At 39.4% G+C, this 273,143-nt stretch overlaps 66 protein-coding genes across 75 annotated transcripts in view; 31 read left to right on the plus strand and 35 right to left on the minus strand.

Moving 5' to 3' along the window:
* Positions 1-655: 655 nt before the first annotated feature.
* On the minus strand, positions 656-3,587 carry AGP3_1 (General amino acid permease). 2 transcript variants are annotated; one of them, XM_066120615.1, is made up of 3 exons: positions 2,344-3,587; positions 1,509-2,219; positions 656-1,440 (listed from the first exon to the last, which is right to left on the minus strand). In XM_066120615.1, the coding sequence occupies exons 1-3, from the start codon at positions 2,642-2,644 to the stop codon at positions 767-769; spliced, it is 1,686 nt and encodes a 561-aa protein (XP_065974450.1). In that variant the 5' UTR covers positions 2,645-3,587; the 3' UTR covers positions 656-766. The 2 variants fall into 2 exon arrangements, with proteins under 2 accessions (XP_065974450.1, XP_065974451.1); XM_066120616.1 differs by having other exon boundaries at positions 1,509-3,587.
* Positions 3,588-18,426: 14,839 nt separating this feature from the next.
* On the minus strand, positions 18,427-19,326 carry J3458_014542 (uncharacterized protein; the record flags this gene model as incomplete). The annotated part of the gene is made up of 1 exon (XM_007817021.2): positions 18,427-19,326. One exon carries the CDS (start codon positions 19,324-19,326, stop codon positions 18,427-18,429), a length of 900 nt encoding a protein of 299 aa, XP_007815212.2.
* Positions 19,327-19,979: 653 nt separating this feature from the next.
* Positions 19,980-21,374, minus strand: BCS1_1 (Complex III assembly protein translocase and chaperone; the record flags this gene model as incomplete). The annotated part of the gene is made up of 1 exon (XM_007817022.1): positions 19,980-21,374. One exon carries the CDS (start codon positions 21,372-21,374, stop codon positions 19,980-19,982), a length of 1,395 nt encoding a protein of 464 aa, XP_007815213.1.
* A 1,054-nt stretch (positions 21,375-22,428) lies between these two features.
* Positions 22,429-25,494, plus strand: FBA1_1 (Fructose-bisphosphate aldolase 1). Its single transcript, XM_007817023.2, has 5 exons — positions 22,429-23,306; positions 23,919-24,138; positions 24,220-24,330; positions 24,383-25,156; positions 25,243-25,494. Exons 2-5 carry the CDS (start codon positions 24,031-24,033, stop codon positions 25,330-25,332), a joined length of 1,083 nt encoding a protein of 360 aa, XP_007815214.2. The 5' UTR covers positions 22,429-23,306; positions 23,919-24,030; the 3' UTR covers positions 25,333-25,494.
* Positions 25,495-25,865: 371 nt separating this feature from the next.
* kes1_1 (Belongs to the OSBP) lies at positions 25,866-27,653 on the minus strand. The gene is made up of 2 exons (XM_007817024.2): positions 27,139-27,653; positions 25,866-27,066 (listed from the first exon to the last, which is right to left on the minus strand). Exons 1-2 carry the CDS (start codon positions 27,202-27,204, stop codon positions 25,882-25,884), a joined length of 1,251 nt encoding a protein of 416 aa, XP_007815215.1. The 5' UTR covers positions 27,205-27,653; the 3' UTR covers positions 25,866-25,881.
* A 26,107-nt stretch (positions 27,654-53,760) lies between these two features.
* On the plus strand, positions 53,761-55,124 carry J3458_014546 (uncharacterized protein). The gene is made up of 3 exons (XM_007817796.2): positions 53,761-53,866; positions 53,927-54,097; positions 54,160-55,124. Exons 2-3 carry the CDS (start codon positions 54,031-54,033, stop codon positions 54,678-54,680), a joined length of 588 nt encoding a protein of 195 aa, XP_007815987.1. The 5' UTR covers positions 53,761-53,866; positions 53,927-54,030; the 3' UTR covers positions 54,681-55,124.
* A 1,481-nt stretch (positions 55,125-56,605) lies between these two features.
* J3458_014547 (uncharacterized protein) lies at positions 56,606-59,974 on the plus strand. Its single transcript, XM_066120617.1, has 4 exons — positions 56,606-56,830; positions 56,911-57,892; positions 57,952-59,058; positions 59,127-59,974. The coding sequence occupies exons 2-4, from the start codon at positions 56,989-56,991 to the stop codon at positions 59,291-59,293; spliced, it is 2,178 nt and encodes a 725-aa protein (XP_065974452.1). The 5' UTR covers positions 56,606-56,830; positions 56,911-56,988; the 3' UTR covers positions 59,294-59,974.
* Positions 59,975-69,308: 9,334 nt separating this feature from the next.
* On the plus strand, positions 69,309-71,700 carry LCB4_1 (sphinganine kinase lcb4). Its single transcript, XM_066120618.1, has 4 exons — positions 69,309-69,849; positions 69,905-69,955; positions 70,019-71,025; positions 71,086-71,700. Exons 1-4 carry the CDS (start codon positions 69,708-69,710, stop codon positions 71,452-71,454), a joined length of 1,569 nt encoding a protein of 522 aa, XP_065974453.1. The 5' UTR covers positions 69,309-69,707; the 3' UTR covers positions 71,455-71,700.
* A 1,134-nt stretch (positions 71,701-72,834) lies between these two features.
* Positions 72,835-74,475, plus strand: J3458_014549 (uncharacterized protein). Of its 2 annotated transcripts, XM_066120619.1 has the most exons (2): positions 72,835-73,061; positions 73,127-74,475. In XM_066120619.1, the coding sequence occupies exons 1-2, from the start codon at positions 72,952-72,954 to the stop codon at positions 73,935-73,937; spliced, it is 921 nt and encodes a 306-aa protein (XP_065974454.1). In that variant the 5' UTR covers positions 72,835-72,951; the 3' UTR covers positions 73,938-74,475. The 2 variants fall into 2 exon arrangements, with proteins under 2 accessions (XP_065974454.1, XP_065974455.1); XM_066120620.1 differs by having other exon boundaries at positions 72,841-73,981.
* Positions 74,476-74,532: 57 nt separating this feature from the next.
* Positions 74,533-76,093, minus strand: J3458_014550 (uncharacterized protein). Its single transcript, XM_066120621.1, has 2 exons — positions 75,837-76,093; positions 74,533-75,617 (listed from the first exon to the last, which is right to left on the minus strand). Exons 1-2 carry the CDS (start codon positions 75,941-75,943, stop codon positions 75,407-75,409), a joined length of 318 nt encoding a protein of 105 aa, XP_065974456.1. The 5' UTR covers positions 75,944-76,093; the 3' UTR covers positions 74,533-75,406.
* Positions 76,094-77,295: 1,202 nt separating this feature from the next.
* On the minus strand, positions 77,296-79,498 carry DIM5_1 (Histone-lysine N-methyltransferase, H3 lysine-9 specific dim-5). Its single transcript, XM_066120622.1, has 3 exons — positions 79,140-79,498; positions 78,495-79,014; positions 77,296-78,441 (listed from the first exon to the last, which is right to left on the minus strand). Exons 1-3 carry the CDS (start codon positions 79,182-79,184, stop codon positions 77,975-77,977), a joined length of 1,032 nt encoding a protein of 343 aa, XP_065974457.1. The 5' UTR covers positions 79,185-79,498; the 3' UTR covers positions 77,296-77,974.
* A 19,093-nt stretch (positions 79,499-98,591) lies between these two features.
* J3458_014552 (uncharacterized protein) lies at positions 98,592-99,493 on the plus strand (the record flags this gene model as incomplete). The annotated part of the gene is made up of 2 exons (XM_007817242.2): positions 98,592-98,594; positions 98,654-99,493. 2 exons carry the CDS (start codon positions 98,592-98,594, stop codon positions 99,491-99,493), a joined length of 843 nt encoding a protein of 280 aa, XP_007815433.2.
* A 754-nt stretch (positions 99,494-100,247) lies between these two features.
* SEC26_1 (coatomer subunit beta) lies at positions 100,248-103,634 on the minus strand (the record flags this gene model as incomplete). The annotated part of the gene is made up of 4 exons (XM_066120623.1): positions 103,015-103,634; positions 102,522-102,942; positions 100,474-102,469; positions 100,248-100,396 (listed from the first exon to the last, which is right to left on the minus strand). The coding sequence occupies exons 1-4, from the start codon at positions 103,317-103,319 to the stop codon at positions 100,248-100,250; spliced, it is 2,871 nt and encodes a 956-aa protein (XP_065974458.1). The 5' UTR covers positions 103,320-103,634.
* Positions 103,635-103,808: 174 nt separating this feature from the next.
* J3458_014554 (uncharacterized protein) lies at positions 103,809-105,132 on the plus strand. The gene is made up of 6 exons (XM_066120624.1): positions 103,809-103,938; positions 103,999-104,036; positions 104,100-104,195; positions 104,280-104,343; positions 104,398-104,485; positions 104,544-105,132. The coding sequence occupies exons 1-6, from the start codon at positions 103,901-103,903 to the stop codon at positions 104,682-104,684; spliced, it is 465 nt and encodes a 154-aa protein (XP_065974459.1). The 5' UTR covers positions 103,809-103,900; the 3' UTR covers positions 104,685-105,132.
* Positions 105,133-106,972: 1,840 nt separating this feature from the next.
* Positions 106,973-109,450, plus strand: J3458_014555 (uncharacterized protein). The gene is made up of 4 exons (XM_007817239.2): positions 106,973-108,177; positions 108,230-108,380; positions 108,471-108,828; positions 108,884-109,450. The coding sequence occupies exons 1-4, from the start codon at positions 107,680-107,682 to the stop codon at positions 108,948-108,950; spliced, it is 1,074 nt and encodes a 357-aa protein (XP_007815430.1). The 5' UTR covers positions 106,973-107,679; the 3' UTR covers positions 108,951-109,450.
* Positions 109,251-111,191, minus strand: J3458_014556 (uncharacterized protein). 2 transcript variants are annotated; one of them, XM_066120626.1, is made up of 3 exons: positions 110,768-111,191; positions 109,871-110,718; positions 109,251-109,774 (listed from the first exon to the last, which is right to left on the minus strand). In XM_066120626.1, the coding sequence occupies exons 1-3, from the start codon at positions 111,068-111,070 to the stop codon at positions 109,549-109,551; spliced, it is 1,377 nt and encodes a 458-aa protein (XP_065974461.1). In that variant the 5' UTR covers positions 111,071-111,191; the 3' UTR covers positions 109,251-109,548. The 2 variants fall into 2 exon arrangements, with proteins under 2 accessions (XP_065974461.1, XP_065974460.1); XM_066120625.1 differs by having other exon boundaries at positions 109,251-109,451; positions 109,569-110,718.
* A 239-nt stretch (positions 111,192-111,430) lies between these two features.
* On the plus strand, positions 111,431-112,910 carry J3458_014557 (uncharacterized protein; the record flags this gene model as incomplete). The annotated part of the gene is made up of 6 exons (XM_066120627.1): positions 111,431-111,610; positions 111,680-111,824; positions 111,879-111,941; positions 111,997-112,098; positions 112,165-112,293; positions 112,426-112,910. The coding sequence occupies 6 exons, from the start codon at positions 111,431-111,433 to the stop codon at positions 112,908-112,910; spliced, it is 1,104 nt and encodes a 367-aa protein (XP_065974462.1).
* Positions 112,911-112,914: 4 nt separating this feature from the next.
* J3458_014558 (uncharacterized protein) lies at positions 112,915-113,571 on the minus strand (the record flags this gene model as incomplete). Its single annotated transcript, XM_007817236.1, has 1 exon — positions 112,915-113,571. One exon carries the CDS (start codon positions 113,569-113,571, stop codon positions 112,915-112,917), a length of 657 nt encoding a protein of 218 aa, XP_007815427.1.
* Positions 113,572-114,580: 1,009 nt separating this feature from the next.
* On the plus strand, positions 114,581-117,018 carry trl1_1 (trna ligase; the record flags this gene model as incomplete). The annotated part of the gene is made up of 2 exons (XM_007817235.2): positions 114,581-116,695; positions 116,770-117,018. The coding sequence occupies 2 exons, from the start codon at positions 114,581-114,583 to the stop codon at positions 117,016-117,018; spliced, it is 2,364 nt and encodes a 787-aa protein (XP_007815426.2).
* A 495-nt stretch (positions 117,019-117,513) lies between these two features.
* J3458_014560 (uncharacterized protein) lies at positions 117,514-118,505 on the minus strand (the record flags this gene model as incomplete). The annotated part of the gene is made up of 3 exons (XM_066120628.1): positions 118,354-118,505; positions 117,787-118,280; positions 117,514-117,682 (listed from the first exon to the last, which is right to left on the minus strand). Exons 2-3 carry the CDS (start codon positions 118,167-118,169, stop codon positions 117,514-117,516), a joined length of 552 nt encoding a protein of 183 aa, XP_065974463.1. The 5' UTR covers positions 118,170-118,280; positions 118,354-118,505.
* Positions 118,506-118,720: 215 nt separating this feature from the next.
* Positions 118,721-120,406, minus strand: J3458_014561 (mitochondrial 54S ribosomal protein uL10m). The gene is made up of 2 exons (XM_007817233.2): positions 120,197-120,406; positions 118,721-120,138 (listed from the first exon to the last, which is right to left on the minus strand). The coding sequence occupies exons 1-2, from the start codon at positions 120,259-120,261 to the stop codon at positions 119,127-119,129; spliced, it is 1,077 nt and encodes a 358-aa protein (XP_007815424.2). The 5' UTR covers positions 120,262-120,406; the 3' UTR covers positions 118,721-119,126.
* Positions 120,407-120,420: 14 nt separating this feature from the next.
* Positions 120,421-122,449, plus strand: RPT5_1 (26S proteasome regulatory subunit 6A). The gene is made up of 4 exons (XM_007817232.2): positions 120,421-120,915; positions 120,979-121,394; positions 121,517-122,151; positions 122,217-122,449. Exons 1-4 carry the CDS (start codon positions 120,614-120,616, stop codon positions 122,235-122,237), a joined length of 1,374 nt encoding a protein of 457 aa, XP_007815423.1. The 5' UTR covers positions 120,421-120,613; the 3' UTR covers positions 122,238-122,449.
* Positions 122,450-122,920: 471 nt separating this feature from the next.
* J3458_014563 (uncharacterized protein) lies at positions 122,921-125,408 on the plus strand. Of its 2 annotated transcripts, none has more exons than XM_066120630.1 (2): positions 122,921-123,945; positions 124,044-125,408. In XM_066120630.1, the coding sequence occupies exon 2, from the start codon at positions 124,103-124,105 to the stop codon at positions 125,219-125,221; it is 1,119 nt and encodes a 372-aa protein (XP_065974465.1). In that variant the 5' UTR covers positions 122,921-123,945; positions 124,044-124,102; the 3' UTR covers positions 125,222-125,408. The 2 variants fall into 2 exon arrangements, with proteins under 2 accessions (XP_065974465.1, XP_065974464.1); XM_066120629.1 differs by having other exon boundaries at positions 122,921-123,454; positions 123,583-125,408.
* ERB1_1 (Ribosome biogenesis protein erb1) lies at positions 124,086-128,070 on the minus strand. The gene is made up of 2 exons (XM_007817230.2): positions 127,278-128,070; positions 124,086-127,222 (listed from the first exon to the last, which is right to left on the minus strand). Exons 1-2 carry the CDS (start codon positions 127,902-127,904, stop codon positions 125,591-125,593), a joined length of 2,259 nt encoding a protein of 752 aa, XP_007815421.1. The 5' UTR covers positions 127,905-128,070; the 3' UTR covers positions 124,086-125,590.
* A 1,970-nt stretch (positions 128,071-130,040) lies between these two features.
* J3458_014565 (uncharacterized protein) lies at positions 130,041-132,737 on the plus strand. Its single transcript, XM_007817228.2, has 5 exons — positions 130,041-130,299; positions 130,374-130,964; positions 131,038-131,838; positions 131,912-132,078; positions 132,142-132,737. The coding sequence occupies exons 3-5, from the start codon at positions 131,809-131,811 to the stop codon at positions 132,299-132,301; spliced, it is 357 nt and encodes a 118-aa protein (XP_007815419.2). The 5' UTR covers positions 130,041-130,299; positions 130,374-130,964; positions 131,038-131,808; the 3' UTR covers positions 132,302-132,737.
* Positions 132,738-133,164: 427 nt separating this feature from the next.
* Positions 133,165-134,368, plus strand: J3458_014566 (uncharacterized protein; the record flags this gene model as incomplete). The annotated part of the gene is made up of 2 exons (XM_007817227.2): positions 133,165-134,073; positions 134,138-134,368. 2 exons carry the CDS (start codon positions 133,165-133,167, stop codon positions 134,366-134,368), a joined length of 1,140 nt encoding a protein of 379 aa, XP_007815418.2.
* A 439-nt stretch (positions 134,369-134,807) lies between these two features.
* On the minus strand, positions 134,808-135,806 carry J3458_014567 (uncharacterized protein; the record flags this gene model as incomplete). Its single annotated transcript, XM_066120631.1, has 2 exons — positions 134,808-135,703; positions 135,770-135,806. 2 exons carry the CDS (start codon positions 135,804-135,806, stop codon positions 134,808-134,810), a joined length of 933 nt encoding a protein of 310 aa, XP_065974466.1.
* Positions 135,807-136,071: 265 nt separating this feature from the next.
* Positions 136,072-137,939, minus strand: J3458_014568 (uncharacterized protein). The gene has a single exon (XM_007817226.2). The coding sequence runs from the start codon at positions 137,629-137,631 to the stop codon at positions 136,360-136,362; it is 1,272 nt and encodes a 423-aa protein (XP_007815417.1). The 5' UTR covers positions 137,632-137,939; the 3' UTR covers positions 136,072-136,359.
* Positions 137,940-139,012: 1,073 nt separating this feature from the next.
* J3458_014569 (uncharacterized protein) lies at positions 139,013-140,861 on the plus strand. The gene has a single exon (XM_066120632.1). It carries the CDS (start codon positions 139,358-139,360, stop codon positions 140,411-140,413), a length of 1,056 nt encoding a protein of 351 aa, XP_065974467.1. The 5' UTR covers positions 139,013-139,357; the 3' UTR covers positions 140,414-140,861.
* On the minus strand, positions 139,024-145,038 carry SLA1_1 (cytoskeletal protein binding protein). Of its 2 annotated transcripts, XM_066120634.1 has the most exons (4): positions 144,680-145,038; positions 143,254-144,610; positions 141,434-143,191; positions 139,024-141,377 (listed from the first exon to the last, which is right to left on the minus strand). In XM_066120634.1, the coding sequence occupies exons 1-4, from the start codon at positions 144,875-144,877 to the stop codon at positions 141,352-141,354; spliced, it is 3,339 nt and encodes a 1,112-aa protein (XP_065974469.1). In that variant the 5' UTR covers positions 144,878-145,038; the 3' UTR covers positions 139,024-141,351. The 2 variants fall into 2 exon arrangements, with proteins under 2 accessions (XP_065974469.1, XP_065974468.1); XM_066120633.1 differs by having other exon boundaries at positions 143,254-145,038.
* A 121-nt stretch (positions 145,039-145,159) lies between these two features.
* On the minus strand, positions 145,160-149,281 carry AMD1_1 (AMP deaminase). Its single transcript, XM_066120635.1, has 5 exons — positions 148,940-149,281; positions 148,412-148,804; positions 147,395-148,356; positions 146,205-147,325; positions 145,160-146,132 (listed from the first exon to the last, which is right to left on the minus strand). Exons 1-5 carry the CDS (start codon positions 148,944-148,946, stop codon positions 145,751-145,753), a joined length of 2,865 nt encoding a protein of 954 aa, XP_065974470.1. The 5' UTR covers positions 148,947-149,281; the 3' UTR covers positions 145,160-145,750.
* A 648-nt stretch (positions 149,282-149,929) lies between these two features.
* Positions 149,930-150,865, minus strand: YEA4 (golgi uridine diphosphate-N- acetylglucosamine transporter; the record flags this gene model as incomplete). The annotated part of the gene is made up of 2 exons (XM_066120636.1): positions 149,930-150,499; positions 150,560-150,865. 2 exons carry the CDS (start codon positions 150,863-150,865, stop codon positions 149,930-149,932), a joined length of 876 nt encoding a protein of 291 aa, XP_065974471.1.
* Positions 150,866-152,434: 1,569 nt separating this feature from the next.
* On the minus strand, positions 152,435-154,211 carry CDC55_1 (protein phosphatase 2A regulatory subunit cdc55; the record flags this gene model as incomplete). Its single annotated transcript, XM_007817221.2, has 6 exons — positions 152,435-152,458; positions 152,520-153,100; positions 153,162-153,813; positions 153,897-153,994; positions 154,073-154,113; positions 154,168-154,211. The coding sequence occupies 6 exons, from the start codon at positions 154,209-154,211 to the stop codon at positions 152,435-152,437; spliced, it is 1,440 nt and encodes a 479-aa protein (XP_007815412.2).
* A 30,890-nt stretch (positions 154,212-185,101) lies between these two features.
* J3458_014574 (uncharacterized protein) lies at positions 185,102-186,379 on the plus strand. Its single transcript, XM_007812723.2, has one exon. It carries the CDS (start codon positions 185,341-185,343, stop codon positions 186,274-186,276), a length of 936 nt encoding a protein of 311 aa, XP_007810914.2. The 5' UTR covers positions 185,102-185,340; the 3' UTR covers positions 186,277-186,379.
* Positions 186,380-188,462: 2,083 nt separating this feature from the next.
* On the minus strand, positions 188,463-189,852 carry J3458_014575 (uncharacterized protein; the record flags this gene model as incomplete). The annotated part of the gene is made up of 2 exons (XM_007812724.2): positions 188,463-189,529; positions 189,576-189,852. 2 exons carry the CDS (start codon positions 189,850-189,852, stop codon positions 188,463-188,465), a joined length of 1,344 nt encoding a protein of 447 aa, XP_007810915.2.
* A 1,808-nt stretch (positions 189,853-191,660) lies between these two features.
* J3458_022507 (uncharacterized protein) lies at positions 191,661-192,595 on the minus strand. Its single transcript, XM_066123056.1, has 2 exons — positions 192,466-192,595; positions 191,661-192,410 (listed from the first exon to the last, which is right to left on the minus strand). The coding sequence occupies exons 1-2, from the start codon at positions 192,531-192,533 to the stop codon at positions 192,050-192,052; spliced, it is 429 nt and encodes a 142-aa protein (XP_065974472.1). The 5' UTR covers positions 192,534-192,595; the 3' UTR covers positions 191,661-192,049.
* Positions 192,596-193,039: 444 nt separating this feature from the next.
* On the minus strand, positions 193,040-194,149 carry J3458_014576 (uncharacterized protein; the record flags this gene model as incomplete). Its single annotated transcript, XM_007812725.2, has 1 exon — positions 193,040-194,149. The coding sequence occupies one exon, from the start codon at positions 194,147-194,149 to the stop codon at positions 193,040-193,042; it is 1,110 nt and encodes a 369-aa protein (XP_007810916.2).
* A 543-nt stretch (positions 194,150-194,692) lies between these two features.
* J3458_014577 (uncharacterized protein) lies at positions 194,693-198,247 on the minus strand. Its single transcript, XM_066120637.1, has 5 exons — positions 198,034-198,247; positions 197,867-197,961; positions 197,687-197,804; positions 197,520-197,618; positions 194,693-197,466 (listed from the first exon to the last, which is right to left on the minus strand). Exons 1-5 carry the CDS (start codon positions 198,187-198,189, stop codon positions 195,754-195,756), a joined length of 2,181 nt encoding a protein of 726 aa, XP_065974473.1. The 5' UTR covers positions 198,190-198,247; the 3' UTR covers positions 194,693-195,753.
* A 997-nt stretch (positions 198,248-199,244) lies between these two features.
* Positions 199,245-206,565, plus strand: CCH1_1 (calcium channel protein). Of its 2 annotated transcripts, XM_007812727.2 has the most exons (5): positions 199,245-201,281; positions 201,344-203,719; positions 203,794-205,556; positions 205,613-205,702; positions 205,794-206,565. In XM_007812727.2, the coding sequence occupies exons 1-5, from the start codon at positions 199,683-199,685 to the stop codon at positions 206,029-206,031; spliced, it is 6,066 nt and encodes a 2,021-aa protein (XP_007810918.2). In that variant the 5' UTR covers positions 199,245-199,682; the 3' UTR covers positions 206,032-206,565. The 2 variants fall into 2 exon arrangements, with proteins under 2 accessions (XP_007810918.2, XP_065974474.1); XM_066120638.1 differs by having other exon boundaries at positions 205,613-206,565.
* A 3,220-nt stretch (positions 206,566-209,785) lies between these two features.
* HIS1_1 (ATP phosphoribosyltransferase (ATP-PRTase) (ATP-PRT)) lies at positions 209,786-211,750 on the minus strand. Its single transcript, XM_066120639.1, has 4 exons — positions 211,289-211,750; positions 211,112-211,146; positions 210,490-211,029; positions 209,786-210,368 (listed from the first exon to the last, which is right to left on the minus strand). The coding sequence occupies exons 1-4, from the start codon at positions 211,303-211,305 to the stop codon at positions 209,998-210,000; spliced, it is 963 nt and encodes a 320-aa protein (XP_065974475.1). The 5' UTR covers positions 211,306-211,750; the 3' UTR covers positions 209,786-209,997.
* A 790-nt stretch (positions 211,751-212,540) lies between these two features.
* On the plus strand, positions 212,541-215,792 carry J3458_014581 (uncharacterized protein). The gene is made up of 6 exons (XM_066120640.1): positions 212,541-213,972; positions 214,039-214,093; positions 214,151-214,230; positions 214,295-214,560; positions 214,655-214,991; positions 215,055-215,792. Exons 1-6 carry the CDS (start codon positions 213,470-213,472, stop codon positions 215,311-215,313), a joined length of 1,500 nt encoding a protein of 499 aa, XP_065974476.1. The 5' UTR covers positions 212,541-213,469; the 3' UTR covers positions 215,314-215,792.
* Positions 215,793-217,044: 1,252 nt separating this feature from the next.
* On the plus strand, positions 217,045-217,573 carry J3458_014582 (uncharacterized protein; the record flags this gene model as incomplete). Its single annotated transcript, XM_007812730.2, has 2 exons — positions 217,045-217,277; positions 217,357-217,573. The coding sequence occupies 2 exons, from the start codon at positions 217,045-217,047 to the stop codon at positions 217,571-217,573; spliced, it is 450 nt and encodes a 149-aa protein (XP_007810921.2).
* Positions 217,574-217,979: 406 nt separating this feature from the next.
* Positions 217,980-219,741, minus strand: HEM12 (Uroporphyrinogen decarboxylase in heme biosynthesis). Of its 2 annotated transcripts, none has more exons than XM_066120641.1 (4): positions 219,573-219,741; positions 218,858-219,515; positions 218,366-218,756; positions 217,980-218,290 (listed from the first exon to the last, which is right to left on the minus strand). In XM_066120641.1, exons 2-4 carry the CDS (start codon positions 219,221-219,223, stop codon positions 218,217-218,219), a joined length of 831 nt encoding a protein of 276 aa, XP_065974477.1. In that variant the 5' UTR covers positions 219,224-219,515; positions 219,573-219,741; the 3' UTR covers positions 217,980-218,216. The 2 variants fall into 2 exon arrangements, with proteins under 2 accessions (XP_065974477.1, XP_065974478.1); XM_066120642.1 differs by having other exon boundaries at positions 218,160-218,756; positions 218,858-219,393; positions 219,474-219,515.
* A 70-nt stretch (positions 219,742-219,811) lies between these two features.
* On the minus strand, positions 219,812-222,012 carry J3458_014585 (uncharacterized protein; the record flags this gene model as incomplete). The annotated part of the gene is made up of 1 exon (XM_066120644.1): positions 219,812-222,012. One exon carries the CDS (start codon positions 222,010-222,012, stop codon positions 220,585-220,587), a length of 1,428 nt encoding a protein of 475 aa, XP_065974479.1. The 3' UTR covers positions 219,812-220,584.
* Positions 220,017-220,439, plus strand: J3458_014584 (uncharacterized protein; the record flags this gene model as incomplete). The annotated part of the gene is made up of 2 exons (XM_066120643.1): positions 220,017-220,082; positions 220,149-220,439. The coding sequence occupies 2 exons, from the start codon at positions 220,017-220,019 to the stop codon at positions 220,437-220,439; spliced, it is 357 nt and encodes a 118-aa protein (XP_065974480.1).
* Positions 222,013-222,094: 82 nt separating the features above from the next.
* On the minus strand, positions 222,095-223,225 carry J3458_014586 (uncharacterized protein; the record flags this gene model as incomplete). The annotated part of the gene is made up of 1 exon (XM_007812732.2): positions 222,095-223,225. The coding sequence occupies one exon, from the start codon at positions 223,223-223,225 to the stop codon at positions 222,095-222,097; it is 1,131 nt and encodes a 376-aa protein (XP_007810923.2).
* Positions 223,226-224,576: 1,351 nt separating this feature from the next.
* SEC9 (Protein transport protein S9 plasma membrane t-SNARE) lies at positions 224,577-226,343 on the plus strand. Its single transcript, XM_066120645.1, has 2 exons — positions 224,577-226,003; positions 226,064-226,343. Exons 1-2 carry the CDS (start codon positions 224,789-224,791, stop codon positions 226,121-226,123), a joined length of 1,275 nt encoding a protein of 424 aa, XP_065974481.1. The 5' UTR covers positions 224,577-224,788; the 3' UTR covers positions 226,124-226,343.
* An 873-nt stretch (positions 226,344-227,216) lies between these two features.
* On the plus strand, positions 227,217-229,508 carry prh1 (ATP-dependent RNA helicase; the record flags this gene model as incomplete). The annotated part of the gene is made up of 1 exon (XM_007812734.2): positions 227,217-229,508. The coding sequence occupies one exon, from the start codon at positions 227,217-227,219 to the stop codon at positions 229,506-229,508; it is 2,292 nt and encodes a 763-aa protein (XP_007810925.1).
* Positions 229,509-229,966: 458 nt separating this feature from the next.
* On the minus strand, positions 229,967-230,266 carry J3458_014589 (uncharacterized protein; the record flags this gene model as incomplete). Its single annotated transcript, XM_066120646.1, has 1 exon — positions 229,967-230,266. The coding sequence occupies one exon, from the start codon at positions 230,264-230,266 to the stop codon at positions 229,967-229,969; it is 300 nt and encodes a 99-aa protein (XP_065974482.1).
* A 394-nt stretch (positions 230,267-230,660) lies between these two features.
* Positions 230,661-234,794, plus strand: J3458_014590 (uncharacterized protein). The gene is made up of 2 exons (XM_007812735.2): positions 230,661-231,239; positions 231,382-234,794. Exons 1-2 carry the CDS (start codon positions 230,778-230,780, stop codon positions 232,033-232,035), a joined length of 1,116 nt encoding a protein of 371 aa, XP_007810926.1. The 5' UTR covers positions 230,661-230,777; the 3' UTR covers positions 232,036-234,794.
* Positions 232,561-232,986, minus strand: J3458_014591 (uncharacterized protein; the record flags this gene model as incomplete). Its single annotated transcript, XM_066120647.1, has 1 exon — positions 232,561-232,986. The coding sequence occupies one exon, from the start codon at positions 232,984-232,986 to the stop codon at positions 232,561-232,563; it is 426 nt and encodes a 141-aa protein (XP_065974483.1).
* J3458_014592 (uncharacterized protein) lies at positions 233,276-233,647 on the minus strand (the record flags this gene model as incomplete). Its single annotated transcript, XM_007812736.2, has 1 exon — positions 233,276-233,647. The coding sequence occupies one exon, from the start codon at positions 233,645-233,647 to the stop codon at positions 233,276-233,278; it is 372 nt and encodes a 123-aa protein (XP_007810927.2).
* A 701-nt stretch (positions 234,795-235,495) lies between the features above and the next one.
* HOS2 (histone deacetylase) lies at positions 235,496-236,995 on the plus strand (the record flags this gene model as incomplete). The annotated part of the gene is made up of 1 exon (XM_007812737.2): positions 235,496-236,995. The coding sequence occupies one exon, from the start codon at positions 235,496-235,498 to the stop codon at positions 236,993-236,995; it is 1,500 nt and encodes a 499-aa protein (XP_007810928.2).
* Positions 236,996-238,303: 1,308 nt separating this feature from the next.
* On the minus strand, positions 238,304-239,675 carry SUN4 (putative secreted beta-glucosidase SUN4; the record flags this gene model as incomplete). Its single annotated transcript, XM_007812738.2, has 2 exons — positions 238,304-238,351; positions 238,416-239,675. The coding sequence occupies 2 exons, from the start codon at positions 239,673-239,675 to the stop codon at positions 238,304-238,306; spliced, it is 1,308 nt and encodes a 435-aa protein (XP_007810929.2).
* Positions 239,676-246,400: 6,725 nt separating this feature from the next.
* On the plus strand, positions 246,401-249,311 carry J3458_014595 (uncharacterized protein). The gene has a single exon (XM_007812739.2). It carries the CDS (start codon positions 247,188-247,190, stop codon positions 249,000-249,002), a length of 1,815 nt encoding a protein of 604 aa, XP_007810930.2. The 5' UTR covers positions 246,401-247,187; the 3' UTR covers positions 249,003-249,311.
* Positions 249,312-249,609: 298 nt separating this feature from the next.
* On the plus strand, positions 249,610-251,639 carry DGA1 (diacylglycerol O-acyltransferase 1). Of its 2 annotated transcripts, XM_066120648.1 has the most exons (3): positions 249,610-249,862; positions 250,023-250,126; positions 250,207-251,639. In XM_066120648.1, coding segments are annotated over exons 1-3 (1,347 nt in total). In that variant the 5' UTR covers positions 249,610-249,861; the 3' UTR covers positions 251,449-251,639. The 2 variants fall into 2 exon arrangements, with proteins under 2 accessions (XP_065974484.1, XP_065974485.1); XM_066120649.1 differs by having other exon boundaries at positions 249,610-250,126.
* Positions 251,640-251,684: 45 nt separating this feature from the next.
* Positions 251,685-253,664, plus strand: APN1 (DNA-(apurinic or apyrimidinic site) lyase). Of its 2 annotated transcripts, XM_066120650.1 has the most exons (3): positions 251,685-252,169; positions 252,292-252,903; positions 253,003-253,664. In XM_066120650.1, the coding sequence occupies exons 1-3, from the start codon at positions 251,773-251,775 to the stop codon at positions 253,419-253,421; spliced, it is 1,428 nt and encodes a 475-aa protein (XP_065974486.1). In that variant the 5' UTR covers positions 251,685-251,772; the 3' UTR covers positions 253,422-253,664. The 2 variants fall into 2 exon arrangements, with proteins under 2 accessions (XP_065974486.1, XP_065974487.1); XM_066120651.1 differs by having other exon boundaries at positions 252,292-253,664.
* Positions 253,665-253,814: 150 nt separating this feature from the next.
* Positions 253,815-256,396, minus strand: BUB1_1 (protein kinase; the record flags this gene model as incomplete). The annotated part of the gene is made up of 2 exons (XM_007812742.2): positions 253,815-255,925; positions 255,982-256,396. The coding sequence occupies 2 exons, from the start codon at positions 256,394-256,396 to the stop codon at positions 253,815-253,817; spliced, it is 2,526 nt and encodes an 841-aa protein (XP_007810933.2).
* A 15-nt stretch (positions 256,397-256,411) lies between these two features.
* On the minus strand, positions 256,412-256,984 carry BUB1_2 (protein kinase; the record flags this gene model as incomplete). Its single annotated transcript, XM_066120652.1, has 2 exons — positions 256,412-256,417; positions 256,472-256,984. The coding sequence occupies 2 exons, from the start codon at positions 256,982-256,984 to the stop codon at positions 256,412-256,414; spliced, it is 519 nt and encodes a 172-aa protein (XP_065974488.1).
* A 1,026-nt stretch (positions 256,985-258,010) lies between these two features.
* ENO1 (phosphopyruvate hydratase) lies at positions 258,011-259,563 on the minus strand (the record flags this gene model as incomplete). The annotated part of the gene is made up of 5 exons (XM_007812743.1): positions 258,011-258,806; positions 258,862-258,912; positions 258,979-259,070; positions 259,129-259,382; positions 259,440-259,563. The coding sequence occupies 5 exons, from the start codon at positions 259,561-259,563 to the stop codon at positions 258,011-258,013; spliced, it is 1,317 nt and encodes a 438-aa protein (XP_007810934.1).
* A 740-nt stretch (positions 259,564-260,303) lies between these two features.
* PNO1 (pre-rRNA-processing protein pno1) lies at positions 260,304-261,810 on the minus strand. Its single transcript, XM_007812744.2, has 3 exons — positions 261,603-261,810; positions 261,390-261,532; positions 260,304-261,327 (listed from the first exon to the last, which is right to left on the minus strand). Exons 1-3 carry the CDS (start codon positions 261,676-261,678, stop codon positions 260,770-260,772), a joined length of 777 nt encoding a protein of 258 aa, XP_007810935.2. The 5' UTR covers positions 261,679-261,810; the 3' UTR covers positions 260,304-260,769.
* Positions 261,811-262,015: 205 nt separating this feature from the next.
* MDM31 (Mitochondrial distribution and morphology protein 31, mitochondrial precursor) lies at positions 262,016-264,677 on the plus strand. Its single transcript, XM_007812745.2, has 2 exons — positions 262,016-262,853; positions 262,912-264,677. The coding sequence occupies exons 1-2, from the start codon at positions 262,112-262,114 to the stop codon at positions 264,303-264,305; spliced, it is 2,136 nt and encodes a 711-aa protein (XP_007810936.2). The 5' UTR covers positions 262,016-262,111; the 3' UTR covers positions 264,306-264,677.
* HCR1 (Translation initiation factor 3 subunit J component) lies at positions 264,678-266,803 on the minus strand. Its single transcript, XM_007812746.2, has 4 exons — positions 266,356-266,803; positions 266,063-266,157; positions 265,285-265,979; positions 264,678-265,231 (listed from the first exon to the last, which is right to left on the minus strand). The coding sequence occupies exons 1-4, from the start codon at positions 266,375-266,377 to the stop codon at positions 265,216-265,218; spliced, it is 828 nt and encodes a 275-aa protein (XP_007810937.1). The 5' UTR covers positions 266,378-266,803; the 3' UTR covers positions 264,678-265,215.
* A 1,611-nt stretch (positions 266,804-268,414) lies between these two features.
* SYR1_3 (arginyl-tRNA synthetase) lies at positions 268,415-268,693 on the plus strand (the record flags this gene model as incomplete). The annotated part of the gene is made up of 1 exon (XM_066120653.1): positions 268,415-268,693. The coding sequence occupies one exon, from the start codon at positions 268,415-268,417 to the stop codon at positions 268,691-268,693; it is 279 nt and encodes a 92-aa protein (XP_065974489.1).
* A 117-nt stretch (positions 268,694-268,810) lies between these two features.
* On the plus strand, positions 268,811-271,070 carry SYR1_4 (arginyl-tRNA synthetase; the record flags this gene model as incomplete). Its single annotated transcript, XM_066120654.1, has 10 exons — positions 268,811-268,996; positions 269,054-269,180; positions 269,251-269,489; positions 269,569-269,638; positions 269,752-269,793; positions 269,845-269,998; positions 270,058-270,115; positions 270,195-270,373; positions 270,447-270,596; positions 270,653-271,070. The coding sequence occupies 10 exons, from the start codon at positions 268,811-268,813 to the stop codon at positions 271,068-271,070; spliced, it is 1,623 nt and encodes a 540-aa protein (XP_065974490.1).
* A 1,875-nt stretch (positions 271,071-272,945) lies between these two features.
* AOX2_1 (inducible alternative oxidase 2) overlaps positions 272,946-273,143 on the plus strand; it is a gene marked incomplete at both ends in the record, with an annotated part of 564 nt that continues 366 nt past the window's right edge. The window contains one exon of the mRNA XM_066120655.1: positions 272,946-273,143. This exon is cut by the window's right edge and continues 366 nt beyond it. Within this exon, the coding sequence (XP_065974491.1) occupies positions 272,946-273,143 (198 nt within the window).

Here is a 273,143-nt window from a genome sequence, read left to right on the forward strand (position 1 = left end):
TACCATTTATCATCAAATATCTAGCAGTTTAACTGTAAGGATTTCATGAGAGGGTGGCATGGTATTAAACAAGAGCTTACCTACTTAGGTACTACTTACTGCTTACGTGGGCACAAAGATCCGGAAGGAACATGAAGGCACCAAACACTGTCGCTAACAGCCCAGTTATTAGATATGCTTGAGTGGGGTCTCAGTGACTAAAGCTCTAGTAACTATCAACACTCCTGTGGTCTGTCACAAACGCGAGATACTTTTGAGGGACAAAGCCTGAGCTCGTGCAAGACCCTTGCGCAGAACTTATCAGAGTCATACACGTCACCGAAAACCGTTCCTTCGTCAGGGTAATTAAAATGAAACATTATCTTAACTATGTATAAACGGGGGAATAGTTCAGCGGTTCCCATATCCGCTTTGCATACAGAATTTCGAGGATTGGGCTGGAATATATTGGAAGCTGCTGGAAGTCCGCAGCCACTGGCAATGGGGTGGACGAAGTCGTCTGCCTCGGCCTCCAGAATTGGCCCGCTGGCCCTATCATCAAAGGAGGTCGAAGAAGACACCGCCAAGGCCACTGGAGACTGGAAAGCTTTGCGCGCGACTGTCCATCTTAGAATTTGGAACCGTTAGGCTACTGCGTCTTCCGTTTCTCTTCCTCCTCTCCGATTATTTAACTTGAGCTTTGCTCACGTAGCGTTCACGTAGGCATGGAAGCCACAACACGTACTACACGTTCATGCTTCTCTGAAGTAAATATATAGTTGTATGATCAAAGCGAATTCCAGATTCTTCTACAAATGGAAGCTCTGCCACTTTCGATATAACCTTCATCTGCAGTCATAATCCCTTTACCATCCAAATCTATTCTTCTGCCACTGTCGAGATCAATTTCCCAACTACGCTTAAATTTGTCGTTATTTCCCCAGTACAGCTTCCCCACAAGATATATTAACCCAAACAGTGGCAAAAGAATGTATGCGTCGACAAAATTGCCAGCATTGAAGGGTGACAGTGTCGTCCATCCTTGAACAAGGGCGAGGAATACGTTGGCAACCAAGCCAAAATATGCGACGAATGGGTAAAACATGCTTTTGAAAGAAATTTCGTCCAAGCTTCGATTCTGAGAAGTCCAAGCCCGCCGAAAGCGAATATGAATAAAGCTGATACTACCCCATACCAGAAAGGTGCTGACACCTGAAAGGTTAACAATGTATCCATACGCCTTGGACGCGCCAGTAGAAACGTTCATCATGGATATAGAGCCAACAGCATTAGTGAGCACAACTGCCCAGACAGGCACTCCCTTTTTACTGGTCCAACCAATAAACCTCGGTGCCTTACCAGACTGAGCCATGTATAAAATGGTGCGCGATCCGATATAAATTGACGAGTTGATGGCTGACAAACAGGTGATTAGGATGAAAGCGTTGATAAGGTGGACGCCTGGTGCAACACGGTAAGTATGGTATTATCATTGGGTCATCGTGAGAGTAGTTTCTAGGTTAGCTTACCTCCATTCCATCCCGCAGTTTGAATTGCGATTGTCATGGGACTCTGCAATGCCTTGGCGCCGCCGTTGACAAGGCCATCTGCATTGGCGGGACAAGTTATGCCAAAGAATAGTGCTGATCCCATGTAAACGAAGATGATTCTCCAAAACACCTGACGGATCGCTTGTGGGACAGCCACACCAGGGTTTCTTGTTTCCGTTGCGGCAACAGCAACGGATTCTATACCAGCATAGAACGTAGAGCAGAAGACAAAGACGACCGCTACGCCTCGAAATCCGTTTCCATTGAAGGCTCCAGGGTCGTGCCAATATCTAAATCCCAGTGAATCCGTTTGACCAACCAAACCGCCCGCGGCGTACACGATAGAGAAGATGAAGTACGCAGTCAGGCCCAAGATCTTAAACAGCGCCAACCAGAATTCGGCTTCGCCAAAAGCTTCCACGCCCAAAAGCTGAAAGGCAGTGAAAAGGAACCAAAGAATGAGGAAGAAACCCCACAACGGGACTTGCGGAGCCCAGTATGTGAGGATGCTGCAAATGACGTTGTATTCGTTGGCCAGCACGGCAGCCCAGATGATGAAGTAATTCCACCCCACAGCAACGGAGAAAGACTTGTCAACCATGCGCTCGGCCAGCGAAACAAATGAGCCTCCTCCTGGAAACAGCGTTGTCACCTCTCCGAGGGATTGCATGATTGCAAAGGCAATGACGCCTGTGAGGCGCGGAGCCGGTTAGCCGGGACCAACTCGCTCGTAATTGTCATACCCAGCACGGAGTAATATCAACACGTTACACGGACAGGTGAGATTCGGACGCAGGTCCAAGAAACAACGTACCAATAACCCCAAAGCCAATAATTAAAGACGCTGGGCCACCGTTGTTCAGAGCGCCACCCGCGCCCACCAACAAACCTGGGCCAATGATGCCAGCCAGGGCCATCATTGACAAGTGCCTGTTTTTAAGACCTCTTTTGACTCCAGAGTCGGGGTCAATAAGGCTGGCGCCACTAGAATCATGAGGCGAACCATATGTGCTGAAGCGCGGGTTTGCTACCTCATCGTCAAGATTATCGGCCGAGCTGTCTCCCGGATGCGGCTCGGCATGGCTCTTTTCGGTGGACTTGGCCTTCCGAAACATGGCTGGCTTGTCCTTGGCCGGCGCCCGTCGCCCAGGCGGGTCGACTGGGCTTGACCCTGGTATAGGAGCCAGACACTTGAGAGGAGGCTGGAAAAGGAGCACAGATAATATTCCTGGCAGGTGAAGATGATGGGACGGGAGAAAGACGGATGAGGGGAGGGACAGAAGAGTAAAAGGGAAGAAAGGAAAAGAAACGGTCCACCAGCCCAGTTTAAGAAGAGGAAAGGATGGGAAATGGCAAGATGGGAAAACGACTCAGGGAGGGGTCCCTTTTTTGCCCAGGTTCTGAAGCCAACTGGTCCTATCTGACGTCCTTGTTCTGGTCCCCTCATCTCTCCAACGGACGGATTCGGTTAACGTAGCTTGATACTTTATGATTTCTGACAGCACCAATTGACTTTGCGGCCCTGACTTGCGCCACCATGGATGCGATTAAGGAAATGGATCAGCCAACAGGGAGCCGAGAAAATGGCGACATGAAGGAAGGGACCAGTTGACGCCATGTTCGGGCCCGCCTAGACTACAAGGCCCCAATGTGTTGGGGGTGAGCAGCCGTTCCAGGGATGAGGGTTAATGCTGACCTTTTAAAATTACTACCTTCTTCCGAAGAACTACGGAAGTGCAATAAGTTTGTGACTTGATGGCCGTGTATCAGATAACAGCCGTGAGATGCGTTGGCTTTTGGCCTGGCCTACCTCTCATCACGTCATCGTGGAGAGGCGCCACGAGTCGGCATGCGCAGACTAAAGAACGGACTAGGCGGTGGCCCCGATGCTGCTGGTGGCTCGCCCAATGGCCCTGCAATTGCAGAAGTCAACGGTCGTCTTGTACATATTGTTCGGCTTTGGAATAAGGCAGTGCTTCAACTGATAGAGCGGGACGCAAAAGGGGCTCAAAACGTTATGGGGCAATACTGAATTAAGGGCTCAAATGTCTGGTTGTTATAATTGGTCAAAGGACGACTGGACACCAATCGAGTCTGGTGGGCGTGCCTCCCAGCAATTGCTCTGTGGAAGTACCAGCAGGCCTGAGTCATTTGATGCGCCCCGAACCAGACAGCGGTTAACCGCTTTCGTCTGCTGCCAGGGTCCAGATCTCGTCAACTGATCTCAGATTAATGCAGCCATCGGATCCACTTGCAACCTACGGAGTAGAAGCGAAAAGCGAAATATCGATTCGACGTCGGGGTCCTCCATACGTAACAACGGGATCCGAACCTTGGATTTTACCACAGCTGAAGGGTAGAAATATGGACTTGGAGCACTCCAACTGTCCAGCCGGCCAGGTACGACACTATTGACATTGGACCAGGCTGTCTATGTGGCCGGGTGGATCCTACCTACCTACCATAGCGCGCTAAGGGGTTTTCTGGTGACTGTCCTCTGGCTGTCATCTATCACAGGATAGCTAAATAGAATTTTTTACTTTATATATGAGACTTTTAATAATTAATAATAATTTAAGACTTATCTTATAATAGTTATACTACTATTAGAATTAAGGGCCGCGCGCGTAGGTACCTACCTAGGTAGGTAATTAACACTTAATATATTACACTAGCAATTAAATTATTAGTAAACTAGGTCTATAACAATATCCTTTGTGAGGCCTTTTTTCATTATTATTAGGTCACTATTACTAAGGTGTAGTTATTATGAGACTTATACCTTATAGGATTTATTAGGTAAATATTCATAATAATATTTTAAGGTACATTGTAAGGTGGTTGGGGAACCCCGCCCACCTGCAACGCGATTGACAACGTCACGTGGAACGGGGGCTTCGGGACCATATCCCCTGCATCTCGCACAACTAGAAAATAGGATAAGCTTTAGTTATTACAATACAGCTACCCCTACTTTGGCTACCTGACTTCCAGTCCCTCTTACATACATAGTAAGATAGTTCTTTTTTTGCCGCGTCACGAGCTTCCCGTCAATCGTGCCAAAGCCGCTGTTGAAGCCGTTGAAGCTTATCGCGGGCCGCGATTCGCGGCCATCGTCAAAGCGCTCAAAAAAGGACTCAATTTATGATACGCTCCGCATCGCGTGCCACAGCTAAAAGAGCCTCGCGGTAATTACCCCAATACTTTAACTAGCGCTTATAGCTTTAAACATTACCAAGTAACTTTAGTTTCCTTAAATACTCAATAATTTTCTTATTAATTAATAGGTTTCTATAATATTAAAGAAAAAAAACGAGTTTAAAATTATATAAATTAATGTAACGGTGGCTTAGGTTCTAAGGCACAGTAGGTCTGTTTCTTAGGAAGTAAGTCAGGTTGAATGCTATAGAGTAGCTTTTGAGCAGTATTACAATAAGGCCATTAAGAGTATAACTCTTAATAGTAAGACTATTGCTTAGATTAATTAATAGAGATCTAGACTATCTAACTATAGGAATACCTCCTCCTTAAGTACTCGTTTATCTCTCTATTATAGTCCTAGATCAGATAGATCCTATTTAATCCCCCGTGCTAGATCAGGTTAATCCTCTCTAATCTATTAAGTTAAATTAAACTAATCCCATCTGATCCCCTCACGTAACCTACGATCCTATTAGGCCCCATTCTTGTCTGCATACTAGCGGCCTATAACGCCGGCCAACTGCTTCAGGTACCCTTAGTTCGTAATATAATACTCCTCCCCCATTAGTCTTATCCTTAAGGCCATTTCGTTTCGTCTAGTAAGTATTCTCTTCCTTCCCCTCTTTTCCCTTTTTTCTTTCTTCGTTATTCTTTTCACAATATCTTTTAACCGTGTTTCGAAATAGCGATCTCGCCTTAACCAGAAGATTAATTATAAACGTCTTTCCGAGTTTATATTTACCTTTGGCTTTATTATGCCTTCCTGCGATTCGTGTCGAAAAAACAATCAAGAGTGCATTATCGCTAAAGGGAAAGACAGGTGCAGCGAATGTGCTTTACGTGGTTACACCAGCTATAATCCGGGCGGAACGTCTTTGGATACTTATAATCGTGTTCTTCGCGAAAAGAATCGTCTTAACAGAGAACGTGCTTCGGCCAAGGAGGATTTAGAGCGGGCGATAGCTCATTTACAAAGGATTCGTCGTTAGGAGAAATTTTTACGATAAAAGGCTACGGAGATAATCGCTCGTAGTGTGAAGAGTCTAGACGAGTTAGAGGCCTAGGAGCGTCTGGAGTTAGAGTCTAACATGCTCAATCAGACACCTAAGTTTCTAGCAGACTTAGGTTTCCCTATTCCTAATAAGTTTTTATTCTCTAGTAGAACTATTCAAGCAACGTCAAGTAGTTCGTAAGATTCTTAGCTGGTTCCCAGGTGTTTTCGGAGTTTAAATATCCCTTCCATTTAACGAGATAATAACGATTCTTTGTATCTCCCCGTGCTTTAAGTATCCGTTTAACTTCGTATTCGTTAGTATCTTTTATTATAATGTTTATAGCGATTATAGATTTATCTGGTGCTTTCTCTAGTAGCAATATATGAAATATGGGATGGATTCTCATTCCATCTAGTAATAATAGTTCGTAGTTAGTATTTAAGATTTTTCGTTTAATAAGGAATAGTTTAATTTTCTTCTAGTTGAGTTTATTGCTAGGTCGCTTAGTTTTAATGTTTTTACGAATAAGGTATACTTTATATCCCTCCTCTAGGATTAGCGCTAGTAATCTCTTTCTATTCGCGTAGTGTTTTATTCGGTTCTGCAAAAATATCTATTCCTATTACAAGTGTTTCTGTATTTCTGTTATAGTTACTACATGCGTTGTAGCTGCTAGCGCGTTCACATTCTGTGTTACATGTGTTTTAATGATAGGGTTAAATCCGTAATTTGCCCTAAATAGTAACATCTTTATATTGTTAATCTCAGAGCTATTATAAGCCTATTATGCTAGTGGTAGCCATTCTACCTAATTATTCTATTAGTAGTTAACATAGCTTCGCAGATATTATTCGAGTATTTAGTTTAAGATTTCTGTTTGTCCATTTAATTATAGGTGGAATGCCGTTAATAAGCTTTATTTAATCTTTATAGTCTTTATAAGGCATTTCTAAAAGTTTAAGGTGAATAATTTATCGCGATCCAATATAAGCTTTATTAGTAATCCATGTTATATAATAACTGTTTTAAAGAATATATACGCTAAGTCCTTAGTATTACTTGATTCCTTGTATGGAATGTAGTAGGCGTATTTTATGAGTTTATCCATAATAACTAGAATGCTATTATAAGCTACTCCTATTATAGGTTCTTTTAACTTTAGTAGTTTAACAATAAAGTCTATTGTAACAGTTTACTATGCTCTTTCAAGTGGTAATATTAGTTGTAATTCTCCGTATAGTGCGTATTGCGCTAATTTTGCTTTATTACACGTGTCGCATTTCTTAATAACTTCTTGTACTATTTTTCTGCTTTCTAGGAAGTTATACGATCTTCTTAGCCTACTAATCGTTTTCTTTACACCCTAATATCCGTGTAATAGGTGCTCGTGTATTTCCTTAATAAGCTGTTCTTAAAGTGTACTAGGAATATACTACCGTTTATTATACAAGAAGGTCTTACCTTTCTTAGATAGATGCGTTTTCGTTTCCCAATTGTCTAGATAGCTGTTATTATTAATACATGATGTAATCTAATGCATTTATATTTTATTTAGCTTAACTTACCAGGTTATATTAATTTCTTAGGTGCCTAGTATAAGGTTCCTATTCTTAGTGGCGCGTAGTAAGGGTGTATTATTCACTTACTTATCCGATTTCAAGTCCTCTCTTCGGCTAAGCGCGTTGTAACGGTGGCTTAGGTTCTAAGGCACAGTAGGTCTGTTTCTTAGGAAGTAAGTCAGGTTAAATGCTACAGAGTAGCTTTTTGAGTAGTATCACAATAAGGCCGTTAAGAGTATAACTCTTAATAGTAAGACTATTGCTTAGATTAATTAATAGAGAACTAGACTATTTAGCTATGGGAATACCTCCTCCTTAAGTACTCGTCTATCTCTCTATTATAGCCCTGGATTAATTGGCTCGACTATCAATCCCTCCAAACCTTAATCGACTGGCTCGAGGTTCGGTCGGTTCGATCCTCCTTGGTTAATGTGTTCGAACATCGACCCCTTCGATCACCTCTTAGGTCACGTGGCTGGTCACGTGCCCTTGCCTTCTTCTTATACCCACAGGTTATGCCTGTCCTAGCCGGTGCGGTCCCGTCCCGTGTCTTATATAGTGTCGTTCGTAATATTATGCCCCTTCTCTATTAGTCTTGTCCTTAAGGCTATTAAAACAGGCCAGCTTAAGTGTCGTGCGTTTTCTTTCTTCCATTATTATGTGCTATTATGTCAATTAACCGTGTCTTAAAATAGCGGTCTAAAGCTTTATCTGCTTCTTCCCTTCGCCGGGATAACCTTCTTTCTGCGATAATCAACAATCCGTCTTTATCCCTTATAAAGGCTTACGCTTACTGCGCCCATATAGGATTTTCCTAATGTAAAGCCTCCGTTTCCAATTCGAGTCGTTGTGTGAAGTGTATAGTGGACAAGCAAGGGAATTATAATATTATGGGGGTAACCCCTTAACAGCTTCGCAGCATCGCGGATCAACATTACAAGCTCGAGAGGGAGCTTAAAGAAGCTAAGGAGCGTGCCCTAGCTAAGAATTAAAAGGTCTTGCGTTTACGGAAATAAAAGAAATTATAGTTTAAGAAAATGATGCGCGCGGTTACGCGTAGTATTAATAACGTCGAAGAGTTAGAACGTGTGAAACGTGAGGAAGCGGAACAGCTTTAAAAGACTATAGGGGTCCTTTCTACTCCTTCCAAGGATCTAGATCCTATTTTAGTTCGTTTCTTGGATGCCGAATTTAGTATTAAGTTATTAGATAGTGCTTAGGAGATTAATTGGGATGCGTTTCTTAGGAATGAAATTATTTAAGTAACGTTAAGTAGTTCGTGAGATTTTTAGCTAGTTCCTAGGTGTTTTTAGAGTTTAGATATCCCTTCCATTTAACGAGATAATAACGATTCTTTATATCTTCCCGTGCTTTAAGTATCCGTTCGACTTTATATTCGTTAGTATTTTCCGTTATAATGTTTATAGCGATTATAGATTTATCTGGTGCTTTCTCTAGTAGTAATATATAAAATATAGGATGGATTCTTATTCTATTTAGTAATGATAGTTCGTAGTTGGTATTCGAGATTTTTCGTTTAATAAGGAATGGTCTAATCTTCTTCTAGTCAAGTTTATTGCTAGGTCGCTTAGTTTTAATGTTTTTGCGAATAAGGTATACTTTATGTCCCTCCTTTAGGATTGGTGCTAGTAATCTCTTTCTGTTCGCGTAGTGTTTCATTTAGTTTTATAAAAATATCTATTCCTATTATAAGTGTTTTTGTATTTCTGTTATGGTTGCTGTATGCGTTGTAGCTGCTAGCGCGTTTATATTCTGTGTCGCATGTATCTTAATAATAGGGTTAAATCCGTAATTTACCCTAAATGGTAACATTTTCATGTTGTCAATCTTAGAGCTATTATAAGCCCATTGTGCTAGTGGTAGCTATTCTACCCAATTATTCTGTTGGTAGTTAATATAGCTTCGCAGATATTATTTAAGTATTTAGTTTAAGATTTCTGTTTGTCCATCTAATTATAGGTGGAATACCGTTAATAAGCTTTATTTAATCTTTATAGTTTCTATAAGGCATTTCTAAAAGTTTAAGGTGAATAATTTATCGCGATCTAATATAAGCTTTATTGGTAATCCATGTTATGTAATAACTATTTTAAAGAATATATACGCTAAGTCCTTAGTGTTACTTAATTCCTTATATAGAATATAGTAGGCGTATTTTATGAGTTTATCTACAATAACTAGAATGCTATTATAAGCTACTCCTATTATAGGTTCTTTTAACTTCGGTAGTTTAACGATAAAGTCTATTGTAACAGTTTGCCATACTCTTTTAGGTGGTAATATTAGTTGTAATTCTCCGTATAGTGCGTGTCACGCTGATTTTGCTTTATTATACGTGTCGCATTTCTTAATGACTTCTTATACTATTTTCCTGCTTTCTAGGAAGTCATACGATCTTCTTAGCCTGCTAATCGTTTTCCCTACACTCTAATATTCGTGTAGTAGGTACTCGTATATTTCCTTAACAAGCTATTCTTAAAGTGTACTGGGAATATACTACCGTTTATTGTATAAGAAGGTCTTACCTTCCTTGGATAGATACGTTTTCGTTTTCTAATTATTTAGGTAGCTGTTATTCTTAATGTATAATGCGATCCGTTATATCCATGTTTTATCTAGCTTAACTTGCTAGGTTATATTGATTTCTCAGGTGCCTAGTATAAGGTTCCTATTCTTAGTGGCGCGTAGCAAGGGTGTATTACTCACTTGCTTATCCGATTTTAAGTCCTCTCTTTAGCTAAGCGCGTTTGCTCTTTCGTTTTTAGATCCTTTATAGTATATAATTTTAAAGTTATAATTCGTAAGGGTTTTATACTATCTAATCTATCGTTTATTTAGATCCTTTATGGTTAAGAACAATGTGAGATTCTTATAGTTAGTATAGACCTTAATTTAGTGCTTTGCTCCTATAAGATAGTGTCTCCATTCTTTAAAGCACTTAATAATAGCTATAAGTTCTTTGTCGTGGATCCTATAATTGAGTTCGGGTCCATAAAGTTTCTTTAAGAAGAATGCAACTAAGTGCAATTTTCCTTAATTATCTCGTTGTCTAAGCTGTTCGCCTAGTGCAAAGTCTAAGGCGTCCGTTTTAAGCTTATAAGGTTTATTCTAATTAGGTGCTTTTAATACAGGTTCTAACGTAACTAAATTTTTCATTTTCTAGAATACCGTGGCTTTTAGTTTATTCTATTAAAAGCTAACTTCTTTCTTTATTAGGTTTATAAGAGGTCGTAAAATATCTTTATATTCGCTTAAGAACTTGCGGTAGAAGTTCACAAATGCTATGAATCCTCTAACTTCTTTTAGATTCTTTAGTGTAGGCTATTCCTTAATGGTTTTGATCTTATTTAGGCTTATTTGTATTTCTCCGTGTGTGAGCATATACCCTAGAAAGTGTATAGTGTTCTAGTGGAACTAGCATTTCGAGGCTTTAACTAAGAGTTTATTGTCCTGTAAAGTTTATAGTACCTTATATACATATCGCTTGTGTTCCTTAAGGGTATTTAAGTAGATAAGGATATTATTGAGGTATACAACCATAAATACTCCTAGTTGTTTTCGTAAGATTATATCGATTATTCTTTGAAAGGTTGCTAGTGCGTTAGTAAGCCTAAAAGGTATTACTAGATATTCGTAGTGTCCTCTACTAGTTTAAAATGCTATTATCCACTCGTAGCCTTCTTTTATCCGTATAAGGTTATAGGCTCCTTTTAAGTTAAGTGTGGTAAACCATTTAGCTTTTTTAACTTTATCTCTAATTTCCGTTATAAGCGGTAACGAGTATTAATTCTTAATTGTGATCTTATTCAAGTATTAGTAATCGATACATAGTTGTAGTTTCCCGTTCTTCTTTGGTACCTATAGAATTAGGTATTCTGCTAGGGACTCTAATAGTCTTATGTATCCCTTCTATAACATGTCCTCTAGATACTCCTTAAGCGCCTTGTCTTGCTTAAGGTTCTAAGGATAAATCTTATTAAACGTTAGTTTAATACTAGGCTGGAGTCTAATCTCGTGGTCCTAGCGTGAATGCTCTGGTAGTCCTGTTTCTAGCTCTCTGCTAAATAGCTTGCTGTACTTTAAGTATTCCTTAGGAATCTCCGTTGTCTTAGCTTTAGGCTCTCTAGTAATTACGTATATTCCTAGAGGCCTATTGTAGTCCAAATAAGGTGCCCTTTATTAGCTACTCTTTGCTTCGTAACCGTATCCTAGTAAATTCCATTAAAGTTAGCCGGTTCTTTAATTAACTCGTAGATTGCTCGCTCGTAACCAGGGTATCCCTAATATAATATCGTGTTTTAAGATCACTGTAATATTTAGTGTAACTCGGTGTTTCGTGCCTTATATATCGACTAGAAGCTGCGTAACTTCCATGTTAACTACTCCTTAGCTATACTTTACCGCAGTTCCTTCTATAGTCGTGAGTTAGTAGAGCTTGTCTTTAGGTGTCTAAGGTAATTATAATCTATTAACGAGATTCGGCGAGATAAAATTTCCTTATGCTCCGCTATTAATTATTACCTGGATCCTTTATCCTATTATAGTTATATTAATTATAAGGTGTGCTATGCTGCTAATATTTATAGTATATAGAGACCTGTTAGATCTCCGTTAAGGAATCGGTTTTAATTATGACGACGGCTATTATTTCCCGATTTGTTGATCCTATTCTCATATCATTCTCTAACGCGTTATTCTAGGCGCTATTATTGGCGGTTATCTTCCAACGCATTATTAGAGCTTCCTTGGTGATCGCTTAATCTACCATTTATGTTAATCGAACTTAGGCTAAGCGAGTTGCTCGCAGTTACACAGTTCCCTTCCTTCTTACATTATGGGGTTATGGCTTAGGTAGTGTGTGCGTTATTCTTAGCATAGTATAACTTTTCGTTTAATATCTTTGAATCGGTTCGTTGTAATTTTAGTTGTATTATAAGGGTTGTTCTCCTTCCCTTTCGTTCTCGTAGAAACCATCCGCTACCTTGCTTGCTGCTAAGGTGCGTGTAGCAATTGTTATTGTAATAGAAGGTTTAATTAAGGAGTCTGTGTTCAATTTCAGGTTCGTCTTTCTTAGTTAAATAATTCTCTTCTTCTTAGATCCGTTCTAGTAAAGGTTTACTTTTTAGTGAGGGTGTCTAGTATTCCTAAAAGTTATTAGGTACTAGTTGGGTTCCAAACTCCTAATCTTTATCCGAACTAATGTTATTTGTTAACGTGGGGCTTCCTTTATTACTTGCTATACTAAGATTTCGCGTGGGTAAGTTTTCTTGGTTTGCGGTATAGAGCTTCCTGCCTTTAGGAATTGGCTTCTATAGCTTTTTTAGGGCTCTACATTTATTCGTAAAGTGTCTAGTCTTACTATAATTATAATAAGTCTTCCCCTTTTCCTTATTTGCGGCGTTAAGTTCTATAGGTCTAGCGTGGTACCCGTATACTATTAATGTTTAGCGTGGCTTACTACTATTAGGTTTATTAAACCTAGCATATAATCCGAATTTCCTGTGACTTTTTTCGTAATAGTGCTTATATAGACGGTTGTCTGCCTTAATAACTATTTCAATGAAGTCGTTAAATAACTTAGGACGATCTTCTCGATAAATGTTATCCTTCACTTCTTCTTTAAGTCCTTAATAGAAGACTTCCATTTTAGGTTTGGTATTCTAGTTAAGTTTTACTATAATGCGTTTAAACTCCCTAGCGTAATAAGCTGTAGATCCGGTCTACTTAAGTTAAGTAAGCTATCGTGTAGCTTCTTTGTGCTTATTAGGGTTTTTAAATGCAGCGAGAAGTTGTTCTTTAAAGGTTTTATAATTAAAGAAGATGTAAATAACTTCCACTTTAGCTTTGGCGTTATGCTTAAGATATACGTGGAGGGTTAGCTCCTACTATTCCATTACTTTCCCAGTTAAGAGGTTGTTAATATAAAGAATTTGTGACTTAGGTGTCGTATAGATTTTTTCGTTAACTCATAGGTAAGCTTAGGCTTATATAAGAAAGTTCCTCACGTTACCCTTATAACTATTATATGATTTAGGCTTAGGGAATTTTAGCATGTTATTATTATTAATAGAGAATACAAGTGTAAGATTTTAAACTACTACAAGTTCCTCTTCTCGTGCCTTAAGTTTCTCGTAGAGATTATTCTGTTAGTCGAGAAGCTGTCGATTCTACTTCTTAAGCTTAGTAATCTTGTTATAAAGGTACTTTATCATTTCCTTAGGGTTAGTAGTCTTTCCGCTTGAAGTAGATATCTTAGAAGTCGTTACTGCTTAAAGTTTTAAGGTAACTTACTAAATAGAATTAATTAAAATGTAACGGTAGCTTAGGTTCTAAGGCATAGTAGGTCTGTTTCTTAGGAAGTAAGTTAAGTTAAATACTACAGAGTAGCTTTTTAAGCAGTATTATAATAAGGCCGTTAAGAGTATAACTCTTAATAGTAAGACTATTACTTAGATTAATTAATAGAGAACTAGACTATTTAGCTATAGGAATACCTTCTCCTTAAGTACTCGTCTATCTCTTTATTGTAGCCCTGGATCGATTGGCTCGACCATCGATCCCTCCGAACCTTAATCGACTGGCTCGAGGTTCGGTCGGTTTAATCCTCCTTAGTCAATGTGTTCGAACATCAACCCCTTCGATTACCTCTTAGGTCACGTGGCTGGTCACGTGCCCCTGCCTTCTTCTTATGCCCACGGGTCGTGCCTATCCTAGCCGGTGCGGTCCCGTCCCGTGTCTTGTGCAGTGTCGTTCGTAACACGCGTCTGCTCTTTCGTTTTTAGATCCTTTACAGTATATAATTTCAAAGTTATAATTCGTGAGGGTTTTATACTATCTAATCTGTCGTTTATTTAAATCCTTTATAGTTAAGAATAATATAAGATTCTTGTGGTTAGTATAGACCTTAATTTAATGCTTTGCTCCTATAAGATAGTGTCTCTATTCTTTAAAGCACTTAATAATAGCTATAAGTTCTTTATCGTGGATCCTATAATTGAGTTTAGGTTCGTAGAGTTTCTTTAAGAAGAATATAATTAGGTGTAATCTTCCTTAATTATCTCATTATTTAAGCTATCCGCCTAGTGCAAAGTCTAAGGCGTCCGTTTTAAGCTTATAAGGTTTATCCTAATTAAGTGCTTTTAATACAGGTTCTAACGTAATTAAATCTTTTATTTTCTGGAATACCGTAGCTTCTAGTTTATTCTATTAAAAGCTAACTTCTTTCTTTATTAGGTTTATAAGAGGTCGTGAAATATCTTTATATCTGCTTAAGAACTTGCGGTAGAAGTTTATAAATGCTATAAATCCTTTAACTTCTTTTAGATTCTTTAGTGTAGGCTATTTCTTAATAGTTTTAATCTTATCTAGGCTTATTCGTATTTCTTCGTATATAAGCACGTACCCTAGAAAGTATATAGTGTTCTAGTAGAACTAGTATTTTAAGGCTTTAACTAAGAGTTTATTGTCCTATAGAGTTTATAGTACCTTATATATATATCGTTTATATTCCTTAAGGGTATTTAAATAAATGAGAATATTATTAAGGTATATAACCATAAATACTCCTAGTTGTTTCCGTAAGATTATATTAATTATTCTTTAAAAGGTTACTAGTGCGTTAGTAAGCTTAAAAGGTATTATTAGATATTCGTAGTGTTCTCTGCTAGTTTAGAATGCTATTATTTACTCGTAGCCTTCTTTTATTCGTATAAGGTTATAGGCTCCTTTTAAGTTAAGTGTAGTAAACTATTTAGCTTTTTTAACTTTATCTCTAATTTCCGTTATAAGCGGTAACGGGTATTAATTCTTAATTATAATCTTATTTAAGTGTTAGTAATTAATGTATAGTTATAGTTTCCCGTTCTTCTTTAGTACCCACAGGATTAGGTATTCTACTAGGGACTTTAATAGTCGTATGTATCCCTTCTATAATATGTCCTCTAGATACTCCTTAAGCGCCTTATCTTACTTAGGGTTCTAAGGATAAATCTTATTAAACGTTAGTTTAGTACTAGGCTAGAGTTTAATCTCGTAGTCCTAGCGTGAATGCTCTAGTAGTCCTGTTTTTAGCTCTCCGTTAAACAGCTTATTATACTTTAAGTATTCCTTAGGAATCTCCGTTATCTTAGCTTTTAGCTCTCTAGCAATTACATATATTCCTAGAGGCCTATTATAGTTTAAATAAGATGCCCTTTATAGGCTACTCTTAGCTTTGTAATCGTATTCTAGTAAATTCTATTAAAGTTAGCTGGTTCTCTAATTAACTCGTGGATTACTTGCTTGTAACTAGGGTATCCCTAATATAATATCGTGTTTTAAGATTACTATAATATCTAGTGTAACTTGGTGTTTCGTGCCTTATATATTAACAAGAAGCTATGTAACTTCTATGTTAACTACTTCTTAGCTATACTTTACTGCAGTTTCTTCCATAGTTATAAGTTAATAGGGCTTATCTTTAGGTGTCTAAGGTAATTGTAATCTATTAACGAGATTCGGCAAGATAAAATTTCCTTATACTCCACTATTAATTATTGCCTAGATCTTTCGTCCTATTATAGTTATGTTAATTATAAGGTGTGCTGTGTTACTAATGTTTATAGTATATAAAGACCTGTTAGATCTCCGTTAAGGAATCGGTTTTAATTGCGATAACGGCTATCATTTCCTAATTTATTAATCCTGTCCTTATATTGTTCTTTAGCGCGTTGTTCTAGGTGTTATTGTTAGCGATTATTCTCTAACGTATTATTAGAGCTTCCTTAGTAATCGCTTAATCTACTATCTATATTAATTGAACTTAGGCTAAGCGAGTTGCTCGCAGTTATATAGTTCCCTTTCTCCTTACATTATAGGGTTATAGCTTAGGTAGTGTGTGCGTTATTCTTAGTATAGTATAACTTCCCGTTTAATATCTTTAAATCGGTTTATTATAATTTCAGTTATATTATAAGAGTTATTCTCCTTCCCTTTTATTCTCGTGGAAACTATCCGCTACCTTGCTTACTACTAAGGTGCGTGTAGTAATTATTATCGTAATAAAAGGTTTAATTAAGGAGTTTATATTTAATTTTAGGTTTGTCTTTCTTAGTTAGATAATTCTCTTTTTCTTAGATCCGTTCTAGTAAAGGTTTACTTTTTAGTGAGGGTGTCTAGTATTCCTAAAAGTTATCAGGTATTAATTAGGTTTCAAATTCCTAATCTTTATTTAAACTGATATTATTTACTAACGTGGGGCTTCCTTTATTACTTATTACACTAAGATTTCGCGTGGGTAAGTCTTCTTGGTTTACGGTATAAAGCTTCCTACCTTTAGGAATTAGCTTTCATGGCTTTTTTAGAGCTTTATATTTATTCGTAAAGTGTTTAGTCTTACTATAATTATAATAAGTCTTCCCCTTTTTCTTACTTGCGGCGTTAAGTTTCATAGGTCTAGCGTGGTACCTATATACTGTTAATGTTTGGTGTGGCTTGCTACTATTAGGTTTATTAAACCTAGCATATAATCCGAATTTCCTGTGACTTTTTTCGTGACATTGCTTATATAAACGGTTGTTTGCCTTAATAACTATTTTAACGAAGTCGTTAAATAACTTAGAATAATCTTCTTAATAAATATTATCCTTTACTTCTTCTTTAAGTCCTTAATAGAAGACTTTTATTTTAGGTTTAGTATTCTAATTAAGTTTTACTGCAATGCGTTTAAATTCCCTAGCGTAGTAAGCTACAAATCCGGTCTACTTAAGTCGAGTAAGCTATCGTGTAGCTTCTTTATACTTATTAGAATTTCTAAATGCAGCGAGAAGTCGTTCTTTAAAGGTTTCGTAATTAAAGAAGATGTAGATAACTTTTACTCTAGCTTCGGCGCCGTGTTTAAGATGTGCGCGGAGGGTTAGCTCCTACTATTCCATTACCTTTCTAGTTAAGAGGTTGCTAATACAAAGAATCTGTAACTTAGGTGTCGTGTAGATTTTCTTATTAACTCGGAGGTAAGCTTAAGCTTATATAAGAAAGTTCCTTACATTACCCTTATAACTATTATATGGTTCTAGTTTAGGAAATTTTAGTATGTTATTATTATTAATAGAGGATATAGGTGTAAGATTTTAAACTGCTATAAGTTTCTCTTCTCGTGCCTTAAGTTTTTCGTAGAGATTATTCTATCGGTTAAGAAGCTATTAATTCTGCTTCTTAAGCTCGGTAATCTTGTTATAAAGGTACTTTATTATCTCCCCGGGGTTAATAGTCTTTCCGCTTAAAGTAAATATCTTAGAAGTTATTACTACTTAAAGTTTTAAGGTAACTTACTAAATAGAATTAATTAAAATGTAACGGTGGCTTAGGTTCTAAGGTATAGTAGGTCTATTTCTTAGAAAGTAAGTCAGGTTAAATGCTATAGAGTAGCTTTTAAGTAGTATTACAATAAGGCCGTTAAGAGTATAACTCTTAATAGTAAGACTATTACTTAGATTAATTAATAGAGATCTAGACTATCTAACTATAGGAATACCTCCTCCTTAAGTACTCGTTTATCTCTCTATTATAGTCCTAGATCAGATAGATCCCATCTAATCCCCCGTGCTAGATCAGGTTAATCCCCTCTAATCCATTAAGTTGGATCAGACTAATCCCATCTGATCCCCTCACGTGACCTGCGATCCCGTTGGGCCCCATTCTTGTCTGCATGCTGGCGGCCCATGACGCCGGCCAACTGCTTCAGGTACCCTTGGTTCGTAACAATTAACTCTTATAAGTTATAATAAGAGCTTATTTATAATAAAAATATTAAAATATATAATACTTAAACTTAAAGTTAATAATATTATAAGTAATAAGATTATTAATAATTTATAAGGAGAAACTATAAATAACCGTAAATTATCGTTAAACCCCGAATATCGCTAAGATACAGGATCGTTATAGACCTGATTTACTATACAAAGAAACGCTGACTTGGCCCAGTGGCCTTGTCCTCCCAGCACATATTGCATCAGGTGCCACACAGATATGCTTCCCTACCTAGGTAGGTAATTCGTTGGCAAGGCTTATATGAGTAACTGCCATATCCTCTGGGGTCGTAATGCTAATAATTGTTTGCATTCTTGCTTGCACGAAGTGTACTTACACTTCCACTCCCCCCAAAACATCTTGAAACACCTCGAAATTCACTTCCTGCCGACTATCGAAAATTGCAAACCATACCTCCTCCCACCAGCCTCCCTGAAACTCCGCCTCGCGTAAAACCTCAAGCCAGGATTGTGCAACGTCCTCTTTTGGGTTTTTGAACGCGCCGCAGCCGAGGGCACCTAGAACAAGCAAGCCATGACCTCTGCGTGCCGCCATTCTGAGACAGAGCCTCATCTTGGCCTTGGTCAGCTCCCGGTCTGCGGGATCTGCGTATGTCAGTCTTACAAAGACGTTGCCTGATGGTGTTTTGCCTTGGAGGCGTTTTGTTTCGGGACATCGTAGAGCCGCAATACTCAACACGCTTACTACTGGGAGGTCTTGCACCGGGACGTCGGAGGTCAAGAGTTTATGGCCAGAGGGCATATCGGAACGAATGACAACAACATCGGGGGTATATATGCCCATGAGCTGCTTAAACGGATAGTAGCGGCGATGAAGCGATAATGATAGGGAGCTGCGATAGCAAAGCGCTTCTTCTTGGGCTCTGGCTCCTTGCAGCCATCCCCCGCCGGGATTCGCATGGCTTGCCATGTTGAGCACGGCAACCCGTCCGGCTGATGCAACAGGTTTAGAGGCGGCAAGTTTGATAGCTGCGTTGAATGAGTCGTCGTTTACTATTTTAATGGCGACTTTCCGACTCGAGGTGCGACGCGGGCACTCTGCAGCCTCGAGTGCTGGCAGGGTGCTAAGGTACAAGGCCTCGGACTTTGCTGCTTGTAGGTTGGGAAGCCTCTGTAAAATGTTGGGTAATACTATCATAGTTTCCTTGGCCACCGTTGCTAGATCCTGGCTCTGCCTGGAGCTCTGGTCGTACCTCGGTGCTTGTCCAGGCATGGACACAGCAGGTTGTAAGGTTAAGCGCTGCGAAGCCCCTCGCACGGTGGTCGATTTGGTGGATGATATTCAGTGGTCTAGGGGACCTTGGTCCACAGGCGACATGACAGCAGTGTCCTTCGTTTGTAGCGCAGCAGTTCTGATTGCGCCAAGTGAAATTCGAAATGCTGGGGGATAGAAAAAAGCTGGGAAATTGATGTTATGCCAAGGTTGAGGTTCTCGATATGTTTCTGTGGTGGGTGTGACCGACATAAGACTTGTCGCTCGTCATTCAGCCGTGGTGGGATTATCAGGCGCCTAATCATTCAGGCAGCGCCCCAGCTACAGTCTGGTCGCAGCAGGTAATCGTCCCTACCTGTGCGAATGGCTAGGTGCAGCAACGCCAGTTAGAGAGAATTATCATTCGCGATTGGCGACGTTGATCTCTGGTTTGCATGTGGCAGTCGACACTTCCGTCTCTTCTTCTTATGGAAACAAGTTGTCCCGTATAAATGCCTTCCCAGACCACACCACAACATTCTCAATGCTAAATAATAGTACATCTAGGCTTGCTTATCTAGGGGGTATCACTAAGCTATACAAGTATCCTCAGCTGCGCTCTTCACGCGTTCCCGTCCCTATGATAGTGAAATCATAATGAATTATTAGTCAGATCATTTGTGTGCTGCATCAGAAGCTGCATCTTCTTCTTCAAAGTTCCGGGGAATCAACCCTTCAGCCATGTCGATAGCTCCTTGCATATTGCTCTTGTTGAACAAGAACAGACCTTGAATTGCTGCCGTACTCGTCTGTCGTTTGGAAGGAGTGCCATCTGGGTTCGTGCCAAACAGTCCCAACTCATCCAGGCGACGTAGGAAGTGCTCTTTCCCAGAACCACTGTTGTCCTCATCGCCATAAAAACGATCCCACATCTTCCCGGCTTGATATTTAGTCGCTTCACCAATCCTGAGCATCATGTCCACACGACCAGGTCGGATCAGTGCTGGGTCTAGTCGCTCAATGTGATTCGTGGTGAGAAAGGTTATCCGCTCTTCGCCGGCCGCAACACCATCTAGCGCATTTAGTAGGCCGGAAAAGGTGACGCTTGCACCACTATACCCATCAGCATCACGTTGCCGACGGTTCACAAATGCAGCATCAGCATCTTCCAGGAGCAACAAGCACCTCTTAGGCAGCTTTGTCAGCAAGTACGCCAGTTTGTCGTCGGTCATACCCATTTCACTGAGGTTGATTGTGGCCACACCAAAGTCAAGTTCGCCCGCCAAAGCTTGGATGAATGAACTCTTCCCACTTCCTGGCGGCCCATATAAGAGATAGCCTCGCCTGTACGGGATCCCACGGTCTACATACCATCCCTGGCGGGAGAGAAAGTCTTTGACGTCCGCAACAATGCTTTCCTTGACCCCATCATCCAAGATCACGGAGCCAAGCGGCCTCTTCTTTCTGGGATCACCCAAAGGAGCCCATTCCATCCCTCGAGCCGAGTATACTACAGTTTTCCCCTCGTTGGCCTTGGCAGCCAAGCTATGAGCCTCGGCAAATATTCCCTCGAAAGTATGGCGATAGGCCCAAAGCGTTGTGAGCTGAACGATTTCGTGGGGCTCACCCGTATTCATATTGGCGGTGCTATGCTTTTCCCGGTTAACGGCAATGTATGCATTGCCAAATTTGACCACATGTCGACCGTATCCAGGCTGGAGGAAAAAGCTGGCATTGACAGGTCCTCCAGCACCAGGGCCTTTTATGTGTGTCGTAGTCGTGGTCACAGACAAATTATGAATTCGGGTGATGCGGGATGCGATGAAGCCAGCAGCCTCACGCGGCTGAGATAACCAAGCAAGGATCCAAGGATAGGCGGGATCTTGTTTGCTGATTTCAACGTTGACGAGGAGTCGTCGCCGAGCAGCTCCGAGGGCCACAATAGCGCCCCTACGAGCAAAGGCAGCGGCAGCGCCGATAGAGGCAAGGCCGATGCCGCCTGCAAAAACCGGGTTATCAAAGAGGACATCGGGGCTGAACAGCGAGGCGGAAGTCTGTGGTGTCGCCATACTGTGTCCTGGACTGGACACAAGGTCCAGATGGCGAGATTGGAGGCAAGGTAGATTTATTCTTATGAGATGTCATTGGCACAAACTCGGCATGACTAAGCGAACTGGTGATTGGACAGTCGAAAATAAGGCCTGGTGCCAGACCCGCACATGTGCATCCATCAATGCAGGTATCTTAATAGTATTGAATAATATAAGTCGTTTAATTGAATTGTAAAAGAAAAAAATTATATGTATTTCTTATGAAAAAAATCTTAACTTTATATATTATCATACGTATTGTTTAAGTTTTATACGTATTACGTGGCCTAATACCTCATATATCTAGTAAGCTATTATGCTGTGCGAAAGCATCATGCCAGTGTGTGGGTAAGATACTCGCAAAATCTCCGTATAGCTAAAAAAAATGCCCTAGGTATGTTATGGTACAGATTGCATTGTCATACCCTACGACCGTCACCTCTCCATTCGGGCTCAACCAGTTCAATCATTTCGTGACAATAGGCAAGTAGATCCGCTGGACTAAGGTGGAAAATCAAGTGTTCTGAGTTCTGACCATCCGTAACCATATCCTGTGCGAATTTACCTTTGAAATGAACAAGCTGACAGGGGATTCGCGGAATCTTCCTTTATCTGGGTACCTACCTAGGTAGGTAGTTGTTTCCCCACTAGCGGTTTTGCTTCCGGAATGATAGCATCCTGTGACACGGGCTCTGTGAGGGCTTGGAGTCAACAGCTCTAACATCTAATAACAGTCTTTTGTAGTAAAGGTCCTTGGTTTTCTAAGGATTTAAGGGACTAGAGAGCTCTATAAAAATACAAGAAGTCGGCGAGGGCCATCTGCCCTAGGTCCCATGATTGTAGCCCCCGTGTAACCGTGTGACACATCCAGTTCGGTGGAGCAGCCGAGCATCGAGTGTTGAAGCAATTGTCCGTCGATGCCTAGCAGAATATATATCCGGCTTGATAAATGGGTGGCATAACACACGTAAGCAAACCACGGCCCTGGATATTAGACATGGAAATTTCTCCTTTTTTTGGGAAGGGGAGGGGGGGCAGAGCCAGGGCCAACAGTATGTTCTTGTAAATACAGATTAGGTCATTTATGATGGGACTCGGATACCACCAACCTGTGATAATACTCCGTATATAACTTCCAGATAGCGAGCCATGCACTACCAGGAAAGTTCTCCGCTTTTGGTAGTGCAGCTGGCAGACCTATTCTCAATGCTACCCGTCGACAGTACAATTTTCAAGCTGTCAATTGAACATCTGTTCCCTGGTTGTACGCAAAAGAACAGAGTCACGGTCTCCTGTTCAATTGAAGTTAATAACCGTTTCTCGCACCTTCGCGGCAATTAAACTGTAAATACGATGTCGCAAGGCTATTGGGTCAACTGGTGCCTTGGAGGCTTGTAGCAATAATCCTCCCGACTCGAGCGGACGAAAGACGAGCAGTATTCAATTTCATCTTCAATAACTCTCTCTCAGCACCTCAGTGCAGGTAGTTCGAAAGGCTCCTTGTTGAACTGTAACTACCCATCGAGGTAGGTAATAAGTCCCCATTAACAGTTTCTAGAATCCGCCATCGCACTCTGTACTATAATGTGCAGTAGTAAACAGTGGTACACCCGGCAACGTTACGCAAACACACCTTTCTAGAAACTGTGCTAAGATTGGGTTGTCCAGATGTCCCGCATGTTTCCGCCCAACAAGCCGAAGCGTCGGTTACAACAGGGGGCTCTTCCCGGGAATGACGAACCCTGTGCCGACTTCCAAAACCCAAAATTTGCTGCCCCGCAACCTCGTCTCTTTTCCATGTGGCGGCTTCCTGATTTTGTCCCTTTTCCCTCTATCATCCAGACTTACTTCGACACGTCGAACGCTCTACCAACACCGTACTCTTCACCAATTCCATTGTTGGATATTTGTGTAAGTGTCGAGCCAACCCCTCTTCCCCTCAGACCCACCAGACAGTACGGAGTTAGACCAAGCACTTGTGTTTTCGGGCAACGGCTTCATCACTGGCTTCGGTGAGCGAGCGCAACGGACCGATCAAATAATAGCTCAAGCCCGTTACCATGCTGTCATTCGCCTGAAAATCGCGGGTCGGTCCATTGCCAACCTCAGATGGTCAACAGTCCTTGACTCGACACACCAATTGGCAACGAGGGATATTTGAACCATCCGGTCGCCGGCCCTCAGACCTATTGCTCTGACCTCATTCTTGATGTCATGAGCTGTTGTCTGAAGGTCCAGTGGTACTGCTTGGTGTACTTGACCAGACATCAAATAATGGAAGGGCAATCGCAAGGCACCATTGCCCCTCTTATTACGCCCCAGCCAGTGCCCTCTTGGTTGCCCCTCCAAGTTGCGATAGCGATAGCGATGCCCCAGTGCTACCTGAAAACCCTACGCGCCCCTTTCTATGTTACGTATCCTACCAGACTTGCTTCCACCAGACCTTATCTGCCCCTCCAGTCCCACAGCATCCAAAAACTGAGCAATCTGCTGACCAAACTGGTACTTTCTCCCCATTTCTAGAAGAACTCAAACCTTCTGTCCATTTCGATTCTAAACCATTCCTGTTCCTCGCTCATTTACTCACGCTCCCAATTGAAAGTCAACGCAAACACCTTATTTTACAACCGCGACCATGGGCGTTACTAATGTGCTGAGCCGAAAGTCTGGCGTCATTGTGGGAGATGATGTCCTGAGACTGTTTCAGTATGCCCGGGAGAAGCAGTTTGCAGTCCCCGCCATCGTACGTCTGCGTCGAACCCCGGCATTCATCAATATTGCCTCTCGCTATATTCTCACAACGCTGATCTCAATGTGATGATAGAACGTCACTTCATCCTCAACTGTAGTTGCGTCCCTTGAGGCTGCCCGCGATGCCAAAGCTCCCATCATTCTCCAGATGTCGCAGGGGGGTGCCGCTTACTTCGGCGGCAAGGTGGGTGCAATATCTGGCGGCTTTCGTTGCAAGACTGCTGACATTGTTGTAGGGTTTGAGCAATAACGACCAAGCCGCCTCCATCACTGGTGCTATTGCGGGTGCCCAATACATCCGTAGCATTGCTCCCTCTTACGGCATCCCGGTGATTCTCCACACTGACCACTGCGCCAAGAAGCTTCTGCCATGGCTCGACGGCATGCTCGACGCTGATGAAGCTTACTTCAAGGCCCATGGCGAGCCTCTGTTTAGCTCACACATGATCGATCTCTCTGAGGAACCTGTCGATTGGAATATCGAGACTACCGCCAAGTATCTTAAGCGAGCGGCTCCGATGAAGCAGTGGCTCGAGATGGAGATTGGCATTACTGGTGGCGAAGAAGATGGTGTCAACAATGAAGACGTTGACAACGCGTCTCTTTACACCCAACCTGAGGATATTCTCAACATCTACAACGCCTTGTCTCCCATCTCTCCATATTTCTCTATTGCCGCTGGCTTCGGTAATGTCCACGGCGTCTACAAACCCGGAAACGTCAAGCTTCACCCCGAGTTGCTTGGCAAGCACCAGGCTCACGTCAAGGAAGCCATCAGATCCAAGGAGGATAAACCTGTTTACTTTGTCTTCCACGGCGGCTCTGGATCCAGCAAGAAAGAGTACCTCGATGCCATCAGCCACGGTGTCGTTAAGGTCAACATGGACACTGACATGCAGTTTGCCTACATGAGCGGCATCCGCGACTATATGCTGAACAAGAAGGACTACCTCCTCACTGCTGTTGGCAACCCCGATGGCGAAGACAAACCGAACAAGAAGTTTTTTGACGTAAGTACTTACCTTCAAACGACTGTTTTGGTATACTTCGTGCTTCCATTCTGTGGTCGAGAACGTTGCTAATGTATAGAATTTAGCCCCGTGTTTGGGTCCGCGAGGGAGAGAAAACCATGTCTGCCCGAGTTACCGAGGCTCTCAAGGACTTCAGCTGTGCTGGGCAGGTGTAGGTATTTACCTAAAATACGGAAACTTCTCTATGTTGTGGTAGGTGCGGTTCGGGGGCGTGATGATTGATTGATTACTCTAGAACTTTTTCTAAGCTATTCTAGTACGGGGGCGTGATGACTATAAACATTCAAGAATACTATCAGCTGAAACTAAAATGGAGTAAAAAATAATTGAAATCTCAGCAAAATCGGCTAATGTGAGAAAGTGACCTGGTTTGATGTATGTGCTTGAGAAACATATCTAATACGACAACATCCAGATCACCCACCATACCCGCAATAATATGCACAGGTTATCAATAAACGCATAGAGAAACCCATGATCCTCTTAGCCCTGTGCAAATATCAGGGCCAGTTACAGTCTCTTGCAAGATGTATTTGCCTGTCGCCAATTATGCCACATTTTACCAGGATATCCCAGGATAAACCACGGAAAATCACAGCATGTGGTGCGAGATAGCCAGGTACCTGGTCTCTGATCACAGATCTGGCAAGCGACAGAGCTTCAAAACGAAATGCTTGATAATTCATAATATCACAACGAAGCGTCTACTGTCCAAGCACTTCTTTTTCAATCTCCTGTACTTGCTCGCTGCTGAGCTTTTCGGTAGACGCCTTGGCGGCTTTCTCTGCATCGAATCGCCATAGGCCACCTGTCTTATCCTCTTCACCATTCAAGGGAATCCCAGCAGCATCGCCTAGCTCTTTCAGAACCTGGTCTTCAGCTACGGAAGAAAAATAACGTCGCTCCCAAGTCCGCTCCTCAGATCGTTCCTTGTTTCGCAGATCCCGCTGCGCTTGCTCAATTTTGCCTTTTTCAACCGAGACCGTCTCCATATCGCCGGCTTGAATAGCTTTGGCAACCCTAGCCCAAGCCCGACGAGATTCGAGAGGGTACTGATCATCTATATGGGCAACGTTGAGCTCAGTCTGGGCGGTCCCAACGGCGTCGTACGTAGCAAACAATGTGGCTGGTGAGTTCTTCTTGGCAGGCCCTTCATATATCTCAAATTCTTTGGTCCATTGGCCCGTAACGTTATATAACACCTCTTTCTCCTTGCCTGTGGGATAAAGAGTAGCGACAACACTATTCTTCTTACCCGACAGCCAGCCCTTGCCACTGTAATCGATCTTGGCAGTATAACCGCTGGAGCTACTGATGCAGCTTGACCCATCTAATTCGACAAAAGGTGCGCCAAAAATAAGACCCTCGATATGAAGAGATGGAAGTGTGATTAGATAATGTTCATGCTCCTGTTTATCACGAGGCCCAACCGGGACTGTCAGCACTGCGTGACCAATTTGCTTTACAATGATGGTGCTTTTAAACGTGGCCTTTTGGGCATTGTATCCTTCCAGCTGAACCCCAGTCCTGTCGTTGCGGATGCAGTAAGCAGTCGCGGGAGGATGGTGGCTGACTTGTTCGGAAATGAGTGTGGTCTCGCCGGCTTCGTCAGTCCAAGTGCCTAGGAACAGCTCGCCAAGAAACGGGTTCAAAGGCTTCTTTTCATTCCCAAACTGTTCGCTTCTACTGGCATATTGATGCTTGAGTGTTGAAAGAAACCATTTCAAGACGAGAACAGCGCGCTTGGCGGGGTCGGCTTCGGCAGCAGGAGCGGTGAAGATGGGCGGATGAGTTGCCCAATATGATGAGAATTCGGTGAGAGATTGGGACGACAAGATGAAAGGCGGCGCAGTGAGAGACGAAAGATCTCCATTAAAGGAGGCGATTGACTTGATGGGAAACCATTGTCAGCTAGGGGTCCCGGGTGCCGCGTTAGGACAGATGATGTAATGTTCCCGTACCTTGAGGAAGGCTGACCAGCTTCCACTACTGGCCTGTGCCGCAGTCGTGGACCCAGAAGACGACATGGCGGTTCACAACGACAGGCAAAATCGGTACACCAAACTTGAATTCAACAGGAGTGGGCTGAATGTGATGAGTGGTAGCTGGCGTAGGCGACGATGGAGTGACGGATCTGCCAGCAAGTTCATGTAGGAACGGCAAATTGTGGCGTTAGTGGAATCTTGTTGCCAAGGGTCATGCGGAATCAGGCACTTTATTGTACTGGTCGGCACAAATCAAGACGATTTGTCAGTCAGTCTATGTGTACGGAGAGTGGGGGAGGGAAAATGTCTTGAGCCAGAACAGAGAGGCGTTTGGGCATCGTATCACGTACGAAAATATAGTGTATAATACCAATATACCGCTTAGCAATAGGCTCATATTTATCTTGACATAGTTTTCAGGCCAGACGAACAAAATAATGTTGCTTGGCCCCCTATCGAAAAGAAATAAACCGTCAAGGGCTTCTGGAAACCTCAGCATGACCGGTTTGCCTTGGATCACGCACGAAGTGCTCCCTGTACGTCTGTTTAGGTGGCTGGCCACACGCGACACTGATCTGTCCATTGGCCGCAGAGCAATTTTACCCCGCTCTTTCTCCCCTCCCTTCCCCACTGTCGTCATCAAGTTTGCGACTTTGCTACTCGGTTGCCAGCACCTACGTCTCTCGTTGCGCATGTGGCTTTATCAGAGGAAATGCCGACGATTCTATCACTTTTGAATATTTGACCAGGAACTGCCAATCTGTCTCTCTTTATGTCTTCGGTTTTGAAATTCACTGCTACCTACCTACCACGGTAGGTTTATGTATAAATTTGTAGTTCGCTGGGCGGCGATTCAGCCAGTTTTAAGGACAATTCGCAGCTTCCATAAAAAGCCACTAGACATTAGAAGCCGGCTTTTCCTCAGCTCACAAAATTCAGAAGATGAAAGACAGTCTCTTGACAACATTGGAGAGATATATCAAGTGGCCAAAAGCTGCTAACGTATTATACTGGACGTGCATGCACAACTCTAACTCCACTTTTATTTAGGCACTAAATTACCTACCATAGCGCGCTAAGGGGGTTTCTGGTGACTGTCCTCTAGCTATTATCTATTAGAAGACAGCTAAACAGAATTTTTTACTTAATATATGAGACTTCTATTAATTAGTGATAATTTAGGACCTGTCTTGTAATAGTTGTGCTGTTACTAGAAATAGGGGCCGCGCGCGTAGGTAGGTAGATATGTACCTACTAAGGTACCTTTAGGTAGTAGGTACTTTATTAGCCTAAACGCGACACACATATACACCTGTAACTCTATACGTAATACCGCGATTTAGTTACTTTTTAATTCTCGTAACTTACTTCTTAAGAATAATAAGGTTCTTAAATAAGTAATAAATTAATTTAAAAGAAGTAATTAAATACTTTTAAAATACTAGTAATTTTAATTATATATATTATAAGTTATAGCTTATTATAAGTGTAAATAAGTAATTAAATAACTTAAATAATTTAATTATATAATATAAGCTTATATAAAATTAATTAAAAGACTTAATAAAATATTAATAAAAGACCTTATAAAATTAATTATAAAGGTAAAACTTATTAAATTAAAGACTTAAGCGTATACTTATTCTCTTATATTAATAATATAATTATAATTAAATATATTATTTAATTTTCTTTAACTTATAAGTATAAATATTATTATATAAACTCTTTTTAAATAAGTAAAGCTTATTACTTTTATAAGTTAATAATAAGTAATAATAATTAAGTAAATTTATTATATAATTCTTTAATTTATAAATTAATTATTTAATTATAGTTTTAACTCTCTTATCTTTTTACTTAACTTTAAAGTTTTTAATATTATTAATTTAATTTTCTCTTCTTTTTTCTTTATAACGTTAAAACGTTTTAATCTCTTAAAGGCTCTTATAAAGTAACGTTTTATAAATTTAATAATTATCTCTTAAAATAATTAATAGTATTTAATAATATTATATTAAAACTCTTTTTATATTAATTCTTTTAAAATTAAGTTTATAAAGCTTATACCTATAAATAATCTATTATATATTAATTATTCTTATATATACTCTTATAAAAGATTCGTTATATTACACGTAATTTCTTAAGTTAAAGAGAGGTAATAATACCTTACTTAATTTATAAGAGCTTTACTTTAATTAAAGGTTATTATATTTAAAATTACCCCTTAAATATTTTCTTTATAATTAAAGTATTTATTTTTAATAGTATTAAGAACTAGCTATACTATACTACTATAAGTATACGTCTTTAAAAAGTAAAAATAAACTTAAGAAGAAAAAGAAAGAGAAAAAAAGGTTTCTCTCTTTTTACCTCTCTTTATATCTTTATTTAGCCTATAAATTATTTGAGTTAAGTTTAAGCTACCTTTATATTAAGTTTAACTTAAGCTTAAGCTATTAGCTTAAGCCTATAATATACCCCTTTACTTACTTAAGCTCTTTTAGTATTTAATTAATAGCTATATAAAGCGTATTATACCTTTTTTTTACCTTTTATATTTATTTATTTTTATTTCTTTATAAGAGTAAGGTAAGTTAAGTATAAAATAAATCTTTTATAATATCTTTTTCTTATTCTTTATAACCTCTTATTTTTACCTTTTTCTTAGAATAATTTTAAACCTTATTACACGTAAAGCTCTTACGAATATAATAAATACAAGTGTATTATGTATTGTATTTTATATTGTATTGTATTTTCGTGTATTATATTTAAATACATTACATTATATAACTAAAATACCTATAAATGTATTATAAGTAAAAAAAACCCCTGTTTTTTTAAACTTAAGATTATAAGGCTAATTATAAGGGTTATAAGGGAAAATTTTATATCATTTAAAAGAGCTAAATTAGCTCTTTAAAATGCTTTACTTTTTATTACTATAAGTTATTATCTTAAAAAGTTATAAGCAATTGAAAATTCGCCTCGCTTTACTTACTTTTTATTTTAAGATATAACTTTAAACTTAATATCTCGCTTAATAACCACATTATAAGGTTAATTTTTAAAGATTTAGAATCACGTGATTTTAGCTTTATTTTAATATATAATATGCTTATATAAGCATTTATTTCTATTATTAGATATTTTATACCCTTATAATACATTTATAGGTATTCTTATCTTATAATGTATTATAATATATTACAATACAATACATTATAATATAGTATAGTAAAAAATACAAAAAATACAATACATTTAGAGGTTTAATTACACGCGTTTTCTTATAAAGTTTATTTATTAAGCTCTTAAATTAATCTCTTTATTCTTACGTTAATTTAAAAGAAGAAAAATAATAATATAATTAATATTATTAGCGCTTTTTTACTCTCTTTTACCCTATACTTTAAGCGCTATTTAAGTAACTTTATTATAAAAGATAACTCTAATAAAAATAAGATTTTTAATAATAAAAAGCTTATTAACTCTTATATATAATATTAAAATTAACTTTTAAATACTAGCTGTTATAAATACACTTTTAATTTTAATATAATATATTAATCTTATTATAATACTTACTAATAGTATAATTAAAATTTATATATTTACGTAGTAAATTCTAAGCTTTACTATTAGTAAAAGAAAGTTAAGTATATTACTACTTATAATAATTATATTACTATTAAAGCTATTAAAAAGAGTATTAACGTTAAAGCTTTTTAAGTTAAGTTCTTACGTAAGTTTTTCTTTATAGTAAAAAAATTTTAGTTTATACTTACTTATACTTACATTAATTTTAATTCAATTTAAACGATTAACTCCTCTATTAAATTTAATTAAAACTTATTATTTATAGCTTAATAAGCTATTATTTTTAGTATATCTCTTACGCTTATTATTTATTATAAAGGTACTATTATTTATTAAAATTCTAGCTATTAAGTAATAATCGCGAATTTTTATTATAATTAAGCTAGTATTACTTAAGCTTTTAATTAGCTTATTAATAATTAATATATTAACCGTAAAGAATATACTACGTAAATAGCTTATCTTAAAAGAGTAATTAAATCTATTAGCTTATCTCTTATTAATTATAATTAGCGTTTTATTTACGCTTTTAATATTACTTTATTAGAATTTCCTTTTATTCTCTTTAATCTTATTACTTATTATTAGCTTTTTAAATAATCTTTTAATAATTTTAATAAGCTTATTTTAATTAAGAATCTTTCTTTTATTAATTCTATTATACTATTAATTACCTTTATTTCTCGCTTAATTACACTTTTACCTTTTATAACTTAATAATTAATTACCTTTACTTCTCACTTAAATATACTCTTATCTTTTATAATTAAATAATTAATTACGCTTATTTTAAAGCTATAATATTCCTTTAAGAGAGAAGAGTTTAATATTAATTAAAACTAGTATTTTAATAATTTTTTATTAATAAATAAAAGTAAGAATAAGTATAAGAGAAAAGCTTTTAATTATTTTTAAAATACCTTTAATTAAGCTTTATTTTATAGCCTTTTCTCTTATAAAACTAGCCTTTATACCTATAATATATTATTCTATTAAGGTTTCTTATTACGTATTAGTAATATTAATACTAGTAGTTTTACTTTTATTAATACTACTTTAAGCCTTTAATTTAGTTTTAATTTACGCGCCTCTTATTAAAGGTTTACTTATCTATTAAGTATATTAATTTTACTAATTTATTTTATTTTAGGCTCTTTTTTATTCGCTTAATTTAAGGCTAAAAACTCTAATAGTTTTCCCTTAATATTACCCTTATTTACTTTAATAAAAGTCTTTATTACTTTTTATTAATAGCTTACTTTATCTTATCTTTTAGCTAATAAAAATCGCTTCCCTTTAATATTATTAGTTTATAATAATTTAAACGTTACTTTACGTAAGTATTTTATATTTAAACTAGCCGCGCGTTATCTCTTTTCATCGCGTTAATTACCTATTAAATAAGGTAGTCTTTTTTTATTTTTATTTCCTTTAATTAATATTTATAATTAGTTAGTCTAAAAAAATTTATTAGCCCCTTATAATCCCTTTACTTATACGATTTAAGGCTCTTAAATTATATTATTATTTTTACCGCTTTTATTTTAATTTATTATAAGCTCTTATTACTCTTTTTTTTATTTTTTTTTTATATAAATACTATTATAATTATAATAACCTAGGTATAATATAAAGGTAATATAAGATTATTATTTTACCTTATATTCTTTTATTAGTTTTTAGAATACTTTAATATTATTATCTCTTATATATTTTTTAATAGCTTTTAAGCTAACTATATATAATTTACTTATTTTATATAAGCTTTTTATTTCTTATCTCTTTTTAATACGTTTTTTATTATAAGAATTTCCTTTACCTTAAATTCTTTTATTAATTAATTATTTACCTTATTATTTATTTACGTTAACTTAAAGCTTAATTTAAAGTCTTATAGCTTTTAAAATAAAAGTAAGTTATAAGTTATATATTTTAAGAGATTAACGTGAAATATTAGGTAAATACCACTTAAAATATTTAGCCTTATTATAAGTAATATTAGTATATTTATAACCTTATATTTTACTATAATTTAATTTAGCTTTTTACTTAATTAATTTATTTTAATATTTTATAGGTTTAATTAAATATTATCTTTAATCTTAAACTTTTTTATTAAGTATTATTATTTACTTATTAAGTTTTAAGTATATTATTAAATAAATATAATTATAGCTTAAGTTAAATTTATTTCTTTTTATAAGTAATTAATAAATACTATTACTCTTCTCTTTATTAAGGTCTTTAATTTTTACGTGTAAGATAGCTTTTAAATTATAATTATATTAAATTCGTATAAGGCTTTATTTAAGCTTATCTTAATTATAATTAAGTTTTAATTATTTAAGGCTAATTAATAAGCTATAAGATATTTTATTTAGTTTAATTACTTAAATAAAATTATAACTTAAAGAATTACTTATATCTTTTAATTTACGCGTTTTATACTATTATTTATTTAAGAGTAATATACTATAAAGAGAAGCTAAATTATTCTTATAAGTTTATAAAGTATTATTTAAAATTTATTAAGTTAATTTAACTTATAGTTTATAATAATTTATTTTAAAAAGCTATAAAACTATTATTAGTATTACTTAAAACGTTTTACGTATACTTTAACCTCTATTAATATTATAATCTTTAGCTATATATATTTAAATAATTAATCTATAATAACTATTAGGTATTTAACGTCTCTCTTCTTATAAGTAAAAAGGTCTATTATAAAGTTAATTAAAATCTATAATTAATACCTATTTATAATTAAAATCAGTTATAAAAGTCCCTATTAAAGCTACTTACTCTTATATCCCTTATAATAATAGTAATTACATATAAACCACGTAATATCTTAGAATATCTCTTTCTAGTAATAGTTCTATTAAAGTAACTTAAAGGTATCGTTTTTTCTAGGGTAATTTATTATTAAGAAGTTATACACGTGTTATATAAGTGTTATTATAAGTAGCTTTTACTTTAAGGCTTAAGTATAGCTTTAAAATAATAGTATTTTATATATAAAAAGGGTATAGTTTATAATTTATTCTTATATATTTATCTTCTTAAAAAACCTTTAAGTATTCTTTTAAATAGCTTTAATTTAATATACTATTATTTTATTCTTACGCTAATCTTAGTTTTATAAGCTTTAAAGGTAATAGTTATTAAATATTTTAATTTTTAGTAAAGAATTAATAATTCTATTAGCTTTTTTTATATTATTAGTAGTTAAGACTAGGTTATCTAATAATATAAGTGTAACGGTAGCTTAGGTTCTAAGGCATAGTAGGTTTATTTCTTAGGAAGTAAGTTAAGTTAAATGCTATAAAGTAGCTTTTAAGTAGTATTATAATAAGGCTATTAAGAGTATAACTCTTAATAGTAAAACTATTACTTAAATTAATTAATAAAGAATTAAATTACCTAATTATAATAGAATACCTTCTTCTTAAGTACTCGTTTATTTCTTTATTATAATTTTAAATTAATTAGCTTAACTATTAATTTCTTTAAACCTTAATTAATTAGCTTAAGGTTTAATTAGTTTAATTCTCTTTAATTAATACGTTTAAATATTAACCTCTTTAATTACCTTTTAAGTTACGTGGCTAATCACGTGCTCTTACCTTTTTCTTATACTTATAGGTTATACCTATCTTAGCTAATATAGTCTCGTTTTATCTCTTATATAGTATTATTTATAATATTATACCCCTTTTTTATTAGTTTTATTCTTAAAGCTATTAAAATAAGTTAATTAAGTATTATACGTTTTTCTTCTTCTATTATTATATGCTATTATATTAATTAATTATATCTTAAAATAGTAGTTTAAAGCTTTATTTACTTCTTTTCTTTACTAGAATAATCTTCTTTTTATAATAATTAATAATCTATTTTTATCTCTTATAAAGGCTTACGCTTATTACGCTTATATAGAATTTCCTTAATATAAAGCTTTTATTTTTAATTTAAGTTATTATATAAAGTGTATAATAGATAAGTAAGGGAATTATAATATTATAGGGGTAGCCTTTTAATAGCTTTATAGTATTATAAATTAATATTATAAGCTTAAAAGGGAGCTTAAAGAAGCTAAAAAGCGTACCCTAACTAAGAATTAAAAGGTCTTATATTTATAGAAATAAAAGAAATTATAGTTTAAGAAAATAATACGTGTAATTACGCGTAATATTAATAATATTAAAGAGTTAAAGCATGTAAAACGTAAAAAAGTAAAATAACTTTAAAAGATTATAGGGGTTCTTTTTACTTCTTTTAAGAATTTAGATTTTACTTTAATTTATTCCTTAAATATTAAGTTTAATATTAAGTTATTTAATAATACTTAAGAGATTAATTAAAATGCGTTTCTTAAAAATAAAACTATTTAAGTAACGTTAAGTAATTTATAAGGTTTTTAGCTAGTTTTTAAGTGTTTTTAGAGTTTAAATATCCCTTTTATTTAATAAGATAATAATAATTCTTAATATTCCCTTATACTTTAAGTATTCGTTTAACTTTATATTTATTAATATCTTTTATTATAATATTTATAGTAATTATAAATTTATTTAATACTTTCTCTAATAATAATATATAAAATATAGAATAAATTCTTATTCTATTAGGTAATAATAGTTTATAGTTAATATTTAAGATTTTTTATTTAATAAGAAATAATTTAATCTTCTTTTAATTAAGTTTATTATTAGGTTACTTAGTTTTAATATTTTTACGAATAAGGTATACTTTATATCTCTCCTTTAAAATTAATACTAGTAATCTCTTTTTATTTATATAGTATTTTATTTAATTCTATAAAAATATTTATTTTTATTATAAGTGTTTTTATATTTCTATTATAATTATTATATACGTTATAGCTACTAGCGCGTTTATATTTTATATTATATGTATTTTAATAATAGAGTTAAATTCGTAATTTACCCTAAATAATAATATCTTTATATTATTAATCTTAAAGCTATTATAAGCCTATTATACTAATAATAGCTATTTTACTTAATTATTCTATTAATAGTTAATATAGCTTCGTAAATATTATTTAAGTATTTAGTTTAAGATTTCTATTTACTTATTTAATTATAAGTGAAATACTATTAATAAGCTTTATTTAATCTTTATAGTTTTTATAAGATATTTCTAAAAGTTTAAGGTAAATAATTTATTGTAATTTAATATAAGCTTTATTAGTAATTTATATTATATAATAATCGTTTTAAAGAATATATATACTAAGTTCTTAGTATTATTTAATTTCTTATATAAAATATAATAGGCGTATTTTATAAGTTTATTTATAATAACTAAAATACTATTATAAGCTACTTCTATTATAGGTTCTTTTAACTTTAATAGTTTAATAATAAAGTCTATTATAATAGTTTATTATACTCTTTTAGGTAATAATATTAGTTATAATTCTTTGTATAATACGTATTACGCTAATTTTACTTTATTATATATATTACATTTCTTAATAACTTCTTATATTATTTTTTTACTTTTTAAAAAGTTATATAATCTTCTTAACCTATTAATTATTTTTCTTATACCCTAATATTCGTGTAATAGGTACTCGTATATTTTCTTAATAAGCTATTCTTAAAGTGTACTAGAAATATACTATTATTTATTATATAAGAAGATTTTACCTTTCTTAAATAAATGCGTTTTTATTTTTTAATTATTTAAATAACTATTATTATTAATATATAATATAATTTAATATATTTATATTTTATTTAACTTAACTTACTATATTATATTAATTTCTTAGGTATTTAATATAAGGTCTTTATTCTTAATAGCGTGTAATAGAGGTATATTACTTACTTACTTATTTAATTTTAAGTTCTTTTTTTAGCTAAGCGCGTTTACTCTTTTATTTTGAAATTCTTTATAGTATATAATTTTAAAGTTATAATTTATAAGGGTTTTATACTATTTAATCTATTATTTATTTAAATTCTTTATAGTTAAAAATAATATAAGATTCTTATAATTAATATAAACCTTAATTTAATACTTTACTCTTATAAGATAATATCTTTATTCTTTAAAGCACTTAATAATAGCTATAAGTTCTTTATTATAAATCCTATAATTAAGTTTAAATTTATAGAGTTTCTTTAAGAAGAATATAATTAGGTATAATCTTTCTTAATTATCTTATTATTTAAGCTATTTACCTAGTATAAAGTTTAAAACGTTTATTTTAAGCTTATAAGGCTTATTTTAATTAAGTACTTTTAATATAGGTTTTAATGTAATTAAATCTTTTATCTTTTAAAATACTATAGCTTTTAATTTATTCTATTAAAAGCTAACTTCTTTTTTTATTAGGTTTATAAGAGATTATAAAATATCTTTATATTTGCTTAAGAACTTATAGTAAAAGTTTATAAATATTATAAATCCTTTAACTTCTTTTAAATTCTTTAATATAAGCTATTTCTTAATAGTTTTAATTTTATTTAAGCTTATTTATATTTCTTTATATATAAGTATATACCTTAAAAAGTATATAGTATTCTAATAGAACTAATATTTTAAGGCTTTAATTAAGAGTTTATTATTCTATAGAGTTTATAATATCTTATATATATATTATTTATATTTCTTAAGGGTATTTAAATAAATAAGAATATTATTAAGGTATATAATTATAAATACTCTTAGTTATTTTCGTAAGATTATATTAATTATTCTTTAAAAGGTTACTAGTATATTAGTAAGCCTAAAAGGTATTACTAGATATTTATAGTATTCTTTATTAGTTTAAAATGCTATTATTTACTTATAGCCTTCTTTTATTCATATAAGATTATAGGCCTCTTTTAAGTTAAGTATAGTAAACTATTTAGCTTTTTTAACTTTATCTTTAATTTCTATTATAAGCGAAAATAGGTATTAATTCTTAATTATAATCTTATTTAAGTATTAGTAATTAATATATAATTATAGTTTTTTATTCTTCTTTAATACTTATAAGATTAGGTATTTTATTAAGAACTTTAATAGTCTTATATATTTCTTTTATAATATATTCTTTAAATACTTCTTAAGCGCCTTATCTTACTTAAGGTTTTAAGGGTAAATCTTATTAAACGTTAATTTAATACTAGGCTAAAGTTTAATCTTATAGTTCTAGCGTAAATACTCTAATAGTTTTATTTTTAGCTCTTTATTAAATAGCTTATTATACTTTAAGTATTTCTTAAAAATCTTTATTATCTTAGCTTTTAGCTCTCTAATAATTATATATATTTTTAAAGGCCTATTATAGTTTAAATAAGGTGCTCTTTATAAGCTACTCTTAGCTTTATAACTATATTCTAGTAAATTCTATTAAAGTTAATTAATTCTTTAATTAACTCGTAGATTACTTGCTTATAACTAAGGTATCTCTAATATAATATTATATTTTAAGATTACTATAATATTTAATATAACCTAGTATTTTATACCTTATATATTAACGAGAAGTTACGCTACTTTTATATTAATTACTTCTTAGCTATACTTTACCGCGATTTCTTTTATAATTATAAGTTAATAGAGCTTATTTTTAAATATTTAAGGTAATTATAATCTATTAATAAGATTTAGTAAGATAAAACTTTCTTATACTCTACTATTAATTATTACTTAAATCTTTTGTTTTATTATAGTTATATTAATTATAAGGTATACTATATTATTAATATTTATAATATATAAAAACCTATTAAATCTTTATTAAGGAATTAGTTTTAATTATAATAATAGCTATTATTTTCTAATTTATTAATCTTATTCTTATATTATTCTTTAACGCGTTATTCTAGGCACTATTATTAATAGTTATCTTTTAACGTATTATTAAAGCTTTCTTAATAATCGCTTAACCTACTATTTATATTAATTAAACTTAAGTTAAGCGAGTTACTTATAATTATATAATTCTCTTTATTCTTATATTATAAGGTTATAATTTAGGTAATATATACGTTATTCTTAGTATAATATAATTTTTTATTTAATATCTTAGAATTAGTTTATTATAATTTCAGTTATATTATAAGAGTTATTCTTCTTCCCTTTTATTCTCGTAAAAACTATTCGCTACTTTACTTACTATTAAGGTATATATAATAATTATTATTATAATAGAAGGTTTAATTAAGAAGTTTATATTTAACTTTAAGTTTATCTTTCTTAATTAAATAATTTTCTTCTTTTTAAATTAATTCTAGTAAAGGTTTACTTTTTAGTAAAAGCGTTTAGTATTTTTAAAAGTTATTAGGTATTAATTAGGTTTTAAATTTCTAATCTTTATTTAAACTAATATTATTTATTAACGTATAGTTTTCTTTATTACTTATTATACTAAGATTTCGTGTAAGTAAGTCTTTTTAATTTATAGTATAAAGCTTTTTACCTTTAGGGATTAGCTTTTATAGCTTTTTTAAGGCTTTACTTTTATTTATAAAGTGTTTAGTCTTACTATAATTATAATAAGTCTTCCTCTTTTTCTTATTTGTAATATTAAGTTCTATAAGTCTAATATAATATTCGTATATAATAGAGGTTTATTATAGTTTACTACTATTAGCTTTATTATACTTAGTATAAAATTAGTAATTCTTATTACCTTTTTCTTAATATTATTTATATAAACGATTATTTACCTTAATAATTATTTTAATAAAGTTATTAAATAACTTAAAATAATCTTCTTAATAAATACTATTCTTTACTTTTTCTTTAAGTTCTTAATAAAAAACTTCTATTTTAAGTTTAATATTTTAATTAAGTTTTATTATAATACGTTTAAACTCTCTAGTATAATAAGCTATAAATTTAATTTACTTAAGTTAAGTAAGTTATTATATAGCTTTCTTATACTTATTAGAATTTTTAAATGTAATAAAAAGTTATTCTTTAAAGGTTTTATAATTAAAGAAAATATAAATAACTTTTACTTTAACTTTAATACTATACTTAAGATATACGCGAAGAGTTAACTTTTATTATTTTATTACCTTTTTAATTAAGAGATTATTAATATAAAGAATCTATAATTTAAGTGTTTTATAGATTTTCTTATTAACTTAAAGATAAGCTTAAGCTTATATAAGAAAGTGTCTTATATTCCCCTTATAATTATTATATAGTTTTAGTTTAGAAAATTTTAGTATATTATAAGTATTTATAAAAGTTATAGGTGTAATTTTATAAACTACTATAAGTTTCTCTTCTTACTTATTAATCTTTTTATAAAGGTTATTTTATTATTTAAGAAGCTATTAATTTTACTTTTTTATTTTAATAATCTTATTATAAAGGTACTTTATTATCTCCTTAAAGTTAATAGTCTTTTCGCTTAAAGTAAATATCTTAAAAGTTATTATTACTTAAAGTTTTAAGGTAACTTATTAAATAGAATTAATTAAAATATAATATTAGCTTAGATTTTAAGGTATAATAGGTTTATTTCTTAGAAAGTAAGTTAAATTAAATGCTATAAAGTAGCTTTTAAGTAATATTATAATAAGACTATTAAAAGTATAACTCTTAATAGTAAAACTATTACTTAAATTAATTAATAAAGAATTAAATTATCTAATTATAGTAGAATACCTTCTTCTTAAGTACTCGTTTATTTCTCTATTATAGTTTTAAATTAATTAGCTTAATTATTAATCCCTTTAAACCTTAATTAATTAACTTAAGGTTTAGTTAATTTAATTCTTTTTAATTAATACGTTTAAATATTAACCTCTTTAATTACCTTTTAAGTTATATAGTTAATTACGTACTCTTACCTTCTTCTTATACCTACAGGTTATACCTATTCTAGCTAGTGCGGTCTCGTCTCGTCTCTCGTGTAGTGTTGTTCGTAATATTAAGTAATATATTTATTAGTTAAATAATACTATTAAAGTATAATAAAGAGATATTTTAGTTTTAGTCTCTTTAAGAGAGTATATTAAGGTATTACGCTTATATTTTAGGTTTATAATAAAGGTAAAAGTTAAATAAAAAAAGTATTTTTACTTAACGCGCTTATTTCTTTAATATTTTCTTTAATAAGATAAAGTATTTTAAGTTTTTATAATTTATAAGAATAATAAATAATTATATAATACTTTAAAGTTTTATTAATTAAGCTTTTAAGTAAGAGATAATAGCTAAAAGTTTCTTATTATAAATAATATAATTTCTTTTTAAAGTTATAAGCCTTATAAAGTAATATATTATTAGGTGAAGAACTTTATTATTAAATTATAATAAGTATGCCTTATAATTAGCCTTATAAATCCAAGTTAAAAAAACAAGCGTTTTTTTCACTTAAAATACATTTATAAGTATTTTTTAAATGTAATGTATTGTATTTAAATATAATACACGAAAATATAATACAATATAAAATATAATATATAATACACTTGTATTTACTATATTCGTAAGAGCTCTAATTATAGCGCCTCTTATATTAAACGTTTATAGTTATTACGCGGGTAAAAGGGTACATTTAATTATATAATACCCTATTAATTTATAATAAATATACTTTCTTTTCTTCTTTTATTAATTAATTACCTTCTTTAAAATCTAATAGACTCTTTTCTTTTATTTACTCTTAAAGTAATTTTAACTTATACTTTTCTTAAATTTAACTTAAAACTTTATCTTTATTATATTTATTATTAACGTGTTTTTATTTATTAGTTATTTTATTTTAAAGGTAATCTCTTTATTTTACTTATTTTAAAACTTCTCTTTTAATTATAAGAATTTAATATTAATAGCTATATTATAAAGTTAAGTTATTATTATATTATACTTAAAGTATAATATTTTCTTACTTATAATTTCTTCTTATATATACTTATTTAAAGCTTATTATAGTTTTATAAGCTTTATAAATCTAGCTTATAATATCCCTTTAATAAGTGTAAGCTTATTCTTAAATTAAATAAAGAAGTTTATAAATAACTTATTTTAATATTATTACATTTAATTTAGCTTAATAAGTATAATTTTCTTTTAATAAGAGTTTAAATATATAAATAATAGGTATTTTAAAAACTAAAATAAGTTATAGCTCTTTACTTTACTTAATTTAAAAAATAAGGCTATATAGCTTTTAACTTTATTAAAGAGATTCTAGTAAATAAAGACTTATTAATTATAAGAGTTATTAATAAATTATATATCTTTAATTAGCTTATATACTATAAGCTTCTTTTAAGCTTTAAACACGTTCTTATTACTATTAAAAGGGGTTTTTATTAAAATTAATTTTCGTTTTATTAGGGTATTATAATTAATAGGTATTCTTATAATAGGTATAACTTAAGCTACTTAATTTTATAAGTTATAATATTATTTAAAGAGTTAATAGAGTCTTTTAGCTTAGGTATTTATAATCTCTTATAATATTATAAAGTTAAATAAAGTACTTTTACCTAATATAAAGATATTAAATATAAGTAAGTTTTATTTTATATTAAATATTACTTTATTAAAGTTATTTATAATAAAGTTTATTCTTTATTAAAAATTAATTATATTATATTATTATAAGTATATATCTTTAAAAAGTAAGAATAAACTTAAGAAGAAAGAGAAAAAGAAAGAAAGGTTTCTCTCTTTTTACCTCTCTTTATATTTTTACTTAACCTATAAATTATTTAAGTTAAGTTTAAACTACCTTTATATTAGGTCTAGCCTAGGCCTAAGCTACTAGCTTAAGCCTATAATAATAGTTAATAATATAATATTAGTTTTTACTTTTTTCTTAGTTTTCTTAGCTTTCTTTAGGTTTTTTAAGTAATTAAAGAGTTATTTAATAGTTAAAAGTTAATTTAATATTATTATTTTCTTTTTTTTAATAGAACTTTTATAAGATAATAATAAAGAAAAAGATAAATTAATATTAAATAATAAAAGTTAATTTATTAGTTTTCTTAATATTAATTTTAAAGGCTTTAAAGTTATAAAATCTTAAATATTATTCTCTTTATTATTACTCTTTTAATTAAAGTTATTAAAACTTTATTATTAAAGCGTTTTTTTTAGGTTTAATATAATAACGTTTTTCTTTATCTTTTTTAAGACTTTTATAAGGTTAATAACTTTCTTACTTATTTAATCTCTTATAATCTTAAAGTATTTAATAGTTATATTAACCTTATACTTAATAATTAATTATTATAAATTATTATAAGTAATTAAGTATTCTCTTAAAATTTTAAGCTACGTTTTTTTTATATAATATTATATTTTAAATATAATTATATTCTTATTAATTATAATTTATTTAATTAATCTTAAATAATTATATTTTTATTAATTAATATAAGTGTTTTTTAAAATAAAGCCTTTAATTAATATAATAATATTCTTCTTTATTATAAGTACGTATAATTTACCTTTACTTTTATAAAGACTTTAATTTAAGAATTTAAGGTTATTATTTTTCTCTCTTATTACTTTAAGATATACTTTAAGCTTATTTATAATTATATCTTATAAAATCTATAAAATCTTCAAAATCTCTTTTATTATTTATAATATAGCTTTTCTTTAATAAATATAATTAATCTTTTAAATATAATTTATAATTACTTTTAATTAAAATCTTCTCTTTAAGTATTATTATTTCTTAAATATAAATATTCTTTAATTTAGCTTATTTTCTTATTATCTTATTTAAGTAATAGCTTATAAGTTCTTTAAAGTAATTAATTAAGAATATTAAATACGTGTAATTATATTCTTAGTTTTTTATTTAAGATATATATAATATTAAAATATAATTAAACTTATAAGAGTAATTTAATAATTAAAGTACTTATTATTATCTCTTAATAAATTACTTAAAATATTAGTTTTTACCTCTTATAAAAGAGTTAAATACGTATAATATTTTACGCTTATAATTAAATATAAAGTATATTTAATAGCCTAAAAAGTATATAAATTTAATAAAGAATTATATTTTCTTTTAATATATATAAATATTCTATAAATTATATTAAATATTATATATAATATTTATTAAAGTATTATTAAGTCTCTTAATTTTATTATTTATTAATTTATATAGTTCTTATTTAATAAGTTACTTAACTTATATAATAAATAAGTATAATATAATATTAAGAATCTTTTTAATTTCTCTTCTTATAATATAACCTATTATTATTAATTTATATTAATTTAATTAATAATTTAACTCTTTTCTAACGTAACTTTTAATTATAAACCTATAAATTTTTATTAAGTAATTATTTTATAACTCTTTAAATATTATTATAAATATAAGTAATAATTCCTTATAATACTTATTAAGAATTTTTAAGTTCTTATAAACTTTACGCTTATAATTCTATTACTTTTAAGGTTAATATAATAATAATTAAAAGAGATAAATATTAATAAGATTTTATTTAATAAGTAATTTCTCTCTTTTTATATAAAACTTATTAATATATATAAAGTATATTCTTTTATATATAATAATAGTTATATTTTTAATCTTTAAAAATAAGTATACTTAATTCTTTTTTAATTTAATAATATTAGCTTATACTTATATTTAAGCGATTATAATTAAATACTTTATAAGTTTAATTTCTTTAAAGGTATCTTTTTTAATTAAAAATATTAAAAGAGCTTAAATACTTAATTTAATTAATACTTAAATATTTTCTTATAAGATTTCTTATATTTTATAAGTAAAACTTAAATAATAAGTAAATTAAAAGATTTAATTTTTAATAGCTTAAATTTAATATTATATAAAATAATAAGTAAAAAAGCTTTATAATACTTTTAATAATAATAATATTAAGAGTTATAAAGCTTTAAAAAAAAAAGATATAAAAGCTATATTATATTAAAGAGAAGAAAAAATATTAATATATATAAAAGATAAGAAAATTAAATACTTAAAAGATATAAAAAGTACTTTTTTTATACTTATAATATATAATATTATAATCTTAAATACTTTATTTAAACTTTATAGTAAATTATTATATAATTTTTTACTTAATATTACTTAATTATTAATTTCTCTCTTTATAACTCTTTTCTTTTAATATTTCTCTTTTTTATCTTTTAATTATTTAATTATAAGTAATTAAGTTTATTATATTTATAAGAATCTTTTAAACGTTATTTTAATTATTTTAAAGATAATTCTTAAAGATAAATTTATATCTTTTATTTTTATTAAAATTTAATAAGATTATAATAATAAGTTTTAAGTTAATTCTTTTATTATTTATTAAGTACTTTACTTTTCTTTATTTAATTAAAGTTTCTTTTAAGTATATATTAATTTTCTTTAGCTTAAATATACCTTTTACTTTTAAGTTTATAGTAAATATAACCTTAAATAAAATAATACTCTTATATATATTAAAATAGCTATTTATATAAAGCCTTTAAAGAGTATTTCTTTAAATAAAGTTAATTATTAAAGTAAAATAAAGCTCTTTAATTATTTTTATTAATTTATTCTTAATAAGATTAAAGATAATAATCTCTTATATTAAAAAACACTTTACTATTAGCCTTATAATATAATTCTTATTTTTATTAAAATAGTTTATTTTAATAATTAATTTCTTTTAATTATAATTAATTACTTTAAGTATATTTATACTTTACTTATTTTATTATATAAAAGATTAAATTATATTTTATACTTTAATTACTTTAACTTTTTTAAGAAAATTATTATTATATTTAAAGAATACGTTATAACTTCTTTTTATAATTATATATCCTTTAAAATATATTTATATAAATCTTATAATAATTATATTTAAAATAATTTCTATATTACTTTTTATAAATAATATTTATACTTAGCTTATAAGCCTTATAGTTTTAATTATAGTTTTTTATTTAAGCTTTTTCTTAAAAAGAATTACTTATTTTTAACTATTAAAATATATATTAATTTAAATATCTTTTCTTATATTACTTTAAAGAACGCTTTATATATTATAATTAATTACTTTTATTCTTATAATAATAAAAGACTTATTAAAGCTATTACTTATAAGATAATTAAGAAACTTAATAAAAAGATAAAAAAGAATATTAAATTTAAGATATAAGTAAAATAAATTATATTTTATTAATACTTTAACTTTACTTTATATAATTAATTAATTTATATTTTATTTTATTAACTTTTATCTCTCTTTTAAGTACTTATATTATCTTTTCTTAATATTAATATCTTTTACTTTTCTTAGTTTATTTAATTTACTTTATAATACCTTTTATTAATTATAATTTATAAAAGGTTTAAGTAATATTAAGCTTTTTAATAAGAAGTTTTATTTTAAGATAATAAAGCTTATTTACTTCTCTTTTTATAATTAATATAATAAATTAATTTAATAATTATTTTCTTAACTTATAATTATTCTTATAATATATTAGATTATTTAATCTTTTTATACTTTTAATTATCTTAGCTTTAAGTACTTATAATTAAGGTTAATTATTAAATAATTAGGTTTATTAATAATTAATATTATTAATTATAAATAATAATAAAATAGCTTTTATCTTTAAGCTAAAACCTAATACTTTTAAGCTTTATTTAATTATAAAGAATTAAAATCGCTTATATTAAAATTATACTTATATAAGTCTTATATAATAATTATATAATTTTTAAAGTAAAATTATATATTTCTTATTAAACTTTTATAATTTTCAATATTAATTTATATAAGTTAAAATAAAGGTAAGTTCTTAGATTTTTAAGTTATTTTAATAATTCTTTTATTAACTTACTTACGTTTAATATAAGTATTATCTTTTATCTTTTATTTTAAGCGTTTATTTCTTCTTTAATTAACGTTTTCTTACTTTTTAAGAGTACTTAAATATTATTAATATATTTATTAATTTTTCTTCTTTTAACTCTTATCTTTTACTTTAATTATAGCTTTCTTTTTAAGATAAAATAATTAAGAATAATAGTTTTATCTTTAAAATAAGTATTCTTAGCTTTAATTAATTAATATATTTATTAAGATAAACTTATCTCTTTTCTTAATTATAATAAGAGGTAATTTAATCTTAAGATATTATTATAAATATTATTTAAGTAAAAGTATAATCTTTATCTTTTTATCTTTAAGCTTTTTTACTTAATTTTTAATTAAGTTAACCTTATTTTTAATTTTAATTATTTAATTACTTATATTATAAGTAAATTAACTTAAGTAAAGTCTTTTAATTTTCTTATTACTCTTTATAATATTTAAGTTTATCTCTTTTTATTCTTTTAATAATTAATTATTTATTATAAAGAACTATTAATTATTTTTATTAAGCGTAAACTTCTTTAAATAATTACTTAAAATTATTTTACTTAATATAACCTTATTTAACGTTTTAATTTAATAAGCTCTTAAAATAATAGTATAGCTAATAATTTTAAATAGATTATTTTATCTTATAATAAGCTTTTTAATTATAAATATATTAATACTTCTTTAAACGTTATAAATAAGTATAAGATTATTTAAATTTAATTAATTTTTATCTCTTTTAATTAACTTAGCTTATAAGTAGTTAATTTATTTAATTAATTTTCTTTTAAACTTATATACTTTTTTCTTAGCTTTTATAATATCTTTTACTTTTTATTATAATAAGTATACTTTTACTTTAAAGAGATTTTATTTTAATTTTATTTAATTTTATTTAATTAATCTTTAAGTAAAAAACTTAACTTTTAAAGGTAATATAAGCTTTTATTTATAAATAAAATAAAACGTAAATTTCTTATAAAAAGCTTAAATAATTATTTTATTTATTAATAATACTCTTATTAAATATTAATATTATTTTTTAGCTAATTCTTTTATTTTAACTATAATTAAGGTTAAAAATTAATACTTAATTTTAATAATTATATTAGCTTTTAAGTTATATTTAAATATTTAAATTTTATAAGCCTTAATATTCTTAAGAGCTTCTCTTAAATTATCTTATATTTTTAGGTTATTATTATAAATAATATACTTATAAACTTTAAATTTAATAAGTATTTCATTTAAAAACTTTCTTATTATTAATACATTTATTATATAAATTAATTTTACTTTAACTTAACTAATAAGATTATATTTAACTTTAAGTAAGTAATTAAAACTATAATTAAATAATAAATGTTAAGTATTAATATATATTTTACTTATAAAGTTTTTAAAGGCTATTAGTATTAATATCTCTTATAATTATTATAATATAAATTACTAATAAGTTTTATAATATACTATTATTTCTTTAATTATATTTTATATTATTTACTATTAATACTATTACTTAATTACTTAATAAACTATTTTAATACTCTTATAGCTTATAGTTTTATAGATTTTTCTAATTATTAATTATCAATAATTTACTTTATTAATTATTAATATTAATTCCTTTATTATTTTAATTAATCTCTTTTAAAGTTAGCTATTTTTTATAAAAAATTACTTAACTTTTATTCTTAACTTCTTATATTTATTTTTCTTAAGATTAATTAATTTTTTTAAGGTTAAAAGAAATTTTATAATTTAAAGGTATTTTAATAAGTAATTTTTATACTCTTTTAACTTAAACGTTAATATATTTAAATAAAAGTTAATAAAATTCTTTATATTCTCTTTAACTTTTTAATTTATTTAATTTAATAAATTAAGCTCTTTTCTTAAGAGTTTATTTATAATTTTATTAATAGCTTTAAGAATATATTTAGCTATAAAATTAAATAATAAAATGTAATTAATTTATTTAATAATTAATAAGCTTAATATATTATTAATTACTTTATTAATTTAATAAATTAAAACTTAAAAGTTAATCTTTAAAATAAAGTAAATATTATATAAATAAATTTTAAGCTTTCTTAAAGTATAAATAATAGCTTTATACTTTTATTTTATAATATTATACTTTTTTTTAGGTTTTATTTATATTTTACTTTTATATTTTATTAAATAATATTTCCTTTTAATAATTTATAATAAAGTATATTCTTATCTTATATTATTAATATTAATTATTAATATAATCTCTTTATAATTCTTTAAGAGATTAAGTATTATAAGAATAAAAGCTTTTATTATTATATCTTTTAAAGTTTTTATTATTATTTATTAAGCTTTACCTTATTTTTATTTTATATTCTTTCTTAATAGCTTAATAATTAAGCTTATTATTTAAGTGTATCTTTTAATTTATATTTTATAATAGTTTATTAACTTTTAAAAGAACCTTATATTCTTTTAATTTTTATATATCTTTTATTTTAAAATCTTAAGTATTTTTACTTTAATAGGCTTTTATTTATATATTTTATAAATAAATTTTATTATAATAATTATTTAATAATAAAACTTTAATTTTAATATTAATATAATATAATCTATTAACTTAAAGTTTATAAGTACTTTATTAATATTAATTAAATATTTTAATATAAATTTTCTTACTTTTAATAGTATCTTTTTATTATTATAAGTAATAGTAAATTCTTTAATTATTATATTATTTATAAAAGAGATATATATATTTAATATAAGATTATATAAAATTCTTCTTATAATTCTTAAAAATTAAGCTATTAAGTTTATAGCTTCTTATAATAATATATATAATTATAATAAATTTATTAACGTAAAAATTATAATTATATTTTTACTTACTTTTATAAGAGCTATTTAATTATAACTTAAAAGTAAGTTTATAATAAAGAGAATCTTATATATATTAAATCTTTTATTAAATTTATTTACTTTTAATAAGATATAAGTATCTTATATTATAATCTTATTATAATTAATTATTAAGAGAATAAAATATACTTTTTTATTTTTCTTTTTTATTAAAAAGTAAGAGTTTTAATATAACTTATAACTTTCTTTTAAATACTTATACTTTATCTTTTTCTTTAATAATTTATTTAATTTAACTTAAAGTTTTAATAATATAAAAATTAATTTTACTTTTTATACTTTATATTTAATTATTTTAATAACTTAAAAGAGCATAATAATAAAATTTACTTTATTATAATAAAATAAGTTTTATATAAGAGCTAGTTTATAATTTTTAAGAAGAGTTTTAAAAATATAAGCTTTCTTTAATTATAAGAAGTTTTTAATCTCTTTAAGCACTTAATTAAATATCTTTTAACTTACTTTAAATCCCTTTAATTATTTAAAGAATTTTCTTATAATATATTTTAAGTACTTATTATCTTTTTTAATTTAATCTTTAACTTATTTTTATTTCTTAGTTTTTTAATTATAATTATCTTTTAAGATTAACTTATTTAATAAGATATTATCTTTTAATTATACTTTATTAGCTTTTCTCTTATATATAATATTTACTTAAAGATTAATTACTTATATCTTTTAAAGCTTTTTTATTATTACCTTTATTTACTTACTTTATTTTTAATATACTTTTTTAATTATTAAAGCTAATATTTTCTTTTCTTTTTTAATAAATAAAGAAATAAACTCTTCTTTAAATTTTTCTCTTAATAACTTATAAAATTTATTATAAGTATTAAATTCTTTATTAAAAGTTAAAGATATATAAATAAATCTCTTTTCTCTTTTCTTTAATATTTTCTTTAATATTATTATATTATTTCTTTTACTATAAATTCTTATCTCTTTAATCTTTTTAATTAAGTTATTAATTAAAATTTTAATAATATTAGGTTTATAATTATAATAATTAACTTATATATTTACGTGTATAAAATTATAAAATACGTTTAATAGTTTAACTTTACTTTTATAAAGTCTTAAATTTAAGAATAAGTTTATCTTATTATTTATAGTTTATATAATAGTATTTATTACTTATAAATTAATTAATATAAACCCTTTTTTATATATTTTAGGTTTATTTTAATTATTAAAGGCTTAATAAGTTAACTTATCTTTAATATATTTAGCTATTATTAGGTTTATTTTAGCTTATATTATAGCTATTTAATTACTATTTAACACTTATTTTAATATATTTAACTTACTTAAATTAAATAAAGCTAGTATTTTATTATATATTTTTTATATTTAACGTAATATACGTAACGTTTAATTATATTTAACTTTATTTAATACCCTAATATTAGGTAAATAATTATTTTTTACTTATATATTCTCTTATCTTCTTAACGTTTTTTAATTATTAAAATTAAATAATTTAAAAAATTTTAATGTTTTTATTATAAGTAAGTTTTTAATTATATTTTATTAATTATATTTAATACTTCTTATATAATTAATTCTATTACTTAAAATATAATACGTATAACATTAAATTTATATTAAATAAGTAACTCTTTACTCTTTTTATTATAATTAAATAATACTTAAGTAAGTCTTATAAATAATATACTTAAAATTAATAAAATATAAATAATATTTAACGTAATATATAAATAAATTAAAGTTTATATATTTTTAAGGTAAAGGTAAGTTCTTATCTTCTTATATATATATATAATTTTATTAAAGAATAAGGTTATAAATATATTCTTTATAAGCGTATATATCTTTAAATTTACTTATAAAGTAAACTTTATATTAATAATATTTTCTTATAAGCTATTATTTATTAAGATATATATAAGAGAAGCTCTCTTATAATTAAGTTACACTTATAAGTATAATAACTTTTACGTATACTTAAAAATCTCTTTAAGCTATAAAATTAAGTTTACTTAAAAGTTAATCTAATAATTAATTAATTTAAGTATATTTTAAAGCCTTTTTATAAGTAATACTTAAAGTTTTACGTTTACACTTATTAAAGATATATTATTTTCTTTATTTAAGGTTCTTATTATATTTTAATTATTTTTAATATAGTTTTTTATAATTAATATTATACTAAATATTAAGATTACTTTATTTAATCTTAAAGTATTTTTATTCGTAAATTTAATAGGTTTTTTTAAAAGGGTTATTAATTTTCTATTATATTATTTAATATTATTAATACTATTAATATAATTATTAATTTTATTTCTTATTAAAGTTATAAGACTTAAAAGTAATTAATATAAGTCTTTTAATAAAACGTTAATCTTTTTAAAGAGCGTTTCTTTATATAATTATATTATAATTCTTTTAATTAAATAATTAGTTTACTTAAGTTAAGTAAGTTATTATATAGCTTTCTTATACTTATTAGGATTTTTAAATGTAATAAGAAGTTATTTCTTAAAGGTTTTATAATTAAAGAAGATATAAATAACTTTTACTCTAGCTTTAACGCTATACTTAAGATATACGTAAAGGGTTAGCTTTTATTATTCTATTACTTTTTTAGTTAAGAGGTTACTAATATAAAGAATTTATAACTTAAATATTATATAGATTTTTTCGTTAACTTATAAATAAGCTTAAGCTTATATAAGAAAGTTTCTTATATTACCCTTATAACTATTATATAATTTAAGCTTAGGGAATTTCAATATATTATTATTATTAATAGAGGATATAAATATAAGATTTTAAATTACTATAAGTTTCTTTTCTTATACCTTAAGTTTTTCGTAAAGATTATTCTATTAATTAAGAAGCTATTAATTTTACTTTTTAAGCTTAATAATCTTATTATAAAGATACTTTATTATCTTCTTAGGGTTAATAGTCTTTTCACTTAAAGTAAATATCTTAGAAGTTATTACTACTTAAAGTTTTAAGGTAACTTATTAAATAGAATTAATTAAAATATAATAATAGCTTAGATTTTAAGGTATAGTAAATTTATTTCTTAGAAAGTAAGTTAAATTAAATACTATAAAGTAGCTTTTAAGTAATATTATAATAAGACTATTAAGAGTATAACTCTTAATAGTAAAACTATTACTTAAATTAATTAATAGAGATTTAAATTACTTAACTATAGGAATACCCCCTTTTTAAGTACTCGTTTATCTCTTTATTATAGTTCTAGATTATTTAAATCGCCTAATAATCCTAATAATCCCGTCTCGTTAGATTATTTACATGATCTAATAAGCTATCACGTAACTTAATATCCTTATTAGTTAGCGGCTATGCCTACCCTTGCCAGTACGGCCTAGCTTCCCGCGTCTCGTGCAGTGACGTTCGTAACACTTACAGGGGTTAGATTGTACCTAGGTAGGTACTTACGCGTACGGCTCTTAATTCTAGTAATCCCTTTGGTTGTGTTCAGAGCATTAACTGTAGTGTAGTTTTATAGTTTTGTAGTTTTTATAGTTTCGAATATAAAAAATTATATTAAATCTAATAAAATACTTATAAGATTATAAGTTTTACGGATAAATAGTATAAATCTTCTACTATAAGCTAATATAAAAAAGTGGGTCTTTATAAGCTCTTATAAGCCTAGAACTGTAAAAACTACATTTTATAGTTTTTATAGTATAGTGTAGTGTAGTATATTTTTAGAAAATTACATAATCTAGTTTTTAAGCTTATAATTAGCTAAAAGGACCCACTTTCTTATTTAAGCTAATTCATTATAATATTAGCTAATTTATGTATTTATTATTAAAATTCAAGTATTTTATTAGATTTATTATTAATTATTTAAGCTTTTTTGAAAATTAAAAATGTAGTTTTCTTGTTGATACTCTGGTTGTGTTAAGGCTCCAGTCGGGTATCTGCAGGGATATATATCTAATGAGATGCTAAATTTAAGAAGGTACATTTAATTACTAATAAGTTAAGTGATAATTAAAGTACTTATAAGATAATACTTTACAAGCCACTACATTTAACTCAATACAGCCCTAACGCGATTAACGGGTCGCCTTATAGTCACCCGCTATCAGCATGGGCATTGTGGGGCTCGTGACCTCGCTGGAGCCTTAACACAATCAAAGGGATAATAAATTAAGGGCCGCGCGCGTAGGTACATGGCGGCTGATTGAGGGTACCTGCACAGTTAGCTACCGATGATTGCTTTCCAACGTTTACGTCTACTCACCCTTGGAGAACTTCGGCGACGTACCCAACATACCTTGGAGGTATGCTTCAGAAATAACTACGCCCAAAATCGAATTCTTTCATTTAACGACCTCGTGAAGTACCGTACAAACTGGATATCTTTTGGAAATCTACATCGGCCGCCTCGAACGGCGACGCTTCCGTAGCTGCCGCCCAGGCATTACAATCGCGTCAACCACGCATTATGACTGAGCTCCCACACCGACCAAGCTTATCGCCACAATTGTGCTTCTCGTCGGGGGCTCTTCGTGGTATGTTCCAGCTTTTCGTATGTGTATACCGTTAATAGCAGTCTCCGCTGACCGGCTTGCAGACTTTCTTCGTTTCTCGAGATCGGCTGTCGACGATACCATTACAGAGAACCTGAATGCGTTGGTTACGCCTTCACATGCTGGATTCGACCCTAGCTCAACGTCCCAGAGAACTCCTGCTCCCGTCTCACGACCTATAGGCCTTGAGGTTTGCAAATCATTCAAGACAACGGTGCTTTTTCCAGCCTGGCAGGCCAGAACTGAGGTATTGAATTACTGCGCACTTGTTGCGGCTAGCCCTGATCCTAATGACCCAGAGGCAACCCTACGAGACATTGAAAAGCAGAAGGATCGTGAAGGAGTCGTAGATGAGCGACTAGATCCATATTCGAGCCGAATTTTTCTCCGGGAACCTCGAACCCAGATTCTGGCCAGCTTTATCCGCCAAGAACGTGGCGTCGAAGAAATAATACGCAATCGTACTTGGAGTGTTGTTCAAGAGCGATGCAATTATTCTCCTCAGAATACCTGGCAAGACGCTATGAGGACATGTGGGTTTGATAATGGTTCTAGGAGTAATTGACCCAGCGGATTGATCTGAATGAGATGATTTTTGCTACTGCCTCAAAGCCTGCGTTCAAAGAAGATAATCGTTGTTGAAGATCTTATGTACAACAGGGCGCAACACGTATCTTCTTAGTCGCACGAAGGATTCGATGAGATATCTTGCATGGATCAGGGCTATTATATGCTACCCATCGTTATAATCGTCGTCACCAGTAGCCCCTTACGAAGTACAGGATAGGGAATAATCGATTGATTACAAGGGGTCTCTGGAAAGGGGCCGGGCCACATGAATATACATATATGGAGCCTTTGTGCAACCATATCACACACATATATACTAAATAGGCCACTACTCATTTAATTACTCATGTCACATTATAATCAGGCGTTACTATTTAGCACAGTAGAATTGAAGACATGAGTCTCACGACAAGCAAATGACAGTTTGGACATAAGCGCCCTAACCACTGGGTTGCTGCATAATCATGGACCAGAAGCTAGTAAACGTCTGAGACGGAACACGTTGATGCATGACGAGGAATACAGCACTGTCAATGGCACCTTATACCAAACAATGTACGTATTGCCTGGGTATTTTTGTGTTTTTTCCTTTCACCATCGGCATTCTGAGTCTCTAATGTCAGTACTGGGGCTAGCAACCTCGAATGGCGACTGTATGTGTGATCAGGAGGTGTATTCACGAGTCAAAAGCAATCGCCATTTTTAGTGTTGTTTGACTGGTAGTGGCAAAATATTATCCCTTTCATGAGCTTTATGTGACGAACCAGTCGGAACAAGGCCACCGCATGGCAAAAACGACCTATAAGAGGCAAAACCTAACAGCAGGTAAAGAGGGCAAATTAAGATAATACATATCTTAAAAGACAAGTTTTACACTTAATGCCCATGTGACGAACCCAGGCTCAACACGCCAAAATCGACGATACATTGGTCGAATCCCACCTCGGCACGTAACAGTGAACACCTTACCAAAACTCGTTATAAGAGCTTCTGTGATGGTCTGGGCGAGAGCCCGACCTTGCCTGTTATATTGGCTGTATAGTGTCAATTGAACCGAGGTCGTGGGCGGCTTGCTCAATTCGTGCCAGACCCCTTTGCCGCTACATATGTACGGTATACTGGGTCGGGACATCATGGATGGCGCTATTAGGCCAGTCCTTGACAGTTTCTAAGCTTACGTGCATATTAAAATTTAAAATATCAGAGGACTATATTAAAATTATATTCAGTTCTTTTTGTTTTTCGACCTATCCGTGCAAGCACTCCATCAGTTGAGGCTCAGTGAGAGCAACACAATGTGTCTAACTGTACCTAAGCCAGAGAACCGCAACAGACCACGCAATACACCATGAGTTATATTAATTTGTAATATCAAGATTTAGTTTTTAAATTATATCTCTATGAAGTTTTAGTCAACAATTACTAGTAAGTAACTATTAATTACTCTTTTAAAGAGTGTCTGGATTGAGTTTTAGTGTAAAGTGGGGCTTCTAACAGACTTCTAGTGTGCCACTGTCGTCAACATAAGAGGCAGACTCCTAACCCAAGGCTAATAATGTCTTAGACATCCAGGACAGGGCTCTGATTGCTCATTGAAATGGGCTCATTGACACGTGTAATTGGTACCTTGCGAATTAAAAGGCGACAGGTAGTTACGTACATGTGCAGGCTACTCGGTTAATGATAGGGTCTGGTGCAAAATGCTCGTGCTAGCGTACCAGACATCTAAGTACTCAAGTAAGCATCTTGCCAGAGACTAATAGCATTGCAGTGGTCACCAGTGGCCCGAGTACTCGTGATGTCAATGTGTGTGTGGCATTCTGGTTGAAAACCCCACCTGCCCACACAACTTTGAGCATGTACTGGCCCTGTTGATACACCAGATTCATCCGAAGATCCGCCGATTACAGAGCCAAAAAGCTTGGTCTTCTTACCACCGCAACATTAATGCATTAATACCTGCCTGTCCGCTATCGCACCATTTGACGGCAGTTGCATATCGCCAGGACATATTCCCGTTCTCGGTCGGTGCAGAAACAATTGTGATACTATTCCAATCACATGCCATCAAGTTGATGTTGGGCAACTCACTCTGTCGACTACCATCCTCCCCAGCGCCCTTCTACCCAGTTTCGTTGCTCATGCGTCAGTAGCTACTAAACCATAGAGCATTCCTGGAACCAATTTTCAGTCAAGTCAATCTCTAACTTCAAGATCGCGTATAGCATTAAACAACTGCAAATTCTCTCCCGTCTGTGCCGAAGCTCACATCACCCGAACAAGTAGCCCGCATCATCGTCACCATGCCGCAGCAACTTGCGCCGAAAGAAGCGGCGCAATTCCGACAAGTCATCCGCAGCTATGAAGACAAACAATACAAGCGAGGGCTTAAAACTGCAGATCTAATTTTGAAGAAGAACCCGAAGCATGGAGACACAATGGCCATGAAAGCCCTGATCCTCAACAGCCAGAGCAAAACCGAGGAAGCATTTGCTCTCGCCAAGGAAGCACTGACCGCTGATATGAAGTCACATATTTGTTGGCACGTCTACGGGCTACTCTATCGGTCGAATAAGAATTTCGAAGAAGCAATCAAGGCGTATAAGTTTGCTCTCAGGTTGGAACCAGAGTCGGCACAGATCCAGAGGGATCTAGCAATTCTCCAGATTCAAATGCGGGATTTCCAAGGGTATATTCACAGCCGCAACTCCATGCTTCAAGCTCGACCGCAGCTCCGCCAGAACTGGACTGCTCTTGCCATAGCCAATCATCTCGCCGGCAATCTGCCCGAGGCTGAAAATGTCTTGACAACCTATGAGGGCACTCTCAAGGCTACGCCGTCACGTAACGATGTCGAGCATTCAGAGGCAGTCATGTATAAAAACTCGTTGATTTCTGCGCAAGGAGACTATGGGCGTGCCTTGGAACATTTGAATACTGCCTGTAAGCACAACCTGGATCGGCTGGCCGTGATGGAAAGCAGGGCCGAATACTTGGCCAAGCTGGGGCGGAATGAAGAAGCTGCTACAGCTTACCGAGCGCTGCTCGATCGAAATCCGGATCATGCAATGTATTACGAGAAGCTGGCATCTGTTTTGAAAATTCCCCAAAATGGTTTCATGGCACGAAAGGCGCTGTATGATGAGTATGCAGAGAAGTTCCCCCGATGTGATGCGGCCAAGCGAATTCCCCTAGACTTTCTCTCCGGTTAGTATAACTCATTGTAGACCCTTCACTTTTTCAATATGGTGGCTTACAAGAAATAGGTGATGAGTTCAACCAAGCAGCTGAGGCCTACCTCACGCTAATGCTGAACAAGGGAGTACCCTCCACGTTCGCAAATTTGAAGCATATGTACTCTGATTCGGTTAAAAAGAATGCCCTGGCTTCCCTTGCGGAAAAGTACCTCCAGTCTGAGTCCACGGTATCAACTAGTAAGGACAAGGGAGAAGCCGCGGCACTCTATTTCTTAGCTCAGCACTATAACTACCATCTCAGTAGAGACTTGACCAAGGCTATGAGCTACATTGAAAAGGCCATCGAAAAGGATCCCAAGAGCGTCGATTTTCACATGACAAAAGCGAGGATCCTAAAGCACAGCGGTGAGATTCAGAAAGCTACAGAAATGATGGACATAGCGCGAAAGCTCGATCTCAAAGACCGTTATATCAACAGCAAGGCTGCAAAATATCAACTTCGAAACAATGAAAACGATCGAGCGCTCAAGACCGTCGGCTTGTTCACACGGGCAGACACTACAGGGGGGCCATTAGCAGATCTTTTGGATATGCAGTGCGTCTGGTATCTGACAGAAGACGGGGAGGCTTATGCTAGACGAGGAAATATAGGCCTGGCTCTTAAACGCTTTCATGCCGTGGCTAACATCTTTGATGTTTGGCAAGAGGATCAATTCGATTTCCACAGCTTCTCCCTTAGAAAAGGCCAGATCCGAGCCTATGTTGAAATGCTTCAATGGGAAGACCATATCCGTGACCACCCTTTCTATTCACGGGCTGCACTTGATGCCATCAACTTATATGTAGAAATGGCAGACAAGGCGTCTACAAATGGGCTCAATGGAACTGGCAGTGAAAATGGAGATGATGTACTGGCGAAGAAGAAGGCAGCGAAGAAGGCGAAGAAGGAACTTCAGCGTTTGGAGAGAGAGTCGGCCGAGAAGCAGGCCAAGCAGGACCCAAACAAGGGCACTCAAAGTGGTGAAGCTAAGAAGGACGATGATCCGTTAGGTTTGAAGCTTGCTGCTACCACAGACCCTCTCGGCGAGGCGATGAGATTTCTCAGTCCACTACTCCAGGCTTGCCCTAAGAGTATCGACGCTCAGCATGCAGGATTCGAGGTTTATATCCGCCGACGTGAGTGATGATGACCCAAGCCAGCTAGCCATTATTTTCTGGATCAAAGTATAACTAACAGGTGGCAGGGAAATTCCTCCCTGCGCTACGATGTCTTCATTCTGCACTAACAATTGACCCCTCGAGTCCCAGGACAAAGGAACAGTTGTCCGTATTTGAATCTACTTTAAAATCCGTTACCGATTTACCGCAAAAGGTGTCAGAAGCCTTGACTGCGGAAGTCAAGACTCTTTGAGATGGGATATCCAGTCCGGAAGACAAGAATGGGATTGCCATTCAACCGCCATTCATAGCGACATAGTGTGGAATGAGACGGCCTCATGCTTCAAACAACGGTCGAGCGCTGCAAAATCAATTCGGAAGGAGTTTTCGCAATTTTTGATAGCGACCAGCATGAACAGGAATTCTTACCTATGGGTCACTACAGCTGGATATGTTGGTACGGCGTCTTGTGTTGGGAGCACCTCGGAACTCCAATATGGCCTAGTCGCGGTAATTTAGAGCTGCACATAGTTTTCTGATGCGACGAAGATCTATAAAGCACGTGAGGGGATATAATGCATGCTATTACTATCTCAGTTAAACGTCGGATTCGAGAGGTTGAAGAGTCATAGGTAAAAAAAAAAAAAAACGTCGTCATTCAGCGCGTACAAAGCCAGTGATTGTGTTGGGCTGCGCCAGACCTAAGCGAAGGGCATAGGCTAAATTGCATCCTGGGGACATGAGTAAAAACAATAATGTGTGATCCCAAGAGGCTTGACCAGCACTTGCGATCTTAGTCGTCGTCTTCAAGAATAGGTAGGGGCAGGACGAAAGATCTAGTTAGACAAGTTGACCTTTTTCACAACTTCCTTTGTACAGCATACCTCTGAGTGACGTCAACTGCAAATTCACAGTCTTTCAGGTGGCTATAAAGCTGCGGGCGTATCAGCTTCATTTGGACGGCGGGTCCGGTGCCACAGGCTGTTGAGATCTCGTACGGACTTACCTATGAGGGTTTCTTTTTGACTCGTCAGTACGCGTCGAAAGGGCCATGAGAGTCATGGGCTAGGGTCTCAATGTCCCCTACACGACCTACTTTAGGTACCTCCTACGACACGCGCGGCCCGTTGTTCTAGTAATAGCACAGCAAGACAGGTCTTGAATTATTATCAGCTATTAAAAAATTTAATATATTAAATAAAAAACTTAAATAAGCTATTTTATTATAGCTGAAAATCTAGTAACAGTTACTAAAATCTATTACCCGCCCCTAATACACCCCGCCTACCAGAGCATTAACTGTAGTGTAGTTTTGTAGTTTTGTAGTTTTTATAGTTTTAAATATAAAAAATTATATTAAATCTAATAAAATACTTATAGAATTATAAGTTTTATAAATAACTAGTATAAATTCTATATTATAAGTTAATATTTAAAAAAGAGGGTCCTTATATAGCATTAAAAGCTTAAAACTTTAAAAACTACATTTTATAGTTTTTATAGTATAGTATAGTATAGTATATTTTTAGAAAATTACATAATCTAGTTTTTAAGCTTATAATAAGCTAAAAGGACCCACTTTTTTATATAAGCTAATTGGTTATAATATTAGCTAATTTATGTATTTATTATTATAATTCAAGTATTTTATTAGATTTATTATTAATTATTTAAGCTTTTTAAAAAATGAAAATGTAGTTTTCTTGTTAATGCTCTGCCGCCTATTACCTACAGTAACCTACCTACCTACGCGCGCGGCCTCTATTTCTAGTAATAGTATAACTATTATAAGATAAGTCTTAAATTATTATTAATTAATAAAAGTCTTATATATTAATTAAAAAATTCTATTTAATTATCTTATAATAAATAATAGTTAAAGAATAATTATTAAAAAACCTTTTAATATATTATAATAACTTATAAGTACTTAAATATTTAAGTAAAGTAATATTTAAATACTTAAATACTTATCTTTCTTAATATACTAAAAGGTTTTCTAGTAATTATTCTTTAACTATTATTTATTATAAGATAATTAAATAAAAATTTTTACTTATTATATAAGACTTTTAATAATTAATAATAATTTAAGACTTATCTTATAATAGTTATACTATTACTAGAACTAGGGGCCGCGTGCGTACTAGGTATTGTGTGGAGGAATTCGGCCGCATATCGCAGCTCGATTTAGCTAGCAATGTGGCCTTTAGTCACGTGCCGTAACACGTGATATGTCACGTGCCACACAATTATATAACTAGCTTTTTAGAGCCTTCCTAGAAAAATAGAACCTCAACCTTCTTGGCCCTCGTGGCTGTTGTGTTCAACTAGTATTTTGACCGGTATTTTAACCGGTATTTTGACTGATATTTTGACTGATATTTTGACTGATATTTTGACTGATATTTTGACTGTCTTTTACGATCCTTTATCTTGTGTGGTTTTTCCCTGCACAAAGTATCTAGGTACGTACCTAGGTAGTATTTACTCCATATAATTTAACCCGTCGGGACCGTGGGGACCGAGGGAGCCCGCGCAGTCCGACCACTTGAAATGGAAAGTTCCAGATGTCTGATCACATTGAACAGGTCCCCCATCGCTTCTAGGTAGTGTGGAAGAGGCTGGGGCATCTGCAGACATGCACTCACTGTATCTAGGTGTCAGAGGATGGTGCGGTCTCTGGCAACCAGAGCATTGACTGTAGTGTAGTTTTGTAGTTTTATAGTTTTATTAGTTTCGAATATAAAAATTATATTAAATCTAATAAAATAGTTATAGAATTATAAGTTTTACGAATAACTAGTATAAATTCTATATTATAAGCTAATATTAAAAAAGTGGGTCTTTATATAGCATTATAAGCTTAAAACTTAAAAAACTACATTTTATAGTTTTTATAGTATAGTATAGTATAGTGTATTTTTAGAAAATTATATAATCTAGTTTTTAAGCTTATAATAAGCTAGTAGGGCCCACTCTTTATATAAGCTAATTAATTATAATATTAGCTAATTTATGTATTTATTATTATAATTCAAGTATTTTTTTAGATTTATTATTAATTATTTAAGCTTTTTTGAAAATTGAAAATGTAGTTTTCTTGTTAATGCTCTGCTGGCAACTACGGAGACATATTTCCTTATCGCTAAGACTACCACAAAAAAAAGACAGAGAATCGCAATATATTTAGTACCACACGGGATAGCCAATTCCCTTGTGTGCTTAAATTCTATCGGTTGCGTTAAGGTATTACGAACGACACTATATAAGACACGGGACGGGACCGTACCGGCTAGGATAGGCATAACCCATAGGTATAAGAAGAAGGTAAGAGCACGTAACTAGCCACGTAATTTAAGAGGTAATTAAAGAGGTTAATATTTAAATATATTAATTAAAGAGAATTAAATTAATTAAACCTTAAGCTAATTAATTAAGGTTTAAAGGGATTAATAGTTAAGTTAATTAATTTAAAATTATAATAAAAAGATAAATAAATACTTAAGAAGAAAGTATTTTTATAATTAAATAGTTTAGTTCTTTATTAATTAATTTAAGTAATAGTTTTACTATTAAGAGTTATACTCTTAATAGCCTTATTATAATATTACTTAAAAGCTACTTTATAGTATTTAACTTAACTTACTTTTTAAGAAATAAACCTATTATACCTTAAAACCTAAGCTATTATTATATTTTAATTAATTTTATTTAATAAGTTACCTTAAAACTTTAAGTAGTAATAACTTCTAAGATATTTACTTTAAGCGAAAAGACTATTAACTTTAAGAAGATAATAAAGTATCTTTATAATAAGATTATTAAGCTTAAGAAGTAAAATTAATAGCTTCTTAATTAATAAAATAATCTTTATGAAAAACTTAAGGTATAAGAAGAGAAACTTATAATAGTTTAAAATCTTATACTTATATTCTCTATTAATAATAATAATATACTAAAATTTCTTAAGCTTAAATTATATAATAATTATAAGAGTAATATAAGAAACTTTCTTATATAAGCCTAAGCTTACCTATAAGTTAACGAAAAAATCTATATAATATTTAAGTTATAAATTCTTTATATTAGTAACCTTTTAACTAGAAAAGTAATAGAATAATAAAAGCTAACCCTTTACGTATATTTTAAGTATAGTGTTAAAGTTAAAGTAAAAGTTATTTATATCTTCTTTAATTATAAAACCTTTAAGAAATAACTTCTTATTACATTTAAAAATCCTAATAAGTATAAGAAAGCTATATAATAACTTACTTAACTTAAGTAAATTAAATTTATAGCTTATTACGCTAGGAAATTTAAACGTATTATAGTAAAACTTAATTAAAATATTAAACTTAAAATAAAAGTCTTTTATTAAGAACTTAAAGAAAAAGTAAAGAATAATATTTATTAAGAAGATTATTTTAAGTTATTTAATAACTTTATTAAAATAGTTATTAAGGTAAATAATTATTTATATAAGTAATATTATAAAAAAAGTTATAGGAAATTTAAATTATATACTAGATTTAATAAACCTAATAATAATAAGCCACGTTAAATATTAATAGTATATAAGTACTATACTAGACTTATAGAACTTAACGCTATAAATAAGAAAAAGAGAAAGACTTATTATAATTATAATAAGATTAAATACTTTATAAATAAATGTAAAGCCCTAAAAAAGTTATAAAAGCTAATTTCTAAAGATAAGAAGCTTTATACCGTAAATTAAAAAAACTTATTTACGTAAAATCTTAGTATAATAAGTAATAAAGAAAACTACACGTTAATAAATAATATTAGTTTAAATAAAGATTAAAAATTTAAAACCTAACTAATACCTAATAACTTTTAAAAATATTAAACGCTTTTACTAAAAAGTAAACTTTTATTAAAATTAATCTAAGAAGAAGAAAGTTATTTAATTAAGAAAAATAAACTTAAAGTTAAATATAAACTCCTTAATTAAACCTTTTATTATAGTAATAATTATTATACGTACCTTAATAATAAGTAAGGTAATAAATAGTTTCTATAAGAATAAAAGGGAAAAAGAATAACCCTTATAATATAACTAAAATTATAATAAACTAATTTTAAAATATTAAACGAAAAATTATATTATATTAAAAATAACGTATATATTACCTAAGCTATAACCTTATAATATAAGAAGAAAGGGAACTATATAACTATAAGTAACTTACTTAGCTTAAGTTTAATTAATATAAATAGTAAATTAAGCAATTACTAAAAAAGCTTTAATAATATATTAAAAGATAACCGCTAATAATAGCGCCTAGAATAACACGTTAAAGAATAATATAAGAATAAAATTAATAAATTAAGAAATAATAGCTATTATTATAATTAAAACCAATTTCTTAACGAAGATTTAATAGGTTTTTATATATTATAAATATTAGTAGTATAGTATACCTTATAATTAATATAATTATAATAGAATAAAAGATTTAAGTAATAATTAATAGTAGAGTATAAGGAAATTTTATCTTATTAAATCTTATTAATAGATTATAATTATCTTAAACACTTAAAGATAAGCCCTATTAACTTACAATTATAAAAGAAACTATAGTAAAGTATAGCTAAGAAGTAATTAATATAAAAGTTACGTAGCTTTTAGTTAATATATAAGGTATAAAATATTAAGTTATACTAGATATTATAGTAATTTTAAAACATAATATTATATTAAGAATACCCTAATTATAAGTAAGTAATCTACGAGTTAATTAAAGAATTAGTTAACTTTAATAGAATTTACTAGAATATAATTATAAAGCTAAGAGTAGCCTATAAAAAGCACCTTATTTAAACTATAATAGGCCTTTAGAAATATATGTAATTACTAGAGAGCTAAAAGCTAAGATAATAAAGATTCCTAAGAAATACTTAAAGTATAATAAGCTATTTAATAGAGAGCTAGAAATAGAATTATTAGAGTATTTATACTAGAACTATAAGATTAAACTTTAGCTTAATACTAAATTAATATTTAATAAAATTTATTCTTAAAACCCTAAGTAAAATAAGGCGCTTAAGAAGTATTTAAAGGATATATTATAAAAGGGATATATATAACTATTAAAGTCCTTAATAGAATACTTAATTCTATAAGTATTCTATTAAAGTCCTTAATAGAATACTTAATTCTATAAGTATTCTATTAAAGTCCTTAATAGAATACTTAATTCTATAAGTATTAAAGAAGAACGAGAAACTATAATTATATATTAATTATTAACACTTAAATAAAATTATAATTAAGAATTAATACCTATTACCGCTTATAATAGAAATTAAAGATAAAGTTAAAAAAGCTAAATAATTTATTATACTTAACTTAAAAGAAGCCTATAACCTTATACGAATAAAAGAAAGCTATAAGTAAATAATAGCATTTTAAACTAGTAAAGAATACTACGAATATTTAATAATACCTTTTAAGCTTATTAACGTACTAATAACCTTTTAAAGAATAATTAATATAATCTTATAAAAATAACTAAAAGTATTTATAATTATATATCTTAATAATATTCTTATTTATTTAAATACCCTTAAGAAATATAAATAATATATATATAAGGTACTATAAACTCTATAAAATAATAAACTCTTAGTTAAAGCCTTAAAATACTAGTTCTATTAGAATACTATATACTTTTTAGGGTATATACTTATATATAAAGAAATATAAATAAGCTTAAATAAGATTAAAACTATTAAGAAATAGCTTATATTAAAGAATTTAAAAGAAGTTAAAGGATTTATAATATTTATAAACTTTTACTATAAGTTCTTAAGCGAATATAAAGATATTTTATAACCTCTTATAAACCTAATAAAGAAAGAAGTTAGCTTTTAATAGAATAAATTAAAAGCTATAGTATTTTAAAAGATAAAAGATTTAATTACGTTAAAACTTATATTAAAAGCACTTAATTAAAATAAATCTTATAAGCTTAAAATAAACGCCTTAAACTTTATATTAGGTAAATAGCTTAAATAATAAGATAATTAAGAAAGATTACACTTAATTACATTCTTCTTAAAGAAACTCTATAAATCTAAACTTAATTATAGAATTTATAATAAAGAACTTATAGCTATTATTAAGTACTTTAAAGAATAGAGATACTATTTTATAAAAGTAAAGTATTAAATTAAGGTTTATATTAATTATAAGAATCTTATATTATTTTTAACTATAAAGAATTTAAATAAATAATAGATTAAATAGTATAAAACTCTTATAAATTATAACTTTAAAATTATATACTATAAAGAATTTAAAAATAAAAGAGTAAATACGCTTAGCTAAAAAAAGAACTTAAAATTAAATAAGTAAGTAAGTAATATACCCTTATTACGCGTTATTAAGAATAAAAACCTTATATTAAGTACTTAAGAAATTAATATAATCTAGTAAGTTAAGCTAAATAAAATATAAATATATTAGATCGTATTATATATTAATAATAATAGCTATTTAAATAATTAAGAAATAAAAACGCGTTTATTTAAGAAAGGTAAAACCTTCTTATATAATAAATAATAATATATTTCTAGTATACTTTAAGAAAAGCTTATTAAGAAAATATACGAGTACCTATTACATAAATATTAGAGTATAAGAAAAATAATTAGTAGGCTAAAAAGATTATATAACTTTTTAGAAAGTAAAAAAATAATATAAGAAGTTATTAAGAAATATAACACGTGTAATAAAGTAAAATTAGCGTAACACGTACTATATGAAGAATTATAACTAATATTACTACTTAAAAGAGTATAGTAAACTATTATAATAGACTTTATTATTAAACTATTAAAGTTAAAAAAACCTATAATAGAAGTAGCTTATAATAGCATTTTAATTATTATAAATAAACTTATAAAATACACCTATTATATTCTATATAAGAAATTAAGTAATACTAAGAACTTAACGTATATATTCTTTAAAATAATTATTATATAATATAAATTATTAATAAAGCTTATATTAAATTATAATAAATTATTTACCTTAAACTTTTAGAAATACCTTATAAAAACTATAAAGATTAAATAAAGCTTATTAATAGTATTCCACTTATAATTAAATAAATAAATAAAAATCTTAAACTAAATACTTAAATAATATTTATAAAGCTATATTAACTACTAATAGAATAATTAGGTAGAATAGCTATTACTAGTATAATAGGCTTATAATAGCTCTAAGATTAATAATATAAAGATATTATTATTTAGGGTAAATTATAAATTTAACCCTATTATTAAAACACATATAATATAAAATATAAACGCGCTAGTAATTATAACGTATATAGTAATTATAATAAAAATATAAAAATACTTATAATAAGAATAAATATTTTTATAGAACTAAATAAAATATTACGTGAATAAAAAGAGATTACTAGCGCTAATCTTAAAGAAGAGATATAAAGTATATCTTATTCGTAAAAATATTAAAATTAAGTAACCTAGTAATAAACTTAACTAAAAGAAAATTAAACTATTTCTTATTAAATAAAAAATCTTAAATATTAACTATAAATTATTATTATTAAATAAAATAAGAATCTATTTTATATTTTATATATTATTACTAAAGAAAGCATTAAATAAATCTATAATTACTATAAATATTATAATAAAAGATACTAATAAATATAAAGTTAAACGAATACTTAAAGTATAAAAAGATATAAAGAATTATTATTATCTTATTAAATAAAAGGGATATTTAAACTCTAAAAACACCTAAAAACTAGCTAAAAATCCTACGAATTACTTAACGTTACTTAAATAGTTTTATTTTTAAGAAACGTATTTTAATTAATCTTTTAAGTATTATTTAATAACTTAATATTAAATTTAATATTTAAGAAACGAATTAAAATAGAATTTAAATTCTTAAAAGAAGTAAAAAGAACTCTTATAATCTTTTAAAGCTATTTTACTTTCTTATATTTTATACGTTTTAACTCTTTAACGTTATTAATATTACGCGTAATTACACGTATTATTTTCTTAAACTATAATTTCTTTTATTTTTATAAATATTAGACCTTTTAATTCTTAGCTAAGGCACGCTTCTTAGCTTTTTTAAGCTCTCTTTTAAGCTTATAATATTAATTTATAATACTATAAAGCTATTAAAGGGTTACCCTTATAATATTATAATTCTTTTACTTATCTACTATATACTTTATATAATAACTTAAATTAAAAATAAAGGCTTTATATTAAAGAAGTCTTATATAAGTATAATAAGTGTAAGCCTTTATAAAGAATAAAGATAAATTATTGATTATTATAAAAAGAAGATTATTCTAATAAAGAGAAGAAGTAAATAAAGCTTCAAACTACTATTTTAAGATATAATTAATTAATATAATAGTATATAATAATAAAAGAAAGAAAACGTATAATACTTAAGTTAACTTATTTTAATAGCCTTAAGAATAAAACTAATAAAGGAAAGGTATAATATTATAAATAACACTATATAAGATACAAGACGAGACTATATTAGCTAAGATAAGTATAACCTATAAGTATAAGAAGAAGGTAAAGGCACGTAATTAGCTACGTAACTTAAAAGGTAATTAAAGAGGTTAATATTTAAATATATTAATTAAGAAGAATTAAATTAATTAAACCTTAAGCTAATTAATTAAGGTTTAAAGGGATTAATAGTTAAGTTAATTAATCTAGAATTATAATAAAGAGATAAATAAATACTTAAGAAGAAAGTATTTCTATAGTTAAATAGTTTAATTCTTTATTAATTAATTTAAGTAATAGTTTTATTATTAAGAGTTATACTCTTAATAGCCTTATTATAATATTACTTAAAAGCTACTTTATAGTATTTAACCTAACTTACTTTCTAAGAAATAGACCTACTATACCTTAAAACCTAAGCCACCGTTACATAAGGCTGCAAGCTCGTACTAGTAGGGATTTTCATCCAGTTAAAAACCGGATAATAAATAGTACTTTATTTCATACTTAAATTACACTATAATAAAAGTACTAGTTAACATTCTAATTATAAAGAGCTACATCCCATACATTACACCCTTAACGCGACTAGCGGTCACTTGAGGTACCTAGCTGCAGTCGATTAATGTGGGTCCAAGTGACCTGCTTGCAGCCTTAACACAACCGATGGGATAAATTTTTACCCTAAGGAACGCGGGTACCTAGGTAGGTATCAAACATTGTCACCAGTTGGCCAGATCAATGCTGCTTGGTTACTTGAAAACGTATAAGTACCTACTTATAAGTACGTAGTAGGTACTTTCAGTAGTAGGCCGTCGGTCTTGTCGGCAGGGTAAAGCCGACTGCGTACGACCAGAGGTCGTCAAATTGATCCTTCCTAGCTTCATTTTTCTGCGGAGCATCCGTCTCCTTTTCGCGCAGCCCTGTACACTGTATTCTGTCAAGTTATTGCGAGTCCTTTTTCGCTCGTTTTCTTTCCTTCTCTTTTCTCTCTTTCGATCCCTCATTTCATTAACTTGCTTAGCCTGTCAATTTGGCACAAGGGTGTGCTGGCACTGGCGCGGCTACAGCCTCACCTTGCACGCTTCCTTGCCTGTACTTTTACGTCTCTCATGCAAATACCACCCCTTTCCCCCGGGCTAGCAGTAATGGAGAACGGAAATACGCCTTTCATCGGGGACGCCTTGTACATTAGTCTGGACGAAAAGAAGACCTTGTCTCTACCTGCAAGCGCCAACTTCCTTACACTTTTTGGTAATACCTTCAAATCAATCAACTCTTCAGTATCAAGTGTATTGACATTTGATAGAACCAATTCCCAAAAGCAGCCTTCGATCGGTCTGCAGATCTATCCTAACAGGTTGGGGCCGTCAAGGCATATTCGCCCAGTGAGAGTGAGATGGCCAGCTGACATGAACAGCAGATTCCTCTGGCAAGCGACAGGTGCCACTTTATAACGTCATATGGATAGAAATCGCCAATGGTAATCTCTTCATTGACTATGCGGCACAGTCGTCAAAAACGCATGTCAAACTTGAGAGGTGGACATTTGCGCTTGCGAAAGACAATGAATCCCTAGGTAGCCTGCGGCCAGAAGAATTTACGGCTCGTGTTCTTGAACGGGCATATGGGGATTCTCAGCTTCGTAAAAGAGCATATGTGCTCATTAATCCCCATGCCGGCCCAGGGGGCGCTCTGCGCAAATGGAGTAACGAGGTCAAGCCGCTTTTCGATGCTGCCCGCATGGAACTGGACGTCGTCACATTGAAACGGGGCGGAGAGGCCACAGATCTCGCTGAACAAGTCGACATTGACAAATACGATACCATTATGGCATGTTCTGGTGACGGCACTCCTCATGAAATCTTTAACGGTCTGGCAAAGCGTCCTGACGCTGCCCGTGCCTTGGCCAAGATTGCCGTCAGTCATATTCCTTGCGGGTCAGGCAACGCCATGTCCTGTAATCTCTATGGCTCATACCGGCCATCGTTTGCGGCGTTGGCGATCATTAAGGGTATCACTACCCCCCTCGATCTCGTATCCATTACGCAGGGCAATCGTCGCTTCCTGTCATTTCTCTCCCAGTCTCTGGGGATCGTTGCAGAGAGTGACCTCGGGACTGAACATCTTCGCTGGATGGGCGGTTCAAGATTTGAGGTCGGTGTTTTGATGAGAATATTTCGACGCCGATGCTACCCGTGTGATGTAGCTGTCAAAATTGAAGTTGGTGAGAAAAACGACATCAAGGCTCACTATAAGCGGCATATCAATGGTGCAGGCGCCAAACAGCTCCCTCCAGATGTTGTTGCTATAGAACAAGCCGGCAGTAAAGGTCTCCCGCAACTCAAATACGGCACCGTTCAAGACCGACTACCAGATGATTGGGAACTTGTACAGTATGATAAAATTGGCAACTTTTACTGCGGAAATGTAAGCTGGTCCGGCTACTATCTTTGTCTTTCGTAGAATTTGTGACTAACTCCAGTGCAGATGGCCTACATGGCACCGGATGCAAATTTCTTTTCTGCCGCAATGGCCAGCGACGGCTGCATGGACCTTGTTACAGTTAATGGGGACCTCTCTCCTATCACGGCCACCAAGCTCTTATATTCAGTCGAGTCTGGAAAATTTTTCGACAACCCGCACGTACAGTATAAAAAGATATCTGCGTACCGCATTATACCCAGAAACCAAAAAGATGGTTATATTAGTATTGATGGCGAGAGAATCCCGTTCGAACCTTTCCAGGCCGAGGTACATCAAGGCTTGGGAAGGGTCATTTCCAAGAGAGGGACATTCGAGGCAGCCGGCCCGGCGAATTGGAATAAAGTGACGCTAGCGGATCGTATGCACGCATAGGCACAGTTGCGATTAGCAACGTGTCTTGGTGACAAATTATGTTTGGTGGGAATTTTGTCGAGCGTCGTGGAGGAAGAGCTTTGATACCCAATTGTACCATACCATGAGAAGCAAACATTGGTGGGCACAACAGTTCCATGTCTTTGTGTGTCTAATTGCTGATACCCGTTGACAACTAAGTGGGCTAGCCACTTAGTTGACCACAAAATTCCGGGACAGCTATAAAACTCTGGGATACTCTTAAAGCTTTTAAAAATCTAATAATATTAATATTAAATTAAATAAATTATATAATTAAATACTTTTAAGATATTTTATTATATTATATTAAGAGTAATAATATATTATACTTATAAGTAATATTAATTTATTTAATATATTATTTATTTATTTATTTTAGGTACCCTAGAGCTATTATAAGCTATTCTAGTACTTTTACATGTAATTCAAGTAAAAAAACCCTTTTTATAAAAAGAAAAACTCTCTTACTTTTATTTTAAGTTATTTTTACCTTACTATAATTAGAGCTTTAAATGTATTATATTTTTTATATTTTTTACTATACTATATTATATTATATTATATTATAATATATTATAAGATAAGAATATTTATAAATGTATTATAAGGCTATAAAATATCTAATATTGTAAATAAATGCTTATATAAGCATATAATATATTAAAATAAAGCTAAAAACTATAGGATTTTAAATCTTGAAAAATTAACCTTAAAACGTGGATAATAAGCGAGATATTAAGCTTTAAAGTTATATCTTAAAATAAAAAGTAAGTAAAGTAAGGCGAATTTTTAATTGCTTATAACTTTTTAATATAATAACTTATAATAGTAAAAAGTTAAGTATTTTAAAGAGCTAATTTAGCTCTTTTTAATTATATAAAATTATCCCTTATAACCCTTATAATTAGCCTTATAATTTTAAGTTTAAAAAAACAAGGGTTTTTTTTACTTATAATACATTTATAGGTATTTTAGTAATGTAATGTAATGTATTTAAATATAATACATGAAAATATAATATAATATAAAATATAATACACAATACACTTGTATTTACTATATTTGTAAGAGCTTTAATTATAATAGGTACTAATCATCTATGACATAACATTGGCTAAAAAGCATATTGCACTGCGTACAGTTTCCAGAAACACAAATGATCAAAGAGTGTATTTTGAATGGTTCTCAAGTGAAACTTGAATTTCAATTAATGACTGAAACATGTCTCTGTTGTTTTTGTGTACATGTATTATTCCAAGCTAGCGCTCCAATTTCTCGCCGATCAATGATAAGATAAACCAGACATGTGGAGGGGCAGCTTTCCCAAGCTCTAAATTCCACTTCCACCCACACTTCAATCTTCCCCTCAATGCTGCTAAAAGCAAGTTCGTATGCTTATGCGCATGCGACGATTTAGCGGAACAACATCCGGCTAGGCAATTCGTCAATAATAGTGTCAATTCGACTTGTTTCACCATGCCTGGTCGGGGCAGCAAAAGCTCTTTGTCAAGTTCTTGGGGCCGGCTGAAGCCAGTGGAACAAGATCCTCTGCAGAGCATGGGATTACCATCAAAAGGAGATGCTCGGTGAGCCCTCGCAAACGAAGCCCAGTGTGAAAGAGAGTACGGCTACTGCTAACCCCCGGGTATAGATTGCTTGATTATAAAACCCAAGAGAATTTCTACACCAATATTGTGGACAAATACATGGCATTCTGTTCCGAGGCGGGGCAACGGGACGAGCTTCTACGCCGCTTATCTTCCCTTCATATCGATGTGATGCCCGCTGCCGGTAGTCATATACCAATCCCTCAATATCCTAATAGCAGTGCTGGAGCTTCGCGTTTCATTCCTCCCAATTATATGTCAAGCGCCAACGATCTCTCCGGTATTCTGGCAGCTCTACGAAAACTCAGAGAAGGCATTGTCGCTTCAAACCGTGTCGATGATTTTTCGGCACAAGCATACTTATTCTGTATACGCTTGTCTGTCTTGGCGAAACAGCCAGAATCATATCATGCTGCTATATTACACCTTTTGAATGTAATTCATGTCAGACACCCGCTTACATCATTGGAAGTTCAAGAGGTAGTTGGATATCTTGTGCTGGACACAGCGTGTCGCAGACGACAGCTTGGGGAGGCTATTGCGATTCGCCAGCAATTCAAGCTGCAAGATGAGAAAGTAAATGCAATCCTGCAGGCTATAATACATGACAATTACGTCCTTTTTAGGCGTATCCAGAAAAATGTGGACGGCCATAAAGCTCGGTTGATGGAGTGGGCAGAAAGGGATGTAAGAATACATACTCTCAAGTGTCTCGGGCGAACATACCTTTCTGTGGACTTCAAGTTTCTAGAAGATGTCACAGCATCGAAGTGGGAAGATTTGACAAGAAATGATGGCGTGGGGTGGGAGCTGGACAAAGAAAGAGTCATCATTCGAAAAGTCAGGGCTCGGTGAAGCTGTTTTGCTTGGAGAACTTGGGTTACTTTAATATACAGGGCTCTTTCGCTTCTATAACGTCAAGCTCGGATGCCTGGGAAATATTTAGTGTCGAATTGGTCGGCACAACCCAAGGCTTCTCGCAAAACCTGTCCAGCAGGTATCGCATCTCCGGTTGATAAAACCAGCTCGTCTCCTTCTGCCACATACGCATGCGGGCTTGCATGCCCAGGGTTATGTAGATATCCGCTTGTTGACTTTGACCAGCGCAGTCCTCCCTTGTCGTAAGTTTCAACGCAGGTCGATTACTTCGCCGGTTCGCAGCACCCAGATCCTCCAAAACCCAGAAAGTCGGGGTATGGAGTTCCGATCTAATAATATCCAGCCGACAGGCTGCAAATGACAAACTGGGTGTCGCGGCTTTTGGCGGCTTCAAGACAGATCAGATAGGGTAGGAGCGAGCGTCTTTGAACCAGACTATTGACGCGCTCGAGAGTAGTAGACATGGGCTACAGGGAGCTCGAGGTTTACTTGTAAATGTATAATTCCATCCGGCCCAGGTCAACAAGCATTAAACTCCAAATTCGTTTGTGAAATAATGGATTTCATTTACGGAATTGGAGACGGATAGGTGAAGACTAAGCCTGTTGGCGGAGCTCTTGTCATCTGAAGGTTATAACATGCAACATTGATTTGCAGCCATAATCTTGTCAACTTAGGGAAAAGTGGACGGTGGACTTATAAAGGTCTCGAGAACCATGAAAAATTGCGAGCATCGATTGGACATTCTACGAAGTTCAAAGCATAGACGTAGCGTAAGTTGCGAGCGATTACCGAGCAAAGTACATATGTAGCGGTTCAATAATATTAGGCAGATTGATTTACCAAGAAACTGCAACAATATTGAGAGAAACAGCACTTCCCAGATTACAAGAAGTACCAAAACCCCAAATACCTGCTCGCGCTAAGTCTCGTCTGTGGTTATTTTCATCTCAGGCTTCAACTAGTTACAGTATTTCACATTCTCATAACTTTGTTTCGTCCTGGAATCCAAAACGCAGGTGCTAATGCGTGATTCGTTTCCAAATACGCCACGGCCCAGATGTCTGGACTCTAATGTAGAGTATGTCCCACGTGAGTCCTCCTCAACGATCGCCCACCTATCCGTCTATGCAGACACAACTTTGACTTGCATTGTTGTTGAGCCTTGTCGAGTACTACACCACAACGTACACCCGAACTGCCTGGTTTCGGTAGTTTGGTGTCCATGTGGACATCCCCTCCAGTCTCTGTTAACTTGGTCTTCTTTCTACCGGCATAGAAACTCCATGCTAGCATGTACCTCGTCCCACCCATCAATCCTAGATCCATAGTGTTCCGGGATGTCTGTGTTGGCCTGTATTAAACTAGGTATGTTGATGTGTCAAAGTTTCGGTTGTGGAATGCTGCATCCGAGACCTGAAAGATGCTGGCGAGCTGCATCAGCGTTACTTCTTTTGGTAAAATTGGACAGCCTTTTCCAATTCCTCGAGGCTAGATCTGTCCCCGTATACATCGAGAAGGGCATTGTTTCGACGTTGCAGTTCTGCAGCTTTTGTCTCAGCTGCAACAATATCCGCAATCCGACGTTCCCGTACGCGACCTATGTAAACTTTGGCAATGTACCCTGCACCGCACAAAACAAGAGCAGCTTTGAGCCTATTTGCGCGGGCATGAGAGGTATATTAGCTGTGGCACTGTGCATAGCTGAAGGGGGGCCCGGAGTGGCCATCTTTTCCACTACTAATGAAACATGTATTTGCTATCGCCGAGGCATACACTGGTACACCACATCACCTTAAAACACAGCGCGCGATGGCCAGATACCTGATCCGGTCAACCACTTTTGGCCTCCCCCACTGAATGACAGATACTTACCATCGAAAGGAGGGGCGGCGAGACTGCCGCAGGTGAGGGAGGATGCTCGGATGCACCCTTGCAGACGTAGAAAACAACCTGTTGTATAGAGCTGTTGTGTATGTCATGCTGGGCGGTCGAAACGTTGACGTGTCCGAGAGAACACAGCACGCGGCGATGCAATCTCTAGTATTTAAGTGTACCAGTCTCCATGTGTTGTGTTCGAGTGGTGTGATAATGGCTGGGGCGAGAGTGCAAAGGAAGTGAAGCAACGCTGGTTTAATGTGCCCGTCCCCCTGTCCCCCGGGCAGGCAAACGGTCAGCTGTTATTTCGCTCCACGTCTCCAAAACCATGCACTCATGCACGGAACTGTTACGTCGCCTCCACAATTGATGACACAGGATCTTCCCCGTACTTCCGTCAGTTGCCAGACGCGACCGAGTCTTTCGAGCCTGCGCAACACACATCTTACAACCCAGGGACTGGATGATAATTGCAGGCAGGAAGCTATATGTGACTGTGTATATTATCTTCTGTGCATACATAACTACCTAGGTAGTGACGACAACGGGCACAAAAAGTCGACGTGACCTATCTAGTATTTGACTCGGATCGGATCCGCGGGCACCTTAAATCCCTGTCCTCTGGAGTGGTTCCGTCAACACAAGCGGGCAACCTGATGGCGGAGCCATCACTGGGGCCCCGCCTTCATGAATTGCTTGGGGTGCGTTTAAATTTTACTCGGGGTGCGTTCACTAACCAAATTTAGCTAACCGGCCTGCTATTACGCCCCTTAATATATTTTTAGTATAAATGTACGGTAGTTATACTTAACACTAAAAAGCTATAATTAATAAAGATACTTAGCATTAATCTTTAAGCTAAAATAATAGTTTATTAAAAGACTTTAAATAAGCTAATAAAGTTAAAGATTACTTATTTTAAGTATTTAAAGAGATTATATATAAGTGAAAATTAATATTATTATTAAAAATTAATATTATATAAGATAAGTAACTTAATTATTATAATAATTAAATTATAATAAAAATAATAGGTAAGAAGAAATAATTAAAGAATAAAGCTCTTTTAAAATTAAGGAAATTATTTCTTAAATATAACTATTATTATAATTAATATTATAGCTTTAATAAATAATCTTTTCAAAGCTTAAATAACGCTTAAAAAAAGCTTAAAAAATTAATAGCTTATAAATATATATATATTTATTAAATACATTAAAAATTACGTTTTTAAGTAATTTAAAGCTCACTTAATATAATATTATTAAGAAATTCATATATTTAATTAATTACTTTTACATTTAATTATAATTATACATTTATATTAAAAATATATTAAGAGGCGTAATAGTAGGCCGGTTAGCTAAATTTAGTTAATGGTAGAGCAAAACGCACCCCAAGTAAAATTTAAACGCACCCCGAGCAATTCACCCGCCTTCTGCACCTGTCGCCAGGTGGGAAAGGCAATGCCCCTCGGCTGGGCCCGGCTTTGATTTCGGCCTGGCCCTGGGATCTTAGCCTCGGACGGACAGGATCTCACCATGTTCCGAGGAAGACTGCGTCCATGGTGCCGTGTCATGCCACTTCTTGCCTACCCTGCAGATTGTCAGGAGGATCAAGTCAACAATGTATCCAAAGAGGGACCTGCATGTTGCGTAAAGTGTTATTGGATGTTCCAGATTTGACGGTATACAGGACTTTTCGGGAAACTGGGCATCATGCCCACTGTCCTGCAATCAAAACGTCGAAACGAGGCCAGTACGCTGTTAATCCGGGAGTGTTTTCGGCTGCCATAAAAACATGCAGGGGTGATGAGAGTATCCTCCATGTCTGTGCCAGTCTCTCTGCCTTCACAGTCGCGCCCATAGGTCGGGGGGCGAGATTAAAAATTAAGGGGTTTATTTCTTTGAAGGGAATAGCTACTGTGTACCTTCTGCCTCAAATCAAGAGGTGCAGTCTCTCCAAGGCCCTCGTAAACACGTGAGACCGTACCATTTAGCCTGCTACAACGTGGGAGCCCGGCCCTAAAGCAAAGCCTGCCATTTGACATTAACCGGCCACCATGATGGAGTAGGCAATCAATAATTTTTGGCCTTGGCCTTGAGACGTCAGGGATGCCGTTGAATTCAAGGTCTCTACCACAAAAATCTCCTGCATTTAGAGCTACGACACAGACACTTCGTCATATCTTCTATCTTGCCTTCTAGCTCTTCAAAATCTCCACTCGCCCCATCCACGTAATCAAATGTCAGCTCTTCGCCTTTTTGAATGTCCTTTATAGCAAAGAGGGCCAAGTCATGTATATGTTTGTCTGCGTGGTCCCCAACACGGGCAAAAATTCGCATATTTGGATCGCAGGAGTGGTTTATGAATCGGGTAGGTCCCGACATAAATTCCCCATCCACTTCGAGTGGAGGACCCTTAAGTCGGGCATCCAGCGACTGAGGATCCGTGAATTTGTCCAGGGCGAAGAGGTATACATCTTTTCTGTGATAAACCACAGAGGCATCTCGGCGTCGATCAGCTTCGGCGGAGGTGATGACTTCGCCAAGGTAACGGTCCACAAATTGGCCCTTCTTGATTGATTCTTGAGTCCGTACACCTGCATGTGTCCGTCAGCAAGTCAATTTATCCCCCAGGATGGGTTCAACTTACCCCATCCACGATCTTGCGTACGAAAGATTTGAAGCGGCACAGTGCGACCACGCTCGACTACTCGGTTTGGGCAATCTGGGGAGCAGGCACAGCCCTGATGGCATTCATAGAGTGGCAGCTTGGACGAATGGAGTTTTGATCGTAATAGACCTGCTTTGTTTCCATGTGTATGGTAGGCATATGCCTTCTTCCGTGCTGGTGATGGTGACGCTCTGGTGGCCGGATCCAGTCCATTATGGTCATCACCTGCATCGTCACTGGCTTCGTCTCGGTCGAGATCTGCGAGACATAGACAGCCCGAGTATTGGCAGTCTTCGTCCTGACCACAGGTGCAACCGCTTCGGAAGCTGATGTCGGCTGCTGTGACGCCAGCACCAAGTACGACGCCATTGATGAAGCGAAAATTTTGGGGTAAAGTTTGGCTGTCTATTTCGTTTACTATGGTGATGGGGGCCGTTTTGTGTGTTGGGAAAGACCGCAGCTGGCACCAGTGACAGTCTTCCTTCTCATCTTCGTTGCCCTGTTTTGATGATTTCGCAAGTATCAGTCCCCGAAAACCTTTGTTTGTGGAGGGCACACCCGTCGGGTGTGGGTTGCCTTTCAGTCGTACAATGGGAAATCGATAAACAGGGACATCGAACATACATCTTGGCCATGGTGGAAAAAGTGTCTCCTCGTGGCATCTTCCATCGCGCGGTGTGATGTTTGCTTACGAGCATAGGCTGTGCTTTGTTTTCGGCGGTTGAATCCACAAGCAATTTCAGACCACAGCACACTCTCTCCTCTCCATTTCCAAGTCCAAGTTGTGGGGGCTCAGTATGCTTTGCCAGTTTGCCTGATTGATCAATTGATACCCTCCACGAACGTTGCACCACCAGGGTAAAGTACCTGCTAGTACGGAGTAGGCGTACCAGGTAGGCAATTACTTTGCAGCCACTTGCGAGCCCGACTAGCTGATGTCTGATCGCTACACTCAATTGGTCCCATTGCCTTTTAATATTCACGAGTGCTTGCTGTTTCGTAGAGTCGCGCTAGCATACCTACATCAGCGTACATGTACACGGCCTGGCTGGACTCGGTGCTCCTCTGTCACGTGACACGCACGATCTATATATCTAGTTGCCCACAGGGCTCGATTAGCTTAGCTTAACAAGAAATTATTATATCACGTTATAACTAGTAGTAATTATACGTTTACTAAGAAAATTCGTATACTAAGATTAAGATTAGTTTATTAGAACTAAAAGCGTCTTTTTTTTATTTATTTATTTATTATTTATATCTTTAATACCTTTACTATTATAATTTATTCTTAAGACTATACGTCTAGTATAATTTCTTACTATAAACCACGTATTTATATCTTTAATTTTAAGCGATTACACTTTAATTATTAATTAAATTACGTAATTACACGGGAATTATTTAAGCGTCTTAGATTTTAATTTCTCTTTTACTTAAACTAAGAGTAAACGTTTATTTTAAACGTTTTATAATAAGTAAACGTAATAGCTTAAATAGCTTAATATTTACGCGTAATTAGCTGTTTTAAGTATACTAGAATCCCTTTAAAGTGCGTAAAGGTAATCCCTACTATTAGCTCTTACTTAAATTTAAGCGTAATACGTTACCCTAGTAAATTAAGTAATAAGATAACTTAAGCAATTATATAATTTAGTAATACGCTAAAAAGAAGCCTTATAAATAAGCGAGAATTACAAGAAAGAGGTAGTATTATACCTACTATTTTCATAAGAGATTTATTTACTATTATTCTTAATATTATCTTCTTTATTTTAGGTTTTATTAGTATTAAAAAACGCTTATTTATCTCTTAATTTAACTTCTTTAAAGCTCTTATTATCGTTTATTATACTAGATTAGCTAGTAAATTTACGATTATTAAAGGGCGTTTTAAACGCTATTTATAACGTAATAAAATCTATGTAACTTATACTAGAGGCCTAACGTGTTATAAATAAGAAATAATAGTAAATACTAGAGTTAACGTTATTCGCGCTAATAAATACTATATTACGTTCAGAGCATTAAAAGTAGTGTAGTTTTATAGTTTTTAGTGAGTTTTAATATAGTATAATATAGTATAGTTTTACTACATTACATTACATTTTAAAAATTAGTGTAATATATAGTATTAATTAATATATAAGCTATTATTAGCTGATATAATTAATAAGCTAAAATAAAGCTAAATTTACTTATTAATATTAGTATTAATAAGTAGGGATTAGTTAGCTTAAATAAGCTAAAAATAGAGATTAAAAAACTAATAAAAATAAAATAAAAGGGAATTATAAGGGAGTTATATTAAGTAAATTAATATTATTTTTATATTATTATTATAAGTAAAATATATTAAATATAATAAAATTAAAAAATTCTATTATTTATATATAAATATCTTATAAAATAATAATATTTATAGTATTACCCTATAATTTAAGTATAAAATATTAAATATTTAAGTTATAAGAAATATATTAAAGTTATAAATAATATATTTAAATACCTTAAAATTTTTCATATAAAATAATATTTTATACTTTCTTTTTATATATATTATTTCTTATATTATAATAGATTTTATATCTCTTACTTAACTTTTTTATTTTTAAATTTTATTATAAAAAAAGTTTTACTAAAAAAAAGCTTATATAAGCATATTATATATTAAAATAAAGCTAAAAATCACGTAATTTTAAATCTTATAAAATTAGCTTTATAGTGTTATTAATAAGTAAGTTATTAAGCTTTAAATCTCTTATTTTAAAAAAGTAAATCTTAATTTTTAGCTAAGATTTAACCTATTATAACTCACTTAATTTATAAGCTATATATATAAAAACTAGTGTATTATAAAGAGTTAAATTAGGTTTATTTAAAGATATTAATTATAACCTTATAAATCTTATAATTAACGTTATATATATAATTAAAATTTCCCTTTATAACTATATATTACACTATAAATATAATTATAGTGTAATTAAATTATATTAAAACTATAAAAACTATATTATATTATAAACTACACTAAAAAACTACATGTAGTGTAGTTTTTTTGTTAATGCTCTAATTACGTTTAACTAATATAAGTTTCTTTAATTTAAATTTAAAGGATCTAATAGGTAATAAAGTTATTTTAAATGCTTATACTATTACCTATATATATATTTACGCTTTTATAAATTATTTATTCTACCTAATAAACGCTTAAAGTAAAAGAGCTATTTAAGAAGTTTAAACGACTTACCTATAAGGGTTAGTATTAATATAACACGTAAGGTTACTATTACTAGTAAATTAACTATTACTTTAGTTAATAAGCGTTAAGTTACTTTATACTAAACTAATTAAACGATTTAAAGAGCTATAAATAATTACGTTAATTAGGCTTAAAAATGCTTATTATACCTTACGTAATTATTATAAAGGGAAGGATATTATAGCATTTATTTATAATCTTATTTAAGATATAAAGGTATACGAGTAAAGCCTAGTCGCTTAATTATATACTATATATATATCTTTTAAGAGTGTAATTTAAGCGCTTATTCCCTCTCTAATAAATAATACCACGTTAAACGCGTTTCTATTAAGTATTAAAGATAAAGAGGTAACTGTTACGAACGACACTGCACAAGACACGGGACGGGACCGCACCGGCTAGGACAGGCATGGCCCGTAGGTATAAGAAGAAGGCAAAGGCACGTGACTAGCCACGTGATCTAAGAGGCGATTAAAGAGGTTAATGTTTAAATATATTAACTAAGAAGGATTAAACTAATCAAACTTTAAGCTAATTAATTAAGGTTTAAAGGGATTAATAGTTAAGCTAATTAATCTAGGACTATAATAAAGAGGTAAATAAATACTTAAGAAGAAAGTATTCCTATAGTTAAATAGTCTAATTCTCTATTAATTAATCTAAGTAATAGTCTTACTATTAAGAGTTATACTCTTAACGGCCTTATTATAATACTACTTAAAAGCTACTTTATAGCATTTAACTTAACTTACTTTCTAAGAAATAAACCTATTATACCTTAGAACCTAAGCTACTATTACATTTTAATTAATTCTATTTAATAAGTTACCTTAAAACTTTAAGTAGTAATAACTTCTAAGATATTTACTTTAAGCGAAAAGACTACTAACTTTAAGGAGATAATAAAGTACTTTTATAATAAGATTACCGAGCTTAAGAAGTAGAATTAATAGCTTCTTAATTAATAGAATAATCTTTATAAGAAACTTAAGGCACAAGAAGAGAAACTTATAGTAGTTTAAAATCTTACACCTATATCCTTTATTAATAATAATAATATATTAAAATTCCCTAAGCCTAAACTATATAATAGTTATAAGGGTAATGTAAGGAACTTTCTCATATAAGCTTAAGCTTACCTACGAGTTAATAAAAAAATCTATACGATACCTAAGTTACAGATTCTTTATATTAGTAACCTCTTAACTAGAAAAGTAATAGAATAGTAGGAGCTAACCCTCTACGTATATCTTAAGCATAGCGCTAAAGCTAAAGTAAAAGTTATCTATATCTTCTCTAATTATAAAACCTTTAAAGAATAACTTCTCGTTACATTTAGAAATTCTAATAAGTATAAGAAAGCTATATAATAACTTACTTAACTTAAGCAGATTAGATTTATAGCTTATTACGCTAGGGAATTTAAACGCATTATAGTAAAACTTAACTAAAATACTAAACCTAAAATGGAAGTCTTTTATTAAGGACTTAAAGAAGAAGTAAAGGATAATATTTATTAAGAAGATTGTTCTAAGTTATTTAACGACTTTATTAAAATAGTTATTAAGGCAAATAACCGTTTATACGAGTAACATTACGAAAAAAGTCATAGGAAATTTAAATTATATACTAGGTTTAATAAACCTAATAGTAGTAAGCCACGCTAAATATTAATAGTATACGGGTACCACGCTAGACTTATAGAACTTAACGCTACGAATAAGGAAAAGGGGAAGACTTATTATAATTATAGTAAGACTAGACACTTTACAAATAAATATAAAGCCTTAAAGAAGCTATAAAAGCTAATTCCTAAAGGTAAAAAGCTTTATACTATAAACTAAGAAAACTTACCTACGCGAAATCTTAGTATAATAAGTAATAAAGAAAGCCTTACGTTAGTAAATAATATTAGTTTAAATAAAGATTAGAAATTTAAAACCTAACTAATACCTAATAACTTTTAGGAACACTAAACACCCTCACTAAAAAGTAAACCTTTACTAGAATAGATCTAAGAAGAAGAGAATTATTTAACTAAGAAAGACGAACCTAAAATTAAATATAAACTCCTTAATTAGACCTTTTATTACGATAATAATTACTATATACACCTTAATAGTAAGTAAGGTAATAAATAGTTTTTATAAGAATAAAAGGGAAGGAGAATAACCCTTATAATATAACTAAAATTATAACGAACTAATTTAAAGATATTAAACGAGAAATTATACTATACTAAGGATAACGTATATACTATTCGAATTACGCCCTTATAATCTAAGAAAGAAAACTATATAACTACGAGTAACTCACTTAATTTAAGTTCGATTAACACAAATAGTAGATTAAGTAATTACCAAGAAAGCTCTAATAAAACGCTAGAAGATAATTGCTAATAATAGCGCTTAGAGATACGCGCTAAATAATAATAAGAGAAGAGGAATAATAATTTAAGAAATAACAGCTATTATTATAATTAAAACCGATTTCTTAACGGAGATCTAATAGGTCTTTATATATTATAAATATTAGTAGTACTATACACCTTATAGTTAATATAACTATAATAGGAAGAAAGATCTAGGTAATAATTAATAGCAGAGCATAAGAAAATTTTATCTCGCTAAATCTCGTTAATAAATTATAATTACCTTAAACACTTAAAGATAAGCTTTACTAACTTATAATTATAAAAGGAATTATAGTAAAGTATAGCTATAAAGTAGTTAACATAGAGATTACGTAGCTTCTTATTAATATATAAGGCATAAAACACCAAGTTATACTAGATATTATAGTAATCTTAAAACACGATATTATATTAAGAATACCCTAATTGCAAGCGAGCAATCCACGAGTTAATTAAAGAACCAGTTAACTTTAATAGAATTTACTAGGATACAGTTACAAAGTAAAAAGCAGCCTATAAAGGGCACCTTATTTAGACTATAATAGGCCTCTAGAAATATACGTAATTACTAGAGAGCCTAAAGCTAAGATAACGGAGATTTTTAAGGAATACTTATAGTATAATAAGCTATTTAATAGAGAGCTAAAAATAGGACTACTAAAGCATTCACGCTAGGATTACGAGATTAAACTCTAGCCTAATATTAAACTAACGTTTAATAAGATTTATTCTTAGAACCCTAAGTAAGATAAGGCGCTTAAGGAGTATTTAAAGGATATGTTATAAAAGGGATATATACGATTATTAAAGTCCCTAATAGAATACCTAATCCTATAGGTATTAAAGAAGAACGAGAAACTATAACTATATATTAATTACTAATACTTAAATAAGATTATAATTAAGAATTAATACCTATTACCGCTTATAATAGAAATTAGAGATAAAGTTAAAAAAGCTAAATAGTTTACTACACTTAACTTAAAAGAAGCCTATAATCTTATATAAATAAAAGAAGATTATAAGTGGATAATAGCATTTTAAACTAGTAGAGGATACTATAAATATCTAGTAATACCTTTTAGGCTTACTAACGCACTAGTAACCTTTTAAAGAATAATTAATATAATCTTACGAAAACAACTAGAAGTATTTATAGTTATATACCTTAATAATATCCTTATTTACTTAAATACCCTTAAGGAATATAAACGATATGTATATAAGGTACTATAAACTCTATAGAATAATAAACTCTTAGTTAAAGCCTTAAAATACTAGTTCTATTAAAATACTATACACTTTCTAGGGTATATACTTATATATAAAGAAATACAAATAAGCCTAAATAAGATTAAAACTATTAAGGAATAGCTTATACTAAAGAATCTAAAAGAAGTTAAAGGATTTATAGTATTCGTAAACTTTTACCGTAAGTTCTTAAGCGAATATAAAGATATTTTATAATCTCTTATAAACCTAATAAAGAAAGAAGTTAACTTTTAATAGAATAAACTAAAAGCTATAGTATTCTAAAAGATAAAAGATTTAGTTATATTAGAACCTATATTAAAAGTACCTAATTAGGATAAACCTTATAAGCTTAAAACAAACGCCTTAAACTTTATACTAGGCGAATAGCTTAAATAATAAGATAATTAAGGAAGATTATACTTAATTATATTCTTCTTAAAGAAACTCTACGAACCCAAACTCAACTATAGGATTTACGATAAAGAACTTATAGCTATTATTAAGTGCTTTGAAGAATAGAGACACTATCTTATAAAAGTAAAGCATTAAATTAAGGTTTATATTAACTATAAGAATCTTATATTGTTCTTAACTATAAAGAATTTAAATAAATGATAGATTAAATAGTATAAAACCCTTATAAATTATAACTTTAAAATTATATATTATAAAGAATCTAAAAACGGAAGAGTAAACGCGCTTAGCTAAAGAGAGAATTTAAAATCGGATGAGTAAGTAAGTAATATACCCTTATTACGCGCTATTAAGAATAAGAACCTTATGCTAGGTACCCGAGAAATTAATATAACCTAGTAAGTTAAGCTAAATAAAATATAAATATAATAAATTACATTATATATTAAGAATAATAATTACCTGAATAATTAGGAAACGAAAACGCATTTATTTAAGAAAGGTAAGACCTTCTTATATAATAAACGGTAGTATATTCCTAGTACACTTTAAGAGTAGCTTATTAAGGAAATACACGAGCACCTATTACACGGATATTAAGGTATAGGGAAAATAATTAGTAGGCTAAGAAGATCGTATAACTTTTTAAAAAGTAAAAAAATAGTATAAGAAGTTATTAAGAAATGCAATACGTATAATAAAGTAAAATTAGCGTAACACGCATTATACGAAGAATTATAACTAATATTACTACTTAAAAGAGTATAGTAAACTATTATAATAGACTTTATCGTTAAACTACTAAAGTTAAAAGAACCTATAATAGGAGTAGCTTATAATAGCATTCTAGTTATTATAAATAAACTTATAAAATACGCCTATTACATTCCATATAAGGAATTAAGTAATACTAAGGACTTAGCGTATATATTCTTTAAAATAGTTATTATATAATATAAATTACTAATAAAGCTTATATTAGATTACGATAAATTATTTACCTTAAACTTTTAGAAATACCTTATAGAAACTATAAAGATTAAATAAAGCTTATTAATAGCATTCCACCTATAATTAAATAGATAAATAGAAATCTTAAACTAAATACTTAAATAATATCTATAAAGCTATATTAACTACTAATAAAATAATTAGGTAGAATAGCTATTATTAGTATAATAGGCTTATAATAGCTTTAAGATTAATAATATAAAGATATTACTATTTAGGGTAAATTACGGATTTAACCCTATTATTAAAATATATGCAACATAAAATATAAACGCGCTAATAGCTATAATGCATATAGTAACTATAATAGAAATACAGAAATACTTATAATAGAAATAAATATTTTTATAGAACTAAATAAAATACTACGCGAATAGAAAGAGATTACTAGCGCTAATTCTAAAGGAGAGATATAAAGTATACCTTATTCGTAAAAATATTAAAACTAAACGACCTAGTAATAAACTTAACTAAAAGAAGATTAAATTATTTCTTATTAAACGAAAAATCTCGAATATTAACTATAAACTATTATTACTAAATAGAATAAGAATTTATCCTATATTTTATATATTACTACTAGAGAAAGCATTAAATAAATTTATAATCGCTATAAATATTATAATAGAAGATACTAATAAATATAAAGTTAAATGGATACTTAAAGTATAGGAAGATATAAAGAATCGTTATTATCTTATTAAATAAAAAGGATATTTAAACTCTAAAAACACCTAAGAACTAGCTAAAAATCTCACGAATTACTTAACGTTACTTAAATAGTTTTATTCCTAAGAAACGCATTCCAATTAATCTTTTAAGCATCGTTTAATAACTTAATATTAAATTTAACATTTAAGAAACGAACTAAAATAAGATTTAAATCCTTAGAAGGAGTAAAAAGGACCCTTATAGTCTTTTAAAGCTATTTCGCTTTCTTACGTTTTACACGTTCTAACTCTTTAACGTTATTAATACCACGCGTAACCACACGTATTATTTTCTTAAATTATAATTTCTTTTATTTTTATAAACGTAAGACCTTTTAATTCTTAGCTAAGGCACGCTTCTTAGCTTCTTTAAGCTCCCTCTTAAGCTTATAATATTAATTCGTAATGCTATAAAGCTATTAAGGGGTTACCCTCGTAATATTATAATTCCCTTACTTATCTACTACACACTTTACATAATAACTTAAATTAAAAACGGAGGCTTTATATTAGGGAAGTCCCAGATAAGCGTAGCGAGTATAAGCCTTTATAAAGGATAAAAACGAATTATTAATTATCGTAAAAAGAAGGTTATTCTAGTAAAGAGAAGAAGTAAATAAAGCTTTAAACCGCTATTTTAAGATACGATTAATTAATATAATAACATATAATAATAGAAGAAAGAAAACGTATAACACTTAAGCTAGCCTATTTTAATAGCCTTAAGGATAAGACTAATAAAGGAGAGGTATAATATTATAAACGATACTATATAAGACACGGGACGAGACCGTACTAGCTAGGATAAGTACGGCTTATAGGTATAAGAAGAAGGTAAGGGCACGTGACTAGCTACGTAACCTAAGAGGCGATTAAAGAGGTTAATATTTAAACACATTAACTAAAGAGGATTAAACTAACTGAACTTTAAGCTAGTTAATTAAGGTTTAAAGGGATTAATGGTTAAGCTAATTAATCTAGGACTATAATAAAAAGGTAAACGAATACTTAAGGAGAAAGTATTTCTATAGTTAAATAGTTTAGTTCTTTATTAATTAATCTAAGTAATAGTCTTACTATTAAGAGTTATACTCTTAATAGCCTTATTATAATACTACTTAAAAGCTACTCTATAGTATTTAACCTAACTTACTTCCTAAGAAACAAACCTACTATGCCTTAGAACCTAAGCCACCGTTACAGTAACTCTCTATTAACTAGCTTAAGAACGTTTCATTTAATTAATATCTTATTAATAATTAATTTAAAAACGTTTAAAGGTATAATTAATTTACTATTTTATGGGATTTTATCGTCTATTATACGTAGCACGCTTATATAATGTATATAGGTAAGAATAATAGAATAATTAGGCCCCTAAATATAATAATAACCTTAGCAAATAACTGTCTTAAGGAAATAATAGTAGCTATTAATAGTAGTAGTATAATAGCTAGCCCGTTTAATATTTAAAGAATTAAGGTAATAGATTACTATTACTATTTTATAATAGTTGTTTACTATTACCTTTAAACGCTTAGGCACGTTTACCTAGATATAAGGGATAGTATAATAGAGGTAATTAATAATAAGGCTTATATTAAGCTTATTATACAGCTAATAGGTATAAAGAAGAAGATTAATATAATTATCTAGAATATTACTAGTAATTAAAGAATAATTACTTAAATTACAGCTATCTTAATAATAAATATTTAAAGAAATACCTTTAAGCGTATTATACTTAACCCTAAAAGTTATAGGCCTTAAATTATTCGAATATTTACTATACGTTATATAATTTATTATACTTAAACTTCTCTTAAAGGGTATTAAGTAATAATTGACGTGAAGCGCTTAAACTACTATTAAATAATATTAAAAACGCTTAATATATAGCGTTAATAACGCTTCTTATACGTAGGTGTTATAAGTATTACTAAGAATTTTTATTAGGTAATACTTTATATAGGTATTTATAAAACGTTTATAATAAATTACGTAAAAACGTTTTCTTTACTAAATTAAATAATAAGTAACTTATAAATACTTCTTATTAGCCTAAAAATTTCGTATTAAAAGACAATACCTTAACTAAATTAAATAATACACTTATAAACTCTTATACTTCTCTCTTTAATTAATGTAATAATTATTATGCGTTTATAGTCTCTATTAATAATATTTACTTTTCTTTAAAATTAGCGGTAAAATTATAGAAATATACGAGCTTTAAATTACCTATTATACGATTATTAGTATTAATTAAGGTAAATACTAGTATAAGCTTTACCTTTTACACTTAAATATATTTATAATTCTAGATTTATTTAGACTTAAATTACTTGAATAATTAAAATAACGTTTATATAAATACTAGTTACTTAAAAACACTAGTTAACTTAGCTTAGCTAGTAATAAGATACCTAAGTGTAAAGATACGTATTAGGGTAATACTAGTTATAGTTTATAGTATTAGAATTAACGCTTATTAGATTAATAAATACGTGTTATTAGATTTAAACTTTATAGGTATAATAATTAACGGGTAACTAGTAATAGTCTCTTTTATAAGAGAGGTTATAATTATAGTATTACTTAGGGTAAATATACTTCTTAGTATAAATTACCTAGAATTAAAGAGAATTAATATTATAAATAATAAGGGGTATATATGTATATATAATTACTAGAATATTATAATACCTATAAAAGCTTAGTATAATAGATAAAGCATTAACAAAAAAACTACACTATATATAGTTTTTTAGTGTAGTTTATAGTATAGTGTAGTTTTTATAGTTTTAGTGTAATTTAGTTACATTATAATTATATTTATAATGTAATATATAATTATAAAGGGAAATTTTAATTATATATATAACGTTAATTATAAGACTTATAAGGTTATAATTAATATCTTTAAATAAAGCTAATTTAACTCTTTATAATACACTAATTTTTATATATATAGCTTATAAATTAAGTGAGTTATAATAGGTTAAATCTTAGCTAATAATTAAGATTTACTTTTTTAAAATAAGAGATTTAAAGCTTAATAACTTACTTATTAATAATACTATAAAGTTAATTTTATAAGATTTAAAATTACGTGATTTTTAGCTTTATTTTAATATATAATATACTTATATAAGCTTTTTTTAGTAAAACTTTTTTTATAATAAAATTTAAAAATAAAAAAGTTAAGTAAGAAATATAAAATCTATTATAATATAAGAAATAATATATATAAAAAGAAAGTATAAAATATTATTTTATATGAAAAATTTTAAGGTATTTAAATATATTATTTATAACTTTAATATATTTCTTATAACTTAAATATTTAATATTTTATACTTAAGTTATAGGGTAATACTATAAATATTATTATTTTATAAGATATTTATATATAAATAATAGAATTTTTTAATTTTATTATATTTAATATATTTTACTTATAATAATAATATAAAAATAATATTAATTTACTTAATATAATTCCCTTATAATTCCCTTTTATTTTATTTTTATTAGTTTTTTAATCCCTATTTTTAGCTTATTTAAGCTAGCTAATCCCTGCTTACTAATACTAATATTAATAAGTAAATTTAGCTCTATTTTAGCTTATTAATTATATTAGCTAATAATAGCTTATAAATTAATTAATATTACATATTACACTAATTTTTAAAATGTAATATAGTATAATAAAATTACATTATATTATATTATATTAAAATTTATTAAAAACTATAAAACTATACTACTTTTAATGCTTTAATAATAGATTAACGATTTAAATAAGCGTTAAAGCGTAACACGCTATTTAATTTTTAACTTAAACTATTATAACTATACTAATAAGTAACCTATTACCCGTGAATTAACGTTTTTTATTTAAACTACTTCTTATTAAAGTGTTAGTATTTTATACCTTAATAATAAATAATAAAATTATAGTAGTAATTATTAGTAATTAATCTAATAATTTAATTATAATCTAAGATAAGTAATAATTAAGCTACCTTAAGTCCTTTAATAATAAGGTGTAAGCTTATTTAATAATAAAAGACGTTAAAGAGATAGCTGTAAATTTAATTAAGGTAATAAAGTATTATATTAAAACGTATATTCTCGTTTTAAAAGATATAATATTTAAGTAAATAACTATTAAGTATTTAGCTATTAACGTTAATATTTATCGCTTAAATTTCTTATAAGAAAACGTAATATTATTTAAATCACTTAATAAATATATGAACTTATTTTATAATAAAGGTTTTATTATAATATTAATTAAAAAGTAAATATATATTTAAATAAAGTTAAGATAAAAGAAATTTATTCTAAAGAAATATAAGGTATACTCGCTTAACGTAAAAGACTAATAAGTTATATTTAAAACTATAAATAACCTTATTAATATTAAAAAGGTTATTTATATAATTAAGTAAGTTCCCTTTATATTTTTAATATTTATTATTTAGGTTAATAAAGAAAACGCTTATAAGGAATAAATAATCGTAAATATTTACGGTTTTAATAAGCTATTAATACTTAATATATATTTAATATATTATTAAGAGAACGTAATTACGCGAATTACTAATACGTTATATATTACTATTATTAATACTATATTCTTTTATTATTAGTAGTTAGTTCACTTAAATTTATAATAGGTATTTACTATTATTACTTATAATAGTTAATTTACTTTTAATATCTTTATTATAAGATATAAGGGCTTAAGTATATACGTTTAAAGGCGAATAAATAATATATTACGTGGTATATATATAATAGCTTACTATAATAATATTATTATTTTATTTACCTTATTTTAGGGAGTATATTTAATACCTACGTATTATATTTTAAATATTACTAAATAATAATATCTTAATTAACTTTAAGAAGACGTTTATTATATATTTAATTATAATTATACTAGGAAAAATTATAAACGCTCTTAAAATATTTATAACTTTAAAAAAATTAATAGTAATTTAAAACTTATAATTCCTTAAATTCTTACGTGATTTAAAGTATCTCTTAGAATTTATAAAATTATTAAGATATAATATCTTAAAATATATAATAATTATTAAATTATTATAAGAACGTAAAATAAATTTATTATAAGTTACTTAAGTATTAAATAAGAATAATAAAGCGTAAGTAAATAAAAAGGTAAAACTATTATTAAAGTTTAAGTTAAAGCTTACTTAAAAAGTATAAGCGTATATAATAGGTGTTTTATAATTATTATAAAAGAAAATTAAGGTATTTAACGCTCTTAAGGTAATATTAACGTATTATCATTTAATTATTATTTATTACGTAAATTAATAGTTATTTATTAATTTTAATATATTAATAGTAGGTATTAGTATAATAATATATTATATTAAAGAAGACGCGATTTTAAAGATTATAGTAAATAAAGTTATTATTAAATACCTATTATAAATAGTAATTTAATTAATTGCTTTTTTATTATAAACGTTATTAATAATAAAAAAGAAATACTAGTTAATAAAGATAAAAATTTACGAATACGTATAAGTATTACGTAAATTATAATAATAGATTAAATTATTTAAGAGGTTATTAGTTATTTATTTTATAGATTATTATAGTATTATTAATTTATTAAGATAATTAAAAATTATTAATATAATTAATTAACACGTAATAAATAAAAAGCTTATTTAAGTAATAAAGTATATTAGCTAATTTAACGTTATAGTTATTTATAAAGCTAAAAAAGAATATTTAGTTTTAAACGCTCTTAATTATCTTAAGATAATATAGTTAAATTACCCTAAGAATATATTAAAGTAATTAAAAGATATATTAAATAATAGGTTAAAACTCTAATATAAAGTAAATTTTATTACCTAGTATAACCTAGTAATATTAGACTTTACGTTAATACTAATAGAGTAGATTATTATATTAATAATATTAACTATTAATTTAATAGTAATAAGTTTAAAATTTAAGTAATTACTAAAAATAAGCTATTATAAAGACCTTATATAAAAGCGTATTTAATAGACACTTAAGAGTAACGCTTAATTATTATTAAAGAATAAAGTATTAATAAAAAAACTATATTATATATAGTTTTTTAGTGTAGTTTATAGTGTAGTATAGTTTTTATAGTTTTAATATAGTTTAATTATATTATAATTACATTTATAGTATAATATATAATTATAAAGGGAAATTTTAATTATATATATAACGTTAATTATAAGACTTATAAGATTATAATTAATATCTTTAAATAAAGCTAATTTAGCTCTTTATAATACACTAGTTTTTATATATATAGCTTATAAATTAAGTGAGTTATAATAGGTTAAATCTTAGCTAATAATTAAGATTTACTTTTTTAAAATAAGAGATTTAAAGCTTAATAACTTACTTATTAATAACGTTATAAAGCTAATTTTATAAGATTTAAAATCACGTAATTTTTAGCTTTATTTTAATATATAATATGCTTATATAAGCTTTTTTTTAATAAAACTTTTTTTATAATAAAATTTAAAAATAAAAAAGTTAAGTAAGAAATATAAAATCTATTATAATATAAGAAATAATATATATAAAAAGAAAGTATAAAATATTATTTTATATGAAAAATTTTAAGGTATTTAAATATATTATTTATAACTTTAATATATTTCTTATAACTTAAATATTTAATATTTTATACTTAAGTTATAGGGTAATACTATAAATATTATTATTTTATAAGATATTTATATATAAATAATAGAATTTTTTAATTTTATTATATTTAATGTATTTTACTTATAATAATAATATAAAAATAATACTAATTTACTTAATATAATTCTCTTATAATTCCCTTTTATTTTATTTTTATTAGTTTTTTAATCCCTATTTTTAGCTTATTTAAGCTAGTTAATCCCTACTTACTAATACTAATATTAGTAAGTAAATTTAGCTTTATTTTAGCTTACTAATTATATTAACTAATAATAGCTTATAAATTAATTAATACTATATATTACACTAATTTTTAAAATATAATGTAATATAGTAAAACTACACTATACTATACTACACTAAAATTCACTAAAAACTATAAAACTACACTACTTTTAATGCTCTGCTAGAGAATTAGGTACGATTACTATTTCAGATTATTAATAAACTCTTATAAAAGATATTAGTAGAACTACCTTAGTTATATATTCTAAATATTACGGTTAAGTAAGTATTTAAGATAATTTACGATAATAACTATTTAAGGTATACGAAATTAAGTAGTTTAATAGCTTAATTTTACATTAATAAAGGTTTATAATAGCTTTATATATATCTACTAGGGTATCTAATATATAAAGTATATTAAACTAAGAGGTATAAGCCGCACGGAAATTTACAATTACTTATTCCGCTATTAATGCTATATTTTATAATTTTAATTAACTTTTTACTCTTATTACTCGAATTATTAAAGGGGAATAATATAATATTAGTTATTATAAATAAATTTACGAAGCAAGTAATACTTAAGCCCTATATAAGTAGTATTACCGTGAAAGTATACGTAATAGTATTATATAATTAATTATTATACGTAAATTAAGGTATTCTAAAGATTTTACTAAGCGATAAAGATAGCTGCTTTTTAATAGCTTTATAATAGCATTTTTAAACGCTATTAGGTACTAGATTATTACATTTAATAGTATATTACCCTTAAATTAACGGCTAAACTAAGCGAATAATATAATAGATTAAATTAATATTACGCGTTTATTTTATAAGATTAAATAATCCTAAAAAATAATAGTAAGTTTTATTAAATATTTAATTTAAATTTAATAATACGAAGACATTAATAACGTAACGTTTCTTTAATAAGTTAATTCTAGAATTTATATTAAATAATATAGCTTTAATATTAAATAACTTAGCTTTAATAATATTAAATAAATTAACGAAACGTTTATAGGTATATAACGCTTTAATTATAATTATAATTAATATAAAGTACTATTATAACGTATAACGTAAACTAATATTCTTTAATATTAAAGATAAAGTTTTTATACGATTATTAGATAATAAATATATATTATTAATAGGTTTAAGTTAAAAGTATAGTTTAAAAAGAGTAAGCTTATTTAAAGTTATTAAGCGAATTAAGCGTTTAGCCTATAAACTTACGCTACTTAATTTCTAGCGCGTATACCTAGTAATATTAGTAGACTATTTTAAATTAGCTATACTAAACGTTTTTAATAGACGTTTAGAGATTATAGCTTTAATTTAGCTAACTAATTAAAAGGTATAAGTAATAATAGTATAAAAGATAATAGTTAACGTATCTTAATACTTAATTGCATTTAAATAATTAAAAGAACTATATAATTAATAGACTATAATACTAGTATTAATAAGATTAAAAGGTAAATAAAAGGCTTTAAAGAAATAATAGTTTAATAGCTATTTATTAGCTATTAATACTTTAATATTATAAATTATAAACGGTAATAAGAATATTACTTTACTTTTCTCTCTCTTTATTCTTTCTTTTTATTTTCTCTCTTCTCTTTTCTTCTCTCTTTTCTAATATTATACGAGACGTCTAGTATTTCTTTTTACCTATATTATGATTATTATAGCAAATATCTTTATATATAGTCTAGATTTTTAGGTATTATAAGATTATTTAATATAATTTAAACGTTTCTTTCTTAAAATAATAACTATAATAAAGAGATAATAGAATATTCTATTAATAGTGTAATTACCGCTAATATTTATACTAGTATTCTAGTAATTATTATAGGTATTTTAGGTATTTATAAATTAATAACTACTAATACTAGATTATTCTTAGTAATTATAGGGATTTTAATAGTAGGTAATACTAGTATTCTATTAGAATACGTAATAGTAGTACTTAACTTAAATAATTATAGTAATATAGTATTAAATAATATTTAAGCTATAGCGTTTATTTAAAGAAATCTTTTTAAGCATTAATAAAGTAATACTTAATCTAGTAATAACTATTAACGCGTTTTTATTAATTATAGTATAAGTAATAACTTTAGTAATAGTTATTAGCGCGTTTCTATTAATTATAATATAAATAATAACTTTAATAATAATAGGTAACGCGCTTTTATTAATTATAATTAGTATAATTCTAGTAATTATAGCTTTAATACTAGTAACGTTTAACTAAAAAATAATATTTTAAGAGGTATTCTTAAATTTACCTACTTTGAATAAGAATACGGCTATAACCGCGAGATTTCTACGAGATATAATATAGTTATAGCTATTATAGAATATTCGCGTTAAAATATTTAAATATTTAATTTATAAATATTTAAAGCTAAAAGATATAATTATATAACTATTAAATAATATTATTATAAAGAAAATAAAAAAGGTAAACGCTAGTTTAATTATAGCTTAAACGCTTATTATAGTAAGCTAATTATACTTAAAATATAATTATATATATAGCGCTAATAAGGTGTATTAAAGAATTATAAACGCTTAGCCTTAAAATTAAGAAATATTAAATAGGCTTATAATAAAAATTTAAATTTAATTTATTTAATAGAATTTAAAATAAAAGCGTAATATAATATTACCCGCGAATAATCGCGCGACTAACGTAACGTAAAAGGTAACCCTAGTATTATTTAAGAATACCCTATTAATTCTATTAACCCTATTAACCCTATTAACTCTATTAATACTAGAAAGCTAAATATATATACTACTACTATTAATACTATTACTTATAACGCTATTACCTGTTAATAGCTAAGTGCGTTTTAACCTTAAGTAATAGTTGCTTACACTTACCTTATAAAAGTGTTTTATAGTTAAAGACGTTAAATAACCTAAGATTAAAAAATAAATGTTAAAAAAGATATTAGCTAAAATAATAGATATCTTAGCACGCGTATAATATTAAAATGAGAAAAATAAATAATTAAGAACCACGTAACGTTATTTTTAGAAGGCTTTTAATCGTTAAAACGTAAAGATAATATAGTAATTAAATAAAATTATAAGAGTTATAAGAGATATATTAGACGTTTACATATAATAAATAGAGATATTATGATAATTAAACGAATTAAAAAGTATAATTAAGCTAAATATCTTTTTTATATTTAGCGTTAATATATATATTAAATAGGTTTTTTATATAGTTACGCGTTTAATTAAAGACGCGTAATAAATAATAGTTTTATAGCGTTTTAAGATATTTAAGAGCTTATTTATATTTAATAAAACGTTTATATAAAGTAAATTATTTAAGTTAATAGGAAATTCGCTAGAAACGCGTAAATAGTTTATTAGTAAGCTTAAATATTAAGAGAAGTATATTTAAAGTTTCTTTTTCTCTTATAAGCATAACGGAAACGTTATTTTTAATTAGCGGCAGTTATCACGTGACACGCACGATCTATATATTTAGTTGCTCACAGGGCTCGATTAGCTTAGCTCAACAAGAAATCATCACATCACGTCACATCCTCCCGACCTGCTCCACCCCACTCTCCACCCGCCTCGAGCTAGCAGGTGTGTGGCCAGTACTTCGGCTCTAGGTGCTTCGCGAAACCCAACACTCCTTACGCAGTCTCAACCTCTTATCTCCGGCTCTCGTCGTTTAACGTGCGCAAACAAAGGAATCCTTTCTACATTACGCGCTCTCGTGACCCCTCTCCCAGACAGAGCGGCCGACCTGTCCATCTGAGCCAGGTTTCCCCCAGCTTCGACCGGACGGTCGGTTCTCGAGATTCCTCGCCGGTTTCATCGTTGGCATGGATGTGGAAAGATCTTAGTGGTGCTACTCGTCCGGACCTCCTTCCCGTCGACTGGTTCTCTTTGTCTAGATTGATGACTTTGGCTCTCTCCGTTGCTGTGCTGCTCGCTATAAAGGTTCCCGAGCAGTCGGCAAATACAGAATACGCTTGACAATGGTAAGCTGTTAGCATTCTCAACCGGATCCTTCAGTAGGAAGAGGCTAAACTGTACCAAGGGATGCTGTTTTTCTAGGTCTTCTGGCCCTAATTCGCCTTATCCTGGCGGCGCGCCTAATGCGTCTGCTCGCCACATCAATCCACCTCCCCTTAGGCTACCAGAAAGCGTGCAAGCAGGCTCCCAAGCCTTGCCTCGCCAGCGACATCAGGATCAAGGTCCACTGGATGAACATATCAACAAGCCCTTGCGTCGACATGTGTGGACATCAACAGATCGCCAGTGGACGAAACAGCAACTAGATGACGAGAGAGCCGAATTTTTCGATACTCGAGTAACTGGACGTTCGGAAATATGGCAAACAATTCACGCTGCCGTGGCTGTCTTGCAAGAATCCGGAGGTGAAGGTTGTGACGCCCTGGCAACTGCACAGTCAATTCTTTCTGCTGCAGAGATCTCCCTGCCGACGGGTGATCTTGCAAATGGTGCATACGATTCGCTTGGCAACTACTACCAGCTCCCACAATGGGTTGTTTCCGACCCGAGTAATATTTCGACTCTATGTGAAGGAGTTGACGCGCCTGACATGTCAACAACTGGGGATGACGACACCGCAGAAGAGGAGATTGACCCTGTTTCTCTCGTAGATGATCCCGAGAGACGAAGGCATGAAAAGGGCAAAGAGGTTATCGATCTTCGTGACCAGATAACTTTACGTGCACGCCTTAGTGAGACCGGGAGGGATTTTGATATTCATGTCAGCAAATCGGATACCGTGCGAAATATAATCAGGAAACTTGGCTGTGAAGCGTCAGTAAGTGTCCTATTTTCATTGCTCGCTTCCTTTTGTTGTATGGGAACGTCCCTTGTTTCGTTGAGACACCTGGAGTTCCGGTTATAGCCAACCGCAAGCTAATGCCTCCTATCTAAAGCTACCCGCCGAAAAGAAAATCAGAATTGCCTATATGGGCAAAATGCTCAAAGATAGCCAGCCTCTTGAAATACAGGGCTGGCAAACTGGCCATGTGGTTAATGCACTCGTCTTCAACAGAGATTAATATGCGCGCTACGCAAGCTTGTCAGCAACCTCTTTCTTCATTAAGTGGCTACGATACAGCGATCAAACTTGATTCATTCACATCAACTACCCATTATACTTGTAATGACGCTAATTCCTAAATATGAGCTCTTTTCTTTCCTTTCTTTTCTTTTCTTTTTTTCAATTCTTTCAGTTGACAAGCGGGCTTTGTACTAGCGAGTGCGACTGACTTCATCCATATACCCCTGACAATTGTACGCAACTGCTTGGAAAGTTTGGGATAAAACTTGTGTCGGCACTGGCATCGGCGTCATTGACCACCGAAGAGAAGATCTATGAAAAGTTAAAATTCAGTAGTTACTATTGCATCCACGCGACTCTCCCGGGCCACTGTTAATTCTGAGCGTCCTTGGCAAGATGTACACAATGTCTGCACCCAAACCTATGGATAGTTTTACGTGGCTAATATCAGCCTCCCACGTTTCCATTATCAAAACCACCCTCCCTGACTCCGCTATCATCCCTTAACTCACTTCTTGTTCCCGTTTAGAGGAGGTGATTTTCCTCCTACTACTCACGCGTCATGCGAATCCGCATTCAACTTACTCCAGAGAATTTATGCTGATGATCCGATCTTGTTTAATCCTTTCAAGGATCCTAAACTTAAAGCAAGGCCTTGAGATCTGCTTCTTATGCGAACAAACCCAGTAATAGGACCGTCTTCTCCCTCCTTTTCGATGCTAAGATTGGCCAAGGCATCCTCACCTAGATTCGTTAGTACTCAAGTTCTTTGAGATATTGCCCATTGTACAGCAAATTTTCTGAATGTTTGCACAACTTACCGAATACGGACCGAGCATAGAGGTTAGCGCTCAAAAACTGGCAATCCCCTTTGAGGCTTGCCTCAGGTGTCAAGCAGTTCATGTTGGTACATGCCGTCAGCTGATCCAGGAAGTCTCGTAACGACTTCGCTTTTGAGTTAATATTGACTTTGTTCTCCCATTCAAATTCAGTCCACATTGTCCGAAACTGGGTCTCAGTGCATGTAGCCGGCTGAATGTAGTCCATAATATCTACGTGTAAATCGTTCAGAATAACCACGTTGGTGTCAGTAGAATGGGCTCCATCGTATACGACATTGCCAAATATGACGCCTGTGTCCGTAGATGAGACCTTAATGGTGCACTGAACATTGTGGAAGTCATGAGGGCCGAGATTCTGAGTGGTAGGTCTCTCCACGACCTTCAAGTCACCGAGGGTAGCGAATTCCACGGACAAGTTTTGAAGCGTTTCTGTTGTTTGGTTGACAAGGAGCACGTCGAGGACGATATCAAACTGATGCACTTTCACGTAGGCCTCCGCATAGACAGGATCCGAGAAACCGGTCAGCTGCACAACACGACTAAGTTTAGAAGACAGATCTTCTGCAGTTGCTTCGCCACCTGTTGCCCTCTCCAGATCTAATTCAATGCCATCTATTCCGTCTGTAGCGTTTCGCTTGGAAAGTTGGCGGATCTGGACGACATCGTCAACCTGTACAGCCGATTTTGCTCGCTCATATGCTTCTTTGGCTTCCCGCTTCTTCTCTTCCACCTGTACCATTGCGCGAAATGCCTTTCTGGTATCGTTGAGCCAGGCGTTCTCTAGTTCTTTCTTGGTACTGAAATCGGCGAGAGACCGCACACAGGACATGATGCGGTCGACGGAATCTTCATCAATGGGAGCCTTGACAAACTGCGATTGTCCGGCGCGGAGAATAGAGATCATGATGAGCATTGCTTCAGCTCTAAGGGCATTCGTTCGAGCAACGTCAGCCGAAATTTCGGAGTGACGCATGACCAGCTTCACAAGCGTGGAAGAAAGAACTGTGGCGAGGTAGTAGTCTCCATCTAGGATGAGTTGACGTAGGGGAGGCTTCTGCGCTGCCTTAACAGCCTCGAGCTTAGCGGCTGCCGAGGATTGGCTAGTCAGAGCTGTTTCTGTGGCATAAGTCCCGTCGGCCAAGACTTTACGTGAGCCGCTTGGCGGTGCCGGCTTTGAATTGCCGTTGACTTGATCTTGGATCGGCTCGCCATCTTGATCTTCCAAAAGCCGCTGTTCTGAGGCGAGTATAGGAATCTCGCCCAAGCTAGCCCGTATCCGCTTCCACGCATCTCGAATATCTTTCTCCTCCAACGAGTATTCACCAATGATCCACATAATACCTCTGTAAATTTTGCCAGCACGGACCTCACTCAGGGTAGAAACGAGCCGTTCAACGATTGTCTTCCGAAGAGCTGGAAACTTTTCCACAACCTCCTTCACAAAGTTTATGACGTCTACTGCTGAGGCATTATTGAAGTCCGCTATGAAATCCATCAGCAAATCTACCACACTGGCAGCGACTTCCGAAAACTTGATCGCGCATTGATGAATCGAGTGAATGAGAAGAGATCGATACTCCGTATTTTTCTCATACTCCTGGTCCACGGTTTTGGATAATTCCTTCTTTAGCAAAAGAACAACTTCCTCGACGTTCTTGCTTGATATCATGTCTAAGGCGATGCCGAGGGCCTTCCTGCGCACATCAATATCTGTGCTGGAAAGCACTCTCAATACCTCCATGACTAAGTCATCGAGAATGCCTTCATTATTTTTGCGCAGCTGATCCACGCGATCCAAGACGATAAGCTTAACGTTGTTGTCGGCTTCTTTTATGCTGAGTTCAATGAACTTGGTCGCCGCAGCTTTAACAGCCACTGGGTTATTCGTCAACGCTGTTAAGGAGGACGCTGCTTCATATACCACAGTTGAGGCACCGGCTTCCAGCAAGTCGAAAATGAGTCGAAGATATCGAGCCTGTGATTGTCAGATACGCAGACACATGATATGACAATAGCCAACCGCATACCTTGTTCTGGGAATTCTGGAAAGCATCCTTCCGAATAAACTCAAGTTCCACTAACTGTAGCAGCTCCTCGGCGTTTGGTATGCCATCAAAAACAGAACTTAGATACAGGAGGGCTGCATCATGATTTATGTTTGCAAGAGCCGCGAATGCATTTCTCTTACATGTCGCATCGGTCTCGCCTTCGATGAAGGTGGAAAGGAGCTCAGATGCGTCTGGAATTAACGATGGGGAATGTGCAAATATCGAGGACACAGCAAAGACAGCGTTCTTGCGGACATATGCATGCCGATGCTCCAGACAGGATCGCGCTGACGAGAGCAGAGGTTCAATAAGCTCCGGCTCGCGCAATTTGCAGAGAAAACGCAGCGTGTTTCCTCGGATATACTCGTTCGGGTGCTGAAGGTCGTTACGAATGCCGTTGCTGCACAAGCAAAAGGGGATCAGCTAAAAAATTCCCCAATAGATGATTCAAGTTCACGGGAGAGAGCAATACCAAACCAAAATCATTTCCTGCTTCAATTTGCCGCTGGAATCGAGTTTCGGGCAGATCTCATAATAGAAGTATAGGAGCTTCTTGAGAGGTTTGTGCTTTGAAGGCATGACAAATCGAATGATATGCATAAGCAACGACGGCATTGGGTCTCCATTCAACATGACTGTGAGAATTCGCTTCATGGTCTCGACCTTTGTCTCATCGGTGCCTTTCTCCAGCTGCATACGCAAATCTGATACCGTTGGCACGTCGGCCGCATTGTCCTGATGAACCAGGCTGTAGGCATTTTCGAGAAACCCAGACATACTGAGATGCACAACAAAAGTCGAAATCCCAGATGGACATAAGCAAAGGTGATGCCGCGACTAATACCGATGCAATGCTCTGTAATCGTGGACGCCTGGATAGATACAGATAAAGGGGGTTGGCTTCAGAAACGTCCGTTCTCTGGTGGGCAGCTTCAGGAAAAGTGAGAATCAAGGTAACTGAGCAATTCCATATGCTAGAGGATTTTCTTCAAAACAAGGGACAAAAGGCTGTGTGTGTGCGTGTGCGTGTGTGTTTGCCAGTTCCAAGGCTGAAGTCGCCAGGGTCGCTGAGATTTGTCGAAGCAGCTCTCCTTAGGCCACCAGAGATAATACTTGGCCCAGACCAACTCACCCTGGGAAACAGGTGGCAGTTACGAGTCTGGGGTCCATATCACGTGCTAAGGAGGGGGCTTTTCTGGATCTTGCCCCACGTTAGGTCGAACTTGATGTGTGCTAAGTTGCTTAGCTAACATTTGACGTGGGCATAAACAAATCATCAATTCGAAGCCTTGATAATCTTCTCTCAAGGACCCTACATTGATGCTCTATAGCGCAAGCTTCACATAGCAATCGACAACATGTCTGCGACGAGCGAACCTTTCTATCTCCGATACTAGTCAGTCAAGGCATTTTGCCATAACCGTGTGAAGGGTTGACTCGCTAATATTCAAAATAGCTCTGGGCATATGGGTAGGTTCGGGCACGAATTCCTTGGTAAGTCTACAGCGCATATCCCTCAAGTCTTTTATCTGTTTCGGGATATTAATCCATGAGCAGAGTTTGATTTCAGAGTTGTGGGAGATGGAAGAAGTGCAGTTGCGAGATACGCGAACAACTCCAACTACAGGAACGATAGTCTCATTCGCAAAGAAAGTATGTTTCCAGGCTCGTTAATAAGCCGTACCCCGTACCTTTATCATTTCCTAGAGATAATTCAGTTTTTAACTATGCTGCCAGTGTGTGTGAGCTCATCTATTGTGGAGGAGATAAAACGCATTATCAAAACGAGCGAAATAATCAAGTGAGGCTGCGACCAAGGAGACAGTTACATGTATCCATGCTGACAATCTCTCAGAGAGGATGATTCCAAGTGGCCACAGAAGAACAAAGATGGCCGCCAGGAATTGGAAATCAGACTTGGGAACGACCATATTTCCTTCGAGGTTAGTACAACACGGCCCTTACCATCTTATGCTTTTCCATACTGATCCATGTGACCAGACCGCCAAGATAGGATCGTTAGTCGACGTAACCGAGTCCGCCGATCCCGAAGGCTTACGAGTTTTCTATTATCTGGTTCAAGATCTTAAAGCACTTGTATTCAGTCTAATAGCACTCCATTTCAAAATCAAGCCTATATAAGACCGAATTAATATATGAAGGAGATAAGACAGGGTGTTTCTCCATGGAAGAGAGAAATATTATTGCGCGGCGAGAAGAGCTTAGGTGGTCCGAGGGCTAATCTAACAGCTATTAGGTAGTTCTATAAATCGACCCAGGTCATATTGAAACGGCTTATGGCGATGGTATCGGCGCAGTTGGCACTTGGGTGCACAATTGGGAACTTTGGCGCGGAGCAAGACCGACCTCGGGTAATCGGGCTCGATTCAGTATACTACGAAGCAATCACTCCCAACGCCAAAGAATTCTCCAAAGTCGCAAAACTCATGGAGCGCTATAAATTACATGTCAGTTATATGATTAACTGGCCTTGCCCTTCAGCCATGGTCGTGAATGTATTATCTTTCAAATATCCAATCTTGCTTCATTTTGTCCCGCATTAGTATCATTCAAGGCTATCACAAAAGACCCCAAAGCATTCTGGATCTACGATCGCTTTCCGACACTCGGTTATTACCGATGGCGGCGAAGCAGCTTTAGAGTATAGCACACGCACCAAAATGTTGACAGATTCAGTTCCTCGATTTGAAAGACAAGCATGTCTGCTGTATAGTCTTCAAAGTTGGAGTACAAGCCTGTCCCCAAGTATCGACATGATATCGACTGCAAGATTACAGGATTTTCTAGGTCCTTATTTGCAATATGCAGCTATTTGGTTGGAGGCGATTAGTGTCCCTGTCAGCCCTTCGTACGATAGTGTATGCAGCGCCGCAAGCACATAAGCAACACTCCAACGCACTTGTTTTTAAGACACATGTGCACTGGTGGAGTCATCAGGCTGGCTGTAGCCAACATTCTTCTTAAAATCTTCACCAGAACAGGCATTGGCATCGAAGCATCGAAGTCAATTCACCTACGCCTACCTACTAGGTACCTACCTGTAATAATAATTGCTGCGCGCAGTACGAAGCTGGAGTCTTTCGACTTAGATACCTACAAGGTACTAGGTACCTGATAGCCATCCAACAGGTTCATACTTTAGGGATAAATGCAGCGAACCGTAGGAGACTCAACCTGCGATGGGAAGTTCCCTTCAAAAGCTGTCCGGTTACACTAGACCAGTAAACATTAATACTACTAGTAGTAGTAGGTACTACGTAGGCGCATATCACTTGACGCTCCTTGCGCTTGTTTCCCTGGAACTGGAGTACCAACTCGGTATTCGCCTCTTGGGATTATTAACCAATTTAGGCCCTGATTCTATAAACCGCGGCTAATCGTTAGCTGGCTAAAAACACTATATAACACGTATAATTATAGCGCTTACTTATTTTAATAAGGGATTTATGTATAAAGCTATAAATAAAACTTATATTATTTATAATCTTTTATTTATAATATATTAAGCTAATAAAAACCGCGTAAATACTTGTAAAAGGCTTAATTATTAAGTTTTTAGTTGATTTTACCTTAAATTTAAAAGCTAAAAGTAATTTATGAGAACGTGCTAAATACTATTATACTATTAATTAGCTAGGCCTATTATGTAAGGTAGTTAAGGGCAGAGTATTAATAAGAAAACTATATTTTTAATTTTTAAAAAAGCTTAAATATTTAATAATAAATCTAATAAAATACTTGAATTATAATAATAAATAAATAAATTAATTAAAATTATAACTAATTAGCTTATATAAAAAAGTGGGTTCTTATAGCTTTTAATAAGCTAAAAAACTAGATTATATAATTTTATAAAAAATTATAATATTATATTATACTATAAAAACTATATTATATGGTTTTTTAAGTTTTAAGCTTATAAGAGTATATAAGAACCCACTTTTTTATATTAGCTTATTATATAAAATTAATATTAATTATTTATAAAACTTATAATTATATAAGTATTTTATTAGATTTAATATTATTTATTATATTTAAAACTATAAAAACTATAAAACTATAAAACTACACTACTACTATAGCTCTGCCTTTACTTAGCTCGTTTTTTAGAATTTTTTTTTAAATAAGTTAATAAGTTAACATATTAAATTATGTAGAAGTACTAGAATAGCTTATAATAGCTCTAGGGTAACCAACAATAATAATAATATATTAATTTTTTAATAAAAAAATAATAATTTTAAGACTTATCTTCAAATAATTATATTATTATAAAAAAATACGAGCCGCGCGCGTAGGTAAGTACACAGGTACATAAAAGTACAGGCGTAAGCACTGAAGTTCACACTAATTCTCCACACCCAATAATGTAGACACACAATGACAATGGTTTTTCAGCCTGTACCGCAACCGCCGCATCAGGAAAATAAGGTACATACTACCAATAAAGCTCTCAGCGGTGAACTGGGCGCTAGAGCAAACAGCTGAACATCCAAGCGGGAAGAAAGGTCCACCTTGCGCACATGCCTGCCTGATAATACCGGGCGGTACTGGAAACGGGCGTTGGCAGACACCTCCACATCCATATCGCCGATTCAAGTCATTCATCTCTACCTTACCAACACGATCGCCACAACTCTTCCTGTGTAGCTCAGCGCTGCATCCTCTTCACCCTCCGATGAATTCTGGCATTTCCTTCGCCAGAGCGACACCTAACTCAAGATCTGCCATTTGCCTCGCAGCTTCATGAGAAACGACCTCTTCCCAACCAATGCCTTCGACTGGCGCCCACCACAACCAACCCCGACTGACATTGACCACTCCTCCTTCTTTTTGCAATTGTTATCAAATTGGATCTCGTTAACAACGATATTCAAAGTGACGCCTCTTGCCTAAAACAGCGCGCAATACGGCTCCACTTTACCTTGCAGTCAAATTGCTATCACAGCATCTTTTGCTCGAATTGATCCATCGCCTCCTGTGCACTCCCGGAGTACGAGTCGACACTCTATCTACATCAGGAGGCACAAATTAGCGGTCGACCCGGTTGTTGTGCCCTATACAATAGGCAAATATACCTTGCCAGTCACCAGTCTATCCTCTGCTATCAACAATGCCGACACCGTCACTGAATCAACCTCCGGATCAACCATCATCGGCCTCTCCGTATCCTTTCTCAACCTGTCCCGACGACATTCTCCATACGACACGCCATGGCGTAGATACTCATTCGGGCCCAGCTCTTGATGGACTGTCACCGGATAACTTGGGGTTGGAATCACAAAGAGAAATGCACAGAACAGTGGAAACCGCCACTGACAATCGCATATCAGAGTCTCCATCCTCAAGAGATACTACAGTCTCCCCAGCGCCACAATCTAGTACCACCGCAGTTACATCACCAGAACCTCATGGAATAGATGCCGGGCACACAATGAAGAACCCAGAGTTGGGTCCGGACGGCCCAACTCCACACACGACCAGTGCCAGGCCGAGTCAGTCGCGAGGGCAGCCCCCAAAAGATCTGGGAGAAACAAACTTGGCAATGTTTGAGGAAGAAGACGCCGCGTGCACTCCACCGTCCATGGGATCAGACTACTCCAGCGCTCGGGTACGCGCGAATTGACTAACGCACATGTTTTATTTTCTGCTAACTTCTTTAGGCCATACCGTTTGCACCGTTGTCCTTCTTGCAGCCAGGCAGCAGATTTCATGGAACACAACAGTCAGAACGCCAAGTATATGATGTCCAGGTGGAAATCAAACATGTCGATATGCGCGAGTCCTTTCTCTGCGGATACTTGCGCATCCAAGGTTCGAGATATATACCCTCTTCCATACGCCTTCGCTGGTGCTATTCCAGACTGATATATGCAAAAGTGCTAACCGATTGTTGTGACATAGGTCTCACTGAAGACCACCCAACTTTAACAACTTATTTCGAGGGAGAAATTATCGGATCGAAATACAGCTTCTTCACCCAGCATGAGGACTGGGGGGCGAACATGAAGGTTGATCTTAGCCATTGGGCAAAGTTCAGTGCGTTTCGGCCGTTTCAAAAGCATGCACGCAAAGGTCCGGTGACCATTCCTGATGTAACACAAAGAGAGAACATCTTTATGCGATGGAAGGAACATTTCCTGGTGCCCGATCACCGGGTTCGGACCATTACCGGAGCCAGTTTTGAGGGCTTCTATTATATTTGTTTCAATCAGCTCAAGGGGGAGGTCAGCGGGATTTATTTTCATTCAAAGAGTGAAAAGTAAGTGTAACCGACACATTGTCATTGCCACAGATTGGTTCTAACTACGTTCCAGATTCCAGCAGCTCGAGTTAAAACACGTCCCAAATCGAGGATGCTTCAGCGCTACAGAGTTCCGGTAATGAAAGGATACAGTCAATTTGGACAAGGTTGATACCTTAGCGTTCCTGATAAGGAGCAGAAGGGTAAGGAGTACAGTATTGCAGCTCGAAGTATATAGCGGCATTTTATTCCAGTACGGTCCCTAGCATCAGACGGATTTCTCCGAGCTCGCTGGGTTTAGATGGCACGAAATGCGCACTTCTTTTCATAGTCTACAGGCTTGGTTAAGCATAACATACGCAGGGGTCTTGGATAGCGTACATTGATGAGCGGGTTATTGAGGACAGGGCGTAAGGACAAATATGTAACATTTAGGAACACCAAAGTGGTATGGGAACATGATTTCTATTGTTGCTGTCTTTAAGACTCGAACTTCTTGAAATATCCGCGCCGGAATGGGTTAAGGTCGTCAACAGTTGAGCCCACCGTGCTGACCGTCTTCCGGTTGTGGTATACTGCCACAGCTGCTGCAGAAACTTTTTCGTCCGAAAGTCGACTATATGTTATCAATCGTCTTGACCCTACAGCCGTGATTAGATCCTGGCCTAGGAACACGAAAGCAATCATTGGCTAAGCCAGGTTCATGATTGACTGGCGGCAGTAGGCTAAACTTGCAGGTTAACGAGGTAAGGACTTACACTTGTTGAACTTTTGAACACAAACCACCACCACTTCGAGCGACGGGTGGGTGGGCACGGGTATTTCTTGGTCCTCGTCATTCGCGGTGGGCATCCAGAACGATAACCTACCATTGTCAACCAGCGTAGCTGCTGCAAAGGCGAGGATATCGTCCAGCATCGCCAAGAAACTGTAAGGCTTTTTGGGTGGCACAAAATCAGGCGAACTGGAACGGTCAGCCAAAGTTTTTGTTAGCGGTATTGAGTGCGGAGTCCAAAATGCTCTCTTGTAGGATGAATGACGCGTATAATTGAAGACGTACGAAGCATTTTTTTTGCCCTGTTCAACAAGCCATGGTGTCTTTTCAGGATCCTTGAGCCCGAGAACCCTCAGCCCTTCCCGAACGCCGTATGGCGGGTCACAGACTATCCCATCCCATATCCGTCTATCCCTCTTGATTGGCGAATTCATGAGATCAGCAGCGAAAACGTCACCTAATCGTTGTTTGATATAATACTGCTGAAAGTTGCCCCTCAAGCTCTTGGCCCCCCCTTCGCCACGAATGCTTCTGCCGTCTATATCACTGCCCCATGCCATCGCACCGAAGCAAGCACAAGCGATTGGAAACGACCCCGTGCCAACAAATGGGTCATAGAAAAGCTTTCCAGGCCCTGCCAGGGCAATGTTTGCGGTTATGAGCGACAGTTCCGAATCCATGCTCGTGGTAGATATATAGCCTCGCTTCTTCAGGTCGAATTTAAGAACAGTTTCCCGTGATGACTTTCCAACGAGGCGCCCTAAATAAATATTGGTGGGTTTTTCTATTCCAAGTGGGACGCTATTGAATGGCCATTGTTCGAATACTGTAAATATTTCGTCTGGTTGCGACATACGAATCGGTCCCTCAAATGGTAGGTAGTCAAATGTGTTGATAATGGATAGTCTCTCGTTATTTGAGTGTGTTCCTTGGTATGAGTCGATGGTGAATTTGAAGGATACAGACTTGTAATCTGCCCATAGTTTGCTAGTTCGTTCCTTCACGGACTGATGTAGGGCATCAAATGTGGCACCTGTCCCCCAGAGTTCATGTACGGACTGAGCAAGAATAGACCTTCGAATCAGTCTTTGAGCGTCTCTAACCGAAGGAAGACGCGCAATGCAGAAGGGGGACTGCTAGATTGTCAATGTGGGAATGAAAGTGAAGATTGGCAACACAAACGTCATCGCTGTACTCCAGGACTTCCAAGTCAACGCTTTCTATCACGGCAAGAGCCTGTATCTCTGCCACGCGGAACGATTCATGGGCTTGTGCGAATTTTATGATGAAATCCATGGTAGGCTTCTGAAATATCAAATCAATCGTCGGCTGTACCCGCTGGGCGTATTGAGAGTAGAAGTCTTGAGACTGCTTATTTGTGGCCGTCAACTTCAATAGTCCTGCTGCCTCAGTGGCAGTGAGCGAGTAGCATAACCACGCAGGGCACGCGAATTTGGATAACCAAATCCGATGATGAATGACCATGAGCGGCCTACTTATGCTATTCTTCCGACTCCTTTTCCGTCGCACGAAGATGTTCTCGGGCCTATGTTGTTGCTTGAGTCCTTTCACTCTAGGGTTGTCGATTTTTTCCCCCCCCAGCCCCCACTCACTGGGGCAGTTCGTGTCGCTAATTGAGATCAAAACAGATTTGGGGCTTTGCTCCCATATGCATTACCACAATCACCACCGCCTGGAAGCAACGAATGCCGAAGAGGGGAAACACCTAGGTTTTCAAGTCAGATACTACAGGAGCCTACAAAGCTTCCTCTTTGCCTCGCACCACATCATTGTCTTGCTGATTTTCAGCAACCAAGGATTACACAAAACCAAGCCTTAGATACCATGCCGGCTATCAGTGGCAACACCAGAGCTACACTCAATGTGGCACATTCTCGCCCCCTCATGTACCAACCTGCCGCTTGTCTTATGACGCATGGCACAGTAGGTCCTGTAAACGACGATCAATCTTCACAGCAAGGTGCTCCATGGGCCTTGATCGAAGACCAAGACTTTATTTCGAAGGTAGGTTTATGATCAAATAGAATCCGAGCGAAACGTCCTTATTTCGCACAATCCTGACCAATTCAACAGGTTGACTTGATTGCATCTGCTGAAATGCATCAGACCATAGAGGAAAGTATCTTGCAGCGTAAGCCGCAGCCCTGTTTCTACCGAACCACCATATCTCTTGGCCAGCTGTTAGACTCGGAACAATTCATCCAGCTTATCCGAAACCGTACGTAGAAGTACCGACTCTGAAAGATGTAACCTGACTGACCGAGACACACAGAAGAGATAACAATGTTTTGTGAGGCAAACTCGACGTCTGCAAGCAGCTATGCTATTAGGAATGGTAAGCGACGAGACATCATGACAATAATGAGTGTATGCTAAATGAGACACCATAGGAATACTTACCATTCATATGGACAAAGAGACGTTTCAAAGAGCTGGAATTCCAGGCAAGCCACTAATTGCCCGAGCTGGAAGCGACGGCCAACCCAAATGGGGTAGGGAACTCTGCGGACATCCAATGCTACAACATCACAGGTGTACTATGAGGCTAACTAAAATAGGTATTTCAGTTGATTTAAACAGCCGGGCTTCATCTCCTGATGGAAGAATACCTGTCTGCTTGGAGCATGCCTGTTCCACAGTCTTCACTGAACGATTAGTGTGGCTGTTATGCCTCAAAACAGGATCGGGTAAGATCACGCCCAGTTCCGCTACATATTAACCCTAGGCTCTCCTGTCTTTCGAAATCTTCTGCGTAGCAAATCTTGTACTCCATTTATCTGATTGAAACCGAATACGAATGCTGACACGATATATCCCAGCCCTCAATAACAATCTCTGGGAGAATTCCCAGCCACATCAGTACAGCATCGCCTCCAAAGCTTTGCATAAGATCCTTGCCCTGCCTGAAATGCTCCCTACCACTTCATTGACAGCCGCTGAACATGTGGGTCTCGAGGAGCGAGGCATTGACCTATACGAGTGGCTGTCACTGGTGAGGCTGGAGAGTGCGCGAGTTGAGCCGGACGACAAAATAGATCCTTACCTATCAAGATACTGTGTCACGGGTAAAACCTCTAATCGTCTGGATGTTTGTAAAATCACGTGGCAAGGCTTTATTGGAACCAGTTGGTTACGCGACCTAGCCCGTGATGTACTGGCAGTATGCCCCAGGCGGAGTTGGTTATCCATCATCGCGACCAGCTCTTATTGCGTCGAGATGGGCGTCAATGCCGAATCAGTTTTGTTACGACCACCTGGACAGGAGGACCAGTATCTGATGTGGCAGATTAAAAGATGCAAATGAGCAGTTAGTGAGTCTGCTTCGACCTCACATTTCGCTCATCCCCTAGAAATCGATCTGAAATGGTATCCTCCACCAATTTTCGCAAATCAGCCTGTCCAGACGGTGCATTAAAATCATCTCGTTGTGCCAACTCTTCTATGCGGCGACGGAACCCTGTGTCGACGTCAGACGGGACCTGCTCCCCTGCATCCATCGTGCCGACGATGAGTTTCATTCCCTGCGGTGGAGAATGGATGGCTTCTGCAGTGACAGTGTGGGCAATAGCTTCTACTTCCTTTCCCGGCTGGTTGATGTCGAGGCTGGTCAGATACGCTGCAACTGTAGAGAACTCGCCCTCCGATTCAATCCTCTCCCTAGCCGTCATGCCATCGGCTCCTTTATGATGGGCATCAATCCCCAACTCTTCGACCAAAACCTTTGCGGCCTCCAGTGTTTCGACGACGAACAGCGCTGTTTCGTTATCCTCATCCTTCATATTAACATCGACATGAAATTCAAGAACCAAGGCCCGTAGCAAATCCAGATGGTTGTAGCTGGCTGCCGCATGAAGGAGGGAATAACCGTGCTCATCTTGTGCGGCTGCTAGGTCTGGATTTTCACGAAGAAGCGGAAGTAATGAAGGGCTGTTGTCCGCAGCAAGAAGGAACGTATTTGGTGACATGTTGACAGCCTTTGGGTTGTGCGACAAGGGCGAACGTAAGATGCACATCTAAAGATGTCTGAGGGTTGTGGCAAATATTATTCAAAATGAGGTTGACCAAGGGTATTTGAAGACGGGAGCGCAAAAGTTCGGGTTGGATAGGCGGATTATGTCAGACAGGGTTTCTACTCACCCGAGCACACACACCTTGATTTGGCTCTTTGGAACATCCCACAAGAAAACAGGCCCAAAAATTACGTGGTTACTGTATACTCTATTCTCTGAGTGATATTAAAGGGATTGGGCTCGACCGCTAACAGTGTTATTGGTATCTTCACTATTCAGCTCATTTATACTGATTTCGACAACCATCTGGCAGCACAACTCTTCCAGTCACCAGCTGTGTTTTGTGGATTAGACTGCGGAAATGTGATTAATGATTCATGCACACCTGATTTCTCCCCTGCCTGCATCGCTCTTTGCTTCGACAAAAGAGACAGACGATGGCTGAAATGAGCTGCCCAGGGGGCGCGGATTTGCCTGCCTTCATTCGTTGAATCCGCCTGCCCAATATCATGCTGGCAAGCTGTTCGCTTTGCTGTGCGCTGAGCTTTATGTACTCGTACTAGGTAGTTACGGAGTAGTTACTCCGTATACAGACAGGAACCGGGCAGCTTTGGACCCACCCGCTCGAGGGCTTGTCGGCGATGACCCATTCTCAAGACAAGCTCTAGTTACTGGCACGAGTCTGCTCCTGGTGTCAAATGTTTACATGCACGCAATCACTCGTGCCTCGAGCTTTGCGAGGCTGGAAAACGCTAAGGCGGAGCAAAAACGCAGGAGAAATTGAGGCTGTGAGTCATAGAGGTTCCCCGAGTTTCGGCTGTTCCAGGTCGGTCTGCTTCCACGTTCTAAGATATCTCGGGCGAACTAGTTCTTCTTGCCTTCTCACTCCGATAAAGGACCACATCATCTGACACAGAAAGGGCTCCAGTCTCGATTGCACAAGCTCAAGTACTTGCACAATAAAATGTCGTCAGCTGCGCCGTACATACCTCAAGATATCGACGATGTCTCTCGCATGCTCAATGCCCTAGAATTGGCTAGGAAAGAGAAGCGACACGGCGGGTTTGCTATCAAGAAGACTAGTTTCCATGTCAAAGGCTCAACAAACGAGATCAAAATTGATTCATGGAAATTGCAAGACTGGGATTATAAGCGACCGGATCTTCCCACATACGCCCGCGGCCTCTTCACCACTCCCAAAGCACCGCGGCAGCACCCTGAAATAGCCGTCAGAGGCTACGATAAGTTTTTCAACGTCAGTGAAGTGCCGGAGACGAAATGGGAGAACATAATTGCCAATACACTTCCCCCATATGAGCTCACGCTCAAGGAAAATGGGTGCATTATATTTGTATCTGGGCTTGACGATGGTACACTATTGGTCTGCAGCAAACATTCCACAGGTGACCGAGATGATATTCAAGTCAGCCATGCCAGCGCAGGTGAGAGACGCCTAGAAAGACAGCTCTCAGCTATTGGCAGAACCAAAGAAGATCTAGCTAGAGAGCTTCGAAGCCGCAACGTTACCGCAGTCGCCGAACTCTGTGACGATTCATTTGAGGAGCATGTTTTGGCATATAACTCTGACAAGGCTGGCCTGTATCTCCACGGGATCAATCTCAATCTCCCGGAATTCGTTACGTACCCCAGCCCGGCCGTACAGGAATTTGCAGATAACTGGGGATTTATTAAAACGGGCTTTACGGTGATGGGGAACATCCAGGAGGTAAAGACATTTCTGGAGAATGTTGCGCGGACAGGATCGCACGACGGAAGAGAGGTCGAGGGATTCGTTATTCGGTGCAAAATGAGTACTGACCCGGCCACGCGACCCTACCAAGATTGGTTTTTCAAATACAAATTTGAAGAACCATACTTGATGTATCGACAATGGAGAGAATGTACAAAGGCACTTATTGCGGGGAAACCACCCAAGTTCAAGAAGCATCACAATATCACTGAGGAGTACCTGCTGTATGCTCGCAAGCGGTTGGCTGCTGACCCGAACCTTGGGAAGCTATATAACCAGAACCATGGCATAATTGCCCTGCGAGACGATTTCCTCAAATTCAAAAACATCAATGGGCACGACGCAGCATTCTTGGACGACTCAGATCCTATTGTTATGACAGAAGTTACCGGCGACGTTATTCTATGCCCAATTGCCACCATCGGCTGCGGGAAAACCACTATAGCCTTGGCTATGTCACATCTCTTTGGATGGGGTCACATCCAAAATGATAATATATCTGGCAAGGGCCGCCCTCCTCGATTTACGAAGGCTGTCTTGGATCAACTGAAAGATCATTCCGTTGTCTTTGCTGACCGAAACAATGCAACGAAGATCGAGAGGAAGCAGCTCATAACTGATGTGAAGTTACAGCATACAGGCGCCAAGCTGGTGTGCCTCAACTTTCGGCATGATATTGAGTCTATGGAAAAAATTCGGAGTGTCACACAGGCCCGAGTCCTAGCACGTGGCGACAACCACCAGACAATACGTGCCGCGAGCGATGAAGGAAAGTTCATCGGGGTAATGGATGGTTTCATCAAAAGATTCGAGCCTTGCACACCATATGCTCGTCCAGATGACGGATTTGACGTCGTTATTGACCTGGACCCTGTAGTAGGCAGCCGACGAAACCTAGAGACTGCGGTGAGCCGATTGAAGCAACACTTTCCTAATCTTATCGAAGCAATTCCGTCTACGGACGAATATGATGCAGCAATCCAGACTGCACTTAATTACCAACCTGATATCCATCACCGTAATCCAGCTCGAGCAACGGATAATAATACTAAAAAGAAGCGGAAGCTAGAGTACATGTCTGTGGATGTTGCAAGCGACAAAGTCAACTACGTTATACAAAAGGCTTTCAGCGCTTCCACTTCACAGACCGCCCGGTTCTACATGCAATTGAAACAGACTAGGAGGATACAGAGCGGGTTCCATGTTACGCTAATGCACAGAGCAAGCATGGACGAATATCCCGATCTGTGGCAACGATACATTGCGGCGTGGGAAGCCGCAGGTAGCTCGGAATCACAGTTTGGAGAATGTGACCTGTTGTTGGAAAGGGTACGTTGATTTCGCCTACATCTGCCTAGTTTCGAATCACGAACTCTGTTTGAGCTGATCTATGCCGTTATTAGATTGTGTTCGATGACCGTATAATGGCCGTCGTAGTGCGCTTGTTGGACGACACAGGCAACTGGGAGTGTGTGAACCGAGTTGCCCACATCACAGTGGGTACCAGGGATAACGCAGTCAAGCCGAAGGAGAGCAATGACCTCTTGGCTAAATGGATTGAGGCCGGCGCTGATGGCGAACATATTTCCGAGGTGGTTTTAGAGGAAAAGCCGGTCCTCAAAGGCATCGTGAGGGGAGTGCTCTCGAGGTAGAGTAGCATTATTTCAGTGGGCAAAGTGTTTGAAGAAGAGATCACCAAAGCTGAAACTCTATGACTTCAATACCACACCCCCGCCCAGGGCTTTACTGACGGTGTTGTTTCGCCATTATTTCATGTGATTGATCCCAGCAAACCTTGCCAGTTAGAGCTTATTGTACACAACAGATTGAGTTGTATCGAACAGAGGACAATAATTTATCCAGTTCATGTCAGTTCGCTCCTGCCTGGTACAGTAACTGTTGCCACTAACCACATTTTGGTAAATCGCACCCCACATTCTTGGGTAAATAGGGTAAATGGCTATCGCAATGACTCGTCAAATATACTAAAAATCTTGAAAGACCAAAACGTATATTCGCTGGCACACTGCTTTCGATCACTCATCATCCAGTATACGACTCGCTATGCGTCCAAAAAATGGCACTTCATATCTGCAATAGTGTTAGCCGGGAGAACAACGGGAGGTTCAATTAGGATAGGATTCAGTTCAATACCTGTCCAGAATCTCAGCATCTCTATAAGCTCTTAGCGATAGTAGAGCAACGAGAGCAACATCGCCTATCAAGAAAACCCCAGTGAGGAACAACGACCACGAGAACAACAGATGGAATACGAGTAATGTGGTGAATAATAAGGCTGATTGCCATGCATGGAACCTGGGTTGCCACTGTTAATAATACCTCTTTTCATGTGTACTGAGATGTCTGATTGTTGTGACAGCTGAAGCTTTACAGAAATAAAGAAAATTTTCGAAGCTTACCGAACATAGTCACTATTGCGCTCCAAGATAAGTAGGGCGATAGCACCAAGAGGGGGAAGTGCCAGATAGGCCAAGCAAGCCTCATAGTCAAGCCGCAGCCCTAGGCTGGTATCGAACTCGCTGATTTCGGCAGCTGGACAAGAGCCAGGCATAGTTGTTGCCGCGCCAGCACTACCTGACCACCCACCTGCCTGGCTTTCAAGATTTGCCCAAGTCCGTTGTGGTTGTGGGTGTTGTAGCGGTGGAGGGCTTCGAGTATTGCCCGGTGAGAAGCGCCGTCTTGATGTACCGTCTTGGGACTGCCGAGGGGACGGTGAATTGAATTCAGGCGAGGCAACACGAGAGTGTTCAGGCGGGGAGGATTGGTACGGAGCGAAATCCATTGTGGAAGTGGTCGAGCGTGGTTACTCACCGGGCCGTCTTGTCGTGATTATCGTTCGATGGTCGAGGAATCTAGGACCGCCTTAGTTCGATTAAATATACCTAGACTACTTCTATAAGAAAAGATTAGATGCCCCATACCTGCAACGAAGCCCGACTGCGGATTGTTCTCTATGCAAGACTTACAAGTGGCGGCGAAGTCACCAGTTTCTCAAGTTTCATCCAAATGCTCAGATGCCATGGGAGCAGAACAAATCAGGGAGGTCGCGTACTGGCAAGTATTTCGTAGCTATCTCCTGAAGAGGCTTTACGAACAGATGGCAGACAGCACTATGTAGTGGTTTATTATGCCAGAGACAGTCGATTGCAGCTATGCAGTGGGGCATAATACGTACTTACTTACCTACGCGCGTGGCTCTTATTTCTAGTAATAATATAACTATTATAAGATAAGTCTTAAATTATTATTATTTATTGAAAGTTTAATATATTAAGTAAAATTTTACTTAATTATTTTAGTTTAATTAACAATTAAAGAATAATTATTTAAAAACCCCTTAACGCGTTAAGGTACCTAGGCACTTAGTAGGTACCATGTAGGGACAGACACCAAGCCTGGTCAAGTGTGGACTCCATAGCTCCATAGCGGGCCTGTCATATTGCTTCCAGATGTCACAACTCATGCGCTTCCTTAAAATGCTTCCAACGTACGGAGTAATAGCTGCACTATTGGTACTAAGCATTTTGGGCAAGCAAAGCCTTGGTATTTGGTGCGATAGTAGTGCTACAGGTGTCATCGGTCATGTTTGATAATAGATCAAGGTAGCATATTCGTGCATAGGTCAAACGTGAATCATAATAGTACAACCGACATCTATAGCACCTGTCATTATAATACATGTTAGGCCTGCTATTTACCTAGTAGGTATTTAGCGAGGGCTGGCGTCAGAAGAGGGCTTTCACAATTGCGATTTCTCGTCACCACAATCCAGCTGTAGCCTCCTACCCTCCAGAGAAAGCCATATACTTCGGCTGCCGCCCTCGAGGGCTCCCGCAATACCCAGGCCAGCTCCTTGCAAGGTGTTGATAAGCTGTGCTCGTAAGCCGTCCATTCCACCCTTAATGCCGCCCACCCAATTCACCCCAGCCTGATCAAAAATCTGGCCTTCAATGCGACCACCCAATAACAAAAGTTTGGCAAGGCCATTCTGGCAGATAGGATCGTGGTAACCGGGGCTCTTTTTTCTAGTCGGTGCGGGGAATACCCCAGGCACAGGTGATAGGATAGTTAAAGCAACTGCAAGATGTGCCGGCGAAACTGCTGGCAAAACAAGTGCCGCAATAGGACCAACCATTAGTGGCTGGAGTTGTGCAAAGGCAGAGTCAACTGGAACAGTGGCTTCACGAATTGCCTCGTAGGCTATTTTCGAGAGGTCATGTGCTGGTTGTCCCTGGCTTGCCACTTGCGCAGAGAGTGATGTTTTGGAAACATGTGGGCTGTGAAACTCGACAATCCTCAATGCAACACTAAACATGTTTGTTCGCACAACCTGTAGCTGCATTCGTGAAGACAGATCCGCACAGTCCAAGCCGGAAGGCTGGTTGGGCTTCGGTACCGCGTCAATGGCTTTCTTCAGCTCTCTCCTGACAGCCGCCCATTCAATGGCTGTCAAATTACTGTGCTGGAAGAACAGCATCAATGGCGTCGTCCGCAGTAAAGAGGTATAGGTTCGGATCAACTGGCTCTTTCTTGTATCGATCGGCCTTGCACTAGCAGGTTTTGTCACTGGAGCATAATCATAGTCACCGGAACGGAATTTCGCCGTATCAATCGCCGCTTGACTTGCTGTTGCAAATGAGATCGTTGAAGAGAAAGATTTGAACCGTTCAACTTGTTGACTAGGAGCCCTATGTTTCGACAATAGGAGTCGCAGGCATGGCCCTGTTGCTTTGTCCAGTCCATGAACCATCCTGTAAATATTAGCATAAGTCAAATAGCGAGCTTGGCATTTCCGGCGCGCATACTTACTTTTCGGACAGTAGCGAGTTTCCTGGTACATCCGTGTTCAACAGCCTTGAGCTTTGGAAATACATCTGGAGGCAAATATTCAGTGGGGCCGGATAAACTTTTGGCCCCTGCCCCTTCCAAGTGCTCTCAGAAACGTTGCCTGCTGACTAACACAAGTGCTCCTAGAGCATATAGAGAGAAGTTGCCAACGATTGCGCGCCACTGTCTGCCTAGGATTGTCGAGCATCCATCACCCCCTCTGACTCTCCTGCAGCTTGGCCCAGCTCTTGCAACATCTCGTCGCCCTGATCCAGTACCAAGTCCGAGCTGCGACAGCCTTTTCATTTTTGCTCCGTAGACCTGCCGAAACAAATCTATTAACCAATTAGAATATCGGAGCTACTTTTAGTGAGACTGCACTTATTCACGGCGTCCACGATGTCCACTCTCGAGGAGCTCGATGATCTCGATCGTAGAGACAAAGATGAAAAGAAAAGAAATGGAGGTCCCAACCAAGGCAAGGAGGGAGGACCAGATGGAGACGAGGAAATGAAAGAGGTAGATGACGATATCTTGGACGACGAGGTACTTGGCCTCAGCACACAAGATATTTTGACGCGGAAGCGACTACTGGAAAACGATTCTAGAATTATGAAGAGCGAGCTTTCCCGGCTGTCACATGAAAAAGCAGCAATGGGGGAGAAAATCAAGGACAATGTGGATAAGATTGCGAACAACAGGTATGCATGACACAAGGGCTGCAAAATGTCAACACTATCAACCTCTTGCTAACTAGTTCCCAGACAGCTTCCGTATCTTGTAGGCAACGTTGTGGAGTTGCTAGACCTCGATCCTACGGCTGAATCGTCAGAAGAGGGTGCGAATATTGACCTGGATGCAACAAGAGTAGGCAAGTCAGCTGTTATCAAGACGTCTACTCGCCAAACCATTTTTCTGCCACTCATTGGGCTGGTGGATTCTGACCAGCTGAAACCTGGGGACCTCATAGGAGTCAATAAGGACTCGTACCTTATTCTCGACACACTACCTGCCGAGTATGATAGCAGGGTGAAAGCGATGGAAGTAGATGAAAAGCCTACAGAGCAGTATACAGATGTCGGTGGTCTCGACAAGCAGATTGAGGAGTTGGTTGAGGCGATTGTATGGCCGATGAAGGAAGCCGACAGATTCAAAAAAATTGGTATCAAAGCCCCTAAAGGTGAGAAACCCACCAGCTACTTCTTTAAATCTGCCGGCAGCTTCCCTCGCTTCGATTTCGAGATCTTGTGACGGCTGTATCTACATGTCCAGCAACAGTTCCACTGATTTTTTTTTTTTCAGGTGCTTTGATGTACGGCCCTCCCGGCACTGGAAAGACACTGTTAGCAAGAGCTTGTGCGGCGCAAACAGATGCTACATTTTTAAAACTGGCGGGACCACAGCTCGTCCAGATGTTCATCGGCGATGGAGCCAAGCTGGTTCGGGATTGCTTTGCCTTGGCAAAGGAGAAGGCGCCAGCTATCATATTCATCGATGAACTTGATGCTGTCGGCACGAAGAGATTTGACAGCGAGAAGAGCGGCGACCGTGAAGTCCAAAGAACTATGCTGGAGCTTTTGAACCAGTTGGATGGCTTCGCATCGGACGACCGCATCAAAGTTCTAGCCGCGACAAACCGTGTTGATGTGCTCGATCCAGCTTTGCTTAGGTCGGGACGACTCGATCGTAAAATCGAGTTCCCACTACCTAATGAAGAGGCCAGAGCTCAAATTCTCAAAATTCATTCCCGAAAGATGAAAATAGACCCTGGTGTCAACTGGGGTGAGCTTGCAAGGAGTACCGATGAGTTCGGCGGAGCAATGCTTAAAGCTGTTTGTGTTGAGGCGGGCATGATAGCCCTGCGGTCAGGAAAAAACAAAATTGGCCATGAGCATTACGTTGATGCAATTGCTGAAGTACAAGCCAAGAAAAAAGACGTGAGTCCCGATCCGAAATCGCCATCACCATCATTAAGAGACACGTGGCTAATTATCACGGGTAGACCGTCAACTTCTACGCCTAAGCGTGGCACCACTCGCCCACACCAGGGAATGGCACGTCGGTCTCTCAGAAACCACGCCAAGATCATAAGATGGATGCCATGATATAACTAAGTAGACGGTGAGGGCGGATGTGTGTTGTTGGGTCTCTTGTATCACTAGTACTACTGCGACTGCCCGATGGCAGCGCAACCAAAAGATTATACATAGAAAATATTCCCATGTATGGACGCTACAACATGAACTGTGTATCTGTTCTGTTGGACTTGTGTCCATCGGAAGACCGACTGTATACTTCTTGGGCGCACACAACCCATTTTTGAAAGCACTTTAGATTACGTAGTAAGTAGTAGATGAATTTCCTGTGCGATTCCTTCCCATGAAGCATAGATTGGACCGGAGAGCCCGCTCTAAGCGCCAACCTTCCAACTCACGTCTCAGATGATCTCAATATGCATTCGGAGTACTGGGGATGCCACCGCAAATGTGTTGGCCGCCACGCCTTTGGCTGGAAGGATCGGGTGGAGCTCAAAGTCTACTACGTCACTGTGGCGGGAGCTTGACCCAGTTGATTGACAGGCCAATTTACCAGCTTCGGGCGACAAAGTCGACATAATTCTGCGCGTTGTTCAACTCACGCAGAGAGGAAAGGGAAAATAAATTGCCTTCATTTTGAAGGTCGTCGTGGTAATTCTAGGTTCAGCATGAGCTCCTGTCATCGCCTGTTGAACCGTTGACGTAGTCGCGATTTTAATCGGCAGATTTTGTCTGTCACTTGCTACTGTTAATGGCACAGATTAGATTGTGCATTCGGCATGTAGATCAGAAGCCAAGAGTAGTGACGTGATGAATACGCCAGCCTTGCTCATCAATGGCTTTTGGCTCTAGCTTGTTACACCCACTGGAACACCCCACGTCGTCATTCAGTGCGCAAGGGCAGTGGAACTACGCTTTCTTGCTGTAGGTGTTGCGTCTGTTCCTTCCCCCTCATATGAGCCGCTAGCTGGCAGTAGCTTTATAACCCTGCCACGGCCCGGTTCAACACTGCCATCTGCGCCTATACACCGAAACGATCTGCTTCTTCCGAATTACTACGAGACGAACGGCTAGCACCTCTATTTCAATCCCATTTCTACACGACACAAAGTTGGTATAATGAGGTTTCTCAGGGTTCTCCTCACGAGTGGCTTGGCCATGTCTGGAGCCGCTGCAAGCAGCTGGTTTCCAGGTTCCAAGGCAGGTATGTTTGCTTGCGCCTACGTACTCCGAATGAACTGGGCCCTCCTAGTGTACCATATACCAGCCATATACCAGCCCATGCTTCTACGCAGAATCTAAAGGACTGATCTCTTGCCTTGGTGCTTATAGTATATAATAAATGGCATCAGACCGAGCTCGAGCGTTGGCTGTCTGACAATGATATTCCCTATCCAAAAGCATCAGACCGAAAAGATTTGGAGACACTGGTTCAACAACACTGGAATAATATCATTGTGCAACCATATCAGAGTTGGGATACTGCCCAACTAATCACCTATCTACGCGAAAGGGGACAAGACTTTCAGACGGCCACTGAGGAATCCAAGGACAGCTTAATTTCGCAAGTCAAATCACACTGGTACGAATCCGAGGAGGCCGCGCGACAGTCGTGGACCAATACCAAGGAATGGATTTTAGATACTTGGTCAGAAAGTCAACTGAAAGCGTTCTGCGATGAGCACGGAATTCCAGGTAAGGACGCCATATAGGTTTTCAGCCCATCGCTCACCTGTCTTCGTAACGTCCTGGGCTATATTTCTTTCACTAACGCATGTGTGATGACTGTAAAGTGCCGCAGCCGCGACACAGGGATACTCTTCTGCAAAAGGCTAGGCTTGGGTACGAGGCAATGGCCAAGAAGATGGGCGAAACCGCCGCGTACCCTGGTGACTGGCTCTTCCAAACCTGGAGTGAGTCCGACCTCAAGGCATGGCTTGATAAGTACGGTATTCCAGCTCCGCAGCCTTCGACTCGCGACAAACTTGTCGCTGCCGTCCGCCGAAATTCTAGGTTGGCATACTTGAAAGCCCAGCAGGCGGCCGCAATGGCGAGGGCAAGTGCACGAGCAGCTTACGCCAACCTGACAGACATGATAATTGATACTTGGGGTGAATCTCAACTAAAGGAATTCTGTGACAAGAACAACATCCGTGTTCCGCAAGGCACAAAAGAGAACGAGCTCCGTGCCCTGGTTCGCAAACACCGAGCTGATATTCTAGGGGACAACGTGCAAGCCAAGGCGAGTTCCGGGTTCGGGGCTGCCACTTCCAACGCGCGAAACGAGTACGCCCGAGCCACTGACAGTGCCTCCCTTGCAGCTGAAGACGCGTTTAACCAAGCCACATCGAAGTGGTCGGGGAGCCGTCTGAAGGCGTACTTGGATGCCCGTGGGGTTCCCGTGCCTCAGAATTCCGATGTAGACCATTTACGAGCCCTTGTTCGAAAGCATTCCCACAAAGCGGCTTCGGGTTGGCAGGCGTGGTCATTCGACGACTTCAGTTACTCAAACCTAAAGGAATATCTAACGAAGACTGGTGACTCTATCGCCAAACAGGCTGCTAAAAAGAAAGATGCTTCCCGAGAGGATCTTGTGAGCGCTGCGGCCTCTGCCTATTCATCAGCCTCTTCAGCCGGCGGAAGCCAGTTTGCGTCAGTTACCAGCTATCTCTCGTCGGCTACGGCGTCTGTTCAGAGGACGGCCTTTGACTCTTGGACTCGCTCAGAGCTGAAGGCATATCTAGACAACTATGGCATCCCGGTGCCACAAGGTTCTAAGCTGGAAGAGCTTAGAGCATTGGCTCGTCGACAGTCAACGTATTTCAAGTTTGGTACATCGTCGCCGTCCGGTACTGTGTTGGCAAAGATAGGAAATGCCGCAGCACAAGGGTGGAAATGGACACTGGACCAGCTTAGACTTGGGAGCGAATCAGCACAGGAAAAGGTAAAGGACACGAAAGAAGAATTGTGAAAAGCCATCGGTTCGGTGGTCGAAATGACAGTTTGGACTTTGGGGACTTGGGGACTTTGGGGGTTGTCACCCGGGACGGACTGTGCAAGAAGATTGATTGATCGATGACTGGTTCAGGTTTTGTTGAAGCACAGTGCCATAGCTCTGATGTATGTCGGCTTATTGTTATTCTGACGCAAATTCTACGTCCCAAATTCGAAGAAAAAAAAAGCTCTTTATTACAGCGTGGATAACATCGCAATTCGACAGAAAGTGACCCGTCTCGAGATGAAAGCGTCATGTTGATTAGATAGTCAACTTCCCAGTACGCTGTTACCCCTTTCCTATCACTCCGATGGTCGTACGTTGCTAACGAAATTCTTAATCCAATCACGTCCATAATCTACAGGTGCCATCTGCTCCGGCGCTGAGGCACCACGGATGCCGTGGGTGCCAGTCAACATCCATTACGCCCAGCTTGCTGACGACTGCGTGACCCTTCAGCATTTTTACCGGAACAATGGTCGCGTTTTCCATCAGATCGCTGACCACCTTACCGTGGAAAATCTGAAGAGTCCCGTCATCACTAGCGTCTGCAAACAGCGGCAGGTTCCGGTGATACTTTACCGCACGAATTGCTTCACTGTGAAACCTCATAGTTTTGTATGGCCGGCTCGAGAGATCCAAATCATGCCACAGCAGCCTGCGGTCATACGAACCCACAATGAGGTTATCGCCGCCAGAATGTATGTCAAATGAAGATATCCACCGGGCTCCAGGTTGTACAATTTTCACAAGTTCCTGCTTCTGAAGGTCATAGCACCGGATCATCCTCTGAGTCGCCACAAAAAATAAGGGCCGCGAGGGATGGAACTGAGCAGCTTGCGCAAGCCCAGGCAGTCGACGAAAGGGAATCTGGCTCAAATGTCGTGAGAGGGTGTGGATAGCCACGGAGCTTCTTTGTCCGGTTGGGGAGACGGAACAGAGAAAGTCGCCACGCCTATGCCAGTTCAGCGTTTTTATTGCTGCTCTGACAGTAGCCTTGAGCAAGACACCCGCGTCTTCAAATTTAGACCCGGGCCTTGACCATTTTGCAGAAGACTCCTTGGCCCCGCCGTCGACTCCGGAACCAGGTTTGGAGGGTGCCGCGTACCCAAAACCTGCATCAAGAACCGCCCGACTCGCCTGCTCCATGGCATCGCTGCAGACAGGGGGCACGACAAAAAACAAGCTCTCCCCTGCTGCAGCGGCGAGAATGAAAGTCTCTCTGTTTGGACGCCACCGAATACAATCGACCGCATCCTCAGAACTCAGTTTCGCCATCCACTCTTGGTGGCCATTAATAGCCCAGAGACGCACAGTGCCGTCATCACCACCCGATGCAAGCCATTCCCCATCCGGACTAAAGGCCACCGACCGCACACGACCTTCGTGACCATTGAAGATAGTTTGGCACATTGTCGGAAAAGGTTTAAGCTCCTCTGGTCGGGGGAGTTTGGGGAGTAATGAATTGGGGTCGATATTCAACCTGTTCTTGCGAACTCTTGGCGCCAGATAAAGGTCTAGACACCGTTCAAACCGCTCCTTGACTAACTCGGCATAACCAGGAACTTTTCGCAAGGATTCGAATCTTGCGGGGAGGTACTCCTTTTCTCTTTCCTCGGGATCTGCGTCTTCCCAAGCTTTTCTCTCCTCTGCCGTGGGCAAATATTCCTGTGGTGGATTGTAGCTTAAATCATATCCAGGTGGGGAGAGCTTCGGTGCAGGTATGTTCATAATGTGGTGGTCTCTGGGCTCCTCGTTGGCCCAAATATCGTAAAACGACCCTTCTTCCTCCCTTTCTCCTTCTTCCGCTTTGGCCTCTGACGGCTTATAGGGGAGAATTCGACCGTCTTTGATAGCTCGGACAAGCTGAGCAACTCGCTTAGCTTCATGCTTGGAAGGGATGAATCTTCTTTTGGGTTCCGGAGTCGCACTGATGGGCATTTGCTCTTCGATGCTAGTGAAATACGGAATCATGTCCTGCATCCCCTTGTCAGTCTTTGGAGCACGGTGTGCTTGGAGCATAGAAACTTACTGGGTAAGGATCATAGCCTTCTTCTGGAACCTCGCCCAGCTGCAGCCGACGCAGGAGTTCCAATTCATCCTGGCTTAGATTCAACGGCTTGCCCGTCTCAGGATCCGTCAAGCCAGTCCAACCCTTCGGAAGTTCTATACTGTCTAACAAAGCGTCGAGAGCCTCGCCAGTGGCAGGACGCATAATCTTCTTCCCATTGATGTCATATCCAATGTGTGGATACGAGTCGTAGAAGGACAATGGAATGTTGCCGATAGTGTTCGCTAGGCCTTGAGCGTCCGTATCATCGCTATCGTAGACGGGGTCGACTTCGTCATATTCGTAGCGCTCCCCGCCGTTAGCATCGGTCACAACACGGTAAGAAGGTCCCTCTCCGCCACCTTTCGCCCCAGAGTCGAGCGTAGCGTTAACTGTTTTGGGCTCGTTGTCGACGGAGTTGCTGTCGAGATCACTCTGACTTTCATCCGGATCTGAGTCGAAGTCTTCAAACTCGGTACTTTCGTCCTCTGACTCGTTCTCGCTCTGCGACAAGACTCCGTCCAGCGTACATCCATCAAACTCAAGGTCGGACGTGTCATCGGGCATGTCGAGGCCTTTCCTCTTGCGGATTCCACGAAGAGAAGCCATTGAATACTGCAGATATGTTCTTAGAACCAGGCGACTTTATGATCCAACCAATGCAATGAATTATGTGAAGCAAGACAGAGTTGTGTTGTCCCCTCTCGGGACCTCTTTGGTGTGTATGTTTTTTTTTTTTTTTTTCGATTGATGGAGCCGTCCTCAGCGACGTCTCTCTCTCCCTCTCTTTTTTTTTTCTTTTTGGTCTCCTTTAGGCTAGCGCGTTTCTAACTTATCTTATCAGCACGGCTGTCGGGAAAGTTCTGCATCAGGTGTGAGTGGGGGGCCTAAACCGAACGAGAAGTTCCAGGAAATTTTGTTAAGGGCATTGCATAATGGCCCTTGGTGCCCGCTCGGATAAGCGAATACGCAATACGCAACGAAAACCTCCACATACTAAGTAAGGCTCCTGTTTAAACATATAAATTAACGTGACATTGAATCTATCTGAGCCTGATCAGGGCTTGGAAACTTTGATTTCTTTGCCTGGAAATCATTTATGCCAAACAATGCTTCATGGGACACTCTCTTGCAAAGCACCCAGTGCTCATTGTTATTTGTTAACCGCGGCGACTGTTGTTCTTTGGTCAGATTAACACTTTTGATCAGATGGGAATCACCTACAAACTCGCGCTTCCCATGACACATAGTACGGGTCCTTTTTGCTCCATGAACCAGTTGACCTGGATCCTTTCTTGAAGACGCTGGGTATGGGGTTAGCTTTGCTAGTATCTAGATGGTACGAGAATTAGTGGCCAGCTCTTTATGTGTTCAAAATTTAGGCAGGGTATGTATGCTCTTTCTTTATTTACCTTGAGACTGGGAGACGTCGACAAGTGTAGTCTCAGATGACACGGCACGAAGAGCCACTTGGGAAGCCTGGGTCTTGTCCTGGGTCTTGTTTGCAGGCATAATGTTTATTGCAGGATGGTTGAAAGCCGTGTTCACGATACTGTTGGTGTTCCTTGACGGCCGAATTGACGAGAAATTCTACGAGCAATTATATATATATCTATGAAGCCGAGCTCAGGTACGCGTAGTTGATGACAACTTCGGCTTAATTGTCAATCAGTTCCCGTTTGACTCATCTTCACCAGGCTACCTATTGAAGAACAGTTATGTTAGTTCGTGGGATGTCACAAGAGTTCACCAATTAATTTGGTTCATGCATGTCGCGGCCCACTTGATCACGCCCTTTGCGGCAGCCCCAACGGCTTATTGGTGGTGGGCTTCATCTCGAGCACCGATGTGCTGTCAGAGGCCGACGCCGAAGCCGAAGTTCAAGCCGAGACCTGGATAAGCAGAGATCTCACTGAGTAACATGAGCATGCTTGAAAAAAAAAGGCATACGTACGCATATTAGACTAATTTTTTGTACTCATCGCTTTTTTTTTTTTTTTTTTTTTTTTTTTTTTTTTTTTTCTAATGCATCGGTTGGGGCCCGGTCACGTGTTAAGTACTAAAAGATGAATGTCACCGTTCCATATATCTAAAGTATGCTGTATTATTACCTGGAAAAAATTCATTATGGATTTTTTTTCCAGCGGGGTTATGGCGGGGTTTTAGCATTTTTTCATCTATTATTATTTTTTTTTAGAGGGGGGTTGTGGGGATGAAGCCCTGTGATATTGATTATTTAATTAATTTCTTGCCCGCTATTTTTTTATCGTATACTGCGGCTAACACTAGGAAGGTGATTTTTTCAGGAAAATCATAGCTGATAATAATAAAAAAAAACCATCCGCGATGAGAATGAACTGATAAACTGTCGTTAAAAAAATTTCACGGCTCCCTGGTACGACCAGTTACTATTAAAAAAATGAAGTACCAAAATTAATTAGAAAAAAGAGAAGAGAGAGAGAGGCTGAGACTTTTAAGGACCCACAAAATGGGAAAAGCAGACGTCACATGGTGGTGAGCATTATATACATCTGCAGCCCATCTGGTTCAGTTGGCTTAGAGCCCGTTATTCGCAACGATGGCGTCTTCTGTGATGAGCTTCTTCAAAGATTGGAGTGTGCCATATCCGGATGCAGGACATGGCTTCTGGGGCGAGCAAACGTCAACACTGAACTTCTGTGAAGAAGTATGTGTTCCTAAGAGGCAGTCTCTCGATATGCAATCCTAACATTTCAAGGATTACGTCTTGTCCTTCTATTGTGCTGAGCTTTGCAATGTGAGTACCAAGAAGACATGACATGACTTCATCAGCTAGCTACATACTATGTGCTTGAGCTAACTGAATCTTCGCCTTGGACCATAACCAATGGACTGTTTCTCTGGCTTGGGGCCGTAGGTGTCCGCAATTGCTACCGAGAATCACACCCGACCATCTTCCTCATAGCATACCTGGGATATATTGTTGTTGGCCTTGGCTCAGTATCGTTCCATACCACTCTAAAATGTATTAAGGGTCGCTCTTCTCCTACACCGCGCGGGCAATGATGAGCAAAGCTAATGAGTTGGATGCACACATAGATCCGGTGCAACTCGTGGATGAGCTTGGTATGATATACACAACTTGTTTGATGATTTATGCGAGTTTCGCAGTCTCAAGATCCCGGGTTTTTGCTGTCAAGTTGGGGGTTGGCCTGACAGCATTGTCTGTGTTCATCACGGTGAGCTTTGCTTGTTTTCCGGAACGACGGAAGATGTCCTACTGATGATGTTCCTAGTTGTATTATCATGCTACAAAAGATCCGGTGTTTCATCAAGCTGCCTATGCGGTTCTGACCGCTACTGTTTTGATTCGCAGCATATGGATTATGGAAATACAAGTGCGGCCCGCGTTGCAAGCAGAAGATGTCGCCAGAGCTCGGTATATACTCAAAACCATGTGGGCATTGGTCGCTACTGGTGAGATACGCGGCTTTCGAGGGTAATAGAAATGTATAATTTTGCTAAGCGCAGATCCTACACCAGGCCTCACTGTGTTCCTCGCTGGCTATGCTATTTGGAACCTGGATAACATATTCTGCTCGCAACTACGCGGGTGGCGACGTCAAATCGGGTTGCCATGGGCCATTCTCCTAGAAGGTCATGGCTGGTGGCACTTGATGACAGGCCTAGGTATGGTTACCAGGTGCTTTGGCTTCTCATACAGATATGATGTGGAAAAAGCAGGCTAATAATCAGTGTGTAGGAGGTAATACGAGTCACATGCAAACCTACCCTTTCCAGATATCGTAACACTTGGAGGATACCTCACTAACACGGGAGTTTCATTTTCTCTCTAGCCTATTACTATATTGTTTGGGGCATTTGGCTGCGTCATTGCCTCTTGGGACAAAGCCAGGGGTACACTCTACATTGGCCAAGGCTCCTCGCATCAATCCCGGAGATACGAAAGGTTCAGGGCAAGGCAAAGCACCATTGATGGATGGTATATGGCTTCCGGTTTCCAGCCTTACGGGTTCTCCCATTAAACAGCCAGGTAGGGAGTTGTGTAGTTGGGATGCTTTTACCAAGCATGCAGGGGTTTGACAACCAGCCGACACGCGCAACCACACACCTTGGCTCAGATGAAAATGGGTTCTATATGTGAAGATATCCATCTTAAAAATAGACGAGGATCCTTTTCTTCTAGCTAAATACTGTATGTAGAACCCCTTGGCCAAAGATAGTTGTGTCACCACCTAAGATGGCGACTGGTTAGACAGGCGGTTGGCAGCATCAAGGCGCCCACCGAGAATCGCGGCTCAAAGTAAAGCCACTTCCTCCCCCCCACCTTCCCCTGGGACCGGTGCCTAGCACACTGGTGAATCCTCCAACCTGGTCATTCGATTCCATCAACTAAGGCGCAGCCTGATAACAGGGATTGATTCAGGCTTCTCTATTCTGTTCAGGCTTACGTGTTTCGGAATTTGCTCTTTGAGGTCCATCTACGGACTACTAAGCACTGCCCATCAACATCATGTCTATCCCGAATGAGGCTCTTCGCAAGGTATAAGCGTGCACCAAGCTGCATCATCTCGCTTTTGGCTTGAGCAGCGACAGTGTTGATTAACATTTTCCAGCTTGCTCGCGAAATCGAGACCCAGGCAGTGGCTGCACAACAACAAATTGGCCTGGCACGTACTCAAATGGCTGCAAAGCAGCGCGAGCAACGCTTGGTTAGCCTAACCCTTGGCGAACTGGCGAGCCTTCCAGAGGAGGCGGTAGTTTACGAAGGCGTCGGCAAGATGTGAGCTCAAGCATTTCGATATACATACACTGCTCACTAACAAGAACCCTAATCCTTTTTCAGGTTCGCGTCACTTCCCCTACCAGTTTTACGACAGAAGCTGGAGGGTCAAACGAAGGATTTGGATTCTGATGTGGAAAAGCTTAACCAGCGTCTTCTATATCTTGAAACCACGCACAAAAACAGCCGCGAGCACATTGAACAGATGCTCCGCGGTCGCTGAAGCTATGATTCTTAACAGCTTCCTTGCGTGGCCAAGCTTGCGGCTCATCAAACTCTCAACCAGAGCGGTGACCTTACGTCAGCCGGAACTTGCTTACCCGCGACCGTACACGCGCCACATCATTTGTTGTTGTCTTTGCCGCTTAACAAGAAGCGCAGGCCTGTTGCTACTTGAGCACTTGGGTATCGTATCTACCTAGGTACCTAGATGGGTAAGGAGATTCTCCTCCTGATTACCTACCTAGGTAGGTATCGGGATGCCTGTTAGAGAGCCTTTGAGGGGTGGGCAGACAAGGTTCTTATGTACCTAGGTAGTGAGTGAGCGGTTGCCATGGGTCTTACCTTCCCGCTCGTGTGAATTGGACTACGTAGTTTTAATTTACAATGACGGCCCGTACAATGCCCCCCGTACTGAGGAGAGCCATTCAAGAATCTGCTTGCGTGTTGTCAAAGCTCCTTGGCCCTAGTACTATGCAGATTTAGCAACCTCGAGCCAGCCAATCATTCCGCGCCTTAAGCCGCCGGAGCTGAGCTGAGAAAGACAATCAACCCCCACCGTAGGTACGGAGTAGTAGTCCATGGTTGCGCTCGCCGCCGGCGCCCTCTCCCCCCCCCCCCCCCTGGCACTCCAGCCCTACGAGAGAAATGTCCTTGGCCTTCAGTCCCCCCTCAACCCTCTCATGCGTCTTTGCTTACAGATAATCAAGGCGAACTTGGTCTCAGATTTTCCACCTTGTTTGTATTTCGCTCACACTTTTTCTTCGAGATTCTCCGCATGAATTTGGCTGGCGACGATTCTAATATTCATCATTTAAAGGCGATCGTCTCCATCGCGTGGATTATATAACGTCGTGGTAATTAATTATGAGTTACTATTCTGACGACGAGGATGTGGATGTTCGCATCCGTCACCATGGCCACTCTCCTCGGCCTGTTAGATATGTCGAGCGACCCCGGAATTATTATGGTGTACCTGCTGGACCTAGCTATCTAGTCCCGGAACAGCACACTACCGTCGTTGCGCGTTCTCGTTCCCACGATAGATCCCGTGATCTAAGAGCCAACCCGCCCAGCCCTGTGCCAACCCCAGCGCAGCCAGTGATTATCAATAACCGGTTCTACGGCGAGCACTCCTCAGATGATGATGACGACTATCGACGACGTCGCCAAGTCGTTCATCGTCGTCGCAGCTCCGATTCGAGGTCGAGGTCGAGGTCGAGGTCACGCCTTACTCGAGAGGAATGGGAGGCTGAACTTGCTCGCCGTGAACTTGAGCGACTTCGCCTTGAGAATTCGCGGGATAGGGAGGAACGTCGCTTGATAAAAGAGGCTAGAGATGAGGCCGAAATGAAACGTGCCAAGAGGGAACTGGACGAGATTAAACAGCGTGAGGCACGGGCCGAGGAGGAGAAGCGCATCAAGAGAGAGCTGGAGCTGAAACGGTTGAAAGAAGAGGAGGAGGCGGCGGAAGAAAAGAAGCGCCGCGACAAGGAGGCTGCCGAGGCAGTAGAACGCTACAAGAAACTCGAGGCGGATCGAATGACTGCGGAAAAACTACGCAAGGAACAGGAAGAAAAGGAATACAAACGTCGCATGCAGGAAGACTTGTTGAAATCTGGCCTGGACGAGAAGGCCATTTCGGCCATTCTTGAAAAAAAAAAGGTACCGAATGCACTTGAGCCAGGCCAAAGGCCCACCTATACTCGAATGGCCCGTAGGCATTTGTCCATCGAGACCCTAAGGGCCTTCCATATCGAGTTTGACATGGACAATGTTAGTAATTATCCGTCGATGGTCTTTGAGAATTTTTGATCGGTTTCTAATTGGAATAAACAAGGACCCCGAGTATATCCTGATTAAGCGGTGGGTTCCAGAGTGGGAGCAGGATCAATTCTGGCGGCACACAAAATACATCCGTGAGAAACGAAGTAGCACTCTGTTGATCGAAGAGAAAAAGACACACCGGCACGAACCTCAGTTTGAGTGGGTTCGCAAGAAGAGTGATCGTAAAAGGAGCAAGTCTCCTGGTGGTCTTCTGATATATCTAGCCGGAGCCAAGCCTGCCTAAGGGGGGAGTAGCAAGAATGAGTCGCAAGAAAGGGCCTCCGTTTTGCTCTCGCTTTGGCGTTTCTGTCTTTTTTGTTTTTGCCCTTTCCCGCTATCGCCCCCTCCCCTTTTTTTTGGAAAAAGGGAGGGGGGAAACAATAAACCTTTCTTTCTTTCCTTTTTTTTCCTCTCGAGATCTGTGTCAAATTGCCTCTTGTGGACAGCCCTGTTCACAAAAATTTTACAGAAGTTATGCTCGTCTTTGTTTTGTCATTTCTTATAATTGGAGTGGATTGTATGATCGCCCTGAGGTTGCTTCGTTCCTTGTCTTCTTTATTTCTCTCTGTTCCTCCCTTTGGAGATATTTCATTAGCTAGCCCACCATTCAGAGTTGCTCTATTTGCATATATATACCGAGTTGGGTTGTTTTACCTCCATGGGATACATTTGCTATTAGACATTCATGACGCACCAAACCTACGAATGAGCTCTTCATACACCGTCCAGGCCAATGCAGAACTGAGCGCTTTTCGGCTCATTCTCAAAGCCAGCCCATCTAAAAGAGAACGCAGACCATCTTCGGTGATCATTCTATACCCTGCTTGCCACACATTCCGATATTGCCGTGGTTGTAGCTGGATTCTGGTCTTAACTGCGTCGAAAGGATTTGATATAACAGAACAAGCGGCACCGGCTAAGATTCCGGATGCGAAATTAACAGTACTTGCCATTGATGCCGTCATCTTGTGTTGTTTGCCTTCAATACGAATTGTAGAAGCGGCTATCGAGCCGAGTTGGGTTTTAAGCACTTCATAAAACAACACATACATTCCCGCGTATGGCGCATCTCGGATGGCCGTAGCCCCAAACCCCGAGAAAAAGCCCCGAAACCCGTCTCGACGCCGGATATCAGCAGCGGCAGAGACAACCGATGTGTAAGAGTAAAGGTTGGACTCGAATCGAACCTTGATGACGGTCAGGGGCATGAGAACAAGGCCTGCGAAGGTCCTGGCTACGGCACCAGAGGCTAGATTCGCCCAAATAGTAAGAGTAGGGAGTGCCGAGGAGGCATTTTGTTTGTTGTGGTGCTGTCCCAGGATATTTTTCTGCCGTACGTGTTGGCGTATGGCATTAAGGGAAGTAAAATACAAAGCCGATCCAAACCCGGTTCGGAGGGCGGAAGGTACAGTTCCTCGCCAAAGACTGCGCGCAACGTGGGGAGATTGGCGTATATCTTGCCAACAGGTGGAAAGAGACGAGGTACCAGACTGCTGCACTCGAGTTTTAAGCAGGTCTAGGGGCTGCAGTATAACCGCAGATGCTATTCCAGAGCCAAGCCCAGAAACGAAGTGTTGCGCTGCAGGCGATTTGTAAGTTTTGGCGGCAAACGTTACCTTACCCCCTGATGCTTTTGTTTTCGTACCTGATTTAGCTCGCACAGGCGTGTTATTGTTTTTCATTTCCTTGGGAAGGAGATCCCCATTGTGTTGTAGGCTCTACAAACAATATCACTGGATGGATACGTCTGGCAAAGAGCTTGCTGCTGTTCTTGGAAAACGCGGCTTTGTTATGAGAGCACGTGGTGTGCGCAGCTGATGGGATGGAGCCGGGTGCAGGTCAGATCAACCACAGGCTTACGTGAGAAGCACCTACATTAAAAAGGTACCCATACACGGCCCTTACTTCTAGTGACAGCACAACTATCATAAGACAGGTCTTAAATTATCACCAGCTATTGAAGGTCTAATATATTAAATAAAAATCTCTAATAAGCTAAATTATTACAGCTGATAATTTAGTAATAGTGACTAAAAAAAAAACCGCCTCCTAGGTAGTAGCCTAGCAACAACAGCACGGCGTCTATTGGGCCCCATAAAATTTCTCGAAGCTCTGGGGAGAAATTCAGAAACAAAATAGATGTATGAAAAAGCCCCCTTATGCTTCATTGCTCTAACCAAAAATAGGGGCTGCGCGTGAACATCAACCTTAGCGATCAACCTAATGCCACACCATTTAATGCATATTTCTAGTAACCAGGCTCGTGGGGGTGGTCTGGCTGGTCCGGTGTTCGCCAATGACGGACTCAAGTCGGCCTGCTAACAGTCTGTGTCGTTTGACCAGCTCTACCCATTCCACCATTCCAATAGCCGACAGGAACATCCCAAAATCAGCGCCTAGCCGACCTAAACTTCCAGCACAATACAAAACTTGCGTCATAATGCTCTCTCTTGAGGCTTGATCTTTGATGACGGGTAGGTACGTTTGTAAGGTATTCATCAGAAGACCTATCAGGTGCAGCGGAAAGCTAGTAAGGACACTAGGCAGAGGTTTCATCGGGTCGGTTGCTGCGCTGTCCGCGTGGGAGAAACTGGCATCCACGCTTTTGGAAACCGAAATTATGCCGAAACTGTGTTCGCGAAATACTTCAATGAACCGCTTGAGATACCGCTCAGTGTGCTGGCCACCGGACCATGCTTGAGATATCTTGACGTCTCGTATGCGCTCCTCGTCTGCCAATTGTTTTAAAGGGTCCAGTGCGTCTAGGGTAGCAATCAGTGTGCAAAGTCGACACACAAGGAATAACGCAGGCAGTGACTCCTCTGTTTGGATATTGGTAACGAGCTCGGGGACAATTCGTTTGAGCCAGCCCACCGTACGGAGGCTTGGGGCGAGTTTGAGATTGGGTGTTTGTAGTGTAGCTATTAGGTCGACTGCCATTCGCCTGATGGCTGAATTTGCCTCATCCAGCACCGATGCGACAAGAGGCGAGGATGGATATAGGGATGCAAGGCGACGAACATGCGCATACAGGTCCAGACTGGACGAGTAACTGACCGGGCTGGATGTGACAGCAGAGTTAAGAAGCTGTGGGAGCTCCATCATATCGACTAGTCTCTCCCCATTCTGTAGGAGACGGAGTGCCTTCTTCCGCTCCGTGATTGTGTTGTTCTCGCTGGCTTTGCCAAACTCGGAAGAGAATAGTTCTGCCTCCAGGTCAAGCCTTGGGACTGTATGCGTCAGTTCGCCTGTTCTTTTGGCCAGCAAGGGAAACAGCTGGCGTAGCGCTGAGTGACTAGCGGCTGATTCGACAATGGGCTTATGTGATTTTTTGGACAATGATTGCACGGATAACAGCAACGAATTTGATGCTTGTGAGAGTTGTTGTGGTTCTGTGGTTCGTATGGACTCGACTGATTGTCCCGCCAGGTAGGTCAGATAAGATAATGTGGTCGCATCAAGTGCTTTTCCCGGTCCCAGGAGACGCTCGCTCAAGGCCTCTGCCATGTTGAAGGAATTGGCTGTGGCATGCAGACAACAGGTGCCACCTTTTTTGCGCAGTGGCTCAGGTCGAGTTCTCTCTGTATGTGTGTGTCTCCCTCTATCTTAGGATTGAGTGCCAAGCGCCGGAACCACATCACTTGCCTGCCTCGTTTTCTCGCAGCTGCCTGTACACATGGCCAGCCAGTGGTACTCGAGTGCAGCCACTGCTTATTGATGATAAAGGCGGCTTTTTCCCGGGTCTGTAATACCAGGCTCGGTATTTGCAGTCAACGTGTACCGGTATTTGGTGTGTGGTTGGCCACACTGGTGAATGAACAACAGGCCAAGTTTGGTGAACGCAAGTGGACCGCAACACCCCCCCATCAGCGGATATGTCCGTCACAGCCTCCGCCTACCCTATGTCCCAGCCACGTGTTTCGGTTATGTTCGTGTGTTTTCGCTTTAATATTACTGCCCTGCCCATTGCTTCCCTTCGCCCGCCTTCTTTGTGGTTATCCAGATTTTCCCTTGTCCATAGGCCCCTCGCGTATCTGTGTACACCGTGCCCGCAGTAGTCGGACAAAGGGAAACACACAGCGCAGGAACAGCTTAGGTACTAGGTACTTGAGTAAATAAATGAGGGGCCGAGAAGCAAGGCGGGGGAGGCACAAAGTTTGGTCAAAGTACTGATAAGTTGAAGACCCCAGCCAGCATAGAACGAACCACAAGCACCTGGGCCAATCTATGCTTCATAGCCCTTGATGGCCAAAGAAGCGTTCCGTATGCTGCCTCGGCATCACACGGACATAGTGGCATCAGCCACATGAGACCTGCTTATTCGCCCCATTATGCCCTACCAGACGTGAGTCGACACCGAAAGGACTAGTACTGGTGGACGCAGTCACGACACCAGAGTAAATACGTATATTGTTACGCTACCCCAAGCGACAGAGCCATCCGGCGTGTCACAGTGAGGCTTCTGTCACGACAAAGGCAGCACTCCAGCACAACCCCCCCAAATACTGGTTCATGATCCCGGAGCGCACTCATTGGCCACGTGGAAACAGCCAAGACAATGGATAATCATAAAGGACCACTCTCCGAGCATGCAAGTAAAAACCAAGTTTGAATGTATGTGTATGTGAGCGGTAGACTCATTGCTGGATCGACAGGAACTTCCCAGGAATATCGAAACCAAGCAGCGACGTCCACGCTGAGGCTTTCTGATGTTCCGTTTGTCCAACAGAGCTCCGTGCACTGTGGAGTCTCGGGATCTTGGACAGCTGGAAGTATCAATTAATAACATTGCCCATGACACAGCCAGGCGGAGACATCACGTGCAGGCCTTCCCCAACAAATTCTGGCCCGGACAGCACCGTGAACCCACGGCCACCCGACCCGCAAGCACCTTACGTGGGACGTCTGGACTGATTTGATGGCTAGTAAGCCTAACAAGCCTAAGACGCGGAACAATATATATTGCCAGGCAAGGCGACATTACGAAGAGCCAACTTGCAGACATCCATTCCCCATTGTCCTGCCTGGTGACATACCACTACCGAAGCATACCTACCTAGGTACCCAGGCACCTAACTATTCTTGCCAAAACTCCCATATTGTCGCCTGTTTGAGTACCTACTCGACGCATCACTCAAGCTCATTTCAACCGCGCTCAAGAGCTGCACCCGTACATAGCCAAGATACAAGGATTCAGTAAGCGTGGAGGAGGTCCGGAGACAATCATTATAGCATGAAGGACCCCTTCTTCATCGAACCACTGCCATGGTTGGTTAAAATGGTACAGCCCTGGTGCGACTGGCTTAGTCTGCCAACGTTATCCTTGCACATACACGAAATTATCCTCGGTGCATTGTTCTACTCCGTTATTTTCTATCTGGTCTCGCCAATTGTATCTCAGATTTTAGCACCCAAATACTACAGAACACTGCCTCGGAAGAGACGCCTGAACTGGGATGCACATGTCGTGTCGATGATCCAAGCCACACTGATTAATGGTCTAGCAATCTGGGTCATGGTTGCAGATGACGAGAGGAGAGAAATGTCATGGGAAGAGCGCATATGGGGGTATACAGGCGCGACAAGCATGATTCAGGCTCTGGCCGCAGGGTATTTTGTATGGGACCTCCTCGTCACCAGCATGAACCTGGATGTATTTGGACTTGGAACTCTGGCACATGCGATTGCGGCTCTGCTCGTCTTCTCCCTTGGTTTTGTAAGGCAATACCCCCGACCTATCTCCAGTGACAATAACAAAGGGGGTTTCTTTAAGGATGATGGACTTGCTAACTTTCCACAGCGGCCATTTGTTAACTATTATGGATGCATTTTCATTCTTTGGGAGCTGTCGACACCCTTTCTAAACATCCACTGGTTCATGGACAAGCTTGGCATGACGGGATCGAAGGCTCAACTATACAACGGATTTCTCCTCTTATTTAGCTTCTTCTCATGTCGGTTGATATACGGTACATACCAGTCAGTCATGGTATTCCGGGATATCTGGGGTGCAATAAGCCGGCACCCCTCTCCCTCATCACTACAGTTGATGACCATGCAGTTTGCAACTGATGTGTCCACCATACCGCCGTGGCTTGGGGCTGTTTACCTGGCAAGCAACCTTACTCTAAATGGCCTGAACTTTTATTGGTTCGTCATGATGATCAAGGCCGTTCGCAAGCGTTTCGAACCCGGCCAGCAATCCCAGACTGAGGTGGAAATTGACATGTCCTCTGTTGCATCTGCCGTCTCTAGTGGACCCGCGAAGCTGCATCGACGAAAGGCTTAAATGAAGGGCATTGAACAAATCAGGTTCTGTTTCATCATGCCTGCCGCTTTGATAGTCCTTCAGACTGTATACAATGTTCGCGCATGCAGGTTTTGATGCCTTTGATGTTTTCCGTATTTCGAATACATGGTTCTAGATACGTAAGGCAACGGTCAGTCTCAGCAGCTTGTGTATTAGAATGGAAGTTTAGCCAATACGATTTTGACTGCTCCGGCTACATCTGATGATACAATGACCAGAGTGTTTTGATCCTCTTGCTGACAAGGAAACATGTGTGTCCTCAACTGCGTTTTCTTACTAGACACAGGTGAATCTTATTACTTGGTCTGTTGCGGTTTTCTGGCCTAGGTACGGCTAAAATATAGTGTTACCAGATGTCTTACTTACATGATCTGGCTGACTTTTTTGTATTTTCTTACTTAACTTGAGAATTAAATTAGGTAAAACCCTGAAAAATTTGAAACTTGATAATATATATAGGTGAATGTTGTAGTCATTAAATCTTCTCCACTGCGATCGCATGATATGTACAAATTGTATCGAATCACCGTTCCGTGTCCAAGTAAAAGAATAGAACATCGGTACGTGCCGCCATTAAACGCTCTTGCGATTAGAGAATCAAAACAGTACAGCGTGGCGGTCAAATGGAGAGAGATCTGATATATCTGAATGCTACCCCATCCAGGTTTTTGTCAACAAATAAGAACGGAAAGAAAGCCGTACGCTATCTAGAATGCTTTAATAGCCACTATGTTTCGATGCGAGTACGAAAGGCGATTTAAACCCATTGCACGAGAAATGAAGTGTTTCATTCAATTGGCGCCCAGCATGGCGAATAGAAAACACATAACTGCAGTTCAACGGCAGGATGACAAGTCGAAACTGCCGACATAACACACATGAGCTGCTCCAGGGACCAGCACTGTGTAAATTAGGCATTAAAAACCGAAAGGATTGTCAGGAGCTTTGAGAATTAGATAAGACACAGAATATTTTTGGATGACTGCGTTCTGTACTTACTTGCTTGAGATAAGTTAGCTCGTCTACCAGTTTGGTGGGGGGTGAGCTTTTTCGGATCTGAAGAGATTCCGAAGCGAACCGGAGGCGGAGGCCCTGTTTTTTGTGGCTGCAATGGTTGGGAGAAGCTACTGCCACCTACCATACTAGTTGGTTGAGGCTGTATGCCTTGAACTCCTGTACTTTGCGGTTCCAATGCTTGGGGTAAGAAGCTGTTTATGTTGCCAGTCGCCGTCATACCTTGTGGAAATCCGGAAATTGAAGATGGGAATGATGCTTGGTACCCTGTCGGTTGCGTTTGAATTGGCGCAAATTGAGCTTGCCGATTGAGATTCCCAGAAACGCCTGTCATCATAGAATGCATAAATGGTTGCTGCCCTGGAATGCCGGCGGAGAAGGATGTTATGCCCGGCGGCTGGACGCTGATATAGCTATTCATTGCAGGCTGTAACTGTTGAAACTGGGAGGTGTACTGTTGTTGGAACCTGGCTTGGGCAATATCGCCGAGGCTTTGGCCTGGAGGTGCTACTTGTCCTTGAACAGAGCTAGTCATCTGAGGTGCCAAGGCTGGAGGCGGGAAAGTAACTGACTGGGCCGAGTGAGGTGCTGATAACGGCCTTTGCGGTGGCGGCGACACCAAAGAGGTCTGGCTTGGTGATATTGATGGGGGTGCAGGTCGCTGTCTCGCAACAGGCTTTGGAGATATCCCAGCAATAGCTTGCGAGGCAAGAGGGCCGGTTCTGTTAGAGCTGGGCACATTTGAGAAAAATGCCGGACTCACGCTAGGAAGATTCCGTACTGACGATTCCTCCTGCTGCTCTCCTGGTTGGCGTGGCTCTGCAGCAGATACTGCTTCCACCTTGCTTGGCTGAAGGGGCTCTGTCAATAGCGACAACTCCTTCATTGAGCCAGCCAGCGCAATAGCTGAGTTTGAGGCTGTTGTTGGCTGCATTGCAGGTGCTGCAGCAAGAGGCTTTGCTGGTTTGTCTGTGGTGCCTGCAGGAATACTACTGGGCTTCACGTCCCAGGCATCATCATCAAAACCACTTTTTTGGTTGTCAGTTCTGGTAGGACTAGTCCCAGAAGGAGATGCAGCATTCTTAGAACTAGGACCAGGCAATCCAACGTCATCCTTGGAGAAGGCAGCAGCATCTACCACGTCGCTTGTTTGCACCGCCGGCGCAGGTCGTCCCTTTCTAGTATTGTTTCGAAGAGCCCCACCCGGGCCAGAGAAGAGCCCCCCGGCATTTGCTTCGGGGTCTTGAACGTTACGCTCGCGGCCAAACTTTGTGTCTAATGTGCGCATGACTTTGATTATGTCTCCTTCCCTCAGACCGAGCGTCCGAAGGATGGTGGCGTTAACGTCGGGAAGTACACTTTCATCCATGGAATCCTTTGTAAAGGCTTGGGCGTATCGTTCGCATAATCCAACTGGAACGTCGCAAGAAAGAAAAAATTGAAACCAGTCATACTCTGGCTTGGGATTCTTGCTAACTGACGCGCCGACCTCGGCAGGCCGCCTGTCCATCAATTTCGTCCTTTTAACATCCGCTAATGGTTTGTCGTCATCCAAAGAAATGCCAGTTACATTCTCAACGTACTCCAGATCCTCGCGTGACATCTTCGCAATCGGAACCGCAATTTTGACTCCGTTCATTTTATGTAAGTGAATCTTCCCGTCTTTGAGCCCGAGAAACTGTGCCTCAACGCTGAAGGAACCTGATCTATCGGTCCATGTTCGTAACTTGGAAGTGTCAGGCTCTATGGTTAATGTCAGTTCGATTATATCTTATAATCAGAGGAATCGTGGGAGATTGACAAACTTGATTTTGATTTGTGATGATTCCCGACCTCGTTCCGTCCGTTTTCCCGCCGGCTTCGCTGTTGCCTCGAATTATTACCATTTTCTCCGGCTATAAGGCTGCTACCTCTTTCAGGGAGAGGCGTCCCATGCCCTACCTGCTGAGGCTCCTTGCTTGCTCTTATGGCCTCTTTGGTTAACCTGATCTCCTCGAGCCGGTTTTGCTCTACAGTTGCCCTAGCAGAGTCGATCCCGGAATTGCTTGAAGGCGGTGGAGATATAGTTCCGGATATTTCGATATAGCTGCTGGGTACGACGCCTTCTTTGCCATTCTTCACTCGTCGGACCTGCCACCAATCTTCACTCTTGGAATCATCAATGATTACAACGTCATCACCGGCTGCAACAGTAACTTCATCATCCCCCTGTGCCATAAAATCGTACAGAACATGTCCCTTGCGTTGTCTGCGTTGCGAGCTCGCCATAATAACCTCTCGTAAACCTTCAGCACGCACTGCACCAGAGAGTTCTCCTAGAGCTGCCACAATTTCTTCCGCTGTATCTTTGGCGCCAGCGTGGAAGTCAATGCTTTTACTGGGACGGACGAGTTCCATGAAAACGTGCTTGCCTTCCCTGGAGTAATGCGTCATCCTTTCTGCAGTCCATTCTTTTGGAGGGTCGTCTTCAGCACGTTCAGGAGCAATGAGAATCGTGCCTGTGCCTAAATTAATGCCCAAGGTTGTAGGCATCTTCTTCCGTTTGCCCATCACAGACACCATTTCATTGATATTGTACATGTGGAACCCCCCAGGTGTTCGATATGGTTCCTCTGTCAGCTGAGCCTCGCGTGCCTCCAGTCGAGAAGATGAGCGCTCAGGGGCGTGATCAATTGTGCTTGTGGGTCGGGGACGGGAAGGCAACGCCGGAGAACGAGGCTCGGGGTTATCCTCACGATCCTCTGACGGGCGAGACTCGTCATGTTGCGTCTGGTGTCCTGTCGGCTGTTGTGTAGGCGGTGAGGATGGGTTCTGCGTCGACGCCCCGGCTTTTCCTTGAATAACGGTTGCTAAAGCAGCCGCCGATGTCGATAGGGATGAAGTTGTGTTGGACGGTGATTCTTTCGGTGCGGCAACCGAGTGCGGCCTTACTGGCAATGCGGGTGGCGCAGGCAAGCTTAGAGAGTCTTGGGTTGTGCCCTCTTCTTGCATTTCAATGTAGTTTGATGGAACGAACCCATACTCGCCGTCAAGACCAACAAGTATCCAGTCAGGGTCGGACGTGTCGAACACTTGCAGTACGGCTTCTTCGGGAAAAGAAAGTTCTTCATCTGTCTGGCGGGTATATTCGTAAATAGCGCGGGCATGGCTGACAATCGGAGCCTATAATACGAATAATGGATTAACACGAGATCGTTTCCCTCGAGTAAAAATACTCTCCGCGGAACCTACCTCCTCCACGTAATTATTTGGTACTAAACCAACCGGCTCATCTTCATCCTCCGCACCAGCCTTTTTCTTGGCCTTCCACCATCCATCATCTTCACCCTTCTCCAGTACATAGAGCACATCACCTTCGGCAATGGCCAGCTCGCCTTCGGCTCGTGGTTCATAATCGTAAATCGTTGTGTACACACCTAGAAATCCCATGTCGGCGTCGTCAAGAGAGATGGCGCGTGTGTGCTACGCACCACCAAGATTTCCTGGGCTTTTCGTATGTCGCGTTCCAACGACGCGAGCTCGGCAGGTTAGGAGACGTAAGTGAAAGGAATGAGCACATGTAGGTAAGTTGATTGTGGTGGAGGAGGTGGATGGTGACGACGTTGGAGCAGCAGGTTAGGTAAGCTCACTCTCAACTTGCAAGGGGTGGTCGTGACTTGGTGGGCCCGACATGGCTACCTCGGTGACGCATGGAACGCCCCTCCGTGAAAACTCCTACTCAGTGGTCTGAACGTTGCATTACTTAATGATAGAAAAATTAGAAAACCAGATCTTCTTCAAATCACGACCAAAATAATCAGCAAGAGTGTCCAAGAGTCTATGCTTGCTGTTACAAGCATGATGTCGGCCAGATAGTCGTGGGCGATTCGATTCAATACATTGCAGTTGGGCATCCATGCCTAGGGTTTAGATTATTGCTATTGACTACTTCATGATCCTGTTAAGCTCCATTGCTTAACATTATCCCTATATACTAGGTACTAGGTAGTGTTTTACTTCGTGACAGTCCTCAAGTGGCTCATATGGAACGTAGTCTCCGCAATAGCTGTTCGAAGTCACAACCTAACAACAAGACATTCTGTCGCTGGGATTCCCCCCCCCCGGGCGCAAAAAAAAAAAAAAAAAAAAAAAAAAAAAAAAAAAAAAATTAATTGTCAGGAGCGCTGATTGCTCGCCTTCTCTTTCCTCATACTTTGGCACACTGTTTACGATACTGCCATAGAAAAAAAGTCAATAGCTTCATAGCCCCTTATTAGTGGTAAGAATTGACCAGTACCAGGTTTGTACCGATTCAAGAGACTTTTATAACTCGTCTTCGTCGTCATCCCCAGGCGCCTCACTTGAGTCAACGACCCATTCATCGGCGTGTTGCAAGTTTCGCAGACTCTCAGATCGGTGATCCCGAGTAAAAATTCCGGGGAACAATCTAGGGTCGCTTCCAGATAAGTGTAAATCTGCCATAGCATCTGGGCCCCTCCCGGAGTCGCGGCTGGCTTCGCCGTTGAGGGGAGATTTGACGCCCACGCTTGTAGCCCTAGACTGAACTCGAGGCGTATTCTCGCCAATTCCTGTCGGTTTTAACGGCTCGTTCGCCCGAGAGGCTGCTCTACAGGCGGACATATCTGCTGATATCACGGTCGAGCTCGTTTCTTTAGTTCCATCATATGCCACATATCGCCGTAATCTGCGACGACGTCAGTACCGAATCTTGAAAATTTCACACCCAGGATCTTGGCTCTGGCTTGGGGCTACTCACACGTCTCTCTCTTGAAGTAAAGTGTGATATCGGAACTCTTCTCGACGGTCTGGGACGTTGGTCTTGACCATCATATTTCCATCCTTGCCCGGTTTTTCAAAATTATGCCCAAGCCACATTCTTTTAATGGATGCTTCGTATCCGCTTTGCTTGACTGAATTTTTTGCCAGTTCGCACATATCCACAGAGCTAAGCTTATAAATCTGCGCGGCGACTGCATACTCCTCTATGAGCGGCTCTTTGGTAAACGCAAATTGCAATGGGTCATCTGTCGAGAGTGAAACATTCAGCCCACGTCTGAAGTACTGGTAAAATGGGTTCCGTTCATATGCCAAGAATAGGGCATTGTTGCTGAGAGGCGACATAGCAATTCCTATTTGCTCTAAATAAAACGCGTATTGTAGCAGAGGAACCTTGCGGAGTAATAGTCCGTGACTAATACTGTGACATGAGAGAAGGGCTACTGCGAGGTGCTCACTGTCGCCCGCTTCGCCACAGTGTGGGCGCATGACAAGGGTATTAAACCCGCGCTTCTTGCGCCAATGGTTTAGAGAAGCCATATTGGCGAATAAATAGTAGATCCAGTAGCTATAAGGGGGGTTTTGTTTGGAATCCCATACCTGTGGAACAGGGAATTTTCTGAACAACCGTCGTTCTACCTTGCTTTCGTCATCGACGCTGTCAAACCCGATGACTCGCTGCAGAAAGATATGTAGTTTGGGGTGACTGGATGGATCTTTCGTTACTTCGAAAAGTGGTTGAAAGACATTCTTGACTATCTGCTCAAACGTTTCCATGAGACCGCTTGCTTTGTAGACATCATAAAGTCGGGGAATCTGAATGAGCCATCGCACGTTGTGCGAAAAGAGCTTGTTATCCACCACCCAAGCTGCCAGTTTGTCCCATTCATCAATGGATTTGCCATATATAGAAATACGCCATTCGACCATTTGATATTTGCTTGATTCCAAATCCGATATAACTTCTTTAGTAATTTCTGCCAAGTATCGTCCGTGTATAAAATTGTCCGTCTTAAGGAATATTGTTCGCAATCGAGATTCTCCGATGGGGTTATACTTGAGATTGAACTTGTCAAATCTGTGAAATGAGTCGGTATGTGCCTAGTGTAGTGGGTTATTAGTGTCTGCAAGTCCGTTTGTGCGTCGGCAGTGGCACTATGATAGTCTTACATGCATATCGAGTGTATCAATACTCAGATCGTAGGCAGTAAGATTAATACTAGCAAACACTTCTGCAAGGGTTAAATGTTTGCCGTCTCGGAATAGCACTACTTCGTTTGGATACTTCTTCATCTTACTCTTGATGAATCTTAGTAGGTGTTTCTGATTCATACAAGCAGAGTGATGAACGTGAGTGTCGACTTTGCGAACGTTATAAAAGTCTCGATGTGGCACTTTCTTGCTATCTGCCGTTTCTTGGTACTCATTGAGCAGAGCGTATAAATTAAACTTTGCTTCAAGATATTGTAGTCTCCGGAATGCGAAGCTCTTGCTGGGCCCATCCGATGAAATCGTGAGAATACTGTCGAGGTCCATATAAAATTCCCTGATGGTTGGAACTTTGATTGCCGGCAGCGTGGCGTCATCATTGTCAAACACTTGATAAACGCCACTATCATCGAGTCTGAAGGCCATACCGTCATCCCGAGGCAATGGTAGTAAGTCGTTCATGTTGAAATCCTCTCCAACATTGAGATCTGGTTTCCTTCTCCAACCGGAAGAAGGACGGTGGTCGTTGTGCCCTGATTGGGCAGAAGACAGAGCATCAGGCAAGTCGGTACGACCACCCTTCGTTTGAGCCCAGGCTGGTTCAGGTGGAGGTGGATATATATCCCAGCTGGATTGGTCTCTAGGATTGTCACCTGGCCCTTGAGACGACAGTGCAATGTACTTTCGTCTCAAGTCCAACACCTTCTGAATGTTTTGGGAGATGGCACTTAGCTCGGCCGTAACATGAGGTTCGGTATCGAAAACAGTGTTACCGGGAAATCCGGCCATGCTTCCCTCGGCAGCATGTCTGGTATTATTCACCTCGCTCTGGCTATTTCTAGAGTTGAGAATAGCACCGGAGCTAGTGGGAGGATGATTGTAAGCAAAGCTCTGAGGCATTGAGGAAACTTCGGTGTCATCAACTGTTGAATGTGTTAGTCACTTGGTGGACATTACATCCTTTGGTTGTCAACCCACCTCCATCTTGGTCAAGAATTAAAGAGTCAGCCCCATATTCTGTAACAGGTCGGGACCCCGACGCCAGTGTCGGGCTGTTGGGGTTTGAAGGAGTCCAACTACTGGCACCTGCGATTCCACTGCGAAGATCAATTTTGCTTCGTTGGTAGAAGAGTTTTGCATCCATTTGCGACATTTGCCGTTCCGCGACAGGATCGTAGAAGGTTGTGCGCTTCGGAACATCTCGTAACAACATGCCATCTTGCAATCCGGCTTGCTCGTCTGCAGGCATAGAAGAAAAGCTCCTCTCGCCGTTTTCTATTCCTTCGACTGTTTCGCCATTTCCCAAATATGCATCGTCCTGCTCAGCATCTTCACGTCGAGCTGGCCGGGTTCGAGAATCTTGAGCGTTATCTGCAGGATGTTGAGCGTTAGCCAAGCTGTGATGAGTAGATGCAAGACAATATCCTGCAACATAATCGAGAATAGGAGTGAGAAGATTATGCAAGAAGTTTGCGTAGAACTGTGCAACATATTGTGTAGACTCACCGGCCATGCTGTGTCCAGGTGACAAGCGAACACTGGCTATCCGTAGTTTATTCAACTCTTCGTAGATGGCAATGCGACCGACTACTCGGGAGAGGCTGCGAGGATGCCACCAATGAATTTATCGAGAACTGCGGCAATGTTGGTGTGGACAAGACTTAAGGTCTCTTGATTGAAATTGAGAACCAGATATACGTGCAGGGCTGGAGTTCTAAGGATGGGGGCGAGTAGTTGAAGCCAAGGTGAGCCCTCCGACTCGTCGCTGTAATGTGCCGAATGGAATACGTTGGGTACCTAGGTAGGTTTATCCTATATACCGACTGGACAGACGTTTGGATTTCTGAGCTAGTCTGATGGTGGTGTTGGGTATTGACCCATGCAACACGCATTACGGGTCCCGGCAGGCCATTGGCGGGGTCCGAGGGCTCGGGTTGTCGGAAGGTGCCTATACTCAGAGACAGGGGTTGTATCCGGCATGAGTCAACATTGAACGTCCGAACAAGGCTGCAGACGAGTAATGACCCTCCGGGCTGAGGCTAAATCTAACAACGCTGTATTATTTAGCTGCTTTTTTGGCTGCCTCTTTAGCAGCTGTTTTAGCTACATGTTTGGTGCCTTTTTTTTTTTGGATCACCAATCATGCTAGCGTGTCTGACGCATCGCGATGGCGTTTATGGTGCATTACGTGGTATCTTACAGTTCTCTAGCTTAGTACAGCTAAACACGGTGTTTGAGATGTAATGCTTGTATGATACTTGCATTGTGCTTTTTTATTATTTATATTAAAAAAAAACTTAATAGCATATTTTTTTTTTTTTTGGTTGGAAGGGGGGAAGCGGGATAGCAAGCAAGACTATAGATAGCCAGAAAATGGTCGTCTGTGTTCAAGATCTTGGGGTTGGGATTCATGTAAAGCTGTCCACATTTTTTTGAGACCACCAAGCGAAGGTTCTACTATCTAGTGATTTCTATTACCCGCTCTAGATGGTTGGACTATTCTTGCTTCACATAAACAACCTTTTTTCCACCACTGTCTTGTTTTGGTGCTGATCCAAACGAGTACAATGCCCCGGCCCCGAAAACTATTATCGCCCCGAAGAGGGTGCCACGGGCAAGGGAATTGCCGAAAAGCCAAATGCTAAGCAACAAGCTTACAAGCTTTCTTATATTCAGTACAATCGTGACTGTAAGAGCTGAAGACTTCGCTGCAAGCACGTTGACGCCGCGTATGCAAGCATACTGGGTGAGTACGTTGATGGCTAAATATGCAAGTTGGCTTGGAAATGGTGTTGCGATTGAAGAGTTTGCCCAAGGTATTGATAAGGTCAGTATGTTACTATGCATCATGCTCTTAAAGTTTCGCATCATTGATGGCACGAACGGAAGAAAGAGAGGCAACGAGAGCATATGTGAGTAAAATAAGTTTTCTCTCCAATGGGGCCCGAATTGTCGGTAAGTTGCCTCCGTGTACAGTCCCATGATGGCGGAGAGGACTTGGGCTACCAGCAAGATGATAAGACCAGAGTTGAAAGCTGGACGACCAGAGTCTCGTTGCAGAACAATCTAATGCACATCCCATATTAATATTTCGCAGGCGAAATTATTAAATATCAGGTGACTAACCTTATCTTGGGCATCCGACCAAGCTGCCAGAACAACGCCGACACTCAAGAATATGACGGCGATAGCTTGCAATCGAGCATATCTCTTCCCATACAAGTATCCTGCAATCATTGTAGTAATACTACCTCCTGACCTCAGGATAATATGTACTGGAACCGAAATATCGTAGCTGAATGCGTGGTTGTTCAGCACATTTATACAAAAAAAGAGCACGATGTTGATTAGCCACCGCCGTAGAGGAACCTTGGCAGGCGCTATAAAAAATGGCGGCCTACTCTTGTCCAGTTGCACTATGTATCCTGTCATTGCGACAAAACAGAATTGTGCAAATGTCAGGAGCGTTCCTGCTAGGAGAATTAGCCAACGACTAGAGATATCATCGCGCATGTATGGATGGATAAGACCCTACCACTTCCTGGCTCAAAGCTTCGCAACGGCGAGTTAGCTATGTTTCCTCAAGTCGAATGATCACGTACGAGAGATATTCCATACTTAATAATTGCTTCCAGAGCGTAAACCTTGAGCACAATAAGTATTAGAATCAATGCATATCTTGTTAGAATGGAGATGGGATATCATACATTGGAACAGCAACCCCCGAATATGAGACTGAGCATTGCGGCCACGGTGAGAATCGGTGCGACCTCGATAAATGCCCTCATGGATGCCTGAAGCGCCTTGCCAGAGTTGGAGTGATTTCCGTTTTCATTTCGATATTGTGCGATATCCCCCACCATTGCGTCTATCTATTGTGCTACTTGGACATCAATCAGAATTGGGCCTAGGTGAGGTTTCTTGAGCAATGACTGATTCTGCCGGTGCTATCAGAGGTAAGCCGAGTTACTCACAATGGGATTGCTCCTCTAATACGTTCAATCACAGTATTTGGCCTTGATAATTTTCAACGGAAACAACAAGTAGATACCACAGCAGTTTCTTTGCCACAGAGTCTGATGTTTGATCGTGTGCATGGATCAACTTCGTGAATCAAGCAACGTATTAGGCCCACGTTCGGACATCTGGCTCCTGAAATTGCTCACCTGAAGTGGGTCTGATTGACTTGCCTAAGTGAACGCTACGCTCTTCCTAGCACGATAATTAGTCATCCGTCATGCGCAACAGATGGCACTTCAACTACTCCTCCTTTATTTAAACGTGAGTTGATCCGAAGATGTGGTCAGTACACCTGTTAATGACGTTCTTCATTCCATGCCTTCTCATTGTGATTGAAGTAATTTGTTCTTCATCCAGTAGACACTTTGGATGTCTTGAACCGGGAAGGGTTTACCTCATTGCACTGAAAAACGGAATAAGTATGGAACATGAATCTGGAGGGGCATATCGAGACATAGTTGATGAATAACACGTCCTTTCTCTTATCTTCTGAGTTGCATCAACCTATAAAACGTTCCGATGAGGACAAGTGAAGATTCTGCTGTAAGTCACACGTGCAGAGAATGTCATATCTTGTGGAATCCGAGGCGCTCAGTCTCTTGGCTTTATGTTATCTGGTTGTGTAACAATCAATAAGGTAGCCCTTTCCGGAAGATTTGTTTCATCGTTGCCGACGCGGATGTTTACCGCCTACGGCCTCTTGGCCCCATGTCATCCTCGAACCATCGAGGGATTTGCAAAGCTTGCATTAGGGCGGTGATTCAGCATGGAGAATGCAGTGCTGAATGATGATTTCTGACAAACCAGACCTATGGTATAACGTCCCTAACCGTTCCTCCCCTAGCTGATGATCTGAGCCTGGAGGGCACCTGCCAACCCGGTTCCTGGATTCGAATGCTGACGGCCCTCTAATTGTCTTTCTCCTGGCTCTTTGTGGATTACCTCAGCACTCCTGACAACCATAATAAACTACATTTGCACTTATAAGGCTGAGAATACGAACAGCTAGGGGGAAAAGGTATTAGCATTCGGAATCAACAAAAGGGTGAAAGGAATGTCGTCATACATTGTTCGTTGCTGCAATAGCGATGCTGTCTTCAAAAGGATGCCAACTCATATGCAGAATCTTCTTGTTGAAATCAATCTGGTCTGCGTCCGTTTCTTTTCTCATGCGTTGAGCACCGCCTGCAGGACTGCCGGCTCTAGATCCATTTTTTTTGCCCCCATTTGTCGTTGGGCTTGTCGAGGAGTTGATAGGTGTAGGAACGCCAACCTTTTTGGCCTTGAAGGCTGACTTGTCTGCCTGCAGAACAACTTCAACTTCCTTATCAGGGTCTGACGGGTATATCATGAAATTGTTGTTGTAACTTCCCGTCATGACATTCTTCGCGTCGCCTGAGAAAACTACCTCGAACTTGTCAAAGATGCTGTCATTTTCGTACGTATCGCAAAGTCTCGGCCTTAAGTGTTCGTGAATAGGTATTGTCTTGACAGGCTGACGTTCCATGTTGATATCCCAGATTTTCACGGTGAGATAGTCGCGTGACAAGATATACCGGCCGTCATAAGAAAAGCGGACATCTGAAATAGATGAGATAATCTCCGAAAAGAATGACCTGGATGAGGGGTCCTCCTCTTGTTCAAAGACTAAGGGTGGTCAGCTCGATGATTCCGAATGGTTGGTGGACATAGAGTGTCAAATTCTTACGTTTGGCATGTTGATCGCACAGTGCACTCTCCCGCATATCGGCTAATTTGATGGTGCCTTTGGAACTGGCATACATGAACCAGTTACAGCTCTGCGGATGAAACTCTGCGGCCGTGATAACTTCGGTAAGCTCTTCCATATTAGCAGGTTTGATATCAACAATATTGAAGCTTTGGTCTTGTATATTGAGATTCCAAAGGTTGATTCGCAGATCGTCGCTGCTAATAAACGTTTCTCCATCGCTGTTGACTGATATGCTGTTGATATGGTAGGCGTGAGCGTTCGCATACGTGCGGCGGGGGACCGCAGCAACAACAGTATCGTGGTGTGTTAGGCGCGGCAACTTTAAGTCTGCTGCGTTTCGGAAGTGCTGGGTAGTGGCCATCGGACGTGAGACCCCTCCGCCAGCCACGCTACCGGGTGTAAGGTCATGCGAGAGATTATTCTCCGCTACAACCTTGAGTGACTTCTCAAATACTTTCCAAAGCTTGATAGTCTTGTCATTTGTGGACAGAAGATAGTGAGACGCGTTTTGACGGCGACACCATTTTATTTTATTTATCTTCTCCTCGATCTCGAGAGACTTCAAATAGTCAAACTCTGGCTCGTGTGATTGAAACTCGGTATGGAACTTGTACTCGCAGGATTTCTTCTGAAAACTTGTGTCAATGGATACAGTAGGATCTATGTTTTGAGCCAAAGAAGCAGAAATTTAGCCTCTTGGGCATTCCATACCGTTTCGTTCCGCTCGAATAAGACCACTCGACCGCCTTTGTCGCCCGTGGCAAGGTAATTTCCAGTATGATCAAACTCGACAGTAGATATTATATCAGCTGATAGGCGGTGAGACGAACGTTAGCGGAAAGAAAAGCTAGGAACAGCTTAGTTAGCTCATAGCAGGGCTTGCTCACCTTCAGTTATATCCTCAACATCACCTTTATCGCCGAAGCATCTGAGGTAATTCGGTCAGTATGCGCGTTATTTACCACCATTGAAAGTAACATACTGTGTGAACTTCCACGTAGGGGAATTCACTTCGCTGTCCACCATCTTTGCTGGAAGTGGCAACGGCAGCGAAGATGATTGGGGTCAGATTGTGGCAGGCTGGTGAGACCAAGCGGTATGGTGACGGCGACAGCAAAATGTGTCGTGGAGACCGTTTAGGCGTCCCAGGATCGTGCAGCGGTCGTGGATGATGAGGTAGATGGCGGTCGCCTGAGATGATGAGTCTGTATTCGTGGCACGCGGGCCAGTCCTGTTGATAATCAATGCGGCGAAAGAAGGCGGGCGGTGGATGATGTCGTTTGACGACCGTGGGTGGCGGCGGTAGTGGGCCTGAGGGCAGCTCCCACAACAGCTCGCTCCTGGCTGCGGGCCAAGGTGGTGCTCCCACAAGAGGTAATGGCCAAACTGGCTTAGCTAGGCAGATCACAAATAACAACAAGCTGGGGTTGCTACCGCGGCAATCAGAATCGTGAGAAAGTGTTGCGAAGCGAAAATAGTGACAATTTTCTAAAATATGCTTCTAGGAATGATTACACGAGATATTTTAGATGGTATGATTGACACGGGTTGCGAGATTCGTCCATCAAACTCAACTATTGCTATTGGGTCGCTGGCAATTACAGCCTTGTCTGGCACTGTTGCGCGGTCCAGCCCGTTCGTGATTGGGTCACTGCCCAAGTACTAGGTAGTACGTAGACTCGTAGTAGGCAGGTCCCTAAGTACCCTGCACCTAGGTAGGTACCTACGCGCGCGGCCCCTAGTTCTGGTAACAGCATAACTATAATAAGACAGCTCTTAAATTATTACTAACTATTAAAAGTCTTATATATTAAGTAAAAAATTCTATTTAGTTATCTTATAATAGATAATAGCTAGAGAATAGTTATTAGTTACTAGAAAACCCCTTAGCGCGCTATAGTAGTTAGTACTCTATAGTCTATATTCCTTCTACTATAAAATACCTACGAAGTAGAGCTATAATAAGAAAACTATATTTTTAATTTTTAAGAAAGCTTAAATATTTAATAATAAATCTAATAAAATACTTGAATTATAATAATAAAGATATAAATTAGCTAAAATTATAACTAATTAGCTTATATAAAAGTGGGTCCTTTAGCTTTTAATAAGCTAAAAAACTAGATTATATAATTTTATAAAAAATTACTATATTATACTATGCTATAAAAACTACATTTCTAGTTTTTAAGTTCTAAGCTTATAAGAGCGTATAAGAACCCACTTTTTATATTAGCTTATAGTATAAAATAGCACTATTTATTCGTAAAACTTATAACTATATAAGTATTTTATTAGATTTAATATTATTATTATTATTATTAAGTACGCTAGAGCTTTTAAAGCTGTTCTAGTATATTAACCCTTATTTCAAGTAGAAAAACTCTTAGGGGAAGAAAAACCCACTTGCATTCGTAAAGCCTTCCCTACCTTATACCACGTTATATATAAGGCGTGTTCCTTCTCGTATAGGCAGAGCATTAACAAGAAAACTATATTTTTAATTTTTAAAAAAGCTTAAATAATTAATAATAAATCTAATAAAATACTTGAATTATAATAATAAATACATAAATTAACTAATATTATAACCAATCAGCTAATATAAAAAAGTGGGTCCTTTTAGCTTATTATAAGCTGAAAAACTAGATTATATAGTTTTCTAAAAACTTACTATACTATACAGTTAGAAGGTAATAATAAGCTTAAGAGAATTGTAACGGTGGCTTAGGTTCTAAGGCACAGTAGGTCTGTTTCTTAGGAAGTAAGTCAGGTTAAATGCTACAGAGTAGCTTTTAAGCAGTATCACAATAAGGCCGTTAAGAGTATAACTCTTAATAGTAAGACTATTACTTAGATTACTTAGATTAATTAATAGAGAACTAGACTATCTACTACGGCGGAATACCCCCTCCTTAAGTACTTGTCTATCTCTCTATTATAGACTCATAATCACCCTAATCATTTATCTATCTATTAATCCCCAACTTATAGCGATCGATAAGTGATCCAACAATCACTTAGCTCATAGTGATCGATAGGTGATCCATCGATCACTTCATGATCACGTGACCTGGCACGTGACGTCTTGGTTCTCCCCTGTCATGGCTTTGCCTTCCCTGGTGCGGCCCAGTCCTTCCCGCGTTTGGTGACGTTCGTAACAAGAATATAAAAGTAAAACCCCCCCTCTTTCCTTAATAAATATTCCTTTTAACCCGAGGTATATCCGATCTGCGCTTGAACCGGGTTTGAGTGGGAACCTTACAGGGATTCTGTAGACCCGAGCTGCAAGCTCGAGTCCATCATAAAAGTTACTAGATTAAGGAGAACTTCTAGGGCTCTATAAAGTTACAAATACAAATAAAATAATAATATGAGATATAAATAGGTCTTCCTAGTGTTTTGTTTACTCGGACTGGTAATAGAGGCTATTATAATTCGGAGTGCGATTATTATAGGCTTAAGCTAACAGCTTAGGCCTAGACCGAACCTAATGTAAAGGTAGCTTAAACTTAACCCGAATAATTTATAGGCTAAATAGGGATATAAAGGGGGGTAAGAAGAGGGAAACCTTTCTTTCTCTTTCTCTTTCTTCTTAAGTTTATTTTTACTTTTTAAAGATATATACTTATAATAGTATAATATAATTAATTTTTAATAAAGAATAAACTTTATTATAAATAACCTTAATAAAGTAATATTTAATATAAGATAAAACTTACTTACACTTAGTACCTTTATACTAGGTAAAAGCATTTTATTTAACTTTATAGTATTATAAGAAATTATAAATATTTAAGTTAAAAGACTTTATTAACTCTTTAAATAATACTATAACCTATAAAACTAAATAGTATAAGTTATACTTACTATAAGAATACCTATTAATAATAATACTCTAATAAAATGAAAATTAATTTTAATAAAAACCTCTTTTAATAATAATAAGAACGTATTTAAGGCCTAAAAGAAGCTTATAGTATATAAGCTAATTAAAAACGTATAATTTATTAGTAGCCCTTATAATTAATAGGTCTTTATTTACTAGAACCTCTTTAATAAAGTTAAAAGCTATATAGCCTTATTTTTTAAATTAAGTAAGGTAAAGAGCTATAACCTATTCTAGTTTTTAGAATACCTGTTATTTATATATTTAAACCTTTATTAAAAGGAAATTACACTTATTAAGCTAAACTAAATATAATAGTATTAAAATAAGTTATTTATAGACTTTTTCATTTAATTTAAGAATAAGCTTACGCTTATTAAAGGGATATTATAAGCTAATTTTATAAAGCTTATAAAATTATAATAAGCCTTAAATAAGCGTATATAAAAAGAAATTATAGGTAAGAAAATATTATACTTTAAGTATAATATAATAATAGCTTAGCTTTATAATATAGCTATTAATATTAAATCCCTATAATTAAAAGAGAAGTTCTAGAATAAGTAAAATAAAGAGATTACCTTTAAAATAAAATAACTAATAAATAAAGATACGCTAATAATAAATATAATAAAGATAAGGTCTTAAATTAAACCTAAGAAAAGCGTAGGTTAAAATCGCTTTAAAAGTAATTAAAAGAAGAGGGCCTATTAGGTTTTAAAGAAGGTAATTAATTAATAAAAGAAGAAAAGAAAGTGTATTTATTACGAATTAATAGGGTATTATATAATTAAATATACCCTTTTACCCGTATAATAGCTATAAATATCTAATATAAGAGGCGTTATAATAAAAGATATATGTAACGGTGGCTTAGGTTCTAAGGCACAGTAGGTCTGTTTCTTAGGAAGTAAGTTAGGTTAAATGCTATAAAGTAGCTTTTAAGCAGTATCACAATAAGGCCGTTAAGAGTATAACTCTTAATAGTAAAACTATTACTTAAATTAATCAATAGAGATCTAGACTATTTAACTATGGGAATACCTCCTCCTTAAGTACCCGTTTATTCCTCTATTATAATCCTGGATTAATTAGCTTAACCATTGATCCTTTTAACTCCTTGGTTAACTAGCTTAACCTTTAATCCTATTAAGTCTCGTCTTAGATCGCTGACTTAACACTTTAAGTCTTTGATCGCCTTTTAGGTCACGTGGCTGGTCACGTGCCCTTGCCTTCTTCTCGTGCCCACGGGTCGTGCCTGTCCTAGCTAGTGCGGTCCCATCCCGTCTCTCATGTAGTGTTATTCGTAATATTATGTCCCTCCTTTATTGGTCTTATCCTTAAGGCCATTAAAACAGGCCGGCTGAGGGCTTAGGTAATTTTTCCTTCCTTCATTATCAGGTGCCATCATGCCCGTTAATCGTGTCGTTAAGTAAAGGTTAAGGACGCGTTCTTAGAAGTCCAAGCAGTGTGAGGCTTTATTATATTTAATCCTTTTTAACCCCAAGACCATGGAGAAGGCTCCTTGTTCCTACTGCAAGGAAAAGGGTATTACCTCTTGTCGACTGTCTTCTTTTGATTCCTCCCGTTACGCTCAGTGCGTAATGGATCACAAGTCCCATTACGACGTGTAGGGCATCTCGCTAACCCAGCTTCATTGGATAGCCGATTATTATATGCGTTTTAAAAGGGAGCTTGAGTCTGCTGAAGAAGAGCGTCGTCTGATGGACGTAAAGATAAAGCGTTTACGAAAATAAAAGAGATTATGGTTCAAGAAAATAATGCGTGTGGTTACGCGTGGTATTAATAACGTTAAAGAGTTAAAGCGTGTGGAACGTAAAGAAGCGGAATAGCTTTAAAAGACCACGGGGGTCCTTCTTACTCCTTCTAAGGATCTAAATCCTGCTTTAATTCGTTCCTTGGATGCCGAGTTTAATATTAAGTCGTTAAGCGGTGCTTAGGAGATTAATTAGGATGCGTTTCTTAGGAATGAAACTATTTAAGTAACGTTAAGTAATTCGTGAGATTTTTAGCTGGTTCCCAGGTGTTTTTAGAGTTTAAATATCCCTTTCATTTAATGAGATAATAGCGATTCTTAATATTCCCTCGTGCTTTAAGTATCCGTTTAACTTTATATTCGTTGGTGTCTTCCGTTATAATATTCATAGTAATTATAAATTTATTTGGTGCTTTCTTTAATAGCAATATATAAAATATGGGATGGATTCTCATTCTATCTAGTAATGATAGTTTATAGTTGGTATTCAAGATTTTTCATTTAATAAGAAATAATCCAATCTTCTTTTAGTTAAGTTTATTACTAGGTCGCTTAGTTTTAATATTTTTACGAATGAGGTATACTTTATGTCCTTCCTTTAGGATTAACGCTAGTAATCTCTTTCTATCCGCGTAGTGTTTCATTTGGTTCTATAAAAATATCCATTCCTATTATAAGTGTTTTTGTATTTCTATTATAGTTATTACATGCATTATAACTGCTAGCGCGTTCACATTCTATGTCGCATGTGTTTTAATAATAGGGTTAAATCCGTAATTTGCCCTAAATAGTAACATCTTCATATTATTAATCTCAGAGCTATTATAAGGTTATTATGCTAGTGGTAGCCATTCTACCTAATTATTCTATTAGTAATTAACATAGCTTCGCAGATATTATTCGAGTACTTGGTTTAAGATTTCTGTTTGCCTATTTAATTATGGGTGGAATGCCGTTAATAAGCTTTATTTAATCTTCATGGTTTTCATAAGGTATTTCTAAAAGTTTAAGGTGAATAATTTATCGCGATCTAATATAAGCTTTATTAGTAATCCATGTTATGTAATAACTGTTTTAAAGAACATATACGCTAAGTCCTTAGTATTACTCGATTCCTTATATGGAATATAGTAGGCGTATTTTATAAGTTTATCCATAATAACTAGGATATTATCGTAAGCTACTCCTATCATAGGTTCTTTTAACTTTAATAGTTTAATAATAAAGTCCATTATAATAGTTTACCATGCTCTTTCAGGTGGTAATATCGGTTATAATCCTTCGTATAGTGCGTGTCGCGCTAATTTTGCTTTATTACACGTGTCACATTTCTTAATAACTTCTTATACTATTTTTCTGCTTTCTAGGAAGTCATATGATCTTCTTAGCCTATTAATCGTTTTCCCTACACCTTAATATTCGTGTAATAGGTGCTCGTGTATTTCCTTAATAAGCTGTTCTTAAAGTGTACTAGGAATATACTACCATTTATTATATAAGAAGGTCTTACCTTCCTTAAATAAATGCGTTTTCGTTTCCCAATTATTTAAGTAATTATTATTCTTAATGTATAATATGATCCATTATATCCATGTTTTATTTAGCTTAACTTACTAGGTTATATTAATTTCTTGGGTGCCTAATATAAGGTTCTTATCCTTAATAGCGCGTAATAAGGGTGCATTACTCACTTACTCATCCGATTTTAAGTTCTCTCTTTGGCTAAGCGCGTTTACTCTTCCGTTTTTAGATCCTTTATGGTATATAATTTTAAAGTTATAATTCGTGAGGGTTTCATACTATTTAATCTATCATTTATTTAGATCCTTTATGGTTAAGAACGATGTGAGATTCTTATGGTTAATATAGACCTTAATTTAGTGCTTTACTCCTATAAGATAGTGTCTCCATTCTTTAAAGCACTTAATAATAGCTATAAGTTCTTTATCATGGATCCCATAATTAAGTTTAGGTCTATAAAGTTTCTTTAAGAAGAATACAATTAGGTGTAATCTTCCTTAATTATCTCGTTATTTAAGCTATCCGCCTAGTGTAAAGTCTAAGGCGTCCGTTTTAAGCTCATAAGGTTTATCCTAATTAGGTGCTTTTAACATAGGTTTTAATGTAACTAAATCTTTTATCTTTTAGAATGCCGTGGCTTTTAATTCATTCTATTAAAAGCTGACTTCTTTCTTTATTAGGTTTATGAGAGGTCGTGAAATGTCTTTATATCCGCTTAAGAACTTACGGTAAAAGTTCATGAATATTATGAATCCTTTAACTTCCTTTAAATTCTTTAGTGTAGGCTATTCCTTAATGGTTTTAATCTTATCCAGGCTCATTTATATTTCTCCGTATGTAAGCACGTACCCTAGAAAGTGCATAGTGTTCTAGTGGAACTAGTATTTTAAGGCTTTAACTAAGAGTTTATTATCCTATAAAGTTTATAGTACCTCATGTACATATCATTTATGTTCCTTAAGGGTATTTAAGTAAATAAGGATATTATTAAGGTATATAACCATAAACACTCCTAGTTGTTTCCGTAAGATCGTATTAATTATTCTTTAAAAGGTTACTAGTACGTTAATAAGCCTAAAAGGCATTACTAAATATTCGTAGTGTCCTTTACTGGTTTAGAATGCTATTATCCACTCATAGCCTTCTTTTATCCGTATAAGGTTATAGGCTCCTTTTAAGTTAAGTATAATAAACCATTTAGCTTTTTTAACTTTATCTTTGATTTCCATTATAAGCAGTAATAGGTATTAATTCTTAATTGTGATCTTATTTAAGTGTTAGTAATTAATGTATGGTCATAGTTTCCCGTTCTTTTTTAGTACCCATAGGATTAGGTATCCTATTAGGGACTTTAATAGTCTTATGTATCCCTTTTATAGCATGTCCTCCAGATACTCCTTAAGTGCTTTATCTTACTTAGGGTTTTAAGGATAAATTTTATTAAACGTTAATTTAGTATTAAGCTAGAGTTTAATCTTATAGTCTTAGCGTAAATGCTTTAATAGTCCTATTTCTAGCTCTTTACTAAATAGCTTATTATACTTTAAGTATTCCTTGGGAATCTCCGTTATCTTAGCTTTTAGCTCTCTAGCGATCACATATATTCCTAAAGGCCTATTATAGTCCAAATAAGGTGCCCTTTATAGGCTGCTCTTAGCTTTATAACCGTATCCTGGTAAATCCCATTAAAGTTAGCCGGTTCTCTAATTAACTCGTGGATTGCTCGCTCATAACCAGGGTATCCCTAATATAACATCGTGTTTTAAGATCACTATAATATTTAATGTAACCTGGTATTTCATGCCTTATATATTAATGAGAAGTTACGTTACTTTTATGTTAATTACTCCTTAGCTATACTTCACCGCAGTTCCTTCCATAGTCGTGAGTTAATAGGGCTCGTCTTTAGGTGTTTAAGGTAATCGTAATCTATTAATGAGATTTAGCGAGATAAAATTTCCTTATGCTCCGCTATTAATTATTACCTGGATCTTTCGTCCCATTATAATCATGTTAATTATAAGGTATACTATGCTGCTAATGTTTATAATACATAAAGACCTATTAAATCTCCGTTAAGGAATCAGTCTTAATTGTGATGACGGCTATCGTTTCCCGATTTATTAGTCTTATCCTCATATCGTTCTCTAGCGCGTTATTTTAGGCGCTATCGTTAGCGGTTATCTTCTAATATATTATTAAAGCTTCCTTAATAATCGCTTAATTTACTATTTGTGTTAATTGAACTTAGGCTAAGCGAGTTACTCATAGTTACATAGTTCCCTTTCTCCTTACATTATGGGGTTATAGCTTAGGTAATGTATGCGTTATCCTTAGCATAGTATAACTTTCCATTTAATATCTTTAAATCGGTTCGTCGTAATTTTGGTTATATCATAAGGGTTATTCTCCTTCCCTTTCATTCTCTTGGAAACTATCCGTTACCTTACTTACTATTAAGGTGCGTGTAGTAATTATCATTATAATAGAAGGTCTAATTAAGGAATTTATATTTAATTTTAGGTTCGTCTTTCTTAGTTAAATAATTCTCTTCTTCTTGGATCTGTTCCAGTAAAGGTTCACTTTTTAGTGAGGGTATCTAGTGTTCCTAAAAGTCGTTGGGTATTAATTGGGTTTTAAATTCCTAATCTTTATTTAAACTAATATTATTTATTAACGTGGGGTTTCCTTTATTGCTTATTATACTAAGATTTCACGTGGGTAAGTCTTCTTGATTTACGGTATAAAGCTTCTTGCCTTTAGGAATTAGCTTTCATGGCTTCTTTAGGGCTCTGCATTTATTCGTAAAGTGTCTAGTCTTACCATAATTATAATAAGTCTTCCCTCTTTCCTTATTTACGGCGTTAAGTTCTATAGGTCTAGCGTGGTACCCGTATACTATTAATGTTCAGCGTGGCTTACTACTATTAGGTTTATTAAACCTAGCATATAATCCGAATTTCCTATGACTTTTTTTATAACGTTGCTCGTATAAACGGTTATTTGCCTTAATGACCATTTTAACGAAGTCATTAAATAACTTAGGATAATCTTCTTAATAAATGTTATCCTTCACTTCTTCTTTAAGTCCTTAATAAAAGACTTCCATTTTAGGTTTAGTATTCCAATTAAGTTTTATTATAATGCGTTTAAACTCCCTAGCATAATAAGCTGTAAATCCGGTCTACTTAAGTCAAGTAAGCTATCATATAGCTTCTTTATGCTTATTAGGGTTTTTAAATGCAGCGAGAAGTTATTCTTTAAAGGTTTCGTAATCAAAGAAGATGTAAATAACTTCCACTTTAACTTTAACACCGTGTTTAAGATATACGCGGAGGGTTAGCTCCCACTATTCCATTACTTTCCTAATTAAGAGGTTACTAATATAAAGAATTTATAACTTAAGTGTCATGTAGATTTTTTCGTTAACTCGTAGGTAAGCTTAGGCTTATATAAGAAAGTTCCTCACATTACCCTTATAACCATCGTATAATTTAAGCTTAAGGAATTTTAGCATGTTATTATTATTAATAGAGGATGTAAGTGTGAGATTTTAAACTACTATAAGTTCCTCTTCTCGTGCCTTAAGTTTTTCGTAGAGATTATTCTGTCAGTTAAGAAGCTATTAATTCTGCTTCTTAAGCTCAGTGATCTTATCATAAAGGTACTTTATCATCTCCCTAGGGTTAATGGTCTTTCCGCTTAAAGTAAACATCTTAGAAGTCGTTACTACTTAAAGTTTTAAGGTAACTTACTGAATAGAATTAATTAAAATGTAACGGTGGCTTAGGTTTTAAGGCATAGTAGGTTTATTTCTTAGGAAGTAAGTTAGGTTAAATGCTATAAAGTAGCTTTTAAGTAGTATTATAATAAGGCCGTTAAGAGTATAACTCTTAATAGTAAAACTATTACTTAAATTAATTAATAGAGATCTAGACTATCTAACTATAGGAATACCTCCTCCTTAAGTACCCGTCTATTCCTCTATTATAATCCTGGATCAATTAGCTTAACCATTGATCCTTTTAACTCCTTGGTTAACTGGCTTAACCTTTGATCCTATCAAGTCTCGTCTTAAATCGCTAACTTAACACTTTAAGTCTTTGATCGCCTTTTAGGTCACGTGGCTGGTCACGTGCCCCTGCCTTCTTCTCGTGCCCACGGGTCGTGCCTGTCCTAGCCGGTGCGGTCCCGTCCCGTCTCTCGTGCAGTGTCGTTCGTAACAATATAATTAATAGCTTAAATAAAAATAATAAGTAATTAGAAAATAATACGCTCTTATAATAAGTCTCTTAATAAGAGCGTTATAACGTAATAATAGTTATAAAATAAAAGGTACCTTATTTAAAAAATAAGAGTTAAAGGAAATTAAGTTAAGAATAAATATATTACCTCTTTTAATTCTTATATTAATTAACTCTTTAAAGTTTATAAACGCTTAAGTAAATATAAGCTATAATTATTACGTGGTAATAAGCGAAAAGTTTATATAATATATAAGCCTTAAGTAGATTTTATTAAGGTAATAATAATAAATACGTATAATAATAAAGATTAAGTAAAGTAAAGTATTATAGTAAGAGTTACACTTTATAATCTTCTATTTAGTATAGTTTATAATAGATATAAATAGCTAAAAATCCCTAGTAATAGCTTACGTAATACTAGGTCTTATTTAAAACGTAATACTAGGGATACCTTAAATAATATATTATAATATATACGTGTAATTAGCTAAAAGAGAGCTTATAATAAGCGTTATAAGCGACCTAATAATTAAGGGATTTAATAATTAAGCGATATAAAACTCTATAATAATAATATTAGGGTTAGTATTTATAAAACTTATTTAATAAGCTTAAAGAAAAAAGAAGAAGTGTTATCTTATAGCTATAAGCTTACGTAAAATAATAATAATTTTACGTGTATAAGAAGCTAAGGTAAATTAAAAGCGAGAATAAGCGCTATAGCTTCTTAATAAGCTATAGAATTTCTAGAACCTATTTAACTAAGAAAAAGTAAATAAACTTCTCTTATATTAAAGGTAATTAAACTATTATATATAATTAAAGAAGCGTTTAAATAAACTTAACCTTAAGTTATTATAGGTATTACTTTATAATATACTACGTAAATACTTATTAAAGATTAAAAAATAAGTTATAAACCTAATAAATAAAAGCTAAATTTACGCGAGTTTCTTATTAATAGTAGCTTTAATTTTACTTATAAAGAAGCCTAATAAAGGCTAGTAATTCTATGTTAATTATTATACCTTAAATAAAGTTATAAAGTAAAACTATTACTTACTTTTATTAATTAAGAAAATACTATAATCTCTTTTTAAGGCTAGGTAATTTATAAAGCTAAATATACGTTTAGTATTTTATAGGCTTTAAGTTACTTTAAGAGAGAAGTATTTAATAGTATTTTAAACTAGGTTTAAGCTATTTAAGTAACTAGTATACTTATTTAAGCTAATAGGTACTTTTATAACGTTTTAACGTTATATTAATAGCGCTTTAAGAAAAATACTAAGAGATTTTATAATTGCTTACTTAAATAATATTTTAATTTACTTAAATAGCTTATAAAAAGATTATATACGAAAAGTATATAAGATATTAATAAGACTTTATATAGTAAAGCTATACTTAAATATTAAAAAATACGCTTTTTACGTGTAAAAGGTAAAATATCTTAGGTTTATTATTTACGTAAGTAAAGAGATTTATTTTAACTTAAAGAAATTAAAGGTAATATATAATTAAAAATCCCTTACGCGTTAAAGGGAGGTTTAAGAATTTTTAAGGTTTATAAACTTTTATTAAAACTTTATATTAAATTTCTTATCCCTTATAAGCCTACTCTTAAGGTTATTAAAAAAAGGCGCTTAATTTAAGTAATTAAAGAAGTATAATATTACTTTTAAGTCTTTAAAAAAAGCATTTATATTATATTTAATCTTAAAGTAATAGAATTTTATAAAGAAAATAATTATAAAGATAAATTACTTAATTAATACTCTTAAAGAATACTTATTATAATTTAATAATAAAGTTCTTTACCTAGTAATATATTACTTTATAAGGCTTATAGCTTTAAAAAGAAATTATACTATTTATAATAAGAAACTCTTAGCTATTATCTCTTACTTAAAAGCTTAATTAATAGAACTTTAAAGTATTATATAATTATTTATTATTCTTATAAATTATAAAAACCTAAAATACTTTACCTTATTAAAGAAAATATTAAAAAGATAAGTGTATTAAGTAAAAATACTTTTTTTATTTAACTTTTACCTTTATTATAAACCTAAAATATAAGTGTAATGCTTTAACGTACTCTTTTAAAGAAACTAAAACTAAAATACCTCTTTATTATACTTTAATAGTATTATTTAGCTAATAAATATATTACTTATATTACTAGGTAACCTAGCCTTAACTATTAATAATAAAGAAAAGGCTAGTAAAACTATTAATCTCTTACTAAAAATAAAGATATTTAATAATTATTACCTTTAAAGCTTATAGAATTAAGGTTAGCGTAAAAATAAGGTAATAATACATTAAATTAAAGCTATTTAAGAGAATACTTAAAGATTTCTTAAAAAGGTAAATATATAGGAATAAATTATAAATTACACTCTCTTTATACACGAAATACTATTATTTTAAGGCTATACTTAAGCTTTAAAGTAAAAGCTACTTATAATAACACTTATATAACGCGTATATAACTTCTTAATAGTAGGCTACCTTAAAAAAAATAATACCTTTAAGTTACTTTAATAGAACTATTACTAGAAAGGGATATTTTAAGACATTACGCGATTTATATATAACTATTACTATTATAAGAGATATAAGAGTAAGTAGCTTTAATAGAGACTTTTATAGCTAATTTTAATTATAAATAAGTATTAATTATAGATCTTAATTAACTTTATAATAGACCTTTTTACCTATAAGAAGAGAGACGTTAAATACCTAATAGTTATTATAAATTAACTATTTAAATACGTGTAATTAAAGGCTATAATATTAATAGGGGCTAAGGCGTACACGAAACGTTTTAAGTAATACTAATAGTAGTTTTATAAATTCTTAAAATAAATTATTATAAATTATAGGTTAAATTAGCTTAATAAATTTTAAATAACGCTTTATAAACTTATAAAAATAATTTAACTTCTCTTTATAATATATTACCTATAAATAAATAATAGTATAAAACGCGCGAATTAAAAGGTATAAGTAGTTCTTTAAGTTATATTCTCGTTTAAGTAATTTAATTAAATAAAATATCTTATAGCTTACTAGTTAGCCTTAAATAACTAGAACTTAATTATAATTAAAATAAGCTTAAATAAAGCCTTATACGAATTTAATATAACTATAATTTAAGAGCTACCTTATATATAAAAATTAAAGACCTTAATAAAGGGGAGAGCTATAGTATTTATTAATTACTTATAAGAAGAAATAAACCTAGCTTAAATTATAATTACGTTTACTTAATAATATACTTAAAACTTAATAAGTAAATAATAGTATCTAATAAAAAAGTTTAAGATTAAAGATAATACTTAATTAAATTTATAAAATATTAAAATAAATTAATTAAGTAAAAAGTTAAATTAAGTTATAGTAAAATATAAGGTTATAAACGTGTTAATATTACTTATAATAAAGCTAAACGTTTTAGGTAGTATTTACCTTATATTTCACGTTAATCTCTTAGAATATATAGCTTATAACCTACTTTTATCTTAAAAGCTATAAGACTTTAAACTAGACTTTAAGTTAACGTAAATAAACGATAAGGTAAGTAGCTAGCTAGTAAAAGAATTTAAGGTAAAGGAAATTCTTATAGTAAAGAACGTATTAAAAAGAGATAAAAAACGAAAAGCCTACGTAAAATAAGTAGGTTATATATAATTAATTTAAAAGCTACTAGAAAACGTATAAAAGATAATAATATTAAAGCGTTTTAAAAACTAATAAAGGGATATAAGGTAAAATAATAACCCTATATTACCTTTACGCTACGCTTAAACTACTATAACCGCGATAGTACCTATATAAAAAAAAAGAGTAATAAGAGCCTATAATAGGTTAAGATAAGGGTAACGAAAATAATAACACGATTTAAGAGCCTTAATGTTACGAACGACACTGCATAAGACACGGGACGGGACCGCACCGGCTAGAATAGGCACGACCCGTAGGCATAAGAAGAAGGTAGGGGCACGTAACTAGCCACGTGACCTAAGAGGCGATTAAAGAGGTTAATGTTTAAACACATTAACTAAAGAGAATTAAACCAACCGAACTTTAAGCTAATTAATTAAGGTTTAAAGGGATTAATAGTTAAGCTAATTAATTTAGGACTATAATAAAGAGATAAATAAATACTTAAGGAGAAAGTATTCCTATAATTAAATAGTCTAGTTCTCTATTAATTAATCTAAGTAATAGTCTTATTATTAAGAGTTATACTCTTAATAGCCTTATTATAATACTACTTAAAAGCTACTTTATAGTATTTAACTTAACTTACTTCTTAAGAAATAGACCTATTATACCTTAGAACCTAAGTTACCGTTACATTTTAATTAATTCTATTTAGTAAGTTACCTTAAAACTTTAAGTAATAATAACTTCTAAGATATTTACTTTAAGCGAAAAGACTATTAACCCTAAGGAGATAATAAAGTACCTTTATAATAAGATTACCGAGCTTAAGAAGTAGAATTAATAGCTTCTTAATTAATAGAATAATCTCTATGAAAAACTTAAGGCACGAGAAGAGGAACTTATAATAGTTTAAAATCTCACACTTATATCCTCTATTAATAATAATAATATACTAAAATTCCTTAAGCTTAAATTATACGATAATTATAAGGGTAATATAAGGAACTTTCTTATATAAGCCTAAGCTTACCTACGAGTTAACGAAAAAATCTATATAATACTTAAGTTATAGATTCTTTATATTAGTAACCTCTTAACTAGGAAAGTAATAGAATAGTAGAAGCTAACCCTTCACGTATATCTTAAATATAGCGCTAAAGCTAGAGTAAAAGTTATTTATATCTTCTTTAATTATAAAACCTTTAAGAAATAACTTCTCGCTACATTTAGAAATCCTAATAAGTATAAGGAAGCTACACGATAACTTACTTAACTTAAGCAGACCGGATCTGTAGCTTATTACGCTAGGGAATTCAAACGCATCGCAGTAAAACTTAACTAGAACACCGAACCTAAAATAGAAGTCTTCTATTAAGGACTTAAAGAAGAAGAGAATTATCCAACTAAGAAAGACGAACCTAAAATCGAATATAAACTCCTTAATTGGACCTTCTATTACGATAATAATTGCTACACGCACCTTAATAGTAAGTAAGGTAGCGGATAGTTTCCACGAGAATGAAAGAGAAGGAGAATAACTCTTATAATATAACCGAAATTATAATAAACCAATTTAAAGATATTAAACGAGAAGTTATACTATACTAAGAATAACGTATATACTACCTAAGCTATAACCCTATAATATAAGGAGGAAGGGAACTGTGTAATTACGAGTAACTCGCTTAGCCTAAGTTTAATTAACATAAATAGTAGATTAAGCGATTACTAAGAAAGCTCTAATAATACGTTAAAGGATAATCGCTAATAATAGCGCCTAAAATAACGCGCTAAAGAATAATATAAGAATAGGATTAATAAATTAGGAAATAATAGCTATTATTATAATTAAAACCGATTTCTTAACGGAGATCTAACAGGTCTTTATATACTATAAATATTAGTAATATAATATACCTTATAATTAATATAATTATAATAGGATAAAAGATCCAAGTAATAATTAATAGCAGAGTATAAGGAAATTTTATCTCGCTAAATCTCGTTAATAGATTATAATTGCCTTAAATACCTAAAGATAAGCCCTATTAACTTATAATTATAGAAGGAACTACGGTAAAGTATAGCTAAGAGGTAGTTAATATAAAAGTTACGTAGCTTCTTATTAATATATAAGGCACGAAATACTAAGTTACATTAAATATTATAGTAATCTTAAAACACGATATTATATTAGGGATACCCTAATTACAAGTAAGTAATTTACGAGTTAATTGGAGAACTAGCTAACTTTAATAGGATTTACTAGAATACGGTTATAAAGCTAAGAGTAGCCTATAAAAAGCACCTTATTTAGACTATAATAGGCCTTTAAGAATATATGTGATTATTAAAGAGCTAAAAGCTAAGATAACGGAGATTTTTAAGAAATACTTAAAGTATAGTAAGCTATTTAGCGGAGAGCTAGAAATAAAACTACTAGAGCATTTACGCTAGGACCATGAGATTAAACTCTAGCTTAGTATTAAATTAACGTTTAATAAGATTTATCCTTAAAACCTTAAGTAAAATAAGGCGCTTAAGGAGTATTTAAAGGATATACTATAAAAGGAATATATAAGACTATTAGAGTCTCTAGTAGAATACCTAATTCTATAAGTACTAAAGAAGAATAGAAAACTATAATTATATATTAATTATTAACACTTAAATAAGATTATAATTAAGAATTAATACCTATTACCGCTTATAATAGAAATTAAAGATAAAGTTAAAAAAGCTAAATGGTTTACTACACTTAACTTAAAAGAAGCCTATAACCTTATATAAATAAAAGAAGGCTACGAGTAGATAATAGTATTCTAAACTAGTAGAGGATACTATAAATATCTAGTAATATCTTTTAGGCTTATTAACGCACTAGTAACCTTTTAAAGAATAATTAATATAATCTTACGAAAATAACTAGAAGTATTTATAGTTATATACCTTAATAATATCCTTATTTATTTAAATACTCTTAAGAAATATAAACGATATATATATAAGGTACTATAAACTCTATAAGATAATAAACTCTTAGTTAAAGCCTTAAAATGCTAGTTCTACTAGAATACTATGCACTTTCTAGGGTACGTGCTTATATACGAAGAAATATAAATAAGCCTAAATAAGATTAAAACTATTAAGGAATAGCCTACACTAAAGAATCTAAAGGAAGTTAAAGGATTTATAGTATTTGTAAACTTCTACCGTAAATTCTTAAGCGAATATAAAGATATCTTATAACTGTTACGAACGACACTGCACAAGACACGGGACGGGACCGCACCGGCTAGGACAGGCATGACCCGTAGGCACAAGAAGAAGGCAGAGGCACGTGACCAGCCACGTGACCTAAGAGGCGATCAAAGAGGTTAATGTTTAAACACATTAACCAGGGAGGATTAAACCGACCGAACTTTAAGCCAGTCGATTAAGGTTTAAAGGGATTAATAGTCAAGCCAATTAATCCAGGATTATAATAGAGAGATAGACGAATACTTAAGGAGAAAGTATTCCCATAATTAGATAGTCTAGTTCTCTATTAATTAATTTAAGTAATAGTTTTACTATTAAGAGTTATACTCTTAATGGCCTTATTATAATACTGCTTAAAAGCTACTTTATAGCATTTAACCCAACTTACTTCCTAAGAAATAAACCTATTATACCTTAAAACCTAAGCCACCGTTACATTTTAATCAATCCTATTTAGTAAGTTACCTTAAAACTTTAAGCAGTAATGACTTCTAAGATGTTTACTTTAAGCGGAAAGACCACTAACCCTAAGGAGATAATAAAGTACCTTCATAATAAGATCACTAAGCTTAAGAAGTAGAATTAATAGCTTCTTAATTAATAGAATAATCTCTACGAGAAACTTAAGGTATGAGAAGAGGAACTTATAGTAGTTTAAAATCTCACACTTACATCCTCTATTAATAATAATAACATGCTAAAATTCCCTAAGCTTAAATCATATGATAGTTATAAGGGTAATGTAAGGAACTTTCTCACATAAGCCTAAGCTTACCTATAAGTTAACGAAAAAATCTACACGACACTTAAGTTATAGATTCTTTACATTAATAACCTCTTAACTAGGAAAGCAATGGAATAATAGGAGCTAACCCTCCACGTATATCTTAAGCATAGCGTTAAAGCTAAAGTGGAAGTTATTTACATCTTCTTTAATTACGAAACCTTTAAAGAACGACTTCTCATTACATTTAAAAACCCTAATAAGCATAAAGAAGCTACACGACAGCTTACTTGACTTAAGTAAACCAAATCTATAGCTTATTACGCTAGGGAGTTTAAACGTATCACAGTAAAACTTAATTAAAATACTAAACCTAAAATGGAAGTCTTCTATTAAGGACTTAAAGAAGAAGTGAAGGATAACATTTATTAAGAAGATCATCCTAAGTTATTTAACGACTTCATTAAAATAGTTATTAAGGTAAATAACCATTTATATAAGCGACGTCACGAAAAAAGTCACAGGAAATTTAAATCATATGCTAGGTTTAATAAACCTAATAGTAGTAAGCCACGCCAAACATTAACAGCATACGGGTATTATGCCGGACCTATAGAACTTAACGCTACGAATAAGGAAAAGGGGAAGACTTATTATAATTATAGTAAGACTAAACACTTTACGAATAAATGTAAAGCCTTAAAGAAGCTATAGAAGCTAATTCCTAAAGGCAGGAAGCTCCATGCCGTAAACCAAGAAGACTTACCCACGCGAAATCTCAGTATAACAAGTAATAAAGAAAGCCCCACGTTAGTAAATAACATTAGTTTAAATAAAGATTAGGAATTTAAAACCTAACTAGTACCCAATGACTTTTAGGAACACTAGACACCCTCACTAAAAAGTGAACCTTCACTAGAACGAATCTAAGAAGAAGAGAATTATCCAATTAAGAAAGATGAACCTAAAATTAAACATAAACTCCTTAATTAAACCTTTTATTATAATAATAATTACTACACGCACCTTAATAGTAAGCAAGGTAGCAGATAGTTTCCATGAGAATGAAAGGGAAGGAGAATAACCCTTATAATATAACCAAAATTACAATAAACCAATTTAAAGATATTAAACGGGGAGTTATATTATACTAAGGATAACGCACATACTACCTAAGCCATAACCCTATAATGCAAGGAGGAAGGGAACTATATAACTACGAGCAACTCGCTTAGCCTAAGTTCAATTAACACAAATGATAGATCAAGCGATCATTAAGAAAGCTCTAATAATATATTAGAAGATAACCGCCAATGATAACGCCTAGAATAACGCGCTAGAGAACGACATGAGGATAGGATCAATAAATCGGGAAATGATAGCCGTTATCGTAATTAAGACCGATTCCTTAACGGAGATCTAATAGATCTCTATGTACTATAAACATTAATAGCATAGCACACCTTATAATTAACATAATTATAATAGGATGAAAGATCCAGGTAATGATTAATAGCGGAGCATAAGGAAATTTTATCTCGCTAAATCTCGTTAATAGATTATAATTGCCTTAAACACCTAAAGATAAGCCCTACTAACTCACGATTATAAAAGGAACTATGGTAAAGTATAGCCAAGGAGTAGTTAACATGGAAGTTACGTAGCTTTTAATTAACATATAAGGCACGAAACACTAAGTTACACTAAATATTATAGTGATCTTAAAACATGATATTATATTAGGGATACCCTAGTTATAAGTAAGCAATCCACGAGTTAATTAAAGAACCAGCTAACTTTAATAGGATTTACTAGGATACGGTTATAAAGCAAAGAGCGGCCTATAAAGGGCACCTTATTTAAACTATGATAGGCCTTTAGGAATATATGTAATCACTAGAGAGCTAAAAGCTAAGATAACGGAGATTCCCAAGAAATACTTATAGTACAGTAAGCTATTTAGCGGAGAGCTAAAAATAGGACTACTAGAGCATTCACGCTAAGACCATAAGATTAAACTTTAGCCTAATATTAAACTAACATTTAATAAAATTTATCCTTAGAACCTTAAGTAGGATAAGGCGCTTAAGGAGTATTTAAAGAACATGCTATAAAAGGGATATATACGACTATTAGAGTCCCTAGTAGGATACCTAATCCTATGGGTATTAAAGAAGAACGGGAAACTATAACCATGCATTAATTACTAACACTTAAATAAGATCATAATTAAGAATTAATACCCATTACCGCTTATAACGGAAATTAAAGATAAAGTTAAAAAAGCTAAATGGTTCATTACACTTAACTTAAAAGAAGCCTATAACCTTATACGAATAAAAGAAGGCTATGAGTGGATAATAGCATTTTAAACCAGTAAAGGACACTACGAATATCTAGTAATGCCTTTTAGGCTTACTAACGCACTAGTAACCTTTTAAAGAATAATAATATAATCTTACGGAAATAACTAGGAGTGTTTATAGTTATATACCTTAATGACATCCTCATTTACTTAAATACCCTTAAGGAACATAAGCGACATGTACATAAGGTACTATAAACTCTATAGGATAATAAACTCTTAGTTAAAGCCTTAAAATACTAGTTCCACTAGAACACTATACACTTTCTAGGGTACATACTCATACACGGAGAAATATAAATAAGCTTAAATAAGATTAAAACCATTAAGGAATAGCCTACACTAAAGAATTTAAAGGAAGTTAAAGGATTCATAGCATTCATGAACTTCTACCGTAAGTTCTTAAGCGGATATGGAGACATTTCATAACCTCTTATAAACCTAATAAAGAAAGAAGTTAGCTTTTAATGGAACGAACTAAAAGCCATGGTATTCTAGAAAATGAAAGATTTAATTACGTTAAAACCTATGTTAAAAGCATTTAATTAAGATAAACCTTATAAGCTTAAAACGGACGCCTTAGACTTTACACTAGGTGAATAGCTTAAATAACGAGATAATTAAGGAAGATTACACCTAATTGCATTCTTCTTAAAGAAACTCTATGAACCTAAACTCAATTATAGGATCCACGATAAAGAACTCATAGCTATTATTAAGTGCTTTAAAGAATAAAGACACTATCTTATAGGAGTAAAGCATTAAATTAAGGTCTATACTAATCACAAGAATCTCACATTATTCTTAACCATAAAGAATCTAAATAAACGATAAATTAAATAGTATAAAACCCTCACGGATTATAACTTTAAAATTATATACCATAAAGGATCTAAAAACGGAAGAGTAAACGCGCTCAGCTAAAGAGAGGATTTAAAATCGGATAAGCAAGTGAGTAATGCACCCTTACTACGCGCCATTAAGAATAGGAACCTTATACTAGGCACCCAAGAAATTAACATGACATGGTAAGTTAAGCCAAATAAAACATAAATGCATTAAATCACATCATGCATTAAGAATGACAGCTATTTAAACAATTAAGAAATGAAAACGCATTTATTTAAGAAAGGCAAGACCTTCTTATATAATGAATGGCAGTATATTCCCAGTATACTTTAAGAACAGCTTATTAAGGAAATACACGAGCACCCATTACACGGATATTAAGGTGTAAGGAAAACGATTAGCAGGCTAAGAAGATCATATAACTTCCTAGAAAGTAAAAAAATGGTATAAGAAGTTATTAAGAAATGCAACACGTGTAATAAAGCAAAATTAGCGTGACACGCATTATACGGAGAATTACAATTAATATTACTACCTAAAAGAGCATGGTAAACTATTATAATGGACTTTATCATTAAACTATTAAAGTTAAAAGAACCTATAATAGGAGTAGCTTATAATAGCATCCTAGTTATTATGGATAAACTCATAAAATACGCCTACTACATTCCATATAAGGAATCAAGTAATACTAAGGACTTAGCGTATATGTTCTTTAAAATAATCATTACATAACATAGATTACTAATAAAGCTTATATTAGATCGCGATAAATTATTCACCTTAAACTTTTAGAAATGCCTTATGGAAACCATAAAGATTAAATAAAGCTTATTAACGGCATTTCACCCATAATTAAATGGATAAACAGAAATCTTAAACCAAATACTCAAATAATATCTGCGAAGCTATGTTAACTATTAACAGAATAATTAGGTAGAATAGCTACCACTAGCATAATGGGCTTATAATAGCTCTAAGATTAATAACATAAAGATGTTACTATTCAAGGTAAATTACGGATTTAACCCTATCATCAAGACACATGCAACATAGAATGTGAACGCGCTAGCAGCTATAGCGTATATAATAACCATAACAGAAATACAAAAACACTTATAATAGGAATGGATATTTTTATAAAACCAAATAAAATACTACGCGAATAAAAAGAGATTACTAGCGCTAATCTTAAAGGAGGGATATAAAGTATACCTTATTCGCAAAAACATTAAAACTAAGCGACCTAGTAATAAACTCAACTAGAAGAAAATTAGACTATTCCTCATTAAACGAAAAATCTCGAATACTAACTACGAACTATCATTATTAAATAGAATGAGAATCCATCCTATATTTCATATATCACTATTAGAGAAAGCATTAAATAAATCTATAATCGCTATAAATATCATAATGAAAGATACTAACGAATATGAAGTTAAACGGATACTTAAAGCATGGGGAGACATAAAGAATCATTATTATCTCATTAAATAAAAGGGATATTTAAACTCTAAAAACACCTAAGAACCAGCTAAAAATCTCATGAATTACTTGACGTTACTGAAATAGTTTCATTCCCAAGAAACGCATCCTAATTAATCTCCTAAGCACTATTTAATGACTTAATACTAAATTTAGCATCCAAGAAACGAACCAAAATAGGATTTAAATCCTTAAAAGGAGTAAAAAGGACCCTTATAGTCTTTTAAAGCTATTCCGCTTCCTCACGTTCCACACGTTTTAACTCTTTAACGTTATTAATACCACGCGTAACCGCATATATTATTTTCTTAAACTATAATTTCTTTTATTTCCATAAACGTAAGACCTTTTAATTCTCAGCTAAGGCACGCTCCTTGGCTTCTTTAAGCTCCCTCTTAAGCTTATAATGTTAATCCGTGATGCTACGAAGCTATTAAGGGGTCACCCCCGTAATATCACAATTCCCTTACTTATCCACTACACACTTCACATAATAACTTAAATCGGAAATAAAGGCTTCACATTAAGGAAGTCCCAGACGAGCGTAGCGAGCATAAGCCTTCATAAAGGATAAAGACGAATTATTAATTATCACAGAAAGAAGGTTATCCTAGTGAAGGGAAGAAGTAAACGAAGCTTTAAACCGCTGTTTTAAGACACGGTTAGTTAACATAATAGCACATAATAATAGGAGAAAGAAAACGCATAATACTTAAGCCGGCCTGTTTTAATGGCCTTAAGGACAAGACTAATAAAGGAGGGGCATAATATTACGAATAACACTACACAAGACACGGGATGGGACCGTACCAGCTAGGATAGGCATGACCCGTGGGCACAAGAAGAAGGCAGGGGCACGTGACTAGCCACGTGACCTAAGAGGCGATTAAAGAGGTTAATGTTCAAACACATTAACCAGGAAGGATTAAACCAACTAAACTTTAAGCTAATTGATTAAGGTTTAAAGGGATTAATGGTTAAGCTAATCAATCCAGGACTATAATAGAGAGATAAACGAATACTTAAGGAGGAAGTATTCCCATAATCAAATAGTCTAGTTCTCTATTAATTAATCTAAGTAATAGTTTTACTATTAAGAGTTATACTCTTAATAGCCTTATTATGATACTGCTTAAAAGCTACTCTATAGCATTTAACCTGACTTACTTCCTAAGAAACAGACCTACTGTGCCTTAGAACCTAAGCCACCGTTACAATAACCTCTTATAAATCTAATAAAGAAAGAAGTTAGCTTTTAATGAAATAAACTAAAAGCTACGGTATTCTAGAAAATAAAAGATTTAGTTACGTTAAAACCTATATTAAAAGCACTTAATTAGGATAAACCTTATAAGCTTAAAATAAATGCCTTAAACTTTACACTAGGCAGATAGCTTAGATAATAAGATAATTAAGGAAAACTATACCTAGTTGCATTCTTCTTAAAGAAACTCTACGAACCTAAACTTAATTATAGAATTTATAATAAAGAACTTATAGCTATTATTAAGTGCTTTAAAGAATAAAGATACTATCTTATAAGAGTAAAGCATTAAATTAAGGTTTATATTAACTATAAGAATCTTACATTATTCTTAACTATAAAGAATCTAAATAAATAATAGATTAAATGGTATAAAACCCTTATAAATTATAACTTTAAGATTATATACTATAAAGAATCTAAAAATAAAAGGGTTAACGCGCTTAATTAAAGAGAGAACTTAAAATCGAATAAGCAAGTAAGTAATACCCTCTTATTACGCGCTATTAAGAATAGGAACCTTATACTAGGCACCTAAGAAATTAATATAACCTAATAAGTTAAGCTAAATAAAATATAAATGTATTAGATCGCATTATATATTAATAATAATAGCTATTTAAACAATTAGAAAACGAAAACGTATTTATCTAAGAAAGGTAAGACCTTCTTATATAATAAACGGTAGTATATTCCTAGTATACTTTAAGAATAGCTTATTAAGGAAATACACGAGTACCTACTTGTTACGAACGACACTGCACGAGAGACGGGACGGGACCGCACCGGCTAGGACAGGCACGACCCGTGGGCACGAGAAGAAGGCAGGGGCACGTGACCAGCCACGTGACCCAAGAGGCGATTAAAGAGGTCAATATTCGAACACATCAACCAGGGAGGATTAAACCAACCGAACCTCGAGCCAGTCGATCAAGGTTTGAAGGGATCGATGGTCAAGCCAATCGATCCAGGACTATAATAAAGAGATAAACGAATACTTAAGGAGGAAGTATTCCCATAGTTAAATAATCTAGTTCTCTATTAATTAATCTAAGCAATAGTTTTACTATTAAGAGTTATACTCTTAACGGCCTTATTATAATATTGCTTAAAAGCTACTCTGTAGCATTCAACCTGACTTACTTCCTAAGAAACAGACCTACTGTGCCTTAGAACCTAAGCCACCGTTACACTACTATACGGATATTAGGGTGTAAGAAAAACAATTAGTAGGCTAAGAAGATTATATGACTTCCTAAAAAGCAAAAAAATAGTATAAGAAGTTATTAAGAAATATAACACGTGTAATAAAGTAAAATTAACGCGATACGCATTATACGGAGAATTATAACTAATATTACTACTTAAAAGAGTATAGTAAACTATTATAATAGACTTTATTATTAAACTACTAAAGTTAAAAGAACCTATAATAAAAGTAGCTTATAATAGCATTCTAGTTATTATAAATAAACTTATAAAATACGCCTACTATATTCCATATAAGGAATTAAGTAATACTAAGAACTTAGCGTATATATTCTTTAAAATAGTTATTATATAATATAAATTACTAATAAAGCTTATATTAGATCGCAATAAATTATTTACCTTAAACTTTTAAAAATACCTTATAAAAACTATAAAGATTAAATAAAGCTTATTAATAGTATTCCACCTATAATTAAATAAATAAATAGAAATCTTAAACTAAATACTCGAATAATATCTGCGAAGCTATGTTAACTACTAATAAAATAATTAGGTAGAATAGCTACTATTAGTATAATAGGCTTATATTAGCTCTAAGATTAATAATATAAAGATATTATTATTTAGGGTAAATTACAGATTTAACCCTATTATTAAAACACATGTAATATAAAATGTAAACGCGCTAGCAGCTATAACGCATATAGTAACTATAATAGAAATACAAAAATACTTATAATAAGAATAGATATTTTTGCAGAACTAAATAAAATACTACACGGATAAAAAGAGATTACTAGCGCTAATCCTAGAGGAGGGATATAAAGTATACCTTATTCGTAAAAATATTAAAACTAAGCGATCTAATAATAAACTTAATTAAAAGAAAATTAAACTATTTCTTATTAAACGAAAAATCTTAAATACTAACTATAAACTATTATTACTAAATAAAATAAGAATCTATCTTATATTTCATATATTACTATTAGAGAAAGCATTAAATAAATTTATAATCGCTATAAATATTATAACGAAAGATACTAATAAATATAAAGTTAAACGGATACTTAAAGTATAGGAAGACATAAAGAATCGTTATTATCTCGTTAAATAAAAGGGATATTTAAACTCTAAAAACACCTAGGAACTAGCTAAAAATCTTATGAATTACTTAATATTACTTAAATAGTTTTATTCCTAAGAAACGCATTTTAATTAATCTTCTAAGCATTATTTAATAACTTAATATTAAATTTAATATCTAAGAAATGAACTAAAATAGGATTTAGATTCTTAGAAGGAGTAAAAAGAACCCTTATAGTCTTTTAAAGCTATTCTACTTTCTTACGTTCCACACGTTTTAACTCTTTAACGTTATTAATACTACGCGTAACCGCACGTATTATTTTCTTAAACTATAATTTCTTTTATTTTTATAAACGTAAGACCTTTTAATTCTCGGTTAAGGCACGCTTCTTAGCTTCTTTAAGCTCCCTCTTAAGCTTATAATATTAATTCGTAATACTATAAAGCTATTAAGGGGTTACCCCTATAATATTATAATTCCCTTACTTATCCACTATACACTTTATATAATAACTTAAATTAAAAATAAAGGCTTTATATTAAGGAAGTCTTATATAAGCGTAGCGAGTATAAGCCTTTATAAAGGATAAAGACGAATTATTAATTATCATAAAAAGAAGGTTATTCTAGTAAAGGGAAGAAGTAAATAAAGCTTTAAACTATTATTTTAAGATACGGTTAATTAATATAATAGTATATAATAATAGGAGAAAAAAAACGCATGACACTTAAGCCGGCCTATTTTAATAGCCTTAAGGATAAGACTAATAAAGAAGAGGCATAATATTATAAACAATACTATACAAGACACGAGACGGGACCACACTAGTTAGGATAAGCATAACCTGTAGGTATAAGAAGAAGGTAAGAGCACGTAACTAGCCACGTAATCTAAGAGGCGATTAAAGAGGTTAATATTTAAACATATTAACTAAGAAGAATTAAATTAATTAAACTTTAAGCTAATTAATTAAGGTTTAAAGGGATTAATAGTTAAGCTAATTAATCTAGAACTATAATAAAGAGATAAACGAATACTTAAGGAGAAAGTATTCCTATAATTAAATAATCTAGTTCTTTATTAATTAATCTAAGTAATAGTCTTACTATTAAGAGTTATACTCTTAATAGCCTTATTATAATACTACTTAAAAGCTACTCTATAGCATTTAACCTAACTTACTTCCTAAGAAATAGACCTACTATGCCTTAGAACCTAAGCCACCGTTACACTTAAATCGTATAAGTAAAGAGACTATAAGGGGCTAATAAAATTTTTTAAATTAATTAACTACGAATATTATAATTAAAGAACATAAAAAAAAAACACCTTATTTAACGGGTAATTAACGTAATTAAAAGAGCTAACGCGTAGTTAGCTTAAATATAAGACGTTCGCGTAAAGTAAGGTTTAAATCGCTAAAAACTAATAGTAATAAAGGGAAATAATTCTTATTAGCTAAGATATAAGATAAAATAAACTATTAATAAAAAGTAATAGAGACTCTTATTAGAGTAAAAAGAAGCGGTATTAAGGGGAAGCTACTAGAGTTTCTAGCCTTAAATTAAGCGAATAAGAAAGAGCTTAAATTAAATAAATTAATAAAATTAATATACTTAATAGGTAAGTAAGCCTTTAATAAGGGGCGCGTAAATTAAAATTAAATTAAAGGCTTAAAGTAACGTTAATAAAAGTAAAACTATTAATATTAGTATTATTAGCACGTAATAAGAAACCTTAATAAAATAATATACTATAAGTATAAAGGCTAATTTTACGAGAAAAAAGGCTATAAAATAAAGCTTAATTAAAGGTATTTTAAAACTAATTAAGGGCCTTTCTCTTACGCTTATTCTTACTTTTATTTATTAATAAGAAATTATTAAAATACTAGTTTTAGTTAATATTAGACTCTTTCCTTTTAAAGGGATATTATAGCTCTAAAATAAGCGCAATTAATTATTTAATTATAAAAGGTAAAAGTATATTTAAGCGAGAAGTAAAGGTAACTAGCTATTAAGTTATAGAAGGTAAAGGCGTAATTAAGCGGGAAATAAGGGTAATTAATAGTATAATAGAATTAATAAAAGGAAAATTCTTAATTAAAATAAGCTTATTAGAATTATTAAGGGATTATTTAAGAAGCTAATAATAAGTAGTAAGGTTAAAGAGAATAAAAGAAAACCCTAATAAGGTAATATTAAAGGTATAAATAAAATGCTAGTTATAACTAGTAAGAGATAGGTTAATAAATTTAATTACCCTTTTAAGATAAGCTATTTATATAGCACGTTTTTTATAGTTAATACGCTAATTATTAATAAGCTAATTAAAAGCCTAAGTAATACTAGCTTAATTATAGTAAAAATTTATAATTATTACTTAATAGCTAGAATTCTAGTAAATAATAGCGCCTTTATAATAAATAATAGGCGTAAGAGATATACTAAGAATAATAGCTTATTAGGCTATAAATAGTAAGTTTTAATTAAACTTAATAAAGAAGTTAATTATTTAAATTAAATTAAAATTAACGCGAGTATAAGTAAGTATAAACTAGAATTTTTTTACTATAAAGAAGAACTTATATAAGAACTTAGCTTAAGAAGCCTTAATATTAATACTTTTCTTAATAGCCTTAATAGTAATATAGTTATTATAAGTAATAATACGCTTAACTTTCTTTTATTAATAGTAAAGCTTAGAATTTACCGCGTAAATATATAACTCTTAATTATACTATTAATAAGTATTATATTAGGGTTAATATATTATACTAGAATTAAAAGCGTATTTATAATAGCTAGTATTTAAAAGTTAATTTTAATACTATATATAAGGGTTAATAAGCTTCTTACTATTAGAAATCTTATTCTTATTAAAGTTACCTTTTATAATAAAGTTACTTAAATAGTGCTTAAAGCGTAGGGTAAAAGGGGGTAAAAGAGTATTAATAATATTAATTATATTATCGTTTTTCTTTTTTTAAATTAACGCGAGAATAAAGGGATTAATTTAAAAGCTTAATAAATAGATTTTATAGGGAAACACGTGTAATAAAATTTAAAATTATTCTAAGAAAGGGGTAAAAATAAGGGGTTATAAAGAATAAAAAGAAGATACTATAAAAGATTTATTTTATACTTAACTTACCTTATCTTTATAGAGAAATAAAAATAAATAAATATAAGAGGTAAAAAAAGAGTATAATACGCCTTATATAGCTATTAACCGAATATTAAGAGAGCTTAAGTAAGTAAAAGGGTATATTATAAGCTTAAGCTAATAGCTTAAGTTTAAGCTAGACCTAATATAAAGGTAACTTAAACTTAACCTAGATAATTTATAGGCTAGGTAGAGATATAAAGGGGGGTAAAAAGGGGAAAACCTTTCTTTCTCTTTCTCTTTTTTCTTAAGTTTATTCTTACTTTTTAAAGACGTATACTTATAGTAGTATAGTATAGCTAGTCCTTAATAGCGATAAGGTAATAGTATAATAAAATAGAAACCTACGCGCGCTAACCAGATAACTTCTCGGTTAAAATTAACGCTAATAATAACCCTATAAGTTAAGTGCCTTATATTTGCGACTTTAAGCTACATCTCACCGTCTAAACTGCACGTTAACAATCCTGCTACGTTAGAGACGAGTTTTAACTTATCGGAGGGGTTCGGTATCTAATAGGGGTTACGTAGAAAGGGACTCGCAGAGCATTGGAAGTAGTGTAGTTTTGTAGTTTTGTAGTTTTTGTAGTTTCGAATATAAAAAATTATATTAAATCTAATAAAATACTTATAGAATTATAAGTTTTACGAATAACTAGCATAAATCTAAAATTATAAGCTTATAAAAAAGTGGGTCCTTATATACTATTATAAGCCTAAAACTTCAAAAACTACATTTTGTAGTTTTTGTAGTGTAGTGTAGTGTAGTAAGTTTTTAGAAAACTATATAATCTAGTTTTTAAGCTTATAAAAAGCTAAAGGGACCCACTTTTTTTTAAATAAGCTGATTGGCTATAATATTAGCTATTTTATGTATTTATTATTATAATTCAAGTATTTTATTAGATTTATTATTAATTATTTAAGCTTTTTTAAAAAATGAAAATGTAGTTTTCTTGTCAATGCTCTGGAAGGGAGGGAAGCACATCTAGCAAAGAATAAGTATACTGTATACATGGCCTCCAATAGGTATGAGCATAGCTCTTTAAGTAGCGATTCAAAAAATTTTGTCTTAAGAGAAGCTCAAAGCGGAAAAAGGATAACAGGGAATACTAATTCAAGAGTACTTGTGTAGCTGAAATGCAGCCGTGGGCTGGTCTAACTCTTCATCTCCAAATGCATCGCGGTGTATGAGTTGATCACTCACACTACTAGAATGTCATGACGATACATTGTGAGTGACGATTTATCTCACACACATATTCTGACGTGCGATGTTGTCGAAGCTTGTTGCTGTTCGCCCACTAAGTTAGGTACTTGGCGCTTGTGGCAAGCATGTGAGACCAATTTCCCAAAAGTGGGGCATCCTTCTTTGCCCGCGCCTAAGCCTCGTCCACGGGTTTTGAGGTTCGGTTATAACTAGTACTCGCTCAACCCAATGATCCCAGGACCAGCCAAATTCTGTGACGAAGAGGCACTCGGTCTACATAAACTTCCCATCTGTGTCGGAGAAGGCCGGCTGCTACGCACACAGCAAGACACTACCCAACATAAGTACCGCAAAGGAAAGGATCTTGATCAAACAATCACACGAATTCGGATTCTACACCAAAACCACACTAGAAATGGCTGATGATGGGGAAAATATGCCAGTGAAGGAGGGAGAAGTACATTCCCAACAGCAACCTTCCGAAAAGTGGCTGGAAGAACAGGATACCAGTGCAAATGGCAATACTTCCAATTTGTCCAATGACAAAGGAAAGGGGAAAAGTACAGTCTCGATTGTCGACAGGCTTCAGTCATCTGGCAGAGCTATCATTCATAGTGCAATAAGCGACAAGTGCATACCAACCTTCCCGTCAAGCCAAAAGGAAGGGGGAGAATCGAGCGCATCAGCATGCCTTGCGACGCACCAATCGATTTCCGGAACGGAGCAACAGAGAAATAGACAGGCTTCTGCTGTTATGCCCCAACAGTCGTTTAGATCGGACCGTGGCTTACAAGGGACATCAAATACATTTGAGGCATTCGCAGCTGGGGAAACACCGAAACCTAACTTACACACCACTGATGTCTTGGACGCACCGGGGAAAGATAAATCTGTAACGGAGCAAGAAGCCTTAGACGGCTCTGATGTGGTGCATTTCCTCTCACGGCCAGAAACCGGGGATTTACCAATTTCTGAGGAACCAGGGGAGATGACACCCTCCGAGGCAGCCAGGCTACGAGCCGCTTTATTCGGATCTGGGAGCTCCTGGCCGTTTTGGGACCAACTCCTCAACTTCAGCCCGGCTTTTGTGGTAGAAGTGGAAGGTTGCGGGAGGGACGCGGACAGCTACATGGGCACATCAGACGTAGGACTTGCTCGAAGCACCTGGCTGAGACACTGGAATGATGTACTTTCCTCCTATACTGACGAGGTATGGGGGGATCTAGCACCTCTCGCGACGGAGGCGAAGGAGGAACTGCAGCAATATACCCAGACCCAGGAATCTCTGGAGGCAAGCACGACGGCCTTAAATCGGCTTAGGCTCATCCTGAACCATGTTCGCGGTCCTTGATGTAAGGTCAAAAAAAGGCATATGGCAGGACTGATCATGTAAATAACATGCAATCAAATACAGCAGAGGCCCGTATATTAAAAAATGCTACAATACATTTTGCCTCCAAAGATGAGTTAGTTGTCCGGTTCGAAATCGAGCTAGAAGTGACTTTGACATGATTTGTTGCCGAGCCAACCAGTTAGGTGACATCATTCTCCACCAATCTCCCCGGCTACCCTAAGGAGGTACTAGGTAACTAGGTACTTCGCATGAACAGGAATTGCGTGCATCATGATGGCCAGCAGAAATCACCACACCACCTACATCACCATCCTATGGGCGGCATTCTATTCCATTTTTCCAAGGTCACTGCCACGAAATCGTGAAACGGAATTGACCAAATATCCAAAAAGGCTTCAGAACTCTTTACGACGTCTATACTTGACTCTCGCCCAGGCCGGTTACACTCGCGCCATTTGCCGAAGTTTCTCTGATGGATATATAGTCTAGGGAAGCGTGATACTTCTGGCTCTCTCAATGGGGCAGTTTAATTTAACCCTTGGTTGCATCTTGCTAGGCACCATCTCAGTACAGGTATCAGCGCATCAGGCGTCGCCAACATATAACGCCGCCAGGACACCATTATTGTTTGGCAGAACACAATGCCCAGGAAATACTTTCCCTTGCCCAACATCTCTTGGTGCCGTCTTCGACGGTGTCTGCTGCCAGAACGGTCAACTCTGCGCTCTAGATGGCAATCATAACGCTGCATGTTGTCCATCTGGGTAAGTGTAGCCCTTGAACAAATGATGAGGATCACCAACGTGCTAACGAAATTGCTCTACACAGGGCCGTATGTACTGGCACAGCTCCAGCCACTGCGCCAGGCAACATCCCAACTGCGACACCATCCTATGTGCGGAATCCGTATTTTTCCTTCCCATATGCACCTACCTCATTTCCGAATAGCGCCTCATGCGCATCTGCCACGAAAGCTTGCTCTCAAAATTATAACGCTTGCTTGATGAACCTGGGTGGGAGTGGTTATGCAGTGACTGTTGATGTTCCGGGAGGAGGAGGTACAACTGTCAACGGGGAAGGGAGAAATCTGGGCGCGTCCGCTACGTCGATCTGCGCAAGCCTGAGCAGCCAAGCATGCCCGAATGCCCAGGCAACTAAATGTGAATCCTTCAGTCAAACTTCAGAGACAGGGACGAAAAGCTCAGGCGCGCCACTTTTTGTGGCTGCTATAGGAGGATCTCTTGCTGCTCTCTTTTTATTCATCTAACTGCCGAAAAGCTGAAAATAATGCCCATATCTGCCTGCGGCTCTCAACTGCCCGCTGCGCTCATATTATACCATGAATTATATTCTCAAGACACCTTCGAGCATGCACAGACTTTTCCTGACACCGGAATATATTGGAGATGCGAGACGCTTACGATTGTCAAGAAAAGCAAAAAGAGTACTCGGTCAAGATCGCGTCATGTCTCGGATAGGTGACTAGCAGAGGTGGCTCGTCATGACACACAAGCATGCGATGCCTTAGTCTGCCATATCTTCTGTGGTCTTTCTAAGCCTGGACAAAAATCGCTACACTGGGAGGGTGTCAGAAACAGAGCCATCCATAAAGGACGATGTCCTAGCGGCGAATGAGTGAGATTCGAGCATACGTCGCTTATTAGCAGGGTCTCTTTCTGATCATTGATGAGAGACATGCTATGTATCGAGACATTTGAAATGACCTTGAACAGCGGAATTAGTGAGTGGAGGACGAAGACACCAGATGCATTCGAAGAATCGGCAGGCTTAGATATCAACATGCATGTTCGTCGCCAATCCAACAGCAACAAACATACAATGGCGAGGACACCTGGCCCTTTTCTTCTGTCTTAGAATGCATGCTGTGTATGGGATGCATCCTAAAGCTTCTGTACGTGTATTGCCTAGCTGTCACTCAAGTTTCAGTTACATAACACCATCCTCGGTTATTAAAGAAGAAAGCTCCAGTAGATATTTGCTACACGCGGCATTCAAAGTACGCGTCTGTGAAAGACTATGAGCGAGCGCTGGTTTCCCTGTGTTGTAAATCTTGAGGACCCTACCCACGTGCTTTTAGCCTTGTATTCCCACCACATTTCTCTTTGTTGAGCGTCTGAGACCCTGGAAAGAATAGGAGATTTATCATTTCAACTCGGATTCATCTATGTGGATAGTATATTTTGCAACATAGGTCGAGCATCCTGCAATAGACAATTCTCTTCGCTGACTAAGGTGTGAAAGTCCTCTAGAAATTTCCGCGCAACGGTCTCAGCAGACTGCAGCTTTAGCTCTTCTTCCGGTGAAAGTTTGGCGCAGGGAATTGTGATGTCCTCATTGCGACTGAGCAGCATTGATAGGACATTAGCACGTTCAACGACTAAATTGGGAACTCCATTCAAAGTTGCACAGTAACCTCCGAAGCGATCCGAGCTATACCCATCACGAAGCTTGAATAAGTATGTTATGTAGTCACAATTGACCCCTTCACACTGTGCTTTGAGTACATCCATGTGGGCTATTTGTAAACCACTGGCCGGAAACAGCTGGTGACAGCCAAAGAGGTCGTGCATGTGTGTTGCGAGCAGACTTCTGGGAGCTCTGACTGCAAGCGATGATAAGTGTTCCAAGAAAGATGCAAGGAGTCCAGCACCGTCATCTGAATTAGTCCCCTTCCCAAACTCATCGATTATCAAGAGACTTTTCGAGGTCGACTGCTTTATCGAATTGAGTAACTGTTTTAAGTCGATAGCAAAAGCACTTTCTTCTTTACAAACGCTCTCCAGTGTTGATATACGGGTCAGTATCCGGTCAGTGACACTGATTACCGCCATTTCTGCAGGGACAAAGCTCCCTATGTGGGCGAGATATACGATGAGCCCTACTTGCTTCAAGAAAACGCTCTTGCCTGAGTGATTGGGGCCGGTAAGAACCATGCATCTGGACTGATTTTCACACGAATCGTCCTCGTTGTGACCTCCACCTCCTAGATGACAGTCGTTGGGAACAAAACTTGGTACAACTAGTTCTTGCAACGGATGTCGCCCCTTTTTAATTTCGAGAATGCCGCTTCTGGTTGTTAATTTCGGGACAATCCATTTATACTTCTCTGCAGTTAGAGCCAAGGCGAGAATGGCGTTAACATCGCCGCAAGCGTCGGAAGCCACCGACAGAGACTCGCTGGATTTTAAAACCTCTTGGGAAAGGATATGGAGAATCTCAACTTCTCTATCTATGACATTTCAGTAAGGCAAATACCTCGGACTTTCTTGGCCTACCTGCTATTTTGCAATAAACATCGCCGAACTGATCGTCAAGGTGACGCATATTGTCATTTTTGTAATAAGCTGAATCGTCGGCAACAAAAACCTGTTCCCAGTGATCCTCATCAGGCCAGTTCCCGTGGAATTTCCCTTTCCCAATTCTCGGATCAAGATCGGTAACAATGAGGAATCCAAGCTGCGGTAGAAAAATGCATGATCTGATATGGGAAACTGCCCACTGAGGCACTGTCTGAGTAGTAGAAACAACAATTTCTGCCAGGAAGCTATTCATGCCGTCGTAATGTCGTCTTAATTCATCGAGATTCCGGTCAAGGCCCAGCCTCACAGTGGCTCGACCCCGGTATTCGGATTGTTCGAAGTCCACAGTGTGACTGATTAGCTCGCCAATGGCCACTAGGGAGTCCTGATCAAATTTAGGAATCGTCTACTGAAGAATTAGTTCTGCAGCTAGTTCCCGAAACATACGATGTTCCTGGGGATTTCCATTTGCATGGCACGTACAGCTCGAATGAAATGATGGTCGTTATCGTCAGCCAAGCCAATTAATAAGCCTCGTAATTCCAAAGCTTGAGAAACAAATGTACGGAGCATCGCCTAGACGCTCCCTTTGAAGGCCTGTCTTGTAAGAGAGTACCCAGTGCCTTTTTGAAGGTACTCCAGACAGATTTTCGCATTACGAATCTTTCCTAGGACTCTAATGATATGTCGAGTTTTGTCTGCATTACGCGGCAGAAGGAATAAAGAGATAGCCTGCTGGCGGTCCTCAATTACTGAAACGTTTGAGACTGGACGTGCTATAAGCCTACGAAGCTTGGCTCTGCCTTGAGGTGTGTGGCTGTGATCTGAAAAGAGGCTATATATGGAGAGGCCCTCTTTTTGATCTTGACTCTGCACTCTCCCGCCCCAATACTGGCTGTTCGGGTGAATTTTAGACTGGATAATTTGCAGGGTTTGCAATGTTTCTGAGCCTAGGGCGACATAATTTGCCAAATTAAAAGTCTTGATAGGGATGGGTTGATGTGATATAGGCCCAGAAGAGGGGCTGTTTCTCGAGATGCATTTGCAACGAAGCTCGGAGAGGACAGCGCCAGCACAACCGAGCTACAGTCGTTAGCTGTGAGTTGTTTCAGCCTTAGAGTCGCTTCTTACAGACACAGGATTTTTGTGTTCACTAGTACTTGCGTTGGGAACACCCTCTTCAAGGCTGATGCTACAACGATCTACCCTCTTCCCATCTCCGCCATTAGGAAGACCACGGAGGACACTGCTGTCAACTGGAGCTCTTGAGCTTGTCAGGGCAGTTGACGGCCGATAATTTCTCCAACTTGTCAGCCTGTCGACCGCTGCCTCGACAGAAAACTCCGATGAGGATAGTATTCGGACACAGCTCTTATAAGGAAAAGCGCCTAGCAACTGTTAGAACAACTGCTACATGAAGAAGACACAAGTAGGAGTTGATGCAGGGAATGGGAGAAGGGGACTAGGCGACCAGTCTTAATTGTCCTTACTCCTTTGAACGTGATCTAGAAACTCCTGCGGAGCTCTGCTGCAAACTAATAATAATGTCGGGCATGCAAGGGTTGCGAAATGCTCTGACACGTCAACAGTCGATCGATGGACATCTTCTGCCAACTGCAGGGAGCCGTCAATACTGTCGAAGAAAGCACATCCCATGGTTCCATCGTGGCAAACATCGAGGGCCATAATGACCTCCGTGGACTGTTGCAACCCACAAAGAGGTTCGTCAGTCTCCACTTGCGACCTGAGAGTACAGACTGCGGCCTCCATAGTGGTAAGTGGATTGGCGGTGCAGGGTATTAGGAAATTCCAGATGATGCTAGTTGAAGAACACTGGTGTTAAGTGATGGGAAGTCATTTTCCACGAGGCTCAATAGCTTCACAGGCACGGCGGATGACTAAAGATTGTCATTGTGGCCCTCCGAAAAATGGCAGGAAGCAGCAGTCATCTGGACGCTCCTTTCCTCGCATTGCCATAGCTGGCCAATAACGTCACCCGTGAAAAACACCTAGGTAAGATCGGATAAAGATATTACGAGGGATTATCTCTACCTTTCGGCCCTAAAAATGCGCACCGTGGTGCATATATGAACAACCAAGACGCATAGCTCCTCCGAACACAATAGCGTTAAAAGAAGTCTGGTTGAAGTCGAGGACTTATAATAGTAGAAGCATTAAGTAGATAGATAAATCAGCTCGTACGATACTAGAAAGATGGATCATGAAGTTTAGATTAGCTGAGCTGAAAGGTATGGCCCATCTTGCATGTAGCTACAGACGAAGATGTTGCACTGTATGAATGACTCCAAACAAGACATGATAATCGAAGGATATATTTGTCATCTCCCAACTCGCTTGCATCTGTAAAGAACAGCACAAAACTTCTTGTTTTGAGGGTACGATATGCAGCTGGCACCTCAGTGAAGCCTTAACATCGAACACGGCCATTTTTAGAGTGTATCTCTAGTATTCACCCACTTTGCAAAGGCAAGACGTTGCCTGCGGATATCGAGAAAGCTTGGGCGATATTCTAGCATTCTGAACGGGCTTCCTCGAAAATCTCTGTCCACTTGCCCGTTGCCATCAAGAAAGCCTGCTTTGCCAACCCGTTCGATCTTCCCCGCCCATACTTGCCACCGTATAGGGTGTAGCTTTTCCGACCCAATCACGGTACCAAGGCACACAATCAAAGTGGCCACCATTGTCTCTACGCGGATGTCAATCGGAAGTGTGCTTCCTGCGTGCTGCTGGGCTAGGGATTGCGCTTTCGATGTCGACGAGATGGCCGAGTGCTCTTGTGCTGAATAACAACTGTGGTTGGTGGAGTCAGCAGAGATATCTGGCCTATATTCCAGTGGGCACATACGCATGTATCAGTAGGAATACTCCTACGAGAGTTACTGTCCTTGAAGTCCATGGCATTTTCACCGGCATCAGAGGGTTATCAGTGTGTCCAAGACTCCAAGCCAATATGTTGGCCTGTTCTCGTGTGTTCGTTCCTCCTGCGTTGCTTGACGAGACAGCAGTACCCACATAACAAGTGCAACTAAATGGCTTACTAATTCATGCGCTAACCAAAAGCGTCCGAAACATGAATTGCGTCTCCCTCAGTGCGTAAAGACGTGTTGAAATGTTAGACGATTTGAAAGGACACCTCGCCGACGTACTAATTATAGTTAGGTACCTATAATTGAGTAGGGAGATGGATGGTGCCAAGTACCTTAGCGTACAGGGATCGGAGTAAATCACATTGACATTTGACACCTCATCCTCTTCTTTGCATGCTGAGCGGGCGGAACCGTCAATTAATGGAAACACAGCAGCTACTAGTATCACAATAAACAACAACTCACAAGTTACTTTCGGACGACTAGAATTCTATAAAGCAGATTTTCATTGAATACATGCGCATCTATAATACTCATAATTATACCAGGCCGTTATCTGCTTCTCTGTTCGCTGATTGGATGCCAGCCAAAAGCATTCTGTCGTTCATCAATATGCTGAACTGCCCACTCCTCCTGCCCTTCATATGCGTGGTCGGCAGCTTGACCAGCATTCATGTCAGGTGTAATAGGAGAAAAGTCATGGACTACTTGCGTCTCTTGGGATTGCCAATCCAAATATCCACCAGGGTTCTGGGAAGTGCTCATGTTTTCAAACGACTGGAGGAACAACGGTGCAATACATTCATCCCCAGCAAGGCGCTCATGCGTGTTAGCAGCCAGTGCTGCCTGTTGAGTTGGTAATTGACTGAAAGAGGCATCATCGAGGACGTCGGGGTATTGAGACTCAAAGTACCTAGACTCCGCGGCGAAGGGCTGCTCATAGCGATCATGATGCCCACCATGGTACACCAAAGGGTTTGCGAAGCTTGGTGGCCCCTGTGTCCACCACTTAATGTTCATGTTCCCTTCACCGGATTGATGCTGCCCTAGTGCTTCTACGTGATTTGGTCGAATAAGTTTCTTCCCCGAAGTTCCATGAGGATATGCTTCTTTGTTACTGAACCGTCGGCATATCCGGCGCTCGATTGAGGGTGACAGTTTCTTAGAGTCCAGTGCGCCGCTCTTTGACTTCTTTGCTTGGTTAGGGGTGTATTTATATGCGGGAAATGCTTTACGATGCATTTGGTTATCGATTTTCGCCAAAGACTTGAATCTGTCCTTGATCTCCTTAGGCTCATAATTGTTCCATGATATACCAACAATCTTGGAAGCAAGTTGCTGCTGATCATTGCTGAGTACTCGCCGAGCAACTTGCTGGTATGCTTTTCGATACAGCATGTACGAGTTCAATGGCCTCAATACCTTCCCTTCCTCCTTCGCTTTCCTTTGGCGTTCCTCGACCGAACGTTTTGCAAAAGCTTCGAGGTCATTGTAGTCACTAGGGTATTCCCTGGAGAGTGAAGACAACGGTATCTTGATTAATGAGTCGCAATCGGTAGTAAATGACTTTGATGATGTGGATTCGTTTCGGGTCGTTATTGAGGCATGTGACAGATTGGCACGCTCAGAAACTCCTACTGGCGTAGCCCTCCCGGTCCGCATGTTGTTTCTATCTGTTGTATTATCAGGTCGAGGACTTGACATTGGTGGCACCTTGAGACGATGACCTCTAACGTGAATCTGGGAATTAGTTAGCATATGTGTAATCATCTCTGTTGGAACGTTTACGCTACTGACCTGTTGCAGCTGACAGTGCTCGAGAAAGAATCGAACGATTCCCTTCCGCCTTTCCTGGACTAGAATAGTATCTGGAATCTGTTAATAGAGAACACTCCCAAGATAAGATATAAGAGACCTACATGTCGGGAGTGTGTACTTGCTGTACGAGGTTCGTGACGAATCCAGAGTCTGCTTTGGTATTGTGAACCCTCTGAACAGTGTCTAGCAGACTCGCAGTTCGGACCTTTTCGTTGACAAGAGGTGATGGAATTGGCGTAATGTTTAAAGCTTCTGTCCAAGCAGGTATGTTATAGATGCGTGGGATCTGGAACAATTTTCGGCTTTGTAGCCACAACGCTTGAGATCACACTTGGTGGGAAAGAATAGGTTTTTGCCAACAGTAGTTAGCTGCAGGATAAACTGGGTAAATAAGTTACACGATAGGCACAAGAAAATAGAAATGAGGATGAGGAGGTGACGTTTATCTTATATAATAACCCCCTTGAAAGCAGGTTAGAGACAGCAAAATATAGCCCTGACGGGTCAGCCTTCTGCGACATTGTGTTGTTGGCCGTCACAAGCTTTTTCGGTTACCGGAATACCAACGACACCACCCTCGCCTTTGCTCGATAGTTCTATGCAGAAGAAACATTTCAGGTTCAAAAATACAATTCTGCCGCATGCGGCCACAAAGCACACACCGTTGTGGGCTGTGCGTTGTGAAACGGACCACCATGCGGACAATTCAGCTCGACTAAGTGCCAGCGAGTGGCCTTGACAAGGCGCCCCCTTGTTTGGGGTCAACCATCGGGGTCTGGAGAGTATCAAAGCGTGATATATTTTGCGCGAATAGCATGTGGCCAGAATATGAGGTCACAGTTGCTTCACTCAGACCCTCTGACCGCAAGTTGCGCAGAGCATGTGAAACATCCCAATTTATCCGGCTTTGCCCTTCTAAATAGTCTTTGAGATAACAAAATTCATTTGAAGGCATGAAGAGTCGAGACAGATTATTGTTAAATACTAAGCATCAGAATAGCTCGTGAGACAGCACACACCTTATGGCGCCAATACTACTAAAATTGTAAACCGAGTCACATGGCTCCACGCATGATGAGAACCTGTCAATGTAAAAAAGCGAAATATAGGAATTTTCCACTCGTCGAGACGAGTCCTCTGTAAGCAGATGCAAGACAATCCACCCATTATAATCTTCACATTTGCGAGAGCTTGCATTCTTGCATCAATAACGACTTCTTTCATGGCTGATGACTTTCTTGATGCAAATTTAGGGCTGTGATAATACAAAGCCGACTCGAAGGTGGAATCGTTGTTGGTAGATCTTCCTCAGTGCCGTCCCTAGCCAAGTAGTTTCGCCCTGCCACCTTCCAGAGGCACATTGGTTTTGGCTGCATGTGTTCAAGAGAATGCAGAGGATAATCACAACAGGGGCAACTTGCTTTCATACCCATTGTATTTTGTAACATCTAACCGGCCTCGTGTTCTTCGTTCGGCCTTATTGGCGTTGATACAAAGCCTGGTGTAGCCGCAAATGATGTAATGGAGACCGATAGTGAATCAGGTGCAGACGGTGAATTTCTTTCCTCAGCGGCCTCTTTGCATGATCCAAGATTGTCCTTTGTGTGTGTGACCGGCATGAGGATTGTTGGTGATTGTTGTGTTAAAGGAGAACAACCGGTTTGATTGAGACGTAGGGCCGAGTATTTGCTATCCCCTGGTGCCAAATAGGGTGCTGAAGAAAGGGATTCACCTGCATCAATTGGAGCCTTTGTGTCCACAATGGGCAAACTGAGCTGAGCTAATCCTCCGGCCTGTGCATTCCTGGTGACGTCCTGCTTTGCAGTAGACGAACCATAAGTAGCGACGGGTTGACTTTCAGATAGCGCTGTAGGGCCAGAAATATTGCGAGACGCCTTGTTTGAAGAATTGCAATACTTGTAAGACTCAACATCTCTATTAGAAGGAAGTCTGGATATTGTCGCTTGAGATGGCGGTTGATTGGAGACCATTACCAACCCGTTGCGCTGAGTTTTCCTCTGTAACACTAAAGATGATGGCTTATCCGCCGAATGACCTTGACCCGAATAGATGATCGAATCATGTTTCACTTCCGATACCGTGTGTGCATCCACCCTTGTTGGAGCGTTCAACATGGTCTTCGACGGTCGAACTTTGATTTTGATGATAGTCTTTGGTGATGTATTCTTGTCATCGTCTCGGCGCCTGCAAGACGAACAAACAAAATGGAACTCGCTTTGGTCTGCTTCGTCTTCAGGGATCCCTAGGCACTTGCTGTGCTGCCAAACGTTACAAGATTCGCAGGCAACGCTGTGAGTACCATCATCAACCTGGCCATGTAATCCACAAATGCAATCAAAGACCCAGTTGTCTTCTTCTTGTTCAATGTCCTTTAGTGCTTGTTGATTTCGCTGGATCTCGGCATGAAGGCGTCGCTCAGAGATGCGTGCGGCCTCAGGAGCGTGCTTGCTATCCTCAGACAATTGGGCTAGCTCTTCTTCATGGCGCATGCGACGGGCTTCTCTCTCCTTCAAACGACGCTGGCGAGCATACATGCGGGAATCGCGCTCTTGCTCAAGCTTAAGCTGGGCAAGCTTCTCCCGGTGCTCGGCTCTCTCGGCTTCTAACCTCTGACGCTGTTCCTCCTTTTCCTCTACATCTCTCTTCTTCTTTTCCACCTTATCGGCAATTCGACTCGACCTTTTGGCATTTGCCATCTTGGCCATGTTTAACAACTCGCGTTCTCGCTGGAGCTCTCGTCGTTTCGTCGCTTCCTCCTGCTTTTCAAGGATCGGTAGTAAATGCATTTCTAGCTGTTTTCGCAATGTTTTTTCATTTCCATCACGAGTTCTCGCCAATGTTTCTATGAAAGCCTTGGTTTCTTGCAACGTGATAGCAATGCATTCCCAAGTCCCTCCACCAAGATCATCCTCGGGAAGCTGTGAATCATATTGTCTGTTACTCAAATCCTCAACATCGTCTTCACAAGATGACGCTATGCGTCGTCTCTTGCTTACTCGGCGACCAGTCCGGTACTGCTTCGTCTTTCTGGGTTTTAGTTGAGGGTCATTGCTTTGTGGTTCTGTAAATCGGTATATTCTGTTGTCGTCCAACACATAATACACTCGGTCGTGTTTGTCCCATCCATACGGTTCGATACGCTAGATTTAATTAATAAATATCAGGTAAATTTAGAAAGTGGCGAGGCTTATACCCAATTGGACTGTTCAGCATCCTTGTGCTCTACCATTTTCTCTCGAAGGCGCTCCGGATGCACCATTGTCCATTGTGTCAGCTTTTGAAGAACCTTGATCTGCTCATATTGCCAGTTAATGTCGAAAATTACAATAGCTCGAATACGACTGATACAGTTCTGCCTACCTTCGTAAAGACATCCAAGCCGCTGAAAGACACGGGGTTGGTCTCGCTACCAAACGGGCTCTGTTTCGGTGCTTTCGCTAGATATTGCTTTCGAAGTTGGTCATCCAGTACATCTGATCTTGGTGGAAAAGTTAGCATACTGAGACTTTATCATGACTTGGGTATTTCGGAAGAGCTCACGTCAGTCCACGGTGTGTGGACACTAGTTTGAGCAAAGCCAGTGCTATATCTGAGAGCAGCGTCGGTTGTGGTTTCAAACAATCCGTTTCGATTTCCTAATAGCTCGAGAGTTCAGAGTTGGTTAGACACTACCCAGTGTAACAGTTGTCACGTTTATATGCACCCACCTCAATGTCGATGGCATCATCAATCTTCGCAGCCTTGCCAAACATGTATATCCACTGACACAGGTTGGCGAATTGCCACATGTTGCGGATACGATGTAAAATAGCTAGCGGTTCATCACCACTATCACCAGATATTGCTCGTTTGTGCGACGGCATGGCGAATGTTCTGCCACGTAACGAACGGGCCAAATAACCCGAATGAAGTGGGATGGCAATAAGTTAGATGCGGCTGTTGTGGATGCAAATCGTGAAAAACTGGACAGGGGTCACCACCCACACTCGTCTTTGACAAATCTGGTGTCACATTGTGGACCGGTGGTGCATCGACTGGTACTGGCGAAGCTCTATCCCCTCGGTTGTGTTAAGGCTGCAAGCTTGTACCGGTAGGGATTTTCATCCAATTAGAAGCCGGATTATGAAGGGTACTTAATTCCACACCTAAATTACACTATGATAGAAGTCCTAGCAAGCATCCGAGCTACAAAGAGCTACATCACACACATCGCACCCTTAACGCGACTAGCGGTCACTTGAGGTACCTAGCTGCAGTCGATTAATGTGGGTCCAAGTGACCTGCTTGCAGCCTTAACACAACCGAGGGGATAGGCTTTTAAACACTATTACTCCGTACGGATTACGTTACTCTATACTTAAGTACCTAGGTACCTACGCGCGCGGCTCTTATTTCTAGTAATAGCATAACTATTATAAGATAATTAAATAGAATTTTTTACTTAATATATAAGACTTTTAATAATTAATAATAATTAAAGACTTATCTTATAATAGTTATACTATTACTAGAATTAAGAGCCGCGCGCATAGGTAGGTAGGTACCTACCCTACCTATCAAGTACTAGGTAGCAGGTAAGCTTACTAAGCAGCTTACCGTGCTTTCAGATGCTGTGACGTGTAAGAGTTTTCTCGAAGATAAGCATATATATCTAGGTAGATGGACATCATAACCTAGAGTTTAGCTGCTATTTAAAAGAAAAAAAAAGGTATTCTTATTAACAGTCCTTTTCTGATGCTGTTGAAGGCTAAAAGGTGCAATACAGCCCATCTGTTAAGTACCTAGCTACTCAGTCAAGGTTGGTACTGCGCCACACTGGCCCTCAGCTACAGCCCCACACCTGCAGGAAGAACATGGTGCCACGATCAAATGCAGCCGAGTTGAAGCTGCGCATGTGCCAGATGGAATGATACACGTCCCAGGGGTAAATACCTAGAGACTGTGCCATCATTCGCACTGTCAGTGTTTCGCATTCAGCCTACAAATATCGTTGCATTTCGGAGAGCCTTCTGCATAAATACGGAGTAGCCGAAGTGCCTTTCATGAAGGGTGTCCGCGATATTTCAAGGTAAAAAGTGTCTATCCGAAGCTGGCTTCATCAACTCTCACTTCCACTGGACTTCGTCGCGCCACGCGATCTTGCAGATTCAACATCATCGGCAAGCAGAGAAAAGCGCTCGTCAATATTGTTTTACCGCAACTCTAGGCAGTCTCATTACCGTTTTATTAAGGCGATAACAGCTGTTGACCATGCTTCTGGCTTCTCCCGGCGCTTCGACACACGCAATCTGTTGATCGTGATGTTCGGCTGACTACTCCCAACGTCGATTTCGAGCTACTACCAGTTACGCAGTCCATGTCCTCCAACACCTCAGACGACGGCAGCCAGGCGCGGCGTCGTCGCTCTATTCCTCTACAAGACTTCCTCTTAACTCCAGGAGGCAGTGCAACAGACTGGCTGCCACCCAGTCGTCAGTACGGACCTACATTTGACCGAAGCGGTGATAGACATTCACCAGCGGTTTCTGACGGTGTTCCTGCAAACACGACTTATTGGTATGCCTCGCAGAACGGATCCGACGATGGGACAGGTTCTAGTTCCCCTATAGACCCAATTGTTCTACAAGCCGCCCTTCCGCCAGATTTTCAGACATCTCTCTCAGAAGAACATGGCGTCCATGACTCCCATTCTGTCGGTACCTTCGTAGGACCGTCATATATCGAAGAGCCGCCGAGCACCGAGTACGATGATTCCGACCGGATGCCCCTCACTGCCGGAGCACAGCCAATATCGGGATCCATGCCAGTTGATGGCCATGACCCCAACATTCGAAGCAGTTTCCAAACTGTGTCAGACTTCGATTGCAACACAGCCAAGGACCGTCAATCAAACAACCTAGGACATCATGTCCAATCTTCTTGCGAAACTTCACGAGGGAGACAACCCAGTTATGGTGGCACCTTGGGCCCTGGTGAATACAGAGTCTCTCGATCTACGTCGCCATCAGGTGCTCTTCTCCGCGCCGGTTCGATTGTTCGAGCAATGTCTCAGCGAGTGGTAAATATCAGTGGAGAGAGTGAGCTGCCGGATCACAGGGCATCAAGACCGCAATCACGGTCGCCAAGAGCATCTAGACATGACCGGGGGAGAAGCCCAGCAGTCTCTATGCTTGTCGATACATCGTATCAATCACAGACAACGCAGATTGCACCAGAGAAGATGGATGCGGTTAGTCAGTATCGACCCTCACTCCCTTGTGGCCGACCACCCAATCCTCTCAAAGGTCGCTCGTTGGGCATCTTCTCTCCACAAAGCCGGATCAGGCTCTGGCTGTGTAACCTACTAGTCAACCCATACACAGAGCCACTCATACTTGTGCTCATCGTTCTGCAGGTTATTCTTCTGGCTGTAGAATCTGGCCCTAGTGTCTTTCTTCCAGGCAATGAGCGCCCAGACCGATGGGGGAGACATACCATTGACTGGATTATGCTTGGACTCTTCATCGTCTTCACCGTGGAACTTACTGCACGTATTATCGTTTCAGGGTTCTTTTTTAATGCTGCTGAGTATAGCACAATAGATCCCCAAAAGGGTATTAGAGCTGCCATTGTAGAACAATACAGAACTGCCTTTCGACCCCAACGACAAAAATCCGTAAAAAGCAGCTCACAAACGGAACCACAGCATTCTACCTTCTCCCGCTCCTTTACCACCATGATGCAAAGCCAACAATCGCTACCTTCAACCATTGAAGAGCAACAGCGTTATCAGCTAGCGCGACGTGCCTTTTTGCGACACTCATTCAACCGCCTAGACTTTGTGGCGGTTGTCTCGTTTTGGGTGGCATTTCTACTGGGTATTGCCGAAATCGAAAGCCGGCACCACATATATGTATTCAAAATGCTCAGTTGCCTCCGAATATTGAGGCTTTTGGCTTTGACTCATGGTACTGCGGTAAGCGCCTTCCCACACTCCTCCTAATCTGTCTCAGCTTTCTAAATATGTCTGTAATGCAGATCATTTTGAGAAGCCTAAAAAAAGCTGCGCCTCTACTCGTTCGGATTGCGTTCTTGGTCATGTTTTTCTGGCTACTCTTTGCGATCATTGGGATCCAGAGCTTCAAGTCTAGCTTGAAGCGGCAATGTGTGTGGTTGGATCCATCCGACCCTCAGAATCTTACAGCGGCGTATACCAATGATATGCAATTCTGTGGAGGTCACTTGGATAATCAGACTGGTCAAATCTTGCCTTGGGTGAAGTTCGGGAGCACCAACTCGCTGGCAAGCCTGGTTAATGGGGCTCGAGATGGCAAGGGATTCATTTGCCCTCGGGGGTCCCTTTGCCTTCAGCAAGAAAACCCGTACAAGGGTACCGTTAATTTTGATAACATTGCCAATTCTCTGGAGCTAGTCTTTGTCATAATGAGCGCGAACACCTTCTCCGACCTGATGTACCACACAATGGCGTCCGACTACCTACAAGCCGCTTTGTTTTTTGGTGCTGGAATAATGATCATGTTACTATGGCTGACAAATTTGCTCATTGCGGTCATCACCTCATCATTCCAAGTCATTCGTGAAGAGAGCAAATCTAGCGCCTTCACTGCGGACAATGAGCCGTCTTTGCCCACTCGACCAGAGGAACGGGTCCGGAGATCACGATTACGTCGGATTTATGATCGGACCACGGCTTTCTGGGTACTAGTTATTACCTGTGCATTGCTTTGCCAGTCTTTGCGCAGCTCCAAAATGTCGCACTCTCGGGAGAAATTCATCCACATAGCGGAGGTGATTGCAACCGTCTTTCTCGACATTGAGATCTTACTTAGGTTTGCTGCGGACTGGCGTGGATTCTACCGGAGTTGGCGTAACAATTTCGATCTATTCTTAGCGGTTGTAACGACGGTTATACTTATCCCGCCGATTCCTAACACTCGGGCATATTTATGGCTTACAGTGTTCCAAATTGTTCGAGTCTACAGGATTGTATTGGCGATTCCTGTCACTCGGAAACTCATTCTACTTGTACTTGGAAATGCTGCTGGTATTGCCAATTTGATGCTATTCGTATTCTTGATGACGTTCCTAGTTGCAATCTTTGCCTCGCAACTTTTTCGTGGTCAGATTCCTCAGAGTACGGATGACGGCGAACTGAACAGAATATCATTCTTCACGATTTACAATTCATTTCTGGGGATGTACCAGATTCTATCAAGTGAGAATTGGACCGAAATTTTGTATTCCGTCACGTCCCACACAAAGCAGTTTCATACTGCCTGGATTGGCGCGATGTTTCTCATAGGCTGGTTTATCCTTTCCTTTTTCATCCTGGTCAATATGTTCATTGCTGTCATTCAAGAGAATTTTGATGTCTCAGAAGACGAGAAACGCCTCGAACAAGTCAAAGCTTTCCTACAGAGGAAAGAACTTGGACACAACCCTAGCAATCTCGCACTCTCGACAATATTTAGCCTAGGAAAATCTCGCCGACGTCGGGATCCATTAGACTATGGGCCAGCGATGATGGAAATGCTCCTCAAAGATGCAGTGGTACGGGACTTCCTGAACGACGAATCCTCAGACTCAGTGCATGAAACTGCAGTCTCCATGCCACAGAGAAGCGCAACTGCATTATTTGGTAATGATGCCAATCCAGGCATGATTTCCAAGTTATGGAAGCGCCTTCTCGGCAAGTTGAAGAATAAAGACCCGAATCCATTTTACTCTAATATCCGATTTGATGGTCCAAATGATACTCTCGATCCACGTCAAATGGCTCGGCAGGCGGTTTCAGCAACATCGGCAAGAAGAAAAGCCCAACGAGAATACCTCTCTCGGCATCCAAGATACAATAATTCGCTGTATATTTTCAAACCGAAGCATCCCCTGCGACGGCTTTGCCAGAAGCTGGTTGGCCCTGCGAGAGGTCCCGAGAGATTCGATGGTGTGCAGCCCAACAAAGTAGCCTGGTACATTTTCTCCGCTTTTGTATACGCTGTTGTTGTCGCAATGGTAATTTTGGCTTGTGTTACAACACCACTTTACCAGAAAGAGTACAGGGAAAACCACAGTACAAACACGTGGAACTGGTATGTCTGGACTGATCTCGCCTTTACCTCAGTTTTCACAGTTGAGGCGGCTATAAAAGCAGTTGCGGATGGTTTATTTTGGACACCAAACGCATATATGCGCAGCTCCTGGGGCATGATTGATGGTATTGTGCTTGTGACACTATGGATTAATGTCGTCACACTTTTAATCAATGATGGAGCCATATCACGGGCTGTTGGCGCGTTCAAGGCTTTGCGAGCACTTCGATTACTTAATGTCAGCGACAGCGCCAGGGATACGTTCCATTCGCTCATCATTGTTGGTTGGTGGAAACTGATAGGAGTAGGTCTCACTTCTCTGTATTTTGCGCTCGCATGAGGTCTCAAACGTAAAGCGGTACTGATGTCTCGACCTAGGCTGCACTAATATCGCTTTCATTGCTGATACCATTTGCCATATACGGCTTGAACCTTTTCAACGGTCTAATGGTGGCGTGCAATGACTCCAACGCCAGCAGTACCCTTGATGGATGTTTTGGTGAGTTTAGCAGCACTCCTTTCAAAAGCGATTGGAATATGCTAGCTCCGCGTGTTGCCTCTAATCCTTATTTCAATTTTGACGACTTTGGGTCTTCTCTCTTCACCTTATTTCAAATTGTCAGCCAGGAGGGTTGGACCGATGTTTCGTTTGCTGCCCAAGCTATCGTCGGCAAAGGAATGCAGCCTCAAGAATTGGTGGCACAGGGTAACGCACTCTTTTTTGTCGTATTCAACTTGATGGCTACGGTCTTTGTCCTAACACTGTTTATTTCTGTTTTTATGAGAAATTATACCGAACAAACAGGTGTTGCCTTTCTTACCGCAGAACAGCGATCTTGGCTCGAGCTTCGAAAACTGCTACGACAGATATCACCGTCCAAAAGTTCGTACAGAGAAACTGAGAAGAGCTGGAAGAAATGGTGCCATAAACGGGCCATTGAAAAACGCGGCAAATGGTATCTCGTCATTACTGTCGTTCTGGTGCTTCATCTTGTCTTGCTGATGACCGAGTTCAGCTCAGAGCCATTCTGGTGGACTAAAACTAGAGAAATTTTGTTTCTTCTCTTCATTCTGACATATACCAGTAACATTGCTGTTCGAGTCATTGGTCTTGGATGGACTCGATTTCGAAAAAGTTCTTGGGACCTTTATTCGCTTATCACTGTTTCGGGGGCGTTTGTGGCTACACTGGCATTGATGATTGCTGACTCTACAGCTGACGCATCGGTCCAACTGCACAAATTCTTTCTCGTGGCAATTGTGTTGCTGTTAATACCGAGGAATGATGCCCTGGATCAATTGTTTAAGACTGCTGCAGCCAGCTTGCCGATTATAAGCAATTTATTGGCCACCTGGCTGGTTTGTTTTCTTGTCTTTGCTATCGCAATGACACAGGCATTCAGCCTTACTCGGTTTGGGGACGAAGAGACTAGCGACATAAACTTTCGCAGTGTCCCAAAAGCCTTGATTCTTCTGTTCAGGATGAGCTTGGGAGAGGGCTGGAACCAAATCATGGAGAATTACGCTGAAATACGGCCACCCCTTTGTGTTGAAGAGAACAAATTCTTCGACAGCGACTGCGGTAGTAAGGCGTGGGCTCGCTTTCTATTCGTTGCGTGGAATATCATTAGCATGTATATTTTTGTGAACCTGTTCGTGTCTCTTATTTATGAAAGCTTCAGCTACGTCTATCAACGCTCTAGCGGTATGGCGGTAGTTGATCGAGATGAAATACGGCGATTTAAAGAAGCGTGGCGGAGCGTGGACCCTACCGGAACTGGTTTCATCTCCAAAGAACAGTTTCCGCGCCTGCTTGGAGAGCTCTCCGGCGTATTTCAGATGCGAATCTACCAGCCGGAGGACTCTATTGGACAAATATTGGAGGACGTGCGTGGCGACTCCAAATCAACCCGGCACCTGTCCATTGCTACGGCAAACTTTTACAATGACATCGACATAGACAGGCTTAACCAGAGACTGGCTAAGCTCGACGTGGAGAAGATTCGCGAGCGTCGCCGCCGATTCAAGATATTCTTTGGGGAAGTGCTGGTATCCGCGGATCCAGACAGAGGTATTGCTTTTACGGATGTCCTATTAATTCTTGCTCATTACAACATTATCAATGACAGCAAGAGCTTGAAGTAAGACGTTGTTCGCAGGCCTTAGGTATTTGAAGCTGTGCTAACATATTGCATAGACTTGAAGAATTCTTGCGACGCCGAGCTCGACTGCAACGTGTCGATGAAGAAATACGGCGGAAGGTGGTCCAAGGCTTTTTCGATACACTGTAAGAGACACCCTTACCCAAAAGCTACGTCAAGAGGTCTCGCCGAAAGAAAAACACAATAAAGTGCGTGAGCTAACTCAGCCCATCTCAGTTACTGGTCAAGAAGATTCAAAAAGCACATGGAGAAGAAGCGTGCATCTCGTATGTCATGTGATTCCGCAGCTTGCAATACCGCACATCTTTGTGGACGAGGAGCTTGGTGGCGACTTGACGAAGAACCAGGGAAGGGATACGGCCTTTCCAGAGCAGCCTCGGTGGACACAACTGAGCGTAGGCGAGGGAGCTGGTCAGCAAGCTCCATCAGAGTCAACCCATCTCAGCCTTCATGACGCAGCATACGAGCACCCTCTTAGTCACCCTCGGTCATCTCAAACTACTTCTTCGCGTCAAGACACCACTTTTGGGTTTAGTTTTGAACTCTACGAGCCCGAATCCCAGACTCAAGACGTGTCCCAAGCAAGCCGTCGTGGAAGCGCAACCAACCCAGTGGAGGCGCGCGATATGCTTGATGATTCCGTGTGGATGGAAAGTATCAGAAGAAGTGCGACGCTACGGAAACCCGATAGGGGATCATACCGCTTTGGGGATCTTGGGTAAGAAGGAATCCGGCGCGATATCGGATGCTACAGATGAGGGAAACAATAACACATAAGGGAACCCGCTATGTATGAAAGAATAGCGGCAACAGTATTGGCGTTGGTACATGCATGAAGAAAATCAATTATTTGGCTTTATTTTATTTTACTCATTATTAGTACCATTAGTAGGGGGTTCTCAGGGCACACGGCGTGACGTATCGACATCGTGGTAGAGGTATAAAATTATTAATATGTCATTTTACCTGGACACCTATTAGTATCATGCAAAGTGAGACGCTCGAATACGAGATGTCCTTATCAAAGGACAAGCAGTGGCTCCCAATCGAGGCCTAGTGTATGGGCATTGGACGAAATTCGGCTGTGCAAGCACTCTTAAAACTATGCGCATCTTCAACGTGTCTCCATTCTGTGTTCAAAAGAGGAATGACTCTGGATTACATGGGCTCACCACTCCGCAGCACCGAATGCTTGGTTTTGACAAGTCGATTAGTGCCTGCATCCACTCCTGCGGCGCGGCCGGTTCATGCCATTGATGCGACACAGAAGCAACGCTGGTTTCAGTTTCGGCGATCACAGGGGCTTGGCCAGGGTTTTCGCGTTGAATTGTCTCCTGAATGCAGGGCGACCCTGAAACCGACCAGGGGATGATAACGTAATGCCCTCATCCCAAAAGGCTCATACATGGAGGGCTCAATTAATGTGCTTCGACGCTCCGTCCACAGGGATACGACCCTGCGACTTGGGGCATTCCGCACCAAAATGGGATGTGGTGTAGCATTCATTTATTCTCCCCTTTGCCAGCGGGGCATTCCTCTGGCATTAGACGTCGGACTATTTGGGCACCTGTCAATAGCCCAAACGGTTTGATTGTCAGAAGGGAAGCAATACTCGCTAGGTCCTATATTGTATGTGCTGGGCTTGGACAAGTTGTCCCACAATTGGCTGTGTTAATAAGAGGTTCCCCCTCCCTTACGCGCGATGAGGCCACTTTCAATTCAATTAATTCCATCCAGATGGGCAGAAGGAGAGAAAGCAACCACGAGCTAGGCAGGCTCTGCTAAATTCATTCTTTTCTTATTTAAAATTGCGGTCCCTTGATTTGCCCAGCTCGAAAGGGATCATCTTGAACACACACTTACGAAACACGGATATATTTGGAGATCCCGCAACCTCTTTGGTCTTCCGGTCCTACCCCTGTCTATACTCTTCTTCGACGCCTTGAAAATATCTCGCCTCATACCAGAAACAAACTACTCAACAGTGTTCTGTATAGCAGGACACACTCAACGGGACATCTATCAAAGAACAGACTTTCGCTCTGATACTCTCTGCTCGCTGGCGAGTCTTTTCTTCGTATTTCCACTGCGGTCTTGTTCTTCTCATTACGATGCCTTACCTTCGATTCCAGTCTTCCACTTCGGACGACCAGCTACGAAATCAGAGGTTTTCAATCCGGTCATGGCTGTCAACAGCTTCCTTCCATGAAAGCACCAACAAGCCGAGTATCAAACATACCCCATCAACCACAGAAAGCCCCGTAAACGCCATTATATCTCGTCAGCCATCTATGTCTATACTTGAAGAAGAGCGGAGATACTTTCCGACGGGCCTTGGTGTTTTGGAACCCCGTCCCTTGATTTATTGGAGTAGTTTAGAAGAAAGGATCCGATCATGCTCTATTTAAAAGTTCATTCTTTTCGGTTGGGGACAAATGCGGTGTGTTTCGAGATCTACGTTTCGTTGGAGGTTTCCATCTCATTGACGGGTTTGCGAGCTCATATCATGTTCTAAGCCTCGGTATTTCTCCCCACAAGATACAATTGGCAGTTCATCAGTCCCAAATACACAAACACTCCATATATATGTAAATGTAATTACGTCGCGTAGAACTTATGGCCTATGCGATTTCCTCTTCTCCCGGTTTCTGTGCAACTACGTCCTTCTCGAACCATTGTGATATAGCTTGACTAGCTTACACTCCCAATCTAGGGGCAATCCAAAGTTTGTCCAAAAAAAAAAAAAAGTAACAAAAGCCAGGAATGCCATACGATGACATTAAATCAAAAAATCGGAAAGAGACAGTCTGTATATGCCCCTATTACGTGCCTCATTTTCGTCACCTCAGTAATTGATGTCTGTAATTTGAAGAAAGTTTGAAGAGTCGCCATTGTTTCTCACTATATATATCGAAAGGGCAATCACAATGTTAGAAGCACCATCGTGAATAAAGCCCTTTGGCCAAGTGCCACAAAACCCAAGTGACAATGACTAAGAAGACGACCAGGAAAATGATGACTGTGTTGCGAATTCTGAATGCTGCTTCGGCTTCCAATTACATAATTCGTCCTTGCTTAGTATGGTAATGCCACACCTCTTCGTAATGATGAGGACCTTGCGATCTGACGCGTATATCAGCCTCATACGGCTGTGGCTGGAATATTATATGGTGAAGCCATGTAGGCAAGCGGCCTGATGCCTCAGAATCATTGCGTACCCTCATATAGGAGTACTCAAGGTCGACTAGAACAAGAGATAACAGGAACGAGACAAAGTTTATTGGAGTCATAATAATCTATACATTAGTTAGACGCCAAAGGTCTTATTCCCGGGCTACGATCACATTGTATCATCCTAGAAAGGAGCCATACCGTGCATACAGAAGACGTCTCCCACGATAGGCGAGACTCCGCAACCTTATGCCCGAGGGCCAAGTCACCATCTGACATCGCGGAGGTTGTAATACTATAAGCCGGGAGAAGTAGACAAGGGTAATGAAGACTTGCCCTCGAGGCAAGCACAGCAACTGAAATGAGCAGCTCTAGAATGGAGAAGATCAAGACTGCATTTGTGAGCTGTGTACGGAGTATTTGAGTGGTGAACAAAGTCATCAGTGCTGACTATTCTGAAAGAACGATAAAAGCAATGTTACTCTGGTCCTAAGTTGGTCAGGCCTAACTTTGCTGCCGTGTTGTCCTCACATATCTCCTCAAGTACTTAAGTACGCAAGGCTTTGCTGGGAATAATCCCCTTCCGTAGCATCTCGCTGTCGTGGCGAAAGACGAGAAACCTCGACAAACCATGACGAGCCGGTGGGCCGTGTTAAGAGCTTACCGACCCTATGATGCGCGAAACCCCAAATGGTACGAATTGTGGCTGAATTCGGTCCTCTGATTTCGCAACTGGTAGATTCTACCGCAGGGTGCTACAGCCAGGGTGACTATTTGCATTCTCGCAATTAGAACTGCCATTCTCCTGTGATAAAGGGGGTCGACTCAGCATGAACAGAGCCTTGGTTTGGTGTCCTGCTTGTCACATTCTCTCATTATGACAAAAGGCGGCCGATCAGAGGACTGCCGACTTAGAGAAGCGAGTACCTTCCTATAGGTTTTGTGTTATTTATGTGCGTGGTCCTCGTCACTCCTGGCACAGAGGCAATGTTTACTGGTCATATACGTCAATTAGCTGGTCGCCCCGGAACCAGCTTGCGGAATTATGTGAGAGGAATCTATCTAGTTTAGTGTCCCCGGAGTCTTTTCAGCGCTGCGTCCCCGACTCTTGCCAACCCAGGCTTAATACGACTGCCGCTAGGCCACTAGTCTCTGTTCTTAACCTATTGAGTCAACTGCGAACAACGATTGTTAAGGAAGTACGGGCTACGATCCAATAGCAACCGTTGCCGTTCAGATGGCGACAGGCTCATCGCGTGTTGTGGATATCGAGGACGAGGATATCGTGGGCGCCAACCCGAGTCAAGTCATCCATTACGAGAGCAATCATCTTCTTTTCCACCATAGAGCTGACTGCGACCCATCCTTCAGCGTCAAGGGTAGTGATTGTTGGCGCTCTTTTACCGGGGGTTATTTTACTAGCATCCGGAAGCCGCGATCTCTCGATATTGTACTGGCACAATACGTATCGTTGAGCAGCAATGACTCCTCGAATTCTCGAAGCAATTAGGTCAACCATGTCCGCATTTGATGGGGACCGAGACTTGACAAGAACAGCAGTCGATTCCACAACAGTCTCTATAGCCTTGAGGCCAGCAGCACGCATGGTTTCGCCGGATTCTGCGGGCCACATGTCAACACTGTCTTTGTACGATAACCCGTATCCCAAGGTAGTCTCCAAGGCAACCAAGACATTTTGATGGTGATGGTATTGGTTAGGCGTTTTGTAGCTCAAACTTACCAACAAGATCAATAATTCCGTCAGCAACTCCCAAGGCACAAGCGGCTTCAACGCTGCCGCTCAGCTCAACAATCTTGGTCTGCGGCTTTCGCCTAGAACCGGACGAAGAGCCATCGCTAGCATCTTTGGCTTCTAGTCGAGAAAAATATTCGGTAGCTAGGTGCACAAAGCTTGTACCAATAGTTTTACCAACCAGGTCTTGGCCGGTGACGTATTCACCCTTCTCTGGAACTTGCACTTGGAGCTTGCATGCGCCGAACCCTAGTTCCATAACCATCTCACAATCTGGCGTCTCGTCTGTGTCCACACCGCTGCTCGTCACGGCACGCACAGATGCATCATGTTCTTTGACCTGGTCCCATCCTGTGATGCCCAAATCAACGCGGCCCTGGCCGACAAAAGTTGGAATGTCCGCTGCGGGCAAGAATATGAGTGCGATTGGCAGATTTTTGACGAGAGCGATATCAAGTCGGTTTTCGCGGCGGAATTGGATATCGGCACCTTCTAGCAAATTCAGCGCAGCTTGGTTCAACCGGCCCTCTACATCCATGGAAGTCAGCCATTGAAGGTTTCAACCACTATGCTAGTGAGTGACACAAATCCCAAGTACAATACCACTCACTCTTTGGTACCGCGAACAAAAGGCGACCCTCGAGGCTGGGTTGCGAAAAGGTCGGGTCAGCAAGTCTGATACAGCGACAGCATCGCAGAGACAGCAGCTCTGCATGATAGGTGTTTGGGGAGGACAAGAAAAGAGTCAAGGCGGCACCAGCTAGAGAGTAGGTCTGTCCGTACTTACTGGTTGACTAGATCCATATTCTGTTGCAGAAGGAATCTCTCCGGTCTAGGTCGCGCAAGAAGTTGATGAGCGGAAATTAGAGGAATCACTAGCCCATGGAGGGGCAAGCGGTTTTTTTCTCTTGCTGCAGCCAGGAGAGCTCCGAACGCGGGGCAGGTATTACGTGTGACTGGACCTCATCCGTCGACCACCACACGATTTCAGCACGACACCACATCTCGACATTAAATACTCCGTATTGGGCAAAGAACTGATATGGGCTGGTGCATGTAGTGAGGGTAGCATCCCCCGCCCCTGAAGTCTGGAATGTGAGTATCGAGTGAGGTAATATGTATGAAGCATTACGCAGTAGGCATCCAATAAGAGGCAGCAGAAGAGTGTTCCATCCTGCCAGCTCGAGAGTAGAGAGTTCAAATTTTGCCTTGATATATTGCAGCCGGGTAGACACGCCAGACACGATCGAGGCCTGCGGAGGCCCAAAAATGGCCGCCGACTCCAACTTGGACACTTGGGCCAAGGATATGCACGTGTCCTTAGCTAAATCATGCACCCAACAACCCGAATCCACAGTTTCACCGTTTGTGACCTTTTGCGTCGATGTCGTCTCTCACCGACCTCCAGGGCTACCTATCCGGTAGTTATGTAGTGTGAATGAGTATAGTTGGTTGCGGCATTGACTTTGCTTACGGTATCCGCAAGTAGTTACTCCGTACACTATGGTTTATTTGTTGCGCCTGGGAGCCAATCCGTGAGTAGTAATCCTGGACGAACCGTCCCATTCGACGTTCATCATCCTTGCACTGTCGATGACCCTGCCATGTTCTCACCACCAGTAGCAATCCGAGACCCTACATAGTTCAATCCTCCAGCCACCACCATCTTTCATGTTCCAAAATATCAATGAATATCAATGCCCGCCGGCAGGGACCACCATGAGGAGCATGGCTGTTGCCGTAACTTGGCTCCAGACCCACATTTGCACTTCCGGACGTCTTGTTCTAGTACTGCGCGCCAGCATGGGTAATAATGCTTGATGCTACCTGCCAATCCAGTCATTGCCTAGGCCCGGAGGGAGTGCAAGCATTTTTTATCGTCCGAGGGAACCATCGAGGGCAAGCCAATGGCGTGTCCATTGGTTTGATGGCCAAGCTGTGCACATGTCCTACAGGTCAATTTTGACAGCCTCGGCGTTCACCGGACATCCGTTCGTGGCTCAGTCGGCGCGCTACTGGCACGGGGAAACGGACCAGTTATTTGACGCCAGACATTCTGACATTCTACAAGACCTCTCTGGCCGCCAACCGGAAGCCCAACACGGCCTCAACGTGACGCGGTTGGAAGCGCCAGCTATCTCTGGATTGGGAAGCTGCAAAGCACTGGTCAGGGTCCCTCAGTAACTGAGTAAGGACATCAGGAGCTCCAGTTTGGAGCACACTGTAGACAGCTCAAATCCGGCCATCACACGGCCCTCAAGAGTCAAATGATGCTGGCATGCCAAAAGTGCCGGGCCAACATCGAAAGCACACACGCTCGGCGGCTCCGTCTTTCGGGCGAGCGCCACCTCCAAGCATCTGGACGCCAACTGATTGAAACTGGACTGGTTATGCGGCCGGCTTAATGCTCCAGAAAGCAATTATTAGTACAAATTTCGCTTCCCCACAACATTCAGAGCTGCAAAAAGCATCATTGATCCATCTCGCCCGCGGCTGGTCGCTGTTGTGTGTCACTCCAGTCCCCCTGTTCGGTTGGTTGGCTGGCTTGCTCTGCTTCGAAATAATCTGTCGTACTGTGGGCATTTGTTCCCAACGTGTTCGACCCGTCCAAGATTTGCCCAACATTAAGCCGTTTATGACATCTAGACCCTCTATTTCGTTCCCTTCCACGCAGGTCGCCCTCCTGTCGCAGTCCTTCGCGACACCAGGACCCAAAAAATTCTCGGTTTTCTTTCAAGCCCGGTCGGCCTGGAGCATGAAAGCGGCAAACTCCCTGCAGCTTTGACTGATAACAGCTCACTCGCGCGCCCAACACCACCACCAATATCTTGACTGCCGCGCTGCGCCGTGACATCACAAACCTCCAAGTCGCGGTTGCGCGCACGGCTGCAAAGGCTGTCTGGTTTCCGTGATCCTTTTGCTCGATATTGCAACGCTCTGTGAATACAGTCTCTCGGGCTCCGACGAAATGGGTTCGACGTACCCTCCTGCCTCAGACATGTCGCAGCAGTTACCTCTTCCAGGCGGCTCGTACCCGCCGCCAGGTTCAACTGCTGCCTCAAGCCACCAGACCACCGGTCATTCAATGTATGGTTATCACAGTCACCATAACCAGCAGCAGCATCAACAGCTACCGCCGTCGCAGCCTCGTCCTTCACAGCTCGGTGCTCACGAAGTACATCATCAACGACCTGGCAGCCAGTCACAAAGTCAACCCCCTCATCATTCACACCCAAATCCACAACCTCATCAACTCTCTCAACATGTCCAGTCTCACCCCTCTCATCTGCTTTCTCAACACCAACTTCCCCCGTCACAAATGCAACCTCCTTCGCGTTCTAGGCAAGATGACACACAGCCAGCACCGGCTGGTGGTGTAACATCTGCACCCGCAGGGAAACCTCTTGGGAATCCCCAGCAGATATTGAGCCCCTTCTCCAAAATTGATGAGGCGACTGGTCGCAAATACCAGTACGTACTACTAGGTCTATCTTGTTCGATTCTTATATCCAATGGGAGATATTGATGCAAGCTCAGACTCGACGTTGTTCAACAACCCCGACGAGCGCGAATGTGCGGGTTCGGCGATAAGGTAAAGACACCATCCTGCCATCATTATGTCTTTTGTTGGCTCCCTAACTAGATTCAGGACCGACGGCCTATCACTCCACCTCCGTGTGTCCGTCTAATTATTACAGATATTTCCACTGGCAAAGAAATTGATTGCAAGTGCGCCTTCCCTGCGGTGAGCTGGCTCCTCTAATGATCTCGCCTAACTCACACGTTTTGTTAGTGACATCGACCACTCCATGTTTGTCCTCAACGTTGATCTCTGGAATGAAGACGGCACAAAGGAGGTCAATCTTGTTCGCTCCTCCACGGGCAGCCCTTCGATCTCATCGACAACACCTTTCTCATATACCACCTTGAATGGAGGTGATACCGGGATGGCCCCGTACACGCAACATGTCCTTCCATCTAATCGCGACCAATCGTACAATACATCCCCCACTGTCGGTTACGGTCAGGACTATCAAATACAAGGTGGATACGGCCAAGGTACGTATATGTTTGTGTCCTTTGACCGCCAAATGGTATCCACGAAGAAGAAGAAGAAGAAGTAGATACATCTGAATTTTTTTCTCGTCTACAGCGCCATCATATCCCTCAAATGGCTCATATGGCCCACCACAGCAATATTTCCCTCACCACCAGTCATACCGTCCTGAGGGGAATGTTGTTTCTCTACCTTCACAGTCGAATGTTTCTCCGTATACTAGAAATGGTTCTACCGGCTCAACGGGCTATGTTCAAGACCATAATCCTCTGGCGAGGATGGCAATGGTTGGTGGACAGCCACAGGGCATGTTCACTCGAAATCTGATCGGCAGCTTGGCAGCTAGTGCATTCCGTCTTAGCGACACTCATGACCGTATCGGAATATGGTTTGTTCTTCAAGACCTCAGTGTCCGGACAGAAGGCCCCTTCCGGTACGAATACCCCATGGATGATTTAGTCTTTGTCAACGCATTAACTTAATTGTGCTGTCACAGCTTGCGGTTCTCCTTTGTGAATGTCGGGCCTCCAGACGGCACCCCTCGCGATTCTGGTGCTCCAAAGATCAACAAAAATAGGGCCCCAATTTTGGCGTGCTGTTTTAGCGACGTTTTCAATGTATACTCGGCCAAGAAGTTTCCCGGTGTGTGTGAAAGCACACCGTTGAGCAAGACATTTGCCACTCAAGGAATCAAAATACCAATTCGAAAGGACTCGAATGTTAAAGGTGGTGACGACGACGACTACGGCGACTAGTGTCTTCCTTCATCATTCGCGGAGACGACTGGATGGACAAATATTTGACGGAGAGACCAAGTCAAGCTCCTCATTCAGTGTGTGGGTAGTCCTTGCAGGCGCCCGGGCCATTTGGAGAGCTGGGGGGAGGCGAATATGCCCCGGGAATAGACAAAGAGAGTCAGTTAGGAACAAGATAAGCTACTTTGTGGATAATACGCTTATGCTAAGCTATTTATTCAGTGGACTAGTAAGTTGTATGCTGCACGAGGGCTTCCAGATAATATTATGTTATTGGGAGAAGGAATGTGCTGGTTTATTCGTTTCACTATTAGCTTCTTTTCGACGACGAGATTTCAGGTACAATATCAAAAAGACTTTGCCTACGCCTCCTGCAATGTCCTTGATTCATGTGTCGGTATACGTCATACGAAATACCCCAACAGCATTCTATGGGCCGTCTAGCATCTCTGCTCCAAAGTAGTATATGTATATCCACCTCCCCGGAACTCAAGTCTACAGGTGAACTGGAGTATGCTTCCCAGCTACCTACGCAGGTGCCTAGGAGGCCAGGGGAGTGTTTTGGTGACTGTCACCAAACCATCAGCTATCGTAAGCCAGCTTATTAGAGTTTTTATTCAATATTATAGGCTTTTAAAAGCTGGTAGTAACTTAAGACCTGTCTTGTGATAGTTGTGCTGTCACCAGAACCAGGGGCCGCGCGCGTAAGTAGGTACTAAGTAGGTAGGTAGGTAGGTACCTACCTAGGTACCTAGGTATGTAGCGTATACTCCAGATGGAATCATCCACATGAAAACAAGGGAGGGCGGATCAATAGCTCTAGACCGCGTCGGTAGACGGGCAGACTTTTAATGATGTCAATGGATTATCAAATCCCCTTCGGCTCATAGCATTAATACGTCAGTGCGCAACGTAAGGAGCAATCATATAAATACCTAGTCGGCGAGGTCCAATGTGATGTTGATCAGGTTTTGCCCACAGCACATATACCAAATCCCTAGGTCTACAGCATCATCATGGCCACGTGCTCCATAACTTCAGGTTGTATCGTTCACAAAGGCGAGTAGCTTCCAATTGTATCTTTATTGGCCACCTAGGGATACTCGTAGCTGCATGTTCAAGGCAATGGGAGGAGAAGGGGGGTTTGTTTGTCAAGATCAAGCAGACTCAATCAGTTGACGTAGGGAGCTCACCTACAAGCAACTAGCGCTACCCTACCCGTTGGCAACTAAGTGGGCTAGCCACTTAGTCACTGACGGATGGATACATATGTAGTCCTGAAGGACGCTGTGACAAATGGCTTGAATCATGTCGGCACAAGGAACCACCAGACCAAACCGATGAAGGCAGTACGCGCAGGCCATCCTCCATCCAAAGGGTCTGGAACCGTCAACTGGTGTACAGCCATTTGCGTGCATCACCAGTAAGCGGGCAGCTGGTCAAACATTAATTAATTTTGTAACCCTGTCGCCCCCATCCGGTTCCTCACACCCGACCTGCCGTCGCCAGGCCTCTTCGCCGGTCTGTTGGTCATCTCGACGTTTTTTGAAACCTATTCTTATCATTATAAACCCGCGCGATCAATCTCGAGGTGTCGAAGTGGCTAGGAGAGTTGCCCGCTACTCTGACAGAGCTTAAGGGGTCATCATTTTCAAAACACCAACCGTCCCGCGCTCTCGAGTTTGCAGCTTCTCCTGCGGTTGCCAGAATTTTCCGACAAGAAGCGAAAACATGGCACAGAAAAATGAAACCAGCAGATCGCCAGTGATACCCCTGCTGTCCTCCCACGGCCGTGGCGGCGCCGGCAACATGGTCGACTCCTCCCAATCATCAAAACTCACTCCATCAGACCTCGAGACGCCAGTGCTAAAGAAGCCAGTTGTCACCACGGGTCGCGGTGGCACGGGAAATATGGCTAAAAATGATGACCCCCGTGAGACTCGCCTGCGACAGGATGTTGGAGCGTAAGTAAACGACAGACGATGAGCCCCGATCCACACCAGCGTCGACCGTTTCGGCTTACACATGTGCTTTTTCCGCCAGGGTTCCAAGACGATACAGTTCCGGTGCCCAGCACTCCGGCCGTGGTGGTGCAGGCAACGTCTTTCGTGAAAACGAGGACACGGGTGAACTAGGCCGTAAAATCAGCAGGGACCAAGCTGTAGCGGATGATGCTCCCAGTCGTGATGCCGTTACGAGCCCGGATCCTGATGCGACTTCTAATAAACGCAAGAATTGGCTCTTTGGGAAAAGGACATAGGATTGAGTTCTCTGCTTTATTGCTATAGGCTTCGTGTGCCATGATGCATTACCACTTGAAATGGCACCACTGCTTTGTTCTGTCACGCGCAAATTTTTCCGTCTGATGCTATCCCTCAGGATGGAGTGGCTCTTAGTTTCTGTTTTAAGACTTACGAGGCACTATGAGTGCGGAGCGTGGATTTGCGGTTTGGTGTGGTTTTCTTACTTTATTTCCTAGCTGTGGGTGTTGGTGTTGAGACTTGCTTGGTGGTTTTGGGGAGTTTATGATATTTGAAAGACGTTCTGTATGTTTCGAAGTTGGCCTTGGTAATTATCACAGCAAAACGATCAGAGAGGATGCAAAATGCATCGGCATATATCACAGGGGCCGACGGATGCCAGAGTTGGCAAAAGAAGATGACAGCAATATGTGGTGGTTCCTTCATGATTCAGAAAATTAAAAATGTTTCTGTGCCAAGTTTGAGTTGTTATGCAGTATGTTAGACCATTATGGTGGAATGGCCCAAAATCGGCTCGGTATATTGCACTGGTGTGAGTGTATCTCGTACCCCTCCCAGCTTCCTGACCTCATATGCGTGCATCAAATGGACTGACAGCGTTCTAGCTGAAAGTCACGACATGAAGTGACGAGGACCAGATACTCAACTTTTTGTCAGCCTGTGAATCTCCTCGAAAAAGTGCTTCAAGTTGTCAGGGTCAACGCCAGGTGTAATTCCTGTACATGTAATATGGTTAGCTATGTGCAGGTCAGACGGCCAACATAAGTGACTAGTTTCTGCTTGTACCATACCGTGTCCTAAGTTGGCAATCCAGCCCTTCTTGGCGGCCCAAAATCCTTTGACCATTTGTTCCACAGCCAGTGTTATCGCTTCCTTAGTTCCATACAAGACACCAGGGTCGGCGTTGCCCTGGAAGACTACATTGCGTGATCCGCGAATCCTGAGAGCCGCTGCAGGGTCTTGGAGCCAGTCCAGGCCCACAACGTTGTAGCCTAGATTGCATACAGAGTCCAAGGCGTACCATGCACCCTTAGGAAAGACGGTCATAGGAACACGATCCAGTCCCAAGCTCTTCAGCTTGCTCGGGAGCTTTTGTGCAATGTGTAACAGGTAAGGCTCGGAGAACTCGCGAAAAGACGATGGAGACAGCTCTCCAGCCCAAGAGTCGAATACCATGACCATCTGAGCAGAGAAGAAGGCAAGATGTTAGTCTATGAGAGCAATTCAGCTATTAATGGTGGAGTTCAACAAGAGCGGCTGTGCCCCGTCGACTTTTGTCATACCTGTGCACCAGCCTCTACTTGACGAGCCAGGTGATCCACGCATATATCTGCAATCTTTGACAGAAGCTTCTTGCTTTCCTCGGGGTATTTGTATATCCAAGTCTTGCTCTGAGCAAACAGTTTAGTGCCACCACCTTCAACCATGTAGCAAAAGAGAGTCCAAGGAGCACCACAGAAACCAATTAGAGGTACTCTCCCAGCGATTTTCTTTCTCGTAAGTGTGATGGCCTTGTAGACGTAGTCTAACTCTTCCGCCACCTGCACGTCTTTTTTGAGAACTTGGTCATACTGGCCATCCTCGGGGGTCTTCAAAGGATTAGGGAAGTGCGGGCCCTTCTTGTCTACCATCTCGACCTGCATTCCCATTGCCTGTGGAATGACTAGAATGTCCGAGAAAATGATAGCGGCGTCCAGTAATCCAGCAAAACGTTCGACGGGTTGGAGGGTCAGCGTCGACGCAACCTCCGGATCACGGCAGCACTCGAAGAAATCGCGATTTCCCTTCGCCTCATGGTATTCAGGCAGATAACGACCAGCTATAAGTCTTTGTCAGTGAACCAATTGTCATAGAATGATTTGCCGCATATGGTAGTGCTCAAAGGCTGCTGGCACTGACCTTGCCGCATCACCCACATTGGTGGGCGTTCAACCTCTTGGCCTACACATTACGCCGTCAGTACTGCCTTAACATATTCGCATAACGACACTTGCCTACCCCATGCTGCCCGGAGTAAAAGATCGTTCTTCAATGGCTCGAATGAATGGTCCATCGCGACAGGAGCTTCCAAGAAGTCAATTACCGACGTGATGAAAGATAGATGCGAGTCACCCCACTGGCCGTTAACATGTCAACGAGGGGCAGCTAGCTTGTCGGCGTTGATGACCCCCGACTGCCGCACCTCGCAACGGAGCTTTTCGGCCCGACCATTTCTAAGAACGTCAACAGTGAACACTGGATGGATGCTCATAACTCGATGCGAATCTGCTAAGCAGAGCGTTCACGATACAACCAATACATGTTGATTTGCATAACTACCGACCACTTATTGCGATTCCGATTCGATCTCGCATAAAATCTAAATTTGGGACCTTTCACCTTGATGCAGGTGTCGTACAATACGCGATCACAAGATCTGCACCCGGAAGGGCCACCAGCACGATGCCCTCGGAACAGGAGTACCAAATTCACCCCATCGTCCCGGATTCAGTAGTCCACAATACCAAGGTATGGATTTAGCCGCTCATGTAGTCCTTTGTTGTGGGTTATTTTCTCTAACACCTGACAAATCAGGTTTTGTCCAATCTACAAAGCCTCACCGCGTCGTTATTCGGCGTTGCCACCGGTATCCTTGGCCTCGAGTCCTATAATGGCTTCCTCGTCTACATCGTCTTGTCAATTGTAACCTCCTTGATGTTCTATGGTTTTCAGGTCGCACCAGAGTCATTGAAAGAGGGTCGGCCACTTCTAAGTACAGGACGATATTTTACCAGCGCTTTCGATTTTTGGACAAGTGGGATATTCAATGGACTCCCGGGCTTTATCCTAACATGGACTCTATTTTACGGTCTGGTGCGAGCCTGATAGAGTATCTTGGTGCGTAAAATGGCATTTGTGCAACAGAAAGGCCTTAATAATATGTTGAGCATCTTCAAACTTCCCTACGAATGATGAATAGCGGAAGTTCAGATGCAATGGCATCACATTCTACTTTCTATATAGGTTCAAATCAATCAATTATCTCGACAATCATCCCCACAAATCCTTCAAGTCCCGATCGATCTTGGCTGCCGCCTTCCAGCAATATGACTTTAGAGCCTAGCTCAATCCATTCTCTACTATGAAGTAATTCTAGCGACACCTCGCCAGACCAAGGCGCTCCATTAACTACTTTAGCATCTCCGGTCTTAGTGTCCGTGTTCAGACTAAATATGTCCTCTATGTCATCTCTGCCAGTGGTCGTAGATCCTTGATGGAATTGATCGTGCGAAACTCGCAAAATTCTAGCGGCAGCTCTTACACTCGCTACGTAGACGTTGACAAAAGAGCCCGATGTCAGAGAGCATATTGCAGGGTCAGAAAATGAAGCCGTAAACCCACTGGCTGCTTGGAGGGACAGATTTGAATTCAGCATGTGCGTGGATGGGACAGCCAGAGCCATGCCCCGGCGTACACGTGGTGTCTCCGCCAAGGGGGGAGTCAAAGATGTCCCCGGTAGCTCAAACACGAGACCTATAGATCCAGCTTGTCCAGGTTCAAGGGTTCTCACAGGCAATCGCAAGTTGCGAATGCTAACAATTTGCGCTTTGTGCCATTCTCCTGGCATGGCAGATGCAGAGACGGCGTTCTTCATCGCGATTCGAGCCAACTCCGCAGATGACGGGTGTGAAATCGATAGTCCATGCGCTCCCACTGCTGGTCGATCGTCGACGGTCAAACCCAATCCTTGTGACTCCTCATCCTCTGGTTGAAAAGGACCAAGTACAATTTTGTCCCCAACTGAAAAAGATCCAAATCGAGCATAGCCAGAAACTACCACGCCTCTCTTCTTTAATTGACGGTTATCGGTTGCCAACGCACAATAGGAACTTGGTAAGCTAAATGTGTCATCAACATGGAAGAGGGATTGTGGTTGTTCGGGATTCAGCGCCACGCCGACATAGTCTCGCGACGTTGGTGTCGGAGGCAGCGGTAGATTTGCGAGCAAGGCATGCAACAATCCAATGCCAATTCCTTTCACCGCACTAGTGAGAATTATTGGGACGTGTGAGGTTAGGTTTTCACCCTCCGCCATGCTCTTCACAACCATATTCACCTTGGCGAGGTCATCGCCAGGAATATCTCGCAAATCATCGTGTTGTATCTGGTCCGGCTGAAGAATCTTTGGTTTTCGTTTAGCGTCCTTGATAGTCGCCAGAATGTTGACCAATGTTTTCTGTAAAATTTGTTTGGAGGCCACGTCGAGCTTAGTGATGACCACCGCCATGGGAACCTCGAGTTTAAGAGCCAGATTTAAATGTGCAAATACTAGGTCAATACCAGCTGCAGTAGTGCCTGGTACATCTTTGGCTGGGGAAACGGCTCCTACACCTGAAGAAGCATTTTCTGAGGCATCTGCTGCAATACAAAGAATACTCCAATGGGGAGCCCAATTCATAAGGCCGCGTAGCACGGTGCGCCGATACCGAGGGTGTCCACCGGAGTCGGATAGGAACACCAATCTGCCATTCTCGGCACAATCATGAATGTCCCACCCATGACTCTATATTTCCCCGCGAGAAATTCAAAATTGAGTTCTTGTTGTATCCAATGAGCTCTTGTGCTATTGAACTCGTCACGCCGGACACCATCTCATGACGATGCTTGAGCAAGCTTAACCGGCTCTTCCCTCGGCCATTATCCAGAGTTCCAGTTGACAAAGTACCTAGTAAACTCGATTTACCCGACGTAGTGGGTCCGGTAAGGGTCACTCTAAGTTGCGGAGTCGTTGAGCTTCCTCTGCTGGGCATGGCGACTTGCTCAGGGGTAACAGAAGCCGTGCCGCTTGCTTTCGACGTGCTTTGGCCAGACCGCCCGCATTCTGTATCTGAGGTATCATGAAGGCCGAGATTGGGGGTAACAAGAGCTTCCGCCACCCAGAGTTTCCCTTTCTTCGTAATGGGATTTACTTCTCGGCTACCATCATGCATGGAAGACGCGATCTCCTCCCACTCACAATCTCCAACAATAACCATGCGGACAATATCTACAGTGCAGCCCAGACTTGCCGCCATGACACGCAGTGTGCTGATACTTTCAGCCATCTCATCCTTTGTCAAACCAACCAGTGTCCCGTCATCGGATACCCCTATCTCGTACAGCGCACCTCTTGACTCCTCGAGCCCAGGAACCAGTGGTTCCAGCCTAATTGACGAGCTGAGGTCAATATTGTCATCGGGTAGCCTGGGTATTGACAATTCTTTGGAACTAGTGGCATGGTATGGAGAAGACTGTTGGAGACGCCACAGCAGTTGTGTTGTGAGATGCTTCAGTCTCTCCTGACGGGGTAAGTTCCCTGATGCTGGCACGGTCAATGTCGGTGGTTTTGCACCGCGTACGTCTTTGGGGCAAACAGGTTGAGAGGGTTTTTCAGGCTGTTTGATAGTGCTCATAGACTTGAATGCTCTTCTTGGTCTCAGAAGCAGGTGAAGCTTATATTCCGTTGGTCCTTCCTGGGGCTCAGCTTGCAGCTTTTTGACGCCATATTCAGACAACAACCCAGGACTTGTGGAGTCTCGCGGCGATCTGTTGAGTACGTTTGAATCTTCACGAGCCAGCCAGGGAGAAGAGACCCGCGGGGGGTCTGGATCGTATGTAAAGATTGAGGCCATTCGTTCTTGAGTCGATTGGAACGATATACCCGCGCCGAGCGATAGGCTTCACTTGTTTGTTGGGCTTCTGGTTTTCGTGGTTGTTAGTGACTTAGATTCAGCTGAAGCAATTAAGCCATACAAGGCGATGAAGGTATCACTTCTTGGGGAAATATCATATTGGGGCGCAGCTCTGAAGTTTGGTATGATTAATGATCGGCCAGGGGGTCCTTTCGCTCTTGCAACTAGATGTCGTGTTGATGAGAGTAATCAGCCGGTCATCAAGAGGGATGATCGAACTAGGATCCAAGTAACTATGGAGTATCAGAACATTGGGTGGCCTGGGGACTCGGGGCCATTGGTGACGTACGGAATGGAGCAGCAGAGGGGCCATTTGCCTGTTAACATAGTTACTAGTTAGTCATTTGCCACATCAATCGACGGGCGGTGCGCTGCAAGCACACATGTGCAGCATGCTCAAGTACCAGACTCCCAGATGTCCACATGCTGGTACATTAAGCAGGTAATTGGGCTTGTGGGCCTCTGAAACTTAAAACAATTGACGAGACTCCACGGTTTGGTAGCCCTTAAGCATTTGAGCAATATTGAATGGATAGGTCACCCCTCGAGTCGCCTTGGAACTGGTAGCCGTCTGCTGCCCGTCCTCTTTGATCATGTTCATAGGATGCCCGTGGTGCTAATGCAGACCTCACTCAAGTGCTATTTCCGCCTTATGCATGCCACTTTCGTGGAGAGTGTGGCTGAATGATTGGGGCAGAAGTACTCCGTAGATGGGAACGAGGCACTGGGCCTGCCGTTGTAGCCTTCATGGCCCCGTGCCTAATTTTAACCATCCTTGACTGCCCAATGTTTGAAGTTGCCGCGATGGTCAGATTGTGCTCCGTACCTGCCGAGTATTATTACTCCTGTCTAATATAGCCTAGTCATGGGTCGGGTAGACGAGTCGCGTATCATGGCCGTGCGATCCAGCATGTTTGCAGCAAGTCAAGAAAAACGGTGCCCGGCCAGCGAGCTTGCGTCCCAGCATTGTCTTCTCATTGTCCGGTGCAACACCGACCACATCATCATCACGAATCGGTGTTTAGGTCTGCGGGCACTTTCTTAATTCAAGCACAAGTACAAGTTGATCCTCTTTCAGCGTATGGGAATGCCTGGAGCTGCGTGACGGAAGACAATACGCAGCACGAAGTGCACCAGACGGCGCATGCATATTTGAATGCTCGCTGTTACACTAATGTCTGGTCGGGTCGGGTCCCACACGCATCTACCCCTCCCCCTCCCCCCTCTGTGGGCCTTCCCAGCAGCAACTGGTAGCGCTCGCCTTCATGTTCTACAAATACCCAGGTAGGTGGCGCCCTTGTCGTGTTCAGCCCACCAGACCACACTCAACTGGCTGCTTCCTTGTTCAGGCCTCCGCTAACCTCACCTCTTCATACTTCATGTTTGATAGACCAAGAGCATCTCCTCTACTAGCATTCATAGGCAAACATTCGCTATTATCGGCATAGTCGAAATCTTGACTCTGTTCTTCCCGTTTGACTTACCGGCACAGTACTCCGTACCATGAAAAGATTCGGGTTTGGAAAGAAAGGGGACGATGGCGGCCGCAAAAACTCATCACAATCCGCCCAGTCGGAAAACCCCTATGCCCAACAAGGAGCCAACGATCCCTATGCCGACAGCGCCAAATATGCAAACATAAGTCCATATCAGCAAGCTCGAGCTGGTCTCACTGTCGGCCAACAGCATTCTCCCTCTTCCAACGGGCAAGGAGGGCGACTCAGCGGAGGATATGATGCCGGTAATTCAAATCAAGTCCCACACAGCAGTTACAGCGCTCCTCCATCTACAGGCTACGGCGCCGACCGATACGGGTCCGCCGGCGGGTATGGATCAGATCGATACAATAACTCAGCTGGTGATGCTCGCGGCCCTGGTGGTTATGGTGGGTTTGGCCAGGCCAACAACGGGCGGGCTGGGAATCCCGAGACTGCTTCTGCTAAAGTGCCGGGCCATCAACCTCTGGATCAGAAAACAGCACTGACACCGGCGGCAACTTCATATGGGCAATCCGTCGCAGACGGTGATGCGTATGGTAGTGGTTATGGCGAGCAGAGAGAGCTAACGGCTGAGGAGCAGGAGGAAGCAGAGTACCAGTCTATCCTGGCTGAGAAGCGGCAGATCCAGCAAGAGAGTGTCGCCTCAGCAAATCGCTCAGTTCAGACGGCGAGGCGAGTAAATGAGCTAGGACAGGCAACTCTAGCACGCCTTGGTGTTCAAGGTGAGCGGTTACAGAATACAGAGAAGAATCTCGATCTTGCCGCGAACCAAAACAGAATTGCCCAGGATAGGGCTGCGGAATTAAAGACCCTCAATCGAAGCATGTTTGCAGTTCATGTTGGAAATCCCTTTACCTCCAAGCAACGACAACAGAGAGCGGACGAGGAGGTCATCAACAGACACAGAGCAGAGAGAGACCAGAGAGAGGCAACCCGTCGTGAAGGCTACGCTGCAAATCAGCGCATGGAGTCTACTTTCAAAGAACTCAACGCATCTGAGGCCCGCCCCCGGCCCCAGACTCGGAAGAAGGATTATGGCAAGTTCGTATTAGATGAAGAGGATGAAGAGAGCAGAATAGAAGGCATGAGAGCTGAAGACGAAATCGAGGATAGACTGGATGAACTGGGTCGAGAGGTATCAAACATGAATTTGATTGGACGAGCCATTGGCAGAGAGGTTGAGGCTCAAAACAAACAAATTAACAGAATTATGGCAAAGGTAAGAATGCTCCAACAGCTTTGCAGCTATTCGCCAAACTTTGCTAACCCACGTCTGCAGAGCGATGCTGTTGACGATGCCACCCGAATGAACCGAGAACGTCTGGCTCGCATCAAGTAAGGTTATTGAGCAACTTCATTAGTTGAACAGATAGGATATTTCACTTTGGCCACACATAGTTGATGCACACTTTGGCCACACATAGTTGCTGTGCATCATCTCCTTCGATATAATTCCACATTTGCTTGCCTTGCTTTTGTCTTTTCGGTTCGGTACACTTTCGAAGTAGATAATTAGTCCAGTTTATGATTTGTTCCCCTGCTTGGCTGCCGTGTGCCCCATTTACAAAACGTACCACTCCGGGATAAGGTAAAACTAACAAACGGTGTTAATTTTTTGGCTGGATTTTTGGCTGCTAAGTTTTGCTAGCTTCTGACGCATCGAGTGAGACGTTTATGGTGTATTACGTGCGGTTCCTAATACAGATAATCATGCAAGCATGAAGCAAGTATCGGCAAGCATTACATCTGGAAACACCACTTTTGACCGTACCAAGCCAGATTACCGTAAAATACCTTCGACGTAATGCACCATATATACACGCATCGCGATGCGTCAGACACGCTGGCAAGATTGGTGATTCATCGCGGCGCGCCGTCCAAAGCCATCTCGCGATAGCCTCAGCAAAATACTGAATAAAAATAAAACTTAATGTACAAAACGTACTCAACGACCTCCCACGGAAATGCCGTTTTTGTTCCCCAGAAAGGCTGATGGTTGGAACTTGGGTGGATTTAAACCATTTCACTAGTACCAATACCTTGTCATACAGCAAGGAAGTACTCAGCTTCAACTCCCCAGTGCGGAGTACCTGTAAACATAAATACCTAGGTAGTTAGTATGCTAATGCTGGTGCATACCGGTAGTCTAGATATTGGAGACAGGGCGTCGAGAGAAACATACAGTCTGGTGTTCATACATGCCTACCTACCTAGGTACCTAGGTAGGTAGTTGCCTCTATGTACAACCGAAAATTGACTGGTGGAGACTGTGAACTGCTGGTTGGTTCAAGATGTCCCAAGTAACTGTAGTGGGGCAAGACAAATGACTGCTATAGTTTCTATGCTTCTAGAAAAAAAAAGGCTAGGCCACACCAACTCCCCTCACATCAAGAAGACTGCACCACCCAAAAACTCAACCAAAGACAGCTACGATGTCACCCGGAAACACCACACAGCGTCCTAGCAAGCGGCGAAAGACCCAGTCATCTTCGCAGACACTCCGCATCGGAGGTAAAATCATACCTCTAGATGGCTATCTTACGTCGTCATCCGAAAAGGCCGATGTAAAGCCTGAAAAGCCATCCGAGTCTATCGCAGATCACGAAACCAAGACCAGTCCTTCTACAGAAATACTAAAAAAGCATCACGAGACGAAATCGATTGCAGCGCGGGGAATTGAAGATGTGGCTTTACTAAAGACTCGCCGAGAATTACCTATATGGCAATATCGTCATCAGATCCAGGAGGCCTTGCTTGGACCCAAGAATGAAGTGCTCATTTTGGTCGGCGAAACTGGTTCAGGTAAAAGCACACAAGTTCCACAGTTCCTCTACCGAGAGTCTTGGTGCAAACGTCGGAAGGTCAGGGTTCCAAGTCCTGAAAAGGAGATTTATGTTGGCGGTTGTATTGCTATCACACAGCCTAGAAGGGTAGCTGCGACTACTCTGGCTCACAGAGTGTCTCAAGAAGCAGGAACCCCTCTTGTGAAAGGGAGGAAAGAGGGCCTTGTTGGTTACTCTGTTCGATTCGACCATCAAATTCCGAAAGGTACCAAGATCAAGTTTCTCACAGAAGGAACTCTCCTTCAAGAGCTTCTCAGGGATCCTTATCTAAGACGGTATAACGCCATCATTGTTGACGAAATTCATGAGAGAAGTCTAGATGTGGACCTCTTGGTGGGCTTTTTGAAACAGATTCTTTCCTCTGACCAGAAAATGAGAGGCGGTGTTCCTCTAAAAGTTGTCATCATGAGCGCCACGGCGGATGTGGATGTCCTCGAATCATTCTTCAACGATTCATCAATATATTCCGACCCTAGATTAGTCAAGGTTCTTCGCATCGAGGGTCGCCAGTTCCCTGTAGAGGTCACCCACGAACCTCAGCCAGTGGCGGACATTCAAGATTCGCTTGTGAAGAGGATTTTCAAAATACACATGGAGGAGCCTTTGCCAGGGGATGTCCTAGCTTTTTTAACTGGCCAAGAAGAAATTGAATCCGCCCAGAAGCTGATTGAGGAATATGCGACTACCTTAGCTTCAAATGTCCCCAAAGTAAAGGTATTCCCTCTGTATGGCCAGTTATCCATTGACGGTCAACGAGAGGCATTTCTTCCGGCTCAAACCAAATTTACGAGAAAGATTGTCCTTGCAACAAACATTGCGGAAACTTCAGTCACCGTCCCTGGAGTTCGATATGTTGTTGACGGTGGAAAGGCTAAGATCAAGCAATACCGGCCAAGACTAGGCATGGAATCACTGTTGGCTAAACCTATCTCCAAATCCTCTGCTATTCAGCGTGCTGGTCGAGCCGGGCGAGAGGCTTCAGGGAAATGCTTCAGACTATACACAGAAAAGGCGTTTGATACACTCCAAGAGTCTGATCTTCCGGAGATATTGCGAAACGATGTGCTTGGTGCTGTTTTAACAATGAAGGCGCGTGGCGTTCAAGACGTACTTGCTTTTCCGCTGATGGATGCTCCCGAAACTGAGGCACTTGAAAAAGCACTTCTAAATTTACACTATCTTGGTGCCTTAAATGACGATGGATGCATTACTTCAGCTGGAGAGAAAATGGCGCGTTTGCCGATTCCACCCTCCCTGGGTGCGGTACTTCTTGCAGCTGGGGAACCGGAGTTCGACTGCGTACTCGAAGTTATTGATATTATATCTTGTATTACCTCGGGAGAAGACATCTTCTTACAGGTGCAGTCGGAGGAAGCCCAGGAAGAGATTGAGTTTTTTCGAAAGGAGGTGCAGCGACGAGAGGGCGACTTAATTACTTACTTAACAACTATGCAACGATACTGTTCTGAAAATGCGAACAGGTTTGAATGGTGTAAGCAGAAGAAGATCAACATGAGGAACATGAAGCAGGCCTTGAACATTCGGAGACAACTACGGGGTATTTGCCTAAAAGAGAGATTACTGAGCGAGCTACCTTTGCCTGATCCTCAGCCATTCACGCCGCTAAACCCCGAGAGGGCTGAGGCGGTGTTGCGATGCTTTCTTCGAGGATACGCCTTGAAGACAGCAATGCTGGCCCCTGATGCAAGCTACATTACTGTTCATGGTAAGCACGTGGTAGCTATCCACCCGGCAAGCGTGCTTCATGGACAGAAGAAGGAGGCAATTATGTTTTTGGATCATGTATACACGAATAAAAACTATGCTAAGAAAGTAAGTGCGATTCGCGCAACATGGATCGAGGAGGCACTACAGAGATAGACTCAAGGTTCTACAGCAACAAATAGGAGAGTTATGGGATGCATATTTTCTGCTTTCCTCTTGCCAAGTATTCTCCCATTATTCGTATCGTGACATATAGTACAATATAGAATACTGCTACGCACGGCTTCCTCCTCTCTCTTCCTCTACAGATCATGTCTCCGATGACCTGCCGTTGCCATGATTCTGTATCGCCTGCAATAATTCGTAGAGTTGATAGATTTGCTCATCTATAATTTACAGCATAGTCAGCGTAAAAAATAAGTCCCTGGAACATGTTTTTTGCCATCAACCTAGACTCAAATAAAAAGTAACGTGATTCCACCGCACTTTCAAGTTGGACTCACCGCTCATCTTTCGAAGCTTCCCTTCATCAATTTTTTCACCAACCCAAGAATCGCCCTCGATTTTTTGGGCATACGCTTGCCATTCGGTGAGAAATCCAATCTACTGCCATGTTAACGACCAACAAACCAAAGCTGAAGGCCACCAGCGCGGCTTGAGAAGAAGTGGTGCCAGCACTGTATTCGGATTGCCAGGGTACTTACCAGATGAGCCGGGTTGTCGACCTTTCGATGTAACCTGAACTCGGCTTTGATATATTCATCACCTAATATACGCATCTCAGCCGGTAGGTGCTTTCTGTGTGCTCGCAAAAGTCGCCTGTACAAAGGAATTGGTGGGAGAAGAGCGGTGTTTGTTTGGCGCAGGCTGTGTTGTATTGACGCGGTAGCCCGCCTAGCAATAGATGAATGCATGACGGCTGTGGAATACGAGATCTGAAATATTGGTGCCCGGAATTATGACCCTTTACGATCGAATTCGTCATTGGTTTTTTGACGAATACTCTTAGACCAGGACCGTTCCGAACGGGGTCAAATTCGTCGAGAAATTGTGATCAAAATGCTGTGAATCACGAGCAATGGGCCTGCCCTACCCGCAACTTGATTCAACTGATCGTAGGGGAGAAACGGTATCTTCGCAAATGAAATGCACGGTAGCACATAGAACGGACGTTGAGGCTGCAAAGAAGCAGATAGCAAGGCAAGTTGGCAGTTCAGCGTGTGTTCCTTGCCCCTGTGAGAAACCCGACCGAGTCGATGAGCTCGGCCCCACATAGGTGAGAACATGTGCAAAACTTGACAACCATCTCTCAAATCAAAGATAAATGATACATGTCCTTGCCGAAGCAGGCATTGCAAAGCCGTAACAAAAAGAGAGACAAAGAAACGACCATCGGCGGGCTTGCCACCAAACTCGACATTGACAATGTCCTTTTCATTCGAGTTCTCAGGAGACGACATAGATGCACACACGACAAATGACGGCTCACTGGAACATCTTCAGCATCAGCAGCCGCAGCCTGCAGGAAAAGCCAGCGCATTCCCCATTCAAGGAAAACCACAGCTTCCACCAATAGAACATGACCTAAAAACGATGCTATCCCGTATGCCGTCCAAGATTGCGTACAGCATGCTGGATATAGTGCTTGACAGTGGTGAAACCATACAGCTTCCACGAAGAGAGCTATGGGACGTCAGAGTACAACTCATGGCGGAAGAGGAAGATGACATAGCACACTTGGGTGAAGGCTTAGGCGACCGAGATGTCAAGACTGGTGTTTATGAAGGTGGATTTAAAAGCTGGGAGAGCAGTGTTGATCTGGTCAAGGCCCTAGCGACCCAGAGTCATCTGGCATCCTATTTAAATTCATCCGTTCGCGTCATTGAGGTATGTACTCGTTCACTTCTTGTTCCATGTAGCCGCCACTCCGCCAAATGATTATCCTACTTTACTTCATACAAAGGAAAGCCATATATTTCAAGGAAGCAAGTCTACGCTCAACAGTTGCTGACCCAGTCATATTCCATAGCTCGGCTGTGGGACTGGTCTCCCTTCCTTGGCCATGTTCCAATGGGCCATGTCCTTACAGTCATCATCATCAAAGCAACAGTACAGCTTTTACCTCGCCGACTACAATCCATCTGTACTCCATCTCGTCACGCTGCCAAACTTCATCCTCACATGGGCATTATATCACCGGCAGAGTCTCACCGAGCTTCAGGACGCCTTCTCGCTTGAGGGTGAGCTTGAGTTAACTCCATCTATCCTCGAAGGGTTTGAAACATATCTCCGCACGCATGGTATGAGCCTTTTGTTTCTATCGGGCGGGTGGTCAGCCGAGTTTGTCCAGTTACTCTATTCCACTTCGAGTCACTTAGCTGCCGCTTTGCCGGAGCTATCTTCCGTCTCTATACTATTGGGCGCGGAAACAATATATTCGCCGTTTGCCCTCCAGGCGTTCACGGAAGCAGTGCTGGCTATATTAGAACGGGAAAGGGTTGTTTTTGGATCGCAAGCGTCGGCATGGGTGGCCGCCAAAAGATTGTACTTTGGAGTAGGTGGCTCCCTGGACGACTTCGTAGACAAGATTCAAAAAGGTGGCACAATGGTCACCGCAATGAGGGAAGAGACAGATGGGGTCAGACGCGGCGTTGTTCGTTGTGTACTGGCACCAGTGGAATAATACCCCTGTGTCCAACCGGCTCAATATCACCCAATTCCCAATAGACTCCCTTCTGCCCAAAATCGTCATGGAATCATGCAACATCGGTATTTCGATTTGATTCTAAAGAACCTAAGAGATTAGAAATTTCAAAAAAGGGGGTATTTGCACACTTTTCCTCACCCCAGACGCCAAATCGAGTTCCCTCATGTGTCATAATAAATACGTTGAACCATCTACAATAAAGTTCGTCATGCTGCTAACACGCCCATACCAGTCAATGCAGTGTCGACGACTGGCGGAACTTATTTTGCTTTGCGCTGAAACTTTTCAGCACAAACCGGACAGTACCAAGTACCATTAGGTTCGCTCTTTAACCCGACACAAGACCAATGGAACCACTCATAAGGGCAATTGTCGTTGTCACAAGCGACCATGTCGCCATAGCTTACGTTATGGCACAGGCAATACTTCTTGTCATCGCCGCCATCCTCCTCGTCATCGTCAGCATCTCCAACCGGATGATCCCCCTCGGCATCCTTGCCATCAACCGTGGGAGTGCCCCTTGGTCGACCAGTCTCCGGCTTCTTCTTCTTCGCCACTCAGGCTTTCTGCTTCGGACAAATCGCTGTCTGCAGTGGAAGCTGGCGAGTTCCGCGCCGAAGCTTTCTTTACACGTGACAAGTAGGATTTGTTGGGTGGTTTCTTTCGTGATACCGCAGTCGGCGTGCCCCGGCGGCTGCCAGCGTTCGAGCCCGCCTTGACAGAGGTAGATCGAGGGCCAGCACTGCCAGCCCGTACGACGCCTCCAGCGCCTGAAGCAGATGCATTCTTTGACGTCCCGGGACCAAGCGAGGAATGCCTAGCCAGGCCGCTGGATGTGGTAGGCGCGTTGCCTGGACCTGTATTTGCTCGCGGACCACGCTTCATCGCCGGGCTTGCCGAGCTTTCGCGTTGTCTATTGAGGATCATGCTAGCTGCGGGCGTGGCTGGGGCAGAAGCAGAGTGTTGAGGTCCATTTTGTTGAGGCTGGGCAAGTCGAATATGAGGATGTGCAGGAAGTCTGGTAGTCGCAGGATTACTGTGAGTTGCGGTTATTGTCGCAGCCGGGGGGGCGGTGTCGGTAAGACTTGCGGAAGGGTTGATGGCTCGGATCGATGGCGCAGTATGGTTTGCAGCGCTGGCACGTAGTAGGGATGGCACTTCGTCGGGATCGGTAAAGCCTGGTTCGGCTCGGTCGTACAAGAGCTTGATTTGGATATCAATACTTCGTAAGATGCTTGTCCATGGTCAACTGAAGCTTCTGTGTCAATGCGATCTTGTCTTGAGCAAGCCGGTCTGCCTTTGCGAAATTGTCACGAATCTGAGCACGTAACAACTCTTCCTTCGGATTAGGCTCGTGGCTGCCGTTGGACTTGATCCATTTTTGTATCTTTCCATCGCGGTCTTCTATCATGCGGATGCATTCGTTGTATTGGCGATCTTTGTCGGTTATCTCTTCGTGCATGAAGCGAATTTCTTCGGGAAGGTTCTGGACGCGGTTGATCCAGTCGTCCAAGATCAACCCAGGGTCAAGAGGTTCTGCTTGAGGCATCCTCTTGACAAAATCAATGGAGAGATCGTCTCTGGGCATGATGTTAAGATCCAGTCACCTAACGCCAAAACAAAGCAAAAACATCGACAGACGAAAGATAATCAGTGGGATTGGTTTAGGAAGGAGCACTTGGGGAGGGAAAGAAAAATAGTCCTTGCGCAAAGCGCACCAGCCACATCCACAACCGCAAAAAAATCCTGCAGACTGTGACGGCGTGGGCGGAAGTTGGAATAAGTAAATACAGGAGTTGAGAGAAGCAAAGATGGGGGAAGTTAAAACAATTAATGCAATCGTGCCTAACTAGAGAGAGGCAGATGACTTAGCAAGCAAAGGGTAGTACATAAAAACAGCGGCATTATGACGGCTGGTGGCGTCTCTTTTGGCACATTTGTCCTTGCAAAAACACGGGAGCCCCCCAGGCCTGGATGTACGCGAGAAAGCAGAGAGATCCGAGTGATGCTAGTGTCCAACGTGAAAGTGACTCGCTCAATGTTTGCCCGCTCGAGCTAGGTGGCAGAAGCCAAGAATGAAGGGTTTGCTGACATTGCTCACTCATTGTAGGGACGCAAGGGACGATATCTGGACCACATCGCTCAAGTGGGCATTCGTGTTCTGGATCTTCTGGGCCGGCCAACATCCAACTCTGGAAGCCTGCATGTGGACCGATGGAGATCAGACGGGGAGCACCCAGAAGCGAGCTCGAGGCCTGGTTGCTGCGCATCAGGTACCAGACTGAAGCAGGTCCTGTCTGGCGGCTCCAACTAGCAAAGACCATTGGTCCAACCAGCCCGCAACAAAAGTGCTGGGGCCAGCCAGATAACCAAGCGACAAGCGACAGGCGGCAGGCGACGATGATTAACAGACAACAGATACAGACGCACGTCGTCAGTCGGGGCAGAGTGTAGTGCGTCTAGGAAGATAGAAAACTTTCCCCTGTGATGCAAGAGAAGTACGGATAGAGGTATAGCTGCATGCTTGTGAAGGAGTGTCGGGTGGCAAATATGCAAAGTGCGCGACGGTGATGCATGGGCGCCGACATGAATGGCTAGTACTCACCTCAATCCGAACCGTGGTGGTAGGTCTCTTCGTGGGGGATTGTAGCACAAGCTGCCCTTCCGTTTTGCAGCGGTCGCAGGTGCAGATGGAGAAGAGTCGAGATGGCTCTGTATGTCCGGTGAGAGTGAGGGTTGAAGTAGAGATGAGGGTTGTATGGTAGTGTGGGAGTTGACGTCGGGGACTTCACATTGGCCCGGCTTCCACAGCCTGGGGTCCGCGGATGGTAACTGCTGCTTTCCACCACGCGGACATACCACGTCAGGTAGATGATGGAAATTATAGATATCATACTTCTTGGCCTCTCCTTACTTATATTTGATACTTGATTATATTTCTTTCCCTCTAACTAAATTTTCTTGTCCTTTCTTTCTTTTTCCCTTCTTGCTTTAGTGTTAGATCTTTGAGTTTGTCCTTGCACTTAGAAATTCTAGTGCGGTGTACTCCGTACAATAAAACGAGGCAAGGCTAATTAAGTCAACCGGACTGCAAGCTACCGCCCGAACAGGCCTAGCGCGATGCGCCGCCCCAGCAGCCTGATCTTTCCATCCATCCTGCACCACACAATTCTGCCAACACCCTCCTACCTGGATACTCAACCGTCGTCAGCTCCAATTTCCATCACCCAGCTTCTGATTTCTCTCGCCTACGCACAAAATTGCGCCCTTATTCTTTTGACAACAGTTAAAAGCTGGCGCCCTTGGATGCCCATTCTCACAGGCTTCCGGCACGGGAATGCCTTCGATTTACAGGCGGCTTTTTCCAACCTATCGCAGTAGAAGGAATTGCTCTTAGCAGCCTTTCTAAAGGAAGCCAGCATACTAAATACTCACCATGGATATCAATCCTTACCGCTTTCGCGTGCCCAAACCGAACTACTTACCTCATAAACAAGATATTGATAACGACGATGTCATCGTCGAGGAGTACAGCAACACCCCGTTGGGTCTTGCTAGTGAGATGGATAATGCCAAATTCTACAATAAGTGCAAGCGCCTTGCTGAAGAATCCGCAATAACTCGCCCAAAAGGATACAATGTGTCATTTCATTGCAATCCGGATATGGAAAAGCATCACTTTGGCATGACGCACCCGATGAAACCGTGGCGCCTTACCTTATCGAAAAGTCTGATATATTCATACGGCATGTCTTTTGCCATGGACAACTATATTTCACGCGCTGCCACATACGAAGAGTTGGCTTCCTTTCATTCCACCGACTATCTTGACTTTCTTGGCACTGTCTTGCCGGAACCAGTTCCCCGGGACTTGGAAAACCAGAACCCCGATCTTAAGTTCAATCTCGGTGGCTCCGACTGTCCATTGTTCGATGGCTTGTACGATTACTGCTCTCTGTCAGCTGGCGGCGCTCTTGACGCAGCCAGGAAGATTACATCTAAACAGTCAGACATTGCCATAGCCTGGGGCGGCGGCCTCCATCATGCAAAAAAGGCAGAGGCGTCTGGATTCTGCTATATCAACGACATTGTTATTGCCATCCTAGAGCTCCTGCGCTTCTACCCACGGGTTCTCTACATAGATATCGATGTTCATCATGGTGACGGCGTCGAGGAGGCCTTCTTCTCTACTGATCGTGTCATGACTGTATCATTTCACAAGTATGATCCACACAACTTCTTCCCAGGTACCGGTGCTCTAGATGACAACGGCCCCAAAAATGAGCATAATCCTGGAGCTCATCACGCTGTAAATGTGCCACTCAATGACGGCATCACTGATGAGCAGTACGACATGCTTTTTAATTCTATCATAGGCAAAATTGTTGAAAAGTTCCGTCCCAGCGCCATTGCGCTGCAGTGTGGCGCTGATTCTCTTGCCGGTGACAGGCTTGGCCGTTTTAATCTTCAGGTCCAAGGCCACGGCGCTTGCGTCGAGTTTTGCAAGAAAGTTGGACTTCCTCTTATTCTTTTCGGTGGAGGAGGCTACACACCTCGGAATGTCGCTCGTGCCTGGACCTACGAAACTAGTATTGCAGTGGGATGTCAAGACAATATCAGCCCAGTCCTTCCCCAGCATACCCCTTGGCGCGAACAGTTCAGGCAGGACACACTCTTCCCTACACTCGAGCAGATATTAGGCGAGCCACGACAGAATCGGAACCCCCAGAAGCGCCTGCAAGAGATTGTGCAGCACATTTCGGAGCAACTTCGTTTTGTACAGGCTGCACCCAGCGTTCAGATGCAAACTATTCCTCCAGATCTTGGTGCTATCAGGCAAGAGGTTGAGGAGAAGCTAAAGGAAGAGAATGAAGAACGAAATGACGAACTACGCCGAGCCAGAGAAGCAGCGGTAGGAACGCCGATGGAAATGTGAGCGTCTAGTAGGCATGACCCCCGCGACACACAACGACTTAAGCAATTACCTCAATACAAGCATCTGCAGGCTTAGCTCTGGGTATATCAGTCGACAAATAAGAATCATTACTTAGGTACAGCCGGGGTCTACTGACTAGGAAGCCATGTTGAAGACCCGCTGTCAACCTTTATACGACATATCCCTGGCCCTTCAACAAAGACTGAGTCGAGAAGCAATCTTAAAGGGACCACAAAGGCGGTTTCTCAAGTTATCTTCATTATTGCAAGATGGACACCTAAATCAGGTGCATCGCCAGGATGAGGCTCGTCAGCCGCTATGCTCAAGTTACCAGGTCTAATTGCTATACTCAATGCAGGTTATAGTCAACCCTGATCATTACCATGGCGAAACTCATTCGATAGAAAGAGAATTCATGGGGCCTGTTACCAAATAGTGCATGCCACCTGCTTACCCAAGTGCCGAAGTACATAGGTATTTTGGTACCTACCGAATAAGTTGTAGGCATCTGCGATGATGTCATTTCCATTGGAATCTTAGGGGAGTCTGCAGATGTTCTAGATCAATGTACCGAATAGATATATACCTACCTAGGCACCTAGTGGCAAAGGCTTAGCCTAAAGCATACCCTATTGCTAGAAGCCTAACCAAGGTATTCAAATCAAAGACTGCGTGTCTACATACCAACTGTGCGCATCATAAATGTATGCAAGTGCTTCGGCCGTCCATCTGTTTTGATTTGCCCGTCTAAGTAAACATCTCGGAACCCTATACGGAGTACTCTCCAAGACCAGAATCGCTTACTCAAGGTGTCTATGAGCTCCGCCTAGGTTCGTTCATATATACCTGTCAGACAGGTGCTTTTTGGAACGGACTACTTGAGATTCCTGCCGAGTAACATAACGTATCCATGAATATATCATTATACAAAATGGCTGTTACACGCCAAGGTACAAGACAAACTCAACTGCATTGAAAACTACCAAATAAAAGCATCATTTAAAAAGAGTAATACCCGATGGCTCCATCAAATAAACAAGGGCGACCAGGCATAAAGTCAAGAAGAGGCCAAGGCTTCCAACGAGTAGGGAGAATTTCGCATGTTGAGCCTGCCGTTTTTATCCCTTATGGCCTAGTTAAGCCATCGCAGTATTACCACGGATCCTCGACGAATTTAGGTCTCAGCCAGAGCCAGACCATTCAGACAGGAGTATTTCAACATCTCCCACTTTGAAAAGCGCTTTGATGAAAAGTATGTGCACACGAAGATCCAAAACTAATATAAACCCAGGCATTTGGCATCGAAAATTACGAGTAGTATCGGATGACTGCCTTGCCACCCTTGCTCATTGCAGTCTGCAGAGTGAGTTGTTAGCTTGACAGGACCCGTAAACATATAATGCTTGCGAGTAATACGTACAGTGCAACCCTCAGTAGACTTTCCGTCCGTAGTAAACTCTCCATCCTTATAACCGCACTTCGAGTTGACGTCACCAGTGATTTCGATATTAAAATTTAGTTTTGCGCTGCGCTGCGTCGGTGCGTTCTGGAAGATAGCAATGTATGTGTTGTTGCCGTCTTCAGCCAGGCCAACACCAATGTTAACAGGCGCCCAGTTACCGCAGGTTTTGTAGTTCTGGGGCTTGTTCTCGTCGCAGGGACAGTTCCAGAGACAGGCGTCCTTTGCAGCAAGACCCTTGTTATTGACGTAGTACTGAGCTGTGGTAGGCATGTTGTTCCACTTGTAGTATGTCGATGAGTCAGGATTGGTCAATACGACCGACTTACCAGGCATGGCCTCGGCGGGAATAGTCATGCTTTCAGTGCCAGGGTAGTCGGTTCGGCAGGTGGAGACAACTTCGTCCAAGTCATTCTTGATAGAAACGCCGCCAGCACCAGGTACGCAAAGAACGGGGTTGCTTTTACGAGTCAACTCGAGATATCCATCCTTGTTGCAGTAAAGGCCACCAATAGATTGCTTATTCGCGCCTTGCGCATCTGGCCACTGGCTCTTCTGGTAGCCAGGCGGACATGCATAAGAGCACATTGCCCCCTCGGTGCATTTGTCGTTAGGGACGCCAGTGCGGATGGTGTTGATGTTTTTGGATTCCTCCATCGAGAAGTCGTCATCGACAATCTGTATGCCAGAATACCCACCCAATTTCAGATAGTCCAATCGAAGGGCGCCGTAGTCAGAGGGGAACTCTGAGCACTCTATTTGACCGCTAGGAAACTTGGAATCCAGGCCGATATCTCCGCTTGGGGGGTTGCTGGGCGAAGTGCTTGGTTTGGGAGCCTGAGTGCTCTTAGGAGGTGGTGGTGGTTGCGAAGTAGTCGTAGGGTTCGCCAGGGATGCAACACTACTAGATTTCTCAAGAAATTGGGCACCGAGGTTCTGAAGGCTGGTGGTAGTCGTAGGCTTAGGGGGTTGGGCGACGGGAGGAGCAAAGATGGGCGTGGATTCGCCAACATTGACAAGAGAACCATTATTTATACCAGCCAATGCTTCTTTCTCCGAGATTACCGTCTCGCCAACAATGTACACAGTCTCGGTGGAGGTGGCAACCTCAATCTTGGAGGCAGCATCCTTCTTGGCGTGGTGATGGAGGTGCTGGTGCGAATTAGCAGCGACGCCAATTGCCAAGGTGGCCACGATGGCGACGTGTACTAGATTCCTCATTGCAAGTATCGTTGAGAATGATTGGTTAATATCTTCTTCAATAATCTCTAGTCAGCATTTACCGTTAGGTTCAAATATGTGACCCGGAGACATCAACAACCCAACAGCATTGGCAGTTGGGCTGACTGAATGCCGCGGACAAGTCGCATATGGAAACAACTCACCTGGTGGTCTCTCGCTTTCGTGAAGTCTTTGGGGCTCGTGATAATTTCAAGTTGGATGAAACGAGCGTGATGAAGCGATGGACCAGGGACAAAGGAGCGTGGTAGAGAGCCGAGACTCTCTGTTAGAAAAGGATTCAACGCAATTCAATCGAAGGCGACGGCCGGTGAAGCAAAAAAGCAAAAGGCAAAGGGAGGGAGGAGACAAGGAGCGATAAACGGCTCGGACGATGGGAATCACCCCAGAAATGAGAGTCCGTCGACTGGGAAATTACATTTGCTCTCCCCTGGCGTTGTAACCCTAGATGGAAAGGGCGTGGGAAGTGGCACGACATCGCGTTATGACCTGAAGTCCTGGCACGCCACCACGTTTAGTTACGTGCCAATCCACGTCAAAGTACATGTGTAGCATGCACGCGTCCCGCCAGCGGCGCGGTACTACGCATGAGCGGTAAATGTATCAAAGTACTCCATCCATTGAACGGAGTGCCTGGTTTTGGCTGCTTTTCATGAACGAGGCGCCATTACATCGGTACAGCCCCTGGACTATCAACCATCCGCGAAAGACAGAGTGTACCCGGTAATTTACCAACAACGATATATCGCGTGTAGGCGAGGAGCCTACGGAGTACTGTCAATTAAATCAAAAAAAAAAAAAAAAAATACAGCGAAGTTACCAAACTCCTGCCGGCAGACATAAATGATTGGCAACTCTGTTAGAAACAAACACAGAACACTCCGTAGAGGTACTCTAATAGTACAACACCCCACTTTCCCATCATAAACTCCTCTTACTAGCCCTAAAGCTCCTACCAAATTGCGAGTGGCTGCTACTAGAGATTAGAGTTCACGAGTTGTGGTGAAGAGGAAGCGGCAAAGCTGGGGATACGGATGAGGATGTGTTTTTTGACAGGGGTTCGTACCGCTTGAGGTGCTCGCGAGCTTGTGTGGAGGTGTGGAGGGGTCTTGAAATGAACCAATTGATATCTAAATATATGTACGGAGTAATAAAGCCCGATTGGCCCCTTGACCCTGGACTGACCACTCCGCAGGCTCACGAGCATCTCAAAAGATTGGAGAAATGACCGCGAGCGGCACCGGCGTGCTTTGTTTCTCATGAAAGATGAAGAAAAGGCACGCAATCTGAATTTTGCTTCGGTGTCCCGACCGATACCTCACCGAGGACTGGGGCAATCTTCCAACTTCTCCGTCTTCTGCTATGGAGGTAACTTTTGCCTACACAGTCGAGCGATATCAACAATCTACAATGGACGCACGCTACATGGTTGCCTTGGCATCTGAAGTTGCGTACTCCGTACAATACGGAGTAGTATTAGTCTCGTGGCTCAGGAGAAAATGCGAAGACGCTGAAGTGCCTAGTCACACGTAACAGACCAGAGACTGTGCCTGACTCCGGCGCACGGGTACCTGGAGCTAGCCTTCTTGAGAGTCTCTGCCGTGCACTCGTTGTTCGCCAAGTATTGGGTACCGTATGGGAAGGGGGGATGTCGGACATGGTATCCTGATCCAGGTGACTTATTAACAAAATCTCGCCTTAAAAAGCTTTAGAAAAAATATCCTAAGCTATTAGATTAAATGTTTACGACCTAGTCGGGATAAAGCTACCTATAATAGGTCAAATCTTACATTAGACAGGTAGTCAGGACTCAGTAGGTACTAGGTACATAACAGGTACTGGTAGTGCAGCTGCTTAGTATCCTGTGGCTGAACACACTGAACTATCCCTTTGATTGATAGCGGGTGACCATAAGGCGACCCGTTAATCGCGTGAGGGCGGTATTGAGTTAGATGTAGTGACTTGTAGAGCATTAACTTATAAGTACTCTTATTATCACTTAATTTATTAGTAGATAAATGTACCTTTTTAAATTTAGCTTCTTATTGGATATATATCCCTGCAGATACCCGACTGGAGCCTTAACACAACCAAAGGGATCAACAGAGCGACATTGAACTCTGATCCGACAAATATCCACCGTTGTGCCCATGTACTTGTTGCAGGGGTAAAAGGGGGTACAACGCATAATAACGTGGCGTGGCCACACCCATTTTTGTGTGACAGTACTCCGTATCGTGGCCAAGGCTGAAAACTTGAACTTAAGCGGCGCCTGGGCCCATGGCAGCCGTGGCCCGTGCGTTGGTCGTTGTACAGATTGATTTGACTAGTACGAACCATAGGTAGCCGGGCTCTCTGGTGTGATGCTACAAGCACTGACGGACTTGCTTGGCACCTTCAAATGTTCACTGTCGTTTCCTATCCAGATCGTCTTGAAGTCAACACGGATCCTCGCTCCCAGCCGTTTTGGATTCCACTCATAAGTCCTGCCACTCAGCCCGAGTTCTTATCCTTCGGTACGACTATGAGTACTAGGTACCTACCTAGGTAGCCTACTCACGCACTCTCGTGCTCCTGTACTATGTCTGCATTGAGCCTCATGCCTTGTTTACTGAGATGATAAGACGAGACTTGACGATAGATCCATACACTGCACAATGAGTAGTTCCGACTCTCCGTCTCCATAACATCTTGACCTTGACTTCGTTGCCAAATTCAGTCTTTTCGTATCAAACTTTCTCTGTAGTTACCGAGCAATCCATTTTCCATGAGGCATTGCTTGGTTCTCCTTGCCCCGCCGCTGCAATGAGACGTGCCCCAATTTACCCAGGCCGCGTCGATCTTCGTAAAAAGGGGCCCGAGTAAAGACCCAGTTGCCCAGGTTAGGACAAAATTTTTCGGAGTACATACTTGGCTATCCTCTAAAATATCAGAGTATTCTATACGGAGTGGCATGATACACCATATATAGGTTAATGCGATGCGTAGTAGTTGACTTGTATCCGTCTGAATATTGTAGGTTTGTTCCTGATCGTGAATCCTAGCACGGTTCTTCATAGTGTAAATCGGAGAACTGGCAAGACTTGATCCGCATACGTCGCATAAATCGCATAAACGCAATACAGTAAATACATTGTCTTGCACGACGTGATTCGCCCGCTTTGCATTGTTGAAGGTAACAGTTAATACATTAACATTTTTGGATGTTCCTTTGGCATTGGTTCTCGTCCCACGCACGGTCGTGATGTCAGCAAGCCGCCAGCGCGATAGGTAGATACTCGCACTTGCCCACCGCTAGATTCCGTGCCGACATGCCGCCCATCAAGTGTTGGCAGGGCGCACAATACCTACCTACTTAAGTAGGTAGGTAGCTTATACTGTTAAGCGGCAGGGACTTTGCTACGGATACATGTATTATGTCTGGTAGCAATTGATATCTGGGTGCCCTGGGCTTGGGGCGCTGTAGTTGTCGACACTACGCCTGGTCATGAACAGGATACTTCAAAACTACCACCATTTCCTCATTAAAGGATGGTCCGTCGACCCGAGCGAAATAACAACGCGGACCCTATGGCCACATGACACGCCAAGCTATCACGAACCTTACACACCTGACGGTCTTGAGATCCTGAATTAGCTGACACAACAAACGCGAAAGGGGCAAACGCTTTCGACGGGCCCATGCTAAGCTATCATCTGCAGATCAGCTACAGAGCAACCTACCCTGCACCCTTGACTACCTCACCGGTGAAGTATTTCATCACGCCGGTTATCTGCTCGTAGTCAGATTTGGATAGGCACTTGGATGATGACAACACTTGCTGCTGAGATGTCGCATTCGGCCATGGGCGATGGGATTGGGCAACACTAATTTGCCGAGCCGCACAACTCCACGGAGCCAGAAAAACAATTGGCGTGGCGTAGGGTCTCAATGCTTAGAGCCATCTCTACAGACGTAGGCCGTGATGAACACACGAGGGATCCCGTAGCTATACCGATTCATGAAGATGCAAAATTAGTAAACTGAGCTATACTCGTTCCCTTTCCCGGTAGCCTCAAGCAGTCGTAAAATTGAGTTACCAAGCGGACTAACACAATGTAAGAGAAAGTAAGCCAGAGAATCTTAATGCCCTACATATTGACAATGGGTCAGATTGTGGAGTCGGGATGTCTCTTACATATAACCTGATTGACAAAGCGAGGTGGGATGGTGAACAGTCTCTGCACTATAGTCGCGCTGACGATGGTATTATGCATGTTGTGATGATATGCTCAACACTCCCAAAACAGTGCGTGTCTGAGATGATTACACATACCATTTGCGTAGTGGACAATGCACACGTCCTGCGACGGTCTGGCAATATACATTGGGAATGGCGATCTGACTCGAAATCAGAGGAACCTGGTCTCTTAGGAGTAGGCAATGTGTGTCGTCGATCGCACCAGGGAACTAGTACTATAACTACCTGAGGATTTGCCCAGCGGGATCGGATAATGACACAGACACATTATTAGCTTCTCCATTCGCGCTCCCTGATTACCACTACTTTTATGTACGTAGTATCCTTGGTATCACGGGGCACCAGGTTGTCTTGGGATGACGTCTCAACGTGGCTCAGATGCTGGCTCCCCGTCTCATCCGAGAACGGCAGTCAGATTACCCTGGTCCAAACGAAAGTTCCGATATTATCGCCCAAAGCCATAGCCACAGAGCCCTTTGCAACACGGCGTGAAGTATGGAGTAGACAGAAGAAGCCGTTTAACCCGCACATCCCAGTAGTTCTGCCGCCGCAACACAAATATTGCAGAATAGTATTCTGTATACAAAAAAAAAATTTAAAAAATAATACACAACACCTTGTGCCCAATAGTAGCGCGTGATTTGTTGCCCTCCACGTGGCGTTGTGACTTCAACTCAAGTGGCTTGTAAACTACCTAGGTAGTCAACGGAAACGTCTTGTAATACCTGCCTGGACTGTAAACGGCATCGGCTTGTCTTCGACACCCGCCTATTGGCTGATGGCTCTGGAGGGCACGGTCGAACATGAGACCTGTGAGCCAGGTGTCCGAGCCGAAAAGCGTCGATGCATAACATGTCCCTGAGACTCTTTTGCTCTATCCATTGGACATTGACGGGATTCATCGGGAGTGCGCAATACTGCCACGATAACATTAGGCATACCCATCAGCACTTATTGCGTCGATAATTTATACAACGGAAGACCGAACGGGTCTTATGTTCTGAAGGAAGCAGTTGAGTGACGGGTAAACCGGCCTGAACTCGGCACTTAGATGAGCCATTTCCTAAGCCAAGTGTGAGCCCGGATCGGCCTACAATGAGTAAGCCCGGGAAAACAGCTCGAGAGACGTGGCTGGACAGGAGGATTGGCCCCCCCCGCAGCGTCGCGGACAGGAAACAGACATGATCACGAAGACAACAGGCATTGCAACATCAATGATAAAGGCGGGGGTTTGTTCAGCAGACTAAATGCCTTATCCACATGGTTGAATTAGTGCCACGGGATGAAGGGTCGAGACACGCCAGCTTGGGACAAGGAGAAAACAAATCTTCTCTCCTCGAATCGAGCCACCAAAGCAGGAACTTCGGTGGACGAGTGTGATAACTACTAAGTAGTAGATAGTTACCTTATTCTGTACTCCGTACGCAAATGAACTGGAAAACATTGAATGTGGAGCAAGTACACGTGCATACCTACCTAGGTACCTAGGTACCTACCTATACCTACCTACGCGCGCGGCCCTTATTTCTGGTGACAGCACAACTATCACAAGAATAGTCCTAAATTATCAATATTTACTAAAAGTCTAATATATAGCTGATAGCTGGAAGACAGTCACCAGAAAACCCCTTGGCGCGCTAAGGTAGGTAGATACACGTACTGACGTAATCCCGATGTGCGTACTCCGTCGGAGTAGTATTCTGGGCAAGAATGTAAAGTCGCGCTAGCTGGAGAGGTGGCAAAGAGTCAGAGTCGGCGTGTTTGACCAGTTTGACCACACCAGGGGTTCCGTCCTCGGTTACTTGTGGAATATTGGGCGGTGGGGGATTTTTTGCATGGCAGGTCGATCGTACCAGTTGACGGCAAAGAGCCCTCTGCACCTCTGCACTGAGCAACATCTTCTTGACCGTAGGGCAGGATTGCTCCGCAATGCCGGGAATGGCGATGCAAGGAAGGAATACTTGGGTATTAGTTATGGAGCCCCCGGCGGCGGAAATGTAAAAACTACCTCCAGGGCCAGCAAGCGGGACGCAGGAATCGGAAGTGGTGAGGTTTTTGTGACGACAAGACAAAGATGGTAAACCGACTCTGCCCAGTCCTAGATTGACACAGGTAAACCACGCTGCCGACCAATGCAGAATTCAGTTCCAACTAGCAGTTGAAGAAAGCCATTGATTACACCCAGACGGCCATCAAGGATTGAATGGACAACCCTTTTTGGGTCTGGGGGAGATGCGGTGGGATTAATCGACGCAGAAAGACGCATAAGACGATGGCTGGGACACAGCCTTGGTCTGCCTTTTAAAGCTGCACATGTGGTTTTGGAGCTTCTTGTGGCTGGTCATCCGTCCCCACATATTGCAGCTCAACACTGAACTCTGGGTCTTGATTTTTTTTTCCGCCTTGCCGCCCTCTGTTCTGTTCGCTGACCGCGCCACCCTTCGGCAACCGCTCGGTCAATGTTCCGCCCTCTTCAATTGCAAGCGCAGCACGTCGCCTCGCTCGCTCGTGCCCTTGCCAACGTGTTACCCTGATTTAGATCATTGTGCCTCTCTCTCTTACCTACCGGTTGTTCTGAAGCGACCGTTTTGGCTGGAATTTTGGCCTTGGCTGAGCTTAAGGGTACCCAACTTAAACTGGCGGCACCTGGCCGTGGAGCCGTGGAGACAGACGCCAACATTTGCGCCTTGCAACTCGTACCTGCCTACCCAGCTTGCCAGCCCACCCCGGCCTTGCTTGATCTGGCACTGGCACTCGCCTGACGCTTGCACACTGACAGTTGACTGGGCTTGCCTGGCTACTACCTACTGCGCCCCTAGCCCCAGAAGCCCCAGGAGGCGTTGGCATGAACAACATTCTCTCTGGAGGTCTCTCACCTTTTGCTCTTATCACATCTTACACATCTCAACCTTCACTTCCACGCGACATTTTCCATCAGCCAGTAAATGACCCGGAAATTATTTCGAGACCGTCATCCCCTGAGTTTGAATTCTATTAGGCCCCAATTCCTACTCTTCGCCATTTCGCTACCGCTCGTCGTTCTCGAACGTCTAAATCAGGCCGAAGAAAAAATAACGAAAAAACAAAAAAACAAAAGGTCAAGCTCTCGCCACGTTCTTCAGCCACACCTGGATAACGGCAGCCTCAACATGCTTCGATGATTTAAACTGCCCATAATTTTGACAGTAGGCATCGTCTCGCATGGTTGAACCTATTTCTTCAATTCGTTAGATACGTTAATTTAAGGATTTCTATGGCATCAAACGTTGCCAGTCTTGCAACAGAAGGCCCGCCACCCGGTCAACAGAATTCTGTCTCTGCTACCACAGCCCCATCCGACGACATCGTGAGACTAACTAAACGACAACGCGAATCCGAGTCCGTGTCACCGCGATCCCGTGCTGCGCAGCTTTCCAATTCACTCGGCTCGCCCTCCAAGGTCGCCCGACTGTCTCTTGCGACGACCACTCGACCTGCCGTGCCTCTCACAGGCGCCGCGGCTCTCGAAGACGAGAATCGACGAAGGGTCGAGGAGCAGGCTCACAGTCCTTCCGTTAGCCCTAACCCGACTCGTTCAGTACTTGAGTCCCTAATGTCCGGTGTCGCTCAAGCGATGAGCCGTCCTTCTGACGCCATTCAGCTTGCTCCGACCGCAAACATGGAGCCTGCAACGAAAGCGGCAACTGAGCTCTCCATGGCTGCCGGGAATGCTGCCCATATGGATGACCATGATCGTGACGAAGGTAGCCCCCCTGCAAATGCGAACGCAAATTCAAACAATGTACCATCCGCCCCTGTTGCCGAGAGCCCCGCCCCAATGGAGTTGGATTCCAAGAAAAATGATCAAGTCCAAGGTCACCAACTTATGTCACCGGACGAGAGACCACAGCCTGATTCAATGTCGTATGCTGGGTCTTTACAAACTACCGCAAACCTCTCTGAACCACTCAGTCGAGGCATGAGCTTCCCTACGCCTAGCCAGATCCAGAGCTCACCCACATCATCTGGTGGCAAAAAACACAAGTGTCCGTATTGCAGTACTGAGTTTACACGCCATCATAATCTCAAGAGCCATCTCTTGACCCATAGCCAAGAAAAGCCATATGTCTGTACGGAGTGTCAAATGCGATTTCGCCGGCTTCATGATTTGAAACGACATGGAAAACTCCATACAGGAGAGAAACCACATATTTGTCCAAAGTGTGATCGGAAATTCGCGCGTGGAGATGCTCTGGCACGACATAGCAAAGGAGCAGGAGGCTGTGCGGGTCGACGAGCTAGCATGGGCAGCTTTGCTGACGGTGATGATTTGGAGGGGACCATAGGCGAAGGAGATGATTCAACTATGTCAGGAGTGGCCTACGATGGTGTGGAAGATGAAGAGCTCAGACGACAAAGTCTTCCAAGCATGGGTGTACAGCACTCGTCTAGTGACAACTATGGCGCACACTCTCGCACATATCCTCCAGCAGGTCCTCGACCGGCAGCGAGCGGCCTATATCCACCGAATGTGAATCTAAGCCAGGCTGGCACGATTAGCTCCACCAGTGTTCCCGACAGCATGGCGAGCGGCCACACGGCAAACACCAGCGTTTCCTCTATTCCCGGCGGCCCTGGAGGCTTGGGAACGTACTCACAGGCGGGTATGACGGAGAGTCCGAAGCCTCTTAGCCCCGGGCTTCCAAGTCACGACTCGGCGAACTTGGCGAGACAACGGTCCCCTACTATGACTCAACAATATCAACAGCAGCAAGTTGGCAGGCCGTCATCGGACCTGCAGTCACCACACAGCAGCGGCCAGGCAAGACCCAAACTACCAGGATTGTCACATCCAGGATTTGTGGCACCAAATCCTGGCACATATTCTCACGGTCGCACACCGAGCGGTGCTCAGCCTTCCGGCGATAGTGGCAATATGTTTGCGCAAAGCGACCCTAGCGTTTGGGAATATATCCGTCTGCTAGAGGACAAGATCAAGTCTCTATCAGATAAAGTTGTTTTACTTGACCAGGAGGTGGCTAGCCTGAAGAAACAACTTGATACTCTTGAAGGTGCTTCGACTACGTGAGGGTTAGCGACTTGGCCTCATCTGGATTCTTTCTTCTACCTTTACGTGATATTTAGGAGGGCTGATGGAAAAAATGAGCAAGCTGGGTCCTGTAATACAGGCGCCTCACTAGAATTGCTCATAGTTTGGCGTTTTGATTTTTCCGGATTATGGAATAGGAATGGGATGACTAACCGTTGTGAACTAAAAGGCGGCAATCGGATGTTACATTATAGGTTTGGGAGATTATTTGGTCTGGGAATTGTACTTATATAACAAGGGTGTTTCTCGCATACCGTAATTTGGCTCATTTGTGACGCAGTAGTTAAGAGCCTCCTCTCTCTCCCCTTCTGGCCAAATGCATTGGTCAAATTGGTTGTGAATGGACGCCTTCGTGGTTGTGTTGTGTCGTCATGAGCAGTAGCCCTGTTGTTAAACCGTTGGGCCACTGCGACGGGCCGTCCAGGATTGTGCAGGTACTCCAGTGGGCCTAATGGAGAAAGTAGCTTATGCTGGGACTTGACTTTGCACGTGCCCAGTCATTGTGTCTCGTACGTCATTGGGGTTGAACACATGAGACCTGAGCTTGTGAGCAGAGTAGGAAGCTTCGAAATCTATCCGTCCACTAGCAGCTACGAGGCAGGCAATCTGTACCGCTCACTAAATCTGTACCGCTCACTAAATCCAAAGTATTCGACCGGGGGCGACCTCTGATAACTTCTATCTCACTCTTTCGAGGGGGTGGGCGGCCTAAAGGCGTCATTTCAGACGCATAGCAACTACGCGGGCTAGCGAGATTTCCCTCTTGCTACTACGAAGACCGGTGAACTGGATCGGAATTTAACGGGGAGGAAAATCGCAGGCTAAACTTTCGTCAGGGAGTAAGTCTCCTTTGACATCGTCTCGTCGTGCTGAGCAATTCAATTGCTGCTGTTAAAGGGGAGCTTGCTTCTGGAGTCTAGAGGGCTTGTAGCTGCCTCAATGCCATAGAAACTGGACAGACAGAGAAATAATATTCTTACTAACGGATATTTACTGCAGTGGGTAGTGAAACGAACGAAAAGGTTGTCCTGGGGTCGAATCCGCATGGTAGGCAGGACTTTCCACCCCTTGACCTTGAAGATTCAGACACAACAGTTCAGACGGTAAGTAACACCATGGTATTCTTTCTACATCGATCCATTTTCTAATATTCGAACTAATCTGTAATTGCGAGGCTGGACAGGACCTGCCACATTATGGCAAACTGATTGATCAATCTGAATCATCGAATTCCAATGTTGTGGTGGAGGAAAACGGCAAGTCATATTCTGCAGCTCTTCAAAACGACAAGCTCGAGGAGGATAAAAGGATGATTACCAACGGGTTTTACGTGCCTTATCCTGCCCTCCTTAGTGGGATGCACCGAGAGGCTCACGAGAGAGAGGCTTGGAGAGCTGGAGGGATTCGATTCGCCCCCCTTCGTGTGCCCTTTAAACGTCGTATGCAGACAGCAGCAGTCCTTTTCCACTCTATGTCTATTGTCGTGCTGGTGTCCTGTTTCTGGTTCAGCTGCGCGAACCCCCTGACCTGGCCCATCCTCGTTCCTTACCTTATTCACCTGTCGTTTTCTAACGCAGCGATAGACGGCAAACTTTCTTACAGATCTGAATGGCTTCGATCGTTGCCGCTTTGGAAGTTATTTGCGGGATACTTTCCAGCCGCGCTTCATAAGACATTCGACCTTCCTCCCAACAGGAAGTACATTTTTGGATATCATCCGCATGGGATCATTTCCCATGGCGCCTGGTGTGCCTTTGCTACCAACGCATTGGGATTCTCAGAGAAGTTCCCTGGTATTACCAATAGTTTGTTGACACTCGATTCCAATTTTCGCCTTCCATTCTACCGCGACTGGATCTTGGCCATGGGAATCCGATCTGTTTCGAAAGAATCTATTCGAAATACCCTGTCTAAAGGAGGAGCTAGCAACGATGGGCAGGGGCGGGCGGTCACAATTGTTATTGGAGGCGCTCGTGAATCTCTCCAAGCCGAACCCGGAACGCTTCGCCTGATTCTCAAAGGGCGCAAAGGGTTTGTCAAGATGGCCCTGAGATCGGGAGCAGATCTAGTGCCGGTGATTGGTTTCGGTGAGAATGACTTGTACGATCAACTGAGTCCGAAAACGCATCCCATGGTCCACAAGATCCAAATGATCCTTCTGAAAGTATTCAAATTTACGATCCCGGCTCTTCATGGCCGTGGACTTCTCAATTATGATGTTGGTTTGATGCCTTACCGACGGGCCGTCAATATTGTGGTCGGGCGGCCTATTGAGATCAACGAGCCAACCGAAGAGCACCCCTCTCAAGAAGTTATTGACAAATACCACGAATTGTATGTGGAGGAAGTTGAACGGCTTTATGACGCTTACAAGGACAAATTTTCAAATTTGAATACCGTTCCTGAATTGCGCATTCTGTCGTAAGAGGTTGCGAACGCCATGACGCCTCTGAATGCTATCTGTTATCTGGTGGCGAACTTGTTTGTAACTCGATCAATAATAACTACTGGCTACTCTAATAGAGGCTTTGAAGACGGTGTTCGACAACACGCAAGGTAGAATTGTCCCGGCAAACCTACGATGAAAATAGTGCACTCTTAATCAATCATTTTTTCCCCATTTGTTTATGACCCCATTTGTCTTACCGTCTACAATGACTACTCTAAACTACTCGTTTGTGGGTTGCCGAGCTGTGTCACGCACGTGACTTCGCGTTCACAACTTTCCGGTTTGGGTCGCGTGAGTGTAATGGGGTCAGCGAAGAGGTCTGCTATTTTCGAAGCTCGAAACGACATCCCATTCGACGACATCCCGTCTGAATCAAGCCATTTCTCTGAAAAAATGCCTCGCGCATCCCCTAGGAGACGGCAGGTGGTAAGCTACAACGAGGACTCTGACGGGGCGACTCCCAAAACCATCAAGAAGTCGAAAAGCGCCGTCACGAAAGCGGCAATAAACATCACCGGCAAGCGAAAGTTAAACTCCGTAACCGAAAGAGAAGATAGCACACATAATAAAAAGCAACAAAGAAGGCCCAAGGCGAAGGCAAATGCCGAAGAAAGCGCAATGAAGTTGGCAGACAGGACAACCATATCTTCCCTGACCAAGGCCATGTACATTGGAGCTCATGTTAGTGCCGCTGGAGGTGAGTTTGTGGGTAGAGTTGGGACGGATCAAGATGGAATACAGCCCCTTTCACGTCCTCCACAGAATGTACTAGATTTACCCTGTTCAGAACTAATCACACGTCGTCATCTTTTCGCATAGGGGTCCAAAATGCCGTTTCCAACGCCGTCCAGATTGGAGCCAACTCATTCGCTCTCTTTCTCAAGTCTCAACGCAAATGGGACAACCCCCCAATTTCTACAGAGGCCCGCGACCTCTTCACTAGCGGCTGCAAAGAGCACAATTACAGCACCGCAGAGCATGCCCTACCCCATGGGTCGTATCTCGTCAATCTGGCGCAAGCGGACGAGTCCAAGGCCGCACAAGCCTACAAAAGCTTCGTTGACGACCTCGAGAGATGTGAACAACTCGGGATCAAGTTGTACAACTTCCATCCCGGCTCAACCGGGGGAGAGGCTCGACCAGCGGCGATTGACCGGATTGCTGCACAATTGAACCGTTCGCACAAGGCGACTCAATCAGTGATTACAGTTCTAGAGAATATGGCCGGTGCGGGCAACGTGATTGGCTCAACCTGGGAAGACTTGAGGGACATTATTGCGCTGGTAGAGCAGAAGGATCGAGTAGGCGTCTGCATAGATACCTGCCATGCATTCGCAGCTGGATACGACCTACGAACACCGGATGCATTTAAAAAGACCATGAAGGCATTCGACGAGACTGTCGGATATAAATATCTCAAGGCTTTCCACTGTAAGCATTGCCTACCCGTCAATACCGTCGACAACATTTTACGCAGGATAAACCATAACACGTTTCGCGCCTTGTAGTAAAGCTAATATCCTTTCCCAGTGAATGATAGTAAAGCCCCCCTTAATTCCAATCGAGACCTGCATGCGAATATTGGAACTGGCTTTCTAGGCCTCCGCGCGTTCCACAGCGTCATGAACTGCGATGGTTTTTGCAACATGCCCATGATCCTGGAGACGCCCATTGAGAAGAAGGGCCCAGACGGAAAGACGGTTGAAGACAAGCAAGTCTGGGCAGATGAAATCAAGCTACTAGAGAGCCTCATAGGAATGGACCCAGAGAGCGACGAGTTCAAGCAGAAAGAAAAAGAACTTCAGGCCAAAGGTGCAGCAGAGCGCAACAGAATCCAAGACCAGGTTGACAAAAGATCGGCCAAGAATGCTAAGAAGGGTTCAAGGGCGAAAAAGAGTGGTGTAAAACAGAGGAAGAATGCACACGACTCAGGCGAAGAGAGTGACTAGACGGTTCCAAAAACCCTTCTTCAGCATCATGGGATCCTAAGACCTTATTACATACCGGCTATGCATTACGCGGCACGTTTTCCTCTTGGATCGAAATAGCTGGTAAAGCGGAAGATTCTGGCCGTGCCGACACGAAGATGAAATCGAATAACCATCGGCTTTGTCATGTTCTTCCTCTATGTATATGTAATATTATATGTACCATTAAAAGTTCAACAGATATTGCTTATCCCGCTAATTGTTTTCGGTGCTACAAACGCTCAGGAGAAACGCCAAACAATGTCTGCCCAATAAGCCTAATAGTGTGAATGAGATAGCGACGGCTCCTGACTTGAGTCAAAATAACTTGAATGAGATACTCTCTTAGCCATGAAATCGCATCAAGGCTTCGTTTTACCTGCGAGTTTTTGCGTATACTTCCAACTTGCCAATTAGAGATCGCAAGCCGACACCACGGTCACAGTTTGCTTCGAGCCACTGTTCCATTCTTCCTCGCACGCTTTTCAAAGACTTCAGCACCGGCATCCTACACCCGTCTTCGAATTCCAAAAATGACCCGGGGTTGAGCAGCACTTCGAAGCAATCAGACCAAAGATCTGCCTGCCAGTATCGCTTCAAGCTTTCACGGATCTTATATTTTCTGCCGGTACGACCAAGCCCACCTTGATCGCATCGTTGAGTTTCAATGTACTTTCCAAAGAGGAGACAGTGAATGATACCTGCTAGACCGTGGTAGTCGATTTGCCATGTCCACGGGCGTCCTTCGCGCATCTCCGCGCAGTCCTGTGATGAAGTCTTCCAGTCGGCGATAAACTCCACGTTCGAGACAAAGGCCTTCATGTCAATGCCCCGACCAAAGTCAATGAGAAAGATGCCTCTTGATGCCCAACCGCCACTTCCATCCGCTTTCCATGGCATTGATAGAGGTTGCTCCGAAGACATCGTATCTAGCCGAAGCAGGCAATTGTCGGCCTTTAGATCACCATGCAGGATGTTCTTGGCGTGAAGAGCTTCAACAGTGCGCATAAGCTCAATGGAGAAGAACATCGCCAATTGCTCATCCATTAAACCAGATGGTTCGGCTCTGAAGAAGTTAACCAAGTCTAGGAGTGTTCCATGAGGGTGATATGGTAGAAAAAGGAATCCTTCGTCTTGATATAGCTGTAGCTCATGGGCGTAAGACAGAGAAGCTGCTGCACGGTGCTGCGGACCCAAACGAGAGTGTGCAAGCCTCATAATGTAGAACTCCCAGGGAGTTGGTGGTACTTCCATCTTGAGTGCCTCCAACTCACTTCGGTGGCTAACAGCAAACATGCCTTTGCCCATTGTGGCTACTGCATTCTCGTCATTTTCATCCTCCTGCGGAGAAGAGTTTTCGACTAGATAGACAGGGGCAAATGCTCCTGCACCAAGCTCCCGTTTCAAGGTATATACTCGGCTTGTGTTGGGAAACTTAATCAGGACTGGAGATGGGAGAGGTCCCGTCTTGTCGGTGCCGCCCTTGCTCAATCTGTTCAAGGCCTTGGTAAACTTGCGAATATCAGCTCCGAATTCGTATTTTTGCCCACTTCGGTCGTAGAACCCGGCATACGAACTCAGAGGAGGCTGAAGGTTGTTTAGAATTTCTTGACGGATAGAGATGTCAACGGGATTGCATTGGATATCTTTAATAACGGGGCCTTTTGGGGCAATCGCATTGGTAGATGGTCCCTTGACAATGGATCTGGATTTTGGGACTAGGGCAGCAGGGATTTTCGGCATAGGACATTCGTCGTCTACAATTTCTCTAAGAGGACTGCTTAAGGGCTCGTCGTCGGAATGATCTTCTCCCATGGCGTTGGTAGCTCCATCTCGTCTACATGGTGTTTTGAATGTGTCTTGACGTTGAAGATCAACATCAAGTGAGCATTCTGTCCGCTCCGTAATTGGCGTCATAAACGGGAGTCGATTATTCGCCACCTCGGCCGGGTCCCTATACGGACGTGTCGGAGGGTCATAATCTTCTGGAGGAATGGGAACAAATATTGTGCGGGTTTTCGGAGAAGACTGCTCATCCAAAGATGCAACTATTGCTTCATCATTCGGACAAGTTGTTGGACAGGTCTGCTCTCCGGATTCTGCCTCCTCAACATGGCCGTCATACTCGCTGTGTATTGGAAGAGTGCCGTCCACATCCTCTTCCTCAACATTTGGGATGTGCTTTTGAGCTGAAAATTCTGACCACTCACTTAGACTCTGTGTGTCAGCAGCCCCGTCGTCGCCATGCTGACTGGTAACATCGAGTTGTCTAGTTGTGCCTGTACTTTCGCCGTCAGTGGTATAGTCGCCATCTGTCTCGTAATCCTCATCCTCTGCATTTTCGTTTTCGTTGTTCAGCTTAAGAGGAGCGTTAAAAATGTCATATATATCGTCAGTCGCTGCCTTCGTGTGGAGCGTCATCGTCGGCTCAGATGCTTGCTTCTTGCGAAATTTGGGACCTGAAGGAGAGTCCAATTTTGCCTTGACTAGAAAATGTTAACTCCCGCGAGTCTAATAAGGCAAAATTTGATATCTGGCTTACTGATTTGGGTCTCGTTGACTTCCATGATTTTCTTCTTTGCAACACGAGGCTCTTGAAGATGCTCTTTCATGCCTCCATTTTCATCGAACAACATTGGATCTTGGTGAATAGCAAGTTTGTTACTGACACCGCGGCTGATCTCCTCAATCCCACTGAGAACTTGTATCGGCTCAGGGACAAGGTCTTCCTCCACGGCCTCATGGCTCCAAGACCGATCCAACCAACCCCGGCGTGCCGCAATAATTTCTTCGAAACTCAGTTCTGAACCGGGTTCTTCCGGGGTTGGGTACACAGCTGCAAGGTCAACGAATATGTATTCTTTCTTTCCTGTTTGCGGGTGTACAGTCACTTGGCTTTTGGCCGATACAAGGACGACATTGTTTATTTGAGATAGCGACTGGATTAACGAATACATGCCAGGGCCAATAAATTAGTCCTATTCTCATCAATATATGGGCTTGGAAAGGGTGTATTGAGTTCGGAAACTTACCGTGTCCCTGAACACTGCCATCTTCGGCGCAGTACTCTTCTTTCCACCGGCCTTCAACGTCTCTCCAAGCCACGGCTTCGGTTCCACGACGTTTTCTTTCTTACGGTCAGACAAGGATCCAATTGATTCCCATCCCTTGAGACCTTCTCCCCTAGATGACAAAGGTGCTGGCTTGGCATCCGCATCTGAAAAGATAGCAAGCTTTGATTTGGCTGGCTTTGAACCGGCGCTGCCGGCACCGCTCCTAGGTCGTGACGCTTGAGGGTCGTTGGGCCGCGACAAAGATCCAAAAGGATCGACCTTTGCGGCCAGCGCTGGACGTACGGTAGGAAGAGCTGGCGACGACGGCTCAATGGCGTCAGCCGGCTGCTGCCTCATTCGTTCCTCGAACTCCTTGTACTTTCGCATCAATCTCTGAACAGGCCTACTCTCACGCTCAATTCCCAGCTTATAGACCTCCTCTGCTTGTGCCCATCTTCCTGCAGCTTCCAACCGATGCAGCGTACTCCTCATAAAAGAGGGCCAAGCCTTCTCCTATTCCATGACGCGAGAGAAACATGTAAGTCTCTCTTGGGGTGTCTGAGAAGAAGTGGATGTAATGAACCCAGAGCCTCAGGTAGCGAGGGTCATTTTTATATTGTGCAGAGGTAATGAATGTCTTTGTGGCGCGTTCAAGCAGCGTGTGCAGCTGCGATTGTGCAGTTGCTTGTGCCGTTGGATACGCATCCAGTGTCCATCTGACGTACCTGTCGAACACGTCCAGCGGATCATCTGATTCAGAAATATTCTGAATTTCTGCCTCATATTCGGCGCGAATGCAATCGTGGACATTTTTGGTATCCGAGGGAGTCGGTGTCGCGAGTTTATGCAGAGGTGATGGAGAGTACAACTCTGCTAACTTCCTTGCCGATCGTCCACCGGGCAAAGACTGTATGTTCTCCTTTTGTCCTTCGATGACATCGAAATCGATCAGGTTACTTGAGGCTACCATTTTGAGTTAGAATCCACTGGAGCAGCCAGTTCTTTTTGACTGTGACTTCTGATGTCAGATGTCAGTGACTGAAAACTCATGCCACATTGTTTTCATTCCCAGCAATGTTGTGTTTCTTTCAGGAGTTGCCGTGGCAACAGCCACAATGCAATGTGGCTGCCCCGGCCCAACCCCCGCCACGACTTGAGACGACGACTACGGAGGACAACTTTAGGGTACTCGGTAGGTACTAACCTAGTGACTACAATCTAGACCTACCTACCTACCTAGGTACCTAGTAGGTAGGCAGGTGTTACCTTGTCGTGATGGATGGCCTCACGGAGACATGATGTAATACCTGCAACCACTTGAAGACTTTGTTTCTTCGTGTTAATTGCCTGCCCTCTCCACTTTCCACTACCTTATTTGAATCTATTTGCGTTGACTTTTTTTTTTAACTTCCCGCGCGCTTTACCCCGTCATTTTGTTTTCATTCTTCATTACAGTGTGTAAACCACTTTTTCATCAATTGCCACATTTTGGCAATAATAATGGTAGATACATTGCATTTAGAGGTTAACCGACTTGCGGAAGTTAGCACCGGCGTAGATGGCTTGATCTCCGAGCTCCTCCTCGATTCGGAGAATCTGGTTGAGCTTAGCCAGACGCTCGGAGCGGCATGGGGCACCAGTCTTGATCTCGCCAGATCGGATACCCACGACGATGTCGGCAATGGTGACATCTTCTGTTTCACCGGATCGGTGGGAAACCATGACACCCCAGCCGTCAGCGTAGGAGTCCTTGGCTGCCTGAATAGACTCAGTTAGGGTACCAATCTGGTTGACCTTGAGGAGCAAAGCGTTGCAGGCCTTAAGCTCGATAGCCTTCTTGATGCGCAGGGGGTTGGTGACAGTCAGATCATCACCGACAATCTGAATATCCTGGGTCTTGTAGAAATAGCTCCAAGCCTCCCAATCATCCTCAGCGAAGGGGTCCTCAATGCTGACAATGGGGTACTTCTTGCAGAGATCTGAGTACATAGCAGCGAGTTCCTCATAGGTGATCCACTTGGTTGGGTCGCTATCAGGGTTCTTGAAGTCAAGGTCATACTTCTTTGCGTCCGTCTTGTAGAACTCGCTTGACGCAACATCCATGGCAATATTCATCTTGCCAGTGTAGCCTGCCTGCTCAATGGCATCGGTGATAAGCTCGAGGGCCTCATCAGCGGTCTGGATATCGGGAGCAACACCGCCCTCATCACCGACGTTGCCTGCGGACTGGCCATACTTCTTCTTGGCCAGAGACTTGAGCTTCTGGTATACCTCAGCACCCTGGCGCATGGCCTCGGAGAAAGTGGGAGCATCACTGCAGGTTCTATTAGTGAACGACCAAATATATAGGCAATGTAGTTATGACTCACGAGGGGACAATCATGAACTCCTGGAAAGCAAGACGGCCGCCAGCATGAGAGCTACTTTTGTTAGCCCTCCGTTCCCCATAATATGGAACAATGATGCGTAATCCTAGCGTTACTTACCCGCCGTTGAGGACGTTCATGAAGGGAACAGGAAGAACGTAGGGCTTCTTGGTTCCAGCAAGATCGGAAATATGAGCGTACAAGGGGACACCCTTGCCAAAATTAGCAATTGGAATCTTGAATTGGCCAGCCTAGTTGCAATCATCCTACCTTCTCAGCAGCACCAGCCTTGGCAATAGCCAGACTGACACCAAGGATGGCATTGGCGCCGAGCTTAGTCTTGTTGTCAGTGCCATCAAGGCCATTGAGAAAAGAGTCGACTTTCGACTGGTCCTTGACATCAATGTCTTCCTTAATCAGGGCAGGGCCAATGATCGTGTTAACATTCTCAACAGCTTTGCTAACGCCCTTGCCGCCCCACTTGGACTTGTCATCATCTCGAAGCTCACAGGCTTCGTGCTGACCTGTATTCTCGGTTATGCATTGCACAAGTATTGGGGTGGAGGAGTATCGGGACGAACCGGTAGAAGCTCCGGAGGGAACGATAGCCCGGTGCAGGCCAGTCTCGGTAACGACGTCAACCTCGACGGTGGGGTTACCACGAGAGTCGTATACGGACCGCGCGTGAACCTTGGTAATGGCCATTATAAAGGTCAGTAGTTAGATATAATTCTGCAAAACAGCCAGGAGAACCGTTAGCCAAGAGCTGAACTGACGATGCAGCGTTTGTGGTGGGGGAGGGGAAGGGAATGGACACTGCCAACAGAACCGTTAAAAGAGAGCGAGAAACAGAAATATAATTAGCCGGAACAGGAGGTTGCCATTTAACTTGCTCCAAGGGAGATAACCACATAGCAAAGGAGAAATCTGGGAGGAATAATACGAGCCAAAGGGCTGGTTCGAATATGCCTCAGAGACCAAGCCTTAGGCTAGATCTCCGTCGGATGACAGCTGGTATGGAGGGGTAGAATGGTAGCGTAGATATGCAGAGGTAAAGGATGACAGCAAAGAGAGACCAAGTGAAGCTCAGATATGAAAATACGTACCAATTCAGGAGGGTTGATGGCAATCTTTCGAGTGGTTTTCTCGAATGGCTTGAAGAAAGCTTTGCAGGAGGGTATTTGTTGAGGTCAAGTGTGAGGTTTTTGGGCCAAGTCGCAGGTGGGGCAGTATCTAACAGCGCCAGAAAGAGAGGGGCAACAGTCAAGGGCTGAAAGCGAGGAGCAAGACAGCACGTGCATCATGCATAGGGCGGGCTGAGGCACAGGAAAAAAGGACTCTACCCGTCAGCGACTAAGTGGCTCGTACGTTTCGCCAGTGCCCGATAAGGGTTTACTTGCGACATCAGGGAATTATGCAGAGGATGAATGTATCGTTCTGTTCGGTTACAATTGAAGAACCGTATCTTGATACTGTCGTTAATTTGTCAAACGGGTAACTAATAAGGCATTCGCAGCTCAGAAACCCATGACCAGCTAGAACTTCTCAAGAAGGCTTGTTTCAACAAAACGTAATTGAAGCAGTTCGTTTATCAAATAACTGCACACCTAGTAGGCAGGTACCTAGGTAGGCATGTGACTGGCTGGGTACTATACGGTACACAGTACACTTCCCGGTAATACATGTAATCTTCCAGGGATGCATGTGCCATAGTTGACACACTTGCCAGCTTTTCTATGTGTCATTCCTGTTACTCAAGCAACTTACGCCTGGCCCATTGCATATCGGGTTTATCTCCGATGCTATCATCCGTGTGACAAATCTTTTCTTTGAGATTATCATCAATTGTAAATGCATGCTTACCCTGACGCCATTATGTACCAAAGCTATCATCTCTTGATCCCCAGGCCGTTAAAACCTCTCCTTCATCCTTGCAGCAACGGTCCTTAGGTTTCCATACACCTTGCCTGGTGGCTTGCCAAGAATCAAACTCACGACGGACTCTCGTGCCATATGAATATTCTTGAATCCGCCGAGAATGTGAATTTTAGAGTCGGCCAGTACAATTCGAGTTCTGCTGGCGTTCTCAATTGCGAATTTAGTTTTTCCATCCTTGCCAGCAATGCGGCCAATCGCACGTGCTTGGCTGTCACCGTGCATGATTCTGACGTCCTTGATCTTGAAAGTTTCGATATAAAGATCATCCAATCTAAGCAAAGCAACAGCGTCGTCAACGTCGAAGCCAAGGGTGAAAGCCTTCACAAAGTCCTCGCCTTTTTGCAGCGCCCCAGAATCGGTTGTGTTTTGCGAGGTCCTCAACTCTACCGTCTTGCGTTTAATATTCATTCGACATTGTAGTTTCAGGTGTTCAACTAGGGGAGGGTAAATAGATGGCCATGCTTGTTTTAGCGGCGTCATTCGATGCGGCGGCACCGGGATCTTTCGAGTTTCGACTCTTGTCACGGGGTCCTAGACATAGGTCAGCAAATTCCCATTCTAAATCTGCTGTATCTTGTAATTGGAATTCTTACAATATCTCTGGACGGAGCAAATCGAGGTCGACCCTCCTCATCGATGGCCATGGAATCATCTTCTTGTTCATCTGCTATTGGTGCGGTGTCTGCATCTACCGGCATAGCATCTGGCTCCCCGAGTAGAAACTCGTCCCCGTTATCTTTTCAGAAATAGTTAGCTAGCTGCGAGAGAATATACAACGTCATCAAATATGAAGGAATTTGGAGTACCTTGCGTCTGGGACAAGGCCTCCACAGCCTGGAGCGGGGTCTCCTCAGCCTTTTTTAAGGCTGTAGGGGCAGGCATGGTGATTGCACTTGAATTTAATCTGAGTGATATTGTATTTCAACAAACTCAGTATGCTCTAATCGTTCTCAAGTATGATGCGATTGTTTCTTTGGTGAGTCTGGATGGTGCGAAGGCACGATGAAAGACTTGGTTAGCGGCGTAAAGGCAAATTTGCCCACCACCGACTTTTGCGATCGCCGGGATCTTCACAAAAATTTGTGGTGGCTTATCGTAGCGTATCTATTGGCCAAGCCTTAGCGGCAGCTCCGGTACGTACCCAGCACTCTGGCGCGTCATAAACGACTTTTATGCACCTGGGGCAACCTTGGTTCTTCTCGTCATAGTATCAACCTGCCTCCTATAGACACTTAATCTAGGCGAGGGCGATCGAACCGAAGTCTGACACCCACCGCCTTGAATTCATTCCTCCTAGGCGCCATGATCTGGAAGCATGTCTAAGGCCTTTTCATCGCGGCTGCTGGGAAGCCGTCTTTGGTCACAGTACACTGCACCCACTGTAGCTGGTTTCTTTCGACGGCTGCCCCTTCAGAGGCCAGGTCAACAACCACCGTCGATATCAACATGTCGAAACTCGCTGGCATGGTGGCACGTGCGCCATATTCAAACAGTACCAATTTCGCACTTCTTGGCACCTTGCTCTACGAAGCGCACTCTCCGTTCGACCGGGCTATTGGAGCCGTATTATAAAGTGCCAACTCGTAGCTACCCCCATGGCGGACTGATGCGAACCTCGATAAAGCTACTGCAACAACAGCAGTGCAGCTACTCTAGTCAAAGAGAGCCTGCAAAAGAACACCCGATAGCAAGGAGATCTTCAACGTCGCCGGAAAGGAAGCAGTTCGAGTCAAGTCAACAGCATCAGGCGGTCCCAGAGCAACCGAATAGTGAAGGTGATGAATCGATAGCATCTTCGGTATCTAAGTACCTCCACCTTCCAAAGTTACCACATCGACCGGCAAAGGAGGAGCTTCTGGCCGCCGCAAACGGATTCTGGGAGAGACTCAAAGTTCGATTTAAATGGATGTCAATCAGAAGCATGCGCCCATGGAATGCTGATGAATGGGGAGCTTTCGTGTCTTGGTTCATGTTGGGGCATATTGTGTGGATTCTTGTCGGGACCACAACTTTCTTTTCTCTTCTTATCTTCTCCATCAACACCGTCTTTGCACAAGGTAAGCGGCTTGCCAATTCGCTACTACGTCTGGTAGAAGCGCTAATACTTATATCTAGAAACTCTTGCGAAGTGGGTTGGCGATTACTTGACGCAATCTGCTGGCGTTACTGTTGTCTTTGAGTCAGCAATCGTTCCCAAATGGAAAAACGGAGTGATCGCATTTCGAAATGTGTTTGTCTCTCGCCGTCCGGGCCAGGTCAAGTCTTCTGTGAGCAAAGGCTCTACGGACGCCGCTGCGGTGGCAGCTGCTGGTCGACAGGCGCACCTTATCGAATATTCTGACCCAGAAGATGATGGGAATTACACACAATTTGATGTTACCATTGCCAACGTCAATGTCACTTTGTCGTTTCTCAATTGGTGGAACGGCAAGGGTTTGCTAAAGGACGTCGAGGTAAACGGGGTTAGAGGAGTTGTGGATCGTACTTCAGTACAGTGGCCAATTGAGGAAGTAGATCCTCTATCATACCGACATGAACATCAACCTGGGGACTTCGAGATCGAGTCATTCAAGTTGGAAGATCTGTTGTTGACCATTTATCAACCTGACGGCTTTCGGCCGTTCTCCGTAAGCATATACTCCTGCGAACTCCCACGACTCCGAAAACAGTGGCTTTTCTACGATTTTTTATCCGCAAATCATATGTCCGGATCGTTTGACGGATCGCTTTTTACCATCCATCCCCGTCAAGTCCATGGCATCGTGTCTCGCCAAGACCAAGGAGCAATGATGGGTTTGGGAGAACAGAATGCCTGGCAGAAGTTCAGCAGACTTCGGATTGATGGCCTAAAAATTGACCATCTAAACCGAGGGGTAGAAGGACCGTTCGGATGGATTTACGAAGGGAATGTCGACATCGTTGCTGACGTAATGCTACCTGCTGAAACAGACGAAGGAATCACGAAAGTCATGGCCGATTTCTATGATCAGCTTGAGGAGGCAGTCATTATGAACAAACAGCGGTTGTTGCAAAATTCTACGGACAACAGTCCCGTCTTGCTCCGGTCTGGACATCTCTCGGAAGCTGGCCATGTCGAGGCTACCGAAAACAGCGAAGAGGGCGAACCGGGCGAAGAAGATCGCCGGTATATTATCATGGACATGCGCATTCATATGAATGATGTGAAGGCCGCAGTACCTCTCTTCACAAGGGATATATCCTATGTCAACCAGGCACTTGTACGACCAATTGTGGCTTACATCAACGCCAAGAAGACTTACATTCCAATATCTTGCCGCATAGTCAAACGTCTCAGCGATTTTGATGGAAGTTGGACTGTGTTCGACTGCGGGTTAATGAATGACGCATCAGTTGAAACATATGACGCCTTTGCCAAAGACGTGGAAAATCAACAGAGCCGTGTCCGTCGATTCAAGAAGGTTGGATTTTGGACACTGTCTCTTGCAGTCCACGCTCTTTTTATGGGAATGGCGGGAAATGTGGTTTGATGTAATACCCCTGAACGATATCTCTACTCTATTGTAATACCTTTCTGTATGCTTGTTTTTTTTCTTTTCACTCTTGCATCGTTCCCAGTACCTTAGCGAAACATGAATGGGCTATCGATGAAGGGAATCTTGTACACGACGACAGCACAGAACTCGGACGGTGCAGCAAAATTGGGGTACGGCGTTGAAACATGGTCACAGGGTCATTTTATCTTCTTTTTTTCTTATTCACAACGGCGTTCTCGGGAGGATAAAGCTCTTGCATGCGGACCGGACAGAGGAATCAGGGACGCTGAACATGGAATCCCTTTAGACATGTAATGAATGTCATCTGCAATACATTCGCGATGGCCTTTAAGACACAGGACGACAAATATTGCGTGGCTTAACTTAGTTTTGACTTCTGAAGCCTAATGTTTCAGTCTAGGTAATTACTACGTATCCTTCAACTGTATCCGGTCCAACAAATATTCCACAAGATGAAGCTATCTCCATTGATGGAGCTATCAACAAGCAGAGAGCCGTAATGTTTGTGTCGAATAGGAACAAAGAACGCATTAATTTGCCCACAAAATGCGAATGACCCCGTCTAATGCTCCCTCTGATGATCAAATCCTATTTTCCGCTCTGCTTCTCCCTCAAGACGGATCCATCCTCATTCGCCCCATGAATCACAAAGCAGGCCGAGAAAGTGTCTTCTGGGTGACGTTTCTCAACGACGGGTATGTGAGCATCAAGTGCATTCGACAGAACAAGAAGCGGATAGCATCTGTCTCCGCGCAGGCTCGACACAAGGGTTCGCTATGAGCTGATGCAAATGCTTTTGCTGTACAGGTTGACGGGACCTCCATAATAGTGCCAAGGGTTGGGGGCTGAAGCAGCTCCTTTATTATATTCTTGAAAAATCTCGTCACATGAAATCGTCACTGTTGACATGGTCAGCAAATTATACCAAATGGCGATTTTAGTTTGCACATACTCTCCGAACGCATCGCCATCGTATGTTGACACATCCGTGGTATTGGCACGGGTAGTGACAAGTGAGGTCTTAGTTTTGGCGGCCTTCGTTTTCTTGCCTCCTTTGTCAGAAGCTTTCTCGTCCTTCATCTTCTCGTTGCTGAGGCGAGTCAGTGCACTGGCAACTTTCTTGACCTGGTCGCTTGATAGCTCCTTGGCCAGGTCCTTGACGAATTCTTCGAGGAAGAGACCGTAGTGGGCTTTCTTGCTATTACCATTGATAATAGGCGAAAGCGTGGTGCGCATAAGTTCAAACTGCTTCTTCGTCTGCGGATTTAAAAGCGGTAATGAAGCAAGATTCACAGTCTTGGTCGGGTCTTGTTCGTCGACAACAATGGCAGCACCGATGGTCGGAGCCTTGCGGCCGCTACTGATGCCAACGCTGCCAAAAAGATCCTCAGCATGACGCAGATCAGCCTCCTGCTCAGTACGACGTAGTCTTTCGCGGCGCTGTGCTTCGGTCTCATCGTCCTCGCTTTCTTCTTCCTCTTCCGCACGTTGACGAGCGCGGTTGGCCTGATGCTCCGCGATTCGCTCAGCCTTGGACTTTTTGTTGGCGGCAGCTTCAGCATCAACTTTTGCCTTGGCTTCGGCAGCCTTACGCTCTTTCTCACGCTCTACCTCGGAATCCTCGGCGGCATCCCAAGATTCGAGGACCTGAACAAACATGATATCAGTTCCGTTCCCGCAACGTGTTGGCAGGGCCACGGGCTTTGGAAAGAAGCAACTGGTTCACTCACATCGCTGTCGTCTTCCTCATCTTCGAACTGGCGTCGGCGAGCAGCCGTAACAGGAGGAGAAGAAGGGGGAGTGCTGGAGTCGCTTTCCTCCTCGTCTGGGGTAAAGAGCGGTCAGTTAGATGCAGCCCAGGCACAGGAACAGGCGCACAAATGCTTTCTAGGATTGGACGCGGTCTCCACAGAGCCGCATCGTAAACACTGGGGGCTGTTTCTGTAGATCTGGATCTATCACGTAGATAGACGGGATGTGCGCGTGGAAATGGAAAGTTGGAAGGGTGTCGTGAAATCCTTACCCCACTGTTTCTTCGCAGGCATGATGCCAAAGGTTCAGTCTGTCAGGGTTTGAAGGTGTATCTGCGTCACGACGGCTCGGGATGGCACTACCAAGGTGATAGATAGCTGTGTAGCTGATGGTTGGTTCGAGGATAAAGACTGTGCTGGCGTTCAGCGTCGCGGCAAGAGGAGGGACGTGGAGAGAAGAAGAAGACAGATGACAGTAGGATGGAAATTTTTTTGTGTGTCGCCCGACGACCACGGATGAGAGGGAGGGGAGAGGGGGGAGGGACCAGTTGGCATGGAAAGGGAGGGGCCGGCACATGGGCGTCAGGCAAGACACGGTGCAACAAACCTTGCCTCGTTCTCTTTCTTAAGACTTAGAAAGGAAAGTTTCGAAAACGGGCAGCTATGATAATAAGGTAAATAATTATTGATATTAACAAAGAGAAAGATTAGAAAGAAATCTAAGCAACAGGCTTCTAAAGATCTATGCCGGACACGGTTGGACGACGGACAGGCATGCAATGGTGATAGTGTCCGGTGTCATTGGTATCGCCGGAAAACCGAGCCATCGTCGGTGCCACCCGCGGGCCTTCCCTAAGGCCCTTCCTTACTCCGTACTCCGTATGAATTGGCCACAATCGAAATTCTTTGTTCGGCAGCTGATAAAGTCACCTGCATGGAGATTGTAAGAGTCATACACGCGGGTCTCGAAAACGTGGAAGCCAAGTGGCTCCGATCATGGCAGCTGGAGGCCGATACAGTAACCGGACTGATGCGACCATGTCACCTCAATTTGGACCGTTTACGGCTTAGTATTATGTACTTGGCTCCAATCCAGTTGAATGCCTACCTAGGTAGGTCCCTACTTACCTAGGTAAGTACCTACCTAGGTAGGTACCTAGGAAGGTACCTAGGTACTTAAGTAGGTAGTAGTAGTGCGACTACTGGTACGATTGTTGTGCAAAGGCGATGCCAGCCTCTGAGTCTCCGCCTGGCTCACCACTTACTGAAACGTCACCGGAGAACTCGAGTATACAAGATGCAGTCTTGACCTCGATTTGCCTGTGCACAGACATAGAGTACAGGCCTCAGAAGAGGTACTGGGCAGGCATTTGATTTCTGCCCAAAAGACCGCCCGACCTGTCGACCGGTCACCCCACAAGAGTTGAAGTGAGTCAGTCCATCTTAACGGAACGGAATATCACGCAGCCGAGTTCTCTGTACTCCGTGATGTACGACTGAACTCTTCTCGAAAACGCTTTCCGGGAATGCGAGGCCTCAAATGGGATGGGTCCTGCCAAGCTGTAAATTGATGCACAAGCAAGTTGAATAACCACGACGAGCGGATGATGGTGAGCATGCCTCAAGATTCAAATTGCAACTCTGGCAGTCCTCCCGGGGAGGGAGACATTGTTGTGATGACCAAGCCCAGAGCAGTTTCAGTTTTCTTGTTTCCTAGGTTCTCGGGTTGTCTGTGGCCTGGGGTGTGTCAATTTTAGAACGGCGGAATGAATCGCCGCTCTGCCGATTCATCATGTAGATGTCACCCACCAGCAGGAACTCGAGCATGCTTAAGTAGGTACTTATATGAACCTTACCACCACACGCCAACTACGCCAGCCCACCAACTGCCCAAGCGACCGTGGCGCTGCTGTCGGTGAATCTGGCTCCGCGCCTCCCAGCCTGCCTTTCAAGCCACTTTTGCGGTTTTGGTCCGCCAGACCCTGTGGTGGGGAACCAGGCCAGGTGCATTTTGAGTCACAATTGCTTTCAAGTGGGAAGAAAAGTTCGTCTTGCTCGACGAAAGCCTTCATGACAGTTCGCCCAATTTCGTCTCTTGGCCTTTCCTTCAGTGTTTCCACTTCTTTTCGTCCGCGACGATCATTATACCAGGCTCGACGCTCTTTTAACACAATTCCTCGATTCTCGACGATCCGAGTTGCAACCCCCACTACTACCCTCAAAGCCCTAGGCAAATCTACTTGTAGTAGCTGGCACTCTAAATCAAGATCATTACTCTGCATTTGTTTGCCTCGATCGATCAAAACATTTGCTATGGCTCAGTCGAACATCATGAACCAGCTGGCCCAAAGGGTGGAGGGTTTGACTCTTGATGGCCTGGCGCAGAAGTACCCTACTGCCCATCCTGAGATCAACCCTCTTGACCTATATAGGGCACATCTGAGCGATGTCCTGTTCAAAATTTCAGGCGTCGAAACATCCATCATTTATCCTGCTGTCATGTGGACACAAAGCCTTGACAAGGGCGACTTCGTCGTGGCGGTTCCTGCACTCCGTATCAAAGGCAAGAAGGCTGACGTTTTGGCCCAGGAATGGGCTGAAAAGGTATGATTGACCTCGGAAATTTAGTGCGACAGTTTCGTAAGGAACAATACGTTAACATCCGGCTTGCCATAGTTCCCAGAGGATGACCCTCTGTTTAACAAGCCTGCGCTCAGCGGGCACTTCATGTCTTTCTTCGTCAAGGGAGGACCCCTTATTGAGTCAATCATTCCATTGGTGAGGAAAACTGGGAAAGACTTCGGTTTGTTATACCAAAATGAAATAAGTAATCAAACACTGATAGCCGCAGGTGAAAATCGATTCAATGGCCTCAGGGACCCAAAAAACCTGAGCTCCGGCAAGAAGCGTATTGTGAGTAAGGGTCCTATATTCAATTGCTGTCATATCAAACCATTAACACCAATTTAGATTGTCGAGTTTAGCTCTCCCAATGTTGCAAAGCCCTTCCATGCCGGTCATCTTCGATCCACTATTATTGGCAGCTTCATTGCCAACCTCTATGAGGCGAACGGTTGGGACGTCGTTAGGATGAATTGTCAGTGCTTCCCAGTCATAGCCGCCGATATATAAAGGGAAATATAACTGGGGCTAACTGCAGCTTGTAGACCTTGGAGACTGGGGAAAGCAATATGGGCTGCTGGCCTTATCGTACGAACGAAATGGAAATGAAGAAGAACTCAACAAGAATCCGATCGACCACCTCTTCAAACTCTATGTTCAGATTAACGCAGAAATGAGTGCCGAGAAAGAAGCCATTGAAGAACAGAAGAAAGAGGGTAAAGATGTCAGTGCTTTGGAAGCCAACAGCCTCGACGAACAAGCCCGCCAATACTTCAGGCGAATGGTAAGACGTAGCGCATTCTTTATACTACTTGAAGCCTTCAAGCCACAGTCAAATTTTGGCGCCGCTAACGTGCAACTAGACCGATAGGGATGAGGCAGTTCTCTCTCAGTGGCAGCAATTCAGGGATCTCAGCATTGCTCGTTATAAAGGTAAGCGGGCAAGCTTTGGCAATAGAGTCGGACCGTTTCTATTTCAATTTTCACCTATGCCACATTCATCCACATGAACTCCAATAGATATACCATGTTCTGACATCATATAGAAACGTACTCTCGGCTCAATATCCAATTCGATGAGTTCAGCGGTATGTTTTAATAATGAGCACTCGCAAACGCCGACGCTAAACTTGAATTAGGTGAGAGCCAGGTATCCGAGGAGTCAATGTCCAAAATAGCCGACGAGATGAAGGAGAAAAACATTTCTCGAGAAGACAAAGGCGCCGTTCTCGTTGACTTCACCCAACTTCTCCCAGGCAAAGAGGGGAAGAGGCTGGGAACTACTGTTCTCCGGTATGTACTCATCACTGAGTGGTCAGGCGAAGCAAGAGCTAATCTGATTATTATATTAGAAAACGAGATGGCACTGCGCTCTATTTGACTCGCGATGTTTGCGAACTGCTTGGACGTGTACGTGTTCTCTGCCCCCAGACACTGCTGCACTGGTTGGCATATGAGCATGTATTGGCTGACATCCCGTGTCCTATAGCATGAGAAGTACAACTTTGACCATATGATCTACGTGGTTGCTAGCCAGCAGGACCTCCACCTCAAGCAGCTTTTCCAGATCATCGAGCTTCTTGGGTACAAGGACATTGCCAAGAAGTGCCAGCACATCAATTTTGGACTAGTCCTTGGTATGAGCACCCGAAAGGGAACCGTTAAATTGTGAGCTCCACACATCTCCACGATACCTGTATATTTCCTACTCGGGGGCGTTGCTGACGAGCATTAAAATTAGCCTAGATGATATCCTCAAGGACTGTGCGGATCACATGCACGAGACTATGAAGAAAAATGAGGAGAAGTACGCTCAAGTTGAGGATCCAGATGCTACAGCCGACACGCTCGGCATCAGCAGCGTAATGGTTCAGGATATGAGTGGCAAAAGGTGAGTGGTGATGTCTTTAAGCGCCTAGTCGTCTCAATGACTAATCTTACATCTAGAATCAACAATTATACTTTTAATATGGAGGCCATGACGTCCTTCGAAGGCGACACTGGTCCTTATCTCCAGTATGCACATGCCCGATTGTGTTCAATTAAGCGCCGTGCAAACCTCACGGATGAGGACTTGGACAGCGCCAACTTGTCTCTTCTGAAGGAGGATCATGCTGTCAATATCGTGCGAATGCTGTCGCAATGGCCAGATGTTTTACAAAACACGCTCAAGACATTGGAACCAACAACAGTTCTCACCTATCTTTTCAAGATGACACATGTTATCAGCAGCAGTTACGACCACCTGCAGGTTGTTGGTAGCGAACGAGAGCTAATGAAGGCCCGTATGGCTTTATACGACGCAGCACGAATTACGTTGGCCAATGGCATGCGCATCCTTGGATTGACGCCACTTGAAAGGTAAGCAACGAGCGTAGCCGTTGTACCGATCTCAACACTGACAGGGTATCAGGATGTAAACATGTAAACCTGTAAACATGTAAACAGGGCAACTTGCTCGACGTTCATGTAGATGAGAACAATGGACCAGCAGGGGTGGATGAAGGTGGTCATGAACAACACACAGCGACTACGGGTGGCAGTGAAAACAGGGCAAGTCACGAAAAGCCGAGCCTGCAACATGAGGCATGACAACCTGTTGCCTTGAAAACTAAGGTACACCTCAACATATAACTTAATTATTCAATGTTGGATCAAGCCAGCTGTTGATCGGCAGCCAGCGTCAGAAGTAGAGTGGAACTTGTTTGATTCAGCAATAAATCGCCAAGCTGCCAGGGAGCATATTAGAGGCTTTTTTTTTGTTGGTTGGAGGGGGGTGGCGTCGTTCTCGTATTATTACGGGGAGGTTACTCTTCCAACACGGGCGACGGTGAGTCAGAGCTGGGAATTTGGTTTCGACCCCGTCCCACTGCGGATATGACTTGCCGGAAGTGAGAAACGAGGTCTTTCAGAGCCCGTTGAGGGTAGCCTATTTTCTGCTGCATCTGGCATAGATTACACGACGTGCAGTTACAGCCCACCAGGTTCCCGACCATGTAATGTTTTTATCATCTACTAGATAATTCCGTGCCATGTGCATGATGATGACAGAGATGTGCCTCATCCGGCAGTCTGGGTTGGTGGAGCAATCAGTTTCCTGTTTATGGATGGCAAGAGCCGCAACCTTAGTAACAAAGCTTACTTGGTTGGTGCCGCCATGGGCCCTTGGCGATTGGGTGTCAAGATTGAATTTGCGGAAATTGGGTCCTAATACTGTTATTTTTGCATCATCCAGCTTGCTCGAGAATTCGGGATCCAATGCGGAGCACGGAGTATTGGAACCCATATGGCCTGACGATTTCTGAGATGTCAATGATAGAGATGTTGAGACACCTACGAATGAGGAATCGAGATGCTGAAAAGTTTCTTCATGCTCGTGACAGATACAGCCCTGGTGTAGCAGAGATGCTGATGGGGCACGATGGGGCACGCTGGGTGCCCTGGGGCAATAGTTACAAATGTACGGAGTATGCCAGTAATGCTGGTTCTCCGTAGGGGCGGGATGATTCGGAATCCAATTTCTGCTCGAGGAGTCAAGTACCAGACACGTACTTAAGGCAGTAGGGCGATGCGTGAGAGCCCGGAAGATCCCGATGGCTTCAATGTTGCTAGCTCCAAGTGTAGACCAGTCCCGACTTGGGCCCGATGTCCGGCTAGCCAGCCCGCTTGCCCCTGAGCCCGCCTGGACGGTGCACTTGACGCCTGGCATCTGGTTACATGTAAGGCTAGGCTGTCTAGCAACCGACCAGACCCCGCGGAGTTAGTTGTTACTTGACCCAGCGCGGTGGGATTCCGATCCGTCTTCGTCTGGCATCACTTCGGTGTCTTTCTGGAAGGGCGGTTTTGATTTCCATTTTTCTTTCCTCCCTTGATTACTCCCGTAAGACCAACCATCTTGCTTTGCTTGGGCCTTGTGGCCAAAGGCATCGCCGATAGCCTACGGGATACTGCCAAGCCGTTATGCTTCGCCGTGTAATCGGATGCCGGTGTCGAGTCAAGAGTCTCATGCATATAAATCCAGCCCAGCCAGTTTAGACTTTCGTAGACATAAATCTTGTCAATGTGCGACACCATAGCCAACACTACTTTGTCTCTTTCTTATAATCAAAGTAAAGTCAACCTCTTCCTGAACCCCGAAACTATCAATTGCCAATCTTTGATCAGGCAGTCACCTGTTCAGTCTGTCCAATCATCATCAACGAGAAGAATAACACCACCACATAAGTCTCTCTCGCCTCCCATGATATCCACCACCGTCCAGTCCCGAACCCATGTGTACCGGCAGGCTGTCAAGCTAGCACGATCTGCTAACCTTGCTCTTGCCGGATCACCACTTGGTCTCAGACTCGCCTGCGTTGGCCCAGCCCAGCATCACCACATAATCGCCTCGCCGCGACCCTTCTCCACGACACCCAAGAACCACCTCCGAGACTTTTTC

Source organism: Metarhizium acridum (assembly GCF_019434415.1).
Source record: "Metarhizium acridum strain ARSEF 324 chromosome Unknown scaffold_320, whole genome shotgun sequence".
NCBI classification, from domain to species: Eukaryota; Fungi; Ascomycota; class Sordariomycetes; order Hypocreales; family Clavicipitaceae; genus Metarhizium; species Metarhizium acridum.

Bases quoted from the DNA above. Each gene is read 5' to 3' on its own strand.
- J3458_014581 (XM_066120640.1), top strand. From the start codon at position 213,470: ATGGGTTCGACGTACCCTCCTGCCTCAGACATGTCGCAGCAGTTACCT. The intron at 213,973-214,038 runs GTACGTACTACT...ATGCAAGCTCAG, and splicing joins GCGACTGGTCGCAAATACCA to ACTCGACGTTGTTCAACAAC. The intron at 214,231-214,294 runs GTGCGCCTTCCC...ACGTTTTGTTAG, and splicing joins GGCAAAGAAATTGATTGCAA to TGACATCGACCACTCCATGT.
- J3458_014574 (XM_007812723.2), top strand. From the start codon at position 185,341: ATGGCTGATGATGGGGAAAATATGCCAGTGAAGGAGGGAGAAGTACAT.
- SLA1_1 (XM_066120634.1), bottom strand. From the start codon at position 144,877: ATGGGATTTCTAGGTGTGTACACAACGATTTACGATTATGAACCACGA. The intron at 143,192-143,253 runs GTTTGTCAATCT...CATTAACCATAG, and splicing joins TCATCACAAATCAAAATCAA to AGCCTGACACTTCCAAGTTA. The intron at 141,378-141,433 runs GTAAGTACAGAA...TAATTCTCAAAG, and splicing joins AGCTAACTTATCTCAAGCAA to CTCCTGACAATCCTTTCGGT.
- ERB1_1 (XM_007817230.2), bottom strand. From the start codon at position 127,904: ATGGCTTCTCTTCGTGGAATCCGCAAGAGGAAAGGCCTCGACATGCCC. The intron at 127,223-127,277 runs GTAAGTTTCTAT...AAGGGGATGCAG, and splicing joins AAGGCTATGATCCTTACCCA to GACATGATTCCGTATTTCAC.
- FBA1_1 (XM_007817023.2), top strand. From the start codon at position 24,031: ATGGGCGTTACTAATGTGCTGAGCCGAAAGTCTGGCGTCATTGTGGGA. The intron at 24,331-24,382 runs GTGGGTGCAATA...ACATTGTTGTAG, and splicing joins CCGCTTACTTCGGCGGCAAG to GGTTTGAGCAATAACGACCA. The intron at 25,157-25,242 runs GTAAGTACTTAC...TATAGAATTTAG, and splicing joins CGAACAAGAAGTTTTTTGAC to CCCCGTGTTTGGGTCCGCGA.
- HIS1_1 (XM_066120639.1), bottom strand. The intron at 211,030-211,111 runs GTGAGTGGTATT...CCATGGATGTAG, and splicing joins TTTGTTCGCGGTACCAAAGA to AGGGCCGGTTGAACCAAGCT. The intron at 210,369-210,489 runs GTAAGTTTGAGC...TGTGGCCCGCAG, and splicing joins CGGAATTATTGATCTTGTTG to AATCCGGCGAAACCATGCGT.
- J3458_014563 (XM_066120629.1), top strand. From the start codon at position 124,025: ATGTGTGATGACTGTAAAGTGCCGCAGCCGCGACACAGGGATACTCTT.
- RPT5_1 (XM_007817232.2), top strand. From the start codon at position 120,614: ATGTCCACTCTCGAGGAGCTCGATGATCTCGATCGTAGAGACAAAGAT. The intron at 120,916-120,978 runs GTATGCATGACA...ACTAGTTCCCAG, and splicing joins GATAAGATTGCGAACAACAG to ACAGCTTCCGTATCTTGTAG. The intron at 122,152-122,216 runs GTGAGTCCCGAT...TATCACGGGTAG, and splicing joins TACAAGCCAAGAAAAAAGAC to ACCGTCAACTTCTACGCCTA.
- MDM31 (XM_007812745.2), top strand. From the start codon at position 262,112: ATGTCTAAGGCCTTTTCATCGCGGCTGCTGGGAAGCCGTCTTTGGTCA. The intron at 262,854-262,911 runs GTAAGCGGCTTG...ACTTATATCTAG, and splicing joins CAACACCGTCTTTGCACAAG to AAACTCTTGCGAAGTGGGTT.
- J3458_014556 (XM_066120625.1), bottom strand. From the start codon at position 111,070: ATGGTCATTCATCATCGGATTTGGTTATCCAAATTCGCGTGCCCTGCG. The intron at 110,719-110,767 runs GTTTGTGTTGCC...ACAATCTAGCAG, and splicing joins TCCTGGAGTACAGCGATGAC to TCCCCCTTCTGCATTGCGCG. The intron at 109,452-109,568 runs GTAAGTCCTTAC...TCACGGCTGTAG, and splicing joins TGTTCAAAAGTTCAACAAGT to GGTCAAGACGATTGATAACA.
- AGP3_1 (XM_066120615.1), bottom strand. From the start codon at position 2,644: ATGTTTCGGAAGGCCAAGTCCACCGAAAAGAGCCATGCCGAGCCGCAT. The intron at 2,220-2,343 runs GTACGTTGTTTC...CGCGCCTCACAG, and splicing joins TATTGGCTTTGGGGTTATTG to GCGTCATTGCCTTTGCAATC. The intron at 1,441-1,508 runs GTAAGCTAACCT...GTGTTGCACCAG, and splicing joins AACTGCGGGATGGAATGGAG to GCGTCCACCTTATCAACGCT.
- J3458_014568 (XM_007817226.2), bottom strand. From the start codon at position 137,631: ATGGCAGAGGCCTTGAGCGAGCGTCTCCTGGGACCGGGAAAAGCACTT.
- APN1 (XM_066120650.1), top strand. From the start codon at position 251,773: ATGGGGTCAGCGAAGAGGTCTGCTATTTTCGAAGCTCGAAACGACATC. The intron at 252,170-252,291 runs GTGAGTTTGTGG...CTTTTCGCATAG, and splicing joins TCATGTTAGTGCCGCTGGAG to GGGTCCAAAATGCCGTTTCC. The intron at 252,904-253,002 runs GTAAGCATTGCC...ATCCTTTCCCAG, and splicing joins ATATCTCAAGGCTTTCCACT to TGAATGATAGTAAAGCCCCC.
- J3458_014590 (XM_007812735.2), top strand. From the start codon at position 230,778: ATGTCCTTTTCATTCGAGTTCTCAGGAGACGACATAGATGCACACACG. The intron at 231,240-231,381 runs GTATGTACTCGT...CATATTCCATAG, and splicing joins CATCCGTTCGCGTCATTGAG to CTCGGCTGTGGGACTGGTCT.
- HCR1 (XM_007812746.2), bottom strand. From the start codon at position 266,377: ATGCCTGCGAAGAAACAGTGGG. The intron at 266,158-266,355 runs GTAAGGATTTCA...TCTTTACCCCAG, and splicing joins GCCTGCGAAGAAACAGTGGG to ACGAGGAGGAAAGCGACTCC. The intron at 265,980-266,062 runs GTGAGTGAACCA...ATGTTTGTTCAG, and splicing joins ATGAGGAAGACGACAGCGAT to GTCCTCGAATCTTGGGATGC.
- PNO1 (XM_007812744.2), bottom strand. From the start codon at position 261,678: ATGCCTGCCCCTACAGCCTTAAAAAAGGCTGAGGAGACCCCGCTCCAG. The intron at 261,533-261,602 runs GTACTCCAAATT...ATTTCTGAAAAG, and splicing joins GGCCTTGTCCCAGACGCAAG to ATAACGGGGACGAGTTTCTA. The intron at 261,328-261,389 runs GTAAGAATTCCA...ACCTATGTCTAG, and splicing joins TTGCTCCGTCCAGAGATATT to GACCCCGTGACAAGAGTCGA.
- J3458_014569 (XM_066120632.1), top strand. From the start codon at position 139,358: ATGAAGGACCCCTTCTTCATCGAACCACTGCCATGGTTGGTTAAAATG.
- J3458_022507 (XM_066123056.1), bottom strand. From the start codon at position 192,533: ATGCCGGTGAAAATGCCATGGACTTCAAGGACAGTAACTCTCGTAGGA. The intron at 192,411-192,465 runs GTATGTGCCCAC...CACCAACCACAG, and splicing joins GTATTCCTACTGATACATGC to TTGTTATTCAGCACAAGAGC.
- AMD1_1 (XM_066120635.1), bottom strand. The intron at 148,357-148,411 runs GTGGGTTGACAA...CACATTCAACAG, and splicing joins AATTCTTGACCAAGATGGAG to TTGATGACACCGAAGTTTCC. The intron at 147,326-147,394 runs GTAAGACTATCA...CCACTACACTAG, and splicing joins TTGATACACTCGATATGCAT to GCACATACCGACTCATTTCA.
- CCH1_1 (XM_007812727.2), top strand. From the start codon at position 199,683: ATGTCCTCCAACACCTCAGACGACGGCAGCCAGGCGCGGCGTCGTCGC. The intron at 201,282-201,343 runs GTAAGCGCCTTC...TCTGTAATGCAG, and splicing joins CTTTGACTCATGGTACTGCG to ATCATTTTGAGAAGCCTAAA. The intron at 205,557-205,612 runs GTAAGACGTTGT...CATATTGCATAG, and splicing joins AATGACAGCAAGAGCTTGAA to ACTTGAAGAATTCTTGCGAC.
- J3458_014547 (XM_066120617.1), top strand. From the start codon at position 56,989: ATGCCGCAGCAACTTGCGCCGAAAGAAGCGGCGCAATTCCGACAAGTC. The intron at 57,893-57,951 runs GTTAGTATAACT...TACAAGAAATAG, and splicing joins TCCCCTAGACTTTCTCTCCG to GTGATGAGTTCAACCAAGCA. The intron at 59,059-59,126 runs GTGAGTGATGAT...AACAGGTGGCAG, and splicing joins CGAGGTTTATATCCGCCGAC to GGAAATTCCTCCCTGCGCTA.
- LCB4_1 (XM_066120618.1), top strand. From the start codon at position 69,708: ATGCAAATACCACCCCTTTCCCCCGGGCTAGCAGTAATGGAGAACGGA. The intron at 69,956-70,018 runs GTTGGGGCCGTC...CATGAACAGCAG, and splicing joins CTGCAGATCTATCCTAACAG to ATTCCTCTGGCAAGCGACAG. The intron at 71,026-71,085 runs GTAAGCTGGTCC...ACTCCAGTGCAG, and splicing joins GCAACTTTTACTGCGGAAAT to ATGGCCTACATGGCACCGGA.
- J3458_014549 (XM_066120619.1), top strand. From the start codon at position 72,952: ATGCCTGGTCGGGGCAGCAAAAGCTCTTTGTCAAGTTCTTGGGGCCGG. The intron at 73,062-73,126 runs GTGAGCCCTCGC...CCCCGGGTATAG, and splicing joins CCATCAAAAGGAGATGCTCG to ATTGCTTGATTATAAAACCC.
- kes1_1 (XM_007817024.2), bottom strand. From the start codon at position 27,204: ATGTCGTCTTCTGGGTCCACGACTGCGGCACAGGCCAGTAGTGGAAGC. The intron at 27,067-27,138 runs GTACGGGAACAT...TTTCCCATCAAG, and splicing joins GCTGGTCAGCCTTCCTCAAG to TCAATCGCCTCCTTTAATGG.
- J3458_014561 (XM_007817233.2), bottom strand. From the start codon at position 120,261: ATGTATTTCCAAAGCTCAAGGCTGTTGAACACGGATGTACCAGGAAAC. The intron at 120,139-120,196 runs GTAAGTATGCGC...TAATATTTACAG, and splicing joins AACTCGCTACTGTCCGAAAA to GATGGTTCATGGACTGGACA.
- J3458_014577 (XM_066120637.1), bottom strand. From the start codon at position 198,189: ATGCCGTCGCACAAACGAGCAATATCTGGTGATAGTGGTGATGAACCG. The intron at 197,962-198,033 runs GTGGGTGCATAT...TCGAGCTATTAG, and splicing joins ATGATGCCATCGACATTGAG to GAAATCGAAACGGATTGTTT. The intron at 197,805-197,866 runs GTGAGCTCTTCC...TTTTCCACCAAG, and splicing joins TCCACACACCGTGGACTGAC to ATCAGATGTACTGGATGACC.
- SEC9 (XM_066120645.1), top strand. From the start codon at position 224,789: ATGAAAAGATTCGGGTTTGGAAAGAAAGGGGACGATGGCGGCCGCAAA. The intron at 226,004-226,063 runs GTAAGAATGCTC...CCACGTCTGCAG, and splicing joins TTAACAGAATTATGGCAAAG to AGCGATGCTGTTGACGATGC.
- DGA1 (XM_066120648.1), top strand. The intron at 250,127-250,206 runs GTAAGTAACACC...GAGGCTGGACAG, and splicing joins CAGACACAACAGTTCAGACG to GACCTGCCACATTATGGCAA.
- HEM12 (XM_066120642.1), bottom strand. From the start codon at position 219,627: ATGGACCATTCATTCGAGCCATTGAAGAACGATCTTTTACTCCGGGCA. The intron at 219,516-219,572 runs GTAGGCAAGTGT...CGTAATGTGTAG, and splicing joins TTTACTCCGGGCAGCATGGG to GCCAAGAGGTTGAACGCCCA. The intron at 218,757-218,857 runs GTATGACAAAAG...TTCTCTGCTCAG, and splicing joins AAGTAGAGGCTGGTGCACAG to ATGGTCATGGTATTCGACTC.
- J3458_014565 (XM_007817228.2), top strand. From the start codon at position 131,809: ATGTCTATCCCGAATGAGGCTCTTCGCAAG. The intron at 131,839-131,911 runs GTATAAGCGTGC...AACATTTTCCAG, and splicing joins CGAATGAGGCTCTTCGCAAG to CTTGCTCGCGAAATCGAGAC. The intron at 132,079-132,141 runs GTGAGCTCAAGC...ATCCTTTTTCAG, and splicing joins TACGAAGGCGTCGGCAAGAT to GTTCGCGTCACTTCCCCTAC.
- DIM5_1 (XM_066120622.1), bottom strand. From the start codon at position 79,184: ATGGAAGATGCCACGAGGAGACACTTTTTCCACCATGGCCAAGAT. The intron at 79,015-79,139 runs GTATGTTCGATG...TCATCAAAACAG, and splicing joins TTTTCCACCATGGCCAAGAT to GGCAACGAAGATGAGAAGGA. The intron at 78,442-78,494 runs GTAAGTTGAACC...GGACACATGCAG, and splicing joins TACGCAAGATCGTGGATGGG to GTGTACGGACTCAAGAATCA.
- J3458_014550 (XM_066120621.1), bottom strand. From the start codon at position 75,943: ATGACATACACAACAGCTCTATACAACAGGTTGTTTTCTACGTCTGCA. The intron at 75,618-75,836 runs GTAAGTATCTGT...CCGCGCAAATAG, and splicing joins CGCCGCCCCTCCTTTCGATG to GCTCAAAGCTGCTCTTGTTT.
- J3458_014595 (XM_007812739.2), top strand. From the start codon at position 247,188: ATGGCATCAAACGTTGCCAGTCTTGCAACAGAAGGCCCGCCACCCGGT.
- J3458_014554 (XM_066120624.1), top strand. From the start codon at position 103,901: ATGTCTGCGACGAGCGAACCTTTCTATCTCCGATACTA. The intron at 104,037-104,099 runs GTAAGTCTACAG...ATCCATGAGCAG, and splicing joins GTTCGGGCACGAATTCCTTG to AGTTTGATTTCAGAGTTGTG. The intron at 104,486-104,543 runs GTTAGTACAACA...CCATGTGACCAG, and splicing joins ACGACCATATTTCCTTCGAG to ACCGCCAAGATAGGATCGTT.
- J3458_014555 (XM_007817239.2), top strand. From the start codon at position 107,680: ATGCCGACACCGTCACTGAATCAACCTCCGGATCAACCATCATCGGCC. The intron at 108,178-108,229 runs GTACGCGCGAAT...TAACTTCTTTAG, and splicing joins CAGACTACTCCAGCGCTCGG to GCCATACCGTTTGCACCGTT. The intron at 108,829-108,883 runs GTAAGTGTAACC...ACTACGTTCCAG, and splicing joins TTTCATTCAAAGAGTGAAAA to ATTCCAGCAGCTCGAGTTAA.
- J3458_014546 (XM_007817796.2), top strand. From the start codon at position 54,031: ATGACTGAGCTCCCACACCGACCAAGCTTATCGCCACAATTGTGCTTC. The intron at 54,098-54,159 runs GTATGTTCCAGC...ACCGGCTTGCAG, and splicing joins CTCGTCGGGGGCTCTTCGTG to ACTTTCTTCGTTTCTCGAGA.